Source organism: Microtus oregoni, unplaced genomic scaffold (assembly GCF_018167655.1).
Source record: "Microtus oregoni isolate MIOR12 unplaced genomic scaffold, Mior012 000000F_ref0000247, whole genome shotgun sequence".
NCBI classification, from domain to species: domain Eukaryota; kingdom Metazoa; phylum Chordata; class Mammalia; order Rodentia; family Cricetidae; genus Microtus; species Microtus oregoni.
The window spans coordinates 1,037,261-1,269,786 of record NW_024543059.1 but is presented as its reverse complement, the minus strand read 5'-3'; the positions used below and the strand labels follow the sequence as shown (position 1 = coordinate 1,269,786).

Sequence of the window (232,526 nt, the reverse complement as noted above, 5' to 3'; positions counted from 1 at the left end):
CCTTTCCCCTCTAACACCTATTACATGGGCATTCCTGGAGGCTCCTGTGGGAATCAAACAGGAACTAGATGCAGCTGAGAACAGCTACCTACACAAGACTGGAGTGATCAGCATTTCATCATGATGGAGGGCGGGGGAGAGAAGGAGGTGTAGACAGCTCATGGTTGCTGGGGAAGAGGGAGGGAGTCCTAGTCCTCGGTGGTGTTGCTAGGCAACACAGAACCACTGGACCATCTCTCTTATATCAGGCAGTGTGCTGAGCACTGTGCTAGACATACAGTAGTGTCCCAATGCTTCAGAAATAAGAAAATGTGACAGAGAAGCTGGCGTAGGCATGGGACTGGCTGTGTTGCATGGCCTCTCAAGAGCAGCTGACACCCACTACAAAGGCTTCGTTGGAATGTAGTGAGCCCTGAACGCACAGGCTGGTCACTAACCCCAAGTGTCCATTTCCAGATGAAGACCCTTGAGAGTGGACATCTAACGGATTGAGTTCAAAGGACAGGTCAGGTCTGGGTTTCTAAACAGTTTTGTTTAAACTCAGTGGGGTGGTGCTGAGAAAGGGGCATCCCTCTACAGCTCCACCTCCACCTGGCTGACTTGTCTGGCCAAGGTAAGGGACCATCGGTGGCCCAAACCCCTCCAGGGGGACTTGGCAGTAGAGGGAACACAGAGAGAGGCGTGAGCTGTGCAAGGTCATAGCCAGCAGAGGTGGAGCTCAGTGCCTGTCTCCTCTGCCTCTCTGCACTCCCATCTCCATCCTGAGGCATCCTAAGGACCACAGGAGGCAGACATGAGGACGGGGGCTGTGGGTTCCTCCTTGGTCACAAACCCAGTATGAGGTATGTCTGGAAGGATTTTCACTAGCCTCCCCTGTACAGCTTAGACCAAGCAGTAAGCCTATTAATTCCTCATGTGCCCATTTGCCCTCTGTGGCCCCTAGGTTGAGACCAGAGGGTTGACTAGCAAGACCCCTCAACGTGCAGGACCAGGGTGCCCAGGTTCCCTTCTCCGTCAGCACAGTGACCATAGGCCACTGTTCAGTCATCAGCCAGCGTTCCGGAGCTAGGTATGGCCTACTTAATGCACAGACTGTCTCTTGGGGAAAAAATGATATAGGAACCTTCTTTCATCTACGTCCACGCTCCCGTAACATTTTATTGGAAAAGTTTTATTCAAAAAAAAAAAATTGTACAAATTAGGTTTTCATTTTGAAAGCAACACAGGCTCATGTGCTCCCCTACCCTCCCCATTTTTGAAAAACTAAAAAGGGAGAAAAACACGAGTTCACCCCTGCAATGCCCAGTGTAGCGGCCCTAGAGCCGGGTTTGCCAGGGGGTCCTTCCTAGGCTCTGTCTCCCAACTCCCACTGCTGGGCAAGGATCATTTTAAGGGTGGCCAGTCCTGGGGCTGCAGCACCTAGTTCTGTGGTTAAAGGGAGTGGGAGATGAGCGAGAGAACTGGGGAGGGCTGAGGGGATGGTGAGAAAGAGGGCTGCCCTGCCCCCAACTCGATTGTCTCACAGATAAGAAAGGGACTCGGCCATAAATACGAACACTGACTGAGGCAGATTGGACCTAGAACTTGGAGGGCAGGGAAAGATGGCTGAGACACCCTTGAATTTGGCATCAGAGTATCTGGGCCCCATATTCTAGTGGAGTGGATTCTAGCCTGAAATGTCTATTCACACAGACGGGAATTCTGATCTGCATTGCCAACCCCACCCCCACCCCATGGACTATTCAAGGTTGGCGCCCCCCTCCCCCCACAATAGCACCCATGTGTCTCAGGAACTGTTGACAACTTCCTGCCACGCCATGACCACTCTGGGACTCTACAACTCATCTCTCATCTTGTCTCCCTTGGGCCGGACCAGGCGCCCGATGAACAGCAAGGAGCCGCTTTGATTATCTCGCACCAGGAAGATGAAGGGGTGGTCGGCATAGAACAGCTTGGGGCTGCGCAGCTCCTCACGCCCGTAGATGTCTTGGTCAAAGGGGTTGCCCTCTGTGTCCCACTCGAAGGCAGTGGCATGGAACACGCTGGCCAGGTACAGGTCCTTCTTGCCGGACATGCGAGACAAGTCTGCCTTGTTCTTGTCGATGGCCTCTGTCAGGCCCAGTCCAGCCAGATGTTTCTATGGGAGCGGTTGCTAAATGAGGTCAAGTACGCCAGGCTCTTATACCCGCGTCCTCCATCACACCACCCCGGAGGCTTCTCCAAAAGGAGACAGTCAACCCCTAGCCACCTTGCTCCAGGCATGGTGGTAGAGGCTTCGAACTACGGTTCCCTTCGCTACCCTGTATACCACCAGGATCTGTACCCTCCTTTCCCCTCATTAGCTTTGTTGACTTGACACAGTCTAGAGTTATCTGCAATGAAAGCCTTAGAAGAGGAATTGTCTAAGACAGAACTGGCCTATACGCACGTCTGTGTGGAATTCTCTTAAGAGGGTTCGGCCCATTATGGGCTGCAGCTGCGGAGGGACAATGCCCAGCAGCTGTTCAAACTGTTTTCAGTACTACCTGTCAAGGTCGGGTGCTATCCCGGACACACTCCAGAGAGGAAGAGATTGTTTATGTTGGGGTCTAATCAAGAGAAAAATAATTTAGGGTCCCGGATAGCACCGGACCCTGACATAATGGTGCCCAGACATGGGGCTCATCAGCGAACCCCGACAACTACCCACACCATCCTCCCAAAGGCAGAGCCTACTTCTCAGTATTAGCGGAGCCCAGCACTACCTGAATGCCCCGTGGATGCAGGATGGACCTGCTGAGCAACTGGGTGAAGCCTGCCCTAGCCCTCCGGCCCTCACCTGCAGGTCATGGGTCACTTCCACTACTCCCTTGGGCAGCGAGATGGCAACAGCCTTCTTCTGCATCTTCCCCATCCAGGCCTTCAGCTGCTCTTTGGTCAGCAGCTTCTCCAAGCGCTCGAGGGGCTCCACGTGGTGGGGCATGAGGATGATAAGGCTGGAGAGCTTGTGGGCCAGGGGCATCTCCAAGATCTGTAGCTTCTCCTTCTCGTCATCGTAGTAGTTGTAAAGGCCTGTATGAAAAGCAGAGGAAGGGAGGTAAGGGGCACACCAGGCTCTGGGCACTCTGATAACTCACCCACCCCTTGACTCTCGGTCTGACTATGCCTACCTGTCCGGTGCATCATGGTAACACCCACAGTATAGGAGCGAGTCACCATGAAGCCACGGTTGTCCACCATCTTGTGATGAAATTTCTCATCCCAGTGTGCTATGGCAGAGAAACAGAAAGAGATGTCAGTGAGCTGTGTCCCCCAGACATGATCAGTTCAGAGCCGTCCCGACAGGGCCCCTAGGCTCCATCCATGCCACACGCTCTTTGTTTTCTCATGTATGGCAAGTCCTCAGTCCACGGAGCACGTGTTCCCTGTCTGAGCATGCAGGTCTCTCTGATCACACTGCAAGAAGCTCGTGTCCCCACGTTTGGGTGGCATCTGTCAATGTCTGGGGAACTTGCTGAGGGAGGCTTTCCTCCCTATTGGGTAACTGAGGCTGGGTCTGTACCTTGGTCAGGAATGAGCAAAGGCCACCCTTAATTCTTCTCCACAAGTTCAAGGCTAGACACATACACATTCAAATAGTAAATTAGTTTTAAAAACTTTCTTCTCTTTAAGTTTTGCATGGTCAGAAAGATGGCCAAAAGCATATATGCATAACAGCAGTCCAGTCCCAACCAGACCTACATCCCAGTCCAGACAGTCTGATGGCAATTAACTCCTCACCTAGTATGGCCTATTTGTAAACCAGGGGTCACCTTCACCTGCCAGCAAGCTCTTAAGGTCAGTCAGTCTCCCCACATCTGGATACTTACACAAAACCACAAACCCCAGATCTAACCTTCAGTCGATTCAGATGCACTTGGTACCTGTCTTTTTCCGCCTAGCTGGGCCTCGGTCTCCTTAACCCTGCACCCATGGGTCCTTAATTCATTTGGTTGAAGCAGAACTGATTACTGACTCAAAAAGGTTCCCACTAACACAAACAAGAACCCTAAGGTGGTGAAGTATAGTCCTATCTTAGAGACTCCTGCTGGGCTCCCACACTGGATCTAGTTCCTCGCACGTGAAAAGGGTTTAGCAGTAAGCCTTGCCTCTGACAGTTGTAGTTATCACGTTCAGACGAGAAGCCACGAAGGATTTAGTATTAGGAAAAGTAAGCTCGCGAGACTGGGAAAGGGTCCCGCCTCTCCTTCACCCCCATCCCGAGACTCACGCTTAAAGAACATGGCGTTAACGAGCAGCGCACCGTCCGTGCGCTCTACGTCCTTGGTGACCTCGGGCAGCTTGCCGTCGGTGGTCTGCGAAGCCCACTCGTTGATGGACTGCAGGGCGCTGCGCTTATCCCGGAAGTTGATCTTGGAGTGCTCGCAGTTGTAGTGCTGCTTGCTGCTGTGCACAAAGTCGTCCACGAAGTTCACGGAGCTGGGCCCGTACAGGCGGCTGCCCAGCTTCCAGGTCACGTTGCGTGCGGTGGAGTTACTGAGGGAGCGTAGCAGCTCACCCAGCCCCGAGTGCACCTCCTCATCCCGCAGCTTCTCCGCGCTCAGCACCGCCTTGGCCTGTGACGCCGTGGTGGCTTTACCGCCCAGGGACACCAGACCCAGGGATGAGGCCACCACCAAGGGGGACAGGAGGATGTTCTCCACCGCCTGGTCTTTGGCCATGGCCTGATACAGGCTGAAGGCCAGACCTGTGCTGCGCTCTGCCAGGGTGGTCGCCTTGGAACTCAGCTTCTCGGCAGTACCGGGGGCTGCCGCCTCCACAGGCTTCTTCACCTCGGCTGCCAGCGCCACAGCCAAGAGGCAGAGGGTGGCCAGGAGAGAGCGCATGGTTGGGAGGTGAGCCGTGTGCACCACAGAGGACCTGAGAGGGGTACAGAGAGAGAACCACCCTGAACTTCAAGCCTTTCTCCCTAGCCTACCCACCAAGTCACCAAGGGGACAGGGGCAAGAGGACTCAGCTCTGTAGCCCAGACGTGACTCGGGCCACACACTTTGACCTCCTTACCTAGAACAAAGTTCCTGACACATTACCAGGCCGCCCGCTGGTATCTTCCACGGGATATTCAATACTTATACTTATTTAGAAGTTAATTATGAATCTAGAGCTGCCCAGGAATAGGCTGTAGCCACCAGAGCTGGACACCTAGCCTACATATCTGGTTCCCTACAACATCCCAAGGCTTAGCATTTGGCATAGTTGTTTCTAAGTGGCAGGGCCACTTGGCCAGAATGGCTTCTCTCAGGGCCTCTGTCAGTTGGGAGAAGGCAGCAGCTGGGCTGGGGGTCTGTAGGAAGCCCACATGTCTGAGCAGGGGATACCACGTGAGATGCCACTGAGGGCCTGGCCCTCTCTGTGCCTTGCATTCTGCCCTGGGACATTAATAAGTCACTGCCCGGTTCACTCATTAAATGGGGGAACCCAGAGGCCTCACTTGCAGCCGCTAGAGTGACCTTGATTGTGTGTATGCACGTGTTACCACCCAGCCTCAGACTCTTTTCCGAGTCCCGAACAGGGTCTCCAATTACCCAAACCTCCCTCTTAGCGGGGACGTGGCCTGTACATCAGGGCCCACACAGCCCCTGAACCAGATGGGAAATCCCACGACAAATGCTCTTGGGACCAGGTCTTTAGACTCGACAGGGGTTTCCTAAGATCACAGCAAGGGCAAGATCCTGAGGAAGGGGATGAGTCACTGCTCAGCAGAGCTCCGACCGTTTCCCTCCTTCCTTCAGAAAGCCACAGCCAGACCTTCCATCCTGCCCTCCCGTGGGACAGCCATGGCCACATCACCATCTGCCCTAGAACCTCAAAGATGCCTTCACGTCCTCTCCCCAAACTCCAGCAGTAGCAAGAGTCCCCGAGACAAGCCCCATAGATGAAGAAGGTCTCTATTCCCACGTCCCCCTCAGCCCATCACTCCCTCTCTACCTCATGAAGCAGTTCAGGCAAGTAGACCACGAGGCAAAAAAAGATCAGAAAGAACCCGGGTGGAGGATGAGGGGCCCTGCTCTGGAAGACCCTTGAGAGCCTAGCCAGACTGAAAAAGTATGGGATTTCTGAGATGACATGACTGCTGGCCAGTCCAGTACCCCACCTCCTCAGCTGCTTCCCTTCTAGGGACCTCGAAGGAACAACATAAAGGAACAGTGGGGGAAGAGGGAATGGAGGACCACAGCCTCATAGCTGCCTGGGGGAGGATGTGAGGCCTCACTCTTAAGAGAGGTGGGGTCCTCATGTCCAGACCATGCTCCTCCCTCATGGGACCTCGAAGACAGGATGACTTGTACATTGTACACTCAAAGATACTTGTGAGTGTAAAATGAAGCATTATGGATTCTATCCTAGCCACAGACATGTGGCCAACCTACTGAAAGAACCACTAATCCAGCAGAGACCACCAGCCTGCCTAAGGAATGGGAAGAGAAGCCTAGCCCTGCCACGTGGCAGCCACCATCTTGACAGCCCCCACGCCCAGCCAACCAGGACCTGGGAGGGGCTTCTCCAGAAAGCTCCAAATGACTAGTTTGGGATTCCTCAGGCAGCCGCGAGGCTCCTGGTGTTGACGTGGCAGGCAGAAGTTGCCTTATCTCTACAGGCCAGCAGAGCAGAAGAAACCTAGAAGCCTGGCTTGGGAATTAGGGGTGCTGAGGAACTGCCTGAAGAATCCAGGGGTCTCCTGGGTTTTATAGTTTCACACCTGCACTTCCAAAGTCTGAGGGAAGAGGCAGGGCTGGGGAGAAGGGCCACCATGCTAAACCCAGCATTAGGAATGAAAGTGGGCAAGTCTCTGCAAGCAAGCCAGCTCCCACAGCCCAGCCCTTCTGCCACAGCTAAATGCCAGCCCTCCGGCCAAGGTTAGACAATTTATAGTCCCATAGAAAAAAAAAAAAAAGAAACAAAACAAAACCAAGATACCAGAAGGCCAAAGGCTATACCAACCACTGGCCCTGGGAGCCTGGGATGGGGGAGAAGGGGAGCAGAGGCCAGGAGGCAGGACACGAACACCGGGGGGGTTTCTCAGTTACTTGAAGGGTCTAAAGTACCTTGAAACTGCCTCAGAGGGAGATCACTGCCTGCCTTTTTCATTCTGAAAGAAAACAAAAGAGTAAAGAGATGGGACCCCGCAGAGAACGTGGGGAGCAGAGGCCTGTCGGGCCCAGCCCCCAAAGGCTACGGAGTAAGGAGGAGGATACTGCTGAGGTGGATTCTGCACAGGGAGAAAGCAGGGTCCGACTGGGGCCTCCACAGCTCAAGTAGTTCAGGGTTTCTAGTGAGGGGCTCTGCCCTCAGCAAAGCTTTCCCGCCAACCACTGTGGCACTGTTACTCAGCAACCCACTACCAAAAAAAAAAAAATCTCTGCAGGGAATCCCGGGACAGAGACAAAGGACCAGACGGGAATGGGGGATGGGTACAGGAACTCTCTGAGCAGAAGGGTGTGGCCTCGGCTCGACTTCCAGGCAGTCAAAGCCCCCAGTTTTTCCACGGTCCTCCATCCGGGCCCTGGGGCCCAGAGGGCCCAGCAGGAAACTTGGAAAGTGGAGAGCTAGGCCTTTAGACCAAACCGGGAAGGCTTTCTTCCTCTCGTCTGAGGCTGGGTACCTTGGGCCTCAGAGGAAGTCCTCACCCTGCAGGAACTAGATGGCTGGACAGACGACCAGAGTGACTCAAATCACCCGGGGGCCTGGTGGACCCTGATGACTCCCCTTTCGGGTGGGGTGAAAATGGTCAAGTCCAGCCATCAGTCACCTTCTGGGATGCGACTTGAAAAGTGACGGCTCCCAAAGCATGGGGTCCCTAACAGCTAGGGACTCCCACTCACGATCAAGAGAAACCGAGGCTATGGCTCCTCTCGTGCTAGGGGCAGAGACTCCCTACACAGTCTGTGTGTGTACGTGTGGCGGGGAGGGAGGGGGGATGCTGGGATCGACAACTGCGGGTCCCTGGGCCTTCACCCCAGAGTAAGAAAGCTGGTCCTTCCCCATGGACGACGGGAGAATCAGGTCTCCCCGCCCTTTCCCTGTTGTGCAGAAGGTCATCTCTGTTCAGTCCCTGCCACCACCTTTACCCTCCCCTGAGCTGCTGGGACTCCTCCACACCTCCCCCGCTCCGTCCGTGTCCCAGACTACAGCTCCAGGGACCGCGATGTTGAACCTGGCCCCAAGCAAGACTGCTCCATGTCCGATCTTACACTGCCCTCCAGTGCCAGGACCCCAGCCCCTCCGGGAGCGATCTGATCCGATCCCCCTCGGTCAAATCGCCCGGCCGCCCCCGCCCCTCACCTGGGCCGGGCTGCTCCGGGACCGACGGGACACCGGCTCTCAGACAGGCTCTACTCAACTCACTGCCCCGGGGCCGGGATCTATATATGGCTGTCCCCACCCCCTCTTGCCTGTCCTAAGAAACTTCTGGAAAGTTGGAAACGCTTCCGGAGAGCTCCGTGGCTCCCAGAAGGAGAAAAAAATGCCAAAGACCTCCCCCAAACCGCCCCGGCTCCCGCCCCAGTGCCTGCGGGCCGCTCTCCCAGCCCCTGGGTCCTACTGCCCCCTCGTCCGGCTGGGTTGGGGGCGTTGCTCCTTAGAGCCTGGACATCCTTGGACTCCAGCTCCAAAGTTCTGCTCCCAGGGACCGGAGTCCGCTTCTCAGGTTGTCCACACAAGCATACTCTGGTCACACATTTCTCTGCTCTGCCCCAGCAGATCGATTGCTCGCTGTTACCAGGTTTTAATCAGGCACCCCTTAGTCGGGGGGGAGGGGGGGGGGCTCTCCTTTGCTTTAGGAGAGAGAGTGAGAGGCAGGGGTCAGTACCCTTCTCCAATCCTGGTTTCAACCTTAAAAGCTCCCTGGGAAGGAGAAGCCATGAGAGTTGCAGCTGGGCCCACATCCTGGAAGCCACGTGTTGAAGTGATTTCAGAGACAAGCGCTAAGCGGTCCCCCCAGGAAATGAAGAGGTCCCCAGAAATGAAGAGGGGTGTGTGTGTTAAGTTCAATGTTGTATGACCTTCTTTTTCTGGGCTAGTATCCTTGACTGAAACATGATGTTCTCATAACTACCCCTTTCTCCATCTCGACTTGGCCATCCCTACCCACCAGTGCTTCCCTTCCCTCTTCAGGGCTCAGGGACTCACAGTTATCTCTCCCATCCTCCCCCACCCCACCCTCTGACGCTGATAGCCTTCTGAGCTCTGAGTTAACCCATAGTGTTCTTTTCTCTTTTTATTCATTTTACCTGCCAAGCACAGTTCCCCTTCCCTTTCCTCCTCCCGCTCCCCAGCCCCCACTCCCATCCCCATAGCATTCTCTACTATTCTAGGTATTGTGAACAAAACTGCACACTGGGCAAAGCCCCCCGCCCTCAGGGACATCCTTTCTGAGGGGTGTGTGCAGTTAGAGAATCCCGCAGGTGAGGCGGGATGTTTTAGGATTCCCCCAGTCTTCTGATAGTGGCATAATAGACAATTGACGGTGTGCAGGGATAGAGGGGGAGGAGATAGAGAGGCCTTTTTCTTTTTCTTTTTCTTTTCAATGCTTTGGGAATCAAACCCAGGGCCTCAAGAAAGGTAGGAAAGGGTTCTGCCACTGAACCACAAGAAGCCCTGAATTAACTCTCTCTCATTCATTCAAACAGCCCACTCTTTCTTCTCCCAGAGTTCTGACTAGAGTCAGCACCCCAATAGATGATTTCTCTGGAGTCTTGGCATCAAACAATTACAGAGAACAGTGGGGGAGGGTTTGGGCACCCCACCCAGCTGCCCCACAGAGGTCTGGCTATTGCTGCCCAGCCTTTTGCTCTAAGGACTGAGGCAAATATTAGATCCCAATAGGTTTAGGCCTGATTCAAAGAATCAGAGAGTAAGTGAATTCTCGAGTGACCACCACAGATGATCGATAATCTTACACCAAAGCCCCAGAAAGTCTCCAAACCTAGTGGAGGAATCTTAGCCTGTTAGAATCTCAGTCAAAGGATCTTAGAAGGAAAATATCAAAAAGTCTCGGTGCCAGGCCTGGTGTTATAGCCTGAAGTCCCAGGACTCTGGAGGCAGAGGGCAAGAGGGTGGTGAACTCCATTGAAAGTTTAGGACTTACTTCTGTCAACCTATAATCTCCCAAAAGTACCCCAAAGGCAACCACCTGCCTCCCTCCCTCTAAGCGCAGGGTATTGTCCCAGGCAGCCCACGATTGTTTTGTAGAACAGATCTGATCTTGAGTAAACTTTCCAGGCACAGGGTGGTATCCCTCTCTTCAGTGGTGGCTGTCCGATTCTCCTTTGCTTCCTCCTGCATCCGTGGCATGCTGCTTATGAGGATAAATCTTTGCAATGTAAGGATGTCACCTTAGTCCTAAGCCAGACCCCTCTCTATTCTCTCTATTATCATCCTCATATTGGCTCTTTGGGGTCTTTTGGAAGTCACTTGGTAGGCTGTGAACCAAGGCAGCCATGAAAGCTCACTAAAGCTGGTGGAGCATAGTGGAAGCTTGCTGGGTTCCCAGCAGGTCCAATGTAAAAATCCCACACAGCCCCACCCCACCCCCCTTTTCTCTGCCCTTCCATCTCTCAGCACCCATGCCTCACTAGCACAGGAATGGAAGCTGAGAGGACCATGGCTTTCCCAATTGAGAGAGGGTAAATTGAGACTTGCCATGTTAGACAAATCCAGAACCCTAGTAGTAGCAGGGGAGAAGTAGAGATGAAAGCCCCCCATTTGTAAGCATTGAAGCTGAAACCCTAGAGTAGGGTGTAAGGCTGGGACCCTCCTGCAGCTTCACAGACCCCTTGTGTAGCTCTGCTGGTCAGAAGTCTCCTCTATGCCTGTCAGCCTGCAGTGCCTGCCTTAGCATCCGTGCTATCACCCAGAGATTGTAAGTGAATGTCACTGGGAACTTTGGAAGGGTGGGAGAGGCCTCACCCTTCTCCCCCAGCACCCCTAGGGTCTAGCATTGAAAAACGTACTGGGTGAAAACCGTAACCATGCCCTCGAGGGACACGTGGGAAGCAGCTAACTCAATCTTCTTAGGAAAGAAAGACCATGGCTCCTTTAAATTTCCAACATCAGCAAAAAATGTCAAGAGTCTTTGCCACATTATTCTTAGCTTTGAGCCCAGCCCAGATGCTGAAGGCCCTTCCCCCACACTCCAGGCAGCCTGCCCTGAAAAAAAAAAAAAATGCCTCTTTCTGAAGTGAGTGGGAGGAGACTCTTGCGTCTGGATTCCTCCCTGGCCTGCAGCTCTGCCCCTGCCACCCTGCCCTGACCTGCGTGTAGGGACCAAGCTTGATGTTCTCAAGATCCAGGAGCAAGGCAGCTGGAAGCCAAACACCTTCCAGTCCAAATATGCCCACACTTGCCCGAGAGGAAAACCGTCGCAGAGAGGGTCACACAGCACATCTGAACTGGAGATTGTGCCCTGAGCCCTCTTCCTCTATACCACCCAACACCCTTTGTCTGACCTCCCTTAAGCTGGGCGCAGTATGGCCAGGGGTTGTAGAAAGAGCTTCCTTTGGCCCCTGTGACTAGATGCAGTCTTCACATCTATGACCCGCGGACTCCTAGGACAGAAGCTAGCCTGTCATTTGAGTGTCCACATTGCCCACAGCTTCCATCCTACCTGATCCTTCCAGAAAGTGAAAATGTTCCCATCTTAAGGCAGCCTGGGAGAAGTGGGTGGGGGAGTGGCCAGCACCGTCAAGGCTCAGGACAGGGCAGGAAGGAACAGAGCAGAAGGATTGATCAGTAGCTGTGCTTTTGACCCAGATCCTGTGACAGTCCCCTCAGGCTATTTTAACCTAGAAGAGGAAGTGCAATTCCCTCCTTTCACCTGAAGAAAGGTTTGACAACCAGTCCTAACTGCCCTCTCCATGGAGCTGAGGGCCCAAAGTCTGTCACTTTGTGACAGTTGTCCAGAGGCCAAGTGAGCTCTCAGCCCAGGCATGAGTCAGGAATTCTGCAATGTCTGCCTCCCACAAGAATGCCCTTTCCTCTAAGGGGGCTGTGCTGCTACCTGCCACCAGGGAGAGAGAAGTGCAGAACCAATGAGGACCAGGAAACTCCCTGCCCCTCCTCCAAGAGCAGGCTCCTTTCCCAGCCATCTACAGCTACTCTGGATCTCTAGTGTCCTCATCCACACCACTGGCCCAATACCCAGGGACCCAAGCCCACTGAGTGCCACAGAGACATGTGTTTCCACGTGGCTGTACAATGCACACAAGGCAGACCCTTCACGACATCAGTGTGCATACAGGTGTTTAACTGTCTGGAAACCAAATGTACTACGTGAGATATACATGCGTGTGCTTGATGTTGGCGGGCACACAGACAGGCACCCTGCCGCTTTCCAGCTTTCCTCTGTCCCCTTCTGGCCTGTGGTCAGGCCTGCAGGACTCCTAAGATTGGACATAGTAATTATTCTTTTTCTTTCTCACCTTTCTCACAGTGATGCCTGGAATTAGAGTGAGGACTAGGTTGACCACAGAATTGTCCTCCTTATCATAGCATCGCTGAGACACAGAAATGAGCTGTGACCTGTACCCACCCCACTCTCCAGCTCTGCTGTTACCAAATGCAAGGGCCCTGGAAGCTCATCCTGGCTCTGCCACTGTTTGACAAGGTGCCCATGACCTTGTCTCCCTCACAAACCACACTGTTATCTCAAAAAGGTCCAGGTCCGGTTTCCCGGTTCACACTCTGCTCACTCCGCACAGGCTGTCACCCCGATATCCCCTGAGGAAATGCTGCTGACCTCTCCTGCTAGCTTCTGAATGTTCCCAAAAGTTTCACATGCCTCATGAGTGCATGCACGCTCAATCACACACACACACACAAACTGCTTTGTGAGTGCATACTAATACATACACACATACACATGCACACACACATGCACAGCTAGTCAAGCACAAATACACCACACACACACACACACACACACACACACCCCTAACCAAGGTTGGAGCTAGAATGGGAACTCCCCTTGGAGGAAGAGAAGCGCAGCCTAGCCAAGAGGTCAGGAAGTCTGTGTCAGAATCTGCTTCTTCCCGCCCCCCATCCCCACAAATAGATTATCCATTGACCTTGGAGATCCTCCATCCCAGCAGTTCTCAGCTTGTGGGTCTTGACACTTTTAGGGGATTGAACCACCCTTTCACAGGATCACAAATCAGATGTCCTGCATATCAGACATTTACACTATGATTCATAACAGTTGCAAAGTCATAAAGTAGCAACGAAAATAATTTGATGGTTGGGGTTACCATTGGTGTGGGAGAATTGTCTGTATTCTGTCAATCATGTTTTAAATAAACGCTGATTGGCCAGGCAGGAAGTATAGGTGGGTCAACCAGACAGGAAGTAGAGGTGGGGCGATGAGAACAGGAGAATTCTGGGAAGGAGGAAGCCCATTCCTCCCAGTCCTGCCCAGACCACTGAAGAAGCAGGATGTGACCTGCCTTGCTGAAAAAGGTACTGAGCCATGTGGCTAACATAGATAAGAACAATGGGTTAATATAAGCTACAAGAGCTAATAAGTAGCCTGAGCTAATGGGCCAATCAGTTTATAACTTATGGAGACTTTTCTTTGAGGTTTACCAGCTATGGGAACTGGGCAGGACAGAAACCCCAACTAGCAGGCCCTCATGTTACACACCATGACATGAGGAAGGTTGAGAGTAGCTGCTCTAACTTCTGCAGCCCAGCCCTACCTCCTCACCTGTGGTCTCCTTGGATGTGTTTTAAAAGAGAAAGAAGCTTGAACACACTCCTGGAGGAAAAACCAGAGCGAGGCATAGCTCTCACATACCAAGGCCCTTGGTTTAATCTTCAGCGAAGGAAGAAAAGAAGAGACAGAAATGAAGAAAAGACCAAAGAAAAGAAGATTTTGCTGGAGAGAGAGACAGCATTTATGCCACACACAACTGGTGCACGCCTGATGGCCTCCCAGAACTCAGGAGGCAGAGACAGGCGGATCTCTGCAAGTTCAAGTCCAGCCTGGTCTGCAGAGCAAGTTTCAGGGCAGCTACAGCCACACAGAGAAACCCTGCCTTGAAAAACAAAAACAAAGAAACAAATAAAAACAGCAACTTTAGTGAATCCTTTCTTGTAATAGCACAGATGGGGTGGGAACATCCTGAAAGGGATTGAATGTAGGAGTAGACCGAGAAAACACACTACCGGGCTCTCCCTTGGTCCTGCATGGGGGCCATCCCTGGAAGGTCACTGAAAAGATTGACCTGTCGGCTGCGACCATGGCTGCAGAGAACTGGATGGGAGGGTGGAGTGGAAAGGCTTGTCTCTCCCTGGTTGTGAATTTGGGGACTTATGTGAACCCTCCACCTATCCACACACATTGAATGTGGACAGTGACTTGTGTTCCTTGGGAAAAGGCTCCTGTTAGAGGAACCGATCTCGTGGAAATGGTTTTTAGATATATGCAAATGTTTCTGGGACTTGTTTATTTTTAATGTCCACCTAAGGCTTTTTTGTAGTGGATAAAAATTGGAAACAGATGGGCACAGTGTGCTCATTTTGGAACCCAGAAGTCAGAAGAAAGAGGCGGGCAGATATCTGTGAGTTCAAGGTCAGACCCACCTACAGACTGTGTTTCAGGACAACTAGAGAGACCCTGTCTCAAACACACAAACAGATGGAGACAAAGTCAATGAGGAATAGAGCACTGGCAATGTCAGAACCAGAGAGAGCTCTTCCAACCCCAGGCTAAGAAAGACAGTTTGCTGGATTGGTTAAAAAAAAAAAAAAAAAAAAGCCATTTATAAAGCAGTCTGCTTGTGAGCATATTCCATGTCCCGAGGTAGATATCTGGAAGATGCGTTCATGCGTCACAAAAAACCCCCAGCTTCAGCGATTGTGTGATTTCCAGTGGATTTTGAAAGCGTTTCTGCTAGGTAAAGGCCTGAGTACATACATTTACTTTTATTTAATGTGTTTGTTTTAAGAGAGGGTCTCCCTATGTAGCCCAGGCTGGTCTGGAACTCATTACATAGACCAGGCTGGCCTAAAATTTAGATATCTGCCTGCCCCCATCTCCTAAATGCTGGGATTAAAGCTGTGTGCCACCCCACCCAGCCTTGTGAGTTTGTTTTCCCTTTAATGAGTGCACATTGTAAGTAATTAATGAAATATACATGCATACATATGTATATGCATGGATGTGTATAGTATTCACAAAGAAAGTCTCAAAAGAAATATTCTTAAGGGGGTTAACACTGTCTCTGGAGTGCTATCTCCTTTTTCCTTTCTCTGCTCTGGATTTTTTTTTTTCTTAACAGTATGTACTTTATGATCAAAACACCAATAAAGCAAATAAATTAAAAATAAAACACTAATAGGAAGCCAAGCTTTGGCTTAAAGAGGTGCGGGAGGGTGTGTGTGGCAGGGGTAGTATTGGGGAAGCTTCTGGCCTTTGGAGACCCCTACAATGGAACCACTTCGCTGTAGCCTGGTGGCAACTGCAGGTCCCTCCAGCCAGGGCTGACTCTTCCTATTAACCCAGGCTACAGCATGGAGTGGACAGGGATGTGTGTCAGGGAGCTCTTACAAGATGTCACAGAAAAGACGCAGTGACCCAGAGCGAGAGCCTGGAGCTTTGACTCTGGCAGAGCTAGGGAATGTGTGGCTGTAGATTGGGCCTGGAGGCCACAAAGGAGGAAGGAGAAAACGTTCCTAGTACATGGCCTGGGTGAGGAGGCGCGGCAAGTGGTCCTTCCCCTGAGATGGAGATTGTACAGGGAGCTCTATGGGAGGCAGGGACCTTCCATAGTCCCCAGGAGGGGGAACTATGGTGCCAGAAGGCTTCAGGTGGAGGAGGCTGAGCGAGAGGTCAGGCAGGATGCTGTGCCCCAGCTGCTTCCCCTGTTCCTCCTCCTGGACCAGGCTGCCTGAGTGAGCCTTGAGTGGGTAGGGTGGGCCAGCGCTGGGGTCCGTACACTCGGCTGGGTCTCATTGGCTGTCGGGACTGGAGCTTCACTGAGACAGGCCAAGCTGATGCAACGTGGGCCTATCATTGCAAGCCCTGTGGAGGGAGTGTGTGTGTGGGGGGGGGGGGATGCAGCTGTGCTGGCTGCAGCCCAGCGGTTCCAGCAAGGAGGTGGGGAATGGCTCTCGAGGCAGTCTGGGGCCTGGGACTGCAGCCCAGCCAGGCCCAAAGGCCGTCCGTTGTCAGTCTGCTCTGACTCAGGAGGGAAACATGCCTTTCATGGAAGCGCCCAGATCCCTGGCGTGTGCGTGCGCTTGCGCGTGTGCGTGTTCCACCAGGAGGAGAGTCACAGCTGATGCTGTGCTACAGCTGTTCCTCATGGCTCAGTGCTCTCCGGGCCAGATGGAGAGGAAGGGGAAGGGAGGAGCCTAAGGAGCAGGACCAGAGCCTCTGTTCACCTCTTCTGTGCGGGACTTTGGGCAAGTCCATGATCCCTCTGAGATGGAGGTTCCTCATCTCCTTAGCTGGAAGAGTTGTGAATGAGAACGCAGAAGGCAGGGAAGTAGGTGCCCCAGAGGGCCCAAAGGGCACAGTGGACCGGTCTGCGTCCCGACACAGTACAAGAGAAAGGAAGAGCATTCTCCTCCCCTTTTTGTAAATTGTTCCTCTCCTGTCTGCCCCCCACACACACACTTTGTTTGTTTCCTTTTTTTTAAATATTTATTTATTTATTATGTATACAATATTCTGTCTGTGTGTATGTCTGCAGGCCAGAAGAGGGCACCAGACCTCATTACAGATGGTTGTGAGCCACCATGTGGTTGCCGGGAATTGAACTCAGAACCTTTGGAAGAGCAGGCAATGCTCTTAACCACTGAGCCATCTCTCCAGCCCTGTTTGTTTCCTTTTAAGAAAGGGTTTCAAGTAGTCCAAGCTGGCCTCAAACTGCCTATATAGCTGAGGATGACCTTTGAACTATTAATCCCCCTACCTCAACTTTCTATGTACTGGGATTAAAAGGTGCCACCGTGCCAGTTTTAAAGGAGTGTCATTTGACACCCATCTTCCTGTGTCCCAGACCTTGTGTCTTCCCTGCTGGTGGCCTCAAAGGAGGTGTTTTCTCTAGCAGCCTGGAAATGACATCCGCGGCTTTGAAATCAGGGCTTGGATTGGGTCCCTGGGCTACACCAGAGGGCACCAGGAGGCTCACGTTGGCACTGTGCCATCAAGGCCTCTTGGTGGCTTTGTCTATAAGCTGATTGTTTTGTTAGTTAGGAAGAAACAAAGGCAAGTGGAAGATCGGGGGGGGGGGACCTCGAAATACTCCAGTCACTGTGACTTGAGCAGCCAGATGACATCTTCCTTTCCTGTGGCTGTTTGTCACCAACTAAGCGGCTGGGAACAACACAATTTTACTCTTAGGGTCCTAGAGGTCAGACTACCAAATACAGCACTCCAGGGGTGAGTCTGTCTTCATTTGCTGTTTTCCTGAAGGTTGTGATAAAAGAACCCAGGAGAGGCAATGAAAGAAAGGAAGGGTTTCTCCTGTCTCGCAGCTGTGGTTTGAGGGGATACAGTCCGCCATGATGGGGCTGTGATTACAGCAGGTGTGTGGGGCCACTGGTTCCATTGTGTTCACAGTCGGGAAGGGGGGTGGAAGGAGGAGGGAGGTGGTTTATGCTGGTGCTCAGCTCGCTTGCTCCTTCCAGGCTCCCAGCCCATGGGATTATTCTGCCCACGGCCAGGAGAGACACTCTCACACATACAGATGTATGTCCTGGGTGATTCCAAATCCAGTCAAATGGACAAGGAAGACCAGCCATCACACCGTCTTCAGCCCCAAGATCCCTATAGTTCCCCGACTCACTCTCTGCTTCAGCCTTCAAAACCAGCATCGCAGCAGCACAGGGTCCCTTCCCTAGGACTTCTCGGTCCATCCTCTCATCTGACTCTGATGTCCTCTCCTGATTGTGTGGGTCTCTCTTCCCCAAAGTCATAGCTTAGTTACACACGTAATTCTCTTGACTACACGATGGAATATGTTTCTGGGTTCCAAGGATTAGGACACAGGCATTTTCTTCAGGAAGCCATCGCTCTCTCTTTTTTTTTTTTTAATTCTTTTTTTGTTGATATTTGGGAATCTCACATCATACGCCCCAATCACACCGACCTTTCGTTTTCTGACCTCTCCCCACCAAAAGAAACATGTCCATTTTGTGTTGTTCTTATATTCACTGGAGTTTGGTCCGATTCCTGGTGGCCACTTCCCTCATGCCACCCAAGGGAGGGTGAGTCTTTCTCCATCTTCATCTATGCCAGAAACCATCAGCTAAGGAGAGCCATGCAGTGGCTGGAGTTGGGCGGGGCCAACTCTCCTGCCTCAGGGGCATTAACATGGCTAGACAGCAAATCCTCATAGGTGATGGTAGTAACTCTGGCTTCAGACATCAACACGGCCCTTAGCTATGTCGGGACCACTAACCCACTCACGGCCCTCAGCCGCTACAGAGACTACAAGCCTTGACACGGCCTCAGGTTCACACATGCCGCTCACATCAGCGGGGTTCCCTGCGGCGGAAAAGCCCGGGGACATCACCAAGTTTTAAGGGAGCAGCATAGACTACCTGTGTCCACATGGACCTCAGGCTTCACTGGGTCTGAGACAGCAGCACGGGCCACCAACACTAACATGGCCTCTGGCGGTATCACAGACCATGGTGGTCCTACAAGGAGGTCCAGTGAGACTTTCCTCAACCCAGAGCCAGGGGGATCCTGCAGCCAGACAGCAGGTTGAGGGACCGAGTCCGTGTCTGCTTAAGCCCCATAATCACCCCCCAACCCTGCTGGGCAAACACAGTGTAAACTTCAGCCCTTCCTTAGTTATCACTGCTATCAGGTCTCCAGTTCTGCCTCTCTCCCTAGTGCACACACTGTTCTGCTTTTCTGTCTTTCCCACGATTCCCTCACATATTTCTTCCTGTAGTGGCTCCCACCCACCTGGGCCCGGGCAACAGTTCACTTCTTCTTCTTCTTCTTCTTCTTCTTCTTCTTCTTCTTCTCCTTCTCCTTCTCCTTCTCCTCCTCCTCCTCCTCCTCCTCCTCCTCCTCCTCCTCCTCCTTCTTCCTCTTCCCCTTCCCCTCCTCCTCCTCCTCCTCCTCCTTCTTCCTCTTCCCCTTCTCCTTCTCCTCCTCCTCTTCCTCTTCTTCCTCCTCTTCTTCCTCTTCTTTCTCCTACTCCCTCTTCTCCTCTTCCTTCTGTTTTTTTTGAGACAGGGTTTCTCTGTGCATCAGTGCTGACTGTCCTGGAACTCACCTGATAGACCAGGCTGGCCTTGAAGTTACAGAGATCCTCCTGCCTCAGCCCCCCAAGTGCAGGGATTAAAGGTGTACACCACCACCATCACCACCCAGAAGCCATTATTCTTATCACCAATGAAGCCAACCCCAGGCAGCTCTTGGTGGGGGAAACCATCATCCCCTGAAGAGAGGTACAAACACAGAGAAGCCAAGGCCAGAGCAATTGAGGCACGGCCTGGGACGGTAAGAAGAAATCAAAGATTTCTTCAAAGATTTTTGATCTAGAAATCAAAGCTCTAGTCAGCTTTATTTTATCAGTCCGTTCACGAGGCTGGCCATAGCCCTGAATACCATCATGCTGTGCTCTGGGAAGCCGGAGCATCAGGCTACTGAGGAGCTTCAGAGACATCTCAAACCCCTGCTCCCGACTGTCACACTTCTGTGGAGTTTACAGGAAGAGCCCTAGATGATTGAAGGAGTCTGTGGGCGGGCACGCCTCTGCCCAGACTAACTGAAGCTTGCACAGCCCCGGTACCTGGGTATAATCTTGCCATGTCTTCCTCAGTGAAGGCCAGGATTGTGTGGCTGGGGGAGGATGGGCCAAGAAATCTGCTCTGGAGCAGCGGTGGGAACCTTCAATAACTGTTTTGTTGGCTCCAGGCTGTGGCGGGAGAGGCTCCTGGATCTGCTGAATGAGTCGTCTGTGCTCTCTGAGTCGGAATGCCCAGGTCAGGGACTCTCTTGGGAGATGCCTTTACTTCCCAACCTACCCCGAACTCGGTGCAGGTCCGGGCTTGCTCTCAGGGACCGTGGCTGTAACAAGTCAGCCCTCTGTGTTACTGGCTACTGAACTGTGGTCCTCCTTGTTGGAAGGTAAGCTCTGTAGATAAGCCAGAAACTGCCTGCCTGCATCAGTACCAGCACCACCCAGCATCAGGCACTAATCCAGAGCTGTGCTCAGAGGTGTTCCATGGACATCTGTGGTGGATTATGAACGCATGGATACATAAACACAGGGACGGATACATGGATGCAGAGGGTGACGGACAGCGCTGTCATCCCTGCTTTACCTGGTCACCTCATTCTTGACTTTGCCCCTAATACTTACTTACAAGCTTCCAGCCTCCTCCACATTGTTGTCAGGGGGTCGTTCCAACACACCACCTAGTGAGAAGCTTTCTGGGATTCCGGGCAACTCTCAAGAGGTCGCCATTCCCTGCCTGGCACCAAAGCTTCCGCAATCCCTGCCAGCTTCAACAGCCCCCTCCCAGAATTCTCTCCTCCACATCAAGCACTCTGGTATTCCCAGGATGTCCTGCATCCTTGCTCCTCTCAGGATGACTACTCTATCCAAGGCCTCATGTGCCCATCCCCTGCCCTGGGCTTCAGGGGCAGCTGTAAGTTAGCAGCTGTAAGCCCCAATAGCATACCTGCCTGCCTTCCCATAATCTGAGACCCTAGTGGCAGAAACGGAGTCTGATCCATGCCTTTGTCATCCCCAGGACCCCAGGCGTGGTCACACACACCGCAAAATAATGCTGAGCAGTTGTGAAAGATCTGCCCCAAGACAGTGAGTGGGTAGGACAAGACCTGACCAGTGGACACTTCTGCCCTCTGGTGTCCATTTTGAGCCACTGCACTTTCCGGCAGCTTTTAGGATCAGTAACATGAGTTAAGAACAAATCTTTTAGAAGGGATATTTACTGGATCCCACCTTAGACCTATAAATCAGAGAGTTTAGGAGGTGTGGCCTACTGACCTCCGTGTTAACGAGCCCTCCAGGTGGTGAGGATACACGTTTGCAAACTATTCTCCTGGAGTCTTGGGTAGGAACCACACCTGAGAGGCAAGAGAAGACAGGAGGGGCAGGAGGTGCCCGGGAGCAAGGCTCGAGAGAAACAGGATGCTTAATTAAGGATGAATCCCAAATAAACAATGCAACACTTTTGTTGCAAAAGATGCTTTAGGCACCCAAACTTTAGACAGAAATCCATTGTTTCTCTGAAATTCATCTTTAGCTAGCTGTGTTTTCTTTCTGAAGCCTTATGTATAATATAGACATAATTCTACAATGTCACCATCTTGAATCCTTTCCATTTTAGAAATTTATTATTTAGCTGGGTGGTGGTGGTGCATGCCTTTAATCTCAGAACTCATGAGGCAGAGGCAGATGGGTCTCTATGAGTTCCAGGCCAGTTTGATCTACAAAGCAAGTTCCAGGACTGCCAGACTTCCAGGGCTGCATACACACACACACACACACACACACACACACACACACACACAAAGTTAAATTATATATGTATACACACATACAACCCCTGTCTCGAAAAACCAAACATATATATATATATATATATATATATATATATATATATATATATATTAGTGTGCGTGTGCGTGTGTGTGTGTGCGTGTGCTCACGGCAGGTATGAGTGTGCCACGGTGTGTGTGTAAAGGTCAGGGGACAGCCTCTAGGAGTTTGCTTTCTCCTTCCACCGTGGATTTTGAGTTTGGGACTCAGGTAATCAGGTTGGCACAGCAAGCATGTTTGCCAGCTAAGCCACCTCACCAGCCACCATTTCAAATTCTTAATAGTTTTCATTTGTAGATATTCATTGGTTTTATTTTGCTGTTGTTGCTTTAGACAGAATCCCATTACATAGCCCTGGTTGTCCTGGAACTGGCTATGTAAACCAGGCTGGCTTCAGGCTGACCTCAAACTCACAGAGATCTGTCTGCCTTTGCCTCCTAAGTGCTGGGATTAAAGACATGGACCCCCACACCTGACCTTAATATTTTTTAAGCCAAGTATGGTGCCATACTCTTATAATCTCCACATTTGAGGTTTGAGAAGGGGTGGGGGCAGGATCTGCCAGTGATTTTGGGGGAGTTGAGTGTGGGCTCTAGCTATTGCCCAACTGGGCAAGAGCCACAAGGCAGGCAACCCGGGAAGGGGGCAGCACCGCTGCAGAATAAAGTACTGAGTACCTACTGTGTGCCCTGCATGGTCCTGCCAGAGTGGGAACTCAAAGATGGAAGAAGCAAGTGTTAGCCCTGGCTTCCATGGAATGTCTCTTCCAGTCTGCCAGCCTGTGTCTCAGGTGTGTGCCTTGACCCTAGTGCCCTGGTCAAACAGAGGGCACAGACTCGGTAAATTTTTAGAGGCAGAAGCAAGGAGAAGTCACTGCACCCTTTGGCAGAAATTTTGCTAAGGAGATGGCTGAGTTGGCAAAGTGTGTGATGATGAACTACCGATCCTTTTGTCTCTCCCATGACTCTCTTTGCTGCTACTTGTGGCCTGGAAGAGGTGAGGTAGAGAGGCAGAAAACAAGCTACTTGTGTGACACAGTAGAGACCTGGCCTGGGGTGGCTCTCTAGAACATGGCGGATGTTTGAGGTTGACTGACAGGGTCCCCTTCCCGGGATCATTTCATCTGTCATCTTGAGACATCTCTTGATTGAGTCTTAGTGTTTTCCTCTCTCCTTGTGTCCCCCAACTCCCAGTCACAGGCCCTCACCAGGTCCACCGGTGAGCATACCCCCTCTGTCTCATCCACTCTGGCAGTGACAGCCCCTTCTGGTATGCACTGACTCTCCCCAGTGTACCCAAACTTGGTCATCAGCCTCAGCATGTGTAGGGACCGGCCTGTTGCTGCAGTCCCTCCGCGGAGGAATACATGACAGACCTTCTGATAGCTCTCTTAACTCTTCCTCATTTGGCACAGAGGTGGGAGAGAGGCCAGAGCAGAAAGAATTTTCTCTCAAGAAACCTTTTTAAGCAAAGTAGGTATCAGGCAGAGGCTGGTGGGCCAGGTCTGGGTGCACCCCCTAGTGCTCAGCTGAGAGATGCTCTGGTCTCCAGCTTCTAGAGCCCCTGTTGAGACCTCAGGGACAGAAACAGCTCTGAAGTCACTGCTGGTAGAGGACAGAGTCCTGGGTTTGGAGAAGCTGCAAGAACTGTCTCCACATCCCCGACCCTCCTAGCTGCATTCTGCCCACAGGGTCCACTCACCTCTTCTCTCGGGATTAACTCCCTGCAGGTTGAGGCTGTCTCCTCCCACACAGTACTTCCTCACTCTCCACCCCTATCCCAGCAGCTGATTCGTTTTGGAAACTGTGTCCCCACTCTGTCAGAGTGAGCATTCCTTGAAGTGTCCCTGGGTGGGTTCTGGTGTCCGTGGACCGCCTGGTGGGAGGCGTGTAGGCTGAAAGCAGCAACAGCACAGGAGCTGGGTCCTGGCCGTGAGCCAGGCACCTACCATGCTGTCCCAGCCCTTGCTACTGCCGCCTGAGCAGGGATTATCAGCCCTGTGTGGCCGGCAATCAAGCGCAAAGGCAAACACCTCTGGCCAGAGCCTCCCTGGGAAAGAAGATGGGAGAGGCCGGCTTTGATGGGAGGGAATCTTTCTCAAGCAGAAGTAAGGAGCCAACTTCGCTGTATTTGATGGAATCTGGATGGAGGCCCGCTCACCTCAGATCCCACCAGGCGGGGGCACTATGCAGTCACAAAACAAGAGGGAATGTTAAGATGGGGAACTGACTTCCAAGGTGAGTGTAGGGAAAATTCAGCATCACTTGGGCTGATACTTCATGCTGGCAATGACAAGCTTCATCTTCCTAATGGTGCAAGCCCAGCAGTGCCAGGAAGCAAGGTCTGAAACCAGCACGCAGTGACTGTCTGCAGGAACCGTGGGTGGCGGGTCTCCTCTGGGCCTCAACTCAAGCCCAGCAGAACTGATTTGCCCAGGATTGAGGTATATGGGACTTTTAAGGCTGAAATGGGGACAGTCTTGGGAAAACCAGAGCAGTTGGTTGTCTTATAATAGCTGTAATTTAGAGGCGTTTCTCCCGCTCATCAGAGGCATCTGGACCTTGGGGAAAGGACACCCGGGAAACCAGTGGATGACGTCATGATCCAGACCCACAGGTTCACACAGGCGGGTCAGCTTGAGAGTGGTGGCCTCAGGCTTCATAGACACAGCAGGGCCCAGTAATTAATCCCACTTCTGCTTCCCAGTGGCTCAGCAGTCTTGGATCGTCTTGGATCATCTCGGAGCCTCCTAGTCTCAGTCCTAAAATGGGGTCACATCCACCAGGCATGTTGTAAGGGTGACAGTTGGACAACTCAGGAAAAGTGAAGTGGGTTCCATTTTAACAGAACCACAGAATAACAAGGACTCAAACAAATGTTTCTCGCTTGCATAAAGTCTGGAAATGGGGGCTAGAGAGACGGCTCAGCAGTTAAGAGCATTGACTGCTCTTCTAGGGGACCTGGGTTCAACTCCGAACAACCACATGGCAGCTCACAACTGTCTGTAACTCCAGCTCCAGGGGACCCAAAACCCCTGGCAAAACACCAATGCATGTAAAACAAACAAAACTCAAACAAAAGTCTGGAAACAGAGGTCCAGGGGTGAGGCAGGGGCTTTATTTCATACATCTCTTATCCCAAAGGGTGTGGTATTGTCTCAAAAAACCATGACAGCAGCCAGAGCCCAAGCCAACTTATCCACTTTCTAGCCTGCAGATAGAAAAAGGACAGAATGGCTGCATGCTGGTCTCTCTAAGGGCCCTTGTTAGATGTCACAAACACCACTTCTATCTGTATTCCATTAGTTATGACTTCAGTCCTGGGATCACAGCTGCAAGAGAGTCTGTGGAGGGTGCTCTTTGTTTTCAAGGAAAAAAAGTCAGGAGCATCATCACTGAGGAAGAAGCAAGGCAGGAGGATTATGAATTCCTAGCACGAGGCCTGGCCACTCCAGAAGCACACAGACAACGCAGGCTCCTTTTCCCTCTAACATTTGCTGACCTTTCCCCAACCTGAGAAAGACAGTTGCTGTGTGCCTGAGGCCAGCACATCCCATCCGGAGTGTCCTGGAAGGAATGTGGGGACAGGAGAACCTAGGAGTCCTAGGAAATAAGAGGCGGGGATGATCCCAGATGGGTCTGGCTGCTCACAGTACCCTAAGGCTCAGATGTGCTGTCCGAAAATGAAAGGCCTTTATGAACTCTCAGGAGAACATTCAATTGTGGGGTTCCAGATGAAGTGTCCTCGGAGCTGGCCAGGGCTTGAGAGGAGGCTTTGGTTAGGAGACGAGGAGGGTGCCCATCGGTACCGAGCTACACACAGCAGACTGCAAAGTGGACGGCCGTGGGTCCCCTGGATGGCCCTACTTTTGTGGAGGGCCACCTTGCAGAGAACAAACAAGAGGCACCGCCTTGCTGTTAGTCCACACATATGCCACGGTGGAAGAGGGAGGGCCAGCTCTGGCTCACTATGCAAATCCAGGCCTGTAGCTTCTCCTAGACAGACAGACACTTACCACACACCTGCCTGGGTCTTAGCCGCGTGGAAATGCCTTGCACTCTGCTGAAGCCTTTCTGGCCATTCGTAGGAGTCTGCATCATTAGATCTAACTCCCAAGACATTTGCTCTGTCTCCCTCCCGGGTGACCTTCTCCAACCTTCCTTCTCCCCTTCATGTTTCTGCCAACCCTTGGACAGCTGGGAGTCTCATTCTGTGACTCGGAGAAACCTGAAGCTACCAGGAAGGAATTCCCACAGGCTCCAGCACCCCTGGCCTGTCCCCAGTGAATGAACAGGTGGCCTTCCCTCTGTCTCAGGGAGAAACGCGTGCCTCTCTGCCTGGGTGTTAGTCCCAGCCTCCCACCTCCTCAAGGCCAGTGTTGGTCCTCTCATCCCAGCCCTCCCATTAATAGATACACACAGACACACAGCTCAGGTCTTCTTTCCTCTATATCAGTGGCTCTCCACCTTCCTAAGCTGCAACCCTTTAATACAGTTCCTCATGTTGTGGTGACCTCCGCCCCACAAAATTATTTCTGTTGCTACTTCATAACTGCTACTTTGCTACTGTTATGAATCAGATTGTAAATATTTTGGAGATAGAGGTTTGGCAAAGGGTCACAACCTACAGTTGAGAACCAGTGCCCTATATCCAATCCTCTCTGAAGAGGGGTTTATATCCCCATCTCTGGTTCTCTCCTCTTCCTCTTACCCCTGTGGCAGCCAAGGTTGATCCATGTCTTTCCACTGAACACTCATTCCTAGGTTCAAGAGGTAGCCGAGGCTCCAGATGCAGGGGTGAGGGGACCCTCCAGGCTTGTCCTGTGCACCGGCTCCTGGCCAACCCCCTCTCTGGTCGTTCCTTTCAGGCTACCCTTTCTCCCCCGTCTCTGGTTCATCCTCACTTGATCTTTAACCTCCTTGAGGCTCCTGGACTTCTGCTGCCTGCTCTCCTCTGCCCTGACCCTGGGCTCCTCCTGTAGCTTGCTCCCATGTCTTCTCTGGCAGCCAATATTGCCTTGCCAGTTCCAACTGGTTACATTTCTCTACTCCTGGAACACCCAGGTTTTAAGAACTCTCCTTCACCCTAGACTTGTTTGTCCAATGGTAGACCCAATTTTTTTTTTCTGTGCTATCTAGAGGTCATCGGTCATCTGGAAATGAGCATGTCCAAATGTGAGTTCTGGCTTTCCTCGTCTTCCTCTTGCATCAGCTGATGCCTTTGGGTCCTCCTTTTTTCCACAGCCTACTGAAGGATTTTTTTTTTTAATTCATCACATAATCCTGGGACTGGGGAGATAACTCAGTCAATAAAATGTTAGCTTTACAAGCATGCAGACCTAAGTTTGATTCCAGGGTTTCTCATGCTATAATCACAGAGCCAGAGAGGTGGAGACAGGTGGGTCCCTGGGACTCGTTGGCCAGCCATGGTGTCTAGCCTATCTGGTGAACTCGGGCCAGTGAGAGACCCTGTCTGGAAAGACAAGGTGGATGGTTTCTGAGGAGCGACTCCTGAGGGCCTTCTCTGCCCTCCACAAGCACACTGATTTCCTTAATCCTACATTTTTGATTCTGAAAGACACCCAAGGATCTGGCCCCCTCATCCTTGCTCTCACCGTGATCTGACCCCCTGTCCCTTCTCTACAGTTAACACACTGACCCTCCATCCCTGCTCTCACTGTGACCTGACCCCCCTGTCCCTTCTCTACAGTTAACACATGGAACCCCCCATCTCTGCTCTCACTGTGACCTGACCCCCTGTCCCTTCTCTACAGTTAACACATGGAACCCCCCCATCTCTGCTCTCACTGTGATCTGACCCCCTGTCCCTTCTCTACAGTTAACACATGGAACCCCCCATCTCTGCTCTCACAGTGGTGATGATGCCCTGTGAAAAGGGTGACCAGTTCAGCTCACACGTTAAACCACTGCACATCACATTCCTTGAACACAGTTGTCATAGCCTTGCCTCTGTGGCAAAAGTGTTTTCTGACCTTCCCGTGCTGTCACACACAATATGCAAATGATCCCTGAGGACTGCAAGTGGCTCATTGGTTGAGCAGGGGTTTGGTTTGTGCAAGGCTCCAGATTCCTTCATGGCAACAGACAGGAGTCGGTTTATGTGTGTGTATGTGTGTGCTCTTGTGTTTATACACATGCATATATATGTAGGTAAGTAGATAGATAAAGAGAGGTAGAGAGATAGATGATAGATAAATAGATGGATAGATGGATGGATGGATAGAGATAGATAGATAGATAGATAGATGGTAGATAGATAGATGGATAGATGGATGGATAGCTAGTAGATGGATGGATGGATGGATAGATGGAGAGATGCATGGCCATCTCTCTTTTTACATGAGGCTTTCATGGCATTATGAAAAGAATCTGAGGGATGGTCATATGGCTCAGCAGGTAAAGGTGTCTGCTACCAAGGCTGACTATGTGAGTTTGATCCTTGAGCTTACATGGTGAAGGGAGAGAATTGATTCCTCTGACCCCACATGAGTGCCATGGCGTGTACATGCTCAGGCACAAATACACACAGAGATAAAAATAAGAGAAGAACGATTTTTAAAAAATATTTTTTATTTATTATGTATACAATATTCTGCCTGAGTGTATGCCTGCAGGCCAGAAGAGGGCACCAGACCTCATTACAGATGGTTGTGAGCCTCCATGTGGTTGCTGGGAATTGAACTCAAGACCTTTGGAAGAGAAAGCCAGCAATGCTCTTAACCACTGAGCCATCTCTCCAGAGAACAATTTTCAAAAGAGCTCAAGCCTTGCAGATACCCCTGCGCTGTCTGGAGTGTGTGTTGTGTACTAGGTCTGGTTTAGACACTTTACAAGGCCAGGTGCTCTCATGTAAAGTACACGCACACTGGGCTACATCATCATCATTTATTTCTGGAATGCTCCCATCTTGCTAAACTGAAGCTCTGTGCCCATTAGATAGCAAGTTCCCACCTTGCTCCCTGAACCCTTGGGCACTGCTGTTCTTGCCTGTGCTTCCTGCTCTGGGTGCCTCATGCAGGAAGAATCCTCTGTCCTTCTGTGTCTGGCTCATTTCGCTCACTCTGGTAATCTCACGGTTGATCCACACTGTAGCATTATGGTAGAATTCCCTTCTCTTTTAAGGCTGAAGAAGGCTGCATTGCGCATGCTCCCCCTTTCCTTACCTGTTCACCCGGCTTGCTCTCACCCTTTGCCTAAGGTGAACAACACGATGGAAACGTGCTAAAGGCTCTCCTGTTGTGTGTGTGTTTGCACTCTCAGTGAGTTGCTGGATTTTTTTTTTTTTTGCATTTATTGTTCTGTGCACGTGTCTGGGGTACATGTGTGCTACCGCGTACATGTGGCAGTCAGAGGTCAACTCTCTGGAAACACTTCTCTTCCTCCACCACGTGGGTCCTGAGAATTGAAGTCAGGCTGGAAAGCTTAGCGGCAAGCACTTTATTCATTGACCTTATCTCGTTAGCCCTCACAGTCTTTTCTATTTGGGAGAATATAGTTACCTTCCCTAAAGTATGTTGTTATACTGACAACTAAGCTTGATCTGAAATGACAGAAAATTAAAATTTGCACATTTTAATTTATAGTAATATAAACTTCAGTATATATAAATCCAATCACCATGGTTCATTGGGTTTCTCCAGCGTTTTAGGTGTGAAAGAGGTCCTGAAACCATGATTCACGAACTGGTTCCTTAGCTTATATTATTGCAGTAACCAGCATCAAGCAGCAGAGGGCGACATAGGCAGCCAAATGCGGGCTCTTGCAGTCTACAGAAGAGTCAAGTATACACACCTGCTGAGGGTAACCTATGCCCTACTCTGAGGACACTGAAGTACATCTGACAAGGAGTCCATGGTCTAGAGGTTAACAGCCCTGCAATTGAGAGCAATGGGGACAAAGTAACACTGGTTCTGAAGAGCAGTCTAGGGTGCTAGTGAAGGTTCAGGCAGTATGGAGTCGGGATACCTGGGCTTGAAAGACAGGCAGGATTACAGTCAGAGAGAGAAACAGAAGAGCTTTTTTTTTTTTTTTGGTTTTTTGAGACAGGGTTTCTCTGTAGCTTTGGAGCCTGTCCTGGAACTCCCTTTGTAGACCAGGCTGGCCTCGAACTCACAGAGATCCTCCTGCCTCTGCCTCCCGAGTGCTGGGATTACAGGCAGAAACAGAAGAGCTTTAACTTCTCCAGGTAGTGTGTTCAGGAATCCAGGAGAAGAGAGAGCTAAGTAACACCCTTCACTAACCTGACCCAGACTTACCAAAGCCACCTGACTCTGGGGCCCCAAGGGGCCACACATTCCTTCTTCCCTGGTCCTTGAGCCCTCTGTGGTTCTCCATTCTTGAGTTACCTCCTCCCCAGCTCCAAGGCACATTCCCTTACCAGTGGCTCTACCCTGACATGTAGTCCTTTGTCGCTGCCCTAGGGAGGGCTGGCCTGTCACTGAGGATGCTCCTGCTTGTTCCTTCATCTTTACCCACATCCTGCTCTCCCATCATCCCCAGATATGCACAGAATTGTTTCATCCTGGGACCCTCCTGTCTTAGTCACTTTTCTTCTGCTGTGAAGAGACACCATGACCAAGGAAACTTATAAAGGAAAGCATGGGAGTCTGTGTACAATTTCAGAGGGTAAGTCCAGGATAGGAAGCATGAAAGCATGCAGGCATGGCGCTGGAGCAGTAGCTGAGAGCTCACATCTGATCTGCAAAGTTGCTGGCAGAGAGTGTGCTAGACTGGGCCTGGCATGAGCTTTTGAAACCTTATAACCCACCCCAGGGGCACACCCCCTCCAACAAGGCCATACCTCCTAATCTTTCTCAAACATTTTCACCAACTACAACCCCAGCATTCAAATTTATGAGCCTGTGGGACCAGTTCTCATTCAAACCCATGCTTTCAGCAGGACATGTTTGTTTACTTCTACTCTGGTCTCAGAAATTTGAGGCTGGGAACAGGGTGCAGATTCTTACAAGGCCATGGTGTCCTGGACCCTCCACAGCCTCCCTGACCCATCTTCAATAAATGGGACCATAAAGGTTTCTTGGTGTATGGGCTTAGCTTCTACAGTCCTGGTTTATACAGATTGTAGCTGCTGGGCCACAGGAGACGTGGAAAGCTAGGGACGTGAAGGGTCAGCAGCCTGGAGTCTTCAGAGGCCCCATGCTGTGTGTAGGTGAAGAAACAGGGACTATTCAGAGTGAAGCTTCCTCAGGATGGAGCCCACAGTTAACCTTGGCATACCAAAGCCCACCAGCCCCTCCATCTTCATTTAATCCATCAGGTGCCTATGTGGGGTTCATCACTTATCAACATAACCCAAATGGATAGGAAAAACTAACTCACCTGATCCCTCAAAACATCCTATGTGTCATCTCCCACCTTACAGATGAGGAAGCCAAGGCACAGAGAGATCACAGAGCTAACACAGGCAGTCATTATTCCAGACTGGGCCATGTGGCTCCAGAGTGGCTCTAGATAAAACCGCTCCCGCTATGCAGCCTCAGTTTCTCCTCCTGCCCTCAGTCCTGCTCCACAAATGGATGGACTTTCTCACCCAACACGGCAGTTCCTGCGTTGATGTCTCTGTGACCGGAGTCCCCTGAGTGTCTTGAGTTATCCACAAAGCCTTAGGAACGGCATGCTTCTTGCTTTAGTTGCGGTGACAAAACACCCTACTTACAAAGGCAACTTAACTTCAGCTCATCCTGTGAGGGCTCGATTTATCACGGCAGGGAAGTCACGGATTCTGGGTCCTGCGGACAGCTGGTCACATTCAGTGACAGTCAGGACAAAGAGTGATGGAGGGGGGTCCTTGGCCTGCCCCTTTCATTATATTCAAACTTTCACTCCAGCTTACAGGATAGGGTAGGGCTACCCACTTTAATCCAATGGAGAAATTGCTCACAGGCATGCCCCAGAGGCTTGTGTCCCAGGTGATTATGGATCTAGTCAGGTTGACAATATTAACCATTACTGGGACCCAGCTCTCATGATCTCCCTGTAGTGATGCTGTTGCCCCAGTCAGCTAAGTAGGCAATCGTGTTCACAGAGAACTCAACACACAGATCCATGTAGATAGCCCTGGACCAAGAGGGTGTCCCTGTCCCAGCCTGGGTGTCCAATATGAGGCATAGGATTTGGTCTAGTTTAGGAAACACTGGGGAGTAGAGTGAGAAAATAAAACACACTATCTCAGGGCAGGGGGGCAATCAGGTTCCATCTCTTGTCCTTAGAAGCTCAGAATTGGGTAGAGAAACTGGCTTACCACCAACCCTGATCCATGGGCATGCATTTCAAGAGAGGGGCAAGAGCCTTCACAGAGATGGTGCCCAGAGTAAGACAGTGCTGTCCACTGGAAGAACTGGGGAGGCTTCTTAGAGAAACCAGCCTGTACGCTGTTTTAAGCAATGGGACATTCATTCCCCTTGTGGGAAGGGAAACACACAGGGACTATGGGCTGGTGGAACCGGAGACCAAGGAGGGAACTCTCAAGAACCTGCATGTGCAGTGTGCTCGGTCAAGACCACTGACCCCTCTGAACAGAGAGCTGCATGAAGGTAAGGTCACCACTGCCTGCTGAGCCTCGGCCCTCCCGCTGCCACCAAGCACTGTGCCTGCTCATCACACACAGAGGTTATGTAGTGGAGAAGCATTATACAACAAGGTGGCCTATTTAGAAAAGAATGCAAAGTGAATGATAACTGTCAGCCTGCGAGCAGAGTGTCCATCTGGGATGAGAACACAGAGTGCCCGAAACACGTACCCTGCAGAGCTCCTGCGAGTCTCTCCGGCTAGAGGCACAAGGTCCTCAGGAGCAGCGGGGCTCACAGAAAGGCTACTGTTTCCTGTCAGCCTCCAGGCGTGGATTCCAAGCCGGTCCACGCACTGACATCCTCCCAGACAAACCATTACCAATCATACCACTGTCAAACTGTGGCTTCCCTAGCCACAAAAGGCCAGAGTGCCCCAGAGCAGAAGAATCTGTCTCCTTCAGAGGGGCAGCCAGGGGGCAGATGTGGGTGTTTGAGACCTCAGTGCTGGTTACCGCTTGGTGACCTTGAGAGGACCTCTGGAGTCACCCAGGGAGGCTATGTTCTGAAAGGCTTTTTTCTTTTTGACATTCTGTTCATCTGACGCCCCCCCCCCCCCAGGCTGCTCCAACAGGGGCAGCCAGACAGCTCTACTCTGAGACCCTCATTCATTCATTTCTTTATGTGGAGGTCTCTCAAGGGCCACCAGACATCAGAGGGGCCATGTGGGCGGGGCCGTACATCCACAGAGTAGCTCCCAGCTATGAGGAGTGGGGGGACCGAGGCACGGACATGCCTAAAGAATCTTCCGGGCAAGTGAACCAGACCAAAGGCTGCCTCAGAGTTCAGGAAGGCATCTTAGAGAGGGTGACATATGTTACTCAATTATTGTGTGACAGGCTAGAATCTGAGACAGTAGCAAAGAAAACGAGTGAGCACTGGGCCTTGAACTCTCACCTTCATCCTACAGGGAAGTCAGAATAAACCCAAGGTAGGGTGCACGACAGCCTAGGAGGACCCTAAGAGCAGTCGCTTGGAGGAACTGTGTGGAGACAGTACACCTCACTTGTTCAGTCTGAGAGAGGTGTGATATAGAGGCAGAGAAGAGAGGAGGAAAGACGGGGCAGTTGGTATAGGTGGAAACAGAAGGGCTACAGTAGCAGGCTAGGAGTGCAGGGCTTGATGGTGCTGCCAGTTCAAACCTGAAGAAGGTTCCTGGCACAATGGGAAGGCATCGTAGCACCAATATCACCAAGTTCGACACAGGCATCTTTAGTCTTCAGGCAGGCCCTGTGACACTCATCTCTCGGGCTATGTGTTCTAAGGACACTTGTTTTCCTACAGAAAATCCTACAATCCATCGTGATCGTGTCAAAACTTCTCGTGGCTCTCCTTACACAAAGCCCATTCCAGGCTCCCCTGGCTTAACCTTCAGCATCATCTGGCTGACTCAGGAGGAGCCAAAGAAATATTTGGTTCTTTGGCTAAATCTGAATTCCCCATTACCCGCCTCTCTGTAGTCCCCAACACTGACTCTTCCTCCTGCCGCCAGGATTCCCCCAGGAGCACATATTCCTATTAACCTTGCTAACTCTTTTTGACTTCAGCATGCCTGTCACCTGCTGGGGGAAGCAGTAACTAAATACAAGGCAGAGATCCCCAAAGGTGATCTCTGTCAGGAATGCCATCCCCCCCATCTTCTAAGTCCACTGCCCTTCTGGTTCCTCGCTCACTTCCCTGTCAAGCTGCAGCATCTTTGGCTTATTTATCAGTTGTTATTATTATGATTTGTGAGACAAAGTCTCATTCAGCCCACACTGGTTTTGAATTCTCTAAGTAGCTGAGGACGACCTTGAACTGAATGAGCGTCACCAGTGGAGGCTAAAGCCGCCTTTCAGAGCAGGTCTAGCCCAGGAATGTCACACAGAGACAGAGGACGGGTAGACTCGTAGACCAGCAACGGGAATCTGGGGAACATCACGTGGTCTCTTCAATCTTGGTTCGCAGCAGTGACTTGGGACTCCATGCATAAGATTGGTGTGAGGCTTACAGACGAAGCTGTGATGTGCAGCCTCATGCTACGGCTCCCCAGGCCAATTAGTGACATAGGCCCCGCCCGCGCCCACTCGAAACATTCATTCATATATCAAACCCTTCCCGCCTGCTCAGTGCCCAGCACAGGACACTGAAGCCTCAAAGACAGGGGCAGGGTGGGGAAGCCGGTGCACAGGCGACAGACGTCACGATTCGAGGTGAATTGTCCTCACACACCTACGCTTTTATTTTTGAAACTAATAACGACGCTCCTCCCTGAGTCGCCGGACGATGAGAAAGGGGAAGTGTGGGAAACGGACCTGTTCTTTATTTTTAAAAACTTCTTTTGCATCGCTTCCTAAAATTTGAACCTTTCACTGCTTTCAAATGCAGCTTCGTGCAAGGAGCCCTACTAGGGGGAGCCAGAGACCAGCAGCATCACGCCACGCCCCGGGCTCTACCACCCAGGGACATCCCAGCTCCAACCTCGCCTCCTCCGTGCCTTGCTCTCCCGGGTCGCCGTCAACCCAGGCCCCTGCGCTTCTCCCTCCATCCTGGTCCCCAAAGGCGGCCCGCTCCCAAGCTGCCCACTACATTCATTGTCCTCCTCCAGCCGCACCAGTCTACGTTCAACAGAGTTCCGCCCTCTTTCCACGCTTCCATTGGCTCGCGCTGCCCAACCGCGCGGGGACCCGCCTAGCAGAGTCCCATTTGTCCCGCCTTTGCCCGCGGCCCGGCTAGGGGCGGGGGCTCTTCTGGCCCCAGCCTCTGAGGGCGGAGCCAGGCTCGCGGGCGCTCGGGCGCTGTCTCGGCGGAGCTCGGCTCGGCTCGGCTCGGCTCGGTCTGCAGCTCGGGTGGGGGTGGGCGGCTAGTGTGACAGCGGCGGTGGCAGAGGCTGCGGCGCCGGGCTGAGCAAGCGGCGAGCGCTAAGCGGGTAAGAGGAGGAAGTGGAGCAGCGGCACGGAGATCCAGAGTCCGCTGCCGGGCTAGGTCCGCCCAGATTTGCAGAGCGAGCCGTGTTGGGACCTGGGCAGACTTCGCCGTGCTCCGGCCGCTGGCGCCCCGCCTGCCTTGCCCTGCCCTGCCGGTCCGAGCTCGGCGTTCCGCGCCTGGACTTTGCCAGCTCGGTGGTCTGCAGCTGCTTGATCCGGAGCTCCGAGGCGGGACGCGCCCGGCCCCATCATACCGACCCTTCTCCACCCGTGTTCCCTCCGCCCCCGGTCGGCGCAAGGTGGCCCCGCTCCCGGACCTGAGTGTACAGGAGCTGGGACGCCCACCGGTCTCTGGCTCCGCGAGAACACAGACCTTCAGCTGCCTTGGACCGGACTGCCGGACTTGAAACTATACCGGCGTCGCCCGGGTCCAGCGCACCGTGAGGGGTCCCAAGCAGGCAGGACAGTCAGACTGAATCCCTGGTCTAGTGCTGCGAGCCGAAGCTGCCACCTTCCTCTGCCCTGGGCTAAGGACTTGGGGTGCCTGCACCAAAGAGAACACAGGGGCTTCTTCTGCCCTACTCTCCAGCAAGCTGAGGTTGCAGGTGAGAGCCCCGGATGCGCGGCGGGAGCGGTCCCGGGAGCCTAGAGGCAGGGCCCGGGTCAGTGGAGGGCGTGGAGGGGACACTCGCAGAGAGTCAACTATTTAGGAGAGGGCGCGCAAAAGATAGTAGAGTGAAACCTGCACTTATTGAGTGCCCATTGTGTGCAGGTCCGAGCCCCGCCCTTGCACAAAGCGTGCCTTAGCCAAAGCTCCGTGCGACCCCTCCCTGAGATAAAAGCTATTGTGATTGCTATGGGCGCGGACCTAGGGGGAAACTGAGGCGTGACTGGGTTGAGAACCTCTGCTTTCGGTGCGGAGGATTAGGCTGGGGAGAATAGAGAAGATGAAGAGAGCTAGCTTAAAGAGCAAAGAGGGAGGAGAGAAGAAAGGAAATAGGTAGCTTGCAAGCCAGAGATTGTTAAGGTGGGGGCCACAGGGACATCTAAAATCCTAGCACTGATCATGAAACTGAAGAGGTACTTCTCCTTACCAGCGACTCTTGGATTATAGACATGCCACCTCCCGGGGAAAGTGACCCAGCATCGAGGTGGGAAGCTTCCCAGTTCTGAAAGGTCTCTTCCTGGGGTGCAGGTTGGAGTAACAACCGGCCTCCCAGAGCCAGGGTCTCCAAGTTGCTGATCTTTTAGGGACTCACCATGTTGGTTCCCAAGCCACGGCCGTGTGGAAGTTGGAGTTGTAGGTCCCTCAGAACTCACCCGCCTTCCCTTCTTGACATTATTAATGGGGACACTGAAGACTTAGGGAGGGGGGAGCAGGGTTGCCCCAGTCCCTGAAGCCAGTGAGTGGTTGAACCAGAAGATGACCTGAAAAAGATTTCCAAACATCCATCAAGGGTCCTCTCTTCTTCCCTTCTCAGACCTTTGGGGTTTGTGGCTGAGTTTCCTCACCCCTGCTATGAGGTTGGGGTGACCATGTATGAGGCTGCAGTGAGCATGTGTGATTGGACTGAGGCTCAGATCAAGGCTTGGCCTCGGGTCTCTGTTGCTGCAGATGAACCTGCAAGGCCCTTCCGGCCCAGGAAAAAACTTCTCCAGGTCTTATGGTTAGGACTGCCAGGTCTGGGGCCACAGTCCAGGTGTCTCGATTCCCAGGCAGAAGTTCCTCTCACTGCCTCTGGATCTGTGTAGGAGAGGGCTGTTGTGATAGAATATTTGGTACAGACTCTGTGGGCCCTGTTCTGGGTGGGGAGGGGGGAGGCATTTGGCCTTGGTCTGGGCACTGTGGCCTTGGCTGGGACTGCTTAACCTTTGTTGCGTTGGGCTCCCTGGAGTCTGGGGAAATTACCTTGGAAAGCCCCTGGGAGATGGAGCAGGGTCTTAAAGCCTGTTCCTGGGATTGGAGGGGTTCAGGGAGCCTAGAAGGAAAAGAAGGGGTTTGGGATTCCCCCTCCCCCGCCTCTGCCTGAGGACCCAAATCCTCAGAATAATCCTTGCATCTAAACAGAGCTTCTCCTTTGATGAACTAATTTCACACCTGTGATCTCATCTCACCATGTGCTGGAAGGAACATGAGGGAAACAGGCTCGCGGGTGAGGCAGAGCAGGGGGCTGCGGGGAGCCTCCTTCTGATGTGGCACCTGTGAAGTGGGGTCTAAACACTGTTACCTGCTCGGATAAGGGGAGAATCCTGCAGACAACTGGTAAGTGCTAAGGCGTTTGTGGAACGTGCCCAGTATGGACTTGTCATTTGGGGCTACCCTGTGGGGGAAACTGAGGCCCAGAGAGGTGAAATCTTTGGCCGAGGCCTGGTGAGTTTGCTGCAGGAACTATGTGAGCATCAATTGTCTGCCAAGCCGGTGTAGAAATTACTTAGACTAAGTGGCAGACTGGAGGCTAAGTGACTGGTGGCCAGTCCTGACCATGGGGCAGTCTTGTCTCTCTCTGAGCCCTTTGCTTTTCTGTGAGAGTGGAATGACTCTTCCCCCAAGGTTAACTGAGCAACTGAGCTGGAGATACACACAGCGCAACCATCCATTTCCTTCCCTGTGGAGAAAGGAAACTGGAGTTTTGACCAGGAAGTCTGGAAAAACCTCAAACTTGCTTGAGGTTAGAACACAGGTGGTTGCTGCAGGCCAGGAGACTTTGATTGGCTTTACCGGGCCCTGGGCAAGGCCAGACTCCCGGTGCCACCTTTCCTGAGTTACAAGACCTCCTAGAATCTGTTTGGGGAGACTGGTTAGGGGCTCTGGAGTCTAACAGTCCTCACACCCACTTCCTGTGGCTTCCTGTGGGGCAGGAGCTGGTGTCCATTCCCTTTGGCCCATTGTCTGGCCTCCCTCAGCGCAGGGCGCAGTGAATAATTTATCATTCCCCTCGCTGGGAGGCAGGCTAGGGAAATAGCTTTGCCTGGCTTCCGCCCCACCAGAGGCCAGAGGCTCCAGATTGCCTCAGCCTGGGTTATGCTGAGCGTGCACGTGTGTGTGTGTGTGTGTGTGTGTGTGTGTGTGTGTGTGTGTGTATGCACGCACACACATGTGTGCAAGAGAAAGGATGAGCAGGACAAAGCGAGAAGAACCTATTACTCTCCCAGCGCTCTACTGTTGGGAGGGGGACAGGTACCTATAGGTAACAGTCAGGATTAAGGTCACTGAGCTAGGATCAAGCTGTAGGGCTAAGATTCCAGCTGTAGGGCTAAGATTCCAGAGATGTGGGGGAAGGATAGGAGAGACTGGCCAGGGAGGTTCTCAGGGAACCCTGCTCCAGCCACCTGTTCAAGGTGAGACTGGAGGCCAAGGCATCTGACCATACATGGCCACTCTTTCTCCCCTCTGCAAAATTATCATAGTGAAACTCGCTTCTCAAGTTCATTATGGCCAACTGTAGGGTCACATAAGTAACAGGGGGCAGCAATGGTAGCCAGTAAAGAAGTGCTTCACTGTGAACACACAGGGCAGCCCCTGTGTGTCAGGGAATGCAATGGCATGGCAGGTGGAGGGGTGAGGAGGATTCTGGAGCGGTAATAATGGGTTAGTGATTCAGAACCAGCGCTGAGCAATTGGGTGGGAGAGGAGTGGAGGCCCTGCTTAGAGCCCCTCTGTGAAGTGGGGACCAGGCCTTGGGTGTGGCTTTGCCAGCCATAGCGGCTAATGGGGCCTCAGGTTCCTTGCTCATCACTGTTTAACACACCACACGTGAGCACCAAGCTACCCTTTTTCTTGTGGGATCATCTGGGCCACATGCCTGCCCCTCCTCTGCTCACTTCTATCTGCTTCAACACAATTTGGGTCACAAATTCCACCCCCAGATGTTCCTGCGTCATCCAACCCTCTGGGGTGCTGCCTGTAAGTGTTTAACATGTCATAGCATACTGATAAAAGTAATAATATTCTATAGTTTAGGAAACACATGCACATATAATTCTACCATGGTGATGTTAGTAATAGTAATACCCTTCACCACTTAGGATGGGCTGCACACTCTAGACACACGCTTTATACAATATCCATCATGGTCATCCTGCAGAATGTCTGTTTTTACCCAGAGACTGGTGCTCAGAGAGGTGCTCTGTCTTATCCAAATTCTCTCAGTGAAACATCAGGGAACAGGGAGTCAGGCCTGCATCTATTTCAGTGGGAAATCTTTGATCCTCTCTGTCACTGCATGGAGACTTAGCCAACTTTTAGGAGCCGTTCTATGCCCTCAGCTCCACCCAGTACCTCGAAAGCATTTGTTTTATGGTGATGAGCCTACACTTAAGCCTTCTTTCCTAGGCCAGTGTCTGGCCATGCTGGACTGAACCCTGGTCCTGGGCTCTGTCCTGGCTGGTAGGGTATGTTGCTGGCAGCGAGTCAGCCCCTCTGTGTCTTGCTTGGTGTCCAGTCCTCTGCAGTGTCCTTTGTGACCCTGGCAGAAGGAAGAGGTCACAGTACAGTACAGGGCTCAAGGATGTGGGAGGACAGGCAGCTGTGATTTTAGCCTAGCTGATCTCTGGGCCAGGAGCACTGTGGTCACTTGAAGAAGGGTGGTGGCCTGGGCTGCAGGCAGCATGGTCATTAGCCGTGATTGAGAGCTGGCGGGGTTACCCAGGTTGGCAGGACTAGAGGCCAGCTGGCCCGGCCACTGTGGGGTCATTGGCAGGGCAGCCGGCTTCTCCTTGCTTTGCTGCCTGTAGGGTGCCAGAGTTTTGTGGGCCATGGTTTGCCTACTGTTCTGCTGTGGTTAGGGGAGGATTGGTAGAGTCCTTCCAGGCCTGGAGATGCCTCTACCCAGAAGTCCTTGAGACTCCTCTCAAGCAGGTAGAGCCCAGCCTTCCCATGGCCCCCATTCACCTGACAAGCCTGGGGACGGGATCTGTCTGCTGGCCAGCCTGCAGAACCCTCCCCTGAATGTCCTGCAGGGTGTCTGTCACATGGTAGCTGTCCTAGGATAGGGGAGGCAAGTGGCCCCTGACACAAATCTTTCAATTCTGGCATCTGTTTACCTACCTATGAGCTGTTAGTGGTATGTGTGGGGCCTAGTGAGATGCAGACAGAGTACCTGGTGAGGTCTAGCACACAGACAGGTCCTCCCGCGAATCCCTTTGCCTTGCTCTCTTTGCCCTCATGAACAAATGACACCTTAAGAAGCTAACTAAGAGCCCAGGAACTGAATCCAGGGCACGGCAGGGAGGCCTTCCTGGAGGAGGCTTTTGGGTGAGTTTGGATGGGAAATGCTGCTTCACGTGTGAGCATGAGCCGACAGTTGTTGGCCTGGGGGGACCTTGGGCTGGGGTTGGGGCAGGGAGTAGGACTGAGATCTCTGGGGACCTGACATCTTCTCAAACCCTGTGCAGCAGCAGTGGTTCAGCTGAGACAAGCCTTTTGGGATCCCGCCAACAGATACAGAACAAGTATGATTTTTTTTTTTAAACAGGAAGTAGCATTACCCCACCCTTCATCCACCGACAGGTGACACCACTGGAGACTGTGGGCTGTGGGGGAAACACACTGACCACAGGTAAACACATGGGTGTCAGAAGTCCAAGCTGAGAAGTGATTTCTTGAGGCTGGGCTGGTCCCACTCACATGGCTGAGGCAGGTCACCTCATCTGTAAAATGGGGCCCATTACATCATCTCCTTCCCAGGGCTGTTGTGAGGATGACATAGACCCTACACATAAATTGTTCAAAAGGCCCCGCACAGCCTGGGATTTGGCTGAGAGGTGGAGTACTTTCTGAATATGCTCAAGGCCCTGGGTTCAATCCCTGGCACCCTGAACACACACATACACACACACACACACACACACACACACACACACACACAAAGCCCCAGCCCATAGCAAGGACTCAGTGAATGGTAAACTGTTGTTATTCATGTCACCAGTGTCAAGCAGGTTGCCGAGAGGGAACAGGTGCTCAGGAAGAGTGTTGGAATGGATCCCAGGCAAAGGGCAGTTGCTCCGCGGTGTGAATGAACAGGCTGGTGAGGAGAGGAGGACACAGGAGCAAGGACAGTGCAGAATGACTAGGGAGATCAGGGCCAGGATGCCTAGTGGAGCATCAGGGAAGGCTTCCTGGAAGCAGTGAGCTAAGGGTGGCCAGGACCTCTAGCCTCTGCAGACTGCCCTCCTTTCTCCTTGCCACCTCTCCATCCACAGTAGGGGGGCCAGAAGGCAGGTGGGGAAGAAGTTTAGGCAGCTCGCCCGCCCCCTGCCCGCCCAAAAGGTCTGACCTTTCCCAGGCTGGGGGCCAAATGCAAAGACCTGCTCGGAGCTCTTTTATCTTCTGGCTCACAAAGTTGCCAATCACAGTGGGGTCCCTGGCTTTCCCCCTGTAGCTGTCCAGCTGGTGAAGGAGTGGACTCTGCGAAAAGTGCTCTAGCCAGGCATGGTGGCCCACATCTCTAATCCCAGCATGCTCGTCGAAGGCAAAGGCAGGCAGATCCCTATGAGGTCAAGGCCAATCTGGTCTACACAGTGAGTTCCAGCACATCCGGGGCTCTGGAAAGAGACCCTGTCTCAAGAAAGAAAAAAAAAGTGCCCCCCCCAACCATTTCACCGTCCCAGTCAAGAGACTCAAAGAGAAAGTTCTTTTCTACATAAAGGGCGTCAGGACCCCTTCACTCCAAGAATCCTAAAAAAATCTCACCCATAGGCACCCTGAGGTCAGGGTGGGCACCCTTGGGCTTGTCTTCGCTAAGGTTGGCTGTGAAGGCTGAAGACACTCTGCTCTCTGGAACACGGGATTCTAGTATTAAAATCCCTTTGTTTTCTAAAGAGGTTCCTGGGGTAGCTGTGGCTGCAGTAGCTCCTGGCCTTCTGCAACTCTGGGAAAGCCTGGGCTACTCCCGAGGCTGAGTTATCAGAGTTTCAGGGCATTTCAGTACGGGGCATCTGAGACCTGCCTGTGGCTTCCAAGTGCGGCCCGAATCGTCTCACAGCCCTGCCTATTGGAGGAGCAGCTCCTGGCCACACTGCTGACCGGGGGCTTCTCTGAGCAGAGACATGACAGGCGGGAATAGCCTCGGTCTGACCGGCTTCACTCCTCTGGTGTGTTTCGAGCCTTGCTTTCCTCATCTGGAGAATGGGGGTAGCAATAATCTCTGTCTAAGATGAGACCATGCATGGAATGTGCGTGCCTGACATGTCATGTGACCAGTGCACGGTGAAAGGTCGCAGGGAGAGCAACAGAGGCCTCACTGAACTCAGTCGCTGGATCCACTGTCCCAGCCACCTGCTTGTACCAGGTTTCTGGGATCGGGCTGGGTGGGGAAGGGCAAGTCCTTAGACTTGGGGTTCCTCCCATTGTCTTGTATTTATCTCATTTGTATGGGTGCTTTGTCTGCTGTCTGTGCATCAGAGGCCAAAGAGGGTGTCAGGTCCCCCTGGAACCGGAGTTACAGACAGTTGTGAGCTGCCACGTGGTTGCTGGGAATTGAACCCAGGTCCTCTAGAAGAGCAGTCAGTGCTCTTAACCACCGAGCCATCTCTTCAGCCCTCTTATTGTCCCTCTTTCCCGTAAGTGATAGTCAGCACTCCATTTGCTTGGTTTTGTTTTAATGGTCAAAGCGTCAGGCTCTCTGTAACAATGGAGCCTTGTGTGAATCTGCTTGTTTTCCCAACCCGGATACCCGGCGGCCCCGCCCATGAGGCCCTGGTCCCACCTGGGAGAACTGGAGAATGTCAGAGGGGTGTTTTGTTTTCCAGGGAGGGGAGGGTGCCGGGGGGGATGTCGGAGGCCTCTGTGCAAGCCCCTCACTAGCAGTTGGCCCCACTGAAGTCAACCCCTGTATCTCCAGCCAGTTCGGACCAATGACTGTCTATATAGTGGAGGGTGAAGCCGGTGGGGTTAGAGGACCAATGACTGTCTGTATAGTGGAGGGTGAAGCGGGTGGGGTTAGAGGACCAATGACTGTATAGTGGAGAGTGAAGCCGGTGGGGTTAGAGGACCAATGACTGTCTGTATAGTGGAGGGTGAAGCCGGTGGGGTTAGAGGACCAATGACTGTCTGTATAGTGGAGGGTGAAGCGGGTGGGGTTAGAGGCACAGAAACTTGCACTTTGAGTCTCAGCTTTGTCACTTACTGCAAGGTGACAACCGACAAGTCATTTCATCTTTGAGCACAGTTTTCCTGTGTGGATGAGCCTGTTGGGGAGTCATGCTCAGTCTGCTAGTGTAGCAAGCTGGGGGCCCCATGCCAAAACACATGGGCTATCTCCTCTCCATCCCCGCCTCCCCCAGCAAGTCAGGATGAATGTAGCCTCCGATGAGGCCTTACCTTATCTCCCAGTGGGCAAAGTCCATGAAGACACTAGTGATAGGTGCATAGGGCCCGCTGCAAGCCAGCTCAAAGCCAGCCCTGTGGAGGCTGTGTTCAATGTTTCCTAGAGATGGCAGCTTTTTCAGGCCTTGCCACCCTGAGCTCAGGAGCCCCCAGTCTCCTGAAGGCCAGTAAGGGAATACGGAACCCGCAAGCTATGGTAGAAAGTCGCCGTTGGTAACGGGGGATGTGGGGAGCACGTGAGACTACATCTAAGCAGGGAACAGGAGGCATGGTGTGATGGACGGATTCTGAACTTGGGAGGAAGCCTGGCAAAGGGACAGTACAGGAGGCGGGATTGAGCACTTGGCATGGAGATGCTAGGAGGTCCCACAAGATGCTGATGGTGTCTGTAGAGTGGAACTGCACAGGCCTAGGACACAGAACCCTTGCAGTTAGCCCCTACAGAGCACATGCCCCTGCTTCCCTCACGGCTCACACCTGGGCATCAATGCCAGGGGCAGTGTCTCAGTGCTCAGAGAAGAGTCCTGTGAAGAGAGAACCTCCGCATGCCACCTGTAACATCCTACAGTCTGTCCTCATTTCAGTCGCTAAGCTTGTCTGAGCCTTAGCTGCACACCCGTGAGCCTGGCGACACTTACTGTCCACGCTGTTCAAAGATACAGTGACGTAATGGGTAAGACAGCATCTCACTTTTCACAGGAAGCTCTATAGCCACCCTCACCCTGCTCTCCTCTGTACCATCCTTACTGCCTCTCCAGGAAGTTCTTTCTGGCATCTCACTGAAGTCCATTGTTCCGTAGCTGGAATCCCTTTCATCTTCTCTGGGGACTGTGCAGAGGCGGACTGAGCCCCTCCTCCACCCTAGTGCCCCCAACAGAGAGGCAGAGAACAGAGCAAAGGGACAGCCAGTTTCCATTCTAGAGTTCAGGGTCCCAGCCCTCGCTAGCAGAGCCTTCTGCCCAGGATGGAGGGTAGGTAGGTATGTGAATTGTCCTAAATACTCACACCCCAAACTGTGTGGTTCTAGGGCAGAGGAGAGAGCCCTGGCCTGAGCCAGAAGCCTGTACACTGGTGGCCTGCTGTCCTGCAGTGGGGCTTAAGGCTATTAAACCTCTTTCACCCACAGGCTCCTAGAGGATTTCTGCATTCGGGGGCCCAGGTCTCCCTAGAGAAGATGTGCAATTAGCTTCATGGTCTTTTTTTTTTATTGTTGGGCCCCAGACAACCCGAGAGTGGAGTAGGCAAGGGCTCTACTGGTGGCTGGTGATGGAGGAGCTGAATAATTCATCATTCAGGCTGAGGCTCTCAGAGGTGGTGAGCTTACGGTCAGTTGGCGATACCTGATGGGTGGAGTGATGTCTCCCTCCTCGGACCAGACAATGGTCTCTTGGTGCTCTTGGACCTACCTACCCAGCTAACTGTACAGCAGCTCTGGCTTGCTTGAGCACTTTCCCCTCGGTAGAACCAACCACCCTACCATCTTTTCCATCGCTGCAAGTGGGAAACCAGAGAGAGGTTCAACAAGGCTGGTACAAGGACTGGTTAGAGATTCCTCAACCTGTTAGGGGGCTGGGTAGGGACCGTGGAGAGTCCCCTCTGACACCCAGACCAAGCAGGACCCTCCAGATGATGGACAGGGGCGGAACACAGGATAGGCAGGGCCAAGCTGGCCCCATCTGGGAGAGCTGGCATCAGGCAGAACTCTGCTCTGTGGGCAATGGGCAAGGAGAGTAAGCCTTGGGAATATGGATCACTCCCCCTGGGCATTCTGGACCCCACCAGTTCTACAAGCCTTGGGAACTTATGCATTTTGGTATCACAGGGTACTCAAGATTCCTTCCTGTTGCCTTGGACACACACCAGTGTATCCTTGCAAAGCATTGCTATTGCAGTGTCTCTGAGTTCCCCACAGTCTGCGAGGAACGTTTGTTAGGAAGGCAACGAGGGTAGGTTCTGGAAGCGGGCCTACCCGGGACTCCCACCTTCTGGTGGATCTCAGGTCCCTCATCTCCCCACACACAGCTAGAGACCCCGTGCCGGCTCTATGAGTTGAGTGAGGGAATGCTCAGCCTGTGCCTGATGCATTTTTGTGGTTTTTACCATCAGCCTCACTTTACAGACGAGAGGACGGAGAGTTGAAGCAAGGTGACCATCTGAGGTCACTCCGTGATGTGGTTTGTTTATCCAGGCTTCCAGTCTGTGTGTGTGGTGAGTGAGTGTGTGTGTGTGTGTGTGTGTGTGTGTGTGTGTATTTGTTTTTCCCGACGAAACCTCGCTTTTACCCTCAAGTGAACTGCTGCATCATTTACTCCAACTCTTCCGTGTGTAGCGCTGGTGCCTGCTGCGGCCTGTTGTCCACAGTGCCAAGCAGCACTTGCCTGGAACGTAGTAGATATTTTTTAAATGCCTCGTGCGTTGAGTATGCCAAATGGTGTAGATGCAGGAAGCTGTCTTCCAGGCAGTGGAGGCACGTGTCATGCCCAAAGGCTTCCTTTTTCTCCTCATCATACCTGAAAAACCATTTGCATTGTTTGGGGCAGAGGCCTGGAGTGGGGAGATGGTTCTTTTCCTGCATGGATGGGCCTTGCAGAACTTGCCTGCTTTGCTGAGTGCCTGCTCTAGCTACGCCTGCAGCCCTGACTATGTTCTGGCCCCAGTCTCCCCATCCCTCCATCCTGATGTCCACAAACATCTTCCTGCATCCCAGCCCTCCTTCCTTCTCCTCTCGTGCTGGTCTGAGTGTCTTTTCTAATTGGCTGGTCTTATTTGCCTGCCTGCCTTCCTTCCTTCCTTCCTTCCTTCCTTCCTTCCTTCCTTCCTTCCTTCCCAGCCAGCTGCTGGTGCCCTGGTCCTGGATGAGAACTCCATCCATCCTGGTGAAGGATTTCTGCAGTGGCTGTACTTGGCTAGCATGACCACACCCTTCTGGCAGAAGACAGGGAAGTCAGGGTGCACAGAGTGAATGCTGGCACCGGATTTCTGCCTCTGCCTGCCTCACCACCCTGAGTCTCCATGATAGTCTAGGAGGAATCTGGACACCTCCTCTGCGGACAATGCATGCCTGGTCCAGCAGGCGAAGTCCCAGCCCTGCAGCTTAGCTCATATCTCCCGGCCACCCTTGACTGTCCCCTTCCTCTGGACTCTCTTTGCAGGTTCTGTGGTCTCGCCTTCTTTTCTGTCTGTCACCGAGAATTGGTGGTAGGGGCAGAGGTTGGACTATCTGCCTCTATTAAATGGTGAATCCAGTGTGGCCTTTCCTGGAGACCAGCCTCAGAGCATCCTCTAACACACACACACACACACACACACACACACACACACACACACACTCACTCACTCACTTTGTCCTGCAAGGGACTTGAATTAATCCCCAACTGCGCTCTGGAGAGCCATAGCACCTCATATATCATATAACTTAGAACCTTCTAAGGGTTTTTCTGTGTTACAAGCAGGTAGGGGTGTACAGTTAGCTTTTCTCAAACTTGTGACATTCTGTGTTGTGCTTTGTTTTTGAGACAGGGTCTCATTTAGTCAGGGCAGCTTTGAACTTCAGGCTGCCTGTCTGTCCATCCGTCCTGTGTGCCCCTTCTAAGTGTGATTTTAGATGCGCCTTATCATGCCAGGCTCCCAAGTTTGTCTGGAGGCCTGGAACCTGGGACAAGCTGCTAGGCGAGTTGTCACCTGGCTGCCTTGCCCAGGAAGAAGTCTGTTTCTCGGCTTAGAACCGTTTATATTCCAGAGATATCTTGAGGACACCGGTGCAAGACAGGCTTGGCTGTCATAGCAGAGCTTCAGGCTGCAGGGCATGTGGAAGGTAGAGATGTGTTGATTCTTCGTGCACCAATCGGACCTGTCTCAGGCACCGACTGCGGGCCAGGCACACAGCCAGCCCTAGGAAATGCCAAGACACGTCTGACTAAGAATCTTCCATTTCATTTCCCAGCCCACTAGGGGTTTTTAAAGAAAGACACATACAAGCCTTAAAAGGAAGAAGCAAGTTTTTAATTGTTCCAGGTCGTGGTGGTGGGTGGGCGGGTGACACATTTATTCTGTGCAGCGGAGCGGCACCTAGACCCTGCTTGGCGTCAGTTATGAGCTCCTGAGGACCAATTACCCTAGGCGGAGATTCTCAGCTGCTGTAGGAAGTCTGAGGAGTCAAATGGAGTGTGTGAGGCCTAGAAGAGGAGGGAGGGCGGAGAGCACAGGACGCTGCCTCCTGACCTGTTGGCCTGGACTTGGCGGGGTAGTGAGATGCCATAAGGGAGGTGGGGTGGGGCGGGGGTGGGGTTCAGCAGTCTTAGCGGAGAAAGAACTGGATCAGAGGTCTACGTAGAGGTAGCAGTGTATGGGGATGCTTGCTCCTTGGACAATGGGAGCAGAGGAAACCACTGGAGAGGTTGCTGGGTAGATAAGGAATGTCAAAATACCAGCTGAGCGGACGTTTAGCTGACCAGGAGTGCCCTGGGGGCCGGGGCCAAGTCACAGTCATCCCAGGTCCCCAGCGCTTGGCTACTGCCCAGTTGGCATGGGTGGACTGGCTGGATTTTTAAGCAGGTTCTTCTCTGCGAGCCTTGGGTCCTCTTAGTGCGGTTAGGCAAGGCTAAGAAGAGTTCTGGGCATGCCTGCTTTTCCTCTGGTCTTGAGTGCCTTCTGGTTACCCCAGCTGGGAGGAATCAGAGGCCTCTGGGTTGGGTTGGCAACCCTTTGCCAGTGAACTGCTCTTCTCTTTTTACCTTGCCTCAGCGGTCGGCAGCCCTGGTCTCCTCACTGATCGCTCTGCTGTGACCCCAGATCTCACAGCGGAGCAGGGTGGAGCTGGAGAGGTGAGTTGAGCCAAGCTGAAATGAGGGTTAGTGCCTGCAGCTGACAGTGTAGGAACTCTGGAAGACTCCACAGTCTGCCATGTTTAGCTTCGTCCTCTGCTGGATGAGACTAATAATAACCCCCATACAAGGCATTTGTGCTGATCTAGGGAGATAGCATGGATACATATTATAAATATGTACATGGATACATATTAAGGGCTGGGGGCGTGGCTCAGTGGGTGGAGTGCTTGCCGAGAAATCCCTGGGCTCCATCCCCAACAATGTATATAACCAGGTATACTGGCACATGCCACTCTAACACCCGCCTCCCTTTCCCTACTGGTTTTAAGGAGGTATCAGTAGGGCAACGGATATCATTTCATCAGAGTCCAGGGCATCCACTCCAGGCACCAGCAGCCTGGCACCGTAGGGTGCTTGGTCAGAGCGACTCTGGCCAGGATGGGGTCTCAAGGGCTGGCTCTAGAAAGCATCCCGTCCTCCTCAATCCTGAGGGTCCCTCCTCTTGCCTCTATGCCTACAGCTCCCAGATGGTGTTCTGGCCCCATCAGAGCAGACTGGAGCACAGACAGCTGGCAAGGCTGCCCCAGAGATAGTCCAGATGTTTTCTACGCTTGGGTTGGTGGGTGGGAGAGGCCTGGGGTGGGAGCAGCTGAAAGGATATAATAGCGTACAATGTAACTTAAGCTGGTTACAGAGGAAAGACAGTCCCCAGCGCTCCCTCTCTCTCTCTCTCTCCCATGTCTAGGACAGCACGCTAGCACTGAGTCACCCCCCCCCCCAACCCAGCTCCTGTCTTTCTGACTTAGAACAGGTGAGTAGTGGACTCGGTCTGGGGTTCCACACTCACGCCTGTGCACCCTTAGATTCGCAGCTGACCTTCCTGACCTTGATTGAAAAGGGTTGCTGAAGCGGCTTGATCTCATAGGCCAGGCTGAGGTCAAAGCAAGCAGGGTGCATTGGGAAGGAAGAGCCAATTCCAGGCCTCAGCAAAGAAAGAGAGAACTTTAGATACTTGATCCGTGGTCTCCCTCAGCGAAAAAAGAGACCATTTCCACAGGGCCCAGGAAGGAGCAGCAGCGGAAGTGTGCTAGCACCTGTCACTCCAAATCACCCAGCGCCTGGCACTTTCAGGGGAGTCACGCAACCCTTCGGGCTCAGGTGATCTAAGGAGTGCATGCTGCATTGAAGGAAAAGCAGAAGCTACTTCTGAATTGTGAGGCCCTGGGGACACAGCCCCAAGTACAGTCCAGGGGTTCCAGCAGCTCAGACTTGCTTCCTGGCTCTGGTGACAGCCAGACCATGAAAGATGGGTGGTGTGAGCCTCATTTGCTTTCTTTGATGGAGCAACTGGCTAAGTAGCTGTTGCATGTGCCTGACAAGTGTCCCCTACATGTTTCAGGGTCAATCCTCAACAGACCATATGTGTGTTCGGCAGCCAGCCTTGGGCATGAGGCTGTGGTCCTACTCACTGTCCCACCCCCCGCTTCTCAGCTTGTCCCTCAGATGACCTTAAAGTGTTGGGGACTCAGGGAACAGAAGACAGCTGTATTCCGGGAGCCCCAGTTTGGGGAAGATGGAAAGGAAGGGCTCAGAGAAGGGTCAGTGGTGGGCAGCAGCCCGAAAGTGTATCCATTGGTGACCCCTAACCCAGGGAGGATTCTGCTGGATGTACGTGACCTTAGGCAGCCGATCTTCCTCTTTCTGCCCCCGTTTTAACATCCAAAACAGAGTGTTTGAAGAGATGGTACCAGAAGTTGTCAGCAAAAGCGAAGCAATGTGGAGAAACTATGATCCCTAAAGGCAGAGGATCCCTAAAAGCTCTCACCCCGTTTCTCCACTTTGCGGCTGCGACAGGTCACTGCTGCTGGCGATTGGGCTGTACCAGCTTTACAGGAGCAGGACGGACATGGTGACCCTGTCCAGCAGTGTCTAGTGCTGGAGGGTGAAGGGACATCTAGGGCTTGTGGACAGGTTGGGTGACTGGAGGGAGTGGCGTCTACCAGCTATGCTGTGGTGCTCCAGGACTCAGGATCAGGGAGGCACTGACAGTCTCTGCCTTCGTGGCTGGCTGGGGAAAGGGCAGGTAAGGCAAGAGGGTCTGTCTTTATAGCCCTCTGAGACCCTTGTTCTGCAACCATAGACTTCTCTATCCCCGGATCTTGAAAATACTGACTTGACTCACGGGACCTTAGAGCCTTGGTTCTACGAAATCATTACGTGGAACTGGCCTTAGCGGGTCATAGAATCCAAACCTGCAACCAGCCAAGGTAGTCCGTTCCTCCATGAGGTCCTGGGCCACCTTGAGGCCCTCCAGTGGCCTGGCTCAATTCAGGCTTCAGGGCTGCTGTGAGTGGCTATGTGGGCTTGCAAGGTTCTTCTGGGCAGTGCGGGCCAGGCACCGACCGGGTTCTGTTTGGCTAATAGAAGGCTGGATGTGCTCTAAGCATCAGCCTCCCGCCAGGCTCCAGGGACCTTATTAAGTAGCATCTGGGGCCCCCCTGGGCTCTCCTGGGTGGAGGGGCAGCTGACAAGAGTTTCCCAGCCTAGTCCCGGAGGTTGACATTTTTTTCCTTTTTCTGTGGAGTATGGCTTCTCCCAACCCCTCTCCCCAGGGCTTCCAGTCTCCCAGTGTCCCGGGGGGAATGTCTTCTGGGACCATTCAAATACACAAACAAACCAGCCTTTGGGTGGAACAAACCGATCAATAAGATGGCTTTTTGTCTGATGGCGGAGAGCTGAGGGTAGTGGCCATTACTGAGTGCCTACTGTGTGCCAGTCCTGGCCTCGGCATTGGGTGCCTGGCTTCATCTAACCCACCCAGTGGCCATAGCGAGGGTCCTTGGTGTGGGTCCTGATGTGACCTCGCAGAGTCATGACTGGGAACCAGTGTCTTACCCACCCTGTGCTGCTGGAGGAGGACGGGGTTGCTGAGAGTCAGGGAAGGGGCCAGAGACAGTGTCTTCTAGACAGCTCCAGGGAGGGAAGAGATTATCCTTATGATGATAGGAAATCACGCTTTGCTATATGTTTGAGTCTTTCCTACTTTTGGCATCCTGTGTGGAACTGGAGAAACGGCTGGGCTAGAGTTGGGGATTGTGGCCCTGGCATGCACATAGCAAGCAGGTCCACGCACGCAGGCCAGCTGAGTCTGAATTAAGGGAAACCCTTTTGGTTCTCGGAGTCTCTTCCACAAACCAGGCAGAGGCTGCTTGGGGCAGGGCCAGGAGACCAAAGCACCAGCTCCTTGCTCTCCCCTCCAGCCTGGTCTACTACCTAAAGAGTTCGGGACTAGCCAGGGCTATTACCATTAGACCCTGTCTACAAACAAATAGACTTAATGCTGGGTTGAGCCCTCCCAGAGCGTAATGGTTCATATGCAGCCTAAGCACCTACAGAGTGATTCAGAGTTCCTGCAGGAGCACGCTCACATGAGAGGCAACAGCCGTGTTCCCTTAGAAGACATGGTCTCGGGGAGTCCCGAGTGTCCCCTCAGCCAACTTCCAGGCTCTCCCACCCTTGAACATAGATACACGGAATCTCAGTTCTGCATGGGAAGACCAGAGTGACACCAAAGGGGATCGTTGGGGGATGGGCAGTGCTGCTGCAGATGTCTCTGGTAATCCAATCTGCCCCTGTATGTGAGGGCTACATGAGTCAAAACAGGAAATGCTTAGAACAATGCCTAGGCATCACGTATAAGCTGGAGGAGCTATATATAGCCGAGTGTGATTGTGACCATATGCAATTTACTCATGATGCGCTGGCTGCAGGACCTGGCTGCCACTACTGAAGCCAGCCCTCGGGACAAAGGCGCTGCCTGTGTGCCTGCTGAGGGATCTATAGGAGTTTGTCAAGTAGAGACTGTAGACACGGGTTCAGCCCAAGGGGAATCCAGAGCTAAGGGGTGTCCCTGGAGAAGGACACAGCTCAGGTGGCGGGGCTCCCTGCGGAGCAGAGGGTGGAACTAGAAAGGTGAATTGAGGCCTGGCTGAGAAAAGCTTTGCACACGACATTTATCCTTGATCTGTAGGTGCAGAGTAAGGTGTGAGGGCCTGCAGTGCCACGGTGGGGAGGCTACTTGTGTACTCAGGGGGATTTGGGAGGTGCTGGGGTTGCAGGGTGCAGGCGGATGGTATTCGTTCCTGTCATCTACATCAGCTTTGAGTATGACTTGTATCCTGGGTTCTCTCCTCCTTCCAATAGACCAGACCCCGTGGCTTACTTTGTTCAGTTTGGCTCCACGGTGGGAGATGAGTCCTGCTTTGGCAGAAGGCCTGGTGGGGTCAAAGTCACCTGGTAGCCTGCTCTGACCCCTGCATCCCCTGTCTTCTTCTCTTTGCCTGCCCTTCTTCACCTTTGGGGTTCAGGCAGATCAGATGGTCCACCAGGACTGGCCGGATCCACTGCTCCCCTGAACTGGTGGCTTCAGGGCAACCATGATCCAGGTTCCTTTCTGAGCCCAGGATGTTCATGTCCCGTAGGCTTGTCTCTCTGCTCCAGAAGCCTATGTGCTGGTGCCAGTGTGTCTCCTGGGTGTGTGCATTCACATGCATGCATGCCTTGTGCATTTTTGCCTGTATGTGTATATGTTTGTGTGTGGCGGTGCATGCGTATTAAGGGGCACACTCCGTGTTCTCTGAGCACTTGTGAAAGCTCTAGAAAGCAGCAATAAAGTGAGGTGACTCAGAAAGAGCTCCTGGAGGAGCAGAGGGAGTCTTACGCCCTTGCCCTGGGGACTGTGGGTCAGCGCAGACACAGCTGACTGCCTGCAGAGCCAGCCTGAGTCTTTGACATGGTGCTTCATTTGGGTGATGCTGCAAACAGCTGAGGGCATTCTGAAGCCTGTGAGGCAACCCGAGCTTTCTGCAGGAGGAACTGAGCCATGACTCTAAAGAACACAGCTGGGAAGGGGTGGGAACAGAGGTGCAGGGCCTCCTGCATTACAGGTTAAAGGATCCAAGGCAGAGGGAGTGGGAGGATGATTCTCATCTCACTGGGAGTCAGGAGATGGAGGCCCTTGAAATGAGGGATGAGGGGGACAGGCCTAAGGGAGAATAATGAGTTCCTACTTGGCCACTGTGGTGCACAGTCAGGGAGGGGGTGGAGGTGCAAGACACTCAGATCCTAAGATAAGTCCTGGTATGTCAAGGTCCCAGTGGCTGAGCTCAAGATCTAGGAGCAGAGACAATGAGCAGGCTGCACAGGGGGAGAGAAGTAAGGGCTGGGAGCTGGGAGCAAATGGTTTGAAGCCTTTCCAGGAGGGTCAGGCCAGTGTTAGCCAAGGACAAAGAGGTGTCCTGCCAGGAAGCTGCTGGTGAACTCGATGGGACAGAGGGAGGAAGTGGTAACAGGAGCGTGGACGACTCTTCCAGAAGTTTCTGGAAGGAGAAGGAGAAAGACGAGCAGGCTGGGTTTGGATGTGATTGCCTGGAACATTCAGGCCTGTGTATTCCCAGATAGAAGGAGCCTGTCTGCAGGGGGTCCAGGCACCCTAAGGACTTGTTGTGTCTTCAGGAACAGGTTTGGAGGGTGCCTGAGGAGATGCTCTTTCCATACGTGTAACTGTGGGATATAGAAGCTTAGGAGGGATTGCAGGGATAGCCTGTCCAAAGTGCTGCCCACCTCCTGGCCCCCATCTGCCTTCGGGTCTGTAGAGCAGCACCCAGCAGGCTGGGAGAGGATCAGGAGTCTCCTGGAGCAGGCACAGGTCAGCAGTGGAGCCTGGGATTGTGTGAGACTGGCCTGCTCAGTGCTTGAGGGATTGCCTCACGGATGTTTCAGACAACAAGGTCCTGGAGGGTCAGAATGCTGATTTGCCTGTTTGCAAAGAATCCACGCCCAAACCCAGCCCTGATCCCAGGTCTCAATTACTGGGAAGTTCTTCCTTTGAGTCTAGCCTGTGTCTTTCCTGCTGTGGGTTCCCTCCTGGTGAACTTGTTCAACCCTGACCAAGCCTATCATCCGACCGAGCGAGCGAGTGAGCGAGCACTTTGAGCGGTGGCCAGTGTTTTTACAACTTGTTTTCATGGAGTTGGTTTGAAGTCTCCCTGCATTCCCAGAATGTCAGACCCGCCCTGGTTCACAAGGATTGACCAAAAAAACAGGGTCAGAGCCAGCTAGGATCTGAGGACTGAGTCATTTTCCCGGGACTGTCCACAGAGCCTTCCCTTTTCCTTCTAGTGATGAGAGGAAGGAAAGTGAGCCCAGAGGACCAGGAGGCGACAGCCGCGGCATGTGGGGACATCCAGATGATGGAAGCAGTGGGCAGAAAGGAGCAGAGGGGACAAGGCCAGGGCTTTCATTTGGGAAGACCTCAGATCGAGTTTGTGTTTTATTGCCTGGTTGATGGGGGTCTCTGTGCGTTCAGTTCCCCCATACCGGCAATGGCACGGACCTCTGGGTGTCTGAGGTCACACGGCCCAGTTGCAGGAGCCGTGTGAGAATGGTTTTCAGGAATTAAACTACTAAGGAAGAGAGGTGAGAGGTGACCTCAGCCAACCCTGTGCAGGGGCTCTGGCTCAGTCCAGCAGGCGATTGGGAGACAGTGACAGCTGTGCCCCATTGGTCACACTCCAGGAGCAAAGAATATTGTTGGTTGAGGGCTGTCTGTCTTAGAGGATGATGGTGCCCAGGGGTCTAGGAATTCTAGCAGTCCCAGGGAATTTGGGACCCCAAAGTCAGGTGCTTGCCATTTGGATGATGACATGGTCCAGTGTGTCCTCCAAAAGTAAAGGGTTCCTGGAAGGTGGTGGAGCCTGGCAGTGGCTTTAGATTTGACAGGATTAGGAGATAAGGCCTCAGGAGTGCTGACTGCCCAGAACCCAGTCCCCCCCCCCACCCCGCTCCATGAGTGACGGGTTGTAGGCAGGGTGCAGGAAGAGATCCCAGGGATCATACAGTCAGCAGAGACATCGCCACTCCCGGTGTTCCTCCAGCCCGAGTCTCCTTGAACTCAGCTTCTGGGTGTCCCTGTGCCCCCAGAGGACTGACAACAGTGAGTCTGCCACTTGCCAGGCTGTGGCACTTCCTTCCGGCCCAGAGGGCATCAGTGAACAGAAGGACACTGGCCTAGGTCAGGGCCATGGAGGGAGGACCTTGGCTGGTCCATCTTCCATTGCACTTGGCTTTTCCTCCCTGGGGAATTCACTGCTCGGCCCTTCCATGCTGTTCTGCCCGAGCTGAGTCTGACTAGCTCTGCTTGGTCTCAACAGTGTCCACCCTGACTCTCCTATCCTCTGACTTCATAGGCGATTTCACCACAGTTTTGTCTCCTGACTCAGGCCACTGGGAGTCTAGTCCTGAAGACTTGGGCTTGGGTTCTGGTCCAGCCAGATTCTATCACCTGCTGTGTGACCTTGGCCAAGTTCTCCTCCTTCTCTGAACTTCAGTGCCTCAGGTTCCTAACCAGAATTGGTTGGATGTTCCTCTAAAGTCTGCTGATTTTAGTATGGTACCCAGTAAATCACTGTTGGTCACGGTGATGCCCAGAGACATGAGGTGACTGGCCTGTGATCACACAGCAGAAGGGTAGAGGTGGGAGGGCTAAGGCCTTCTTCTAACTTCTGCTCTGCTCTGGCCCAGTCTGGGAAGTAAGGACAGATGGAACCATGCGCACCTTCACTCTCACCCTCCCCAACACACACGCACACACTCTGTCCTTGTCAGCTTGTCTCACAGGTATTACAAAGGACCTGTAGGAGACTTTATGATCATCTGGGTCTGGTCCTGCTGTCTGTCACCCTACCACTGAACTTCACGTTCATTCTGAGGCAAAACTGAGACCTGCCCTGAATCTTGGGAAACCCTCAGGCCCCAAGAGGATCAAGGTTAGACTTAGGGTGGTGGTCTAGACTCCTAAAAACAGTGCAAGGAGCTGAGCTGGGGCAGTGTGGTGCGGCCAGAACAAGTCTACTGATTCCTGCACGGACTCCGCCCTGTGCTAGGGACTGGGGGACAGCTTTGACACCCCGCCCCCCCGCAAGAAGATGTCTCCCTCCCTGCCCTCAGCCCACCACCTTCACACAAAATCTGTCTCCATTATAATCACAGCTCCTCCAGTCTGTTGCTCTCGGTCCATGGGGCACCCAGGAAAGCTCTGGAAATGGGAGTCAGAGTACAAATCCAAGTGACCTCGCCTGTTCCAGGATCTCCTGCTGCCAGTAGGATTCCTTTTGCAGCAGAGCGAAACGGTGTGTGCAGGCCTCTCGGCCTATCTCTGGGGTATTAAACAGTCAGCGTGGCCTTTCCACCATGGCATGCCTGTCTTCCTTGTAGGAACGGAACTATCTACACATGTAAAGAGGCAGTTTCATGACTTAAAAGATTGAGTGTCTGTATTCCTTTATTTTTCATGTGTGTGTGTGTAGGTTGGGGGACAACCTTGGGGCTCATCCCTCACCTTCCATCTTGCTTGAGACACAGTCTCTTTGTTCTTGGCTGTTGTACACACTAGCTTTGGCCTGTGAGCTTCGGGGATTCTCGTCTCCACCCCCTACCTCACCTCAGGAGTCTTGTGATTACAAGTAAAACTGTGCCTGGCCTGGCTTTACGCAGGTTCTGAGGATTCGAACTCAGGTCCTCACGCTTGCCCAGCAAGAGCTTTACCCCCGAGCCATCTCTCCTCCAGTGAGTGTTTACACATCCCTAATGCCTCTGTGTGTTGGGTGTTTTGTTGAGGGCCTAGTGAGAATTACATTTCATTTTCATTTATTTCATAAAACATATTAGTCTTCACTTCAGCAAGATCTTCATAATATTTGTGTTCTGTTGGCAGCAGTGATCTAAAGGATTAAAAACAAGATGCAATTATCTCGCAGAGGGGCGCAGGGTTTGAGCCCTGGGGGTGTGGCTCAGTGGCCCAGCCTGGCCCAACGTGGGTGCAAAGGCTTTGTCTCTGCCCCCAGGGCCACATTCCTGTGCACACTGTGTAAAGTTTGAATTTATTTCTGTCATAAACGTAAACTAGAGTAAATGCAAATACAAGAAAATTTATCCTATCCTTGCAGACATTATCTTTATAAATTTATTCAAATTAAACAATATATATCCTAATTATTATTAGCTTTTAAATTAAGATACTTAATCTGGCAGGTCATGCAGGCTCAACGCCATAAGAGACTGAAGCACTAAGATCACATGATCGATGAAGGCCTGAGAGATCTAGCAAGCCCTTGCCTCAAATTATAAAGAAACAAATGATAAGGGACGGGGGTGTGTCTCACTGGGAGATTGCTTGCCTAGCAAGCACAAGACTCTAGGTTTAATGTCTAGCATCCCAGAAACTAATAAATAGACCAAGCATGGTGGTGCATACGTGTAAGCCCTGGGACCCACATGTGGGAGACTCCTCTGAGTCTTGCATTTACACTGTCACACGCACAAAAGAAAATAAATACGCAAAATAAATAAATACAGTTTTTAAAAGAGCGAGGATCTCATTTCCTGATGCATGAGCACAACAGGAATTGTTAACTATTGTAAGGGGTTCCTTAGGTACCATTTGCGTTTCCTGTGAACCCCACTAATAAAATGCAAAAGGAAGAACACACACACACAAACACCTCAGCAACACGTATTCCTCTCAGCAGATGTCGGGCAGGCATCTGGACGGGCACACCTTTTGTTCTTCAAGAACAGGAGACAGGTTTGCCCTGGGCCAGAGCGGTGTGTTGGTTAGGGCAGTAGAAGTTTGAGTGAAATCTTAGCAGGTGCTGGTGTTCCAGCAACTTCCTTTAGGCCATCAGCGTCTCCCCCTGCTTCGATTCTGCAGGTTTCAGACTGAAGAGCCACTTCCTGTTTGGGGCCCAGACCTTCCTTCTAGTGACTCACTGACTCTTGCTGTCCCTTGCTGTGAAGTCAAAGTGGGGCTGGTGGTGCCAGGCCTGGACAGGTCATCCTTAACCTGGACCCCCACTGGGTGACCAGAGACTAAGCTAACAACTCAGCCAAAGACAGGAAATGAAATCTCTTGGTTCACTTCAGGTGTGAGACTATTTGTTGTATCTTGGCTTGCCTAGTGGGCACAGGACCCAGTGGGAAGAGAAGAGATGAGGGTAGCCTCTGCATCTTCTTTTCTGGTAGCTGCTAGCCCAGGTGAGGTACCTCAGTGTGGGTCTGTCACACTTCCTCTTCCCCGTAGAACCAGGCTGGGGCATGGACTTGGATCTCTAATAAGAACTTTTGGGGACCGCATGGGTTCCCTGCCCTATCTCTGTGCCTCCATACCAAGTGTGGCCAATGTCTCCTGCCAACAGTGATGCTTGTGCAGCTCTCATGGGTTGTGGGGCTGGGGCTCAGTTGGTAGAGTGCTCATCTAGCATGCACGACATCCTGGGTTCGACCCCCAGTACCACATAAACCGTGAGTGGTGGCACCCATCTGTCACTCGAGCACTGGGTGGCACCCATCTGTCACCCGAGCACTGGGTGGCATACCCTGTCACCCGAGCACTGGGTGGCATACCTCTGTCACCCCAGCACTGGGTGGCACACCTCTGTCACCCGAACACTGGGTGGCACACCTCTGTCACCCCAGCACTGGGTGGCACACCTCTGTCACCCAAACACTGGGTGGCACACCCTGTCACCCCAGCACTGGGTGACACACCTCTGTCACCCGAACGCTGGGTGGCACACCTCTGTCACCCGAACGCTGGGTGGCACACCTCTGTCACCCCAGCACTGGGTGGCACACCTCTGTCACCCCAGCACTGGGTGGCACACCTCTGTCACCCGAACACTGGGTGGCACACCTCTGTCACCCCAGCACTGGGTGGCACACCTCTGTCACCCGAACACTGGGTGGCACACCTCTGTCACCCCAGCACTGGGTGGCACACCTCTGTCACCCAAACACTGGGTGGCACACCTCTGTCACCCCAGCACTGGGTGGCACACCTCTGTCACCCGAACACTGGGTGGCACACCTCTGTCACCCCAGCACTGGGTGGCACACCCTGTCACCCCAGCACTGGGTGGCACACCTCTGTCACCCAAACACTGGGTGGCACACCTCTGTCACCCAAGCACTGGGTGGCACACCTCTGTCACCCGAGCACTGGGTGGCACACCTCCGTCACCCCAGCACTGGGTGGCATACCTCTGTCACCCCAGCACTGGGTGGCATACCTCTGTCACCCCAGCACTGGGTGGCACACCTCTGTCACACCAGCACTGGGTGGCACACCTCTGTCACCCGAACACTGGGTGGCATACCTCTGTCACCCCAGCACTGGGTGGCACACCTCTGTCACCCCAGCACTGGGTGGCATACCTCTGTCACCCAAACACTGGGTGGCACACCTCTGTCACCCCAGCACTGGTGGCATACCCTGTCACCCGAACACTGGGTGGCACACCTCTGTCACCCCAGCACTGGGTGGCACACCTCTGTCACCCCAGCACTGGTGGCATACCCTGTCACCCGAACACTGGGTGGCACACCTCTGTCACCCCAGCACTGGGTGGCACACATCTGTCACCCCAGCACTGGGTGGCACACATCTGTCACCCTAACACTGGGTGGCATACCCTGTCACCCGAACACTGGGTGGCACACCTCTGTCACCCCAGCACTGGGTGGCACACCTCTGTCACCCCAGCACAGGTGGCACACCTCTGTCACCCCAGAACTGGGTGACATACCTCTGTCATCCCAGCACTGGGGAGATGGAGGAGGATCAGAAGCGCAAGGTCGTCTTGAGCTACACAGGGAGCTTGAGGTCAGCCTGGGTTTTGTGAGACCATGTCTACAAACAGTAAAACAGAGTGGAACAAAAACAGTGCTAAGGGCTCTCGGCAGATGGCTCCGGGGGTACAGTGATTGCGTGTACAGACGTGAGGCTCCAGCGTGGATCCCTGTGTGAACCTATGGGCACGGATGCCTGCCTGTGATTCTAGGGCTTAGAAAGCAGAGATGGTGGATGCCTGGAGCAAGCTAGCCATCCAGGCTGGCCATATAAGCAAGTTCCAAGAGACTGTGCCTTAGTGAGTGAGGTCGGGGACAGTGGTGTCAACCTTAGGCCTCCATATGCACACATGTGCACATACAGCTGCACACATGTGCGCCCGCATACATGAACACCCATAAACACGCATATGCTACATGTACCCATTTACAGGAGGAAAAAAATTAAAAACTACACAATGAAAAAAGAATATGAAAAGAAAATGAAAAGGATATCTGGGTGATTCTTCGCGATAATCCTAACCCCTCGAGAGACTGAGGCAGAAAGATTGCTTCAAGTGTGAGAACAGTCTGGGCTTCAGAGTTTAAAATTAAATCTTGACTCAGTAGAGTAGAAAAGAGGTTGCGGGGAGGTTTGATGTTTAATTTAAACTCTGCCATTTTGCTGGACGTGCTCATTTCCTAGGGCCCTCTGCTTTATTTTTTTAGAGATTTTTATTTTTAACGTGTGTGTGTGTGTGTGTGTGTGTGTGTGTGTGTGTGTGTGAGAGAGAGAGAGAGAGAGAGAAGTTAGAAGACAATTTGTGAAAGTCAGTTCTCTCCTTTCACTTGGCAATAGGTGCCTTTACCCACCCAGGCGTCTTTCCAGACCCCTAAAGCCTCAGTGTCCAATCTAGTAAGACTCACGTGGGTACTTTACACGTGTTAGCTGATTTCTCCCGCACACACACACAGGCTAGTGAGCATCATCATTACGGCTTTATTCAGAAGCAGATTAAGTAACAGAGTCAAGATCACAGTACACAAGCCGAGATTCCATGCTGGGCAGCTTACCCCAGCGCTGTATTCTCCTTGAGGTCCTTGTGACTCGGGAGGTGATGGGAGGTGATCCTTGGCTTGTTGGCGTGGGAATGCAGAGCCCCAGACCCAAACCGGAGACACTGAAGCCAACTGCAGCTCACAAGATTGATTCCAGGATGGTTCCTGGTACTCTCAAGTCTGAGTTGCCCTGCTCTGTTATTATTCCTCTATCTCAAGCCTGAGGATCCATGAGTTTGTCTTCATTTGTGTGTGTGTGTGTGTGTGTGTGTGTGTGTGTGTGTGTGCGCCCGCGCGCGTGTGTGGGCTTGGACCCAGGGTCTTGTGTGCTATATCCCCAGCCTTCTTTTACCTTTTAAAATATTTGAGACATCTCACTAAGTTGTCCAGACTGACCTTGAGTCACTCTGTAAGCCCACAAGGCCTTGACCTTTTTTTACCCTCTGCCTTGGTCTCCTGACTCGTTTACAGGCCTGCACTAGCAGGCCTGTGTCAATAAGTGTGCTTTGTAAACTATGAAGTCTATCACATCCCAAGGATTGTGAGGAAGCTCGGAAGAGCTACAGAGGCAGGTCTGGGGCAGGCGGGCTGGGATGGGAGGAGGGTAGTGGAAGGAGGGTGGATGCTCCCAGGTCTGTTGAAGCTGCTTCTGGGCCCAACTCTGTCTGCCCACTCAGAAGCTGGTCAACTGTGTGCTTCGTGCTGGCTCCAGATCTGACTGGGCTGGGGAGAGCTGTCAAGTTGATGGAGGCTCAAGCCTGAGCTAGTGCTGCCCTGTGTGATACAGCAGGCCCTGGCCCTATCAGGCTTGGTGTCCCTGAATAGACAAGGTGACCATGTCCTCTGAAGTATGAAGTGCTGATTCAAGGCCCCTTCCTCTACTCTTCTCTTCCACAGCCCAGTCTCCTATGTCTCTTTATAGCTCCTGGTGGGTGGGGGGACACTGTCCTCCTGGCTGTGGGAGCTGGTGGGGAAGGCAATGCATGAGTCAGAATACAGGCACATAATTGTGGTGCCCAGATCCACCTCCTGCCCACCGGCCCTCCCCTTCTTTCCCTGTCTTCCTTGGAAGAACAGCTGGTCTCACAGCTCCTGGAGGAAGCAGGTTCCCTGGCAGCAGAAAGGTCTCTGCCCCAGGATGGCTGTACCTGGGGCTTGTTCTCATGGGCCCTGGCTAGGGGCATGGGTGTTCAAGGAGCAGATTCTCTGGGTTTGTCCTGCAGGAATGGCAGTGGACTGTGTGTCCCAGGATCTGCCACCAGCTTCTTAGCTTCTTCCTTAGGGACTGGGGGCTTCCTGGGGGCTACCCATCAGTGGGCCCACTCCTGGGCCAGGGTGGTCAGCTTCAGGGTGGGAAGCACCTGACTCATTGAAACCAGGTGTAGATGGAAGATGCTGAGCGGGAGACGAAGGCTCTCAGCTAGTTTGTCCCCTTGTCTCCTCAGCTCTGATTGAAGTGACATCACCATCTTTGTGAACAGGACACCCCTGGAGGACAGCCAAGAGCCACTGGACCTTCTTCCAGGTAAAGAAAGAGGAAAGGAAGTGGGGAGGGAGGAGGAAGTAGAAACAGGCTGCAGAGAACAGCCCCCTGGTATCTGAAACAATGCTTGCTTCTCCCTCGGGAAAGAACTCCACAGTCTGTGAAGAAAATCAGGAGGGACAGGGACAATTGTCCCATTTATGGGGAAGGAAAGTGCAGCACCGAGAAGAGGGGCCTCTGTCTGCACGCCAAGCCTCATCTGATCCTTGTAACAGCCCGTGAGGATGATGGTTTATAAGTCAGTTATAAATGTTATATATCAGGAAACCGAAGCATAGTGACAGGAAGTCCCTGGCCCAGTTAACTAAATAGGAAGCCTGGGTTTTGAACGTAAGCAATATAGGCTTGTCTCCAGCCCCTGTGTATTTCTCTTAGCTCATAGCAGTTATTTCTTTGAGCTCCGCTTTGGGGCTTTTAATGGGCTCACAGCTTCAGGGAGGATTCATCTGAACAGAGAGCCTAGAGAAGGCCGTGTTTTTCGGTCAAAGGAATGAATGGCACAAGGCGGGACTGAAGGCCTGCACTACGGAACTGCCCCAAGCCCTGAGAGGGGTCTCAGCTCCCAGGACTTTCTTCCTCAACCGTTAATCAAGGCTCCAATTGCCAGAAAGAACGCTGGACCTTTGAACAAGGTGAAGACAGGTTTAGGCCTCATGTTCTGAGACATGCCTAGGCAGAGAGACTGCTTCTCTTTGCAGAATGCTGCAAGGACTAGACAGACGGTAATGACGGGGGAGAGGATAGGGGTGGAGGTGGGGTCCTGCACCCAGCCTCAGGTCACCTTCATCAGACCTGGGGCGGAAGCGTGCAAACCTGTATCAGAACCTAAAGAAAAGAAGATTGTAGAAGTGTGCCTAATTGAGGCTTTTTTTTTAAAGCAACTTAATTTTTTCCTATAAATTGGGAAATAACTAATTATTATTCCAAGGCAGAATTCAGCTTGGACTCTGGGGTTCTGTAGCTGTGTGGTTTGTTTATTTAGAGACAGGACCTTGTGGTGTAGCCCTGGCTGGCCTTGAACTTCATCCTCCTGCCTCAGCTTCTGAGTGCAGAAATTATGGATGCGTGTCACCGTGTCTGGTTTTAAAAGCCCTGTTTGGTTCTTTCTCCCCTTGCTTTGCACATTTAACCAGTCTTTCTCACTGGCAAATCCCCTTGGTGCCTAACCCAGTGTGTGATACCCAGGTTTCCTGATACAGCCACTCCTTGGCAGGGAGTGCCCTGGGTCTGTGGTGTCTTGTGTCCCTATCACTGGGTACAAAGTGGCAAATACTTGGGGCTTCAGACAAGGCTGGTTGCATGGGACAGGATTCTGGATAGAAGTAGATGATACCCAGGTACTGAGCTCAGTGATGTCTCTCAAGTGCTCAGCTAGTCCTTGTGTGCCCAAAGGGCACAGTCAGTGGCTTGGGGCCAGGATGACTCAGGCCAGGGCTCGCACAGGTCCCTGTGTTAATATGAATGGGAGTTGTGGGGGGCAGGGAGGGGCAGGGTACAGGTGTTGACGCTGTCAGCCTTTGGAGCCTGGTGTGGGAGGAAGAGGGGATGGAGGCTGGAGAGGCAGACTTGAAAGAAAAAGGAGAGGTATCCTTAGATGGGAGGGCTTGCTTCTCTCCATCCTGGGCCTGATTGGAGAAGCTGTTTGGATAAGAACTCTGCTGGTTTATGTAAGTAAATAAACCATCGCTCCCCTTTCCTTTAAGGGACAAAAACTGGGCAGAGAGGGTTTGCAAGGCGTCAAGTCTCTGCCAGACCCAGCTTCCTTCTTCCCCACGCGACCTCATGCGAGTGGACCCCTTTCTCAGGGTCCTAGAGGGCATGAGAGAGAGCCTGCTGAGCCCTTTGGCGGAATAACTGGGCTGTTAGGCAGAGCCCTGGACATCCATCTAAGTGTGAATCAGCCCCATGCTAGGCCCCCCGCTGGCCCTCTAGACTCAGCCAAGGGTCTTTGGGATCCTTACAGGTTCTAATTGTTCCAGGGAGGACCTGGCAGTGCTCGTGAGTGAGAGGAGCCATGACAGGGGCAGGAACTCCTCCCAGGACAGCCTTCCTGCAGTCCTGATGGCTTGGAGGGGCTGCCCAAGCTTCCAGAGAGGTAGGACTGTCATTGGAACCTGTCTAAGGAGCTGAGCAGAACAGCTAGTTGCTGCACAGGGCTGTCTGCATGAAGGAGAGGCCAGAGAGAGTGTCCTGAGGATCTGTCTTTTGTGACTTCCTAGTCCTGAAATCTTAGCAACCTGCTCTAGAATTCTATAGTTATGGTCATCTTGAGGGAAATGATTTCTCTTAAAGACATGTATTTTTTCATTCATTTATCTTAAGGCGGGGGTCTTGCTTTGCAGTGAAGGCTAGCTTTGAACTCATGTTCCTCCTGTCCCAGCCTACTGAGTGCTAGGAATATGCTCAGCTGGGTGAGCCAATGTTGACATCGGCTTGGGGCATATGGGGCCTGAAGTCTATGGTTTTGTGAAGCAAAGCTCGGCTCCCTGGTAGGACTAGCCAGTCTTTTGTTGACACAGGATCTCCCTTGGTAGCCCTGGCTGGCGTGGAACTTGCTATGTAGGCCAGGTTAACTACGAACTCACAGAGATCTACATGTCTCTTTGTCAGCCTCCCAAGTGCTGGGATTAAAGGCATGTGCCATGGTGCCTGGCGAGGCTGGCCATTTGAGGTGACTCTACAGTCCTGGGCTTGTAGCTTTGGCTTAGGACTGTGGTTTTCAACCTTCCTAATGCTGCAACCCTTTAATACAGTTCCTCATGTTGTAGTGACCCCCAACCATGAACTTATTTTTGTTGCTACTTCATAACTGTGACTTTGCTACTGTTACGATTGTAGTGTAAATATTTTCGGAGACAGAGGTTTGGCAAAGGGGTCTCAACCCACTGGTTGAGAACCACTGACCTGGACGGAGGGGGTCCCTACAGTTATTGAGTCCCAAGAGAACCCAAGGCTTCTAGGCAGGTACTTGGACCTATCAAAACCATGAATGTACCCTAAACATGCAGGTTTATTGCCCAAGCCCCTGTCCGAGGGAGAAGGCACTGCAGACACATGGGCCTCCACCCACTGCCAGCCAAGGCAAGGCTCGGAATCTGTCATTCTCAGCGTCTGAGGCCCTGGGCAGCTTCCTGCTCCTCTCATTGATGAAGTCTGTGAAATGAGGATCTTGGTAATTACCTGGGAAGTCAGTGTGACACCTCACCAGGATGACGTGTGTGTAACCTCTTTGTAAACTATAAAGCACCGTGCCTGCATTTGTGATGGAGTTTGCCTTTGCTACATCGAGGTCATCTCCTTGAGGGAAAGGAAGGGCTGGCTGTGCTGCTTCCAGATGAATCTCCCACTCAGTTATACCTGACCCCAGAAGAAGCTTCTAAAATATCAGTGACAGAGCTCAAAGCCTGAGGGTAGGACGGGCTGAGGTAGGAGAAAGCTGACCTTATCCAGGACAGGAGCAGGAGAGAACGCCCTGGGAGCTGGGAAAACTGAATCACCTAGGGGAGCACACTCTGAGAAGACCAGGCCTTCCTTGGCCTGGGGGCCGCACAACTACAGGAAGACCTGAGCTTCCTTGGGCTCCAGTTCTTTCCCAGAAGAGCCAGCAGTCTCCTGCGACAGAAGAGTTGGGTAAACAAGAGGGCCTGGCATTACCATGCAGAAGATTCATAATGGCCCTAATTATGGCATGATTAATTCTTTGAGGGCTCTGGCTCGAAGCCCTCCCCCACTGAGTTACTCTTTCCCCAAACAGAGAGCAGGTGTGGTGGGGTGGGGCCTACTTGGGAGGCCTCCTTGTGCTTCCTTCTGCCAGCCAGGTCTTTTGGTCTCTTCTACCTACGCTGCCCAGGGACTTAGATTTCCTGCGTGCCCTAGGTCTAGCCTCTTCACTGTTGATTCACCAAACCTAGGGCTTTCTCTAAGATCCAAAGAGGTGACACACATCACCCAAGAACGCAAGTAAGATGGTGACAGTCTACTGCTGTCTGTGCAAGTCATCTGAAGAAGTCTTGGGAACCTAGGGCCTCTGAGAGGCTCTACCGACCGGATCAAGAACAGGGCAGGTAGGGATTGGCTAACCTTGTGTTCTCTGGTTGGGCTTTCCACAAGCCTGTGGGAGTGAGAACTTCCAGGGTCAGGTGATTCTTCATAGTTGTCCAAGGAGCAGAGGGTCTCCTCTGCCATCATGAGGACTGTGGGATATCCTGCCCACCCTGAGCAGCCACCTCTCTGCTTTGCCCTGGAGATAAAGACAGAGCTGGTGGTGGAAGGGTGTTAGGAATTGAGTGCTGAGGAAGTCCCCAGAGAGTGTCTGAGAAAGGACAGAGATGTGGTTGCCCAGAAAACGGAGGTGGCCTGTTGTGGCCGAGCTTAAACTCAGACCACCATTGCTGGACTTGGCTGGGGTTGAGTCCCAGTGGGTGCAGCCAAGGAGAAGGTATTTCCCAGTGTGTCCTTCCTTCCATGGGGCCTGGCAGACCACGGAGAAGGCAAGGCCCCACACCCAGTCCTGGCACCCTCAGGGGTTTCCGCTTTCGGTTCCTGGCCTGGGTGTCCCTGAGGCCAACTCAAACACAGTGCTCTGCCCTGGGAAGCATAGGCTGCTGGCTCTTGCGGTGATGGGGAAAATAGACAGGACCATACTGAGGACTGGCCCACCCTGGGGGCTGCTGCAGAGGTAGCCTGGACATTATTTAACATCCCTGAGATTATCTGTGTGATCACTCAGTGTGTGTGTGTGTGTGTGTGTGTGTGTGTGCGCACGTGCATGTTTGTATGTGTGTGTGTGTGTGTGTGTGTGTGTAATAGACTTTTAAATATCCACTTTAGCCTTTAGAGAAGTTGACTGAAGCTCTCAGCAGGATTTAAACTGTAATGTGCTGTAGGAATGACAGGCTAACACAGGTACAGCGTCATTGATCCAGTCTCAGTAACTGCTGCCCATTATACTATCACTCGCCTGATGCATGGGTTTGGCTCCGTGGGCGTGAGGATTAGTAGGTGTTGGGGGGGGTGGGCATCCTGGGCATAGGAGGCCTGGTAGGTCTTACAGTGGGCACCACAGAGGTTGTTCCTGCTAGGTGGTGTTATAGACGCCATGATGTAAGAACTTTCTGGGTGCCATGTTTAGTGCTTCTCAAGAGGGTATTTTACACTCTCTGTTACTGCGGTACCTTTGGGACAATTGATGGATGAGTGTCAATGCCTTGTTATCGACTAGAGTGGGGGGCTTGCATGGCCGGAGCTCTGGAGTATGACAACTGGTACATTACTGGGCCATACGGAATAGTGAGGCTGCCCTGACTTCTGTGTTCCACCTGGTTCTTCCTCCCCCTGAGCCCCAGGCAAGCACTGATCTTTTTTGTTGTCTCTATTTTTGCCTGTTCTAGAATCTCTAAAAGAGGCCTGCTGTCATCTACCACTATGCTTCCAAGTTTTTCTCCTTGTCTTTCTGTGGCTTGCTGGTTCTTTCTTGGACACAAAGTGTCCCTGTGCAGTTCCCAGGTGCTGGGATTACAGGCCTCTGCCGCCACTCCCAGGCTGCTGGTTTCTATTTATTGTGAAATACTATTCCATGTACGATGCACCATAGTTTACCCATGTCTCTCAGGTACAGTTTGTAGACAGAGTCCCCACTTGATAGGGTTGTTATCTGGAGGGTCCTTGGGCAGCACTGGAGATCTGGGGCCACAGTGTCACCGTTGTCCTAGTAAAGGGTTTGGGCTGCAAACCACAGAATGATTCAGGTGAGTCTGAGCACAAGAGCTCCTTGAAGGGGGCAGGACAGTTCTCAGAACTGGAGTGCCTCAGAGACCCAAGCCTGGCAGGAATGGAGGGACCCAGGCACAGTAAGAGCACTGTTTCTTCTGTTACGGTGACCCTTTCAGATCTGGACAAATAAAAAGCAAACAGTTTTATTATGTAAGATACAATGTGTCTATTTCATTGTTATTGGATTGTTTGTTCTATTGTTTGAGACAGGGTCTCACCTTGAATCTCTGGCGGGCCTAGAATTTAATATGTAGACCAGGATAGCCTGGAACTCAACAGAGATTTATCTGCCTTGGGCTCCCAAGTGTTGAGGTTAAAAATATGCACCAAGAATGCCCAACCTTGTTTTATTCTTGCCTTGAACTCTGTAGACCAGGGTGGCCTTCCTGCCTCAGTCTCCCGAGTGATGTAGTTACAGGTATGTTCCACTAAGTGCACCTGACACAACTTGCTTGCTTTTTTTCTTTTTTAATTTCCTTTTTGGTTTTTTTGTTTTGTTTTGTTTTTTGAGACAGAGTTTTACTATGTAGTCCTGACTGCCCTGAAAACTCACTCTGTAGACCAGGCTCTGTAGACTCATAGAGATCCTCCTGCCTCTGCCTCTGGAGAACTGGGATTAAGGGTGTGTGCACTACACCTGGCTACGACTTGCCTATTTAAAGAGCACAACTCAGTGGTTTTTAGGAGAGCCACAGTCACAGAAGCAGTACCACTAATTCTAGAACGTTTCATCACTTTCAGAAGATGCCCCATCCCTCTCTCACGCTCCTAGCCCTGAGATTATTCATCATTTTCTGTTTGCCCGGGCAGACCTTAAAAATAGAATCACTTAGCCGTCTATTTTAAGTGGCTCCCTGTATTTACAGTAGCATTTTCAAGATTGGTTTGTCAATCAAGCACCCATGTTCTACTCCTTTGTGTGGGTCTCCTTTCTTAGGTAGGGACCCCCTGTTTCTGAGACAGGGTCTCTCATTCGGCCAGCAACTCATCAGTTAGGTTCTGCCTTTCTCCACCTCCCCAGAGTGCTGGGATTATAAGTACACACAACCCTGCCTGGGTTTATTTATGTGTGTGTGTGTGTGTGTGTGTGTGTGTGCATGTGCGTGTGTGCATGCATGTGTATGTGTGCGTGTGTACGTGCATGTGTGCGTGCATGTGTGTGTGTGTGTGTGTGTGTGTGTGTGTGTGCACGCACATGCATGTATCTCAGTGCCCCTGTGGCAGAGGAAAACTTGTGGGAATCAGTTCTCTTCTTCTACCACGTGAGTTCATTCTGGGCGTCAACCTTGGGTCACCAGGCTGAGTGGCAAGCCTTTGCCCACTGAGCCATCTCACTGGCTCTATGCCCAGATTCCTTGTGTAGGTCCTGGGGATCAAACTCAGGTCCTCTTGCACACATGGCAGACATGTTACCCACCGAGCCATCACCCCGTTGCGTACATGAACACTTTCTGGTGCTCTTTCATCTAGCCCCAATCCCGTGACATGTAAAGTAAGGCTCAGAGAGAATGACTTGCAACGTCACATCACAAGTCTCCCTGGGGAGACCACATTAACACTCACGCCCTCACGTCTCACAGAAGAGACTGGGCATCACGGTCTGAGGCCTGGTGTCTTACCAGCTGGCAGTCATAGATGGGCAGAGGGGTGGGGACACAAGGCAGGCACAACCAGGAGGTTAAGGTGGCAGAGGACTTTGGAGGTTGGTGCTCAAACCCAACCCCCATACCGGACACTTTCTCCATGTGAGGCCAGGAGGCTGCAGAGCTCAGAGCCAAGTGTCCAGGCAGAACACAGGACTCTGGGCTAGCGAGAGACCTTTCACGTCCCAGAGCTGGCAGAAGCTCTTGGCAGGAGATTTCTCTGGCAGTTGGTTGGTATGAGCAGTCTTAGGAGGTGGCTTGAAGAAATCATGGCTGCTGAGTGGTGCTATTAGCTTTGCTGGGAGGGGAGGGTGGTGACAGGCTGGGGGACAGGAGGAAAGAACCTTGTCTGTGAGGGCTGACCTCTGTGTCAGCTGCTCAGCATCCAACCAGCGACTTGGTGAGTAGAACTGGTTTGACAAGCTTCTGGAAGGTTCTCTCCTCACTGCTGGACCCCGGGGTTATGGGGACAGTCAGTTGCCCCATGGGGCAGGCACACATTGTCACAAGCGCCCATGTCAGCAGTGCACACATAACAAAACGGTCCAGGAAATAGTGGCAGGACCCGTAGGCTACAGTAGGTGCAAGAGACCTCTAACTGAGTCAGGGTTCAAGAGAGGCTCTCTGGAGACTACCAGGGTTAGGAGGAGTAACTCAGATGGGGCAGAGGGCAGGCTGGATTGGCAGAGCAGGTCCTGGTCAGTGGGCCGGCTGGTGCAAGTGTACCCTGGCTTTAGTGGGGTTCTGCGCAGAGGTTTGGGAAGAGAAGACCAGGCCAGGATGGTGGGAGGCATGGCTTGAAGAGGGTCTTAGAAGCAGGCTGTGTGACAGAGCTGGGCTCGCAGAGCCTGGGAGATTCCTTCCTGCAGAAAGGCAGGAGCCACTGGCTGCTGTCTTCCGAGGCAGACAAGGTAGTCTTGGTCACTGGCTTGGGCTACCTGGTTATTGAAACAGGGAGGGGTGAGATGGTCTCTGTTTGGGACACACAGAGGGAACAGAAGGAATTGTCCAGCTATGGACAGGATAAACATTTACCGGAGGCTGGGAGAAGCCCAGAGGTAGAATCCCAGAGTCTTGGGTCTGGGGGTCGGGGTGGGGGTGGAGAGGGGGCACCACTTCACTGCTATCCTTTCAAACGGAGCTATCGTTTTTATTCTTAGGTGAAGTGACCAGGAGGCCAGCAGTCAATGGTCAGGGAGCCCTGGCCCTGCTCCTGGATTCACCAAGGGCCTTGGTCCTTGCAGGGAGACAGCCCTCCTCCACCCCAGCCTAGCAATTCACAGAGCTTGCCTCATAATCTCCAAAGCAAAGCCTGTCACCCCCATTATACTTCCAGAGACTGAGGCCCAGACAAGAGCCTGGAGTGCAATCGCCTCCTCCTGCTGGGAGGCAGGGGCAGATGTGATGAGATTGATAGCTGATGTGACAGTGGAGACCTTAATGCTGGGGTTGCCTGGATGAGCTCTGGCTTCCCGGCTGTGGCTTCCGTTTCCACCTTCTCTGGAAGACTGAGCATGTGGGAGTGTATAGGTGGGGGCCAGGACTGTACTTGTATTGGTAGCTGAACTTGGGTAAGAGTCTCCCAGGTGATACTGGTTTTGAAGGTATGAAGGGGTCCTGGGGAACAGCTGAGGCTTGGCGCTGTGTCAGGACTGGAATCCCTGAAGAGAGGTCGTTAGTGAAGGTACGGCTTCAGTTGGGGTCAAAGCCCCAGGGTTAAAGGAGCCATGGAGTGAAGTTGAGGCTTGGCACCGTTTAGCAGGGTTCAAGTCCCTGAGGGGCGTCCAGGAGAAGCTGTTGGTGAAGACACAGCCAGGTTATGGGGCAGGCACAGCATTTTGGAGATTCCAGGGTCATGTCATTACTAACACCAAGGGCAGCGGCAGTTGTGGAGTGGAGTTAACTGAGCCTGGGAGACAAACTGTGGGTTCTGTGGGTAGCAGACGTGGAAAAGTGCCACTGCCGTGGGTGAAACCCGGACATGGACACTGAGTTATTCACACTGTTGGAGTTCGATTTGATTTCACTTGATTGTGACTGTGTCCTGATTATTCCCTCTTGGGGTAATTATCCCTTCCCTGACATCCTTCAACGAGGGACCGTGACCTGAGAGCTGTACACCGGAGTAAACCCTTTCTTCCCCGAGTTGATTTTGGTCGCGGTGCTTTATCACAGCCACAGAAATCCCAAGGAAGGCACCTGCCCTTGCAGGTTGACATCTTCAGAATTAACCTTAAACACTGCCTCCAGGAAGCAGCCTTGAGCCCTGGCTAAGTACCCATTGGCACCCTCTCCTTCCGTCATGACCTGACTCACACTCCCAGCTTACGGGAGGCAGAGGCAGCCAGGCGGCAGAGGGTATCTGTACACATCCCCTCCCTCTGAAGAGCCAGACAAGAAGTATTTTAGGCTCTGCAGGTCACATGACCCCTTAGCGGTCACTTGCCCTATAGTTCTAGTTAAAGCAGCCACAGACGGGGCAAGCAGAGGGGCCAAACGTAGCTATGGTTGATAAAGCTTTATTTATGGATGCTGGGCTTTGATTTTCATAGATTTTTTTTCTTTTTTTTCTTTTCTTTTACTGATTTTGTTGAGTTATAAATTTTTCTCTGCTCTCCTCCCTTTCTCTCCCCTCCCCTTCAACCCTCTCCCATGGTCCCCATGCTCCCAATTTACTCGGGAGATCTTGTCCTTTTTCATAGAATTTTTATGGGTCACAAGATATGCTTGTTTTAAGTCCATTTCCCCCAGTGATTTAAAAATGTAGAAAACATTCTTAGGTTTCAAGCTGTACAAAAAACAAAGGAGTAGGCAACTGGTCAGATTTGGCAAGGCCATGGCTATAGTTTGCCAAGCCGTGGGCTAGAATGAGGTCCCTTGGAGCCAGACTGCCTGGTTATGAATTTTAGCTTTACTGTATTACCTTTGTTAGGGGCGGAGTCTCTCTGAGCTTCAGACTTCTAGAGTATAAAATGACTAAGACAAAGCTTTGAGAAAGTTAAAGGGTATGCCACTTTGGAAAATAAATTTGGTACTTATCCCAAATAAGTACCAAATATCAAATATAAGAGTTATCACATGATGCAGAAAATCTATGCCCAAGCGTATCCAAGAGAAGTGAAAATCCACGTCCACACCAAAACAAGCAAAAACTGGTAACAACCTAGAGTATCCTCAACCAACAAGTGGGGGACAGGAGGTAACATATTATTTACCTATTATTACTGAATATTATTTACCTATTTAAAAACTGGTAGCCAGGAGTACTGGTGCATGCCTATAATTCCAGAACTTGAGAGGCTAGTGACAAGTTCAAGGGCAACCTGGGTTACCTGGCCTTGTCTCAGAAAAGGAGATGAAGTCTGATGCTTGGTGTGACGTGGATAAACCTCGAAGAGATTTTGTTAGTATCATGTAAAAGACATGGCTTGCAAGCGGGTAAGCTCTAGAACTGGTAAATCTATAGCCACTGAAGGTGACTCGGTAGCTGTCAAGCCTGAGGGGTGGCCTAGGGTGAGTGAGGGTGCTATTGCCCGTGGGCTTTGGGTGGTGACTGCTCGGGTGTTAGGTAGGGGTGGTTAGGAAGCAAATACAACCTGAGCCAACACTCTGAAGATGCACACACCGAACACCCCACCACACTCGTGCAAGGGTGACCTTTATAGACGTGAAGTGTGTTTCGATAGGAAAACAAGACACCCCTTCCTTCCCGTGGATGCTGGTAGTTCTTCTGCATGGGAAACATGGGGACCAGGGCCCCCTTGTCTCAGGATCTGGTGGGGGACTGATAGCCTTGCATCTTAGAGTCTCATCTGTATGTCAGAATCACCATGCTGGTGACATCCATAGATTGGGGCTGAAGTTCCAGTGATGTCTGGTTCCCTGGTCACACTTGATCAACACCAACTCTGGGAGGATGAGTCCTGGGGGAGTTGGGGGGGGGGTCCAAACTGACAAGCAGCACTGGGTAGCGGCTCATCCCTCAGGGGACCTCCTGTTGTCCTAAAGCCTCTACAGTTCCCACCATGCCGAATGCCCCTCGGGGAGGAAATGCTTGTGGGTGCTGGAGTGGACCCCTGATGCTTTCACGTAGTGTGGGACAGGACAGGCATGTCTCCATGTCTCTCTCTCTCTCTCTCTCTCTCTGAGCCTTGGTTTGTTCAACAGTTGGATGTGTGGCCTTAGGATGGGGTGCCTGCCGTGTTAGGTGACGGTGACGATGGAGAGGAAGCATGGGTGTGTGACACCTGCATTTCCAGCGCTCCATGCCTGTCAGTGTTTCTGATCATGTGTTCTGTAGTATGTTTATTTTGAAAGTCTGCTATTGCCAGGCTCTGTTCCAGTGACGGGGGAGACAGCAGAGAATTAAAAAGACAAAACTCCTCGCCTTCGTGGAACTTACAGTGGGCAGGCAAAGGAAATAAGCAGATAAATTATATTTAAGAACATGACTGAGAAAATAGATCTGAGACTGTGGGAGGGAGCCTAGGGGGTAGGGGAGGGGCTCCAGGGCTGTGAAAGTCTTACTAACCTGGCAGGATGGTGCATGCCTGCGACACTCGGGAGGCTGGGGCAGGAGGATCAAAGTTCAGGGTCAGTTATATACTGAGCTGAGAGAGATGAAGGGGGGAATGACAGGGGAAAAGAGGGAGGGATGGAGAGAGAAGAAAGAGAGGAGAGAAGGGAGAGAGAGGAGAGAGAGAGAGAGAGAGAGAGAGAGAGAGAGAGAGAATGAGCTAAAAACCTGAAAGACAAAGATGGAGCCATGCAGATTTCCAAGGGAGGTGAAATCATCACACTAGGTAAAGGTGGCAAACACTGAAGGCATCGGTGACGGGGGGGGGGGGTAAGAAGTGGGGAGAATGGGTGCCAGGGACCATGAAGGATGACTCTTCCTCCAGGACCCCATAGAACTTCCAGAAGAGGGTAACCTCCCTGACCTAGGTTATGGTGACTTCTGCAGAACCAATGCCTCACCCTTTCCCTAACTCACAACTCTGTGCTTTTTCCTACAGTACCAGTCAGGGGCCTCCATGGGCGCTTGAGGGCTGGGCGCCAGGGCCGCGGGCACGAGCATGGTGAGACACCAGCCCCTGCAGTACTACGAGCCCCAACTGTGCCTCTCATGCCTCACTGGCATCTATGGCTGCCGCTGGAAGCGCTACCAACGCTCCCATGATGACACCACACCGGTAAGCTATCCTGGGATGGAGTCAGAGGCATCCGGAAGCCCAGTGAGGGGGCCCCGGAGCTGAGGGAAATCAGGGCTCAGCTGTCTCTGGTTCTGGATAGGCCATACCGGTGAGCTATCCTGGGATGGAGTCAGAGGCATCCGGAAGCCCAGTGAGGGGGCCCTGGAGCTGAGGGAAATCAGGGCTCAGCTGTCTCTGGTTCTGGATAGGCCATAGCTCTTCCAGAGTTCAGTCTCTTCCTCAGCAAAACTAGCCTAGAAGGTTCCTAGCCTCCCTCAGGTGGGAGAGTCGGGAAGGAGCTTGTTGCGTGGATGTAGATAGTGGGGACAACCTGCTCCAGGGACCCTGAACAGGAAAGAGTTTGGGATGAAAAACAGAAGTTCTCAGTTCCCACAGATCTGAAAGGTCAGGTAGGGGTGTCAGGAGGATGAGGAGGTGGGTCTGGCCATCCTGGAGCCCGGGAGCCGATGGAGCCACGGCCTGGCACCAGGGCCCAGTCACCTGAGCTGCTGGCTTGCCAGGCCTGGCAGCAGGTGCTAAGGTGGATAAAGAGGCCTCAGTGCTGGCTTCCTGGGCAGACCAAGCAGCCCTCCTGTCCCTGGGGCGCTGTCAGCCTGTGGATCTGGTTTCTTCTCTGAAGGAACCCGATTCCTGTGTGGTGTTTATCTAAAAGCTTTGCTGCCTGGAGAACAGCTTTTCCTCCTCCCTCTTGCTTGTCTGAACAAAGAAGCTAGCCTCCGAATTCACCAGCTGGCCGCAAACAGGCTGGAGGGTCAAGGGTGCAGCAACTGAGGTGGGAGGGATGGGGCGGTCAGGCTGCTGGCCTACCTGCCTGCCATCCTCTGTGCTGGAGAGGGATGGAGAGTGAGACTGTGTCCGGAGCCTAGGACCCCCCTGAGGAGCATGGGTCAGTAAAATGGACCAAAACACTTCCTGTAGGAAGGAGGAAACATGGCTGAACAGCGCAAGGGAAAGGAAGAGGAAGGGGCACGGCCAAGGCCACACAGTAGCCCTGGCAGTGTTAGGATGGAGCCCAGCCCCCTGCTGTGCCCTCAGCCTGAGCTGGCATCCCGGGCGCCACATGGTATGGCCATTCTCTCTTGGGTAGACACAGGCCAGAGTTGACAGACTAAGGGTCAGCAGTGCCTCTTCCCCTTGTCGCCAGTGTCTGTGAGCTGTGTACCTGGGAGGAAGAGGCGGTAACATACCCTCTCACGGGCCAACATACGAGACAGGGATGTTAAGTGGCCAGCATGGTGCCACGTGTAAGAAGACATTAGGACAAGGCACTCCGATGCCAAGCTTCAGCTACTACATCACTGAGGCGGGAAGAGACCAGATTAATGACATCATCATTATGGGCCACCCGCTTGTTCCATAGCCGTCTCTGTCCCACTCTGGCCTAGGGCAGGCAGCAGGTCTCTTCCACCCACCCTCCCTGTGACCGGAACCCTGTATGTGCTGTGAGTCAGTGCTGTGCTGACAGGCTCGACTCTTCACTGCTCCTAATGACCCCGTGGGTCACGGAGAGACAGAAGCCAGGGACTGGAGCAAGATCACTCAAGTGGTAATAGGCATCCGAGGTTGAGGAAGGACAGCCAAGCTTCCAATGGAAAGGCCACTGCGTTGGCAGCCCTCATAAGTCTTGAGTCAAGAAGTGAAGGGACTTGATTATGACCCAAAGAAGGGTGGAGAAAGTGTGTGCCTGAGGAGTTTAAGCCGTGGGGACACCAGCGTCTGGGGCGCTGGGTATGGAACCAAGGCCGAAGGAGCGGCAGAACCTCAATCCATTCTGTTTCTGCAGATGGCTGAGCTCACCTCAGGGGACCCTAAAGTCAGCTGAGGATGAGCCTCTAAGACTCACAGCCCGCCAGCCCGCTTCCTCTCCTACTTGTGTGAATATTCCTTCTCTCCTTCCTTCTCTTTTTTGTCCCTCCTGCCACAGATGGCCAGAATGGCAATAGGGCTATGCTGGGCTCCCTTGCCAGCCGGGCGCAGCGAAGGGAACAGAGGGTCTGCTGCGGTCTCAAAGATGGCTGAAGTACAGTCGGTAGGGTGCTTGCTTAGCATGCGGGAAGTCCTGGGTTTGCTTCCCAGCACTGGATAAACTGGGTGTGAAGGCACAGGAGTGTGTAAGCCCAGCACTCGGGAGCGGGAGAAGGAAGGTCAGAAGTTTAAAGTCATTCTTAGTCACTTAGAGAGTTCCAGGCCAGCCTGAGACCCTGCCTCAAAACAAAACAAAAGCAGCTGCTGTAAAATAGGGCCTACATACAGTCTACTGGAAAAGTAGAAGCCACTGCTGGCTCTGGGGAGCAGGGAGGAGAGGCCTCTGCAAGGGGGTCCTCCCTCACCTGTGTCTCAGCCTGTGACAGGGGTGGCCGTGAGCGGTAAGAGTTAATTAACATATTGAACACCTGCTGCGAGCAGGGAAGGAACAATTGACTGCCCGTAAATGCGAGAACGAACTTCTCTGCTGGCCACAACTAATTGTGCACCCATTTTACAGAGGGAGAAAATCCAGGCACAGAGCAGTTGTCCCCGAGGTCACGACAGACCCGCAGCCACGGTGTCTGGAGGCTGCAGGCTGCAGAAAGATTGCACTGATGTCTGGATAATGAGAGCACAGGGAGAATGGACCAGGAACAGACGCAGGAAGTTGCTTGAGCAGGGTCTGGGGCGAGGGAGGGTTGTTCTCTGATGCCAAGCTGGGATCGCCAGTGGCAGCCTGCTCAGACCAGACTGTCTCCCAAGGGAGCCCTGGGAGTGAGCAGGGTCCCAGAGCTGGGAAAGGAACCCCTCCTCCATGAAGACCACCCTTCTGCCCACTCCCAAGCCTTTGTTCACAGTTCACAGCAAATGGAAGAAGGAAGCTGGGAGCTGGAGATAGAATTGCCTCTCCTGCTGCTGGCCGAGGGTGTGGAGGGTGCCTCACCCGATGAAGGCAAGGAAGGGAAGAGGAGCTTTTTATAACTGGGGATAATTAATTGGCTGTTGTTTGTGACTCATTACTTTAATACTGCCAATTAAGGACTCAGTGAGACAGAGACTGTTCTCAAGCTGGACCTGGCCCTCCTCCCTCTGTCACCCCTCCCCCAAGCCCCTGGGTCTCCTCAAGGCAGCAGTGTCAAAACCAGCACCACACTGAGAGGGATTTAGGTCAGAGGCTTGGAGGAACTTCCTAAGCTAGACACCAAGAAGCCAGAGTATGGTAATCAGCTGCCTTGCAAGTCTATGCTAAGCTTGCCTTTTAAAAGCTGTTTTGACCTTAATTGATTCCTCCTGACTTGTGGATGGAGCGCCAAGAAGGAGTGATTTATTCAAGCTGAGGGGTCCTGGGCACAGTGTGAACCCCTGCTCATACCCAGCTCCCCTCTTCCACCTCCAGTGAGCTAAACGGGGCTGTACTTATGGATGCAATCAACAAACCTATTCTGGCACAGGCGCACGCATCACAGTGGCGGCTGACCCGGTTCTCTCCTTCCCTGAAAGGGAGCCCAGGCTGGCGAGAGCCAGGGGACTGTTATGAATAGACACCCAGATCACCCAGGGAAATCAAAGCCAGGTTCAGGGGTTCCTGGGAGTGGGTGGTAAGCCAGGGTGTCTGTTGCTCCTGACTGGTGTTTGGGAGAGGAAAAATCATTGAGCTTCATCTGGGAAATGGAAGCCATGCTACCTGGGTGACCTGAGCCTGCAGCAGTTCTGAGCAGTCCGGACTTTAGCCTGGGGTCAAGCTGTGCAAAGGCCCCAGGGTTACTTCGTGTGGAACCCTTAGAGAGCCCTTGAGAGGAAGGTCAGGGGGCCAGAAGAGAGTTTGGGGAAGTGATGTGTCTGCGTGTACGTGCGAGTATGTGCAGGCGTGTGTGCGTGCGTACGTGCAGGAATGTGGGCAAGGGGAGAGATTCCACACACACCTAGGGGGTCCAATCACAGGCCGACCTACCTAGGCAGAGCCCTGGAAAGAGTCCCTGTCATCCCGTAGCTCTTAGTCTGGGAAGCTGGAGGCCACCCTTAGAGATACAACCTGTGCTGTGAAGGCATGGGTGAGCCTTTGAGAAGGGACTGGCAGGGGTGGGCAGGCAAGTCAGTGCCCCCAACACCAGTGGCCTCCCTCTTGGGGTGGAACTAGGTGATGGCTCCTTTTGCCGTGTGGGTCTGTCCCTCCATTGCCCTTCCACACGGGCCGAGCTAGCCTTACTGTCACAGCTTCTCCCTGTTCCGGGGAATCTGGCCCTCTCAGCACAGAGGCTTCGCCTGCCTGTCCCAGTGCCCACTACCTCCCCTTCTCTTAACTAGATGTCTCTCCACCAAACCAAGCCATTGCTTCCTTCCCTGTCATGTGAGCTCTCAGAACAGTTTGGGCCGGTGCTAGCCATAAGGACTGGGATTTCCTCACCCTTGCAGTGGACGCAAAGCATGGCTCAGGCATGGCAATGCGTGCTAAGAGCAATGCAGAACAGACGATGGTTTGGATAGTGGCTGGTGACTGCCTGGAGAGTATGCCTGCCATCTTGCTGACTCTTGGGGAGATGGCACCCCCTGAGTTCTCGAGTGTTGGGGTTCTGGAGAAGGAAGACACACATGTATGATAAGGGGCTTGCTGGATTCCAGGCCTGCCTGCCTGTTGGGCTGCTGGCTGTGGCTGACTCAGCCCTTGGGTTCTCACAGACCCCCCCTTGAAGGCTGAGATTGGCTTTGTCTACAGGTGGACCAGAAAAGGGGAATTTCCCAGCTTCCTGTCCTGGCAGTCTTGTGGTTTGATTCTTGGTTGGGGTGTAGGTGTAGAGAGACTTCAGGGTTGCCCTGGTGATGAAGTCTCTTCAAGCAGATGCCAGGATATAGTTGGATTCAATCAAATGCAGCTGGGCCCTCCTTTGCCAGGCATCTGCATCTCTAACTCTGCCCTTTCTTCTGACGCTGCTAGGGCCCTCAGGTGGGCCCTGGGCCTCTCAGCCTCAATCTGCTTGTTAGTTAAACGGGGTTATTAGATGTGTACTTGTCTAATTATTAAACGGGTACCCGTGTGCCTCCTGTCCCATGTAAGAAGAGACCCTTCCCTAACCTTGAGAAGAATGCATCCTCCCTACAGATGTCCCACAAATGGCTTTCTCCTTTTGATGGCTACAGGGAGAGTCTAAAGGATGAGGGATGACACTCCGGGCTTTAGTTTTCTACTTCTATAGTGCGGTGGTGTAAGAAGAAAATGGGAGAGGGTCTCCTGGCATCCGTCACCTCCTCTGGAACGGATACGAGCAACACCTAGGTCCTAGCAGGTAGAGGCCCGGACCGTTCCTTAGGGAGAGTGTGATCAGTGGCCCGTCCTCAGGGTCCTCCAGCTCTGCTTGCCTGAAGAGTGGGCAGGAGGAAAGAGAAGTTGAAAGCTGGGCCTGATGATCTCCTCCCATCTAATGGGCTGCTCTGAGGGCGCCCTGACAGACAGAGGCCTAACTACCCAGCCTTCTGTAGCCTGGAGAAATAAATCCAGCCTCTTACCCTGCCAGGAACTGGCTGGCAGTGGGATTGTAATAATCCCCTTCCAGCTTGGCCCTAATGCTGCATTCTATCTCAGCCCTACCTAGCTGCCCTCCCCCAAATCTCCTGGGCACGAGCCAGCATAGTCCTGCCAAGGCATGCCCGGCTCTGCTTCCCAGGAACTCCTGCCCTCTTCCCAGCCCGCATTTCCTCCATCCCTCATTTGAAACTTAGTGAGTTGGGCATGGGGCAGAGGTGTCCCTGGATGCTGGGAATCGCATGACTCTGAGACTCCCAAGCAGAGCTGGACCATGTGAGACATGGGAGCAGCTAGGCTGAACAGGTCAGCGGAGGCAGAGTCGCACACAGGAAGAAGGCTTGCTTCTGTCCAGACAGGGTGGAAATCTAGAAACAAATTGCAGACACCAGAGAATCTGCCGTGTGGTAGACTGAGGTGGGTGTCCTTGCAAGCGTCCTGTAGCATGGGGATGTTTCGTGCAGCAGCATGGGAGGTCTTGCCCCTTACCTCACACCAGCATAAACTCCAAATGGATTGAAATGTGGTTTTCCTATTCCTATTTCTTGGGAAAGCATTGAGGAAGTTGTTGAGAAAATCAGACTGTCTGGGAAGATGTAAGTGGAAAGATGCTTGAGGCTTTGTTGGACTCTGGAGGTAGGCTCTGGAGGCCTTCTTGGTGTTTTGCCATCCAGAAGGATGGGCGGGGCTCAAGGCTGAGCACTCCCTGCAGTAACTATGACTTAAGTGTAGTGTCTGCTCTCAGCCGCTCTCCTCAAGCACAAAGGCGGAACCGAAGAAAGCAAAAAGGGGTAGACCCGATGATGTGAAAACTTAAATTGGGGGTCTGAGGTGGAGCTCAGCTGGTGGGGTGTCGCGTTTGCTGAAGCTGACATTCAGTGCTTTCTAATACCGTGTAATTCTAGCTCTTGGGGGGTAGAGTCAAGAGGATCAGGGGCTCAGAATCATCCCTAGCTTAAAAAAATAAGGGTGTATGTGTATGTGGACGAGATGCCCCAGAAGATACAGGCACTTGTCACCCAAGCCTGGTGGCCCTGAGTTCAGGCCATGAAATCCAAAGTGGAAAGAGAGATCCGATTTGCTAACATTATTCTCTGACTTCCACAAATGCACATGGCGTCCGCATGTGCCTGAGTGCAGACACACACCTAGATAAAAATTATTTTAATCTAAAAAATTGACCGTAAGAAGAGAAGCCATTTCCCCGAACAAGACCTGTCTGCTCTGTCTGCCTCTGCTCCTTCCTGCCCAGATGGAGGCTCCTCCTCCAGGAAGCCCTCTATGCCTGTTCTTCACCTGTTGCTTGCAGGGAGCTCTTGGGCAAAACCTTGACCCTCTGAGTTTGTTTCTTCTGTGGCCAGATAGGAATAATTACTTGTCCCGTGCCTTGTTTCCTTGAGACAGTAGAGAATTACAGAGGCACCCAGGCCTGGTTGCAAGTTCTGGCTGACCAGTGATGTGTGCTTGTTCTTTGTGCCCCTAGGCCAGTCACTTTCCCTGTCTAGGCCTTGGTTTCCTGAGACCATCCCACCTGCTTTGCAGAACTGTGGGAGTGAGATGTAGAGACCCTTATCCTCATGTCACGAAGAGCTCCTCCAGGCTCTGTCTCCCAAAGCTAGGGCTGCAGCCTGTGTGAGAGACAGGGGTTGAGCAGCGGCATGCCAGGGTTGTGTAGGGGTCAGCGTCCTGACCGAGCTCCTGGGGCCCACAACACATGACCTCCCGAGCCAGGTCTGACTTCTTGTTCTGCCTGCCTAGGGCTGCCCACCCTGGGCCGGCTGCAGGTGATCTAGCTTGCTGTCCTCAGCAGCAGGAGGAAGAGTCGGTGTAGGGCAGGCAGGGGGAGGGCGAAGACTTGATCACTGTCTTCACGTAATTAAAGGGCTGTCGGACGCGAACGGTAATTATAGGAACCGGGGTAGATCTGGCGACTTACAGCTTACACGTGTGTAATCGCTGGGGCCTGGCAGATTTCCTGTGAGGTGGTGGTGACATCATCTCTAGGAACAGGGGAGGAAGCTGAGGGTTAAGGTGCTGAGTGCGCGGCCAGTGGGTAGAAGGGCTGGAATTAAAGCCCAGATGGGCCACATACACACACTGGTCTTTTGACCCCACTATTGTTTGAGCCTTTTGGTTGGATTGATCTGTGTGGTTTCCATCGAAGGGGGTGGTTTTAGCTCCACTGGAGGGAGTCAGAGAGGCGGAGAGAGAAAGGGGACCAAGGTATGTTTATTGGAACTCTGTATGACATACCATATCTGTCCTCATTCTAAGAGCAGGAAGCTGGGACGCTAACAGGTTGGACATCTGTCTCCAAGGCTACTCAGTGGTTACCATCCCAGTATTCAAAACCAACATGGCCAAGCATCTGAGCCTCCCTACTGGTTATGCTGAGGGTCTAAGAGGGACGAACTTTGGGGGCTCTCCCTGGGGCTGCCTGGGCTGCAGCAGGCTGAACTGGGTACACAGGAGGCAGGAGCTGAGCGGGACATCTCAGGCTCTAATATCTATGATTCTGAGTCATCAATGCTGCGGGGGGTGGTGGCAGCCCCTACCAGGCACTGTCAGATCACAGAGTTCAGAAGCCGGGCTCTGTCCTGTCTGGGTACCCACAGACAGTGACGGGCAACTGTGTGCACCCTGGCGGCAGTCAGGGGTTCACGGGAGCTGCTCATGAGTGGAAGCCAGCAACAGCAGAGTCGCCCCCACCCCACCCTGCGTGCTCCCCATGATCCCTGTGTCTAGTCAAGTGTGGAGTCTGTCAGAGCCTGGATGCTAATGAGCTCTTTCTGTTAGCAGCGTCCTGGAGTGTAGAAGGCTCTGGCTGGGGGTGGACAGTGGGAAGGACAGGACACAGGCAAGGATGGTCACAGGCTCATCAACAGGAGGCAGGGAAGAGAAACCACCACCTTGGGTGAAATCAGCCCACTGTGGCCCTACGGCTGCAAAGGGACTCAGCTCCTAGAGGACCAGGGCAGGAGTGGGAGGAGATGAGGCAGGACCTTGAGGATTCTCTGTCAGGTATCACCCCTCAGCTTCCTGGCCAGGCCAGGGCCCAATCCCAACCCAGACCCCTTCTCTCCAGATGGCACAGGCCTCCTGCTACCTGTGTGAACACAGGAACTGCCATTCCACAAACGGGCCAGTCCCCAGCTGCGTGGGAGGCTGGTCTGTTCCTTGAACCTGTCCTCTTTGCAGCTCACAGTCTTGCATTCATCCTTTCTTGGTTTCTCAGACTGTGTTCCAACATGCTAGTAGGCCCTGGGGACCCAGGTCACACCATGCCCCATTACTCCCCAAGGAACGTGTGACCTGGTGAACTCCCCTTTATTATTTACCTGTGAACCGCTGGAAGCGGCGCTGCTGACTGGACAGCACCCTTCCAAGGTAAGACTTAGGGTTCCCATCCTATAGGTGAGTCCTCCAGGCTCTGAGAACCCCTGCCCAAGCTGCCGAGCTGCATCCCCGAGACATCCTTCCCGTCTCTGCAGCCTGGTGCAGTTGCTGCAGCCCCGAGACACCCTTCTTGTCTCTGCAGCCGGGTACAGTTGCTGCAGAGCTGCATCCCCGAGACATCCTTCCCGTCTCTGCAGCCTGGTGCAGTTCCTGCAGAGCTGCAGCCCCGAGACATCCTTCCCGTCTCTGCAGCCTGGTGCAGTTCCTGCAGAGCTGCAGCCCCGAGACATCCTTCCTGTCTCTGCAGCTGGGTGTAGTTGCAGGGCAGGTTGCTGAGTGCCAAGAGCCAGCACAGGATGTGTGGGGGTGGGAGGCCATTGAGGGTTACGGGGACACAAAGACATTCAGGAAGAGCCAGAGTTTAGGCCTGGGGGTACAGCCTACAGAAAGGGAAGGGTGAACAAACACTTGGTCTGGGGTTGCCATACAGAGACCCAAAGGGGCAGGACAGGTTCAGGGGAGCATCTCAGAACTCTCCTACTTGGTGACCTCTCTGACTTCTACCTGCCCACGGTAACCCCCTTGACTGCTGTCCGCCAGATGACCGTGACGGTCATAAAGCTACACGTGTGTGGTGACCGCCTCTAGTGGTAGGGCGCAATGGCTCACCCATAGGTGACGTGGTCAGCAAGGTCCTTCCCTTTCTGAGCTACTATGTGCTGTGATACGTTCCTGCAAGCCCCTCTGGTACAATGCAGAGAGACAGAGGGCCAGGGCCTCAAAGTTCACTGGCATGGCATTGGCCTCAGAGGTGGGTGAGGCAGTGAGCCCTCTGTCCACCCTAGGAGCCCAGATGGGCAGAGCATACCCAGGCCTTTCCCCTTGGTGATTCTCCCTTACAAGGCCCATTAGTGGCCCTGAGAACCCCTGTATCAGTGGGACTGCTTGGAGGCCACTTCCTCTGCTCTCCTCACTTTCCTTCCCCTTCCTATCTCTTCCAACCCCTGCCATTCAGTTTCTTCCTCTGATTGTTCCTGGTATACCATCATACACCTCTCTCCCTCCTGCGCTGGGGCCTCTTCCTCCCCATTTGTCCTTGTCTGTGGCCTAACGACCCCCAGCTTCTAAGGGACTTTAATCACTAGGTTCCCCAGCCCTGGCTTCTGAAAAACAAGGTTCCTAGTTCCTGGTTTCTAAGGCCCAGCCCCCTCCAGTCATGCCTACCTAGTGACTCTAACTTTGACAGTCCCCAGCTGCTGAGAGCCTGTGACCCCTCTTATGTGCCCTGCCCTGCCTCTCCACACTGTGAGGATATGGCCAAGTGAGCCCAAGACCCCTGCCTGTGCTCCTTCTCCACCCTGGGCCACCTACAGTTTTGGCCTCCTGCCCTCTTATCGATGCTGTCTGGAGGTTTGTGTCATGCTTGTGGCAAGTCCGCTGCCCTCTCTGTACCCGGGCTGTTTGCCTAGGACAGGTCCCAGTAGGTTCAGACTCCCCCCCATCACTAGAGACTTCCTCTGCCCCAGTTGGCAGACTGTGGGTGCACCCTGGAGTCTGTGGAGCTGTGGCCAGTGAGAGTGCACGCTAGATGATGTGATAGGAAGGTGGGGTGTGCCATACTGAGTGGGAGCCCGGTGTCAGAGGTGACCTGGGACCTGCCAGCTGGACTCCAGGAAATTAGACATTCATGAGCAAGTAGGAGCTGGAGGCAAAAGGCAAGACTGCCAGAGGGACTGGACCTAGGGCTGGTGGATGGGGGTGGGGTAGAAAAGGTGCAGGCTCTGGGGAGGAGGGCTAGTGACACTCCCAGCCATCTTAGTGGTCCCCGAGGTCATGTCCCCACAGGAAGACAGTGCCCTGCCTCCCCACTTCTCTCCCCCTGAACCTGGCATAGCCCAGGCGTGGGAGAAATGTCACCTTCATATCCATGTTTACACACAGAGCAGGGTTAGACCCAGCAGCCCGGCTCTCCACATGACTGTGAGTGGTGACAACAGCTCACCCAAACATGGGTCACCAACTTGAGTGACTCATCCTGGTATGAGGGTGTCCGTGTGTGCCCAGTCATGGCTTTTCCGGGTTGAGAACCTCTCCTGCATGGTGGCAGGGGGCCATTCATATCAAGCTTGTGCTGTCAATGCTGCTATTGTATTAGTTTACAGAGGAGAAACAACCACAGAGAGGTTGTGTGACCTCTAGAGGCGCACAGCTTGTCAGTGGTGATGGGGATTTTAGATCCCTAGGCTGTCTGGCTCCAAACACAACATTTAGTTACCGAGGTGGGATGGAGGGGTTCTCGGAAGCTAGGGGATGTCTTTTCTCCTCCTGATACCCTCTTCCCTAGTCATCGGTACTAATGGGTCCCTTGCCACCTAAGGGCACAGGGTATAGAGTTTAGAGAAGAGGGAACGTTGATTCTGTGGAGCACAGTGGGTTTGAGGGACTAAAGCTGAGTCCAGGAAGGCTTCCCAGAGGGGGTGACATGTGACCCAATTCCATGGGTCCTCCGTGGGAAAATGGGAACTGAGGTGACAAGCCCAAGCCCGTGGTCTTTCCCAGTTGAGCGGATGAAGCTGGGGAGTCAGGGGTCACATACAAAGGGTGAGGGGCCAGGAGGAAGTTAGCCCATTGGAACTCCTGGTCCTTTTGCCAGGCTGGCTGTCCTGTGTTGGAGAGGACGGGAGACAAACAGGACTTTGGGGGACTCAGCGCTCCAGGGGTGAATGATCTGAGTTCATTTCATTTGCAGATCATGGTTGTTGACCTCAGCCGCTTCTCAGGGCACAGCAAGACAGTCTGCCCCAGTTTGTGCTGCTGAGCTCAACAGAGGGGTGTAATCTGGGGAAAACCTAGGGCTTGGCCAACTGGTGCATTTGCAAGCCTCTGAGCCCAGGCTCCCAGGAGCTGCCTGACTGGGTCTGTGTTTACCCACTCCAGCAGATGTCCAGAAGGTGTGGTCTTTCCCAGCTCAGCCCCATGCCCCAGCACCATGGGGAGAAGGCAGTTGCTACATTTCTTCCGGGTTAGGGAACTCACTTGTCCTAACCTTCTGCTGACTAGCTGTGTGACACTGGCAAACTGGTTGGTCTCTCTGGGCATTGGTGTTTCTGGTCAGTGACATGGGGTAGAGGTGGTAAGCCGAGTCTGCTGTGTGAACACAGAAGGATGAAACAGGGTGGGGCAAGGGGCTGGGGGCGTTGATAGTGCTTGCCTAGCGCGCACAAGATACCCAGAGTTTGATACCCAGCACTGCCTTAAAAACTGCTTGGCTGGCCGGGCGGTGGTGGCGCACGCCTCTAATCACAGCACTCGGGAGGCAGAGGCTGGCGGATCTCTGTGAGTTTGAGGCCAGCCTGGGCTACAAGAGCTAGTTCCAGGACAGACTCCAAAGCTACAGAGAAACCCTGTCTCGAAAAACAAAAAACAAAAAACAAAAAAAAACTACTTGGCTGGCAGGAAATCTGACTCCGTGGTAAAGAGTGCACATTGCTCTTGCAGAGGACCTGAGTTCGATTCCCAGCATCTCAGAAGTGCCTGTGACTCCAGCTCCAGGAGGATCCACAGCCTCTGTCTTCCACGGCTGTACACACGTGCACAGGCACGTGCGTGCACCACGTGCACACAAATAAAGATCATAAAATAAATCTTAAAAACAGCTGATCTTGGGGGCATATATCTGTAATCCCAGCAGGTGGGAGCCAAGAGGACCAGGCATTCGAGGCCATGATTAGCTATGTAAAGAGTTTGAGGCTCGTCTGGGCTGTAGGAGACGCTGTGAGAGGCTTTCTTTGTTTTTAGGGACCAGCAGCAGAGCAAGAGACTAACACACACTGGGCTGACCCTGGATGCAGCAGAAAGGTCTTAGGTTGCCTCTTCCTGGTGGATCCCTAACCCTGCTCCTGGCTGTCCACTCTTGTAACTGGGTTCTCTGACCCTGGACAAGTCGTGTCTTCCTTGAGCCTCAGTTCCTCATCAATTCCTGGCAGCTGAGGCTTCAGGAAGGGAGGGCAGGGAGAGCCGCTAGCTGTGACACTGTTTTCTGTTTCGCCTTGCAGTGGGAACGGCTGTGGTTTCTGCTCCTGGTCTGCACCTTCAGCCTCACCCTCACCTGGCTCTACTTCTGGTGGGAGGTTCACAATGACTACGATGAGTTCAACTGGTAAGTGTAGTTATCCCGAGACCCAGCTCGGCCCTGGGAGTCCCACAACCAGCTCTCTGTGGCCTCCAGCAAGGCCCGCTCTGGAAGCCCTGGGCTTGCCTGTCTGCAGGCCTCCAGGCAAGGTCCTGTCTCAGACTGGGAAGACAGAGCTCTGTGCCCCTGGGACTTCAGGAAGGCTTCTTGGAGGAGGAGATGTGGGAACTAGCCAGAGAGAACTCTTGAATACCCCCTCAAGTTTACAAGGAGATTCAGGGCTGCTGTCTAGCCCCAGAGCAATATCAGCCTGAGGTGGAGGGCTGCTAGCCCCCTTTGTAGACAAGAGCGCCAAGAGAGATGAAGCCCTGGATGGAAGAGGAGGTCCCTAGCCTCAGTCTCCCTGGCTCCTGTGGCTGAACTGGCACGGCTGGCAGATGCCATTGTCTAATTCAGCTCTGCCTCCTTTAGGGGCACTTCAGGTCCACGGACAGGGCTCCCCCCTTATCTCCTCCATTGCCAGCTTTTTGTTGACCAAAAAAGGCATGGGCAGGGAAGACCCTGGGTACTTCTGAGAACTCTTCTGCTGACAGATTTTGGAAACTGAGGCCCAAGTTCAAGTATCCAGTGTGGAGAGTTAGGGCTAGGGAGCAAGCCACTGGTATGCTCTGAGTTTCATTCTCCCTCTTTGAGGTAGGGTAACTACAGTCTCATCAGGTTCTTAGGAGGAGAAGATAGGGGGATGGGTTAGGCACAGAGCTGCTTCCGGGGAGGCTAAGTGTTGGGGATGCACGAGAATGTTGCTTGCTGGCCTTCAATGGCAATCCCTAGACAGCAGCAAATGCCCTGTATATAAGGACAAAGTGAGGTCAGAGGAGGGACCCCCATGGTCATACAGCCAGTCCGTGTCAAGAACACATGTCAAGTACAGTCTGAGGAAATAGAGCTCAGAGAGGGTAGAAGAGGCTCTGCGAGGTCACACAGCAAGCTGATGACAGATCAGTGGTGGCTGTTTGACCCCTCACTAGCTCTCTGTCATTGGGAAGACTCGGCAGATGCCAACCCTGTCTGGGAGGCAGCCACAGAGGCTTGCCTGTGAGCTGCAGTCCCTTTGCCTGCCAACTGTTTCTTGGGAGGCCGGAGCTTCGCTTGACTTTCTGGGATTCTTTCCCGCACCAAGGTTCAGCACTGGCTGGGCATAGGCAAGGAGAGCCACCTAGGGCCAGGAGTGTCCAGCCTTTTGACATTGAGACACAGTGCCGTCATCGACAGAATTCACGCCAGAGAACTACGCGGTAGGATGGTTGCAAGCAATGTTTTACAGAAACTCCGAGTTTGTCCTGTGATGCATGCGGCCCACAGGCTGCAGGTTGGGCACACCTGGTAGGGTAGTGTATGTTTATCCTGGAGGCTTTCCTGCCAATGTGACCACGCTTGAAAGGCCAGTGAGACCAGAAAACCTTTCAGGAGTACCTCCAGGGCCAATTCCTGGCCTTCTTTGGGCCTCGGTTTCCCAAGTTGTACGATGAGATGAGCAGAGCCTGTGATCTGTTTCCCCGCCCCCAGTGGTAGGAGGCTTGGAGCAGGGCCTGGGAAGGTGCAGGGAGGCAGATGCCCTGCCTGTGGAGTCTTTCTGATGTCCCCGCCTCCTCTGGGCAGACACCGTTGTGTCCTGACACTAGCTTACTCTTTAATACCCCGAGAGAATTACTTTATCCTCTGAGCCTTGCTTTCCCTACACACACAAGGAGGCTGAGAGTGAGTCATCATTCTGGTGAGAAGCTAAGCCGCATCCTTCAGGACCCTTTAGAAGTTCACTCCTTCAGCCCTGTCTTTCTGTTTATAGCAACCCAACCCAGGGAGACAGAAATGCAAAAAGATGTGTCCATTTTCTCGTTTTCGTGTGAGTTTATAAAGTGAATCATTGCAAGCTATGATGTCCCGCTAATGGGAAGCTGGCTGTCTATGGCATATGAATCCAAGAAGTCACATGCTGCTTTAAAAAAAAAAATCACATTTTCTCAGTATTTTTCCTGGTCTCCGTGGATGTTCTTGTTAGAGAGAGTTTGTTATGTCCTTGTCGCACGCCTCCCTCCTTTCATTCCCCGGAGCCCTGTGAAGGGTTTTCTCTTACCCATCCTACAGGTGAGCAGACGAGAGTGTTGTATCTTATCCGTTCTTAGGCTCCACATCTTCATGTTTGAGTGCCTCTTAGAATCTGTGATGCCTGTCACCTCCAGAGTCCTATGAGCCGGCGAGAGGCAGTGTGGGGATTAGATCCCAGAGTGTGATCGTCCCTCAGAGCTGTATTGACCACGCTCCTGAGGGTGGCAGGGGTGGGGTGTTCATCTCAGATCTGCTGTTCACACATGTTCACACAGGTGCGGGGGCCAGTGGGCAGGAAGTCTAATGGCTTTCAGAACAGTGATTCTGGGCTCTTCTGCCTCTTGCTTTCTGAGTGCCCTCCAGAAGTAATCATAGCTGGCGATAAGGGAAAGCCCTAATAGCCATATGGGATGGGAAGGGCTCGCTTGTGGCTCCCCAGCTGCAGCTGCGTGAGAACTGAGATGATCCTAGCTCCTTGACTGGGCAGTGGCCCGGCGGAGTTCTGACCTCTGCCCCTCTCTCCCCACCAGGTACCTCTACAACCACATGGGCTACTGGAGTGACTGGTCCATGCCCATCCTTGTGACCACAGCTGCGGCCTTCACGTACATCGCAGGCCTCTTGGTATGTGTGGAGGGGCTCCCTTGGGCTCATGTGACTCTGCTCCTAGTAGAGGAAGGCGTGACCTATGCTGGTCTATAGGGGTGAGGATACTGCTTCTGCCCAGACACCTGGAGCATTGCTTGAGTCTGAGGCCCGAGTCCTCCAAGGGAGAATGTCTCATCTTACGAGGCTCCTTCAGCTGTCTCTCTGGAAGCCCCTTCTCACCCCCACCCCCACCCCCAGGCCAACAAGAACCATTCTGACTTTCGGCACCGGCCACAGATGCCTTTCAGAAACTGCTTGGGCTGCCTACCCCACAATGTCCTCCACACTGAGAGACTTAGGTTGACCACATTCTGCACTGGGGGCTCCTTGAGGACAGGGCTCAGGTCTGCTTCTGAATCCTAAGGCTTAGATCTCCCAAACCGTTGATGCATTAAGTTGGGCAGTTTTTGTGTCAAACCCAGGGACCTTTTTCAGGGGGAATTCCTAGAGGAGGCCTGGAGTAATCTGGAAGGAGGCCAGGCCTGGACAGGGCTGGGCTGGGCATTCCTGGTGCCTGAGTGGAGGGTGTGCTGCCTGCCTAGGGTCAGACCAAGGGCAAGGCTGTGGAGCAGGGCATCTGGAGAGCTGACAAGCATTCTGGTCACACTTGGCTTGACCCCGGGCCCCTTCCCAGGTCCTGGCTCTCTGTCACATCGCTGTGGGGCAGCAGATGAACCTGTACTGGCTACACAAGGTAAGTGGAAGCTGCCCTACTGGGGAAGGAGAAGAGGCCTGGATGTAGAGAATGGCCTGGGCTGTCCCTCCCCTGGGTCTCCCCTATGACTGTTCTTCCTATTCCACTGCACCCTTACCATGCCAGGCACCCTCCAGCCCAATTCGTATTCACCCCCGTGACCCTCGCAGCCCTCTGCCACATTCCACTTTGCAGGAACAAAAAGCAGAGGTTAGCCAATATGCTGAAGGTCTCACAGTGTGAGTGCAAGGCTCAGGTCAGCCCTGCAGCCTTGTCCTCCCCTGCACCAGCTCTGCTTGGCTCCCACCTTCCCTGCTGGCTTCAGTGAGTTCTAGTGATGGTGCCTGCAATGACCCAGACTGTCCCGGCTGGTCCTGATGGTGCCTAGGATGACCCAGACTGTCCCTGTCTGGTCCTGATGGTGTTCCCTCAGCGTCGGCTGCGGGAGACGTCGTTCCCATCCTGTAGTAACACCCACCTTTCCTTGGCTTTGAGCCCCTTACTCTGGCCCTCCCTCATTTGCTCACATTCTCTTTGATCCCGTTTCCTGTGCAGCTTGTGTCCCAAGCGAGGGTCTTCCCCCAGACCTGGCAGCGTGGTCTCTCCCCCAGATGCATCTTAGAACATTTGTGTTGTCAGCTTTGATCAGCTCTGGATCCCGTCCCGCTCTAATCTGGTGCTCCTTGAAGACTAAATGGGCACTGATTGCTTCCCTGCTGCCCCCAGTGTTGGATCCAGACTCTCATTCACACGCGCGCGCACACACACAGATGCACATGCACGCACACATGCACACGCATGCACACATGCACATACACGCATGCACACATGCATGTGCACATACATGCACACGCGCACACACATACACGTGTGCACACACGCACGCATGCACATACGCACATGTGCACAGACACATACATTGACACCTTCGCACACACATATGCTGACCGTAGGTTGTTAATGCCTGCTCTGCTTGAACAGGGCCATAGGACTGGGCCAGTCCTGGACAAGATAGAGTCACCCTTCTAGGAACCCCACAGTGTAGACGGAGGAGTAGGTCATCTCTTTCCAGAGCATGGCTAGGAGTAAACACACCATCTAGGAAGGGGCAGAAACGCCTGGAAACAAACAGGACCCTTGAGATGGACCCAGCTAATCGGGGGACAGAAAGAGGGAGGCAGGGCACCCATGAACATGGGTTGGGTATGTGTAATGGGAGATGTCTGTGAGCAGTGGGGGGTACCTTGGGAACCAGGCCTTGGTGGCCGGGGTCTTGCAGGGATGAAGAGAACAATGGAAGAGTCCCCGCTGGTAACTCTCTCCTGAGGACTGCTCTAGGACTTCCTCAGTGCCCTCCCCGCCCCCGCCAGCGCCCCTCCCCGTCCCTGCCAGAGGCCCTTTCTTCTCTTAACTACATAGCTAGCACTTGAAAGAGAGTACCAGCTGGCACCTGGATGGGGCACACACCCTGTGGTCACCTCCTAAGGCTCTGCCTGGCTCCCAGCAGGTCAAGTCACATGTGTTTGATCCTAAGGGAGAGAAACCTGCAGTTCTATAGAGCTGGGCAGATCTGGAGGCTCCGTGCAGGGACCCTCCGCTAATCTGCATCCTGCTCTGGGCCCTTTCTCTTCTGGCCATCCTGTCCTGTGAGATCTTGAGGCAGAAGGAGCTGTCAGACAGTGCTGATGCAGGCTGGACTGGTTTCCCACACTCTGGATACTTCTCAGGGCCTGGAAATTCTACATACATATTTGAGGAATCCTTATTATTTTTGTCTGCTTGCTTTATCTTAACTCATTTTTTTAATTATTTATTTATTATGTATACAATGTTCTGTCTGTGTGTATGTCTGCAGGCCAGGAGAGGGCACCAGACCTCTTTACAGATGGTTGTGAGCCACCATGTGGTTGCTGGGAATTGAACTCAGGACCTTTGGAAGAGCAGGCAATGCTCTTAACCGCTGAGCCATCTCTCCAGCCCCCTTAACTCATTTTTTTTATGTGACCCATAATTCAGACATGAAGAAAATCATGCTCAATGAAAATTTTCCTATATACACTCTCTTTTTATTTTAATTACCCTCCCTGGTGTGCGTGCGTGTGCGTGCGTGTGTGTGCATGTTTGTGTGTGTGTGCGTGGGTGTGTGGGGGTGTGCGTGGGTGTGCATGTTTGTATGTGTGTGTGTGTGCATGTGCGTGTGTGTGCATGTTTGTGTGTGTGCGTGGGTGTGTGTGTGCGTGGGTGTGGGTGTGTGTGTGGGTGTGTGTATGTGCGTGGGCGTGTGTGTGTGCATGTTTGTGTGTGTGCGTGCGTGTGTGTGCATGTTTCTATGTGTGTGTGTGTATGTGTGTGTGGGTGGGTGTGCGTGCGTGGGTGTGTGTATGTGCGTGGGTGTATGTGTGTGCGTCTGTGTGTGTGTGTGTGTGTGTGTGTGTGTGTGTGTGCACAGCACATATGTGGAGGTCAAAGGATACCTTCTAGAAGTCAGTTCTTCTCTCCCACCATGTGGGTCCTGGGGATCAAATCCAGGTCATCAGCCTTGGCAACAGGCACCTTTACCACTGAGCCATTTCACTGATGCCCCTTTTGCTTTAAATGGATTTTTATTTTATGAGCACAGGTGTTTTGCCTGCGTTTATATACCACATGTATGCAGTGCTTGCAGAGGCCAGAAGAGGACGTCAGAGTCCCTGGAACTGAAATTACAGACTGTTGTGAACTGCCCTGTGGGTGTTGGGAAGTAAGCTCTGGTCCTTGGCAAGGGCAGTTGGTGCTCTTAAGTGCTGCACGATCTCTGCAGTGCCCCTCTGTTCTCTCCTACACACACAGTTCACCTCACTCTTGCCCCCTCTTTAGAAAGTGAGGAGCCCTTCTTGGATGCAGGAAGGCCACACTCATCAATTCCTAACACTTGTTCTTGTCCCTCATTCTCTAGGGACCTCTAGGGATTCTCTAGGGATCTCTACGGCTTCTGTTAACGCCCAGTGGTTTTCAATCTTTTCCCAGGGCTGGGATCTGTGAGAAAATAATATCGTATATTTTCCTTTTTATCTTTTCTTTTGTTGTTATTTTGAGACTGCATCTCACTAGGTAGCCTCTTAGAACTCACTCTGTAGACCAGGCTGGCTTCGAACTCACAGAGATCCTCCTGCCTCTGCCTCCCGAGTGCTGGGATTAAAGGCGTGCGCCACCACTGCCTGGCTACTTTCAGAATCTTGATCTTGCCAATGCCCTCTTTGCCACACGGAGCCAACCCATGCCCTGTAGGGAGTACATCGATGGGACGGCGGGGTCCCCTCACCCACAGCTGTGGGCCGATTCCTTGGCCATTGTCTGTCTGCAAGGTTGCAGGCTGTGTTTCCCCTCTGCTCAGTGAGACTCGGTGTTTCACAGACCTGGGTCACTGGGGTTTTATCTGCTTGCTAATTTTTACAGAGTTCCTTGTAGATCCGAGGAATTGACCCTTTGACTGATGAAATACAGATAATTTAGTTTTTTTCCAGTTTGTCGTTCATCTTTTGGCTTTGTTTATGGTATTTGTGCCAGGGGATTTCTTTTTATAATTAAAAAAAAAAGACTTGAATCTGGCTGGGTGAGGAGGTACACACCTTTAATCCCAGAATTTGGGAGGCAGAGGCAGGTGGATCTGTGGGAGTTTGAGGCCAGCCTGGTCTATAGAGCGAGTACCAGGACAGTCAGGGCTGTTACACAGAGAAATCTGTCTCAAAAAACAAAAACAAGCCGGGGGGTGGTGGTGCACGCCTTTAATCCCAGCACTCGGGAGGCAGAGGCAGGCGGATCTCTGTGAGGCCAGCCTGGTCTAGAAGAGCTAGTTCCAGGACAGGAACCAAAAACTACTGAGAAACCCTGTCTCGAAAATTAAAAAAAAACAAAACACCAAACCAGGCAGTGGTGGTGCACATCTTTAATCCCAGCACTCGAGAGGCAGAGGCAGGAGGATCTCTGTGAGTTCAAGGCCGGCCTGGTCTACAGAGTGAGTTCTAGGGCAGGCTCCAGAGCTACACAGAGAAACCCTGTCTCGTAAAACCAAAACCAACCAACCAGTCAATCAAACAAACAAAAAAAACCCCACCAACAACAATAGCAAAAACTTGACTCTGTCATCTCTTTTTATGCCCCTTGGGTGTTGGGTCAGACTTAGAAGGGTCCTTCTCACTCTGAGATGTTATGGGGATCTTTCTATGATATCACTGGGTAATTATATAGCGTTGCTTTTTTGACATTTAAATGTCTGTTAATCTTTTGGAAGTTATTTTGGGGCCTAGTGTGATCTTGTCAAGCTCCCTGAAGATGCTTCTCAGTGTCCCCAGCAGTCTCCCCTGCACAACGCTCCCCTACTCTCCAATCTGAGATGCTGTTATATTCCTTTAATGCATTCAGAACTCTTTCTGAACTTGGCCCTCATTTATTTCTCTAGTTTTATGCCAAGGTCATATTGCTTTGAAGATGACAGTTTTATGGGACATTTTAATGCTGGTCTGTGTTTAGAGTCCCTGGTTCCCCTGAGTCCCCAGGAGGGGAGGGGAGAAGGACTTAGGAATGGGCAGGGACGGGGGCATCTGACCCAGTGAGTCCTGTGGCCCAGAACTCAGGCCTGTGAGGGATCCCCAGGAGAAGTTTAGGGGCCTGGAGGGTGAGGGAAGTCAAGATGGGGTGGGGGGGAAGCTGCTTTGTGAGATGACCTTCATGCCCAGTCACCACCCAGAGCTGTCTCAGAGGCCTTTTCTGGTGGGTGTTGTCACAGCTTCCATTTCCCTAGCTGTGGTGGTGTACGCTGAGCACTGACTGCTTCTGCTCCGTGGTGCTAATGCTAATTCCTCAACCCCCAGGGGCTGTAGTCCAAGGCTGGTTCCCCGGAGGGCTCTATCAACCACCCAGGCCGAAGCCCAGACTCTGCCTGCCCACGGGTGTGGCTGAGCCGGGCTGGTGCCTGCTGGGCCCCATGGACACCCAGCAGCACTGACTGCATTCAGGCTGTTCTCCAGCAGCTGGTGCATGTGACATTTCTTCCATGCAGCTAGCTTCTGTCCTTCCAGCTGCTCCCTAGAAAGGCACGTTTGAGAACTTCCTGTATGTCAGACGCCGCCACCGTGTTTGTCGTCACAGCGCCAAGCAGCGTTTCTCGGGTGCTTACTGTACGTGACGGGCGCTTTCCCGGATACTTCGTTTTGTTCCTCTCTGTTACCCCGTTTCGGTGACAATTACTCAGAGTGGTGGCACTCACACCGAATACGCATTTCCTCTTTGTGGTAGCTACTGTACAAAGTACTTGGCTTGCATGTCCTCATTTATGTCCCCAACTCCTCCCCAGGAGGCACTTACCCCTGTCCCCGTCCAGCTCAGAGAAGTTCCCGGAAATTGTTACCCTCCTCCAATGCCACCAAGCCAGGAGTGTGACCCAGGTGTAGGGACCCCAGGCACCTGCCAAGAGGTCAATCAAGGGGCTGGAGAGATGGCTCAGTGGTTAAGAGCACTGACTGCTCTTCCAGGGGTCCTGAGTTCAATTCCCAGCAACTGCATGGTGGCTCACAGCCATCTATAATGAGACCTGGTGCCCCCTTCTGTCTTGCAGGCACACATGGAGGGAATGCTGTACACATAATAAATAAATAAATTTAAAAGAGGTCAATCAACAGGGCTGGATTCTTGGGTCTCAGCACACAGGCAAGACTTGTATTGAATGAGTGGATGAATGAATGAATGAATGAATGAATGGGTTTCCTTGTTGCTATCGTAGCTAAAAACAGCAGAAATGCCAAGGCTGAGTTCAGGTCTACTCCAGGCCTCCAGGTACTCCTGGGCAAGGTTTGGGATGGGTCATGATGCGCTGAGCCTATGTTATTCCTGTGACCGAAGGACACCACGGGGAGGAAATTCCCTCTCTGAATGTCCAACTATGCTGTCAAGCATGATGGGTAATGTAGCAGCAGCTGTAAAAACAGTGATGAAATTTTAATTGTATCAGGATTATGGGGAATCAGTTTTATTGCAAGAACTTCCGCTGGCGGCCCCTATTGTAATAAGATGTCTTCATAACACGCTCATCAGAGGCTCCTGCTGTCTCCTGTGGCCACAGATAGGAGCAGGGGGACCGTGAAGAGTTCCAGGGCTCCAGAGAGGACAGAAGCAAGGAACCCTAGCTTAGTCTTGCTTAGTGTGGGATTTCGGGAGCTGTCTGTCACCACAGATCTCTATCCCTGAAGGTACCTCGATGTGCTCATGACAGCTGTGCACCCCACTTTTTGTGGAACATATTAGAAGCCGGCTGGGGATGTAGCTCGGTTGGCAGTTTGCACATACCTGGCGTGCACAAGACCCTGGGCTCAGTCTCCACCAAAGCATAAATGTGGTGGTGCAAACCTGCAATCCTAGCCTAGGGAAGTGGCAGCAGGAGGATCAGAAGTTCAAGGCTACCTAAGATCTTGTGTCAAGAAGAACACAGTCAGATGCAGGAGACTCAGGCAGCCTGTGTATCAGACAATACCATGAGCAGAGCCCTGCTTTAACATCTGCTCTTGCTGGAGTGCCCCCTCCTCTGATCCCAGCCCCCTCCCTGCACAACTCTTCTCTCATTACCCCTGCTGCCTTCAGCCCATCTTAGGCTCTCTCCTTCCTTCCTCTTCCTTGCTCCGTGTGAACATCTTTTGGTTTTTGTTGTTGGTTTTGGTTTTGGGTTTTTTGAGACAGGGTTTCTCTATGTAGCCCTGACTGTCCTAGAATGCACTCCTGTAGACCAGGCTGATCTCGAACTCAGAGATCCGCCTGCCTCTGCTTTCCGAGCGCTAGGATTAAAGGCGTGTGCCATCACTGGCCTGTGTGCACTTCTATTTTCTTTCTCTTCCTCTCCTCCTCTCCTCTCCCAAGCACAAGTTCCCTCACTCCTGCCATGACCCTTCCGTCTGGTACCTCCCTTTTCCAGATGGTGCTGGTAGTCATCCTGGCCTCCACGGTGGTGGCCATGTCAGCCGTGGCCCAGCTGTGGGAAGACGAATGGGAGGTGCTGCTGATCTCTCTGCAGGTGAGTGAGGCGGGTTAGGAACAGGGACGTTGCTTCCCCAGGACCCTTGCAAGGGGCAGCACCTTCTTCACTCTTGTTTCTCCACACCAAGGCTCAGCGAGGAGCAGGGAGGGATTTCCCCATAGCAGAATTCCCAGAGTCCTCCCTCAGCTGACAAATGGAGACAGGATTGCCTGTCTTGTAGGGAGAGACAGTCAGCAGCATGCTGGTGGCCTGAGAGTCTGGACCTGTCTTTGAGTCCCCGGTCCCTCCTGCCTCTCCTCACACACAGGGCACAGCGCCGTTCCTGCACATAGGGGCCCTGATGGCCATCACTGCCCTCTCCTGGATTGTAGCAGGACAGTTCGCCCGTGCGGAGCGGTCCTGTGAGTATCCCCTGAAGAGGGTCCTCCCATCCTGACCTTCACAAACACCAAGGCCTGTTTAGGTTGTCCCTACTGAGACACTACCTGGGTGGCCTGGGCATGAGGTGAGGCCTTTGTGCTCAGCACGAGCGCCAGCTCTATATGGTTCATAGACGCTCCCAAAAGTGGCTCCAGATTCCTCCACCAGGTCCCCATGTCTGTGGGTACATGTGTGCATACGTCGTAGGTGGGGTTCACTTCCTCTCAAGAGCTTCAAGTTCTGCATTCCAGTCTGGCCAACTAGGCTTGGTTGGAGCTGGTGAGGGTTGCACAGGTGACTCACTGGAAGTCCCCACCACCTGTGTCTGCAGCCTCTCAGGTCACAGTCCTTTGTACCTTCTTTGCCGTGGTCTTCACCCTCTACCTGATCCCCCTCACCATCTCTTCTCCCTGCATCATGGAGAAAAAGGACCTGGGTCCCAAGCCTGCCCTCATCGGCCATCGGGGCGCTCCCATGGTGAGTGCCCCCAAAGGGTGGAACTGGGCAGCAGCCATTGCAGGGGAGGACCCTGTGGGGAATGAATGCAATGTCTGTGATCACAGAGCAAGAGGGCTGCATGATGCCCCCTCTAGAGTGTGTGGGAAGGGCTAAAGAGAAGGCTTGAGACCCTGAGTGGGCATGGATCCCGAAGAGATCCCAAAAGGCTTCTGCTAGAAAAGTCAAATGTGCCAGCCTGGTCTACAAGAGCTAGTTTCCAGGACGGGCTCCAAAGCTCCAGAGAAACCCCCATCTCAAAAGAAAAAAAAAAAAAAAAGAAAAAGGAAAGTCAAGTGCTTATCAGAAGCCTTAGAGACACCAGAGGGTCCTAGCCTCTCACCCTACACTGCCAGCCCTTGGCCTACGGAGCCCAGGAGAGTTGTAAGCAAGTGACCTTGGGGCTAAGGCCAGGTCTGAGGCAGAAGATCCCAGTTCTAAACTACTTAAGGGAAGACAGTTGACTCAAGAGGGAGGAAGGGACAAAGTCCAGATCAGTGCCGGGAAGCACCACTGAGGTGCCAAGCGCCCCATAGGAGAATTGAAATAGACAGTCTTCAGAGTCATGGTGCTTCCTGGGGCTTGCAATAGAGGCATGGCTTCACTATCTCAGCCTTCCAGGGTAGAGTCAGGACTCCAGGCAGCTGGGCTCAATACGTGAGTTCTAGGTTCAGGGAGGAGACCCCAGCTCAGTGTATAATAAGGTGGAGGGCAATAGAAGAAGATACCAGCATCAACCTCTGGCCACTACACACTCATGCGTACACATGTACACACACACACACACACACACACACACACACACACACACACCACAAAACCTGTCTGCTGGGTCCGCAACCCCACCTAAAAGCCCTCCCATGGTTCAAACATTGTTTCCTAGAAACACTCATAGCCTGTGCTTCTGATCTGGACCCTCCCATTGAACCCCATGCTGGCGCTGAGCCTGGTACCTCCTAGGGACAGCCAATGGAATCTGACCAGAGATTCAGATAACTATAATACCCCCATCAAATTAACAGTTTTTAAAGTACTTATTTTCATTTTTATGTGAATTGTTGTTTTGCCTGAAAAGGGTGTCAGATCCCCTAGGACTGGATGGAATTGTGTGTTGTGGGGGTCACCAGCCCCTTTGAGCCCCAGTTTGGGCCATTGCTAACTGTGAAGAGAAGTTAAAACCCAACCTTCCCAGGTGGGTCCAGCCCCTTCAGGACAGGGGAAAGGGAAGCAAAGCAGTCTCAGTACAAAAAGAAAATTAAGATATACACCAGTGGAAAAATACTACGCTGTACCATGTGACGGTGACTCCATTACTGCCTTCCATGCATTATGACAGCGTGCTGTTCCTGCCTCTCTGGTCTCCTGTTTTTGTTTTTTGTTTTTCTGCTGTAGTGAGGCAAACCCTAGATATCAGACTGGATCATCCATATATGCTTTAGGGTGTATCTCCAACACAAAAGGACTTTCTGTTTTGGTTTGATCTACTTGTTTGAGACAAGCTGGGTTTAAATTACTACCAATCTCCCTGCCTCTGCCTCCCGAGTGCTGGGATTACAGGTGTAAGCCACCATGCCCAGAACATAAGTACTTAAAGACAAACAGCAGGCTGGGGCGGAATGGCTCTGCAGTTTGGAAAAGCAGTTGTCGTGAAAGCCTGGCATCTGAGTTCAACCCCTGGAACCCACATAAAGATAGAAGAAGAGGGCTCACTCTATAAAGCTGTCCTGTGACTTCTACATGTACACACTGGCGTGTGCATGCACACACATGTACACACATATGTATACATTTACATAATGAAAACACCCCCACCAAATTAGCAATTTTTAAAGTACTTATTTTCATTTTTATGTGTATGGTTGTTTTTACATAATGATAGCTATAACACCCCACCAAATTAACAATTTTTAAAGCATTTCCATTTTTATGTGTATGGTTGTTTTGTCTGAAAAGGGTGTTGGATCCCCTGGGACTGGACAGAATTGTGTGTGATCTGCCACATGGGTGCTGGGAATCAAACCAAGTCCTCTGGAAGAGCAACTGTCAGGAGCCGCAGCGCTCTTAACTTCAGAGCCATCTCTCCAGCCCCAGATTAGCAATTATTTAACATGACCTAATATCATAGTTTAGTTTTTCCTTTATTGTCTCCCAAAATATCTTTTTGTAGTACAGATTTCTTCAAATCAGGCTCTAGATGACATCACACAAGCCATCTGCTTGACACATGTCTCCTCGGTGCCTCTTCCTCTGTGACACCCCCTTCTCCTTTCTGCTATTTATCTGTTGACAGAGCTGTCACTAGACAGCCTCCCAAGCTGTGCATTTGGCTGCTTGCATCCTTGTGGTGGCTTGCTCATTTTGGAGACGGGCGCTCAGGGCGCAGCCCAGAATAGCCTGGAACTCACAAACCTCTGTCTCACCTTCCTGAGTGCTGAGGTTACTGGTGTGTGCCACCATGCCTGGTTGCGGGGGGGGGGGGGTCCTTCATTTTGTGTTTGCTTTTATTTTTATTTATTATCATGGTGCATATTTGCAGGTCGGGGTCTTATCCTCACATAATAAAGTGGTTCGTCTGTTACCTCATACATGGCGACACTGTGTTAGGAACGTTCACAAGTCATCCTCTCCTCTGCCTGTTTCAAACTACACAGGAAGTTATCAGCCAGTGCCCTCCCCCTCCATATCACAGTGAATGACTGTCCAGGCTCACGAAGTGTGTGTTCATGTGGGCTTCTCAAAAGATTGCCAGTCTTTAGAGCTGCCAGGTCTAAATTCAATCTCTGGTTTGGTGCTGACCCCTAGGGGTCGGAAGAGGCATGGCGATTTATTCAACATGGACTCGAAAAAGACTTGAAATCTCACTCCCCAGCTAAATGCCCTCAGAGAACAGTGAGCCCACATCCCCAGTAGGCAGAAGACGGGGTGGGTCCTTAGGAGAGAGAATTGCAGGTTGCAAGGCAGAAGGTTGCAAGGCAGGGTCATGCAGTATGGTATCTGGAACTGATCTGGGTGATTAGGGTTGCAGGCTATTAAGTTGGGCATCAAGCATGTCTGGGTTTTAGTCTATGTATCAGTGTATAGATGGAGAGAATATTATCATTCCTGAATGAATGAAGAAACTCCTCACACCACAGAAACCCCATCTCTTCTCCTTCCCCCGTCCCTGCATCTTTACCAGGACTGGGCTCTGAGATTAATCCAAAAGGAACTAGGCACTCTGTCTCTGTCTGCCCAAGACTGCCACGGGGCCACAGGCCTGTGCAAAAGGCCGTTTGCTTTCAGAGTCTTGCTCAGTGCCTGCGATGCAGCAAGGATAACGTGGTCAGAGTTACTGCTTGCTAGTACCGCTGTGTCTGGGTTTCACATGGTCCGTGCTCAGCACACTGCTGCCTGTGTCCCCAGGTCCCCTGGAATGCATACATGTCCTAACAAAGCTGTGTGGGTGCCAGGGTTCCCACTCCCACAGCAAATGAGCCAGGTGGGAAACAGACCTTCCAGCAGCGATGACCACCCACTGGCTGGGGAGGGGTCATTAGGGACCCTAGCTCTGCCCTCACCACCATTTCCTCTCCAGCTGGCTCCAGAACACACGCTGATGTCCTTCCGGAAGGCCCTGGAGCAGAAGCTGTATGGGCTGCAAGCTGACGTCACCATCAGGTTGGCATTGCGGAGAAGGACAGTGGCAACCCCTCCTTCCCTTCCCACAGCATCTGCATTTGGGTCTGTGGGTAAAACCTCCTGTCCCTGCCTTAGCGATGGGAGGGCAGAGGCTTGAGTGAACCACAGCAGTCTGGCAACAAATGAGTTTGGTGCCAGACTCCAGAATATAAAGAACAAACTCCTATCCAGGTCAGGTTTAGGTGTGGGGACCTGGAGCCCTGCCATAGACACATTAGAAAAAGAATTAGATCTGTGTTTCTCTGCCAGGCAGAGTGCAAACACTTGGCTAGGTGAAGCAAGGTACAGAGAATACAATGACAGTAATGCTGGCTATGAGACCGTACAGAAGCCGGGCAGTGGTGACCCACACATTTAATCTCAGTACTCGGGAGGCAGAGGCAGGTGGATTTCTGCGAGTTCGAAGCCAGCGTGGTCTGTAGATCTGTACATCGAGTTCCAGGACAGCCAGAGCTAAGTGGAGAAACCCTGTCTCAAAAAACAAAGCAATAAGAGCCCATACAGAAGTGATGTGCACATTTCCATCCATAGAAACAACGTATGTGTTTGTTTAAATGATGGGGAAACCCACACCGACCTATCTCCTTACCCCCCGAGGAGAGGAGAAGGTAGGGCCACCAAATACACACAGGTATACAATAAACAGTTACACCATGTATGTGAGGTCACCACTCCCAGAGTGGACAGCATAGATTGTACGCTTCATACCTCTCTGACAGGACTGATACAATGCCTTGGGGAGCGGGAAGCATGGTGCCCTATATTGTCCTACACTATGGCATTCTGTGAACTGTGTCCAGCCCTAGTGGGACGATGAGGATGAGGGAAGTAATAAACTTTGTCAAGGGGACCTGTGCTGGCGCTGTCATTGATACAGCACTTGGAGGGCTTGGTTTGAGGCCAAGTCTCACCACTTAGTGGCCACAGACCTTGAGATAAGTGTTTCCTGCTTAGCCTCTGTTTCCCCCACTATCAAGAGAGGCAGTACTTACCTTCTAACATTGCTGAAAGGAACAGATCCACTCTCCCCAGCCCTCCCCTCAACTGTCTTCCCCACTCGACCTTCACAGAGAGTCTAAGGACTGGTCCCTGAACCTTTGGAGGTTCCCACTGGTCCAGTACTGTCCCCACAAAAGCGAGGACTCTGTAGCTGATGTGGGAACAGGACGGCTGTGTCCTTTGAGGGTAGGGAGAAGGGAGGTCTGTGATTGGGGGCAGGTGGGCACCCTGCATGGGTAGTGACAGTGACTCTCTCCTGCAGCCTGGATGGTGTGCCCTTTCTCCTGCATGACACCACCCTGAGGCGGACCACCAACGTAGAGCAGGTGTTTCCAGAGCTGGCCCGGAGGCCTGCTGCCATGCTCAACTGGACTGTCCTGCAGAGGCTCAACGCTGGCCAGTGGTTCCTCAAGGTCTGCCTGTACCTGGGCCTTGCCTAGGCGTGGGAAACATGGAAGGCTCCTAAAGAAGGAGGCAGGTGGCCATCGGCTCAGATGACCCTAGCTAGGCTAGCTGGCAATCCCCTCTGGGCTCTTGCATCCAGACCCTGTGACTATCACTGCTTGTTAAGGGGTTTCTGGTTCTGTTGGCTTCCCCTCTCAAGGATGCTGATCCTTAATTGTTGAAGCCCTTTTTCTAGGGTTAGGGGTGTAACTCAGTTGGTGAGTGCATGCCTAGCATGGACCAAGCCCTGGGTTCAATCAGCAGCTCATAAACTTGGTAGGGTAGCATCACCCAGCACTAGAAATGGAAGCAAAAATAATCAGGAGTTCAAGGCCATCCTTGGCTACATAATGGACTCAAGACCACACTGGACTGACTCCAAGCCAAGGGTTCTCATGGGAAGCAGGTGGGACCATTGAGAAGGTTAGGCATTCCTCAGACCCCTACTGGGCGACAGCCATCAATCTCCAACATACCAACAGTGACTGGCCGTCCTGGTTCTCCATGCTCTATCGCCAGGAAGGTGTTTGAAAGCTCCAAAGGGCTGGTGACAGCCGTGTGTGTCCCTGTCTCTGCCAGACTGACCCCTTCTGGACAGCCAGCTCCCTATCACCCTCAGACCACAGGGAGATCCAGAATCAGTCCATCTGCAGCCTGGCAGAGCTCCTGGAACTCGCCAAGGGAAATGCCACACTGCTGCTCAACCTGCGAGACCCGCCCCGTGATCACCCGTACCGTGGCAGCTTCCTCAACATCACGCTGGAGGCCGTGTTGCATTCAGGATTCCCACAGCACCAGGTGAAGCCCTGTCCGTGACGCTGGCTTAGCCCCCTGCACCACGATAGACCTACCTGCCCCTCTCCAAACCTCAGCTTCCCTGTTTGTAAAATAGGGCTGTGTGCACCTTGTTTTCCTGACTGGTCCATTCTGGGGACAGGAAAGAGTCCCAGCAAGTGCTTTCAATCGCTCAGAGGAGAGTGGGTTCCCTGTTACGTCTGTGGAATTTGTCCCAAGTCATTGAGGCGTGACACTTTGGGATCCTGAGGTCCCTCTGTGACGCATAGTTCTCTAGATGCTGTTGACTGTGGTCAGGGTGGAGGGTGAGGTTGCTCATCTTGTCTTGATCAGGGAAGCTGATTGAGTTGTTCACTATGGGCTCTGTTACTGTAGACAGGACTCTCTTTGACCCTTGAGGGATCTAGGAGGACTAGGGCCCTCACCCCAAGTCTGGAAATGAGAGGCCTGACCACCCTGTCTCCGACCGGCAGGTCATGTGGCTGCCTAACAGGCAGAGGCCTCTAGTACGGAAGATGGCTCCCGGCTTCCAGCAGACATCCGGGTCTAAAGAAGCCATCGCCAGTCTACGGAGAGGTCACATCCAGAAACTGAACCTTCGCTACACTCAGGTGTCCCACCAGGAGCTCAGGTGCCTGCCCTGTGTCACCCCAGGTGCCCCTGGAGGAGGGACTGTGTATCCCCCAGTTTGATCCTCCACCTAGCACATGTGGGCACAGGGTAGAACACACAGGGTTCAGACGTGAGATGGGAAGTACTGGGCAGACTGTGTCCTGTGAGCATGGACACAGACACCTCATTCTCCTGGGTGACCGTGAGGGGGACAGTCTGTTAGGGGTGCTCTCCCAGCTCAGGCAGCAAGGCAGCTGACCAGCCTCTGCCCCCCTGCCCAGGGACTATGCATCCTGGAACCTGAGTGTGAACCTCTACACCGTCAACGCACCGTGGCTCTTCTCCCTGCTGTGGTGTGCCGGGGTTCCATCTGTCACTTCTGACAACACCCATATCCTTTCTCGGGTGCCTTCTCCACTCTGGATCATGGTGAGTTGGAGATTGTGGGGCCTGAGGGCACCTAGGGCTATCTGTCACTGCAAAGGTTCTCCCCCTGGGATGGTGGTGTTCGTGGTATGTAGGGGTGAGAGGGCAGCTATAGGCTAAAGCAGAATGGAATTGTCACAACCTCTGAGGTCTGCATTGAAGGCTGGGGACCCTGGGCCTGACCCATGGGAAGATCACATTGCCCAGCGACCAACACTCAAGAAGTTGACATCTCCCTGAGTCATGGGCTGCTTGTTAGATTTGGTTCTAAAGGGAAGTTGTTCTACAAAGAGGCTGTGGACAGGCTGGGTCTACTCAAAGGACCATGAGAAGTATGTGGGAGTCAGTCATGGAGCTCCTGAGGCCAGTTGAGCTCCCATCCCTGGCCCAGAGATAACCCCAGGAGCGAGGCAGAAGCTCCCCTGCCCTGTCCCTGAGGATGCAAAGAAGGGGAGAGAGAGGGCTTCATAGCCAAGAGGGCTGTAGTGTTGGTGAGTCAGAGCTAGGTTATAGGTGGTAAAAAGAGGTGTGGGCAAGGCCTGAAGAGGGCCTCAGTCGTGGACAGGAAGCTATGGAGGCCTGGGCTAATTGACTCATCGGGACCCCTGCCAAGCCAGAAAGAGCCCACTTTGCAGTTCTTACCTGTCCATGGTACTTAAATACCTCCAACACTCTAAGGTGACATGAAATAGCACACAGGCAGGTTGCGGAAGTGTGCGTGTTGGAGATTTCAGGCCCCGTGGAGTTGATGGACTTCAAAAAGTGCCCCTCAGCCGGGCGGTGGTGACACACACCTTTAATCCCAGCACTCGGGAGGCAGAGGCAGGTGGATCTCTGTGAGTTTGAGGCCAGCCTGGTCTACAAGAGCTAGCTCCAGGACAGGCTCCAAAGCTACAGAGAAACCCTGTCTCGAAAAAGAAAAAGAAAAGTGCCCCTCATCTGTCTGAGGCTGAGGGTGCTGAGGGGACACACAGGGGCCTTTGTTTTCTCCAGGCCCTGTGATCAACGTCCTCCTACCCCACATGGGCACCCCTTACCGATTTGTAAGGTCATAGCTCCACTGCCAGGCACATGACACCTTACCTGCAAATAAAGGAACCATTGGTTTTGTTTCTTTTTTTTTTTAATCATTCGGCTCTTGCTTTGAGCTCCTGTAAGCTTACACACACTCGAGACTCAACACACCTCGTATACCCTGAATACACACACACACACACACACACACACACATAGAACAACATGCCCAAAATAAAATATTGAGGAGCCTCAAGCTCCTCCCCTGCCCCTCCTCCCACGGTCTAGATGAGCTCTGACTGGAGGCTGGTCTTGGGTCCTCTCTCCACAGCCCCCAGACGAGTACTGCCTCATGTGGGTCACTGCCGACCTGATCTCCTTCAGCCTCATCGTTGGCATCTTTGTGCTCCAGAAGTGAGTAGACCCCAACATGTCCATACCCAGCCTATCCTCAACGGGGCCCAGGCCCCGCCCTCAGCACGAGCTGGATGGCTTATAGGATGAGCACCCAGCTCAGGGGCTCAGAGCCAAACCTTTCCCGGATCTGCTGTGTGGTATCTGCTCTGTGGTATCTGCTGTGTGGTATCTGGTGGACGCTGCTCCCTCCGTGGCCGGTCTGCCCGCTGTCAGCCAGGACATGGGTTCAAACCTAGGAGGACCGAGTGCTATTCAGCCGGCTGGAACCTCCCATACCCCTAAGACAGCTGGCATGTGATTGCCATGGGTGGAATGGGTTGTGGGGGAGGGGACAATGTTGGGCCAGCCTGGGGCCCTAGGCAACCAGGCACCAAGGGGCTGGGGTTGGCTCTTGACTGACGTTCTCTCTCTGTCCCACCCTGCTCTGATGGCGCATGTCCCTCCTCTCTCCCCTCCCCCTCTCTGCTGCACTCTGGCAATCTCACAGCTATCACTTGATCAGGTAATTCTGGTGTGTCCCCCTCCTGCTCCTCTTCCCCCCATTTCTGGCCACTCCCTTTCCAGGTCTGTCTGAAACGCTGCTGTTGTGCCTGAAGCACTGGCCCTTTTCCATGCCCCCACCCGCCTCCTTTCTGCTCTCTCCTTTCCGGTTCCTTTTCCCCTTTGAGATGAGCCTCACTATGTAAGCCAAGTCCTCTGACTGGTGTTCCTCCTGCCTCAGCCTCCTGCGTGCTGGGATTTATTCTTCCCGTGCTGTACTTTTTGGTCCCTGCTGAGGGTGGGGACCAGTGTTTCCTTGGTAGGTGCTGACCCAGCTTCCCTCAGCACTCGAGTGTCTCCTCTGGGGAGAGAGAGGGTCCTCACATCCCCAAGTCCAGCACTCAGGGGGTCCTTCGCCACCTGCCCTGTGCAAAGCCCCATTTTTGTTTCTGTCTGGCTCCATTGGCTTTTGCCTCTTGGACTTCCTTTCCAGTGGCTCACCCCGTTTCTCTGCATCACCTTCTCTTTTTCACTGTCTATGGCCCACACCCTCACTCCTTTCCCCCAGGGAGACCCCCCCCCAGTTGCTTTCCTGTCCTGGATGTGCCTGGCTGTAGAAACCCTGGCCTGATCCTCTTCCCAGTGGGTTCTAACATTAGTTTCTAAGATGAGACCTAGGTGTTAGGGATGGTCAGGTGTCTTAGGACCTGTGTTGGGTCAGGTAGCTCTGCTGAACAGCTTCTAGGCTGGGATGCAGGAGAAGCTGGAACCTGGCTATGAGACTGAACCCTTGAAAGGAAGTTTAGCTCGTACCTCTTCTTCCCACCTGCAAAGTCCACATGCATTGCCTGGTGTGATACTGAGCCCCAGAGTTATTGTCTCCTGAGGGTCAGGGATAGCCAGAGCGAGAAGAGGGAGCCTGGGAGGTGAAGCAGGGGGAAGGAAGATCGTTTCTCTACGGGCCTCATTCTTTCATTCATTGATTCAACAAACACTCATCCAACACGACAACCTACCAGGCGTTGAGGCTGGCACTGGGGGCCTGACAAGAAGCCTGAGGAACAAGCACTGCCCACAAGGATTGGCAAGGCAGCCGGCCCAGCCAAGGCACAGTGCCTTCCCCTCCTGCCTCTTGCTCCCCAACCTCCGTCTGCCCGGTCCTGCCACCCTGTCTGTCCGTTTCTGCTGTGCTAGCCCTGTCTAGAAACCCACAGTGAGTTTCATATGGACTCTTCACTGCCCCCAACCACCCGTCAAGGTTCCGTCTCCTGGGGAGTCGGGGGTTCTTATTTCTAGTTGGATAATTCCGTGCCAAGTTCTCCTGACATCCTTGTCTGGGAACCTGTGAGGACCAATCCTAAACAAAACCTCGCTTCAGTGTCCTCTTTGGCTCCTTCTGGCTTTTCTCAGCCCATTTCATTTGGTGGGTTTACAGGAAGCCTCTGCTGGGGTTTCCTGAGGCTGGTGTGTTCATAAAAGTGGGTTATCAGTCACATCTGCTGAGCTCACCCCACCCCGCAACTGTCCCACCCAAAGAAAGCCAGGGCATAACTAATAAAACTGCCTGTCTGGGCCAAGATTGCTGATAAGTGAGAGGAGAAAGAAGGGCAGGAAAGCCCTGGCTGGGCGTCAGTTGACTGCCCCTCTCTGGGCCTCAGTTTCCCCATTTGTGCTGTGGGTCTCTTGCTATGGAAGTGGGCAGGGTGTCTGCTCCAGGGAGCCTGGGGAGGGACCTGATGCCCACAGGGCCGTCTCCGCAGGTGGCGCCTGGGTGGCATCCGGAGTTATAACCCAGAGCAGATCATGCTGAGCGCTGCCGTACGTCGGACCAGCCGGGATGTCAGCATCATGAAAGAGAAGCTCATCTTCTCAGGTGACAGCCTGCATGGGCCCTGGATTAGACAGTTCACATGACACAGAAGGACAGGTGGACATAGCCTCTTTTCAGGCTCACACCCATGCACGCACTGAGGGACAGAAACACGTCAGACAACCCCAGGTCCAGGGGCTCGGTGATAGGCTGTTTGAAGGTCCTACATTTCTCCTTAGTTCACATGTGACATCTATAAGTGACAGCTGTGTTCTGTCCCCTGCTGCCAGTCCCTGCTGCTCTTCCCATGATGAAGGCAGCTGTAAAAATGTGCAAAACTGGGTATCACTGTACCTCTTGGGTGAAGAGCCAAGGCAGGAAGTGTGCCCAGAGCTCCGTGAGGTAGCAAGGAAGGTTTGAGGTGGTGACGTAACTGGGATGTGAGGATGGCTGGGGGAGCCTGTGGAATGATCAGAGACAGGAAAGGGTGAGCTGAGTTATCTGAGGCCCTGTCTCAAAACAAAGCAAAAGCAGCTAGTGTAGAACAGGACTACAGACAGTCTACTGGACAAGGAGAGGCCCCTGCCCTTGCAGACTGTGATAGAGGCTGGATGAACCAGGCTGGCGTGAAACAGGAGGCCCCAGTCCAGCCTGGGGAATCAAGGAGGTATCTATTAGATCGACATACCAGAGATGGGGAGACAGATGTTAGGAAAAAGAGGGATCACTAGGAAGTCACTGAACAGAGAGAAGCCTGTGTGTGCAAATGCTTGTGTGTGCAAATGCTTGTGTGTGTGCATATGTCGTGTGTGTGTTTGTGTGTGTGTGTGTGTGCAAATGCCTGAAAGTTAGCACTGGGTAACAAAGCACCTAAGGTGTCATGGTTTTCTGCAGCAGGATGTTCCAGGGACCAGAGGACTAAGGGCCCAGGAGGGACTCAGGGGGCCCCTAAATGCAGGCTCAGTGCCCATGAGTTCATGGCTAACTGGATCCAGTAATTACATCTGCCTCATCGCGCCTCCCTCCCCTCCTGTCTCCCTGTCCTCAGAGCCCATCTCCCTACTCACACCCTGTCTCTTCTGGTCCAACAGAGATCAGTGATGGTGTAGAGGTCTCTGATGAGCTCTCCGTGTGCTCAGACAGCAGTTATGACACCTATGCCAACAGCACAGCCACTCCCGTGGGCCCTCGCGGCGGTGGCAGCCGTGCCAAGACCCTCACAGACCGGGGTGGCCATTAGCTGAAGATCAGTCTGCCTGACGTGTACCTAAGGTAGCATCTAGAAGAGAGGCGCTGACAGTAACTGCGCCTGCGGGGGGAGCTGGTTCTGCAGCCTACTTGAATGCCCCAAGCTCCTTTGTCAGTTCCAGCCTCTCTTGGGGGATGACCTCTCCACTGAGGCCCAGGTGGGCCAGGACTCTAGCCTCTCAGATGCCCCTGCAGGCCTGGGACTTTTCATCTGGGAAGCGTGGTCCTAGTCTCCTGGTCCATCTCACAGCCGTCCTTGGCCTCCCAGCCTGGAAGGTTTGCCGTGTGCCCCGTGGAAGTGGAGGGTGTGGCTGCGTCCCTGGGACCACTCCTGTCTATTTATCTGTCCATGCTGTGAGATGAGAGACTCTGTTCTCATCCTGCCTTTGAGGATGTGGGCTGGGCTTCACCCCTGCCTGGCAGCTCTACTCTCTGCACCCATCTCAAAGCACAAGGAAGTTCATCTCAGGAGGAAAACCAGTGGCTATGGTGGAGACATGTTCCTCCCAACCAGCTTCGCTCCACCACTGGCCTCTGAGTCCCCGAGAAGTAGCTAAAGATGTCCAGAATCACAGGTTTGGGGTTGTTCTGCCTCACACCCAATTGTCCAACAGGCCCTCTGGGTCAGAAGAAGCCTTGAAGACCACATGGTCAACAGACTGATATGACCTCAGGTTCCCACAGCAGTGTCTGCAGGGCAATGGGCCACCCGGGCAAAGCGCTGTGAGCTCTGTCAAGCATGGACGTCTGGCCAGAAATGCCTACAGGAGAGGGAACCTATGGGCCAGGACAATTAAAGCTGCCGTCTTAATGTGTGCTGTCTCTGAATTGTCAGATTTGGGTTTGGGTGCTGGCCCCTGGGTTTGAGGAAGAGCCATTTCAGAGATGAAAATGAAGATGACTGAATATCCAAGCTCTTCCCTTGGTCAGTCGTGATGCTGGAGCTTCAGCATCCCTGGATTACAAAACCAATGAATGCCCCCCCTCCGTGGGGGCAGTATAGCAAAGAGATCATCCAAGGTCACATAGCTTTGAACAAGCAAAGCCAGGGCTACTCTGAGAATATCCACACCCTTACTTAACTCGTGCTTAAAATGTCTTGCCAGGGTGTGGTAGCACGTGCCTTTAAAACTATCTTTTTAAATTTTAAAAAATATTTATTTGTATGTACGTGTGGGTACTCTCAGAGTCCAGAAGAGTGTATTGGATCTCCTGGGTGCTGAGAACCAAACTTGGGTCCGCTAGAGGAGCAGCCAGTGCTCTTAACTTTATTGATCCATCTCTCCAACCCCCAAGATGTCTTTCTGAAAAAATAAACTCCAGTGGACTGAAGAGATGGCTCAATAGTTAAGAGTATTGGCTAATCCTCCAGAGGACCAGGTTTCAATACCCAACACCCACATGGTGGCTCCTAGCTGTCTGACTGGCTTCCACCACACAGAACAGACATACACACAGGTGAAACACCCATATACATAAAAAAAATGTATTTTTTGAGGCAGGGTCTCTCTACATAGTCCTGGCTGTCCTGGAATTCACTATGTAGACCAGGCTAGCATTGAACCGATATCTCCCTACTTCTGACTCCCTAGTGCTGGGGTTAAAAGTGTGTGCCACCATACCTGGCTCAAAAACAAGATCAAAAAACTCCAACTTTGCTGAGAGTGAGAAAATGAGAGGGCATGACCTCACGTCCAGCCTGGGAGGGCATGACCCCACGTCCAGTCTGCAAGGGCATGCCCTCACGTCCAGCCTGGGAGGACAGGCCCTCACGTCCAGTCTGCAAGGGCATGCCCTCACGTCCAGCCTGGGAGGACAGGCCCTCACGTCCAGTCTGCAAGGGCATGCCCTCACGTCCAGCCTGGGAGGACAGGCCCTCACGTCCAGTCTGCAAGGGCATGACCTCATGTCCAGCCTGGGAGGACAGGCCCTCACGTCCAGCCTGGGAGGACAGGCCCTCACATCCAGTCTGCAAGGGCATGACCTCACGTCCAGCCTGGGAGGACAGAACCTCACGTCCAGCCTGGGAGAACAGAACCTCACGTCCAGTCTGCAAGGGCATGACCTCACGTCCAGCCTGGGAGGACAGAACCTCACGTCCAGCCTGGGAGGGCATGACCTCATGTTCAGCCTGGGAGGGCATGACCTCATGTTCAGCCTGGGATGACAGGCCCTCAAGTCCAGCCTGGGAGGGCATGACCTCACTTCCAGCCTAGGAGAGCAGGAGCTCACGTCCAGCCTGGGATGACAGGCCCTCATGTCAGCCTTCTGCACCTTTTGTAACCAGCTAGGAATGTCACAGCAAGAGGTCCTGGATCTGAGACAGGCTGTAGATCAGGGTTAGCAAGTTCTTCAAGGTGACATGGAGGTATCTGAGCTCCTGGACCTGCAGAACAAGCCCTGAGTGCAGATGTCTTGCCTTGGTGAGGTTTGACTGTGGGTCTGGCTGAAGCAGGCTCACACCCCCTGCTTAGCATGAGAAAGGGTACCTGAGCTGGAAGTCAACACAGTACTGGGAACACTGGTGTCCGTGTCCCCTCCCACCTCACAGTTTCTGGGGCTCTGCCTTCTGCCCTCTGTGGGGAAGGTCAGGGTAGAAACAGGGAAGGTCTGTAGTTCTTGAGGCTCCCACTGAATCTGCATGGCCTTGAATGCATCCTGAAGGGAAGAAGGGAGATTGGACCCCTGCTCCATCTTGCACGAGGTCATTGGTTCTCAATCTGTAGGTCTGGACCCCTTTGATGGTCAAACCACTCTTTCACGGGGGTTGCCTAAGACCGTCAACAAACACAGACATTTACATTATGGGTCATAACAGTGGCAAAATTACACACACACACATACAGACACACACACACACACACACACACATGGTTTTTTGAGACAGGCTTTGGAGCCTGTCCTGGAACTAGCTCTTATCGACCTCGACCAGGCTGGCTTCGAACTCACAGAGATCCGCCTAGCGTCTACCTCCCGACTGCTGGGATTAAAGGCATGTGCCACCACCACCTGGCTTAGATTATGTTTGATTTTGTATATGTGAATGTGTGTACTGTGTGGGCCCCTGTGTGCTATTGCATATGTGTGAGTAGGTTCTCTCCTTCCACCATGTGGTGCTGTTACCCTCTGAGCCATCTCACTGGCCCCACACACCTCCAGTCACAGGACCACATGCAACACACAGAGCAGAGAGAGATCCTTGCCACATACGCATGAGCATAGGTCCACACATATGATAATAATCTCACACACACAAGTCTCTGACATGCAAATGAACAGACACATGGGTTATGCAAAAGCTTACAATGACAGCTGTGCTGAGCAGGGATCATACATGTAGTGGTCACAAAGAGGCAGGAGGGAAACCTGGATCCATAGCTGTGACAGCCACATTCCTGGTGGCATCCAAAGCCATGTGGTCACATGTCCACATAGCCCAAGCACCCCAGGACTTCACAGTCACTGTGTTCCGTGAATGTACACACATATGGGTTAGAACACCTACATGCTGACAACCACCCCATCAATCTGAAGCAGACACCCCATATGTATACCATATGCCTGTCACCCCCAGCCCTCGAAACACCACTGCCCAGCATCGCACACACAATCAACTCCATGCTCATCCATACAGCTCCCTCCCAAGACTGGTCCAAGAGCGGAACAAAAGCCCAGTGCCCATTCCTACCGGCTCCCTCTCCTCCCCTCCCCCTCCTGGCGTCCAGTCCCTTTGTCCTCCCGCACCTGAGCCCAAGTGGGAATCTAGGCAAAGCCAGAGTAAAACCAGGAGCTCAGGCTGCTAGCAGGCAAGCAGGCGAGGCAGCAAGCGGCAGGCACGGGCTGGAGCTGCTAGAATTTGCAAGAACAGCAGTTGCGGAAGAGGGCGTGGCCAGGTAAGTACCAAGTACCTGGGACAGGGTTTCGGAAGCAGCGTCCATCCAAAGCGTGCGGGGCGGGGTTAGCAGGAGAGTGGAGTGCCGAGCCGGTTTCCACTGACTGTATCTCGGTTCGCCCATGAACTTGCTTAGATTCTGAGATGGGAGAATGCTGATGGAGCCCCACGTGAGAATCCCTACCTTCCCAAGTGTCCTTGGGCCCCGGGACAGTGGGACTTCAAGTTGGAAACGGAGTCTCCCATCACCGTGTGCCCGTAGTTCCCTAAGCCTAGAGCAATAGGTGGCAATAAGTATTGGCAAAGTTCTTAGGAGGTGAACTTAAGGACCATCACAATAATAGCGGGGGAGGGGGTCTGTTCTCCTGAGACCTGCCTTCTCGAGTCTCCGCCTAGAGGGTAGCTGCTTCCTAAGCTAGCTAAGGACAGCTCTACTGTACTCCGACCGATGACCTGTCTCACTGGATCCCGGCTTGTTCCTTGAGGACACGCCCCCCACCCTGGCAAGTCCTGCGAAGGGGCTAGAATTAGCAGCCTGGTGCCCGGCGGGCTTGGGCTGGTCGCCCCGGGCAACAGTCCTTGTCCATCAGGAACTTATTTCGCGTGACGCCGAGGCGGTGGGTCCACTACTCAGCATGATCCCACAGACGCTGTGAAAGCCAGGCTGATCTGCCCTGGAGCAGTAGATGGGAGAATGGACACACACGAGCGCGCGCGCGCGCGCGCGCACACACACACACACACACACACACACACACACGAACACGCACCGAGCTGAGCTGAGCCTGGGAGTAAGTTCCCACGGGAAGGAGAGCACCGCCTGTCTTCGGACCATGTCAAGCGTTAGCTGCCAGTTCTTAAGGACCAAGTCCTAACCAGGGTGAACAGTGCAATCTGTGGATAAACACCCCTTCTCCGCCCCCCCCCCCGCCCCCCAGCTAACCTCTGAAGGGCAGGCTCCTTGTATGTGACCGTTTCCCCACAGCAAACTCTTAAGAGGGTGCGGGTAAGGACAGGCTTTTCCCAGAGCCTTGAAGGCCACTCACACACATCCTCCTGCACGAGGAAGTGCTGATCCAGGCTTACTACAATCCCAGCACATCCATCCATCCATCCCGACAGCTACCATTCTCTGGCTAGGCCTTAGTATGTTTCCGATGGCGCTGGTGGCTTGCCCAGGCCCGATAACACCAGACTAACGGAGGATGAGAACCCCATGTGCCTGGGGCCTGGATCTTTCCACTGGAAACTTCTCTCATTCCCCTGCTTTTGCTCAACTAATCTACTCACCTCGGGAATCCCCTTCTTAAATGTTTTGACTGTCCTTTCTGAGCTCCTCCAATTCCCCAGTCCTCTCTAAAAACCCCTGCCCAAGCTCTGAGCTCCAGAAAGATAGGGGTTACGACTGTTGGCGCACACACACACACACACACACACACACACAAAACCGCTATAAAAACTCTAGTTTAATCTAGTTTAATTTAATCTAGTGGCCTTGTGTGAGGAACACACACACACACACACACACACACACACACACGTGTCTAGAGTAGCTTGAATCCCTTTACCAGAGACTACAGCTCGTGTAACCAGACCCTTCCTACAGACATTTTGTCCAAGTTCCAGGAACCTCCCTGAGATCCCCCTTCAGAAGTTGAGAGTGGTTTTCCTGGTGTTATTGGTAGTCACGTGACACTACTCAATCCCAGGTGGAATCCCTAAACACCGCATTGTCCAGACTTGTAAAAATCGTTCCATCCTCCCCCTCCCTTTTTGAGTCTCCTCAAATTATCCTATTTGAGTTTGCCATCTGTTTCCCGCAGAGCCTGGCAGGAAAAACCTTAGCCAAGTCTGAACAGAAAACTGTTCGGGATTCTGGAGGGAGGACTGGACACAGAAGGCAGGGGTTGGCTAAACGCCATCAGAAGTCTAGATGGCGGGCGGTGGTGGCGCACGCCTTTAATCTCAGCACTCGGGAGGCAGAGACAGGTGGATCTCTGTGAGTTCGAGGCCAGCCTGGACTACAAGAGCTAGTTCCAGGACAGAAACCAGAAGCTACGGAGAAACCCTGTCTCGAAAATCCAAAAAGAAGAAGAAGGAGAAGGAGAAGGAGGAGGAGGAGGAGGAGGAGGAGGAGGAGGAGAAGAAGAAGAAGAAGAAGAAGAAGAAGAAGAAGAAGAAGAAGAAGAAGAAGAAGACGACGACTAGATGGACTAGGGTGGGGGTGAGAGTGAGGACAGTAGCTGCATGACCAGAAGTGCGTGGTGAGTGACCCAGCGAAGGAAGGCCTAAATGTGCGGGATGTCCCCAGCAGGCCCATCCCCAATGCGATGTGTGTTTTCTTCACATAGGATGCGGGAGTCCCCGGGGCGCGAGGAGTCGGAGCCGGGCATGGAGGCCCCGTGCGCGGCACCGTGCCACGCACAGCGCATCCTGCAGACACTCAACGCGTACCGGCGGAGCGGCACCCTCACCGACGTGGTGCTGCGCGCCGGCGGCCGCGACTTCCCGTGCCACCGCGCCGCGCTCAGTGCGGCCAGCGCCCACTTCCGCAGCCTCTTCGCGGCCGCCCGGCCCGAGCGTGCAGCGGCCGTGGTCCCGGTCGGACCCGAGGTGCCCGGGACGGCCGCGGCGCTGGCCGTCGTGCTCGACTACGTGTACGGCGCGGGCGTGCGATTGCGCGCCGAGGAGGAGGCGACCGCGGTGCTGGCGCTGGCTGAGCGGCTGGGCGTGGCGGGGCTGCGCGAGGCGTGCGCTCGCTTCCTCGAGGGTCGCCTGCGGGCCGCCAACAGCCTGGCGCTGCGCCGCGTGGCCGCCGCCTTCTCGCTCGCCTCTCTGGCCGAGCGCTGCGGCCTCGTGCTGCGCCAGGCCTTCATGGAGGTGACGCGCCACGCCGACTTCCTGGAGCTGGCGCCGGATGAGGTGGCGGCGCTGCTGGCCGACCCCGGGCTGCGCGTGGCGCGCGAGGAGGCCGTGTTCGAGGCAGCCATGCGCTGGGTGCGCCACGACGCGCCGGCTCGCCGCGGGCACCTGCGTCTCCTGCTGGAGCACGTGCGCCTGCCGCTGCTGGCGCCCGCCTACTTTCTGGAGAAGGTGGAGGCTGATGAGCTGCTGCAGGCCTGCAGCGACTGCCGCCCGCTGCTGCTCGAGGCCAGCGCCTGCTTCATCCTGGGCCGGGAGGCTGGCGCGCTGCGGGCCCGGCCGCGGAGGTATGGCCTCCCACTTGCTAGCCTCGCACCCCAGCGAGGCCTCGTGCCTTCCCCAGCTCTGGCTCCTTCACTGCCCCTCTTGAAATGTCACCGTTTCCTAGTACCTGGCAGTCTGCCTTGAAGAGTTAGGCTTGTGAGAGCAGGATGCATTCTAATTCCCGCTCCATCCGCCATTCTGAGAAACGGGTCCTGTTGGGATCTGCTCTCTAGGGCCCCACTGGCTAGTAAGACAAGCACACAAAGGCACGAGAAACATCCACTCCACCAGAGCAATGCCAGGTCCGGAGACTATAGGTGGGAAAGTCTACCATGGCCCTTCATCTCTGAGGGACGGAAGACAGTGGTGATGCTGTCTCTAATTTTGAGAGCAAGGCAGGGACACAAAATGGGTTAGGAAAGCACTTAGCTGGAGGGTATGGAAAATTCGGTGAGGCCATAAACCCAAAGGGTCGAAGGCGAGAGCTTTGCAGGAGGTCTGAGTCATCTTGCTCAAGGCAATTCCCCATTAGGAGGGGCTAGGGGGAAGAATGCAGTACCTTAGCTGTTAGGAATGGAGATTCTTATCGGACCAAACAGCACAATTTAGCCCTTAATCTAAGAGTCCCTCACTCTCCTCCTCTGTAAAAGGGGCAATAATCCTAACAGCCATCTGAAGGATTAAACAAAGGAAGGGGAAAGGCTTTGGGGAAAGTCTTTTTTCTGTAACTTAGAGGCCAGTAGACTAAGGTAAGGGTTAGTAACTCCCTTCTTATCCGTAACCAGAGGTAAGGCTGTAAGTGATGGGTTCCAGGGACAGGGCAGACAGAAGGGCAGTGGCATTGCATGGTGTGATCCAAACAGCGAGAAAGAAACGGGGCTTGGCGCTGGACGCCCAGAAGAATAACAAACCCAAGGGCTAGGGATATCGCTTAGAGGCAACGCGCACTGGAGTTCTGGTTCAGCAATTGCCTGCACCATTTGCAGGAGGTGGAGGTGGCTTGGGAAAGGGCCGCAGCGTGCGTGTACAGCTATCGGGTTTCTCCTCACCCCAGATTTATGGACCTAGCCGAAATGATCGTGGTCATTGGCGGGTGCGACAGAAAGGGGCTTCTGAAGCTGCCTTTCGCTGACGCTTACCACCCAGAAAGTCAGCGCTGGACCCCGCTGCCCAGCCTGCCTGGGTACACACGCTCTGAATTTGCCTCCTGTGCACTCCGAAATGACATTTACGTTTCTGGTGAGAACACAACTGAAGTAGGGGCCTCCCGGTCCCCCCACTCCCCACGTACACCTTGTTTACTCCTCCCAGTCGGAAGATGGGGGCCGGCTTTTCCATAATCCCCTACAGCTAGTGGCTAAAACCATGTGGTCCAGCAAAGCCAGTCACCTGTGGGAAGTGTTGATGCTAAGCTTGGGACAGGAAGGCCTTAAACTGTGACTTTGCTCTGACAAGAAGGCCACCTGGTCATTCCTGGTCCCTAAAACTCATCCTCACTTCCTGTGTGGAAACTGTATAATAATCCCAGCACCTCGGAGAGATGAGGATGGAAAGGAAGATGCCCTGCTTTCCCCTGGCCCATCACACATTCTTAAAGATTGTCTTGAGGATACCCCTCCCCGTTTGGTTCCCAGAGCTCGACTGGTATCGCACCACAGGGCAGCTGGTTATAGGCACCCTCCACTCCCTGGATCTCTCTGATATCCTGTCCTTCCATTCAGAGCACACCGTCTGGCTGATAGGCCTAGTCTTACCCCAGCCCAGTGAGAAAGCCTTCCTATGCTCTTACGCCTTCCCTTGGATTTAGGGGTGCTTTTTGGCTCTTTGGGGACACTGGGAGTTAGTAAGAGATCTAGGGGAAGACAACTGTTTCTTTCCCCATAGGAGGTCACATCAACAGCAGAGATGTCTGGATGTTTAGCTCCCATCTGCACACCTGGATCAAGGTTGCCTCCATGCACAAGGGCAGGTGGAGGCACAAGATGGTGACCCTGCAGGGACAGGTAGGAACACTCTGGCTGCTGCTGCCCTGAGATTCAGGATGTAGGGAAGGAGGGCTCTGAGGCTTCAGAACATTAGAAAGGACTTGCTAGATCATATAATAGTGCTAACAGTCATCACAGCAGCTGGGCTTGGTGGCTCACACCTGTAATCTCAGCGCCTGGGAGGCTGAGGCAAGAGGGTCATGAGTTTGAGGCCAGCCCAGGCTCCATAGCAAGACCCTGTCTCAACATCACCGCCACTCCCTGATAAGTAGCCATCACTGTAAGAATACAATTCGGTGGCAAACGGTTTGGGTCTGAGACCAAACAGACCAGGTACTGAGTCTTGACTCTGCCGCTTACAAGCAAAATACAGCCAGTTGTCTTTGTAAACTTCATTCTGCGTCCAGAAACACACAGGAATCGGGTGCGTGGGTGGTTACCCTTAGTAACCACTCGAGTTATTACTAAGCGTCATCCGCAGCTGGAGCATTCCTCATTCGGACACTTGTCTCCTGTCCCCAGCATTGAACAGGGAAGGGGGTTCCTGAACTAGGGAGAGAGGAACATGGCCAGGCAGAGTCTGCGCTGAAATGCCCCTGGCGGGCTTACAGATTGGAGCGGTGGGGTGTTGGAGTCGCCTGTAGCTCTGAATCCCGAGTCTCTGGCTTTTGTCTTCGCCCTCAGCTCTTTGCAGTGGGTGGTTTCGATGGCCTGCGGCGCCTGCGCAGCGTTGAGCGCTACGACCCATTCTCCAACACCTGGGAGGCCACGGCGCCCCTGCCGGAGGCCGTGAGCTCTGCAGCGGTGGCGCCCTGCGCTGGTCAGCTCTACGTGATTGGGGGCGCTGGGCAGGACGGTGTCAACACTGACAAGGTGTGCTCAGGCCTTGGGGTTAGGATTAGAGGCTTCAGGGAAACGGAGTGGCCTACTGTTTGCAGGATAGATCTGGGACTGGTGTGAGACAATCTAATTTTCTGAATCCAGTCAGCACTCCGGTAATCATTTCCCAGATTTCGATCAAGGAAATGAGATGCCTTTAATCACAGCACTCAGGAGGCAAAGACAGGCAGATCCCCGAGTTCGAGGTCAGCCTGGTCTACAGAGCGACAGCCAGGACTACAGAGAAACCCTGTCTTGAAAAAATCGGGCAGAGGTGGTGCATGCCTTAAATGCCAGCACTCAGGAGGCAGAGATAGGTGGATCTCTGTGAGTTCGAGGCCAGCCTGGTTCTCAGAGTGAGTTCCAGGACAGGCTCCAATTCTACAGAGAAAAACCCTGTCTCGAAAAATCCAAGAGAGAGGGAGCAAGGGAGTGAGAAACTCAGAGGGTACTCACTGAGACACCTGAACCCTTCTGATTGGTACCATCCATGTGGGTTTCATAGATTTTAAAAACTGAAAGACTGAACCAAGCAGTAGTGGTGCACGCCTTTAATGCCAGCACTAGGGAGGCAGAGGCAGGCAGATTTCTGAGTTTTGAGGACAGCCTGTGTTTACAGAGTGAGTTCCAGGACAGCAAGGGCTACACAGTGAAACCCTATCTTTAGCCCCCCTCAAAAAAAATAAAAATTAATTTTTTGAAAGATTGGGGCTGGAGGGATGGTTCGAAGGTTAGGAGTACTTGCCGCTCATGCAAAGGACCAGTGTTTAGTTCCTGGCACCCATGTCAGGTGCTCACAACTGCCTTTCACTTTAACTAGACCCGACATGTTCTTCCGGCCTCCGCGGCCAGACATAGAGAGACACACATAAATAAAAGTAATCTTATAAAAATTAGACGACGGAGGTACTATTGGTTAAAATGCTTTTCCTCCATTAAAAAAAAAGCATCTATTATAAGCTGGGGTTATAGGATGCAGCAAGCTCTAGGTTTGATTCCCAGCACATCATAAGCCAATCATAGTGGGATACAAATTAGGGTAATCTGTCAGGTATTCCTAGAGACAGAGGTACGAGGACGCCGGTGGAGGGCAGTTCTGCAGGTGAGGCTCGTTCACCACAGCTGTCCCTCCTGCAGGTGCAATGCTTTGACCCTAAGGAGGACCAGTGGAGTCTGCGATCACCGGCACCCTTCCTGCAGCGGTGCCTGGACGCCGTCTCCCTGGAGGACACCATTTACGTGGTGGGTGGCCTCATGAGTAAGATTTTCACCTACGACCCTGGCACCGACGTCTGGGGAGAGGCAGCCGAGCTGCCAGGCCCTGTGGTAAGTGAGGGCTCCTGCACTGGCAGATCCAGGAGTGCAGACCCATTCCCAAGGCTCTGGGGCTTACAATGACTCCGCGCTAGATTGCATCCCACAGTCCCCTTGCTTGTCCTCCCAGTGACAAATCTCCTCTCATGAGAGGTTGGCCCAGGGCCATCAGTTGGGCTGTAGTAAGTCAGTATTTAGAATCCAAATGCTATGATTCTGGTCTACCACCAAGGTACCAACTAGCAAGGAGTAGGCAAGGGACTTGCTAAGTTCCTTGCTCCAGTGACATCAGCGACCAGAGGTGCAAATCTTGGGTGTCCATAGCCCCTCGTCCCCCCACCCCGTGCTGCCCCAAAACTCCAGAGAAACTATGGAGATGTATAATTGATGGTCTTGGTCAGTTCTGGCCCTGGGTGATTCCAAGGCCTAGGTTCCCGGCTCTGAATAAGACTGCAGGATGGTGTTACTGTTTGCATGCATACAATCTAGCCATGGTTTTTAGATCAAGTGAAGGATATCCCACATACGATGTCAGTGATGAGGGTGGTTGCTCTTTGAACTGTGCAGATGAGACCTAAGACACAGAGCAGGTGACTTGCCCGGGCCATTTATTTAGTAAGGGTCAGGTTCACCCAATTATTTAGTCTCCATCCAGATTGCCTAGTCAGTCCGTAGGAAGGCTCTGCTATGTGGCATGGCCAACTAGAACCAAGAGAGTCCCTGGCCGCATCCCAGTTAACTGTCTGTCTGTCTGTCCACTCAGGAGAGCTGTGGCGTGACGGTGTGTGACGGGAAGGTCCACATTCTTGGTGGGCGGGACGAACATGGAGAGAGCACCAATAGCGTCTTCACCTTTGATCCTAGCAGTGGGCAGGTGGAAGCCCAGCCATCACTGCAACGCTGCACCAGCTCGCACGGCTGCGTCACCATTGTCCAGAGCCTGAGCAGGTGACTGGGACAGCCTGAGCCAGGAGGAAATTAGGGCACAGCAGTTGGCTCTTCCTGGAACTTCATGTGAATAGTCCTTTAATTTATTGCCCCTTTCCTTGTAGAAATAAAACGTTTTTCAGAAGTTGGGTGTGTTCTAGCTCGTGCCTGTTTTGTCCAGAGGCGGTATCCCTACCTATCAGTTCCTTCTTGCTTTTGCAGCTTGCCAGGACTCCTCTGCCACTGTGGGCCACCCAGACAGCCATACTTACTTAGACTACTGTTCTGGACACTGGAGAGTGCAATTGGCACGAGGACGAAGGTGCCAGCAGATTCTGTCTGGTGAGGCTCTACTTTTTAAGTTCCCCTCCACCTCTCCAAATGACACTAATCCAGATGGCTTACTCATCTACCCGGTGGACCCGACTTCTTTCTCAACTTTATCCATTTACTATAGTGAGTTCATGTTGTATGTATACATGTGCATGAAGTACGTGCAGAGGCCAGAGGACAACTCTGTGGAGTCTGTTCTCTTCTTTTATCTTTACCTGAGTTCTGGGGATCCCAACTCAGGTCATCGGGCAGCATGGCAAGCACTTTGCCAGCTGAGCCATTGTCACCCGTCCCCATTCAATGCTATGACAGAGGATGAGGTCTCAGTGTAGCAGTTTCGGAGGAATGTCTGCATCCAGCTGTTAGCACACCCATTACCTCATTTCCTTTTATTAATGTAGACATGTATTCTTTTTATTTTACTGCATCATGGCATCCGTCTGGAGGTCAGATGACCAAACTGTGGAAGTTGGTTCTCTTCTAACATGTGGGGTCCAGGGACCGAACTCCAGCCAGCAGGCTTAGCTGCAGCAAGAGCCTTTATACTCTCATTGAGCCATCTCTCCAGGCCCAGCATTTTGTTTCAGGGTGAAAGGTACCACAGCGACAGGCCAGGGTGTACCTGGTGAGACACAACTCTGAGGCCACTGTATACTTGGTGTGGCCCAGGGCTCCAGAGCAGAGACAGACTGTTTCCAGGGAGGCTGCAGCCCCAGGTACTGGCTGGCCCCATCTGCAGGCCCTCTGCACTCAGATTGCCTTTATAAAGGAGCTTGTTTCCCATCTCCCATCCTCAAAGCCCCAGGGCCAGCACAGCCGGGCACAAAGGCTCTGGTCCCAGCTGAGCTCCAGTACCACAGATTAGGAAAGTGGCCATCTGGACACAGCTGATAATGGCAGCAGGGGGAGGAGTGCAGACCAGCACCCCAAGGGGACACTTAGGACAAAGCAAGGGTACCTACTGCATGTATACCCAGGAACAATAGGCGCCCATCCAGGGCCAACTCTTCTAAAGGATATGCGTGTCTCCCCTGGCTGGACACTTCCTGAGGGCCAAGCAGTGACGGACCCCAAGCTTCCCACTCAGATTCCCCAAGGACCCTCTTTTTAAATTTGATCCAATTACTACAGTGTGACTGCTCTTCTGTGCACGCACCCTCTGCTGGGACACAGGCAAGACAAGGGCAAAACTGCTACAGCACCCTTCCACTAGAAATAGGTGAAATTCACAACCATGACAGGAAACCTCACTCACATCAGATGAATGCTGGGACATACAGCAGCGCTTCAGTCTGGAGGGACGCTAGTGACACTGAGTCACACTAGCACAACTGAGCTCAAACCCAGAGACCCACACAGTGGAGACAACCCATGCCCAGTTGTCCTCTACAAATGGTGACTGGAGGGTAATATTTTTACTAGAGATTGAACCCAGGACCTCAACCATGCCAGGAAAGTGCTCAATTTTTAAAGCCACGTATTAGGTCATTGTAATTGATGTTTACAGACCTGTGATTAAAAATGTTTCAACATGCCTTTAATTCCAGCACTCGGGAGGCAGAGGCAGGCGGATCTCTGTAAGTTCGAGACCAGCCTGGTTTACAGAGCTAGTTCCAGGACAGGCTCCAAAGCAGAGAAACCCTGTCTCGAAAAACAAAAGAGAAAGGTTATTAAATACTGAAGCCGGGCGGTGGTGGCACACGCCTTTAATCCCAGCACTTGGGAGGCAGAGGCAGGCTGATCTCTGAGTTCGAGACCAGCCTAGTCTACAAGAGCTAGTTCCAGGACAGGCTCCAAAACCACAGAGAAACCTTGTCTCAAAAAACCAAAAAAAAAAAAAAAAAAAAAAAAGTTTCAATTGTGGAACAAATTCTGCAGTATATGTAAGTGGATAAAGAATCAGACTTGGGCTGGAGAGATGGCTCAAAGGTTAAGAGCACTGACAGCTCTTCCAGAGGTCCTGAGTTCAATTCCCAACAACCACATGGTAGCTCACAGCCATCTATAATGAGATCTGGTGCCCTCTTCTGGCCTGCAGGCATACATGGAAGTAATGTATACATAATAAATCTTTAAATATATATATATATATCAGGGGGCTGGAGAGATGGCTCAGTGGTTAAGAGCATTGCCTGCTCTTCCAAAGGTCATGAGTTCAATTCCCGGCAACCATATGGTGGCTCACAACCATCTGTAATGAGGTCTGCTGCCCTCTTCTGGTCTGCAGACATACAGACAGAATATTGTATACTGTATACATAATAAATATTTAAAAAATATCAGACTTGAATTATAGGACAGAAATCTCAAGGTCCAAATCAGGAGCAGAAGGAGACGGAGCACGAGCAAGGAACTCAGGACCACGAGGGGTGCACCCACACACTAAGACAATGGGGATGTTCTATTGGGATCTCACCAAGGCCAGCTGGCCTAGGTCTGAAAAAGCATGGGATAAATCCGGACTAGCTGAACATAGCGGACAATGAGGAATACTGAGAATTCAAGAACAATTGCAGTGGGTTTTTGATCCTACTGCACGTACTGGCTTTGTGGGAGCCTAGGCAGTTTGAATGCTCACCTTACGAGACCTGGATAGAGGTGGGCAGTCCTTGGGCTTCCCACAGGTCAGGGAACCCTGATTGCTCCTCGAGCAGATGAGGGGGGTGGGGACTTGATCGGGGGAGGGAAATGGGAAGCGGTTGTGGGGACGAGGCAGAAATCCTTAATAAATAAATAAATTTAAAAAAAAAATCAGACTTGAAACCTGGAATCAGTACTTTTCACGATTCAACTAGCGAGCATTTGAGGGAGTTATTTATTGCACTTGTGGACGTTATTACACGTTATTAGTTCTAGAGTACCAGGCAAGCGTCAACTATGTCTTAAAAAGATACCTAAAGAAAACAGTGAGGATGGGTTGTTCATTGTTCCCAGTGCATCTTTCTCTTGTAGGTTAGGGGTAGGGTGGGCAAAAGACTCGTTTCAGAGCTATCCAGGGCTGAAGTGAAGACTTTGAGGTGAACATCAGAGGAATATACTCCCTTACACAGCAAAGGCTAGGCTTGCTGCCAACCAGCTAGCAATAGAATTTGCCCAATACAAAGATTATTAAATGTTGTTAGAGGACCCAAGGGGTTACAATCTCACTTTATACATACTACAGCTTTGATAAAAAAACAACATGGTTTTAGCATCAAAATCTAATAGCCCTAAGGAACAGTACTGGAAACTATCAAGTAGGCCAGGAGGCAAAGGCAGGCTGACCTGAGTTCAAGGCCTGTCCAGTCTAGAGAGGGTTCTAGGACAGCCAGGGATACAGGGAAATCATCAAGCAGAAGCAGGTGGTCTGAGTTGCAGACCAGTCAGGAATATGACCCTGCCTCAAAACCAAAACCTACAGGGTCATGCTTCTGCTCATCAGCACCACCTTGAACAAATGCCAGAAACTGGGAGCTTCCGGTGAGTTCCATCTGTAAGATCTGGTGCCCTCTTCTGGTGTGCAGGTACCAATACTGTACATCTGCACCCGACAGGTATGGAATTAAGTTAGTTAATAGCCGCTGGTCTTTTGACCTAGTCAGGCTGCGCCCCAGGCCCTTGACACCTTCATCCCAAGTCTTCTCTCTGGTACCAGAGTATAGAATTTCCAAGCTAACTTTAATTCCTTACAAAAAAACATATTGATAGTAAATGCTTTCAAGATATTATAAATATGCTGCCAATAATTTCTGCATTTACCATATTTTCCAAAACATAATGGCTAAGTACAAGACTTAGAAATGTGGATTCATTCTAAAGACAGCTTTATATTTCAAACTTCTGAGTTCAAAGGCATGAGAAATTCTTTTTATTTTAGGAAAGCTGAGATTAAGACACCGCTGCATGGTAAAACAGAGGCCAATCTACTTTCTACTTGCAGGGTAAGTGTCACAGGCCTTCATAGAAAGCAATTACCCACCAAGCTATCTTGTTGGCCCACCCAAGATTTCTTACATGCCAGGGGAAGTTATCACACTTGTAGCCCTCCAGGCTGGGGACACACGCTTACTGTGTGTAAGGACCTGGGTTCCATCATGAGCACCAAAGCCTAACTGTTCTAACCCTGAACTGTGTAACACAGGGTCCACCAGCTGTCACAGACCCCAGCTTAAACCAACAGGATAAGCAACACTTCTCAGGCCAACACAGCTCAGTCACAGTTGAACACTGGACACAACCCAGTCAGGCCTTATGTTTTTGTGCAAGATTTTATTAAACGTCTGTACAGGACAACATCCAGCCTCCAGGTGCAGTTGCCAAGACCCTGAAACAAAACAAAACAATGTAAGAAAAAACTCATCCGAATGCTTTCATTTATTACGAAGTGTACGCTCCCATGAGGGTTTGACTCAAACACACCCCAGCACATGAGGCAGTGAAGGTTTGTGGGGTTGTCCACCACATTCCAACTTGTATCCTCCCTCAGTAAGTTCTGACAGTGTGTAAGTAATTACACACACTGAAACATCAGAACTAACAGTAAAAACAAACAAAACTCCAAACAGGTCTGTGTGGCCCAGGAAGGTCCCGCAGACATACCTGTTAGGCTGTAGGCACTGGCTGGGGCATGGCAGGCGGCTCTGGCTTCCCGCCCTTCTGCTCTGAGATAGGGGTGGTGGGCAAGATTTCATCCTTTGGCTCCACAATGCTCACGTGATCCGGCAGAGGCTTCTTGGGGCCGATCTTACCACTTGGATCCCAGGGCAACATGATCTTCACTTTGATGCCCAGCACACCTAAAAGACACCAGGGCTAAAATTGAGCTGGGATTTTTACCAGCTGCCACCATACAACAGGAAAGCAAGGAGACAGTGGTACCTACTGCCACGCGGCCCTTCTCAGACAAATGCCTCTAAATCCATCAGTGCGCAGGACACTTTTGCCAGAGGAACCAAGCACAGCACCACAGAACATGGCACTGACAAGGCCCAAGAGCAGGACGTGACCTTTCTGACTCGTCATCTTGTCATCACCGAAGGGCACACGGAAGGCTGAGACAGGGACAATGCAAGCCTTCACAGCCCCGTAACCAACAGCTCCCCCTCGCCCAAGACAAGGCCGTGGAAGCACAGCTGTCTGCTAGTCTACCCTAGGCACTCCGAGCCACCCAGCACTACTCAGCTCAGCTACAGAGCCTAGGCCCTGGCTCCTCCCCAGCACAGCTGCTCACCCTGTCTGAGGAGCACATGGCGCACGGCGGTGTCGACGTAGTAGTTGACAGGGTCTCCACTGTGGATCATCAGACCATCCACGAACTTCATGGACTTGGCCCTCTGTCCTCGGAGCTTCCCGGACACCACGACCTCACAGCCCTTGGCCCCACTCTCCATGATGAACCGAAGCACGCCATAGCAGGCCCTTTGGGAGAAACCCACTGGTTACCAAAGACATAACCTGCCTGCCCCTCCCACCAAGTTAACTCTCAAATGGTAGCTTGGGGAAACTACCAGACTTCAGCCAAAACAACAATCTGCTGCCCAGATGCTTTTCCGCCCTGGCTTGTGTTAGAATCAGCTCTGAATGAACTCTTTATACCATTATGCCCAGGTCCTTCTCCAGGCCATTATCTGGGCTGGCCAAGCTCAAGCGGAGGTATTTCTTCACATCTTGGGTTCAGGGGAACTGAACTCGGGTTGTCAGGCTTGCCTTTGTCTTGGCGACAAGCACCTTTGTGTGAACCGTCTCTGCTGTTAGGAGATACCTTTTGGAGACTGGGTCTCACTACATAATCCTGGCTGTTTGGAATTTGCAGAGATCCACCTCATCTGGCAGAAACAGGTTATTTTGGGGGTGGGGGTGGGGGAGGCTTGCTAAGTGGTTCCAGGGCCCACCCTAGCTGAGAGGCACAGGAAGAGCCTCTAACATTAGCCACCTTGATTCTCAGAGAACCAGAAAACTTTTATGCCTATCAAACACTAACATTAAAAAGCAAAAAGACTGGGTGTGGTGGCTCACCCCTTTAATCCCAGCACTAGGGAGGTAGAGGAAGGTGGATCTGAGTTGAAGTCAGTCTGAATTCTAGACAGTCAAGCCCATGCAGACAAACTACCTCAAAAAAGAACCCTGCCCCACCAGGTAAGGTGGTGAAGGCCTTTAATTTTGTTGGGCCATCTCAGAATTAAAGGCCAGCTAGAGTCACAGTTGAGACCCTGTGTCTCAAAACATAAACTTGGCCTTCTCATAACAAAGGCAGGGCAGAACAGATTTTTTTTAAAACGAAGTCAAACCAGCTCAGGCAGGGCCCACATCGCTTAGTGCCACACAACTTACAGAACTGTTATCTTTATAATCCTCACAAATGCATTAGATCCGCACTGACTTCTAACTTGTTTTGAAACGTGCGCCGTTCCAGAAGCACTAAAGCTGTATCTACTAACTATGGACACCACAGAGGAGCAACAACAGGATGCTTCACCACCCACCGATCAAGGGTGCTTTCTAAACCTCAAAGAACCAACAGATATACACCCCCTATGGTTTTCTTTTGTTACGTTCTCAGTGTATCCAAATACTCCCATTATAGTACTGACCATGCTATATACCCAGGCTGGCCTGTAACTAAGCAACCCTCCTCCTGGTCTCTCAAGTGTTGGGATTATAGGCAACTAGGTCTTATAAGCCTAATTGTTCAGGGGCAGGGGCTCCTTATTGTCACACCAACAGAGACTAGATGATCCTGTCACTGAAGAGTTATCTGCTACCAAAGTGTCAGGCACACACTGATGCACAGCAGGGCACGACCGCCAAGTCCTAGACACTCACCTTCGCACAGCAAGCCCTCCGAGGAGTTTGTAACGTAGAGACTCAGCCTGAGCAATGGCACACAGACCTCTTGTGGCCACTTTCTCTGCATAAAGCTTTAAAAGAAGAAAGGGACATATTTATTACTTAGCAGTTTTCATTAAAGCCATAGTAATATTCCTTAAATACCTCATTGCCCTTCTCAGGTTCCCCACAACCACGCTAGGGAGAGTGATGGGATAGCCTATCCACCTATGTATCATTTTCATACACAAATGGAGTGAAAAGCACTTCAGCCACCAGAATACTCCCATAGATTTAAGGATATCATTTGTAGTTTTTAGACAGGATTCTACGAAGGCAGCGCTGACTGGCTCTGCCCTTGCCACTATCCTGCCTTCTGGGTGCCAGGATAAAAGGTATGCCCCCTGCCATGCAAGGCAAGCACACTACTTAAAGAAAACTCTGAGATGTATCAATCCATGTAGAATATTCATCGGCCACGCCAAAGGCTTCCAGAAGTACCATTCTACATTTAGAACCAACATCTAAATCCAGTCTACAATAGCCTTGGATATAAGCAGGGGACCTAACCTCCACGCTGCCCTCAGGGAAGCCGAACCTCTTCTGGACCACTGCAGTCAGCTCTCTGATCCGGCGACCCTTCTCACCAAGAACATTCTGTGTTCTGCAGAGAGGAAAAGTTGTAATTCACTCAACACCTCATGAGCAATCTATCACTCTGCAAGAACACACGTTAAATGCAAAGGATTAAGGTAAAGTCTTCTCAAATGAGGTTAAAAAAAAAAAGCAACCACACTCACCGAGGCCAGGTTCTCACACACCTGTCCAAGTTTACACACCCATCTTAGTACACACAGTGATTACAGGTGACAGCTGAAGTCATCTACATTTTTACCTGGTGGCTAAAATAATGATTTCTGTTCTGGTTGGTGTGACTCGGACTTCAACCCCGGAGTAGCCATCTTCAGCCAGTTCCCGAGTGAGAAACTCATTCAGTTCGGCTTTGAAAATGCCATCAGCCACAAACTAAACCAAAGAAGTTACGTTCAGAGTTAAGACAGGGTGGAGGTTTCCCTTAGAGCCAGCACTACCCCCAGTGGCCCTATAGGAAGGCAGACAGCCCTTCTCAGACAAATGCCTGTAGGTCATCTTGAGGAAGTTTCTTTGACCGGTGCTTCCAGCTGGGCCACAGAACGCGGCACAGTGAGGCCTCCTGGACAAAAGACAACACCTCTTCAGACTCGTCATCATCTCTTCATCGAAGGGTTTTAGGGCACGACGGACAAATGCAGAACAAACGTAAAACCCTATTCTCGAGCGGCCCCTCTGCAGCTCACTGAGCACAGCAAGGACAGTGTGCGTAGCGTCTACCAGGATAGAGGGCAGATCCTAACTCGACAAAGCATGGTGGACAACAGCTTTGCGGTCTGCGTGCATGACACAACGACTGGTCATTTATTCCTAAACCCGATGATCTTCACACTTCTTCCCCATGGAATGACCAAGTCTGGGACGCTTTGGCTGCAGATCCCCGTAAAGAGAGCGGCGCCAATAGTCAGCAGCTTTCAAGACGACGGAGAAGGTACTGCTAAACTTAACTTCACTTACCATACACACTGCATAAGCTCACGCCCTCAAACTAATCCCGGCGACCAAAAATCGCTCCATGAAGGAGCCCGGTGCTCCTCTCCGGCCCAGACCCTCCCCAGCCACACTGCGCTAGCCCGGAGCCGGCCCGACACCCCATCCACGTCCATCCGCAGCCCGCAGAGACGCCAGACGGCAGCAGCCGCCCCCCGGGATCCGTCGCGGGGATGAGGGTCTCACTGTGGCAGTCGCAGCAGGCGCCGCGCCGCCCCGGGCCCCGATGCTCACCTTCCTCTTCTTAGAAATCTGCACCGCCATCTTGCCGCCGCGCGTCCCCGAGAGGAAAGGAAGTGGCTCGAGGGCGGAAGTGGGTATAAAGGGCGCGGAACGACGACGCAACGCCGCGCGACGGCGACGCTCGCCAGTGCTCATGGGAAATGAAGTCTCGCGTTCGTAAAGGCGAAGGGGGAGAAGGGTAACCTAGCAACCCGTAGTGTAGGCGGAACAGGAAGTGCAAATCTAATTCTGGTCTGAAAAAAATATCAAAGTTCTCTAGCGCAGAGCACACCTGTGATTCCATCACTATAGAGGTGGAGGCTGGAGGGTCTGTCATTCCCGACTACATAGTGAGTTCATCGCTAGCTTGTGCTGGTACGTGAGCCCCCGACTCAAAAATAAACAAAAACTTTGAACAGAGCAACCGTGAGGCAAGAAATGCAAACCGTAGGTATAAGCACACTAGCGGAGTTTACCCAGCATGGAACCCTGTTGCTTACACCTTCAGGACCACACTAATGAAAACTTTCATTGAAGTTCATTTAGGGAACCAGCCAGGTGGCTCAGTAGGTAAATGTGTTTGATTTCGATCAGAGCTAACTTCACAAAGTTATCCTAGGACCTTTCCACGCATTCCCTCCCCACCTCCGGCTCACACAAAAATACCAATAAATAATATTTAAAACAAATTCACGTAGCTACCCTCATCTCTACTCATAAAATCCAATTTCTCTGTTCTAAATGATAAAAATAGACTAAAATTATTCGTTCTTGGGTCTGTTCTATTCTCTCTCTCTCTCTCTCTCTCTCTCTCAGATGGATTTCAGCTGTAGTTGAGAATGACCTTAAGTGATTCTCCTACATACACTTCCCAAGTGTTGGGCTTAGGAGTATACCACCATGCCTAGACTAGACTATATTATTATTAACTTACCAGTACCTCAACTACATAAAGTCTGCTCAAATTAATATAACAAAAAGTCCAATTATATAACGAAAGTCAGAGCAGTAGCTTGTGTGCTCATATTCTTTTGTAAATGATTTTTTTTTCCAGCCAGGCAAAGTGTTACACATCTGTAATCTCAGCACTTGGGACACTGAAGCAGGAGGATTACGTGTTGGAGAACAGCCTGGGTTACAGAGCAACACATACACAGATCTTTTTAAGACATTAAAATCCTAGCGAGGGCCAAGCGGTGGTGGTGCACGCCTTTAATCCCAGCACTTGGGAGGCAGAGGCAGGCGAGTCTCTGTGAGTTTGCGACCAGCCCCATCTACAGAGTTCTAGGACAGCCAGAGAAACCCTGTCTCAAAAAACCAAACCAAAAACCATTAACAGCCTATGATGTTTATTACAAAGGCAAACCCTGACCCTCAAGATGGGCTTCACGGTAGCATTTCTAGTAGTGAACACTTGCACCAAACCTCAGAAGTTTTTGAACTTCCAGCGGGGTGGGCTACCAGTAGGGGCTGTCAATGTTATAAACCAGCAGGGCTTTGGGAAGGAGTACTGGATAATATAAATCTATAACTCCGATGTTCACACCGGCAATCACTCCTTGCCCAGACGAAAACCCTGCTGCTTTAACTTGTACTGCAGTGTTCATGGCTCAATCAAGGAGAAGGCTCCAGTACACCTTATGTTAATCCCACCAAATGAAAGTAAGGGCCACCACCTGAATTCCTGGAGTTGCATTAAGCAAGTTTTATTTTCTGTCATACAGGGCTGTCTCCCTAAAGCAGGGTTTGAGAGAACAGCATTGGACACAAGAGAAAGTGGAATTCATATAGCTCAAAAATGGCAAGATAGGGGTTTTTCAAGGGCTGGAGGGATTTGCAGAGGCATTTTGGTTACCTAGGAACTTGGCAGAACATCTCATCTTGTTAGGGTGTGGAAGATGTCAAATTCCAGGAAATGGGTCTAGATGTGGCCAAACCCAGGTGTTTGTTTTAGTTTTTTGGTTTTTCAAAACAGGGTTTCTTTTTTTTATATTTATTTATTATTTATTATGTATACAATAGTCTATGCCGAAGGACAGAAGAGGGCACCAGACCTCATTACAGATGGTTGTGAGCCACCATGTGGTTGCTGGGAATTAAACTCAGGACCTTTGGAAGAGCAGGCAATGCTCTTAACCACTGAGCCATCTCTCCAGCCCTCAAAACAGGGTTTCCATGTATAGCCCTAGCTGTCCTGAAACTAGTTTTGTAGACCAGGCTGGCCTTGAACTCACAGAAATGTGCCTGCCTCTGCCTCCGGGGTTCTGGGATTAAAGGCGTGCACCAACACCACTGGGCCAAATCCAAGTTTTACAGTAAAAAAACAGGAATGAATTTATTTTGATCTTGTAATAGGAGGACTTCTAATCTTAAGATAGAGTGAGGCTGGTCCACCTCATGAAGCCTTCTTCCGGTTTGCAATTCACCATGGCTATGACTGTCTCCTTGCGACCAAAGACCTGTACTGGCTGTGGCAGACTCTTTGACCTTAGGGATGTGGGCTTGAATAAGAGTTCCTCACTTTGAGGTGCTGCCACCAGACAAAAATATCAACAAAATCTTTTTAGAAAATAGTGTTTTGTCTGGCTGTGGAGGCACACACCTTTAATCAACAAGGCAGGTGGATCTTTCTGAGTTCAAGGCCAGTCCGGGACAGTCAAGACTATACAAAGAAACCTTGTCTCAAAAATCAAAAAGAAAAAAAAAAGTGAGTATCTGAAATGGGCAAGGCAGTTCATGCCTATAATCCTGAAATAGAATATAGTAGAAAAGACCAATTATTACATATTGATTTATTGGTTTATTTAGTGATTTACTAAAAGCCCTGCTACCTGGGACGGAATGACCTGGAGAAATATCTGAGACAATAGGTCATCATCCTTAATAAACTGCCGATGGCAATGTACGCTTTGGTAAAATTTTCCTTGCTTGCCTGCCCCATCTTGTGTTATAGGATATATAATAAGAATGCAAACTTGACCTCGGAAAGCCTTTCAGGACCTATCCTGGCTCCGGTCCACTTGTGACATCTCTCTTCCACTCTCTTTGATGTTAAAGTGCTTATTCCAGAAAGGGTCTCAAAACAGCCCAACACTTGGGAGGTGGAGCCAGGAGGAACCGGGTTCAAGATCACCCTTAGCTACATATTGGATCCAAGGTCAGACAGGGTCACAGGAGACTGCGCCTCAAAAACAAAACAATAAAAGAGAACCAGAGCCCTGCGTAGTGGCACGTGTCTTTAATCCCAGTACTCAAGAGGCAGAGGCTGGAGGGTCTCTGTGAGTTCAAGGCCATCCTGGAAGTGAATTCCAGGACAGCCAGAACTATATAGTGAGACCCTGTCTCAAAAAGAAAACAAAACAGAGAAAGAGAGGGAGGGACACAAGGAATTTGAACCCCAATATTCACTCCTTTGCTCTTAATAGTCCCTTAGTTCTTAGTCCCTTGTCCATTCCCAAACAGATGATCCAGGCAAAAACTCTTCCCAGCCCATCTTCCTGCATACCTGTTCCCCCACCCCTAGTTTAATAAAGAAACTCTTGAATATTAAGTAGAGCTCTGGGAATCCTGAAGAAGAGGGGGGTTGGGAGCAAGAGGGTAAAGGACATCACAAGAAGACTACCCATAGAACCAGCTAATCAGGGCTCATAGGGGCTTACAGAGACTAAGCCAACAAATTAGGGAACCTATAGCCCTGCCCTAGGTCCTCGGCATATATGTTATGGTTGCATAGCTTGGTGTCCTTGTAAGACTCCTAACAGTGTGAGTGGGGGTGTCTCTGACTCTTTTGCTTGCTTTTGGAACCCTATTCCTTCTCCTGGGTTGCCTCATCCAACCTTAATATGAGGTTATATGCCTAGTCTTATTGTAATTTGATATGACATATTTGGTGGATATCCCTGTGAGACCTGTCCTTTCTGAAGGGAAGTGGAGGAGCAGTGGGGGAGAAGGGAGGTGGGAGAAACAGTCAGTCAGGACATAACAGGGATATAATATATGAGAGAAGAATAAAAAATAAAAAAGGAAACTCTCCTCCTACTCAAAGCCACCCCCGTCTCTGTGTTCTGGTTCACACCCGTTGTTTCTGGGAGACCTTGCTCTACCATCTCATTCTCTCCCATCCTGGTGGTGATGATCTGCCCTCATTCTGGTTCCCACCGTCCAATGCCTCCCTTGTTGCTCCCAAGATCAATGGGCCACTTCCTTCTAGGTTGTGCTACTTCTAATGTTTCTGTAGCATTCTTTTTTTTTTTTCAAGACAGGGTTTCTCTGTAGCTTTGAAGCCTGTCCTGGCACTAGCTATTGTAGACCAGGCTGGCCTCTAACTCACAGAGATACGCCTGCCTCTGCCTCCCGAGTGCTAGGATTAAAGGCGTGCACCACTACTGCCCGGCTTGTTTCTGTAGTGTTCTGCACGCCTTCACGGCCCACTATAACTTTCACGTGGGTGACCAGAGCAGAGCTAAGTGTCCGCATGTTTTTGTCCCCACCCTGCTCTCTGCAAGACTCCTGAATGAGCAAATTCCTTTCTCTGAGGTTCAGCCAAAGAACCAGGGACGCTTGCCTAACCTGGAGGAAGACCTGATTCAGGGAGGGATCTGTCCCCTGAGAGCACCTAATGCCCACGACCAGACGCCTTGACGTCATGCATTGTCATTGATTACATTAAAATTGATCAGTGACTCACTCAGAGCCTCAAGCTGAGTCTCTGCACATGAATAAAAGAACACCATGGAATAAAATTTAAAAGATGCTGCTTTACTTTTTTTAAAAATATTTATTTATTATGTATACAATGTTCTGTCTGTATGCCTGCAGGCCAGAAGAGAGCACCAGACCCCATTACAGATGGTTGTGAGCCACCATGTGGTTGCTGGGAATTGAACTCAGGACCTTTGGAAGGGCAGGCAGTGCTCTTAACCTCTGAGCCATCTCTCCAGCCCCTGCTTTATAGGACTTGCACCACTGCTGAAATGCTAACACTTCTGAGTCCGTTATAGGGAAAATAAGCTCCAGGGTGAGGAAGGGGTGAGGCAAAGAACACCCTCCCCCCTGTCAGTTGCTGCAAGGACACCTGAGAACTTCCACAAACATCTAACCCTTAAATGCCTTTTGGCACCAATTAAACAAATGCACTCTGTTTTATCTTCTTCATGATCCTTTAGCCTTCAGTGCTGAAATTATTGGCAAGCACCACCAAGCTTGGCTATAAGGAGCCTTGCAAACCAATCCTGTGGGGCTGGCAAGATGGCTCAGCTAGTAAAGGCACCTGCAGCCAATTCCTGACAACTTGAGTTCAATCCCTGGGACCTACATAAAGTGGGAGAAAAGAGTTGACTCAACAAAATTGTCTTCCAGCAGGTGGACGCTACCCTTGCCTGCCCCCCAAGAACAACAATAACAGCAACAACAACTAACAATGATAATAAAGGTAAAAATACCGATCTTGGCAGGGTGGTGGTGGTGAATGCCTTTATTTTATTTATTGATTGATTGATTGATTGATTGGTTTTTCGAGACAGGGTTTCTCTGTCGCTTTGGAGCCTGTCCTGGAACTAGCTCTGTAGACCAGGCTGGCCTCGAACTCACAGAGATTCACCTACCTCTGCCTCCCCGAGTGCTAGGATTAAGGGCATGCTGTGCCACCACTGCCTGGTTTGGTGAATGCCTTTAATCCAAGCACTCATGAGGCAGATGAGCGAATCTGAGTCTGAGACCAGACTAGTCTACAAAGTGACTTCCAGGATGGCTAGGGCCACACTCAAAAAAATATGTAGATAGATAGATAGATAGATAGATAGATGACCCTATGTGAGTGTACGTGTGTGTGCATGTGTGTGTATGTCCATACGTGCACACATATGCTTTTGTATACATATGTGTGTATGGGTGTATTTAGCTTTATATAATATGTACATTATATATAAATTATCTTATTTATGCCATATGGGGAAGTGAGTTTTCCACTCAGTTGAATCTCTGGGATTTCACCTTGTTCTTAGACAATCAGCTGTAGAAGAACCAAGGAAGCTGACTAAGCTTCACTGAGCCCTGGAGTCAGGGAGCTGAAGCCGCCAGTGGTCTCCTTCCCCACACCCACATCTCGCCTCTTTCATGAACTGAAGTTTAGCTGACCCAGTTAATAAAGGTGAATTCAGCGACGTCAGCCCCTTGGCCTTGTTCAGTTTTCCAGAAGCAATCTGGCAGGAAGCCAGGGCAACAGTGAATTTAAATCCTTGGATTTGAATGGATTTGTTTTAATGGATGTGGATTTAAACCTTGCCTGGGGCCATCTCAAATGCCTTCCAAAGGGTTGGGTGGCACGTGCCTGTAATCCCAACACTCTTGGAGTGGAGACCGAAGGAACAGGAACTCAAATCAGTTATCTCTGACTCAACCTCACTCCGAAAATCAAAAGAAAATGCTGATAAGTCATGCCATGGCATCATTGCGAGATTACAAGCAAACTGCTTAGCACATGGGATGTAGTTTATAGTCATAGTTCAGGGCATTATTTGGTATTATTATTCCTATTGGAGGTGGGTATCAGGGTCACTGGTTAATCTGATTTAGCCTCTGCTTCCCAGGACTGGAGCTGGGGAGATAGGTTAAACCTCCCAAGTGAGGGCTGGAGAGATGGCTCAGAGGTTAAGAGAGGTTAAGAGCATTGCCTGCTCTTCCAAAGGTCCTGAGTTCAATTCCCGGCAACCACATGGTGGCTCACAACCATCTGTAATGAGGTCTGGTGCCCTCTTCTGGCCTGCAGGCATACACACAGAATATTGTATACATAATAAATAAATAAATTAAAAAAAAAAAACCTCCCAAGTGACATTACAGAGACAATATAATTCTAAGGCTGCATCTAAGAAGTTGTTACGGGGGTTGGAGGAACAGTTCATTTCCCAGCCGTTCACAACTACCTGTAACTCCAGCTTGAGAGGACTCAATGCCGTCTGACCTTGGAGAGTTACACACACACACACACACACACACACACACACACGCACAATTTAAAAATAAGCCTCCAATGGCTGTGCTTGTCTCTTCCCCCCAGTGAACTCAGTTTTAATCATATGTATAATCATATGTATAATCATAGGCACAAGATGGTAATAGGGGATCCTTCCTTCACTTAGAAGGCACAGATTGCCTTTTGGGCATGCACCCTGTGCTGGCTAGTTTTATGTCCACTTGGCACAATAGTCATCAGAGAGGAGGGAGCCACCATTGAGAAAATGCCTCTGTAAGATGAAGTTGTAGGCAAGCCTGTAGGACTTAGTGATTGATGTGGGAGAACTCAGCCTGTTGTGGGTGGTGCCCAAGGGTGATCTATTGGTCCTGAGTGCTATCAGAAAGCAGTCAAAGAAAGCCACAAGGAGCAAGCCAGTAAGCAGCATTCCTCCATGGCCTCTGCATCAACTCCTGCCTCCAGGTTCCTGCCCTATTCCCCTCAGTGATGGACTGTTACCTGGAAGTGTAAAGGAAATAAACTCTTTCCTTTCCAAGTTACTTTTGGACACAGTGTTTCATCAGAGCAACAGAAACTCTAACTAAGGCACACCCCAAACCAGTTCAGAGCAGACTGGATCCTTTATACCTAAGAGATAACTAGAGAGTGATTAAGTAGAATCTAAGTTTGATGATCGTTAAGGGGAAAAGCAACTTAATTTCATTCTTCTGAGTATGTGTGGGAGGGTGCAGTTTGATGCAGGTGGGGGCGGTCCTAGGTTGCTAACAGGTTGCTAGGTGCATTGTCTGGAGAGGGGTGTGTGAACAGTACATGTAAAATCAGGGTCTCAGGTTGCCAAGGACATTGTTGAAAGATGTCTGTATGTAGCTCAAGCCAAGTGGAGTCTCAGGTTGCTGACATTTCCTATGCTTGCTTCTCTCACTTGTAGCATCACCCAACACTAAGACAGGGCTCATCTCCGCTCTTCATAGAAGTGTGAGACACCAGTAGCATCAACTCTCACCCTTGGGCATTCAGTGTCCCCTACAGGCAAAATGACCATCATCAGCATATGCAGCAGGAACCACCCCAATTAAAAATTTTTTTTATAAGAGTTTCTGTGAGCTGGGCAGTGGTGGTGCACACCTTTAATCCCAGCACTTGGGGGCAGAGGCAGGCGGATCTCTGTGAGTTCGAGGCCAGCCTGGTCTACAAGAGCTAGTTCCAGGACAGGCCTCAAAGCTACAGAGAAACCCTGTCTCGAAAAAAAAAGAGTTGTTGTGGTCATGGTGTTTCTTCACAGTAATAAAAACCTTAACTAAGACAGAAGTTGTACCTGCAACCAGCAATTCCAGTGTTGAGGAGACACTATGTAACTCTGATCTTCAAGAAGTTCTGTTCCTTAGCCGGGCGATGGTGGCGCATGCCTTTAATCCCAGCACTCGGGAGGCAGAGGAAGGCTGATCTCTGTGAGTTCGAGACCAGCCTGGTCTACAGAGCTAGTTCCAGGACAGGCTCCAAAGCCACAGAGAAACCCTGTCTCGAAAAACCAAAAAAAAAAAAAAAAAAAAAAAAAAAAAAAAAAAAAAAAAAAAAAAGAAGAAGAAGAAGTTCTGTTTCTATTTTCCCAAGAAAAGGATTTGAGGGCTACAAAAATTACTATTATTATTATTTCTTTTTTTGGTGGGGGGATGTAAAGTCTCACTAGTCAGCCCTGGCTGGCCTGGAACTCTCTCTGTAGACCAGGCTGGCTTGGGATTAAAGATGATTGCCACCAGGCCCAGTGAGAACGTTTAGCTTTTGTACCCAAGCTGCATACAACTTTTCACCATAAGTTTAAATACATTTGCAAAGACTATAATTCCCAGCACTATCACAATATCAACACTTTAAAATAGAGCAGTTGGTTACTCATTTAAAAAATTTCCTATATCCAAAGGAATAGGAATGTTGTTGAAATTTGATACTCACAAGTCACTTAAAAATATATATCCATTTTCTTTATACAGCTGCCCATTTTATGCCACCCCATCTATATTTTCAGACAACCCTGAGAATATCTTCATGTTCTCTGAGAAACTTGGAGATCCTTGTAGAGTTGATCCATGACCTCCCTGATCCACTCTCTTTACCCTGATTGGTTGAATTCACCCAGGTTTGGTAAATTTCCAGGAAGATCCTGACCACCTGGATATTTTCCCGGCCTAGCAATGGTTTGAAATGTTATTTCTACTCTTTGTTCACTGACATGAAGCTGTAAAGTCCTAGCATGCAACAAAGAATGCTCTCAAATGATGCCTTAGCAAGTAACAATTAGTATCACACATTAATGGCTACAGTTATTAGGAATTTGCAATATACTGGGCCCTGGGCTAAATATGGGGTCAAGATTATATAAACCTAAGAGCTGTGGACGTCACTCAGTGGTGGAACATTGACCCGAGGCTGGAGGTTCAATCCCCAGTACTGTCAAAAAAGACCCACATTGTATAATTTTTATATACCACCCCCATTGCCCTCATGGTGAGACTAAATTTGTTACCATACTATGAACATAAATTGCCAGTAGCAGACAGCTACCTTCCAGAACCCAAATTCTAGCCTCATTAATTCAGGTACTTTTTATCAACCAGGGATTGAGAGGGGTCAGTAGCATCCTTTTCCAGATGTAGGTAATAAATTTCCACCAACCAGAAACCACACTAGAGAAGTTTAAAATGCATCTTAATCATGTCAGCAATAAGGAAAAAAGACGTTGAGCAGGCACCGGGAAATGACCTAGATTTCTTTTTCTTTTTTTTAAATATTTGTATGCTTTATTTAACTTTATTTTATGTGCATTGGTGTGAAGGTGTCAGATCCCCTGCAACTGGATCTTCGGACAGTTGTGAGCTGCCATGTGGGTGCTGGGAATTGAACCCGGGTCCTCTGGAAGAGCAGTCAGTGCTCTTAACCACTGAGCCATATCTCCAGCCCCCTAGATTTCTCCTATAAACTGCTCTATTTTGTGTTGTTTTGCCTTCAAACTTACTGTGTAGAGGTGTAGATGAACTTATCTTCGGACTTCCACTTCGAAAGGGCTGGGATTGAAGGCGAAAGCACCGTGCCCATACTCCGAATTAAATACAGTCACAGGATCGGAAATAGCTAGGATACTTGGTTTGGGAAGTCAAAGTGTTTCAAGGTTTGGGTACCAGCCCACCCGAAGATGGCTTTCTCTGGAGGGCTGATGGGAAGAGCAGCCGCTAGGGGGCAGCAGAGGACGGGCGAAGTCTGGGCAGTGTCCTGAAAGCGGGAGAAAACAGTTTTTTTGTTTTTTTTCCCCCCAAGAGCCAGTGTGGAATCTAATTCAGTAATTTGGTCATACGTACATTTAGCTGAAGTTTATCAGAACTCTTAGATATTTCTTTTTTCTTTTTAATTAATATATTTATTCTTTTAAAAACAATCTTTTTTCATTTTACATACTAATCCCAGTACCCACTCCCTCCCCTCCTCCCCTTCCCTTCACCTAATCCTCCCACCCCACCCCCATCCACTCCTTAGAGAGGGTAAGGCACATTGCTTTGAGGAAGGTCCAAGGCCCTCCCTACTATATCTAGACTGAGCAAGGTAACTATCCAAAGAGAATGGGTTCCAAAAAAATCCAGTACAAGCAGTAGGGATAAATCCTGGTGCCCTGGTGCCGTTGCCAGTGGCCCCACAGTCTGCCCCGGCCATACAACTGTCACCCACATTCAGAGGGACTAGTTTGGTCCTATAATGTTTTCTTCCCTGTTCTACTGGAGTTGATGAGCACCCTTTAGTGCAGGTAGAATGTTTCAGTGGGTGTACTGGTACCCATCATGGTCTTGATCTCTTGTTCATATTCTCACTTCTCCCACTCTTCAACTGGACTTTGGGAGCTCAGCCCAGGGCTCTGATGCAGGTCTCCGCCTCTGTTCCCATCAGTTGCTGGATGAAGGTTCTATGGCATTATTTAAGATATTCATCAGTCTGACTACAGTGCAAGGCCAGTTCGGGCACCCTCTCCTCTATCGCTTAGGTCTTAGCTGGGGTCATCCTTGTAGATTCCTGGGAATTGCTCTAGTGCCAGATTTCTTGCTAGCCCCATAATGGCTCCCTCAATCAAGATATCTCTTTCCTTACTCTCATCTCTGTCCTTCCCCCATCTCAACTATACCATTCAGGGGGGAACAGTTTTAAAAGCCTGGCTGTGGCTGTCTTGTCTCTTTGGAGCCACAGTTTTGAATGAAGAGGAAAGCAGAGAGCCCAGAGATGGGAAGTGAGCCAAAACTATCCAATAGGAAAGTAAGTTATATTTTGCTACATTTTCCCTCTGAATTAGAGGATGGGGAGGAAGAGCTCCAGGTAAGGTAACACATCACGGTGACCCAAGCACTCAATTTAGGAGATCAAGATATTTTTCTTGGTGTGTGTGTGTGTGTGTGTGTGTGTTTAGTTCTTTTTCTTGAGTTTTGATGTTGCTAATTTACTGCTAAAAATAAAGGCAGTTTAACCCAGCATGGTGGGGAATACCTTTATTCCCAGCACTCAGGAGGCCAAGGCAGATGGATCTCTCCGAGTTCAACACCTGGTCTATACAGTGAATTTGAGGCCAGCAAAAACGAGAGAGAGAGAGAGAGAGAGAGAGAGAGAGAGAGAGAGAGAGAGACTGCCAAAAATAAAAAATAGAAATAAAAAATAAAAAAAAACCAGAAAGAAGTGAAAAAGAAAAAAGAAAGGAAATAGAAGCAGTTTATTTTGCTATTATAATTTTTCTTTATCCCTGAGAATTTCATATAAGTAAATAGTGAAATACGACCATATCCACTTCCAGTCTCTCCCTGGATTCCTGTAATATGTTCTCCCTCACAACTTCATGTCTTTTGTTTGTTTTTTGTTTTGTTTTGAGATAGGGTTTCTTTTTGAAGTTCTGGCTGTCCAAAAACTGGTTCTCTAGACCAGGCTGGCATCAAACTCACAGAGATCCACCTGCCTCTGCCTCCCCTGGGATTAAAGTCATGCGCCACCACACCCAGCCATGTCTTCTTTTAAAATTTTGTGTGCCTGGTGCCCATAGAGGCCAGAAGAGGGTGATGGACTCTCTGGGACTGGAGTTACAGATGGTTTGAGCTGCTATGTAGGAGCTGGGAATGAAACCCTGATCCTCTGGAAGAGCAACCAGTGCTCTTAACTGCTGAGTCATGGCTCCAACTGTCTCTGCCTCCCTGCCTCCTGAGTGCTAAGATTAAAGAAGGGTGTGTGCCATCATGCCTGCTCACCCACCCCCAAATTTTTGATAATTGACTAAATCCAACAAGTGCTGCCCATATATGCATGAGTGTAGGGTTATCCATGGGAGCATGGGGACTCATCAGTAGGAATATCCTAAAAAAAGAATGCTTCTTCCTACCCCTGGCAACTCTCAGCTTCTGAGAGCTCCTGGATAAAGGATGGAGTCTGGGGAGCACAATACCCATTAATCTGGAATTCTGTGCAGCTCAGTCGTGTGCAGGTCACCATAGCTGCTGTGACATCATGAGCGCAGTGGTCACCGCACGGCCAGAAGACAGCCCTTCACAGTGCCCCTCCCCATCCTCCAGCTTTTGTAGCTTTCCACATCTCTTCCTGGCTTAGAGGTGGAGGGCTGATACAGACGTCCCATTGGCTTTTGTTGTTGTTTTTATTTATTTATTTATTCATTATGCCCGTGTGCCAGAGAGGGCACCAGATTTTATTATAGATAGCTGTGAGCCACCATGTGGGTGCTGGGGATTAAACTCAAGACCTCTGGAAGAGCAGACAGTGCTCTTAACTGCTGAGCCATCTCTCTAGCCTGTCCATTGTTTTTTGTTTGCTTTTGGTGTGTGTGTGTTCCTGCAAATGCTTACAGCTGATAGAGAATGATCCAAGAAAGACAAGGAGATCCGGTTCAGCACGATGTAGTTAGCTGGTCCAAATTTCCACAGTCTGACCCCAGGCAGTTTATTTTAGATGCACTTAAGTCCGGTACAACTTTGAAAGAAGGTTTCCTGGGTAACAATTATCTAAATCCCACGTACTTAAGAAAGCTTAAGGCATGACTGCACGAAGACTCTTTTGCAAAGTATACATGACCTCTACCATGAAGATGGGTTCTATAGCTTAAAACCCTAGAATCCGGTGTGGTCCCTGACCAAGATAGCACAGAGGTCAGTAAGATAGGAAATACAGATGACACTCCCCTAGGGTGGGTTCTATTGACTGAGAAACAATGCTAAAGATAAAGGTTTAGGGAGAATGGGATAAACATAATAGTCTGGGGAATTAAGGTGTAGGCTGACCCTACGGACAGCACAGGTCACCGGGCTGTTAACTACATCCCCTCCCTGAGCTGGGAAACAGGCATGCATCCCTTCCATTGAAGAGATAAGCCCACGTCCTTAATATTCCTGGTTTCCCTGATCTGTGAGCTTGTGCCCTTTACAGATTTTCATTTGTTTGTTTGGTTTTTTTTTTAATATTTATTTATTATGTATACAGTGTTCTGTCTGCATGTACGCCTGCAGGCCAGAATAGGACACCAGATCTCATTACAGGTGGTGGTGAGTAACCATGTGGTTGCTGGGAATTGAACTCAGAACCTCTGGAAGAGCAGCCAGTTCCCTTAACCTCTGAGACATCTCTCCAGCCCTGAGATAGGGTACTTTTATATATTTTTGTTTGGATTTGTTTTCTGTTTTGTTTTGTTGTTGTTGATTTTTCGAGACAGGGTTTCTCTGTGTAACACTCATGTGTGTACTGGAGCTGGCTTTGTACACCAGGCTGGCCTTGAACTCACTGAGATCCACCTACCTCTACCTCCTGTGTGTGTTAGGATTAAAGGCACAGGCTGCCATCACCAGGTTTAAATTTGTTTTGTTTTGTTTTGATAGGGGATTTTGTTTTGTTTTGTTTTGTTTTGCTTTGTTTTTCGAGACAGGGTTTCTCTGTAGCTTTGGAGCCTGTCCTGGAACTCCCGTTGTAGACCAGGCTGGCCTCGAACTCACAGAGATCCGCCTGCCTCAGCCTCCCAAGTGCTGGGATTAAAGGCGTGCGCCACCACCGCCCGGCAATAGGGGATTTTTAAACCTCCATTCTTGCTGTGTCCCTAGCACTCCAAATAAGTCTTAGACAGAGTAGTTGTTCAAGAACAGATATGGAGGGCTGGAGAGATGGCTCAGAGGTTAAGAGCACTGCCTGCTCTTCCAAAGGTCCTGAGTTCAATCCCTAGCAACCACATGGTGGCTCACAACCATCTGTAATGAAGTCTGGTGCCCTCTTCTGGCCTGCAGGCATACACACAACAGAATATTGTATACATAATAAATAAATAAATAAATAAATAAATAAATAAATAAAAAAGAACAGATATGGAGAGGCTGGAGAGATGGCTCAGAGGTTAAGAGCACTGACTGCTCTTCCAGAGGTCCTGAGTTCAATTCCCAGCAACCACATGGTGGCTCACAACCATCTGTAATGAGATCTGGTGCCCTCTTCTGGTATGTGGGCATACATGGAAGCAGAATGTTGTATGCATAAATAATTAAAAAATAAAGAACAGATATGGAATAAGTGAACCTGGAGAGGGAGATGGGCCCTCACAGAGCCACAAGCTCAGTCTTCCTCCTGGAAGGCTCAGATTCACGGAGACCGAAACTAAGTCAGAGCATCACTCAAAAGTTGTTCTGACTGCGCTCTCCCTCCGCTCACTTCCCTTGCTTTCAACAAAATGCCTACTAAGTGCCCAATGCATTTCAGCTCTGTGTTCCTTGTCCTGACTACAGTTTCCATGTTTCTTAAAAATTTCATTGTTTTTAATTATGTATGTGTGTAGGGTATGCACATGAGCACAGGCACCTGCAGAGGCCAGGGCATCGAATCCTCAGGAGGTGGAGTTACAGGTGGTTGTGAGCTACCCAAAAGTGGGTGCTGGGCACTGAACTGAGGGCCTCTTGACAGATTCTTGCTACTGAGCCATTTCTTCGGCTTTCCATTTCCTCTCTTTAAATGCATAAAGACAGAGAAAGTGGGGTTTCCCGGAAAAGAACTCCGCCATTCCAGACCCTCAGGAGGCTCAGTCGAGATGGGACCCTCAAGAGCAAGCACAGGGTTGGTCTGGGATACTTCCAGAGACCCTGACTTAAGGTGGAAAGAGAGGGTGGGTTGTAGCTTAGCTGGAAGGATGCAATAGCATGTAGAAGGCCCCGAGGCTGATATCCAACATTACAGAAAACAAGCAAGCAAAATTTAGCAAGGTGACACATGGTTGTAATCTCCACACTCAGAAAGTGGAGGCAGAGTTCGAGGCCAGCCTGGTCTACAGAGCTAGTTCCAGGACAGGTTTCAAAGCTACAGAGAAACCCTGTCTTGAAAAAAACCAAAGAGAGAGAGAGAGAGAGAGAGAGAGAGAGAGAGAGAGAGAGGAGGTAAAGGCCAGCCTGGGCTAGATGAGATTGTTTCTCAGTCAGTCCGTCAACGACTGGAGATGGAGTAGAGCACCAGTCTAGTGTTAGAAGCAGGAAGTATGGAGTACCTGACTATGACAGCTTCTTTTCAGGAATCTAGATAGGAGAGAGCGGTCCAGCAGGGCCGGTTCTCCAGGCAGAAGGCAGCTGCTTATCTCAGAGGAAGGCAATTACAATGTGGCAGAACCGGCTTCCAGTGAACTCTGCACAGACAGTGAGTGCAAGGGCAGGACCCACAGCTGGACATTCTGCCCCAAAGCTGTAAATTTAACTCAGAAGCTGTGGGCCTTAATCTTTTATTATTACTTATTATTATTAATTTTAAAATTTTGATTTATTCATTATTATATAAATTAATAATAATTTATCAGCCGAAAGTGGTGGCCCGGGCCTGTGATCCCAGGTCTTGGGAGTGGACGGAATTTTTTTTTCAAGACAGGGTTTCTCTGTAGCTTTGGAGCCTGGCCCAAGCTGGCCTCGAACTCACAGAGATCCATCTGCCTCTGTCTCCTGAGTCCTGGGATTAAAGGCTTGCGCCACCACCACCCGGCTGGGAGTGGACGGAATTTAAGACCTGTAGGCATTGAGGTCAACCAAGAGGTCACCTGTCAAAGGGTTGACTTTTGGTTTCAGATTTCTGGGTGTGGTTGCTGGCTTTTGTCACCAGCATCACCTAGGTAACTGCTGGAAACTTGGCCCTTCTGACAGCAGGCATTACTGCATGCTACCCCAAGGAACACTCAAGGCAGCAGCAAGGCTGGGTTTTCTAGATTCCTTGGAAGTTGGGAGGGAGGAGAGGGGATTAACGGATGGAGCCAGGAAGACTGGGTTCAAATTCTGTCCCAATAACTGAGTTGCAATGAAGTCTTAGGCAAATCAGACCAAATCTCCCTTCATCTCCTGTTCCTGCTTGCCCTCCCCACCCCCAACCAGTCACCATAATAAAAAGAGAAAAGAATAAAGTCCAGAACCAATGACTCAGGTTTGGGTAGGAGGCCCGAGATTCTACTGCAGCAGGCTCAAGGCCAGCTACTTCTTCCTGCATCTCCCACAGCCTAGGAGTTCTCTCTTTTTTTTTTTTTTTTTTTTTGCCTAGGAGTTCTATGGCGAAGCCTAGGATCTGTGGCTATCGGTTATTTCTGAGGGTCTTTTGTGGCTACATCTCCAAATAGCTTTTCATTCCTAATCTAAACTTCCTGGACTTTAGAGAGGCCCAGATAATAAATTAAAGCATAGTTTGAACATCTTTAATCTGGCCTGGCACTCTTGTATCCATAATGTGTATAATCAAAGGGGGCTCTTGGTAAACCTAGATAAACAGAGAATGGAGGAAGGCTTCTGGGTGTTGGACACCTGCCGCCATGTTTACACTGGAGTAGGGCATTCTGAATATCTACATTGACCGGACCACCAAGGAATGGGCCTTCAGAAGCTAAACACACCAGAGATGCTTTTGACTCTAAAGAAAGGGAAGATTTGAGAACGGCTAAAGTGGCCCTGACTTGAAGACTGTCCAACGCAGCAGCTGTTAAGACTAGGATCTGGGAGCCGGGCGGTGGTGGCGCACGCCTTTAATCCCAGCACTCGGGAGGCAGAGGCAAGCAGATCTGTGAGTTGGAGGCCAACCTGGTCTACAAGAGCTAGTTCCAGGACAGGTACCAAAGCAACAGAGAGACCCTGCCTGGAAAAACAAACAAACAACAAACACGACTAGGATCTGGCCTTCAGCAGCAGCAAACTGCACTTGTACAGTTTGGTAGAAAAGAGCCCCCAATCTGGAGATGTCCACATAAAGTCCATGCAACCCGTAACTCAGAGTAGTCCTGAGACTTCACTAACTGTAGAGAAAAGAGATGCACACATGCTTATACACACAAATTCATACCACATGTCCTCACATGCACACATACACCAGTGACATTTATAATAACCACTGAAACCGAGGGATGGGTATGTGGTGGTGGCTCAGTTTTTCTCTTCCCCTTTTTCTTTTTCCTTTTTGAAGACAGGGTTTCTCTGTGTAGCCTTGGTTGCCCTGGAACTCACTCTGTAGACCAGCTGGCCTCAAATTCAAGAGATCTGCCTTCCTCTGCCTCCTGTCCTGGGATTAAAAAGATGCATCGGCACGACCAGGCTTCTTTTTTTTTTTTTTAAATTTCTACCCGTGTTTACATTTTTCCATATGAAAGTAAAATAACGTCAAAAAAAGAAGAAAAAGAGACTGTTTTTCAGATGTTTGTATCACATGCTTCATTTTTTTAAAACTTGTCATCAATTGTTCAAAAAAAAACCCACATGATCATATTTGAATTACAAGCCTGTGATACAGTTTTGTTGTTTTGTTTTAGAAAGGCCTCACAATCATTGTGCAGTTCAGTTTGTAGTTCACCTGGTACCCCCCTACACCCTCTCCACCCCACCCCCCACCCTAGCCCATCCCGGTCTTCACTTCCTGGATGCTGAACTTACAGCCATCATGCCCCGTTCACTTTGGTTTTTCTTAAAGTTTCTTGGCACCTTTCCCAATTCTTTTCAAGAGAAGTGCGTGTTTCTTTAAGAGGAAGAGCTTCTGACTTTTTACACTGTTTTCTAACTGAAATAATACTTTTTGTCTTTAGGACATTATTATAGGAGGTTTCTGTTTCCTTGTTCGGCTTGAAATCAAATACAGCCCCTACTACCGGGTTTCTTTCAGTTTGTGTCTGCACTGGTTACAATGTAACCTTAGAGCCCGCAACTTTGTATCTTAGTGCCTGCAACAATGTATTTGTTTGTTCCTATTTCTGTAACAAAATGTCTGAAGCTGGATGTTTATAAAGAAGTTTATTTAGTTCTGGAGCTTCAAGGACGTGGCACTGTTTGAAAACAGTTTTGCTGAGGACTTGGGGGCAAACAGTATCACAATGATAGGAATGGATGAGAGGGCGCCATCCATCACCTGGAAAAACAGAAAGCCAAAGAGGGACTCAGGGCTCAGGTTCTGGCTTTTACATTTAACAGCTCATTCTTTGGTAATCTAAGTAATTTAAGGTCCTATCAGAAATTCTTCAATTTTTTGAGAGTGATGATCTAACCACTCCCACTAGACCTCATCATGTCCCAACACGGTCATACCAGGTAACCAACATGGTCACACCAGGCAACCAACTTCTCGCTCTCAAACCCTTGGGGAACACCCTCAAGCCACATACAAACCATAGGAAGGGACACAAGTGAGGGGAACTGAGGCCATCGTTACAGGGGAGGAGGGTGAGACAGGACACGGCTAAGATGGAAGAATTTTCTCCTGGAGACAAGCATTAGCCTGGTCCTGAGAAATTCTAGAGTCTGTCCCACCTGGAGACGGGGCCGGTGGCAGTTGCAGGTCGTGAAGAATTAGGCCCAAAGGGGGTCTGACGGATCTACCAGTGCCAACTCATGCACCATCCGCACCCACCCACGGATCTCAGACGTGACCTGCACCACTTGGTCTAGAGGGCTCGCTCAAATGAGGGTGGCTAGGCACATTTCCACAGATCCTGACTAGGAGGAACTGCTTGGGACTTGCTGGGAAAGTCACCCAAGGAGGTGCTTGTGACTGGCCCAGCATGGATGCTGGGAACTGGACTGCAGACCTCTGGGAGAGCAGACGGTGCTCTTAACTACTGAGCCCTCTCTCCTGACTCCCAGAAGGCATTTTGTAGAATGTCCCTACAAAAATTTAGCATCTTGGGCTGGAGAGATTGCTCAGTGGTTAAGAGCACCGCCTGCTCTTCCAAAGGTCCTGAGTTCAATTCCCAGCAACCACATGGTGGCTCACAACCATCTGTAATGAGATCTGGCGCCCTCCTCTGGCGTGCGGGCATATATAGAGGCAGAATGTTGTATACATAATAAATAAATAAAATCTTTAAAAAAAAATTTAGCATCTTACTTGTGATTTCCCATCATGTGACATCATCTGCTGATAGGAGCCACCACTGGGTTGCGGAAGTCACTGTCAGATCCTCTCACCTTGATTTTCTTGTTTTGTTGTTGTTGTTGTTGTTGTTTATTGGTTTTTGAAACTGCATCATTAGCTCAGGCTGGTATTGAACTTGAAATGTGAAGGAGGAGAAGCCTTAAACTCCTGACCTTTCACCTCCAGTCACCCAAGCGCTGGGATTACAGTCCTGACTTCCCCTATGTATTTATTTATTCATTTAGATCACTGTGGTTCGTGTTTATTTATTTTAGACTTTGGGTCCTAGCCCAAGACATTATTCATTTTATTGCTCAAATTGTTCCACTGTTGGCTGTTGAGAATTTGTTCCATTTGGCTCCTAAATCCTGCTAACACGCCTCGTCCTAACTTTTTGCTTTCTGGCAACTACCTCTAAATGTTTAAAAATTGTGCTTTTTTGTTTTTGTTTCTTTTTTTTAACTCTCCTGTTTTTCTTTTCTCTGAAACCTTATGCTTTCGTATTGATCCTTTTTATTAGTAATCTCTCTGGTTTCGTGGATGCAGATAATATCATTTCAAAGTTTCTATATAATAGTGAGTAGTGAGCTCAAGGCCAACCTGGGCTACGTAAAATCCTGTTTCAAAGAACAAAGAAAAACAGCTTTAAGCTTTTCTGTTTTCAGCCATTATAGCTGTACCAAAATGTCATTGATGGACAAATACATCCAGTTATGTAGACCAGGTAGCCTCGAACTTACAGAGACTCGCTTGCCTCTGTCTTCTGAGTGCTGGGATCAAAGATGCACGCGCCACCACACCATAGCTTTGCTTTTAAAATGTCATGGGCTATATTTGCATGTGTGTTTATAATTAAGTTTTCCAGCTTAAGAAAAATTCTGATAATTTAAGTCCAATAGTGCCAGCTGTAGTAAGACACAGGCTGTGATCTCAGGTGTTTAGGAGACAGAAAGTACACTTTTTTTCTTTCTTTATTGTGTGTGTGGTGGCATGTCTGCCCACACCACAGAGCATGTGAAGGCCAAAGGACAATTTTCAGGACTCAGTGCTCATCTTCTATCTTGTGGGTTTGAGGATGGAACAAAGGCCACCTGACTTGGCAAGTGCCCTTACTCTATGAGTCATCTTGCCTGCCCCCAGCTTCTTGTATTTTTATTTTTTATTTATTTTTATTTTTTACTTTTTATAGTTCAGGGATTAAACACAAGACTTCACACGTGCTAGGCAGACACTTTACACTGAACTACACCCCAACTGCAGTGTTTTATATTTAGGGACTACATACAATATATCTTCTTATTATAATCAGAACAGGCAGTATGAATTGCAACACAGTAATCTCACAGACGACCTGCTTGCTGTTACCAGTTACTATTATATATTTTTAAACCCATAGTCAGGCATGGTGCCAATGCCTATAATCTCAGCATTTGGAAAATGGTTCAAGAGGGTCAGGAATTCAAGACCAGCCTTGGCTACATAAAACCTTGTCTCAGAAACTAAACTAAACTAAAACACAAACAACTCCCCACAAAAGAAACCCAACTCAGCCAAACCAAAATAGAAACAAACTTTTAACCCCACAAAAGTGTTGTTACTTTGGCATGTAACTGTTCCAAGTTTATAGGGTCAGTGAGTAAACCTGGGAAGGCACTTACCTCGCCAACTGGGAATGGAGATGTAGTATAGTGTTCCAGCACTTCCCTGGCATGTGATTGGTCTGGGGTTCAAACCACGCACACACACACACACACACACACACACACACACACCACCTGTGAAACAAATAAGACGCATCTCAGGGACTCAGGCTTCTTCTCCATTGTGGAATATTAGTTTAAGATGTGTTGCATTCGTTTATGCTGTGGAAAATTTGTTTAATGATGCAAAAATGTGTTGCATTCTTTCTTTTTTTGACTGTTAGTGATTTTTTTCCTTTCTTTCTTTTTTAAAAAAACATTATTGATATTTATTGAGCTCTACATTTTTCTCTGTTCCCCTCCCTGCCTCTCCCCTCCCCCTTCAACCCTCCCCCAAGGTCCCCATGCTCTCAATTTACTCAGGAGACCTTGTCTTTTATTTTACTTTATTTTATTTCTAAATATTTATTTATTTGTTATGTATACAATAGGCTGGAAGAGGGCACCAGACCTTATTACAGATGGTTGTGAGCCACCATGTGGTTGCTGGGAATTGAACTCAGGACCTTTGGCAGAGCAGGCAATGCTCTTAACCACTGAGCCATCTCTCCAACCCTGACCTTGTCTTTTTATACTTTCTACTTCCCATGTAGATTATATCTATGCAAGTTTCTCTTAGTGTCTGCATTGTTGTCTAAGTTCTCTGGGACTGTGGTTTGGTGTTGTATTCTTTTACGTTGCATTTGTTTAACTCTGTAAAGCTGTGTTACTTCGCCTGCTTAAAACACCTGATTGGTCTAATAAAGAGCTAAACGGCTAATAGCTAGGCAGGGCTGCCAGGCAGAGAGAATAAATAGGAAGAGAAATCTAGGCTTGAGAGAAGAAAAGGAGGGGAGGAGGACACTAGGGGTCAGTCACCCAGTCACACAGCTAGCCATAGAGTAAGAAGAAAAGAAAGACATATAGAATAAAGAAAGGTAGGGACTGGAGAGATGGCTCAGATGAACTACTCTTCCAAAGGACCTGGGTTCAATTCCCAGTACCCACATGGCAGCTCACAACTGTCTGTAACTCTGGTTCCAGAGGACCTGACACCCTCACACAGACATATAGGCAGGCAAAACACCAATGCACATGAAAAAAGTTTTCTTTTTCTTCTTCTTCTTCTTCTTCTTCTTCTTCTTATTATTATTATTATTATTATTATTATTATTATTATTATTTTGGTTTTTCGAAACAGGCTTTCTCTGTAGCTTTGAATCCTGTCCTGGAACTAGCTCTTGTAGACCAGGCCTGCCTCTGTCTCCTAAGTGCTGGGGCTAAAGGCGTGCGCCACCACCATCCAGCAAATAAATACATAAATAATAATAATAAAGAATAAAGAAAGGTAAAAAGCCCAAAGGCAAAACGTAGTTACAGAGAAATGTGATAATTTAACTTAGAAAAGCCGGCTAGAAACAAGCTAAGCTAAGGCCAGGCATTCACAGGTAAGAATAAATCTCTGGAATAAATTGGAGGAGCTGAATGGCAGACACCCAAGGAGAAAAATAAAATAAAATGAAAAAACCAACTACCCCCCCCCCCCCCTTTTTTTTTTTTGGTTTTTCGAGACAGGGTTTCTCTGTAGCTTTGGTGCCTGTCCTGGAACTAGCTCTTGTAGACCAGGCTGGCCTCGAACTCCCAGAGATCCGCCTGCCTCTGCCTCCCGAGTGCTGGGATTAAAGGTGTGTGCCACCACCGCCCCCCCCCCCCCTTTTTTGAGACAGGATTTTCTTCCCTGTGTGCCCCAGGCTGTCCTGGACCTCACTCTGCAGACCAGGCTGGCCTCTAACTCATAGAGATCCACCTGCCTCTGCCTCTAGAATGCTGGGATTAAAGGAGTGTGCCACCACCTCCCAACTGTGACTCCTTGGAGACTTCGTGTGTGCCTGCGTAAGTACATACACAACCCAAATAAATAAAATGTAACAAAACAAATTAAACAAAAATGTAAGTCTTTTGGTTGTTAGTACATTTTTCATTTTCAGAGATCTTTGCCCACTTCTAAACTTCTATCCTTGTTTTACTATTTATATATTCCATCTCAGCCCATGCTCTTCCCCCTCAAGAGCTTCCGTGAACACTTCTCACTGCAGTTCTGGGGGAGAGGAATGGTCTTTGCTCTTATTTGTCTTGACTTTGGTGGGTCCACAGGATGTATTTGGGTTTTGGTTTGAGTCTTGTAAAGGTAGTGTTATTCCATCGTCTTGGCCTCTGAGAAGTCAAACCCCACTGGATTGTTTTTTCTATTTGCTATGTGCCTTCTTGTGGCTTTCAGGTTTTTCCTCTTTTTCTGGTTTATAGCTGCTTGGCTAGGATATGCTTGGATATCTTCTTTGTGGGTTTCTTTTTCCCTGTTTCTGTTTTGCCAAAATCCTTGGATATATGAGGTGATCTTTTTTCATCAGATCTGTGAAATTCTTATACTTTTTGTTTGTTTGTTTGTTTTTCAAAACAGGCATCTATGTATAATATCTGGCTGTCCTGGAATTTGTGCTGTAGAGCAGGCTGTCCTCAAACTCACAGACGTCTGCCTGCCTCTGTCTCCCAAGTACGGGGATTAAAGGCGTGTGCCACCACCACCTGGCTTTGTCAGCTGCTTGTGAAGAGTGTTCCTTTTGTGCTAACAGGTCATTAAATCACTGTCTGGCCATCTTGAACTTGTGAATTTTTTTCAAAAAAATTATCTTTTAGTGACTATCAGTTATAATTATTTGTTTTTAATGAACCGTTTAGAAAAGTTGTAATGATGTATGTGTATAACCCAGTACTTAGGAGATGGAGGAAGTGGGGTAGAGAAGCTATCCTACTGCTCCTCATGTAATCAAGGGCAGCCTGGACTATATGAAACTCCGGGGGGAAAAAAGTTCATAAGTTTCTTTTAATTAAAAATCTGAAAAAAAAAATCTGCTATTGAGCCAAGCAGTTGTAGTCACCTTTAATTCCAGCACTCAGGAGGCAGAGACAGGTGGACCTCTATGAATTTGAGGCCAGCCTGGTTTACAGAGTGAGTTCCAGGACAGCCAAGGCAACCCTGCCTCAAAAAACAAAAACAAAACAAAAAAAAGTCCAAACAAAAAATCAAGTGTGCTATTGTTAACATCAAGAATAGTCAAAATTGGGACAAATATTTAGTAACTTTCATGCATGCGCTGTGAAAAGATTCTGGGTTTACCTGTCTACCTATCTGTAGTAGATAGTAAATACTGACTGATCTTAAAGACACCTTTATTATTTATTTATTTATTTCTAAGTTGTCTTTGAGGACATCTCTGTAGTGTTCTGTCCTGAGGTTTGTATTACCTTCAGCAACACCAGTTGTTTATGTCAAACCAGGAAAACTTCAGCATTGTCTGTAGCTGGGACTGCAGTTCATCCATAAGCTGAACTAGCTCTGCACGGTGATGAGCTGCCCAGTCTCTGAGCCTGCTTCCTCAGGGTAGCCACTGTCTGGGCTTCCTTTCCACTCCCAGGTCCATCTGAGTCCTCCCTGTGGCAGGCTCCTCCTTTCTCTGCTCAGGTTCTGCTGCCACTGTGTGCCCTCCCCCTGAAATGCAGTTTATCCTTCATTCCTCCTCCTTGCTGCTCTTGGCTATGCGCTCCCTCCATCCCTGTCTAATTTATTCTTCATATAACAGCTGGAGCCATCTCAGAGCACATCTTAGCGCGTCCTCTTTCTGCTAGAAGTCTTTACAGCCTCTTCACTGGCTGCGGAATGAAGACTAAACTCCTTACACACAGAGACATGACTGACACATCACACACACATACATACACAACCTACACACCCACCACACACACCACATACGCACACCACACACATCACACACCACACACACACACCACATACACACACCACATGCACACCACACACACCACATGCACACCACACACACCACATGCACACCACACACACCACACACCACACACACCACACACACACCACATACACACACCACATGCACACCACACACACCACACACATCACACACCACACACATCACACATACCACACACACCACACATACCACACACACCACACACACTACATGCACACCACACACATCACACATACCACACACACCACACATATATACCACATATACTACACACACATACACACACCACACATACATCACACACACATACCACATACACCACACACACATATTATTCACACATACACACACCACACACATACACACACCACATGCACACACACAGCACACACACAGCACTCACACACACATCTCACACACCACACATATACCACATACACCACACACATACACACACCACACACATACCATTCACACATACACACCCCACACCACATGCACACACACTCACACAAACATCTTGGTATGAGGTGGTCTAATTCCTGCTCATTTCCCTAGCTTTGCTGGGAGGGACATAGGAAACAGAAGTCCTGGACTGGATTGATTGAGGAGGCAAGGGGCTTGTCAAGAATGACACTCAGATTTCTGGTTGGGCAAGTTAGAGAAGTTTCTAACTTCCAGCATCTCCAGGAAACATCAGTTAACTGCAAATGCAGAGACAACCCTCTGGCTCGCTTGTCCCTCATTCTGCCTTTCAACTGCTTGACCTAGCTTTGACTCTTAGTCCTAGGTCTGCCTTCACTTGCTGTGCCCTTGGCTCAGCACTTCCTCCCTAAAGAAAGCAGGAATCATTCTCGCTCCTCCACACCTCCCTTTTTTTTTTTTTTTTTTTTTTTTTTTTTTTAAAGAGAGGGAATTTATTTAAAGCAGCAACTTTGGGAAGAGGAACAAACAAAAGGGTCTAGCTAGGACTGACATGAGGAAGAACTGGGGAAAGACAGCCCGAGGTCTGCTTCGTTAAGCGTCCTGGTCAAGGTATGATCTGCTGAATCATTTCCAAAGACTGTTTTGTTTTGATGTGAGACAGGCTTACTCTGGAACCCTGGCTGGCTTGATACTTGCTGTATAGTTTATTCAGGCTGACCTCACATTAAGGGTTGGGAGTCTGTGGGTGTATTTGCCTAGTGCACATTGGACACCAGAGGTTGACTTCATATATCTCCTTCTATGCTTTTTTTTCATTACTTGGGAGGGGCAATGCAGACACGCCACTGTGTGCATGTGGAGGTCAAAGGTCAGCTTGCTGGAGTTCTCTCCTTTTTCCATGTGGGTCTCCCAGGGACTCCCAGATAGATTTGTTAGTGAGCACCCTCACCTGCTAAGCTCTCTTGTCAGCCTAGGCTCATTAAAAAAAAAAGATTTATTTTTATTTTAAATTATGCATATGCATGCATGTCTATGTGTGGGTATGCGTAGCGTGCAGTTCCCTACCGAGGCCAAAAGAGGACATTAGAGTCTCCAGAACTGGAGTTCCAGGCATTTGTGAGCTTCCTGCCTTAGGTGTTAGGAACCAAACTCCGGTCTTCTGCAAGCGCAGACATGCTCTTAATCACAGATGCATTTCTCCACTGAGCTCATTGTTTTTTTTTTTTTGTTTGTTTTTTTGTTTTTGATTCAAAAAATTGTTAGCAAACTGGGAATGTAGCTCACTTGGAAAGATATGTGCCTTGCATTCAAAGCCCTGGGTTCGATCCCCAGGACTGCGTAAATGGGATGCTGTGGTAAGTAGGTACCTGATGTCCCAGCACCCGAGGAAGTAGAGGCAGGAGGATCAGAAGATCAAGGTCATCTTTGGCTGCATAGTGAGTTAAAGGCCAGGCTGAGTTACGATAGACCCTGTCTCAAAAACTTTACAAGGGAAAGAAGCTATGATAATGCGTGATCAACTGTAGACACGTAGGAGGCCTCAGTGGCTCAGAGCTGGAGGTGGCTGTTTCCTGGGGGTCTTCGTAGCAGACTCCATTTGCCCTTACGGAAATCTCCCTGGTGAAGGATGCATACCAAGTAGGTTAAGATAGGGAGGGTGGAACTTCCCTTGTTTGAGGAAGGGGCTTGCATGAGTGTTGAGCGGACTCTGCCCTAAAGCTTCAAGTCATCCTGAGTCCCCTCCCCTTTGCACGGTCCAGTCCCTGAGCAGGTGCAGCTGGCTCTATCTCTGCCGTGGCATGAATGAGAAATGTCCCCCACAGGCTTTGGTGTTTGAATACTTGGTCCCCAGATGAAGTGTTCAAGGAGGTCTAGGGGGTGTCGCCCTCCTGGAGGAAGTAGCTACTATGGTGGGCTTTGAGGTTTCAAAATGTCACATCATACCCAGTGCCTTTTTGTTTTGTTTTGTTTTTTTGTTTTTGTTTTCAAGACAGGGTTTCTCAGTAGTTATGGAGCCTGTCCTGGAACTAGCTCTGTAGACCAGGCTGGCCTCGAACTAATGGAGATCCACTTGTCCCTGCCTCCTGAGTGCTAGTGTGCTCTTTTTGCTTCATGCTGACTACTAAGAGATGTGAGCTCAGCGTCCTGCTCCAAGCACAAGCCTCTGCTCTGGCATCATGGCTTCTCAGCCTTCTGGAACCATCCAAAGTTAACTCTCCCTTCAGTTGCCTTGGTCATGGTGCTTAATCATAGCTGCAGGAAAGGGCCACACAGCCTCTAAGGGCAGCCATGAGTCTGTATTTCCTGGGCCACAGCTCTAGCACAAACTGGGAGACTGCATAGAGGGGACACGCAGCCTCCGCTCTTGCCTGGTTCCACGCTATCCCCGTTGAGGTTGCGCAGCACACCCCTAGAAAATGTGAAGCTGGACTGTGACCTGCGTGCCTCTTGGCATTAGGACACGGCATTGCCACCTACAAAGTTCACACACCAGAAGTGCACCGTCTAATCACACAAACATTTTCTCATGTTTTAAAGAAGTTTATGCTTGTGTGTTGGGCCACATTCATGGGTATTCTTGGCTGCATGTAGCCCTTTGGGCCAAAGGTTGGGCACACTGAAGCCCCAAACCTTCTCTTTAAATTGACTTCTCGTGCACCTCACCTTTAATTATGAGACCTGTGTGATATGGCTGCTGCCTGCCTTACCTGCACCCACTCTTCCTGTTTACCAAACCCAGACACACCCTCCTGGGTCCTTGCTTGTCCTTCCTGTCCCTGGCTTCTTGGTGCAGCTTTCTGCCCAAAGGTCTCCTCTTCGGAGAGCCTTATCTAAGGACGTTAACCCCAACCACTATGTTTTGGTTTATTTCATAACACTGTCATTAAAACTAGATTCCTGATGGGGAGGTCTCGTGACTGCTTTTGCAGTTTTATTAATTTTGATTACTGGATGAGTGCTAAGTGCTTTCCTTAGGCCTCACAGATGAAAGGAAAGTACCTTCTCACCCCACCCCACACCCTATTCTCGAGCACTCTGCCCTATTTACTACTGACCTGTAAATTCTTCAGAACCACAACCGGCACAATAAACAATCATTGAATAAAAAGTAAGCGGAATTCTGGCTTTGCTCTGTGTTAGTGTCCCTTGGAGGGAAACTGGAGAAAGGGAGGTTAGGGGCCATTAGTTTCTCTCTCTCTCTCTCTCTCTCTCTCTCTCTCTCTCTCTCTCGACAGGGTTTCTCTGTAGCTTTGGAGCCTGCCCTGGAACTAGCTCTTGTAGACCAGGTTGGCCTTGAACTCACAGAGATCTGACTGCCTCTGTCTCCGGAGTGCTGGGACTAAAGGCGTGCACCACCACCGCATGACTGTGACTTAGTTTCTCTAAGCACCAGTTCGATCATTCATTTCAGAAAAGGCAACAGAGGATCTAGCAGTTCACAGACGTGCCCAGTAGCACCGGGCTCACTATCCACCCACTCCTGGGGTTTATAGAAGGGATGCCTGCACTTGACATCTTGCAAGTTGACTCTGCCATCTACCAATCTGTTCAGTGTCCCTCAGTGGTTAGAGTCTTGTTTTCCAAAGCCCGTCCAGGAAGAGCTCCATGGAGGTGTGGGCTACCTGGAACCATCTGGTGCACCTATCTGGGCTGTTTGTTTTATTGGGAAAGTAGTCTAAAACATTGTTATAGTAACATAACCGCAGATACTTATGGAATGGGATGACAAATTTGCCTGAATGCTCTGAGAATTAGCACTGGGCACTGTATTGATAGCCTCGGGTTTGGAGGAAGCCTGTGTGGAGAGTACAAGCCCCTTCAATGGTTATCCGTCTTACGGGCTAACAAAGGGAACTTCCTGCTATCAACAGAGGATTCTATTCTGCTCCTTTCAAAATTCCCCTACTCCTGTAGAAGGATCAGGTGGCTTCCGGTTCTGCTCTGCTTGGGGCAGGGGAAGAACCCAGGCGCGAAGAAAGGGCAGGTGAAAGTCCCAGACCTTAATCTATTTTCCCCCAGCTCTTACTGTCCAGACGTGGACCACCCTGCCTGTCCATTAGCCTCTACCCACCCCTCCCCAATGTGGACATAATTACAGTCATTATCCTAGGATATTATTACCAGCTCTATAAACAGCACACTCTATGTAAACAGCATAGGTAACTGCCTCAGAACATAATTACAGGAGATGTTTCCAGAGCCGCAATTGCATCAGAGTATCCTTAATACTCCGATATTAGGGACCTATCAGGGCCAATTAGTCAAACCCCAGCAGTGAGGGGGTGAGAAAGATCTCACATTCTTCCACTGCCTATAAAGCAAGAAGGGACCCTTCAAGATCCCTGCAAGAAGAAACTGGGTTAAAACCCAAAACCCTTCCCTACCCCGTCTTAGCCTTTGGGTTCCACCCTCCTACCCCTCACCTGCTTGCAGCTTCTGCCGTGGTATGGAATTTGAGGAAAGTCAAAGATTTCCAAGGATACCAAGAAAACTGTAGATAGTAGGCTCTGTTGGACATTATTGTATTCAGGAGCCCGCTCACAAGAACAAGTAAGTCCCTTCAACCCGTGGACAGGTCACCTGCTCGTCTTAGGACCCAGCCAGTACGCATGGAATGGGATCCGAGATGGCTAGTGTTCAGAGTCACCATTGCAGGCAACCAAGGTAGGCCTGGGTGCTAACAACGACGATGTTATCGGCCACCAACGGTGGTCATCTCTCTGTCCCTACCTTATCTCCAGTTCTCACCGCTTCCTCTTTCGGCCTGCCCCTCCCGTACCCTTTCCACTCTCATCAGCTCTTCCGAGTAGCTGTCCGCTGCCCGCCCCCACCCCTCCTTCCTGTCCCCGTTCTGCAGTTGGGTGGTATCTCTCCAGAAGGGCGGGGGCGGGGAGGGTGGAGCAAAGGGCGAAGGCCTGGCTAGGCTTCTGGAATCTCTCGCTGTCCTCACGCAGGGGCGCCGCTGTGGCTGGGCCTCAGAGTCTGCGGATTTTCCGCTTTTATCTACCCGCGGACACAAAGGCCAGCCCTGGCGTGCGCGGGAGACGCGCTCGCACCCACGGCTGTGCGCACACAAGCACAACTGCACAAAGACTTGCACACCTCTGCATACACACACAGAGACACACAGACACTTTCCCGACAGGCTCGCGCGCACAGCGTGCACTCACTCACATTGGCACGCGCTTACGTGCACGCGCTCGCGTGGACCAGCCGCGGTCGGCAGCCCAGCCTTTACTCTCTGGGCACGCACACGCAGAGCCGCGCACCGAGCCACACACGCGCGCTCACACCCGCACACTCCACGCCCCTGGCGGCGGTCCGGGCGCTGTGCTGCTCCAGCGACGGGCGGGGACCCGGGCGGGGGCGGCGGCGGCGGCGACAGCGGAGGAGGCGGAGCGGGGTAGCCGGGAGCGGGCTGGCCCGCGCTCCTCCTGGCGGCCGGGGATTTTCCAGCCTGGGAGCAGACGCCGCGGACCTCCCTGCGGCCGCCGCGGACCATGGGCGACAAAGGGACACGGTGAGTGCGGGTGGCCGCCCTGCCCCACGCGCTCGTGGGGACGACCTGGGAGAGGGCACGGGCGGAGGTTCCAATCAGCGTCACCCTGGGTCTGGTACTCTGTGCTCTGCCCAAGTCTCTTGTGTGGTCGCTGGCAAGAACCATGTGTAAGGACCGAGGCAGCCAGGGTGGGCCACCCCATCTGGCTCACGTTTCCTGGCCGAGGCGAGCTCACACACCCTGCACTGGCAGGCAGTTTCGAGGACACTCCGGGGCAGGCTGACACCACACACACACACACACACACACACACACACACACACACGCTCGTGAACACAGGAGCACCCTTCTTCTGCTGGCACAGCTGACAGCCGCTGCCACACTCTTCGCATTTGTGACAAGACGACGTCACACACGTTCTCTCTTGCGCGCGCACACACTCGTCTGTCAACACATTCTTTCTGACGGTCCTGTTAGCATACACAGGTCCCACTAAAACACGCACCAGCTCTAACACACCCTTGTGTTGCCACACGCATGTGGGCATACACCAAAACACATACCCTGTGACTTGGATGCTGCGAAGCACACTCTGGCTGGTGCACGCAGTCTGTCCTATCTGACATGACATGATGCGGCCACATGTCTTAGTGACACACCAGTGCTAACCACACTGCGTGTCAGAAAATGCCTGCAGGGCCTGACATCCCCCCTGGCGTTCTGGATACACTCACTCCTGACTCACCACAGCAGGACTAGAAACACAGGTCGAAGAGTGGAGGACCCTGTCTGGGGCTTGGAAAGGCAGTTCCTAGTCCCATGGCTTCCTTCCCCTCTGACCTCCAAAGCAAATAGCTGGGAGCTACCTCTAGCTGAGGGAGGTGAGGGGAACCGTTTGGTGGAGCCTCCTTTGAGAGGAGAGGTTAGGCCCTTGAAATGGAAGCTAGGACAAAGTAAACTCTGGGGTCAGCCTTATGATCTAAACCAGCCCTGGTCAACCTATCATTTCACCTTCCCGGCCCCTGGAAGTCTCACTGCAGCCTTCCTTGGCGGCTCCTCCTCCTTCCTTCCTGCACCTGCTGCTTTTCATTCCTTTCCTTATCACTCTTATCTTTGTGTCCTCTCTGCCTTTACCTCCTTTCTTCCAACATTTATTTATTAAGCTCCTGTTGTATACTAGAAATAGTAGAGGGGATCAGAGATGACCAGAGAGGAGGCATCCCTGTGGCCGCATGTTGGGACCCTCAAACAAATTGATTTTTGCCTACTGCTGGCTGAGACTCTTAGCAGCTTGTGAAAGGGGCTCCAGAGGTTATTCCCATTTCCCAGGAGTAGGGACTGAGGCACTAAAGTTACTCAGACACCTTGTGTTTGGAAACTGCTCCCCACCAGCCTTCCTACTGAGGCTCTTCTAGGAGAACCTTTTCTGGCTTCTCCAAAGAGGGATCAAAGGATGAGAGAGATCACTTGCCATGGTTTTAAGGTCAGGAGGTGGCAGAGGCCAGAACCCACTGTGTCTGTGGCTCTCCTTTGGGGCCACTAGGCACTGTGTGGACCCCAGGTGTGAGGACTAGCGGGGTACCTGCTCTGTGCAGAGCCATGGGAGACTGCACAGGGTCATGAAGTGTTTGCATTCACCTTGAGTCTCAGTCCCAAGCAGCTGGCTGGCCAGCACTGTGACCCCGGCCTCTGCCCTTGGAGGAAGGATGTGAGACCCCCTCTCTAGTCACATCCATTGCCCCATGGAGACCCTGCTGACCTGTGAGGTCAGACTTTGGTCCAGAAGGACATAGCAGGGAGTCAGCAGCCATCCCTTCTCCTTTGTTCTTCTGTGCTGCTGGTGACCGGGGTGACTCAGCCCTGCTGGGCCTCTCTGTAACTAGGGGAGAAGTGTCATATGCCTCTTTGATAGTGTGAATTGTCACAGGATGAGGACTTTATGGGCTGCTGGACACCTGTTGGAGAACCTGTCCTTGACTCCTCCCGCTGTGCTTCTCGCTCAAAGGCAGACCTGGAATTCCCATCTGTAAATTGGAGCAATCTGCTCTTTGGTTTTCATGGTTCCCATGAGCCTACTGAGTTCACTGGACATAGGAACACTTGCTGACTAGGCCTGGAAACATGGTCTGGCTAGACAAACTCTACGTCTCCCTGCCTGCCCCTCCTGGGTCCCCACCCCCCACTCTGAGATCCTCTAGAACTCCAAATTCTGTCACTCCCTTTCTAGACCTATCTGGATAAGAAAGGCAACAAAGATACTTTGACTATTGTGTTCCGTGAGCCATGAGATTTTACTTTGTGAATTGGAAAGGACATTGCAAAAAATATCCAACACCCAGACTCTGAGGTCTTTGCATCTATCCATCTGTCTCGGATTTCACCCTACAGAGGAAGTGATAATGAACATTAATCAAAACTGTCACTGCCCTCTGGGAACTCCCTGGGTTGAGAGAGAGAGACAGAGACAGAGAGAGAGACACACACACAGAGACAGACAGAAACAGAGGGGGAGAAATTACAGGGCAGGAACAAGCTAGCACCAAGATGCAGCCCTAACAGGGGTCCCAGGCAGGAGCACAGGTTAATTCAAGTGGCTTCTTCCTACCCTGGACTGGAGTCTCTAAAGAGGAATCCCCAGAAGATTTCCAGGCTGTTGTGATGCAGGACACTGCACTGTGAAAGCGGAAGAGGAGGCCCACCAAAACTCTGGGTTTGATGTGGCCTGAAGCTGTCCAGGATAGTCAGAGCTGGAAAGATTCACCTGGAAGCCTAAGGAATGGGATTGGAGTTCCCTGCCAGGCCTGGAGACGAGAAAGGAGCCCTGCAGCCTGGGGGTGGACCTTAGGGGGTGAGCACAGCCTGGGAATGTCAGCTGAAAGGAGAGGGTGGGACAAGGGAAGGGCAGAAGCGAATCTTCTTCTTAGATCTGGAGGAGGGAGGAGCAGGCCTAGAGGCCTCTAGGAAGAAGCCTCAGAGCTAAGGCTGTAGGGAGGATGGGGCTAATCCACAGCATATGGACAAGGAAGAGGGACCCAGTAAGCTGGAGAGTTGATTGGACTTTTGCTGCCTGTCTAGTGTTAGAATTATGTTCACAGGGGCTGGGGAGATGCCTCCAGAAAAGTGTTTGCTGCTTAAGGATGAGGCCCTGAGTTCGGATCTCCAGAACCCACATAAAAACTGGGTATGGTGGTCTCTAACCCTGGTACTGGGGGTTGGGGGTCAGAAGGGAAAGGATGTGGAGACAGGTAGGTTGCTGGAGGTCTCTTGTTAATCAGCCTACCACTCAGGTTTAGCAAGAGACTCTGTCTCAAAACATAGGGTGGAGAGTGTCTGAGGAAGATGCTGGGTATCAACTTCTGGTCTTTACATACGTGCACATACATGTGCATGCACATCAGCACACATACAAGACGTATTGTGTAATCTCACTGTATTTATTAACATAGGAATTGTTGTTCCACTTTAAAGCTATGGAAATTAACTAGGAGAGAGGAAGCATGTCTACCACCATTCAGCCAGCTAACATCTGAGCAGAGGTCTCTCTGCCCATCCGGTCCTCTCTACTACTGTGTATTCAGAGGGAAGGGGGCTTGTCCTATCCACAGCTGGTCCTGTGAACTCTAAAAGTGACCCGAGGGATCATCTTGAGGCAACAGGAGGGATGGAGTAGAATTTCCTTTGCTGTGGATGTTGAACTTTCCCCCTATATCCCCCCTACACACACACACACTCGGCCCCAGGGCGGGAGGGTGGCTGTAATGGGGACTTGCAATCACCAGCTCTCTGTGAACCTTGGCTGTCTTTCTTGAGGTGGTTAAGCCCTGGGTGACCCTTCTTGGCTAGAACATAGGGAAGTCCTGTGGCTTTGGCAGGAGTGTTCCTGGGTTGCTGCTGGGCGTGGCGGTGAGCCTGGCCCAGTGTCCCTGATTCCCAGCTGGCCTCCGGGCTGCAGACTCCTTTGATGGCTCATTCATTTCCTTTCAAGACTGGACCTCCTGGCCGGAGACCGAAACCTCTAGTTGGCATGGGGTCAGGGGTCCTTAGTTGTGAGCTTGCCTCATCCAGGGCCTTCCCTTCACATGGGCTGTGGAGGCTGAAGACAGCAACAGGGAGATTCACAGTGGCCTCTTGACCTCCACTAGGTTATCTGTTCTACTGCTTGCTGGGGTGGATGGCAGGGGAGCCAGGAGTGGGCTGAGGAAGATGAGGGAGGTTTTGGCAGGTTCCTCTGGACCTCAGGCTAGGGACAGAGGGGCAGGTGGGGACTTGACAGTCTTCTGAGTGGACCTTGGAAGATATAGATGACCTTGGTGTCGGGAGAAGATGACAGGGACTGCAGAGTCTCCTTGGAGAGCACGGTGTGTGGGGTGGAGAGAAGCAGCAGACAGCTGAGGACATCTGGGACTGGAGTTTCAGAAGCAGGGAAGAGTGGCAAAGCCTAGGGGCGGGTCTACAGCAAGATCCCCACATGTAGCCTGGTGGTGGACGGGAGTCTGGGGGTTTGGTGGAGCGGTGAGGGTGCAGCCAAACACAGTAGGTGGAGGAGAAAGGGGTAGCCTCTGCTTTCCTGTGTGCCTTCTGGTCCTCTCCTCTGCAAAATGGCTCACAAAGCACTTGAAATCAGTGAGGGCTTCCTGAATCCAGGTCTTGTAGGATGGAAGAAACATTGTAGTAAGCTGGCCAGGGCAGGCATGCTCCTGGACTGAGGCTCCTCTGACTCTGGGATCTGGTGACCCTGAGCTGGGTACTGGATCTCAAGGAGGGCCTAGGTGGCAGGAGGGTGCCCTAGACAGAAAGACGAGCCCATGCCAAGGTACTGACACTAGCTTAGGTGTGGGACTATGAGGGCAAGGCTGAGAGGGTGGCCGTGCTGGCCCTAGGCGCTAAAGCAGCTGGATACCACGGCACAGTCTCAGTTGTACCCAGGGTGTGGGTTTTCTTCCCCATTGGTGAGCTCTTTTTGTTTCTGTCTAAATCTGCTTCTTGTCTGTGGGTCCACCAGACTTCAGATCTGGTTCTTGGAAGATGCCTGCCAGAGCTTTGTTGAACTGGACTGAACTCTGTCCTCCTTATGCCTCTGCTCTCAGCCCTGGGGCCCCCTAAGTGCTGACGTCAATTTCATCTCTTCCATTAAGGATTCCTCTGAACCAAAGCACTTCTCCTCACATTGGGCTGGGCGTCCAGAGGAGTGGGGCCATACATCATTTAGACTGGGAGGTCCCAGGCAGAGGCAGCAAACTCCATCAGACTGGAGGCTGCCTAGCAGACAGTGTCCCCACTCCATGGGGCACGGGGCTGCTAAGGGTGAGTTTCATTACTATATATATATATATGTGTGTGTGCTGGGACAGAACAAGGGTCCTCCTGGCAGATTCCAGGCACTGCCCTGCCATGTGCTGAATGGATCCTGTCCCTGGGGGTGGGTGGCTTGATTCCTAGCAAGGGAGTGGAGAATGGGGGTGGGACAGGGTGGCTGTTTTGAGAGGGGAACAAAGGGCTCTGTTGTCCAGCCCCTTCTCTGCCTCCCTCCGCAGAGGAGCCCTGGCTGGGTCATCTCTCAGGAGACAGCCTCCTCCTTCCTGGGACTGGCCCATCTCTAGAACTGCCTCAGAGGAACTCCTTGTTCCTGCCCAGGAGACCTGATGCCAGATGAGTCGTCAGGAGGCCAGGCCCCAGGGGCTGGACCTCACAGGTCCCTGGAAGTCTGTGGGATTGAAGTCAATACTGAAACGATGGGGCCCTGTCTGGTGAGGTCCCCACAGAGCTTGGGTCCCAGGGAGAGAAAACTGACTGTTGACTGAAGAGCCTCAGCAAGGTGGGGTGCTGTGGCAGGAGGCAAGGCTCTCCAGTTCCTGAGCTGTGAGGCAGACTGTCCCTTCCATGCTGGCCTGGGGCCTAGGAATTCACGAGTCCCCTGATGCTCATGTAGTTTCACCGGTTCTGTGTTGCCACCAATGGAAGTATAGAGGTTTTGGCCAAAGGCCAAGGGAGTAGGGATGGACCATTCTAGGAATACTCCAGTCCTTGTTGATTGCTCACTCATGGCTGTGACCTAGGACATGAGATTCTCCAACTCTGAGGCCGAGTGTCTCTATAGAAGTCAAACTGGCCTGCATGTGTGAGGCCCTTGTCTTGCGTTCTGATTGCTGGTTTTTCCTCTGAGGGCCAAAAATGGGGGATTGAACAGCTCAGGCTTCAGTTACAGACTGGTGAGGCAGACACTGCAGAGGAAGTCGGTTCAGGGTGTAGAGTCTAAGTGCTAAGGGTCCAAAAGGATGTATGTACCTCCTACTTGTTTCTGTGGCATCAAGTCTTCCTTTAGAAGTGGCTTTCGCCCTCTGGTCTCATCTCCAGCCTCCAGGGACATCAACTAGTCATTGACAAGTCCCTGAAGGTCAGTTCCCTCCTGGACATGTCCATTCTGTCCTGCCAACCCTTCCCTACCCCCCCCACCAACCCAGAAGGGGTTTCTCAGTGTAGCCCTGGCTGTCCTGGAGCTCACTCTGTAGACCAGGCTGGCCTTGAACTTGGAGATCCACCTGCCTCTGCCTTCCAAGTGCTGAAATTAAAGGCGTGCGCCATCACTGCCCAGCTCCTTCAAGGGTCTTCGGGGATCACCTCCTCTAGGAAGCAGCCTGATTCTCTGTGGTACTCTGGGGCCCACTTCTAGGCCAGCCTCTCTGAAGCCATCCTATCTATCAGGAGTGGATTAGTTGCTCTGGGAAGGACCAGCTTCCGGGTTTCAAAGCCCAGCTGAGTGTCTAACCAGTTGTTCGGCTGATTGTAGCTTGCTGTCTGTAAACCTGGGAGGAGGTTGTCTTGAGGGTTAGGTGAGCTGACGGGTCTAGTTTGGAGTCTTGGCACAGTGTCAGGGCTGAAGGCGAGTGTGGAATGCACTCCCTGGATCTGCCGTCCTTACCGAGCTGAGCTCCCCCAGGGAATACCCCTCCCATCGGGACAGGCCTGGGTTCCTCCAGGAAGCCCTCCAAAGCTTTCTAATCTCTTTGTGGTCTTCTCGGGCATGCGCTTACCTCCCTCCCTGCTTGCGCTCTGCGATCTTCTCTCCTATGAAGCAAGAACTCTGCAAGGGCACCTGGCCCAGGTTGTCTTGCCCCTCGTATCTGTTCTGTGCAGGCCCGGCGTGGCACTGAGCTCCATAAATATTTGTGCTGTGAACGAAACTGAATGTGGGCGTTCCGGTGGGAGATGTCCTCCGAGGGGAGAGTAAGGTAGTGTAGAGCCACAGGAATTAGATTGGGCTCGTGGCCCAGAAGGCAGAGGTCACGGGATGGCCAACTTTCTCTAGATTCAAAAGCCATAGTTTTTGACCTTGGAACCCTCTGGCGGGAGATTGATGGCTGTCAGCACCGCTGCTGCCGCTGCTCCTGCTCCCTCTGGGTAACACCATCCAAGCCTCTCTCTGCTTATCCCAATCTCTGGTACTAGGGATGAAACCCATGTGAGCTAGGCAAGTCCTCTACCTCTGAGCTATAGCCCCAGCCCTGCTTTTGTGGTTAGGCAGGGTCCTTACTTAGCTCAGGCTAGCCTCTATCTCCCTATTTAGCCAAGGTTGGTCTTGAACTTTTGATCCTCCTGCCTCTACCCTCAGAGCTGGGATTAACAGGCCTGTGTCAGCGTGCTTGGTCTATGTGGTGCAGGGGATCAAACCCAGGATATCGTACATACTAGGCAAACACTCAAACGCTTCATTGGCTGAGCTGCATCTTCCCCCGACCCCTAAGTATGGGCTCCTTGGGTCATGCTCAGTGTCAGAAGTTCCAGAGCCTTTGGACAGTGGTGTGAAAGAAGGGAGTCCCACTTGAGGGTGGACATCTGGGCCTGGCAATAGGACACCCAGTGTGGTTTGACCTGGCTTGAGGAGGGGACCGTGGCTTCCCATGATCTGCCTGCATCAAGGAGCTCTTTATGCAGTTCAAGAGCCTGCCTTGGCTGGCAGAGCCTAGGACTCCCCATTAGCTGCCCAGTGGGCAAGTGCTCAGAACCCACCTCATTATAAGGGACAGAATTCTATACACTGAAGCCAGCAGGCTGCAGCCATAATCAGCTAATCAAACCACCCAAGAATGGATGTTTGGCCCAGAAGAGAGAGAGAGAGTGTGTGTGTGTGTGTGTGTGTGTGTGGAGGGTGATCAGGGAGGGTGGTGAGGCTGGGAGAGAGGAAGAGGGTGCTGAGAGGGATGCTGAGAGCTGAGTCTGCAGGGCAGAGCTTGGAAAGGGAAGCAGGGAGAGGAACTAGAGACCAGGGGAAGGGGCAGGTGCAGAGAGGGTGCCATCTGGGCAGAGTGCCCTGGTCAAATGGGAGCCTGAACCCCACTTCCTCGGGTCTCTCATCTCAAGGCAAGCTGTTTCTCTGCTCTGATCCTCAGTTCCTCAGTGTGTCAAAGAGGAGATGGGAGAGGCTTTGGCCTAGGAGGTCTCTGGGGGTCTCTCCTCATTTTACAGGTTCTGTGCTGAAGAGAGAGAAAAAGACCCAAGCCATGCTGCTCAGTGCTCAAGAGCAAAGACTTAGCCTCTGGCAGCCTGTGCCGAGAGAGGAGCAGACAGTGCCAGGCTCTGCTGGAACCTGTGGGTCTGAGTAGCCCTTGGCAGAGGTTAATTGGAAGGGGAGGTTTGCCAGAAGCCCCGCTAGGATGCTCTCTCTCCAGGTACCTCCTGCCCCAGGCCGAGTCCGGCCTCTGTCCTGTGATTCTAAACAGTGTCCTCAGAGAGGGACTGTCTAAAGTATGGTTCTCCCTCTTCAGAGACGGAGCAGTGTCTTTTCCGTCTATGTAGGAATTTCCCCAGTAGTACTCAGGGTGCGTGTGTGTATGTATGTGTGTGTTGGGAGCTGGATCTCCCCAGAGGTAGAGCCCCAAGGTTTTGGGTGTGGATTTTACAGTAAAAGACAAACTCAGCTAGCTACTGCCCACTCTAGTTCACTCCCATGATCTTGGTCAAGGGGCTTGGGCTCTCTGGGCGTCAGTTTCCACACTTGGGAAGTCAGTGCACCCATCTATCACACTGGGTGGCTATGGGCCCAGAGGTAAGGGTTTGATCAAATCGTTATTACAGGAGGATTGCCTTGAATTTGGGGCCAACCACTTTCTGAAATAAAGGGACCAGTGAGATAGCTCCATCGGAGAAGGCACTTGCTGCCAGGACTGACTGCCTGAGTTTGAGCTCTAGAACCCGCATAGTCGAAGAAGAAAACCCATTCTCAGACACACGGACACAAATAAAATGTGATATATATGTCACTTGTTACTGAAGCCTGGGACATGGACTTTGGCTTTTTGTCTGCCTATCCCCTCCATCCATCCCCTCCCTGTTCCTTTTCTCTTGCCTCTCCTGACTTTCCCCCAGCTGGTCCAGGACACTGCTGGACAGTGGCCAGTGCCATAGAAGACCAGTCATGACAGGAAAGGGAAGCGTGATAGCCCAGGGTCAGTGTTGTAGGCCTAGGCTGGAGCGCCTCCTCTTTGGCCTCTGTCTGCCGAAGCAGATTCTCTAAGAGGAAGTGGGGGAGAGATTGCAGAGCTGGAAGCTGGGAGCTGCTGTGGACAGAGGGCCCTTGGCATGCCAGATGTAGTCCTAACTCCTTTACCCATCTCCCCCTTTCAGAGCCCAGAGCCTGGTTTGCTGCCAGGGAAGCCGACAGGCCACTTTTTCACACACTTGAAAAACAACAGCCCTTCGTGGTTCCCAGTCTTCGGCAGGAGGGGGTCTGGGAGACTGGCAGCACAGGGCAGGAGTCTGCCTCTGTTTCCCCAGCCTCTGGCAGCCTCAGAGTTGGGCTGTGACCTGCCCCCAGCGAGGGCCTCTGACTTGGAGGACGCCTAGGAAGCTGGTTATGTAAGCCAACGAGACTCCCTGCTCACTTCCTCCTTCCCTCCCCTGTGAGGCCCTGCAAGCAGGAGGCAGGTGCTGCTTTGCTCAGGATGTCTAGGCCCAGCAGGTTGTGGAGGCTCTCCTGTGTTGGGGTGTGGTGGGTGTGGGGGTGATCTCCTTGTCCACGCCCTCTGGGGCAAGCCTTGTGGGCTGCCTCAGTGCAGGCCTCTGGGTTGGCACTGAGCATTGCCTCCTCCCACACCCGAGGAGTCTGAAGCTGCAAAGCTTCATTAGAGGAAGGAGGCGGCAGGCCTGAGATCATTTGCCTACAAACTGCCCCCAGAGGGGATCTGGCCTCTGCAGCCAGAGGAACAAATCGCCGGCATTTTTTCGGTTTGTTCTGTTCCATTGCACAAATATTTCTACAGTGCTGGCTAGGTGCCAGACCTCTACTACAGGCATGTCCCTGGAGTGTAGCCTACCACAGTGGACATTTAAGGAGCAGTTCGGTTTCATGCGAAACTTAAGGATGGATCGTTTCTCTGCGGCTGGCGAGCTGCTCCTACTGGAGCGTGCCTGCATGGAACTTTGTCTCTTGTCGGCTGGGGTTTTCAGGGATAGCTTATTCCCTTTTAACTGGGCCATGCTACCCTCCCCAGGAGGTGCCAATGAACAAATGTTTCCCTGAGCATCTTGCCAGGCCCCTGGGCTCGATGCTGGGCACCTGAGGTAGGAAGTGGAGACAGCCTCTTCATTTGTATGTTTGGGGGAGACGGAAAATAAATGTCTGTAACGTTCTTAAGAGAGTGGTAAGGGATATCCGTTTATAACTGGAGACAGCAGACCAGGATTGACACTTGGAGACCTCTCTACAGAACAGGGACACTCAAGTATGCTGTGGGAGATGCATTTGATAGGCCCCCTAGCTGTGAGCTCAGTGGTCTGTGGAACAGACCCTGTCAACTGGGCCTGGAGCACCTCAGGTTGAGGTTCATGGCTTTCTTTTTTTTTTTTTAAATTGATTTTATTGAGCTACACATTTTTCTCTGCTCCTCTCCCTTCCTCTCCCCTCCCCTTCAATCCTCTCCCACGGTCCCCATGCTTCCAGTTTACTCAGGAGATCTTGTCTTTTTCTACTTCCCGTATAGATTAGATCCATGATCCATGTTGTCTAGATTCTCTGGGATTGTGAATTGCAGGCTGGTTTTCTTTGCTTTATGTTTAAAAGTCACTTATGAGTGAGTACATATGATATTTGTCTTTCTGGGTCTGTGTTACCTCACTCAATATGATGGGTTTTTTTATAAATGTTTTATTATTTATTATGTGTACAGTGTTTTGCCTGCATGTACACCTGCAGGTCAGAAGAGGGCATCAGATCTTATTACAGATGGTTGTGAGCCACCATGTGGGTGCTGGGAATTGAACTCAGGACCTCTGGGATAGCAGTCAATGCTCTTAACCTCTGAGCCATCTCTCCAGCCCCCTGTATGATGTTTTCTAGATCTATCCATTTGCCTGCAAATTTCAAGATGCCGTTATTTTTTTTCTGCTGTGTAGTACTCCATTGTATAAATGTATCACATTTTCCTTATCCATTCTTTTGTTGAAGGGCATTTAGGTTGTTTCCAGGTTCTGGCAATGACAAACAAAGCTGCTGTGAGCATAGTTGAGCACATGTCCTTGTGGCACGATTGAACATCCTTTGGTATTTCAATAAAGAATTTCTTGGAATGCAGACAGCATCAGAACAAAAACAAAAACAAAGCTAGCGTGCTTGCCTCTAATCCCAGCACTCAGGAGAGAGAGGGAAGAGGGTGTTTACAAGTGTGAGGTCATCCTGCTCTACACCATAAGCTCTGGGTCAGCTAGGATGACCTAGTGAGTCTCCCCCACCCCCTTTCTAAACAAAACTAAAACAAAAAGGTCAGGAAATCAGGGTGAAGAGTAAAAGTGTCACAGTGAATATTTCGGTGAGATTAGAAATGAGACAGACATATTGGTGGACGCTGGGCAAACAGCAGCAGAAGCCAGGACTGCCCAGGGTCTACCCTGGTGGTGGGCAGGGGTTTCACAGCTTCTCTGGAGGTTTCCAGCAGAGCGCAAGGCCAGGAGTTAAGTCTTAGGAGAGACAGCTTTGGTTTGGGGCTGTGGCCAGGAAGGGGCATGGGTGCTGGTCTTTATAGTTCAGAGAGCCTTCTTTAGGAACGTTGAGGCCAAGCGGTGTGGTAGAGAGGGTGTAGGCTGGGGCCCTCAACTCCCCATGTCTGTGGATGAGATGCTCGGATTCTGGGGAAGTGGTACCCTTCTCCTTCACTGTAGTGTCTGTGTTAATGAGAGCACCCATCATCTTAACAGGGCTCACCTGGTGGGTGAGATTTTTATCATGAGTCTGTGGCCCCAGGGATGTGGGAGAAAACTGAAGGCATTTCAAAAGACTTAGTAATGAGGATTTTGATTTTTCTTTTTTGCCAAGTTTTTTTCCCAATATCCTAAAAAGGACAGAGCTGATGACACGTTATAATCAAGCAGTTAATATGCGCACTTCTCTTTCTCACACGCAGCAACGCACTGCCTTGTCTGCAGCCATCCAGCAGCCATGACTGAAATCACCATTTTGCAGAATGAACCGTGTCTAGTAGGAAATTTGCAGAGGACTATGATGACCCTTGCCCAGGCCACAGATGGTCCTGGGTTTCTCCAGCCTCGGCTTCCGTATGAGTGAGAGAACATCTGGGAAAGAGGCAGCCTGAGTCCATACTCCCTGGAGAGAAACCCATGCCCAGCCGTCCCAGCTCAGATGTCCAGTCTGAACGGTGGTGTGTGTGTCTCTTCTAATGCTGCTCCATCACACCGGCTCCTGGCCTGGCGGTTCCACTAGGGTTCTGCCTGTCCTGCGGCTCAGTATAAAACCTGGAAGCAATCTTTTTGTTCAGAGACACAACAGACCGTGACCTTCCCAGCTTAAAAGATAGCCAGCTGCTCCCTACAAAAGGGTCATTTTCAGGTGGCAGCTAGAACCCTGCAGTTTCTGTCTCTAACTTCCTGCCAGCTGTCCTCACACTGTGGGCACTGGCTTACCGTCTATAGCCACTACCTACCTTTTCTATAGTGTTCTGCCTGCATGTATGTCTGCATACCAGAAGAGGGCACCAGATCTCATTACAGAGGGTTGCAAGCCAGCATGTGGTTGCTGGGAATTGAACTCAGGACCTTTGGAAGAGTAGGTAGTGTTCTTAACTGCTGAGCCATCTCTCCGGCCCAACCACTGATTTCTCACACCTGTGTCTCTGTCAGATCAGGCTTTTTGCCCTGAGTAGCCTTTCTTCTCCCAACTGGTAGAACCTTCTTTATATGTTGCTTTCAAGACACAATCTTATTATATATAACTCAAGCTGTTTTTGTACTCAAGACAATCCTCCTGCCTCAGGCTCCCGAGTGCTGGGAATGAAGGTATATGCTCCCATACTTGTCTTCTTCCTTAGGACCTCCCATCCCCTCCATTCATCACATTTGGAGACAGGGTCACATGCATCCCAGGCTGACTTCAAATTCACTGAGTGTTTGAGGATGACCATAAACTTGTGATCTTCCTGTCTCCACATCCCGAATGCTGGGATGCAGGCATGTGCTATTGTATATGTATTATGTATTGCTGGGAATGGAACCCAGGCCCTCCTGCATGGGAGGCAAACATTCTGCCAACCAAGCTACATCCCTGGCCCTCCCTCCCTTTGATCTTAATTTAAACAGTTACATGGGCACCTTTTCCAGGTGTGGAGCTTTCTCTGGGCTCTGTGTGCTCCCTGGAGGAAGACCAAATAGTCCTCACGGTCCCTTGGCACCTGGCAGGACTCCTTGGTGGTGCTCTGTCCTGGAGTGGGCTACTGATAGAAGGGTCCTCTGCTCCACTTGGAGGCTGTGCTTGGGGCCAGAGTTAGGCAAGGTGGGTCACAGTCGGCTCAGAGGAAGTGGGGCCTAAACTGCTGACCCAAAGGAGAAGCTCCCTTCCCCTCTTCTCACTTCCTTCCTGGTCCTGGTGCTGAAAGAAAGCGGACAGAACGACAGAACGGGTAGAAAAAGGGAAATGGATACATTTTCAGCTGGGGTTTTGGGATTTCCCAGCCTGGAGATGAATAAACAAGACCCAGGCCTTTCTCCTTTCTTTTCTTTTCCTACACTCTCTCTGCCCACCTAGGAGGGTCAGGCACTGGCTACAAAACGGACCGAGAGGGCATCGTTGTGTGCATGCTGGAACTCACCCTTCCCTTTATCCGTCTTGTTGGATCTGAGTTCAAGTCTTGACAGACACTTGAAGCTCTGTAACTGGACAGGTCATGCTGGCTGACTTTTTGAGCCTAGGTTTCTTCTGCATACCAAAGAATGGATAAGATCGTCCTCATAGGGTGGTGTCACTCTGTGCGCGTGAAGGGCTCAGCAGGTGTTTGTGGCTACTTTCAGGTCAGAAGCTTGGGAGCATTGACTGTCACCTGGGCCAGGGTGGGGCACACAGTGCCACGTCGGTCTTAATGGCCCTGTCTCACTTTTGCACCTTAGGAAACCCCCACCCCCACCCCATCTCAGTGCTGAGCACATTGGGACCAAGCTACTGTCTTAGTTACTTTTCTGCTGCTGTGAAGAGACTCCATGACCAAGACCACTTAAAACAGGAAGCATTTAACTGGGGCCTTGCTTACAGTTTCAGACCATCGTGGTGGGAAGGAAGCATGGTGGCAGGCATGCATGACCCCAGAGCAGTAGCTGAGAGTTTACATCTGATCCTCAGGCAGGAGGCAGAGAGAGAGAGAGAAGTGACTGGGCCTACCATGGGCTTTTGAAACCTCAAAGCTCACCCCCAGTGACACACCTCCTCCAACGAGGTCACTCCTCTTAGCCTTCCTTAAACAACAGTTCATCAACTGGGAACCAAGTGTTCGTGTCCTTGAGCCTGTGGGGGCCATTCTCATTCAAACCACAAGTTTGCTACTTACATTTTCCGTGAAGGCTTGTGGATGACGTATATCAATGAATTCATCATTAACCCAGCACAGGGCGGGACATGGGCAAATAAAAACAAATACTGGTTTGTAGGATGAGTCAGGAAGCGGCACGAGCATCTGGAAGGCCCAGGAGGTGGGCAGTGAAGAAAAAGCTGACCGTTGTAAAATGTGCTTGGCGGGAGAGGACCCAAGGCCCTTGCTGTGTGAGACTGTTGCTCTGAAACTCACTTCTGAGGTCTGGTGCTTCCTTGGATATCTCCAGAGAAGGCAGTGGCTGTTCAGGAAGATCTGTCACGATTCCCCAGCTGCCGGTCTGTCCCAGTAGCTTAAGACCTTTCGCTCCGTGGACCACTGCCCTGTAACGTGTCTGCCGACTGCTTCCCTCCAGGGCTAGGGTGGGAATGGGGGAAGAGGGCTTAAGCTCCGGTCTGTTTTCAGAAATGAAAAAGACTTAATCTTCCAGCCATTCCACATGATCACAGCCTAGGTCATGGCATTTGTAGAAAGCCCCCTGGTGTGTGTGCACGTGTATGTGTGCACGTGTGTGTGTGTGTGTGTGTGTGTGTGTGTGTGTGTGTAATGCATAACTGGTGGGCACTAACTCTCTCCTTTTGCAAAATGGGGACAAAACAACTTGTCTTGTGTAGCTGTGGGGCCGTGGCATGTGCTAGCCAGCAGGTGGGTTTCTTAGCTGCTTGGAGTTGCAGGTACAGCTGGGGGCAGAGGCTGCCAGCCCGTCTGTGGGAGGATCTTCTCAGAGATGTGCAGCAGGATCACCAAGAATTTTGCTGGTGTGGCCTTCATGAGCAGCAGGCCCTGGATTCAGATGAGCCTGGCTCCTTCAGAAGCTGTGGCAAGACACACAGACCTGGGCCGTGGACGGCAGGGAGGGCCCTGCGTCAGAAGAACTTCCTGGGAGCCTCCTCTGTCTGTTGGGCTGGGGGCAGGGCCTTTGTGAAGGCGGGTTATGCTCAGATCGCCTCTGGGCCCTTCCTCCAGTCCCAAGGCAGATTTACTTCAAGGCAAAGTTGCACCCCAGTTTCAGGCCTTTTGCACGCCAGACTCTTCTCTGGGCCTCGTCTTGTGCCACAGGGCTCAGGGCTGCCCTGAACTTTGACAAAGAAAGATCATTCATGTTGTTCATTTGTTAGGTTTTTTTTTTTTTTTAAGCAGACTTCTGGGATGGGGGTGTGGCTCATGTATCTGGCCCTGGGTTTGATTCCCAGTACCCACAAACAGCGTGTAGTGGTCATGTCTCGAATCTCAGCCCTTGGGAGGTTAAGGCAGGACAAACCAGAGGGTGACATGATCTGTGAACTGTGGAGCACAGCTGGACTGAAAAGGGACTATCAGAACCTGATGGGGCTTTCCATGGGAAGGGGACTAGAGGAAGCCTGGCCTGGCTGTCTCTGTTCCAGCAGCTGGAGGAGGAGTCTGGTTGCTGTGGGGCTTGTGGACGCCTCTGGGGCAGCTCAGCTGAACTTGGCTGCTCATTAGGAAGCCAGGCAGATAGGCTGTCAGTCCCAGAGGGGGCTGCCTGTCCTTCCGCAGGGTCAGTGTCCACTTTAGGGGAGAAAGAGAGGTTACTGAGATAGGTTTCAAGTCTCACGTCTGATTGGCTGTGGTGGTCCACACTCATTATCCAAGCACCAGGGAGGCTGAGGCAGGAGATCAATTCAAGACCATCTTCTACTACATGGTGCGTCCAAGGTTGGCTCTAGCTACATGAAAAATAAAATCAAATTTTACGGCTTCTGTTTGTTGGGTCTGTGGGTGTTAAACTGTTAAATAGTTACATAATTTTCCCGAACTTTAAAAAAAAATTTCATCTTCAAAGTGTCCTTCCTGTCATGGGGGCTGTGGTAAGTCTCAAAAGAGATAATATAGGGCCTGGCACAGGGTAGGTACTCAGATTGTGCCTAGCTCACCTTCCCATGGCTTCCCTAGCTTGTATCCTGCATCTTACCCATCTGCCTGTCCCCGAGTCAGTGTGTGCTCCCTGGGTTTGGTTTTGTTCATCTTGTGACCATCCACAGCCCGTCTACAGGACCTTTGAGACCCTTTGAAAGGGTTGATAAGCCCCTGCCAGGGGCCTTCTGTGTGGCTTCTGCCCTGCGGACCTCCAGAGGCTGTGGCTGATGCTAGGCTCCCACAGGCCAGCGGCTCTGTCCTCTGCAGTGTCCTGTAATCACATTTCTGTTAGTGACAATCTGACATCTGTGGCTCCCTGCCGTGGAATGCCAGCACCCTGGGAGCCCAGGTTCCAGTGGCTGGCACCAGAGGTATGCGGCAGGAATTCCTTGCTGAGGACAGAGCTTCTGTCTGCTCTTCCCTCTCAGAAATCAAGCCTGCTTCCTCGTCCAGCCCGGCCATTTTCTAGGTGGGGCAAGTCCCCTGTTGAGAGTCAGATTGGGCAGCCAGATGCATCAAGTGTTCTGCTGGGTCTTGGAGGAGGTAATGCTGGAATTCAGGCTGTTGTTTTCAAGGGTCCTTCCCTTTGACCTGTGATCTGTGTGCCTGGGGTACAGGGACCGACCAGCTCAGACATTCCATTCCTCGCAGGCTCTCGCTGCTGGCCTCACAATGGGCTGGGAGCTCTGTGCAAAAGCTGTTTATGTTTCCTTGGCAGAATTTATTGCCCAGCCTAGCCTTCTGCAATTAATTATAAGCCAAACAAATAACTTGTCTCGGGGAGGCTGGGACTTGGCATAAACATTTACGTATAGCCAGGGGCCCAGCCCAGAAACCTGGTGTTTCCCTCTGGCCTTGGGAACAGAGGGGATGGATAGGGCGGGACCATTTCCGCCTGAGCCAGGGAGGTCCTGTGCTCAGGATCTCTTTCAGTCTTCCAAATTACTCCAAAGTATGGTCCCTGCTTGTAAAGGGAGACTCAGGCAGAGTTGATCAGTTTGTCCAAGACCACACAGCTTCAAAGGAGAGTTGTCCGTCTGTCTGTCTGTCCATCCATCCATCATCCACTGCATATGTATTAAGCTCTCATCACGTGGGAAGGGGGTCTGAGGAGGCTCACTGATAATCAGTAGTAATCAGTATACACAGAACTTTTCTAACGTGGCTGAATTTGTAGGCATGTGGCTCGGTTGCTGGAGTGCTTGCTTAGCATTTATGAAGTCCTGGGTCCACTTCTATCACCACATAAACTGGGAGCGTTGGTCCCCTACCTGTCCTCTGGAGTAGAAGTAAAAGGACCAGAGTCACAGGGAGAGCTTTCTCGGGGGTGGTGCATGCTTTGAATCCCAGCACTAGGAAGGCAGAGGCAGGCGGATCTCTGTGAATCTGAGGCCAGCCTGGTCTACAGAGCCAGTTTCGGACCAGTTACAGTGACACAGTGAGGCCTTAATCGTTATTACTGTTATTATTGTTACTAGTGCTTCTTTTGTTTTTTTTTTTTGAGATTATAATATGGTTACAACATTCCCCCCTTTCCCTCTTTTTATACCCTCTTATATACCCCTCTGTAGATGGATTTGTCTTTGGGCCACTAGCTCACAAATAATGATATGGATTATTGTTAATTATTATTATTAACTAAAGCTCAGCCTTAGTTTAGGCTCTTATAACTTAAATTAACCCACTTTTATTAATCTATGTTTCACCATGTGACTTTTTTCCTTTCTTTTATTTTGTAAGTCCCGACTCCCTCCGTGTCTCTTTGGCATCTCCCTTGCACCTTGATTGTTTCCTCCTACTTCCTCTCTCTGTCTGGAAGTCCCACCTATACCTCCTGCTTAGCCATTGGCCATTCAACTTTTCGTTACACCAATCAGGGCAATATATTTCACACAGTATACAAAAATCCCACAACACCCTCCTTGCTCTCTTTTAAATTCATGGTTTCTTTTTCATTAATTGTTGTTACGTTCTTATATGTATGTAGATAGATTTCCTAAATATAACCTGCCCAGTCTGTTACTTGTGTGTCTGTCTTTAGGGCTATTTGCTATTGGAAAGCGATCGGCATGTCCTCCCCCAGGGAAGACGGCCTTCCACCCCAGCATCCCTCAGTTGCCTGTAGTTCTCTGAGTAGGGCTGAGGCTCACTTCAGCATGCCTGTGTTCAGTTCATGTCTAGGCGGTGAGGCCTTATTTAAAAAGAAGTTCTAGGGCTCAATCTTGGTTACATATGTAGGGACTTTATTTTATTTTAAATATTTATTTATTGATTTGTTATATATAGTCTATCTGTGTTGTGTATATGCCTGCAGGCCAGAAGAGGGCACCAGATCTTATTATAGATGGTTGTGAGCCACCATGTGGTTGCTGGGAATTGAACTCAGGACCTTTGGAAGAGCAGGCAATGCTCTTAACCACTGAGCCATCTCTCCAGCCCCATATGCAGGGACTTTAAAGACCCTATCCTCAAACACAAGGCGAATGAGATGGCCTGTGAGGGTCTTTAGTGGTCACCTTCCACCTGGCTGGGAGCAGCCTCAGCAGGAATAACTCCTCAAAGTCAGCCTCACTGCTCAACTCCCCAGGTCTGGAACTCTACCTACACTGAATATCCTATATGCTAGGGAAGTGTTTTCGATTTGAATGGTGATTTTGTAGGTGTGTGTTTGTGTGTATGCGTATGTATGTGTGTGTGTGTGATGAGAACTGGCTTGTCCCTACCACTGAGCTGCATCCCTGGCTCCGGTTTTGTTCTGGAGTTTCTTTGTCTTCACGGTGACCCTTTGGTGAGGTCAGGTATACAGTGTTTCCCTTGTGGTCTCTCGATATTCAGAAAATTTCAGATCTGGGAGTATTTAGGACTTTTAATTCTTTTAATTCCAGATCACCAACCTCCTTTTTGCTGCTGGGCTAGATGGCTCAGAGGAGGTGTGATTTGGCATGGTTCAAGGTTCGGTGGCAGGAAGAGGTATTGGGGATTCGAGGCCAGGGGTGTTTAAAATTGAGAAGTGGGGGTACTGGCCGCCAAGAACTCCTCATTAGCAACTGCCCTATGCCCTTCCCCTTCCCTGCTTGGTCTGTGTTTTCCAGCTTCCGGTTCAGCCAAACCCAGCTCACTGGTCTTGCTCGCGGATCTCTAGAGCCATCTGCTGGGGGCCACCTTCCTCTTCGCAGAGGAAAACAACATGGATAAAGAAAGGCTCCTGGCACGGCTGTGGATTCCTACCTCACAAATAGAGTGCTTGGTCTCTGGTCTTGGGTCCTGGAAACCCTTGATTGGGCAGGAGAACATCCCCAAGGGTGGGGGCTGCAGCCCTTGGGCTTCTGTGACTTTGGGCTAGGGTGGAATCTGGGCTCAGCTTGAACTGTGCACACCGTGTCAGCCCCCTTCTCGGAGGCAGGAGAATAGACACAGATGGTCAGAGAGGAAGAGATGTGTGGTGTAAGACTTCAGGAGACACCACATTGGGAAGGTGTCTAATTTCAGATTCAAGTTATAACCTGTACCCCAGATGGCCACCAGTTTTGCATTCTGGTGATGGGAACAAAAGAGTCCTTACTTGCAGGGTCAGTGGGGGATTGGGGTTACGGGTCTAACTAGGGCACCAAAGTTCTGGTCACAGGTGTATAGAGGGGCAAACTGTGGTATATCCATGCCACAGAGCATCTTTCAACAGAAAGGCAACCGAATCCTGACTCAGGCTGTAATTGAAGACATCCTGAGTGAAGACACCGTGAAGACATCCTGCCGAGAGGTAGAAGCTGGGTACCGAAGGGCACGTATTGTGTTAGAGAATTTATGTGATATAGCTAGAACAGATGAACCCATGAGATGGAAAGCAGGCCCTGGCTGGCTGCCAGCAGATAACAGGGAAAGGGTGGGGAAAAGGTTTAATGGATAAAGAGACTGGTGGATGTGAGCTGGAAGCAGACAGGGGTTGCAGCTTAGCAGAGCTGTGTGAAGATGCTAACAGCCACTAACTTCTTCACTCTCTATAAAGGCTTAATTTTAAAGTTATTTTAATTGTTAATTAGCCAACTGTATATGTTTATGTAGGTGTGCACGTGCCCGTAGAAGCAGGGTTAATGTCAATTTTCCTCAGTTGCCTCAGGCCCACTGGTTTGTCTAGATGAGCAAGTGAGCCCCCAGGGACCCTTCTGTCTTTGCCTCCTGGTGCTGGTGTTATAGGTACTCACTGCTCCCTCACATGGGCTTCTTTGGATTAGGTTCTGGGTGATCAAATTCAGGTTTGTGTGGCATATGTTTCACCAACTGACCCATCTTCCCGGTCTCCAACTGTTTTATTGGTCCCCTACAACTGTTCTTCTTTTGTTGTTGTTGTCGATGATGATGTTGTTGTTTTGAGACAGGGTTTCTCTGCAGCTTTGGAGCCTGTCCTGGAACTAGCTCTTGTAGATCAGGTTGGTCTTGAACTCACAGAGATCCGCCTACCTCTGCCTCTGGAGTGCTGGAGATTAAAGGCGCACGCCACCACCGCCTGGCTTCGTTTGTTGTTCTTATGGATGGGGTCTTACTGTGTATCTCAGGCTGACCTCAGACTCATAACCCTCCTGCTTCCGGGTGCTGGGATGATAGGCGTGTGTCACTGGGTCTGGTTCGGAATCTTTGTTTTAAACGTGAATTTCATCTCAGTAAGTTTGTGTTTAAGTTGATAACAGTCGTAAGAAAGGCGACTTCTATTGGGAGGAGGTGCAACTGAGATGAAACCTGGGATTTGGGTTGAAGCTGTTGAGGAAAGGAAAGTCCAGGTCTAAGAGGCCATGGCAGGCTTTTGGTGCAGAGAGGGGCAGTTTGACAGTGGTTAAGACCAAAGCTCTTGTATTGGCCTGATTTCTGTTGCTGCAGTAGAACACCTGAGGTCTATTAGCTCACAGTTCTGGGGAGTCGTGGGTGAGGCTCTGGCAAAGACCTTGTGATGGATGGCATCATAGCAGGCGTGTGTGTGCGAGATCTGTGGTGAGGTTGGGAGTCAGACAGCTACTCAGGCTCTGGCTTTCTTGTCCTAACAACGCACTCCATTTTTGATGTGTCTGTGAGTGTGTGTATGTGTATTCATTCATGTGGATACACATGTTTGTGTGGCTGCCCATGCTCATATATGTGGAGGTCAGAGGTCAATCTCTGGTGTTACTTAGCAATCATCTTCCTCAGGAGTTATCTATGTAGGTTTTTTTTTTTTGATGTGTAGCCCAGGCTGGCCTCAAACTCGTGATCCTCCTGCGTCTGCCTCCTTCAGCAAATCCTGCCAGTGTGAGCCACCACAACCAGCTGAGATAGGTTTTTTTTTTTTTTTTTTTTTTTTTTTTGGTTTTTCGAGACAGGGTTTCTCTGTGGTTTTGGAGCCTGTCCTGGAACTAGCTCTTGTAGACCAGGCTGGTCTCGAACTCACAGAGATCCGCCTGCCTCTGCCTCCCGAGTGCTGGGATTAAAGGCGTGCACCACCACCGCCTGGCTTGAGATAGGGTTTCTTACCGGCCTGGAGCTCACCTAGTAGCCTAGCCTGGTTACCAATAAGCTCTTGGGAACCATCTGTCTATGCCTATCAGTGCTGGGACTATAAGGACTGCCACACAGTCCTTTTTATGTGGTCTATATGCTTTCCCAGGTGACTGAGTTACCTCCACAGCCCACAACTCACCTAAGAACCAGCCTATGGTGATGACCTTACTCCCTTCCGAGGGCAGTTCCCCTAACGACCTGGCTGCCTTCTGCTAGCTTCTTTCTCTCCCTTCCTTCCTTTAGCTGGAGCCCAGGTCTCGAGGATGCAAGACAGGCATTCCACCATTGAGCTAAGCTCCCAGTCAACGTCACCTCTTAAAGTTCTGTCACCCCTCACTACCACCACCCTGGGAACAACTTCCTATACCTGAACCCTAGCTGGGAGACATGCAAGTCATTGTCCAAAGCGTAGCCATCCTCAGGGGCTGGAGAGATGGATCGGTGGTCAAGAGTGCTTGCTGTTCAGCCATGACAACTGGAGCTGGGTGGCTCACAGAGGCCTACAACTCTAGCTCCCCAGGGATCTGATATCTCCATGGACACCTGCTCACACATGTGCATGTACACGCACACAGATACAGACATGCAGACACGTAAATACAATTTTTGGGGTTTTTTTTTTCAAGTCGGGGTTTCTCTGTGTAGCCTTAGGCTGTCCTGGAACTCTCTCCGTAGACCAGATTGGCCTTGGATTCACAGAGCTCTGCCTGCATCTGCCTCCTGAACGCTGTGATCAAAGGTGTGCGCTACCGCTGCCCAGCCATAAATAAGATTTTTAAAAATCTTAAAAACAAAACCGTAAGAGCTTTAGTGCAAAGCCATGCCATCCTGGCCAGGTTTCTTATCATTTGTTTGTTTCAGTTTCCCGGCCTAGAATGTGAGAATAATAAAGTTTTTATCATGGAAATTTCAATCTTCTATTATGGGAATCTTAAAGCCTTCCCAAGGATTTGATGAGTTGATATTTGGAAGAACTCCATGCTGGCAGCTGTTATTATCACTCATTCACGTTTTCATTTATTTGTTCATTTGCTGGGCACCCACAGGAGCCAGGGCAGGGGCAGGGCTCTGGAGACACAGCTGTGTTCATGACTCAGAGTCCGCCCTCAGGACCGCCTCACATCCTGGTTAGAGTCAGCGGCTGCACCTGCAACTTTGGCTATTGATGAAAAACCTTCATCATCTCCAGAACTGGCTGAGCAGGCACCTCCCCTGGGACCCAGCAGCCCTTCTTAATGGTTTTGAAATGTACCAGACTCAGGAGCTGGGGACAAAGGCTCAAGGAGGCCGATGAAGGCAGCAAAGCCTTGGGTTTTGGTGTCCCTGCATGATACAGACAATAGTTCAGAATGGTTCCGAGCGTCTTTTCTGACTTCCAGTTCTGGTGACCGCACAGAACCGAGTGGGCCTTGGGCTTTTGCTGTCGTTGTGAGAATTGTCAGGGACCAACTACGGAGCGCAGAGACTTAGCAGGGCTGTGGGTCCTCTCTCCAGAGCTCTCATGCCTACCGCAACTCAGTAAGAAGTGAACGGCTTTGTGGGGACTGCCGTCTTGGCAGCCAGGAGAGGAACTGGGGTAGAAGGCTGTGGCTTTGCCTGGTCAGTAGGCAGCCTTGGAGAACGAGGCCCCTGTCTTCTTTGGATGAGGTCACCCCTGTTTCTCTTCCCTCTGTCTGTTCACAGATGGTTCAGGCTCAGTAGGACCTCAGCTCTCTTCAGAACAACCTTATTCTCCTGCTGTTTCTCCATGCTCTGTCGACTCCCCTAGGGTTCTGTTTGTACGTCCCTCCCTCTGTCACAGTGGTCAACCCGGCACTGTCACACACCCCCAGTGGTGGAAACTGATACTCAGGGTCACTTGCTTGGGCTGGGGCTTCCTCAGAGGCTAGGCGTTCATTCCCCCAATCAGACCATTTGTGAACCATTATAGGTTTTGATTTGGTGCTAATTCTGCTGTGTTGTTGCTCAACCTAGACCGTGGATCTGGGGTTAGGTACGTGAGTAGGGTATGAGGAATAGGCGTTAGGTCTCTTCCACCTCTGAGCTGGCGGAGGCTCCAGCCCCAGGGCCAGCCTCTCACCCTGGTCCCTAAGGCCCTAGGTTCTTGCCCTGTCTCCTTCCTCACAGGTCCCTGCCTGCCAGGAATTCTGTTTTGATTGGAAGGAGGCAAAGCGGAGGAGTTTGCGTGTCTGGCTCCTTCCTCTCTCTTTCTCCTCCCTTCCTCCCAGTAGCGCTCAAGATGTTTCCTCTGCCATCTGACTCCACTTCGGCCTGAGTCCCCCAGCAGCTATCGTGTCTGCTTGGAGCTTCTGTGGGCTGTGGCTTTCCATAGTGAACCGTGATGCCTTCCACCCTTTGAGGGACCCATGGAGCAAGTCCCTCAGTGTGGGGGCGGACCACCTGCTTTCTCTTTTCTCAGCATAAAACTCGCACCTGCTGAGGAGGCTCCTGGTCATCCCAGGGCTGATCTGGGTGGACTTTGGTTGCGTCTTTTCTCTCTAGGGCCTCTGATTTCCGGAAAGGCTCATAATGGCCCCGTTCTCATTTGGTAATAGTTTGGATCTGTCTCACCCAGCATCTCTTCTCCAGGCCTGAGGGCCATGGGAGGCCTTGTCCCCAGCCTCTGCAGAGACCTGGCATGTAGGAGCTGAGAACAGATCCCTAGCCCAGGTTCTCTCACTGGTCCTGTTGGGTGTATGTTCACATGGAGAAAGCAGAGCCACACCCTGGCTTGACCGAGCCAGGACTGAACCTTTTATCCTCAGCTCTTTGCACTGTGCCGGGGGTGTGCAGCTGCTTAGTAAATCTGGTGAGGAGCAACCAGGGAAGCTGGTTATGGCAAACAAGGGCCTCAGGGAGCTCTTGCCAGAGGAGGTAGAGCCGGCATGGGTTTTGAAGTTAGGCCAGATGGGAAAGGCTTCTTGTGCAGTCAGAGCAGCCTATGTAAACTCTGTGAGGTGTCCTGATGCCCAGGGTATGTGTGCGGCAGGGGCAGGAGGGGAGGTTGGAGAGAGAGAGAGATGTGGAGAAAGGTCTGGTCTGGTGATAGGCACCCTGAACTGCCAGAATGCAGATGTGGGATAACAGCAGTGGCTGAAGCAGGTTTTCACCCACAGGTGAGATGGAGCCATGAGGCCTCCGTTACAGAGACCTGCTGAGGAAGCCAGTGCAGCATTCTGGCAGTTCAGGGTGACCGGGTCTTTTGCTGCTTTGGGGAGTTCAGTTACCTCTATAATGAGGGCAGAGGGTCTGTCTGTCCAGAGAGTTAGGAAAATTAAGCAAGGCAGTCTGGGGAAAGATTTCCTTTCTTTTTCTCTGCTCCTTCCTGTATTCTGTTCCCCTCATACTCCGGTTCTGTACAAGGCTGACGCCTGAATACAGTTTGGAGGATGCTGGGGTTCCTCAGGCCTGACATCTTGGTTCTCAGTATCTCTGGTCCACACACAGCATTTCCTTTTCTAAAATGCAGCTTCCAGGGCTGGGTTGATGGTTCAGTGGGCCAGGTGCTTGTGAAAGCCTGAGGACCTGGGTTCAGATCCCCAAGTCCCCCATAAAAAGTTGGGCATGAGCCTGCGATCCCAGCACTTGGAAGGTGGAGGCAGGCAGATTCCTGGTGCTTGTTCAAGTCCAGACAGTCTAGCTGGAATTAACAAGTGAGTGAGAGACACCTGACACTGACCTCTGGCCTGCGTACACATGCACATGTAAAACGAAACAGTTGCTGGACGGTGGTGGCGCTCGGGAGGCAGAGGCAGGCGGATCACTGTGAGTTCGAGGCCAGCCTGGTCTACAAGAGCTCGTTCCAGGCCAGGCTCCAAAGCTACAGAGAAACCCTGTCTCGAAAAACAAAAACAAAACAAAACAAAAAAGTAACAGCTAAAAAAGAAAGAAAAAGAGAAAAAAATCCCAGCATCCTCTACGGATGCTGAGTAGGGGCCAGATTTTCTTCAACAAGTCTTTTGTGTCCAGCCCCTTCCTCATATGTGACACCCAATGCCTTCCAATACCCTTTGGGACTTTTGCCTTTGAACATTCCACAGGGAGTCGCCTGGCATTGCTGATGGAGCGGGGCAGCTCCATGGGAGGCTGGGAGGTGCCAGGATCTGTAGTCAGAAGGGTTTCCCCAGGGCTCTAACGCTGCTGTTTCTGTCTTGATGTGCACAAGGATGGCAAGTCCACATTTTCATTTGCACAGGGCCCACGAGTCGTGTAGCTAGCCTGAGGGCTGGTTCTAAGGAGGTCCCCTCTCCCTCTCTAGGTCTCTGTCCTCATCGGTACAAGGGTCAGATCATCCCCTCCCTCCTGAGTGACTCCAAGGGCTGAATGTGCCAGGCGCGTCTTTCAGCCCAAGCCAGTGCGAGGTGACCTCCTCATGCTGAGTGCCAGCACACCTCCTGGGTTACCTGTGCCGCTGCACACAGCGCCTTTGGCTTAGCGAGGGCCATATTCTGTGGAGGGGAGACAGCTAACAGGAGAACAGCGCAGGGGTGTTCTGAGGAAGACACGCAGAACTAGGGAGGGAGTGCAGGGTCTGAGGGGGCACCAAGGGGTTCTTGAGGATTCTGAATGAGCAGCCATACAAGATGCAGTGGTAGGAACAGGGTGTGGGGTACTGTGCATGCTACTGAAGCAACAGGTTCGACATATGTTACTTATTTTTTACAGAAATTTACAGTCATCGATGAAGAGTCTTGAGAGAGGCTGAAGCGAGGAGAGGGAGGAGAGATTAGGTGATGAGCTGTGGATACGGGGGTGGGGTCAGAGACTATCTTAGGGTCTCTCCTCCCTGGTCTGGGTCCTTCCTAGACCACCTTGCTTTAGAAAGGGAGTGGACTCTACCCAGAGTTCCAGGAGGAGGTAGGAAGACAGCAAGCTTGCGCTCTGAAGGCGTGTATCCAGCAGGCATTGTGGTGTGTGCTGTATGGGACCTGAGCCTTGCTACTTCCTCACCTGAAATACCTTCAGTCTCCTTGGTAGATTAAAGATGTTTCTTTTATGGTTCTGGAGGTCTAAAGTCTAAAGTGGGTCAGCAGGACTGTGTTCCTTCTGGCGACCCCAGGGGAGAATGCTCTCCCTTGTCACCACTGACATCTAGACACCACCTGCATCCATTGTTCCTGGCCCTGTCCTCTGCATCCAGTGCTATCAGTAGAGTATCTTCCTGTGACTCTAAAGCTGCCATTTCTCTCTGAGCCTGTGATTACTGTAGGCCCCGCCTACCCACATAATTCAGGAGCTCCCCACACCCCGACACCCCATGCAAGATTTTTCTTTCTTTTCTTCTTCTTCTTCTTTTTTTTTTTTTTTTTTGGTTTTTTGAGACAGGGTTTCTCTGTAGCTTTGGTGCCTGTCCCGGAACTAACTCTTGTAGACCGGGCTGGCCTCGAACTTCCAGACATCCGCCTGCCTCTGCCTCCCGAGTGCTGGGATTAAAGGCGTGCGCCACCACCGCCCGGCTCCCATGCAAGATTTTTAACAAGGGCTGCCCCTCCGTCTTACTTTCTCCAGCCTGCCATACATGCCTGTGTCATGTCAATCAATTCCTGGGACTCCCCCTTTCTCCTGTGTCTGAGTTTCTGTCTCTCCATTCGTAAAGCGAGACCCTGCCACTACCATGGTCTGAAGTCCAGGCCTCTGCGCTCCTGGCAATCGAGGGCTCAGGAAACACAGACATTATCCTTGCCCCAAGGATGCCCCTCTCCTCCCTCCCTGGAGCAGCCTCCTCTCAGTTCCTGGCCAGGAGCACTTCCCATCATTCCCAGCCACTGATGGGAAAGGCTGAGCTAACTGCTCCCTGGGGAGGGTGAGGGGCAGAGGAAGGAGAAGGGAGAGGCTGGTGCCCCGTGCACTTGATGGGAGAGCAGCAGAGGGTCCAGGTTATCAGTCCTCTGAGGCGCTGGAGCAAGGATTCATCCTTGTCTCTGGCAGAGATCTGCTGCTCGGCTCTGCTGGCTGCCCTTCTAGGGTGGGTCCCTTCTGACTGGCCTCAGGGCCTGACTGTGTGTGTACAGGGGTTGTGGTGAGGGGGAGAGGAGAACCAGGGACCAGCAGGGCTGGAAGTGGGGGTTAGTTAAAGAACGCAGGGCCCCCTGCCTCTCATAGCAGACTGCAGCTCAGCTGGGCTCCGACTCACCTCCCTCTATCTAGAATCCAGTCTTGGCTTGACTTGCCTGGCTTGCTTATCTTCCTTCACCGAGCCTCTTTTTTCTCATTCACCGATGTGTGTGCACGCATGCGTAAGTGAGTGTGTGTGTTAACACCACTATGGTTTGCGAGAGGCGGAACAAGGGTGACTTTGAATGGGTTGCAAATATGCTTTCTGCTAGGTCAGAGTGTCGAATGCATATGCATACCGCTTTAATGTATGCATTAAATGCATTAAATGCATATGCATTAAATGTCTTCCAACATTGCCCTTCAAGTCCCAGCCTGGGGACATCTTGCTTTCTGTAGTCTCCATCTCACTCTGGAGTTACTGTCCTCTCTTGGCAACCTTTCCTCTGGTGCCTTTGCTGAGCTAGCCACTGGGCTGTGTTTCCCCCATCTCATGGCATCTGGCAGTCAGTCCTCTCTGGTTCTCAACGCCACTGTAGTGGAGGTAGACCAGAGAAGGTTTGGCAAAGGGACTGGGAAGTTGGCGCCCTGAGGTCTGGCTTGGGGTGGCAGGGACAGGACTAGGAAGCGGCACAGCCCCAGCCTGTCCTTTGAGCAGTCTTCCATGGCTGAACCAGTGTATAAAAGTACAAGCTAGGGGATGTGCTGGACACACAGAGAGCACCCAGTCGATGCTGGGTGACTGGGTTTTCCTGACTACTGTCCTTATGTAATATTACATTGTTTCCCCTCACTTGACGGGCAGCCCCGAGGGCACCGTCCTCTATAGCCTTGGTCTTCTCTTGTGCATGAAGCCACCACACACTGAACTTGGCTTATTCGCTCAGTGCATGAAGACATCGGTTTGTTCATTCTTATGACCCAGATGAGGACGGGCATGGAGAGATGCTACGTGAGAGAGCTCAGCCTTTCACCTCGTCCGCTCCTCACACCCCTTCCTCCCGTGCACCTCTTGGAGGGTTTGGGATCACATGGTCTGTCTCTAGGCTGGGGTGGTAGAGTTGGTTCTGGGGGTGCTGCTTTGGACAGACTAGTGGTTGAGGAGGTCCGTGTGGCTCCTCACACCTGGTTTCTCACCACCCCTCTGGGGACAAAAGTGAAACTGGTGAGTAGGTTGAAGGTTTGCAGTGGGTGTGGGGTGCTTCTTACCAAGTCCAGGGGAAGGTTTTGGAGGTGCTCTGAAAGCTTCCCCCTGCTTACCAGCTTCTTGGCACCCACCTCACTTCCAGGTCTCCGTGTTCTTAGAAGTAACGGAAAATCATTTCTTAAATATGTTCGATAATTCAGCCGTGTTCTCCTAACGGTCTTGTGGCCTCCCCAGAATGCCTCATTCCTACGATCTCCTCAGCCGTCCAGGCTTTTGTGAGGTACATGACTCCACGGAGAGCCTCTGCTCCCGCTAAAGCCGAGAGGGACTTGGACCTGCCCCAGTCCACCTGGCGGGTCTGTTTGCTGTGGCGGTATTAGTTTTATGGTCGCGCATAGGACCCAGGCTTGTGCCAGAACCACGTGTCACACTCCGGGTAGCTGAATAGCAGGACTGTGACGCCACAGGCCCGTTAGATGATATCCTGCCTGTGCACTTTGCTCATTTATATTGCTGTTCTTTGTGTTCAGTGAGAGACAGGAGGATCTTGAGTTGAAGTCCAGCCTGGGCTACATGAGGAGACCATGTCAACAAACAAACAGACACAGAAGGTGGAGATGTAGCTCCAGAGTGCTCCCATACGCCAGGGCAAACAGCCAAAGGGACAATGCCTACAGAGAACTGTAGAGAGCTGCTCTCCCTGGAGGTGCTCAAGCCCCAGGAGTCAGTGCTCCTCACAGAAGAGCGAGTGGTCCCCTTGGGGTCTTCAGCCTCCCCAGCTTCCTTCATAGAGCATGGTGAGCAATACTTACAGCCCGGGGGGGTGGGGGCAGAGACTGGGGTCTGGCAGGTTGGCCTTGCCTTCTACAGCCTCGGGGACTGTGGTGGCCTCTCCCCTTTTCTCTGGATCCTGCTTCTCCTTCTATAAAATGAGAATAATGTTCTTTTTCATTGGAGTTGTCCAAGAGCCCAAAAATTATGTAAAGGCCTCAACACCTGAACCATCGGTAGCCAGGAACTCTAAAAATCATTATGGGGGTTTTGTTTTCTAAATTCTAATAAAATCACTTGGTTTCAGAAGAGCTGGCTGTGGTAATCCATGCTTGTAACCCCAGCGCTCAGGAGGCAGAGACAGGAGGACCTTGAGTTCAGGTCTAGCCTGGGCTACGTAAGGAAACCATGTCAATAAATAAATGGGTAAATAAGGTGGGGATGTCGCTCAGTTGTTAGACTGCTTGCTGAGCTTGCAGGGAGCTCTGGGTTTGGTCCTCAGCATCACAGAAACCAGATGTGGTGGTCTATACCTGTCAGCTCCGCCCTTGGCAGGTAGAGGCAGGCAGAGGAGGCATTCGCTATCCTTGGCTACATAATGAGTTTGAGGCCTTAGACCAAAACCAAAAGTCTGAAAAGAGGGATAACTGTGATTTAAGATGCCTGAGAAACATTGTGTGATACTCTTTTGGAGACCCTCTCCCATCCTGAGCTGTACCCTCCTGTGCGGTTATGAAATGTGTGGTTTGGAACAGAAAGGGGATGGGTTGTGTCTTTTTAGGAGCATCCAGTTCTTTTACTATCAGAAGCACTGTTATTAGGTTTTAGGTTTTTTTTTGGCTGGTGGTACCGATTCACGCGCAAGGCAGTTTTCAACTTGCACATTTAGTGTGTGTGTGTGTGCATGTGTGTGCATGTATGTGTGCGCATGTGTGCACACATGTGTGTGCGTGTACATGTGGGGGGGTTGCATGTGGAAGTCAGAGGGTAACTTGGGGGTCAGTTTTGTCTCTCTACCATGTGTGTTCCATGTTTGGCTACAAGCACCCTTGCTCTCTGATTCATTTTCCCAGGCTCTCCTTCTGACTTTTTTTTTATTTTATTTATTTATTCATTTATTTATTTATTTGTTTATTATGTATACAATATTCTGTTGTGTGTATGCCTGCAGGCCAGAAGAGGGCACCAGACTTCATTACAGATGGTTGTGAGCCACCATGTGGTTGCTGGGGATTGAACTCAGGACCTTTGGAAGAGCAGGCAGTGCTCTTAACCTCTGAGCCATCTCTCCAGCCCTGACTTTTTGTTTTTTGAGACAGGGTTTCTCTGTGTAGCCATGGATATCCTGGAACTCACTCTATAGACTAGGCTGGCCTCCAGCTTAGAGATCCTCTTGCCTCTGCCTCCCAAGTGCTGTGACTAAAGGTGTGCGCCATCACTGCCCAGATTCCTTTTGGCTTCTTAATCTGCCTTGACTGCTTAGGTCGTTCATTCCATACTCTGTTAGTTGGGTGAACTCTTTAACCCATGTGTTAGTTCCCAGTAGAGACAGTAAGAATGTATCAGGTGGTGTGGGTTGAAAGGGGATAACAGGTGCAAGCTGCTTGTTGAGTGTTAAATGAGCTAATGAAGCATCTAGACTAGTGCCTGACTGTAGTAAACATGGCGGCATCTGTCTTGTAATGATTTCCGAGTCAGAAAAGTCTCCAATCATCACCAGAGTGCAGCCGCTCTCCCGTGCATGTGTTCAGCTGACTTTCAGCCTGCTGGCTCTGGGCAGATTGGGCCATGATCTTGGGGTCTGATTTCAGACCCTGCCCTTCAACCCCCTGATTTACCTTCTGCCCGGGGTCCTTAACCTTTGCTTCCACCTCTGGTTTGGAACACATGAGGCTGAACTTGTCAGAGGTGTTGCTGGGACTCCGTGGTCTGATTCTGACTAATAGGGGCTCCTGGAGCTGGTGGGAGTAGGGAGAAGACATGTTGGCTGCTTGGGTCAGGGACAGGGGTGTCACCCAGGGAAGGCCAGTGTTGCCTTCAAAGAGGAAGCTAGAATGGGCCCTCCTGTCTGTTCTTCCCAGTGCTGATGTCTCTGTAGCCAGGAACGGGTGTAGCATCATTTGGAGATGGGGAGGTAGCATTATTGACTACAGGGACCTGACATATAGCTGCATCAAGACCAAAGCTGGGTGCACAGTCCAATTGGTATCCCCTTTTCGGGGACATCTCCCCACAACTGCCACCATCCTTCCAGAAGCTGATAGTCCTGACTGACAGTTGATAGCCTTTGCCTAGACACTTGACTGGACTGCCTTAGAGTAACATGAAAGTTTCAGTTTGGTTGAGGTGTGGGTTGTAGTTGGCACAAGACCCTGGGCAAGAATCCTTAAAATTCTTCTCTAGAAGAGTCCACCTCTATGTCTTTGTGTGAACTGGTTTGTTCTGGAATAGCTGTGGGGCTGTAGGTCTGATGGAGGAGCGGGGGGAGAAGGCATGTCCTGTCTAGTGTGACAGGGAAACTTAGCTTCTGTTCCCTGGAACTCTCTATTCCCTACAAGTGCAGTAGTTTTCGTGTTCGAGAATGGAACCATGACCTTTTTCCTCTAGGAGCACCTAGTCTGATAGAGTCATAGCCACGCCCCTCAGGGAGATGCTGCTTGGGGCCTGATCTCCACCCGCAGGAAGGACTTCTGTAGGACAGGCAGGTACATTTTGTCCTTGCACTCAACAGGTGGGCTCTGACTTTGGGATCCCTTCCATCATCCGATTCCTAGAGAGTCCGCCCCTCCAGATAGCCAGTAAGGAATGATCCGGACAGTCAGGTATAAGAGCAAAGATGGGGAGCTGTAGAAGGAAGGATTCCTGCAGCAAACGAGAATAACAGGAAGGCTTCCTGGGGGAGGTACCTTTCTGGTGGAGTCAGGTGTTGCCTGTGAGTCACCTCGCAAAGGGTTAACACAGAGAGGCTCCCTGCACCAGGAAGGGAAACTGAGGGTCACTCAAGAAACTTATCTCCATGCAGTCTGTATTGCTGAGGTACAGAGAGGCTCAGAGAGACCCTCACCACTGGCTGGCTGTGCACAGGCCAAGTTCTGCCAACCCAGAGACATCCGCTCTCTATGGCCAGAGAAGCCCAGAGGAGGAGAGGAAACAGGACGCGTATCAGGAACGCCTTTTCCTTTTCTTTGTAACTGACCCTCATTTGGGGCTGGGGAGAGCTGTCTGCAGGGCTGGCTTGGCTGCTGCTGCCTAGAGCCCCCAGTTCTGGGTCTCACTAAGGGGTCCCGCCTCTGCTCTGCTCCTTCCTGGTCTTGCGTGGTGGTATCCCTGAGTCTTGAGGCTTGCGTCTGCAAAATGGGGTAAGACGTCTTCTCATCTGCCTGGCCAGGAAACAGCTGTCTTCCTCTCCCTGTGGGCTTGTATCACTTATTCCTGGATCCCTGAGTGGTGCACCGAGCACATCCTCTGTCTGATGGCTCAGCTGGGCAGGGCAGGGCTGGGCTGGGCAGCGCACACAGGGAAAGAGCAATATGGGAGGAATTGTGCATTAGTAGCGGTGTCTGGCTGGAGAGAAAGACTTGGGATTAGCTGTGTTTGTGGCAGCCGACGTGCCCCAAGTGATGGAATTCTGCAGGGTGCCGATTGCTGTGGATTCTAGGAAGGGCAGAGGTAAATTCAGCACCAGAGTTATTCAGAACTAGGTGTGAAGCGGCACTGACCAATTGCCTGGCCAGAGCCTTCAGGGACGTGGAAAGGGGACATCTGAGCTTGATGCTTCCTGAGAGGAGGTTGAGCTGTTTACATCAGGAGGCTGGCATTGGAGGAGTGGGGCTGGGTGGACCATGAAGGATGAGAAGAGAGTGGGGCATCAGGAAGACTCCCTTTCCTTGGCTTTCTCCTGGTTGCAGTTACTCCTTTGTGGGGTAGAAGACTACTTGTAGAAGTACGTGTGTGTGTGTGTGTGTGTGTGTGTGTATGTGTGTGTACGTGCCGTATGAGTAGTGTGTGTCAGGGAGGGTATGTGGTAGCAGTCTATAATGTGTGCACAGTGAGGTTAGTGTGCCATGTGCTGTGCCTGTGTGGAAATGTGAGAGTGTCTGCTGATTGCATGATTTCTCTGTGTGTGTGCACATGTGTGCATGCGTGTGTGTGCGTACGTGTGTATGCACACACATGCATGTATGCATGTGTGTGTGTGCGCGTGCGTGTGTGTGTGTGTGCACATGACCGTGATCTGGTCCTTACATGCTGCTCGTACCTGGTCCTCCCACACACACCTGTACCGGAGCTGGCCCAGAGGGACTTCCACCTCACTCGGGGCTACAAGTGTTGCCCTAAGGACCACTGACTCATGGGAAGACAACGAAAGTGGTGGTGGGTGATTTCAGCCCTTACCTTTTCTGTAGAGCAAATTCTCCCACTGTGGAGTTCGTGCTGCCAGTGTGATTGCCCTTCAGTGTAGTGTTGAGAGGGCTGAACAGGAGGTGCTACTCCATAGGACACAGTAGGCCCCACGAACCTCAAGAAAAGAAGAGAAATCCAGTAAGAGGATATGGAAGTGAGGGGGCTGAGTATGGTTTCCTTGTTTCTAGGGTAATTTATTCAGTCATAGTGTGGACGGAAACTTCTTGACCTATATGGGCTTGCGGTGAGAGCCTTTGCTGGGTATGGGTCTGCCCTGTGCACAGGGCAGGCAGCTGGAACAAAAAATGACCACATGTTCCAAATGTCCCCTGTGCTAAAAAGTCACCCCTAGCTTAGAACCTCTCATGATGGGTGTGACAATAAGCTCAGAAATTACCAGAACTGTGGTGCTGGGCAGCTCTCAGACATCTGGAGAAGCCAGCTCCAGCTCACTGCAGACACCATGACCAACCTGTTCCTCAGTACCAGAGCTGTCCCTTAGACTGTAGGCCTCTGTCCGCGTGGAGATCCTGGCAGCAGGGGGCTCTCAGCTCCCTGACTGGCCACAGCATGGCTTTCACAGGCAGAGAGGACAGAGCCTCTGTGCTGGACCCTGTGACATCTCCTGATCTGTGAGAAAGAAAGAGGGTGATGCTTCTGAATTTGTCTTTGCATTTAATATACTGACAGACTTGGGGATGAATGAGTGTCACCCGGGTTTCCCAGAGGCAGAGGCTGGAGGAACAGGAGTTCAAGGCCATCCTAAGCTATGTAGTGAGTTCCAGACTAGCCCAGAGCTGGGTTTAGTGGTGCACACTTTTAACCCTAGCACTCGGGAGGCAGATCTCTGTGAGTTCAAGGCTAGCTTGGTATATATAACGAGTTATATAAGACAGCCAGAGTTACATAGTGAGACCCTCTCTCAAACCCCTGCAAGAAAAGAAAAAGAAAAAGAAAAAGACTAGCCTGGGGTGTATGAGACCTTATCTCAAAAAATGGAGTAAGAATTTTTCACTGTGAAAACCAGGGGCCAGCGGTCTTGTGTGTGGCCCTCTGTTGGTACCGGCTCCTCTGAGCTGAGCGTCTACTAGACACTTCCTGATGTGTAGACCATCAATCCTAATTTACTACGTGGCTAGGTCCCATGTTGCTGGTCCTCAAACTCTGTTACTGGTTCAATTATCCACTCATCCAGAGCATTTGTCAAGCACCGACTATACACCGAGGAAAACAAGCGTGGGAGGAGGAGCCAATTCCCGGCCTTCTTTCTCTTCTGTGAGAGTTGATTTTAATGGCCAACTCTATATGTAGGAACATGAGATTAAGTGGGGTCATGCTGATCAGGTTTATTAAGAACCGTGCACTCTGAATGACACTACCCTGTACTGTCTACAAAGCAGAGAGTGAGCTGAGCACAGGCATCCATTACCCTAGGCTTCCTGACTGTTTGCTGTGTGTGCAGCTGCCTCAGGCTCCTGCAGCCTCGACCTCCGATGCCTGTGAACTGAGACAGAATCGACTCTTCGTCCTTAAGGTGGTTTTGCCAGGGTGGTTTATCACAGCAACCAGAAAAGAAAGACAATGTCACTGGTGTCCCTGATAGCTGGTGTGGGTACTGAGGGGACCCTAGGGAAGAGAGAAAGGTTCTGATATGGCCGGATGCACGGTGCTACTCCATCCCACCCTCCCGCTGTGCCTATGAGTGAGGAGGGTTTGATTTGTTCGTGGAATGTCTGCCTTTGCATCCCATCTACATTGTAGGTGCCCTGGAGGCGCATAGGGCACTTGGACCTGTTCCCTGAAGGGGGTCTGTTGTTTCCTTAGTGTGATAACACAGTATTGTCTTTAACGGTCTTCTCTCCTGCTGGGATGGTTACTTTCTCACCTGAGGGTGAGATGTGTGTGTGTGGCCAGGGTAAGATGATGGCATAGGAAGGATACTGCCAGCAATGCCCACTCCCGTTAAGGAGTCTATAATAGATCAGGTCTCCCTGTTATTCCCAGGGGCTGGGCGGATCGTCCTCTGTACCCTTGACACAAGGGAGGGCACCTCGGAGACGATGGGACACTGGAGTCAGGTGCCTGAATTTTTGGACCCTTTCTTTGTCCCCTTTCCTTTCTGTCTCTCCCTAACTCTTGGGAAGGCAAGACGGGCTCAGGCTGTCTCTTGGTGCCATTATGTTCAGATGCCAGGCAGCTTGGTGAAATTTGCATTAGTTTTTGGTTTGCCTTTCTCCAGGGGCATAGATCCCCAGAAGATGAGCTGTGATGTCCTTTGTTCAGGGGACAGTCTAGTCCATGTACCCCATGATTGTCCTACCCCATTTCTTCAACAGTCCAGATCATGGTCAGATTATGTGAGTAAAGACTGGTAAGTTACAGGTAAATCTGACAGAATCCCACCCATGGCCCCCAGCCCTCAGGCCTACTAGACACCACTCTATACCCAAGGGCTGTGTCAGGCCCAAGGGCATCCTTGTGAAGTTTTGAGAAGTCTCTGACAGAAGCCAGGATGGCAGAAGTCCAGGGTGCCCGTTCTAGGCTGGTTGGGACACAGTGACAAGTCTGAGCCAGTCTTCTGGCTCCAGTGTAGGAGCTGCTCTCCCCCCCCCCCCCCCCCCCAGGCTTTGGTTTCTCCACCAGGGCTGTGCTGTGACCTCTCAGGCCCCCAACTGTGGGGAGGTCTGTGAGGTGAGGTGACATTTCCTGTCTCCCCTCCCCGGCTGACCTGAGAAGCAGGTGGGCCAAGCACGTGAGGCATTCCATTCCCTCACAGCAGACAGCAGACAAGCCCAGCACAAACAACTCCTCCCAGGGAGAATATCGTAAGGCCCTCAGAGTCTGTGCTGCCGCTGCCACCTGCTCCTCACACCTCCCTGCGCCCTGATGGCTGTTCTCACACCCGGGAAAGTGGGTCAGAATGTAGGGCGGCTGCGTCTGAGAAGTAATGCCCCCTTGCTTAGTCCCTACCCCACCTAACTGAGCCAATATTGCCATAGGGGTAGGAGCGGAGATGGGGCTGGGGGCAGGGACAGATGCAGGGGGAAGTGCCCCAAGTGTCTCAGCCCAGCACTCAAGGCCCCTCACAGCTAAGCCCTGCTGTGTTAAAACTCAGTTGTACATAGAGATGGCCCACGGCTGTCTTGGAACCACAGACCCCTCTCTAGCTTAGCCTGCCCTTCTGGGGTTTTCTGAGGCACTGGGGAAACTCTCCAGCTGTGTCCAGATACTCTGAATCTTTCAAACACCCAGGGACCTCAGCCACCTTCATCTTTGTGTCTGGAAACTGACCCCTGGCCTTCTTCCCCACCACACACACTGCTTTCAGGGTTTCTCTATGTTAGGGCCTGGGTCAGTATTTCATCCCATTTTGTGACTGAATAATATTCTTTTTTTTTTTTTTTTTTTTTTTTTTTGCTTTTGCTTTTGCTTTTTCGAGACAGGGTTTCTCTGTGGTTTTGGAGCCTGTCCTGGAACTAGCTCTTGTAGACCAGGCTGGTCTCGAACTCACAGAGATCCGCCTGCCTCTGCCTCCCGAGTGCTGGGATTAAAGGCGTGCGCCACCACCGCCCGGCGACTGAATAATATTCTATTGTATCTGTTTGCCACATTTAAAAAATACATTCGCTTTCTCACCGATCAGGCATTTCTCCTTCTCTGTGGCTGTGTTAAAGGACGCTACTGTGGACATCCAGGGGTCTATACCTAGGAGTGGACCCGATGGGTCACACCTGAACTCAGTTTAGCTTTCTGGAGAGGTGTCTGTTTTTCAAAGTGGCTGCATCACTGTTGGCTGATTGGGCTGCATGTGTGTGTGTTGTGTGTGTGTGTGTGTGTGTGTGTGTGGTGTGTGTGTGGTGTATGTGTGTGTGTGTGTGGTGCGTGTGTGATATGTGTGTGTGTGGTGTGTGTGTGTGTGTGTGTGTGTGTGTGGTGTGTGGTATGTGTGTGTGGTGTGTGTGTGTGTGGTGTGTGTGGTGTGTGTGGTGTGTGTGGTGTGTATGGTGTGTGTGTGTGTGGTGTGTGTGGTGTGTGTGGTGTGTATGGTGTGTGTGTGTGTGGTGTGTATGGTGTGTGTGTGTGGTGTGTGTGTGTGGTGTGTGTGTGTGGTGTGTGTGGTGTGTGTGGTGTGTGTGATGTGTGTGTGGTGTGTGTGATGTGTGTGTGGTGTGTGTGTGGTGTGTGTGGTGTGTGTGTGTGTGTGTGTGGTGTGTATGGTGTGTGTGTGTGGTGTGTGTGGTGTGTGTGTGTGTGGTGTGTGTGGTGTGTGTGTGGTGTGTATGGTGTGTGGTGTGTGTGTGTGGTGTGTGTGTGTGTGTGGTGTGTGTGTGGTGCGTGTGTGATATGTGTGTGTGTGTGGTGTGTGTATGTGTGTGGTGCGTGTGGTGTGTGTGTGGTATATGTGTGTGTGGTGTGTGTGTGTGTGTGTGTGTGTGTGTGTGTGGTGTGTGTGGTGTGTGTGGTATGTGTGTGTGGTGTGTGTGGTGTGTGTATGTGTGGTGTGTGTGTGGTGTGTGTGTGTGGTATGTGTGTGTGTGTGTGTGTGTGCTGGGAAACAAACTCAGGTCCTTTGCAAGAGTAGCAACTGATCCTAACCATGGAGCCATATCTCCAGTTCTCTTTGGCTTTCTTGATAGTAACTCCTTTAGCATAAATATTTGGTTTATTTTTCCTACCTTTAGTTACTCGTGATTTTGGTGTCAGATTTAAGAAATTATTGCCTCTGGGTGATAATTTGGTACACCTTTTAATCCCAGCACTCAGGAGGCAGAGTCAGGTGGATCTCTGAGTTCAAGGCCAACCTGGTAGTGAGTTCCATAACAGCTCAGACTACATGACGAAATACTGTCTCAAAAAACAAAACAAAGCAAAGTTATTGCCAAATTCAAGGACGTGAAGATTTACATAGTTAATAGTTTCTTTAATAGTTTCATGGCAGTAGTTTTTACGTTTGGGTTTTGGTCCATTTTGAGCCAGTTTTGTGTGAGGTGTGAGGCAGGGGCCTCATCTCATTTCCTTGCATGTAGACCTCTAATCCTTCAGGTGTTTGCTGGAAAGACTATTTTAGCAGGTGTGGTGCTTCACACCTATAAGGTTGAGGTACGAGGACCTGGAGTTTGAGATCAGTCAGAGGTACATAGAGAGGAAGAAAGGAAGGAAGGACAGAAGGAAGGAAGGAAGACAGAAAGAAAGAGAGAGAGAGAGAGAGAGAGAGAGAAAGAAAGAAAGAAAGAAAGAAGAAAGGCTGTTCTTTCTCCTCACCACCTTGCTTTAGCTCTCTTGCCAAAAATCATAAAAATGCCATAATTTGAATATAAATAAATATAAATTGCCGCAAATATATGGGTTTATTTCTGTACTGTTAATTATCTTTTATTGGTCTGTATGTCTTCAATACCATACAACCTTAATCACTCCATCGCTAAAATAACTTATTGTTTTTAATTATGTGTTTTTCTGTGTATGTGTGTGCAGGTGCTTGATGAGGCCAGAGGAGTCAGGCAGCCCCAGGACTGGAGTTACAGGTGGCTGGGAGCCACATGATGTGGGTGCCGGGGTTCAGCTCAGGTCCTCTGGAAGAGCACTATGTGCTCTGAGCCACTGAGCCAGCCCTTTAGCCCCCTTAATCACTGCAGCTTTGCAGCCAGTTTTGAAATCAGGAGTCTAAGGCTTCCAGATTTGTCCTATTCTTTTCAAGATTGTTTTGGCAATCCTGCTCCCTTGAATTCCCCTGTGAATTTTAGGATCGCTTTATGATAGGCATTCCCCGTCTTAGGTTCCAGCTGGTCTGCGGCAGTAGCAAATGCCTCAGAATTTTAAATTTTATTTCGTTTTCGTCTTTCTTTCTTTCTTTATTTTTTTTTTTTTTTGGCAGGATTTCTCAGTGTAGCTTTGGAGTCTGTCCTGGAGCTCGCCCTGTAGACCAGGTTGGCTTCCAAGTCACAGAGATCCATCTGCCTCTGCCTTTGAGTGATGAGATTAAAGGTGTGGGCCACCACCGCCCAACTCAGGATTTCAAATTTTAGAATCATGTATCTGACAAGACCCAAGCCCCCTGTCTATTTTAGCATGTAGCAGAAAATCCAGAACGTTGCTAAATTTGGCAGTAGAAGAAAAGATAGCGTGGCAGACAAAGCAATGCTTTACCCCAAGATGTTGGGACCCTACCAATTCCTTGGAGCCTCTGAATGCTGTGCTGTGGGGCCATGGGTGATGATGGTTACAGATGGGCTTCAGGCTGCTGATCGGATGGCCTTAAAATAGAGAGATCTCTCTGGATTACCCATGGGCCCCGTGTCATCTCAAAGGTCCTTAAAAGGAAAGTGAGGGCAGATCTGAGCGATATAGTATAGTGAGTTCTCTGGCTTTGAAGGTGGAGGGTGGAGGAAACTTCTAGAAGCCAGAGAAAGTGGGAAACAGATCTGCCCCTAGAACCTCTAGAAGGAACCAAGGACTGTTGGCTGCTGACATCTTGATTTTAACCCAGGGATGCCCACTTTGAACTTCTGAAGCACAGAACTATAGATAAATAGTTATTTGAAGCCATTGAATTTGTAATAGCAGTCGCAGAAAATGAGTATGAAGGATTTGGGGACCATGGACAGCCCCTTCTGTGCATTTGGCTGGAAGTGGCATGTAGCATTTGTACTCCCACAGGGTAAAGGGAGATGCTTGGCATCCCACACATCCAGCCTCAGCGAACCAGAATCCTGGTGCCATGGGAGTATCTATTACATCTTTGTTGCCTGCGGCACTTGTTTCTATATTCTAGTCCATTCCATTTCATTAAAAAACAAACACTGAAGATGGGTGTAGTGGCACTCAGGAGACGGAGGCAGGAGGATCTCTGAGTTTGAGGCTAGCCTGGTCTACATAGTAAGTTTCAGGACAGCTAGAGCTACGTTATGAGACCTTGTCTTGAACACAATCAACCCCAAAATATAGTCAGGCATAGGAGCGCACGCCTCTAAACCCAGCACACGGGAGGCAGAGGCAGTAGGATCACTGTGAATTCGAAGACCTGCCTGTCTGTTTTGTTAGTTCCAGGCCAACCAGGATTACATAGTAAGACCATGCTTCAAAAAAAGATCTCCCTGTGTGTTTAATGTATGTGCTTGTGCACATGTGTGAATGTGGAGGCCAGACGTCAGCCACAGGTGTCTTCTATCAGTCTTAGTTTTTGAAACAGGGTCTCTCACTAAACATGGAGCTTTCTCTGAACCCAGAGCTCTTTATGTAGGCCAGATCCTGTGGCCAGAGACCCCCCCCCACCTCAGAGACCCCCCCCACCTCAGGATCTGCCTATCTTTGCCTCCCCAGTGCTGGGGTTACAGGTGCACACTGCCATAATCAGCTTTTATGTTGGCACTGGGGATCCGAACTCAGGTCTCATGCTTTTGAGGCAGGAGATTTATCACAGAGCCACCCCTTTGTCCCCTAATATTTTAAATATAGTTCCTAACCAACCCATGAGTTGCAACCTCTGGTTTGGACAATGCTAATCTCCAGCACCTCTTCTGCTCCGGCTTCATGGACCACAGGCTATATCCTGGGCACAGGTGATTGGGCCAGGGGGTGGGATACCTAGCCAAAGCTGACCAATCAGATTCCTCTCCTGGGAATTTGGAATTGGGCCATTCAGTCAGTTAGCAGCGGGAAGCTGAGTGAGAGGCAGGGTGGAAACAGGGTTGGAGTGTGAGTCACATGCGAGCCCAAAGGATGGAGGAGCAGAAAAATCCCTGAGTAAGCGGAGCGCGCTGGTCCACAGAGACAATGGAGCAGCCGCACAGACAGCCTCGCAGCCAGGAGGACCTGCAGCCCCAGAAGGAGCGGTGGAGACAGGGAGATACAGCTTGAGGCTCCGATGGCGTCCCCATTCCCAGCCCCGGCCCCAGCGCATCCTGCCTGCTCATCCTTCCCGTGAGATTTTGGACCTCCTCTTCTTTCTCTTGAGCTATCCCTAACCTTCACCAGGAAGGACACTGCTGGCCTTTCTCTTTGGGGAGCCCAGCTGCTGTGACGGAGGTTCAGGTTGTGGAGTACAGGCAGGGCTGGGGGTGGGACCAGATGGAGCTGCTCAGACCTTCAAGGCTGGCTGGGATCATGGGTTTATGTTCAATTGGTGCCCGCCATAGGCAGAGAGGTCTGTGTGGTGTTGCCCATGTGGGGTCCATGGAGCCTCTCCACCCCCCCCCCTCCGATAGTTAGGGGTAAGAAGTGGGTGGAGTTTTGAGCGGCGGTGCTTAGGGACTGGCTGAGCCTCATGGGTGACTGCTTCCAGCCTCAATTTCTGCATCTTTGAAATGGGGTTGTCCGTGATCAGCTTTGTCCTGGGAAAAGTACTTAGAGGCATGAGTGGAGAATAACAAACACCGGCCGAGAGTGAGGCAGCTGGTCTTGTTGTTTGAGGAAGCCGCAAGAGTCCTGACTTCCTGAAGGAGGTGGCCCCGGGTGCTGACTAAGGTGGTGACAGGACATTCCCCACTGATGCCTGTGCTTCCTGCCCCTCATCACCCCCACGCTGCCCCTCACCCCAGTCACCTTTCGTTTATTCCTCTCCCTCCTCCCCTCTGGTCTGTTCTTCCTGCCTTTTTGAAACATGGATTTAGGAAGCAGTGGGTTGGATTGAGGCACCAACCAGTCCCTGGAGGCCCAGTCCAAAACGGGTCTGGGTCCTGAGCTAGTCCCTTGTTTGCTGTGCTCCTGGGTAAGTTAATGCATCCCTTGAAGCCTCCCGTTAATTATCTGTGGAGCAGGAGTTAGCATATCTATTTTACTATGAGAAATGATTAGCTGCTCTGGAGCCTTCCCTTCCCCTTTCCCTCTCCTCTGCTGCTGAATGTTGTTCCTCCTGGCCTTTTCCTTTCCAGCAGTCACTAGAGTAGCTTTCCTTCGCTTGCCTGTTTATGCTGTTGGGGTGTGATCTTTCTTTTCCCTCAGAGTCCTGGCTACCAAGGGCTGTAGGCGAGTGAGGAAGCACAGGCTTTTCACCTGTTCTGTTTCCTGGAGAAACATGGAGCTCCTAGCCCCTAGCTTGGAGTTCCTGGTTAGGATGGAGTGGTCTGCATTTCCCCCCCCTTACTTTAACAATGATCACACCCAGGACAGTTGTGGCGGCTTCACACTTCCAACACTGATAAATATTAATGAGGAGAAGAGGCTCCTAGGGCCCCTAGGGGAGCGCTTGGGGAGATGTTGGGCCAAGTTCTCCTTTGTAAGCAATACTCAGACCTGTCAATATTCCCTGAGCCCCAAAAGGGAGGGTGAGGCAGGGCCAAGGCTGTGGAGACCCCACAGAATCACAAGCCTGGATGCCTGCAGACCAGCTTCTGGGAAGGATTGGGGTACACCCTGCTGAACCTGGGGGAGCTATTTCACTTTTCTGGGTCTGTCTGATCTCTCTCTGCTTCCAGCTTTCTTTCCGTGGTTCTCTTTTCCTCCCACCTCTTTATCTTTTATTTTCATACCTGAATCTCTCCTCTCTTCACACCTCCTTCCCTTTTTTCAATACCCTTCACCCCCAACTCCCTAGCTCTCATTTTTTTTTTCTGCCTCGCCTCCATCATGGCTGATAAATTGTGGGCTCCATGACAGTATGTGGGTGAGGGAGACTCAGCCTCCCAGACACAGCTCTGGCAGGGGGAAAGGGTTGCCATGGAAGGCAAGTGGCACTCTTCAAGATCTAGGGACTACATTACCCCCTGACCTCACACCCAGTGCTCTGATGTATGAGCATATGCATCCCCTCCCCCAACCCCCGCATTCCTGTGCCTCTGTCCTTCAGTGAAGCAATGCCCGTTCTTTTATTTATCTGTTCAACAAGTATTTATTGAGCTCTTGCCACCTGCTATCATTTAACACATTCGTTGAACAATAGTGAGGTGTGTCCCTGTGTGCTTGGGATGCACCTGTAGCTAGGAGAGAGTGTCCACTGTTGCGGAGTGGGCGTGCTAGCAGACAGGCAGGGCGAGAGTAAAGTGTATGGTCAGTCAGGGGGTCACTGGCAAGAAAGGAAGAACGGATCAAGAGAAGGACCGGGGGACTGGATGTCAGGGGTTGATGGCAGGAGTGTTGGGAAAGTGGATATCTGGGAAGAGTGTCCAGGATAAGAGAATAGGGTAAGGGAAACTTCGAGCAAAGACTTTGTGCAGGCATCACCTGGTGGACAAGGAACAAGGAACAGGGGCTGGAGAGCAGTGAAGCTGGAGGCTAAGGGAGAGTAGCAGGAGGTGAGACAGGGAGGGGAAGAGGCGAGGCCAGATCACTGGGACCTTGCAGGAACATGAAGGTTTTCCTGTGTGCAGGTTGGGTAGAGTTGTGTCTTCCTCGGCTCGCTCTGAGGACTGAAGGCGGGCTGCAGGCTGCTGGCACTCACCCTAGGAGAGGCAGAAGGAAGGACGCTGTCCCCCACTGAAGCTTTGCGGGTGCCTGTGGGACACTCAAGGCCTCTTTATCTATGACCCTGCCTCAGGGCCGCCTGCAAGAGATTGGCTGGGCAGAGTCCACTAACCTTGGCTTCGCCTTTCTTTCTCTCCACAGAGTGTTCAAGAAGGCAAGTCCCAATGGCAAGGTGAGTCTGTGGTGTGTGCCGGCTCCTCACTGTCCCCACACTCGGGGAGTCTCTCTGTGGATCAGGAAAGGAAGCAGTGTCTCTAGGGAGAGACAGGCTCCACTCACTGTCTAGGGCTGACCCAGCTCTGTTCTCAGGAGCCCTCAGTTCAAATGGGGTGTGTGTGTGTGGAGCTCCCTAGAATCTTTCTGTGTGGGCTTCAGGGAGCCCCCAGATGGGGAGAGATGGACAGGCCTCTCCTGAAGAGACATCAGAGTGAGTATGAGAGACTGAGATAGCTGGCCATAGTGACGCCATCGAGTCCCTTGGTGTGAGAGGTCACCATGTCTCTAGGGCCTCCCAGGGCCCGGGTTTCTCGCTTGCTTGCTTGCAGAGGCTGCAGGATGTATCCTGTTTTGCTCCCTGCTCAGCAAACAGGCAGTACTGACCTCTATGCCAAGTCTGGGCTGGGTCTGTCGGGGGTCGGCAGAGTGCTGAGATAAAAGAGGCATGGTGCTCACAGTGCAGGAATCGGTCATCTCACACAGAATGCCAAGTAGGATGCTGGGATGCCCAGAGACCGGAAGACCTTGCCTGGGGTGTGTGTGTCAGCCATGGCTTCCTCTGGAGGTAACACGATTCTAGGCAAAGCTAGGGGAGAAGGGAGGACTCTAGGGTGGAGTATAAAATCCAAGGAAGAGTGGGACGTCCCAGGCCAGTGAGTCTCCAAGTGAACAGAAGGAACAGAGCTGAGGATGACACAGGGCACATGACAGGTGTCCTGTAGCCAGGCTTAGCGGCTCACACACCTGGGTTACCTTGTGCACATCTGTATCTCCATTTGAAGTTCCTAGCAGACATCAATAATCATCTTTTAACCTTTCCTGCTCAGCCAGGCTGCGTTCTATCTTGGATTCCTTGGCAATCCAGGGCCCCAGGCATCCCAGACCAGTCAACTAGATTTGGTACCGAGAATGAAATCCATCTGTCATCCTTACCCTCCAGGCACAGGAAACTGGTTAAAAGGCTTTCAGAAAGGCCCAGCTGTCTGAAACAGCTGCTTGCTCAGATTTGTATTTTAGGTGTGGCTAAGGAGATGCTAACAGCTGGAGGCTGTCAAGTGTCAAAGGGACTGATGTGGTCTCCCTTGAGGAACCTTTGGGATAGAACGGTCAGGACTGCGGGAAGGTTGAGGAGTCAGGGGCATCTAGGATGGTGCTCCCAGTTCAGTGTTGAGTCTGGAGCCCTGTCTGGCTTGGACTCTTCCTTGCTGACTGGGGGTTGGGCAGGGAGCTCGCTCCCTGATTCCTCGGTGCCCCAGAAGAAGAGATGCCCTCGTGTAAGTAGATCCCTGCCTAGTTCAGGGTAGGGAGAGATGAAGAAGCCCAGAGCCAGCATCAGTATCAGCACTGAGCGCATGGCTTGCCTGCCTGCCCCCAACCGTACCCAAGATGCCCTGCTTTTTTGTTTTGATCTGCTTTTCCTCCAACCCTCAGTGGGGTTTCACTTAAAGACCTCCCTAGGCCTCCGTATGCTTGTCAATAAAATGAGAAGAATAACAAACCTTTCATAGGTGTTTAAATACATTTCCAAGATCTACTATTGTTAATATTTGGTTTGGGGCAAGGGACCACATCTTGCTGTGGTTCCAGTGAGGCTTAGGAATGTATGTAGCTGTCATTGTCTGTGTCATGCTGGCCCACAGCCACTAACATTCTTGTGCCTCTCCTCCCCAGCTCACTGTCTACCTGGGGAAGCGGGACTTTGTGGACCACATTGACCTCGTGGACCCTGTGGGTAAGTGCCGGGCAGAGGGCTGGGGAAGAACCCCACTTCCAGAAGGGTCTGGTACCCAGAATGCATGGGCATGGCTTCCTGATCTAGGAAGCGAACTTCTGGGGAGCTCCTCCCTATTTAAGAGAGAGTCGTCTTTGATGGCTCCAAGGCTGGATGGGGGCCCTGATGAACAGCAGCAACCGCAGCTCATATAAGGCTTGTTGTGCAGCAGCGACATCTCCTACTTTCCAGACGGAGTGAGGTACAGAAGGGGCTCAGCGACTCATTCCGGGTCACAGAGCTAGTGAGGCGAGGGTTTGAATTCCAGCCCCTGGCTCTCTCCTGGGGAAAATCTTCTTAGGACCTTGGAAACAGGGGCTGTCCTCACCTATATGGGGCTCTGCCGGAGAGGCTGAAGCACAGCTGAGATCTGCTCCCAAGGTCTTGGCTGAGTTTGGGTTTCTCACCCTTGGAACTGTTGCCGTCTTGGTTTGTATTATTCTTTGTTGGTGGCATCTGCCTGGTTGGTACACTGCAGGGTATTTGCCTTCATCCCTACCTGTTAGGTACCAAATCTACCCTTACCATCACCACTACAGTTAGGACAATGCTAAATGACCCTGTGGATGTGAATTGCCCAAGCTCAGAACAGCTGCTTCTATAGAAAAACATTGGCCTCAGGCCTCTCTTCATATTGTATGAATCACCCTGGTTTACAAATGGAAGCACTGAGGCCAGAGAGGTTCTCCTTCTCCTCCTCCTCCTCTTCTTCTCTTCTTCTCATTATCATCATCATTATCATCATTTTAAAGATGGCCATGAACGAGTCAGAGTGATAGAAACCTAGGCCAGGGTCAGGTGAAGTGAAGAAACTGGGGTGTGTGACTTGGGAAGGTGTCCCAGAGAAGTCACTATGTTCTTGTGCACTGTCCTGAGCTAAGAGGGACTGTGGTTCCCAAGTCAGAAGGTTTCAGCTCATCGGAGAAGACCCTTGTGACTGTAAGCAAGGGTCTTGGAGGCCTGAGCCCCTGGGGTGTTGGCAGGGCTGTAAGCTTCAGATTCTGGCTTCCTTCCAGGCCCCTTCCTTTATGATCTAAGACAGGACACCCGCCTTGCCTTTCCAGGACAGTGTGTAGGTCTTCTGATGATCCTTCCCTGGGATGTTAAATTTATTCTCAGTTGAGTCCCATGATTACAGTCATAGACATGGCACAGAGGTGATGCCCATCACGGATGGAAGAGTATTCATGGCAGGGTGTGACCCTGAAGATGGATTGAGGATGTCCCTGTTTAGATGTCTTGATAACCTTGGACCAAGATATTCACTGTTTCTTCAACTACTCTGAGTGGTCAGTTATAGGGATAGCATGGAAGAGGATAGTGTGGTAATATGTTAAAGCATGTGTGTGCATGTGTTTATATGTATGTGTGTGTGTTTGTGTATGTGTTTGTGTGTGGTGTGTATATGTGTGTATGTCTGTGTGTGTGTTTGTGTGTGTATGTGTGTATATGTGTGTGTATGTATATGTCTGTGTATGTGTGTGTGTATCTGGGGATGCCAGACAGTGATGCTCTTTGGAACAGTGCTCCTAGCTTCCTGGGATGCTCAGCTAAGAAACGTCCTCTGTGTCCTGGTAGATGCTCTGCTCCCAAGGACAGACCTTGTGAGCGGTGTCAAGGTACTTCCCATCCTCTCCACTGTGTGAGTCACTTTTATCACGGTGACAGGATGTTCACTTATTTGGGTGATGGCTTTAGAGGTTTCAGACCACAGTCACTCAATGTTGTGGAACTGGAGTGAGGCAGAATGTCATGGCAGGGGTTCTGTGGAAGAATGAAGCTGCTTTCCTCACAATGAGCAGGAAGCGGAGAAGGAAGAAGGGACCGAGAGCCAAGTACACCCTTCACGGCACATTGCTTGACATGCTTCCTCTAACCAGGCCCCGTCTCCTAAAGGTTCCACTGAGCTATGAATTCACCTATGGGTTAGATCCCCCATGATCCGGTCACTTCCCAAAGGCAGGACGCTGTTGCTTTGGAGACCAGCCTTTAAGTCACCAGCCTTTGGAGGACACTTAAGAGCCAAACCATGACAGTCATGCTCACTCATGCCAGGAGCTGTCCAAATACTTCCATATGTGACAGAACCTACCCATGAGCACAGTGACACAGACTACCCATCTGTCCTCACATGAGCGTTGAAAGCTGCTGATCAGGGCCCCAGATTCATAGACAACCCCCCCCCCCCCCGCCTCCGTCCCAATATCCAGGAAGCTCTGAAAACCTCACAGTTCCTAAGCCTGATGCAGACTCTGTTTATTACTAAGCCGACCTAACATGACTCAAGGCCATTTACCATAGTTAGGCTCTTGGCGAGATTAGTCATTTAATGATGGCAATTCTGAGAACTGTCCTTATGTGGTTTCGTCACTGTGTGGAGGACAGAGTGTGCTTACACAAACCAAAATCACCATGATGTCCCTAGGCAGCAGACACCTCATACATGCTGTCCTTTGAAACATTGTTCTTTTTTTTTTTTTCGAGACAGGGTTTCTCTGTGGCTTTGGAGCCTGTCCTGGAACTAGCTCTGTAGACCAGGCTGGTCTTGAACTCACAGAGATCCGCCTGCCTCTGCCTCCCGAGTGCTGGGATTAAAGGCGTGCGCCACCATCACCCAGCTTGAAACATTGTTCTACAGTGCATGACCACAGCTGTGTTTTCCCGTAGGGGTATCAGTGGCTCTGATCGTGGGTGTGCACCCTGCAGAGGGGCACCCCAGTGGTCCATGTGCTCTATTTATTACCTTTGGGGTTTGGTGTGAGTGGATGTTTGGGGCTCGGGTTGAGAAGGTCAAGTTGGGGGACTCTGTTCATTGTCTCCCCCAGATGGCGTGGTCCTGGTGGATCCTGAATATCTCAAGGAAAGGCGAGGTAAGCTGTGTTCCTCTTCCTCACAGCATGCCAGGGGGCTCTTCATCCTCTGCTCTCTGGTGACCTCCATGGCTTCTCCCTGTCCATCCGATTGGTTCCGTGCTTACATGCACCAGTGCATACTGTAGTAAGAACTCTGGTCTCTGGCACAGAGCAGCTCTGCCTCGTGCCCACCATGGGAGAACTTATGCCCCTAGCCTTGTCCCATCAATGAGGCAGCAAGGCTTGGCACAGGGGAGAGGGCAGAAGAGCAGGAGAGAGACTCTCGTTTAATAGAAGATAAAGGTAAAAAGTTCTGAGTATAAGGTTAGGGTGGTTAGGGTTGGGCTCTGCTGAGAGCCCATGCCTTTTAGACATAGTCTTCTGTATGCGTCCCTTTCAGGGGTATGTCTCCCTGCCCCTCTCCTAAGTCTGCCAGCCTAATGCAGCCACCACAGCCACCAGGCTGTCTGACTATCCTTCTGCCCCTCTGTACTCCTGGGCTGGAACGACCTGGGCAGGGCAGAACTGCCCAGAAAGCAGTGTACCCTCTCCGCTTGAACCTGGGACAGGCTTGTAGCCTCCAGTAGGCCAAACCCCAGGGCTGCAGCTGGAGTTCTGGGGGGGTTGTGTGCTGCCCTCCCAGGCCCCTCCTCAGTGCCCCTGCTCTTCACAGTCTACGTGACGCTGACCTGCGCCTTCCGGTATGGCCGGGAAGATCTGGATGTCTTGGGTTTGACTTTTCGCAAGGACCTGTTTGTGGCCAACGTGCAGTCCTTCCCACCAGCCCCCGAGGACAAGAAGCCACTGACACGGCTGCAGGAGCGGCTCATCAAAAAACTGGGCGAGCATGCCTACCCCTTCACCTTTGAGGTCAGCTCCCAGAAGCAAGTAAAGCAGGCGTCTCCTCTGGGGTGCGCTCAGGGCAAGCCCATGGGGAAGCCAGGAGGGCAGCTGCTTTGTCTCTCCTGACTGGGACCTGGGTACCATCACTTATATTACCTGTGACGTGTCTTATCTCTGGCCACCGTGGACACGTCACACACGCCCACACCTCTAGGCTGCTCTACTGGCCTTCCTGTATTCAAGTTACTAGAGAAAGGGCGACCCAGGGGTGGTTGCAGCGAAGGAAGGAATTCCGCCTGGCCCTGAGTCACCGTGTATCTCCTCTAAGACAGGCTGCCCACACGCGCAGCTGATCCCTTTGCCACATCTCCGTACCATTCCAAGACTCCATGCTTCTGGAGTTCACAGCTTCATGTTTCCCAGACTCCGTGATTCTGGCGCGGGACTATAGGTGAAGAACAAGCAAATTCTTATCTCCCCCAGTCTGCCCGTGACCCCGTGTACAGTATGATGTGTTATGGCTCGACTGGGAGAGAAAGAGTCTATTTCAGGGGCTCCTAGTCTGATGGGAGAGAGACATCTTGTTTCCGGAAGACCTGGTCTGACAGAGGAGAGATGATGTGTCCCAGGGACTTGATCTAATGGGTGTTTAGGAGTGAGGTGTGCAGGGAAAGACAAGGCAGAGGCGAAAGCTTAGCTCATTTTATTTGTCTCCTGAACAGATCCCTCCAAACCTTCCATGCTCAGTGACGTTGCAGCCAGGGCCTGAGGACACAGGAAAGGTAGGTCACTCCAAGAAGACTATCTCTCTGGTTCCAGACTCTCATGTCTCCAGGGTTCTAGTTTTCTCCCCATGGAGTCATAGACATCTGGAACCTCCCTTCCTGTTGAAGCTGCCTGGGTCTGATATCCCTTGGACAGTCAGTCCCTTGAGACAAGGCTGCAGATGCAGGCTGGCCTTGCCCCCACCTCCGGTGATTTGTCCCAGGTCCTTTGAGTCACTTTTGCTGGCTCTGGCGTTGATTGCACAGGGCCAACAGATTCTGAGGACCTCCCTCTGGCTTCACGTGGGTCCTAGCTGCCTCATTTGGCGACGGGATGGCTACCGTTCTACAGCTGGGATGTCTGATATTTGGAGAATGTGACCCCAGCAGTGCCTCAGGCCCCCAGACTTTAAGAGCTCACACTCCCACCTTCAGAGCAAAGACAGTGACCATGCTCCCCCATATTGTTAGAGAGCAAGGGAGACACCATGACATCCGGCACAGGGTCTTCACATTGCTGATGGCTGTCTTGAGGAGGACATCCGCCTAGACTGAAGCCGGGGTCCCAAATGTGATTGGTGTTGGCTGGTGGGCTCGCAGGAGGAGCAGCTACAGGGGAAGGTCCTGGGTCGGGGGCAGCATTGGGACAAGGTCAACACTGGACCAGGTTTTCAGATCCATATCTAGGACCCTCAAGTGGCAGAGAAGTTTATGTTCTCAGCCAGCACTCTGGCTTGTAAGGGGGGGGAGAGTGGTTGGGGACCTTGGCTTCTCAATGCCACGGGGTCAGCGCGGCCTCCTTCACAGGCCTGTGGTGTGGACTACGAAGTCAAAGCCTTCTGTGCCGAGAACCTGGAGGAGAAGATCCACAAAAGGTACGCAGGATGCCAGCAGGAGAAGGGTGGAAGGACAGGAGGGGGATCCAGAGAGGAGTGATGAGGAGCGGATTGCCCTGTGGGAAGAGTCTGGAAGGCTGTCAGGTCTCAGTGAGCTTCCTGGAGGAGGTGGCCCGAGGGGCCTGAGCCTGTCCTCGCTTGCATCCCTACCTTTGTATTTCCCTCCAGACTGCAGTGTTTTGATGTTAGAAAGACGCCTCCCCCCACTCTCCCCCACCCCCGCCCACTTTAGTTCTCAGTCTGCCCGCAAGGGAGGGACATTTTTTCGCCTTTTCGGCAGAGAGAGGAAAGCAGCTGGCTCGGATCTCTCAGGGCTGACTTCCCTGGGGTTCAGGACCTTCAGTCTCCTGGCCTTAACCACAATTTTGACACCCCTGCATCCTAAGTCCAGCCCCTAGACCAGCCCCTGAGGGATGTCCACCAGCCTCGTATGGAGGAGTCTGCCATCTGGTGGTGACTAACTGTATTACACTCATTTCAAGCTGCAACTTGGTAGCTCCTGTATGGGATGGGGGTTTATTAGACTCCTCTCTTGCTTCTCTGTCCCAACTTTCCCCTTAAGACCTCAGATGAAGAGGACCTAACAGCATTGTGGAATAGGAGAGGGGTCTTTAGCAGAACAACAAACAGCAGGCAACCTTGAGGGTCGCTACCCTCACCCTCTCCCCATGGGACATCTTAAACTACTCCCTAAGACTCACTGATAAGATAGCTGTCAGTTCTTAAATGCTGAGTTGGTTCTGGCCCTAAGGGGTTACGTGGAGTTGTCTCTGTTGTACAGATGAAGAAACTGAGGCACAGGGAGGTAATTTCCTCAGGCCATGTCGTTCACCAAGACTCTCAGACTCCAGGGAATGGAGGTGGCTTGTTGGAGAAATGGGGGTGCTGGTATTTCTCGTGTGTCACTGAGGGTGTGTGCAACTGACTCCCTGTCCCCTCAACAGTTCAGTTCATTTTTGCTTCTACCCTAAGCCCTGGGACCTCCACTGAACCCTTCTTACCTGTGGGCTTCACCAAATCACCTCTCCACTGTCCCGCACGTCCCTGGCTGAATCTACATCCTGTAATGAAATCCACCACCTCTCATGGGGGCCTGTCCATCCTGGTATTTCCACTTAGCAAGTCTTTAACATAGGCTGCCATGCGGCGGTACAGCCACATGGGTTGAGACTATTGTAGTGGACAAACCAGACAAGAAGTTCCCGTCCTCAGCAGCGTACACTATCAGGAGACAAAGGGGGCAAGAAGCAAAAGAGTCCTTGTCTTACGATTGTGCTGGGTACCAGGACATGGACCCAGATGAAGTGGGGGTGGCCCAGGGACAGAATGGAAGAGGCTGAGCAGAGTCACATGGTGACAAGCCCTCCAGGCTAACCTCTGTGGTTGGCAGGCAATGGGTAGCCACAGGAGCCTGTCGAGAGAGATGTAGGTACAGAGACAAAACCTAGAGACCGGTGACTCTGTCTGTCTTCCTCCCCACTTACCTCCCTTAGGAATTCAGTGCGGCTAGTCATCCGGAAGGTTCAGTACGCCCCAGAGAGGCCTGGCCCTCAGCCCACGGCTGAGACCACCAGGCAGTTCCTTATGTCAGATAAGCCCCTGCACCTTGAGGCATCTCTGGATAAGGAGGTAAGAGGCTCAAACCCGTTGTCTCCAACTCAGATGTCCCTCATATTCCACTACCTTCTGACCTTCCTGAAGAGGATTTGGGGAATCCTGTGGGGGTCCGAAGGACTGACTGAGTTAGGCATGTGCACCTACCAGACAGGAACGATGTACCTTCTGGAAGGGTCCTGGCCATTCCTCCTCACATCCTGATAACTGCCTGCTTCAGGCGGGGTGGAGAAGCCCAGCCCTATCAGCTGGGGTGATGATGGGAGCAGGACCCAAGGATTCCTTGCTATTACCCTCTCATCCATGAGCTAGCTAGAAGGTAGCAAACTCTTAAGAAGTCAGGGGACTCTGAACCAGCTGATGGAGGTGTGGGTGTGACCCTCCTTCTTGGGGGAGCTAAAGGCAAGGGCCTGGACAAGGTGTGGCAGAGGCCCTTATCTGAGAATCCAGAGCAGCTCCTTCAGCGAGTTGGTTAGCCCTTCTTCCCTTCCGCTGAATCTTTCAGAGCTTTCTGTGTCTGCAAACCCAGACCATTAGAACCCACAGGGACTTGAGACATTGCTCTGTCCAACCCCTCATATTGAATAAAGGAGAAATCGAGACTTATTTAGCCTGTCCAAGATTGCATGGTCATCATCACCATCGTTACAATTATTGTTGTCTTAGCAAATGGTTGGAACAGAACTGAAGCCGGGGATGCCAGCTTCCTTTTCTTTGTGGTGTGTGTATATGTGGGTGTGCATGGATGCACGTGTGTGTGTGTGCATTTATGCACATGTGTGTAGCTGGATGACAACCTTGGGGGTATCATTCTCAGGAACACAGTCTATTTCCTTTTGAGACAGAGTCTGTCATTGGCCTGGAGCTCACCAACTGGATTAGACTGGCTGGCCATTGAGCCTCAGGGATCCTCTTGTCTCTGCCTCCCTAGTGCTGGGATTATAAGCAGGGGCCACTACATCCAGCATTTTACATGGGTCTGGAGGTGGAATTCAGGTCCGTGTGTGTGCAATCCAAGTATCTGGAGGTGGAATTCAGGTCCGTGTGTGTGCAATCCAAGTATCTGGAGATGGAATTCAGGTCCGTGTGTGTGCAATCCAAGTATCTGGAGGTAGAATTCAGGTCTCTCTGTGTGCAATCCAAGTATCTGGAGGTGGAATTCAGGTCTGTGTGCAATCCAAGTATCTGGAGGTGGAATTCAGGTCCGTGTGTGTGCAATCCAAGTTCTCTACTGACCAAGCCATCCCCCAGTCCTGAAATGTCATCCTCTCATACAGACATCTTTGAAAGCCTCCACAATGGTCCTGAAAGTCAACATGCTTGGTAGTTTGTGTGACACTTTTATTCCAGTGGGAGCAGAGGTTGGAATAACCAGGTGTTGTCCCTACCCATGCCTGCCTGTCTTTTATCTCATAGATCTATTACCACGGAGAACCCATCAGCGTCAATGTCCACGTCACCAACAACACCAACAAGACTGTGAAGAAGATCAAAATCTCGGGTAGCTGGGGGAGTCTCCCAAGGGTGGGAATAGCTGTAGGTGTGCCATTTGTTAAAAGTCTGTGAAGCACCATCAGTAGCTTTGGGAACGGGTCTGCTCTCAGCCAGCGGTGGTTCAAAGCTGGTATTCCAGGCAATGGGGTTATTGCTTTGGCTACTTCTTTTCATAGGCTTTCTGGGCCCTGGCCAAGCTGTCCTAGGAGGAGAGACTTGGCCATGGGAGGGACTGGGCTTTGGTGGGGGCTTCACTTTGGGTGGAGGCTGGGGTGTTGGCCTTTGGTAAACCCTGGCCGTTGTCTTAATCTAAGCACTCCTACCCTAGGGAGCTGCTCCCTGACTCATGTGCCTGATTCAATCCCACCCTTCTCTCTCCAGTACGTCAGTATGCAGACATCTGTCTCTTCAACACAGCTCAGTACAAATGCCCCGTGGCAATGGAGGAGGCTGAGTAAGTGTGTTTGAGGCCAGCTCCGGAGGGGTGAGACTAGATGGGAGAATGGGACACCAAGGCCCAGACATCTCTTCCCAATCTGCAGAGGATGGGGCCTCCACCTTCTTGACACTCACAGTAGAGGGTGTGGAAGGGTCTTGTTGTTGTGGCACACATGGGGAGTCAGAGGACAACTTGTGAGAGTCATCTCTCTCCTGTCATGTATGTCCTAGGTTAGAGCTCAGGTGACATGTGCTTTTACACACTGAGTGACCTCACTGGCCCCTGTTTTAGTTTTTGAGGCCAGTTCTTACTCTGAGACCAGGCTAGCCTGAAACACACTATGTAGCCCAGGCTTGCCTGGAGTGCATGGCAATCTTTCTACTTCAGCTCTCCCAGTACTGATGGTATAGGCGTGAGCAACCACACCTGCCACTCTGACATTGTTTCTAGTATCCTTTAGATGGATATGTTATCATTAAGACAAATGTTCCTGCATTATCAGATATTCTTATATCCATTATTGATTAGGAACAAAGCCCAAAGCCACAAGGCATAGATTTCTGATGAGTGTTGGGGGTACAGTGAAATGACCCAGAGCCCCAATAGCACTCAGTCCCAAGCGGAATGTCACATTCTGTGGCATGCTTGCTTCTGCAGCCTGGAGAAAGGGTAGACACCTGACTTGCAGTCAGCATGCTTTTTTGTAAGGTTGGGGTTGGGGTTGAGACGTGGCTGGCTCCACCCAGAGAGGCAAATCTGGGGCTTACTCCAGGGCTACCCCAATGTCAGTTTCATGTATCTGTCTCGTGGGAGACGGAGGGGAGGGGAGCCGGAACAGCAGCAGGCAAAAATAAACAACTGAAGTACTTGCTTGCAGATAGGCATTACAGCAAGTAAAATTTTAATGGCAGAACCTTGGTGGGGACTTCCAGACATTCAGTAGCTTTGCTCATGGTTTGTATGCTCTGATACAAAGTAAATGAAATGACTCACTAGCTAAGAGCACTTGCTGTTCTTCCGAAGGACTGGGGGTTCATTTTCCAGCATCCATAGCAGGCAGCTCACATCGGCTTATCACAGTCCAGGAGCTGTGACACCCTCTTCTGGTTTCTGAGGGCATTGCATGAACGTTAGTACTCATACACTTAATGGAAGCACACACACATACATATAAAGAAAAGGTTAATTATTGAGAAAATAATAAAGATAAATGGCCATTTAAATGTGCACCCTGGCCACTCCTAACCTAGGGATAGCCCTGCTCGTGTGTGGTGTGTCTGTGCCTCTTTTGGTCACCAGAGCCAGGCCTGGCCCGAGCGACCCACTGCATCTGGGATACAGAGGTTTGCTGACGGAAGGAGTTTTGGAATAGGACCGGGTCAGACATCTTGCCTGGGTTTTTTGGCTGTGATCTTCATGTCGCCTCTCTACTTCCCAGTGACACCGTGGCTCCCAGTTCGACATTCTGCAAGGTCTACACACTGACTCCCTTTCTGGCCAACAACCGAGAGAAGCGGGGCCTGGCCCTGGATGGGAAACTCAAGCACGAAGACACAAATTTGGCTTCCAGCACTCTGTGAGAACCAACCCCTCTAAGTCCCGTGCTCCCAGTGCCCTCGCTGCAATGGGCCCCACCCTCTTAGCCCACCACTGTGAGGATGAGGTTCAGGCTCTTTCCCCAGTCGGTCCTGACTGGGACCAGTCCCCAGAGTGTGACGAGCCAAGGAGGCTGTCTCCCTGCTCTCACCAGTCAAAGACTACTCAGCCTTAACATTTGGCTCTGGGGGGACAAAACAGAAAAACTTCCTGCAAGGATTGGCAGCTCTTAGCCTAGAGTCCTGAACCCAAATTGGGGGTGTCCCTGATGCTGCTGTCAAGGCTGGTGGGGAGAGAATGGCTTCTAGAAGGGTCCTGGAAGGAGATAAATGGGGGCTTGGAGAGACTGGGGAAGAGGTGGTGAGCTGGGGAGATAGATTTGGGGGCCCTTCCACGTGAGGTACTGTAAGGTCATCTGGTTATTCCTGTTCCACGGGTATCGCTGGGCCTTCAGGGTTGTCCCACTCTAGAAGAGTCCAGACAGTAGGACATGCTTATGCCCTCTGCTGATATCCGGCTCTCTGCCTGTTGCATCTGAGACCACCATTCCCAGCTCAAGACTCTTGGCTCAGGCTAGACCATCATATTGTTAATTGCTCCTCAAGGCTCCCCTTTTCCCACAAGTTCTTTGTCCCTTTTCTACCCTGACTCATATTTGTCCTGCCCTCGACTTCCCTGATGAGGCATCACCTCCTGAACACATCCTTCCCGTGCTATCACAACTCCCAGCTCTCAGTGTGGCCCTTTGTGCTTATGGGCCACCTAGTGTAGATGCACAGGAGAGAAGTTAATGACAGGAGACCAGTTAGAGCCTGCTCTCGCTGCACTGTGTGGCGCTAGCAAGGCAGGGAGGAGGGTGCACTGGGGCCACAGAGCAAGGATATCTCAGCCCAATGTGGACCTGAAAAGTCTAGGGCCATAGCTCGGTGGTAGGGTTCTTGCCCATCATACCCAAAGCTCTGAATTTAATCTCTAGTACTGCAGAGAGTGACCTATGCAGAACCCCCAAGGCTACAAGTTCCGGTCCACTGGGCACAGCTCTCTTGGATCCAGTGGCTCAGGAGAGGGAAGGACAGGGATGCCTTCCATTGCCTGCCACAGTGAACCAGATCCCATCTGCCAAGGAACTACGGACCAGCTTCCCTGTCTTCCCTGCAGGCTGAGGGAAGGTGCCAACCGTGAGATCCTGGGCATCATTGTTTCCTACAAAGTGAAAGTGAAGCTGGTGGTGTCTCGGGGCGGGTGAGTCCAGTTGCCCCTGCACCCCACCCTGTCTTGCCTGACCCTTCTACTGCATCTTCCTGTAGAGGAGGCAGAACTTGAGGACTTCCTTTTCCTTCTCCACTGGCTGAGGCTCCTCCCCATCTCCATCTCTCTCCTTCTCCCCTTCTCTTTAGCCTAGCCTGGGTCTGAGTCTGAGGATTGGGCATGGCCTGTGTGAGCCAAGGTGTCCTCAGACTGGGTACTGTGATTCTCGGGGGCTACCAAGCCCTTCCTCACATCTCAGGTACAGGACCCTCACTCCACTCTTGGAGACAGAGAAACCCAGACCTGAATTGGAGGATTGCTAACTTGACTGACTTTCCCATTTTGTAGGTGGGGAAAATGAGGCCTAAATAATTGTCCCAAAGAACTAAGTAACATTTATTAAGGTGTTGCCTTAATGTATACCCCTGAAGTTGTACCACTTGGGGCAGGGGATGGGGGGGGGGGGGGGAGAAGCAAGAGATCAGGAGTTCAAGGTCAGCCTGGACTGCATCACACCCTTTCTCAATAGAACAGAGAATGTTGTCTGTGTGGCTGGCAGTGTTAATACTGAATGCATATTACAGTACATTCCTAAACATAGTGGCCAGCCGTATGTTCTGTGACCCTGCAGAACCCACAGTCTTCCCACATCCTAGTGACCCCAAAGTCTTCCTTCTGCCATTAGGTAGCCTGGGAGTGGGAGATTAGTCCTTACAGATGTAAGGGGTCTAGGGGCTCTGCAAGCCAGCCCGCCCCTCCGTGCCCTAGATGAGCTGTTAGCACACAGGGGTGGGGAGTGTGTCCCCTGGGTCTTCTGTGGCAGGGTGGCAGAGTGAACCAATGTCCTTTTTCTTTTCTCCCCCCACCCCCTGCACTCTGTCCCGACCGCTTCCTCTGCCTCCTCTGGCCCACTCAGCCTGTTGGGAGATCTTGCATCCAGGTAAAGTCCCTCCTGTGCCTTGCCTTGTCCACCTCCCTGCAGGTCCCAGGGTCACAGACCCAGCTGATCAGAACCACAGGGTGCTGGGAGGGAAGAATCCAAGGGTTATCTCAGCTTGCAGGCTGGGGAGGCGTTGCAACCAGAAGTGACCTGGAGCAGTGAGGAGATGTGGCTCCGAGCAGAACACCTCAGCCAGCTTTTCTTCCCGCTCAAGTGACAGGACCTTTGTAGACAGCAGTGATCCAGGCAGTGGCCCTAGAAGGGCCAACTGAATTACTGACCTGGGTTCTAGGATGCTTCAGAGATACGCAGTCTTACTGGCTTTCAAACATCTACTCTACTAAGAATTCATGGCTAACTGTAGTCAATTGTCCCTGCAGCAGCCAGACAGTAACTTAGGAGTGTGTGTGCCCCAGACATGATAACACAAACTCCTAATGTCACATGATGATGATGTCACTCATCCTACGAAATCTGGGTGATTTAAAAAAGATTTTGTTATTAATTATATATACAGTATTCTTCCTGCATGTATCCTTGCAGGCCAGAAGAGGGCACCAGATCTCATCATAGATGGTTGCTGGGAATTGAACTCAGGACCTCTGGTAGAGCAGGCAGTGCTCTTAACCTCTCAGCCATCTTTCCAGCCCACCGAGTGATTTTTTTAAATGTCATATACATTCATAGTTTATTAGTCAACATTTTTAAAGATGTATTTATTATATATAGTGTTATGTCTACATATACACCCACTCACCAGAAGAGGGCACCAGACCTCATTACAGATGGTTGTGAGTCACCATGTGGTTGCTGGGAATTGAACTTAGGACCGCTGGAAGAGCAGCCAGAAGCCAGTGCTCTTCACCTCTGAGCCATCTCTCCAGCCCCCAAGTGATTTTCTTGTTTAGTGTCATTTGGCAAAACGTGTCTGAGTCCAGACTTGTGGCCAGGCTTGTGCAGGGTACTGGGATATCAGAAGGGTGAGTGCCCTTACTACTCACAGCCTGGCAAAGCCGGTGCCCGGGTCCTGCCGGCCACATCCTGTATGGCTTCACGGAAGACTGATTGACTCTGGCTTCTACCAGCTCCCATCACCACACCCAGTCACGTCCCCCCTCCCAGCTGGCCAGGATCAGTAAGATGTGGCTGTGTTTTCTGAAGCCATTCATAAGTTAAGGAGGACTCTCTAGGATGAGGCCACCCTTAGCAGAGAGGGGTCTCCAGGGCTACTCTTTATTGCTCTCCCAATTCTGTTTATCGTCCAGGGGTTAAGGGGGTGAACAATGGAGCCAGAATCTTTCTTCACTTACTCTTAGTAGCTGTGCAGCCTGAGGCAAAAGTTTTCTTTTTTTTCCCCACCCCAAGACAGGGTTTCTCTGTAGCTTTGGAGCCTTTCCTGGAACTAACTCTTATAGACCAGGCTGGCCTCGAACTCACAGAGATCCACCTGCCTCTGCCTCCCGAGTGCTGGGATTAACGGTGTGCACCACCACCCAGCACGAGGCAAAACTTAATCTACACATACTTTAGCTTCCAGGTCCTTGCCTATGCCGTCATAATACTAGGGTCTTTGTGAGTACAGGAGTTGGACTCTAAGGAGGGGCTTGGAACAGTGCTGGGTACAGTTTGTACCATGCAGGTGCCTGCTCTTATTCTCAACCTGTCTGTGAGGGATGAGGTCAGGGAAGTCCTGGTCATTGACAAGTGGTGGCCATGCTTCCTCTCACACGCACAATCTGAGGGGCCAGAATCTGCGCACAGAGCAGCTGCTCTGAGCCTGAATCCCTGAAGCTTGTAGGTGGCCGGGTCTTGGGGTCACCTGAGCATCTTAATGGGAGCATTGGGAGATAGGATGGGCAGGATTGGGAGAAAACTGGGACGGGTAATGTTAGGAAGTCATGGTGATGAGGTGGGCAGAGCCCCAGGCCACCTTGGTTACCCACTGACCACAGTGTGAGTCCCTAGAGGGTGTGGCTCTCCCAGCCGTGGTAACCAAACAATCCTTAGGAGCAAGGGGAATTTCCGTTTCTTTCCTTTTTGTTTTATTTTTGGTGGTGGTGGAGGAGGAGGAGCTTCTATCTCTTCGTGAAGACAGGAGGAAAGGTGGTGGTCAGGGTAGCAAGAGTGGAGCCGCTTTCCCATGAGCCTCCCCAGGCCTCGGACCAACAGAGCAGCAGGTTTTTAGAAGCCTGAGGCTCCCTCTGAGCTCACTGAGTTGGGATTGTGTTTCAGTGATGTAGCCGTGGAGCTGCCTTTTACCTTAATGCACCCCAAGCCTAAAGAGGAGCCCCCACATCGGGAAGGTGAGTGAGCCCCAGAGATCACTGGGGTGGGACTTATCAGTTTCCCTGTTATCCCAGGACCCCACTTCTTTCTGTGTTAGCCCTCAGCCCAGGATCACCCTTTCCCCATCTCCCAGACTCTTTCAGGGCCCACAAAACATTTGGTTTTAACCCAGCTAGGAGACCGAGAACCCTGACTCTTGTCCTCCAGGGGAGAAGGAGGCTAGGAGTGGAGGACAGGATATATGGGTGGATTTTCATTTTAAAGCATTTTATGTGTAAGGGTGTTTCACCTGCACGTATGCCTGTGTACTACACGTGTATGTGCTCTCAGAAGAGGGCTTCAGATCCCCTGGGACTGGAACTGTAGATGGTTTTGTTAGATACCCCATGAGTGCTGGGAATTGAACCCACGACCAGAAGACCCAGTGTTGTTCTTTGACTGCCAAGGCATTTCCCAGTCCCTCCTATATCGCCTGAAGTTTTAAATTGGTAACATATTGGCCACACGACATTGAAAGGGGTGTTAAAGCTCACAACACAAATGAAGTCTGTGCCTACAGATGGACTGAAATGCCGCGGATGGCATTCTGAATGCAGAGAGGTAACAAGATGGAAAAATAGCCAAACATGATAGCACCTGCCCACAATCCCAGCCAAGGGAGGTGCGTGAAGCAGGAGGACCACAAATTTGAGGTCAGCCAGGGCTGCAACAATGGTCTTCTTAGAGTGAGTGGAACTCAGGCAAGCAAGAAACTACTGTGTTTCATGCTGGAGACCTGTCTCCTGCAGGGTCTTCAGTGGGCATGGAAGCCTCCCTCCCTGCATCTGCTGCTTTGGAGAAGACTCAGGTGTTCTAAGACCTGGGATGCTTCCCACTTACCTTCCCCATCATCTCAGCTAGAAGAGTCCCAGGATGGGGAGGAGGTTCCTTATCCCATCCCTCACCGGTCATCCCGCACCCCACTGACCCCTGGGTGCCTCACACGCCTTGTGTATGTTCAGTTCCAGAGAGCGAGACTCCAGTAGACACCAATCTCATAGAGCTTGACACCAAGTAAGTGGAACCTCCCTGCCTGTGATGTCTCTGGGTGGGGCTGGAGGTGGGAGGGGAGAGGTGGAGGGGTCATTTGCATAAATGCTTATTAACCTCAGAGAAGCAGCCAGTCTAACCTGTCTGCTGAGTGACACCTCTGATCGCCTCTTCAGCACCCTGCTTGCCTGCATGTGACTTTGAAGGACCCTTCGTGCCTGTTCCTCTTCCTCCCGCATTGGTGGGGTCTGTCTTCTTCTCTCGTCAGTCCGTCCATCCGCAGCGCTCACTCAGCTGGCTGGCATGGGGCTGGTTCAGACCCTGGGTTCCCCTCTCTCACCTGACCCATGCTTGCTGGAGGCTGCCTGTAAGGGTGGAGGAGAGAGTGTCTGGGTGTTGTCACCTCTGCCACCTGAGAACCACCTGATTCGGATTCCCCTGCGGTGGAAGGCCATGGGGCACCAGACAATGGCCAGAGGAAGAGGACCTGGTTCAATGGCTTGAATCACCTCTGGGGCCAGGCTTGTTGTCTCCCTCCAGCTCCCCAAGCCTCCTTTCCTTGACCCTTTGGAGAGATCTGGGAAATGGGGGTTTCAAGTTGCCCTATAAGGGAGTCCATTAGTTGGCTGAACTCTGTGTGGCAAGGGGCTCTTGTGTCTGACTGGGCCTAAGTGATATGATGAGAGGAAACGGTTCCTAGTCCTGCAAACCTAACCAGATCTTTCCCCTTTCCTCTGCCCCCTGCTCAAAAATCCCTCCCCTACTTCGGGTCCTTGGGGTTAGCATGTGAGCTAGTACTTCTAGGAGGAAGGGCCTGCTTTTCTTCCTTAGAGCCCAGAACCAACTTCCTGGTTGAAAGAGGCATGCTCCCTAAAGCAGTCTTGTTGGTTTGATTTTAAGGAGGTGAAGTGGGATTTCTTAGACCTGTTCTTTGGGGGTTCCAATGTAGAGCCACACTGCTACCCCTACTCACCTCAGGAAGGGGGTCACTTTTCTAACCCTTCTATGTGGAGAGGCAAGCTTCTTAGAGTTTATGTGTGACAATCCCCACAGTTACCAACTGGTTTATAAATAGGCCAGGCTGGTGTGCCTTTCTGTCCGAGGTCATCCCAGAGACCCCGGAGAGTGTAGTTCTCTCTTGAGCCCCTCTCCCCACATCTGATCAGGCCTCTGGATGGGTCTGATGTCTGCCCCTGCAAACACACGGCATCTTCCTTGTCTCTTCCACCAGTGATGACGACATTGTATTTGAGGACTTTGCCCGCCAGAGGCTGAAAGGCATGAAGGACGACAAGGACGAAGAGGAGGACGGCACTGGCTCTCCACACCTCAACAACAGATAGACTGGGGCCAGCCCTCGTCCTGGCAGCTCCAGGTCAACATCTGCACTCGGATGCTTTCTCCTCCCCGTTCTGGTTCCCCCTTCCCTTTTGTTCTTCCAGTTTCTACCAAGGGTCTTTCTACCCAGTGGTCTTCCGAGTCTCGGTGATGAGCCTCTGGCCTCAGAACTGGCCTCCCGTCACCATGCCAGCAGGACCACAGCACATCCTCCTCAGCCATCTCTCTGCGATCACCTGTCCACCGTCTTTTCATGCTCCTTCCCAGAAAGGCTACACCATCTGGCCTTGGGATTTGGCTTGAGTTGGGGAGCAGAAAAGGGAGGGTGTGTGGCCAGGAGGCCAAAGCGATGGTGGGTATGAAGACGTGGAGACGTTGGGCAAGATGGATCAAAACACACAGGAAGATGTCTGCCGTCCCAGGAGGTGACGGTTTGGCAGCTAAAAGATGAGGGTATTGCAGGCTGGAGAGGACAAGACTGTGAATGGATTCTCAATGCTTTTTTTGTGGTCTAGGCCCACCAGAGACTCCTTCCCCTCCATCCTCATCCTTGGTCCATGTCCCTGTGTTTCTTGAGGGAGGCACACAGACTCCAGACATGAAGAGCAACGGACTGACTTTCTAGCCAGCGGACACCTAGATTGAGGCAGGCTACAGATGCACCCACACATCTGTCACAGTACCGATAGGATCAGTCACCTTACCTTTGTTGCACTGTGTATGGGGGCACGGAGCAGGGACGCGGGTCTCTAACAAACACCAGCCCCTAGCAGTGAGCAAAAGCCACCGAGAAGGTTGTCTGAAGGAGTTAAGAGATGGGGCAGGGCAGGGGATGAGCATACATCCTCCTTTCCCGTGGTGGCTAGTCCTGCAGGAGGCAAGGATGGAGGGCCACAGGCAGCTGAAACCACCTGTATCTTCCAGCTCCCTCCAGGGGTTTTACAGTGACTTGGCCCTATAAACTGGGGGGGCGGTGTGCCTGAGACCACCATTTCTAATGTTAAGGGAGCCTGTCCCAGAAGGTGGCACCCCTAGAGATGCACTCCCCTGTAAGAGAGTGCCTCCTCTCCTGGAGGAATTGACCCCATTAGTACCTACCGGGGTTGTGGGTACCCAGTGTCCATCAGTTGGTGTTAGTGTGCTTGATGGGGGTGTCTCCCAGGGTAACAGGGCAGACAGGTGGTAAACCAGTATTCAAAGGTATACTTGTTTGGTCTTTGATGCTAACTTGTTGTGTGACCTCGGGCCAGTTCCCTCCCCCTCTTTGAGCCTCAGTTTCTTGTTGGAAAGCCCGTAGGCGGACCAGATGATCCCCAGAGTTTCCAGTGCTAGTTTCTGTAAATTTGTGGCTCTCTGAGCTTCTAGTCTACCGGGTGCGACTGAGGCTGCCAACTGCCCCATCTGCCTTTAGAGGAGATTCATGGAACCTCAGGGGACTCAGGGCTGGGCAGAGCCTCTGTGGATTTCTCTGTCCCAGAGCTTGTATTTGCTGAGGCTTGCACGAGAAGTCTGTGGACAACCTTGGGTTTATCAAATATAATGATTAGCAGGCAAGAGGATCTCATCTCAATTTCTGCTCTCTTTTCTCAGTTCTGTACTTGCCTGAGAAGGGAGACCATGACTTTTGTTTTTGAGGCAGAGTATCATGTAGCCCAGGCTAGCCAAGCACCTACTATGTAGCTGAGAATGATCTTGAATTTTTGATCCTCTTTTCTCAAGTGCTAGGATTACAGGCATGCCCCACACTTTTTTTTACAGATCGGATCCCAACCGTTTTCAGTCCACTGTGCCCAGTAACTGTAATAATTTCTCATGGTGAAATGATCCAGGCTCACTGGCCCTGCACCTTTTATGTCTCATAAACGGTCAACTCAAGGCCCCTCTTTGCAGATTAGAAGAGCCAGTTTGGGGCAGTCGTAGTCCCTGACCAGCCCTGGAATCATAACTGCAGACTCTCCTGGCATCCAGGCCCTGCCAGAGCTAGCTGGGTACTTTTGCACCTATAGAGTTGATAAAAATCTTGAAGAATTTAAAGCGAGCATGTACCCTCCACTAGCTTCCACTAAAACCTTTGGAGCTGATACAAGGCCATTTAGCATTTGAGCTAACCCTTCCCTGTCAAACCTCCCTCCCATCCTTAGCTTGTACAGCCCAGGGTCTCTCACGCGGATCTCTTGAACTTCCTGCACACCTCAGCATCCCACTTACCCTTCAGTTTACCCCACAGATCAACTGAAATTCCTCCAGCCGCAGGGAAGTCTCAGAGCTCTCTCTCTCTCTGTTTTGAGCCAGGACTGCCTAAGGTGGATTCCAGCCCAACCATCCTTTGTTGACAGCTCTGTTCCTTTATGCTGGGTGCTGTGGACACTGGGGTGGATTTCCCCCTAGAATCCCTGTCTGTAGAAAGCTGCTGGCCGGGGGAAAGTGAGAGGCAGTACTGACGGCACTGGCTACAGCTAATCCACACAGTGCTCCGATGTGAGTTTGGACACAGTGGACCTTCCAGGTGGAAATTACACCATGGGAGTCTGGAATTAGGTGTCATTTGCCTCTACTTCATTCACAGTAGTGTGCTGTCATCCCGGGTGAGGTACTCGGGCTAGCGTGTCTCTTTGGCCTCTTCAGTAAGAGGCTTAGATCCCTTACTGCAGACACCATGCCTAACCCCCATCTCATGACATGGCCCAGTATTCCTTCTTTGTCCTGGAGTGTTCCTGGTCAGGAAGTACTTGGGAGTGAAACTGGAGGTGAAGGAGCCTCCTGAGGTTCCAGGCATTCTCGGGTGGTGTTGGCTGTGCTGAGGGACTGGGCTTGTGCCACCAAACAGCTCACACTGGGACTTTCCAGTAGACCAGAGGGCATATGTTGATGCCAGTCTGGGCAGGAAGAGCATGCTTTGGGAAAAGCTTGTCAATAGAGGGTGACCGGACTTGCCCAGTATCCCAGCCAAGAGAAGAGTTCAGTTCCAGAAAGATAAGGATGGAGTTGCTTGGCTGGGTCCTGTGGCCATTTCAGCTTTGAAGCCCAGATGGTCCCCGCTGGAGTGTGGGCTCACAACCTGATTCCCACCTGGTGCAGTGAAAGGGAGGTACCATGTCCTGAAAGTCCCCAAGGCCACCACCTCTCAGTCCCTACTAACTGGAACAATAGTCTTTGTCTGCTTTGTTTGTGGGATTCCTATGAGGCAGAGAGGAGAGCCAGGAGCCAGCACTCTGTAGGCTGCAACCTGCCACACAGAGGTGGCCCTGTCACTGCAGGGATGAGGCTCGAGGTCACACAGGAAACTTGCCGTAGAATGAGCCCTCTGTTTGCCAGTCTCTGTCTTTTGTCCTGATTCTCCTGGTTAGATATCAGCCACAATGACAATTAGCTGTGGTGGCCTAGGCGACCACACTGGGGAGAAGCGTAGGTGCTATTGTCCAAGGATGGGCCCCAGCAACCGGGACACAGAAGACATGGGCATTTTCAGTGATAGGGGGACAGGGAAAACATCCTGGACTGTCCTGGGCCGGGATTCACCCACCTCCTAGAGCCCGCAGAAGCCAAGAAACCTGGACTCTGACCATAGATTAGGTTGCTGAACGCAGTTTTGTGCCACCGAGAAATCCAAGGGTGAGAGGAAATAGATGTTGCCTCTTCTAGGATTCTGTCCAGGACCTACAGAACCTGCACAGCTCCTTGGAGACCTTTGGGAATGTCCAGTCCTCTTGCTCTGAGAGCTGAGCCCTGGCTGATCCATTCACAGCGGCTGCCGCACCCCAGAGTCAGCTCTCCCCCACCAATGGCTAATGCCCGTGTGCGTGGCTTCCATCCACCAGAGAGGGGTTAGGCTCCAACCCTGAACTCCCAGGACCCAGGCAGGTGCCTGTTCTGATAGTTACTCTTTTTAAAGTTAAGGACCAAATGAGACTCCTCTGATTTTTATCCACTCAGCCTGTCTTGGGCCTGATCCGGGCAGCTCTCTAACTCCTGTCCTCCCCTCCTGAAGCAGCCTACTGGTGGGGACAGATCCACACCTCTGCCACCCCCATGCACACTGGCTTCACAGGGAGGCCCGTGGGAGGGGAAGCACCCCCTCCCTCAACATTACCAACCTGTCATCCCCCAAAAGGGAAATCACAGTCAAAGCACAGGTCCCTGGGACCCACCGTCTGCCCCAGGTACCATGGAGGTGTTCCATCCACACAGCCTCGCTGGGGTTGCTGCCAGGGGAAGTTGGGGAAGGGGTGAAAGGCCAGGTCTCCAGCCTTTTTCCTCATTCCTGCTTCCTCCAGGATAACTCTGCACTTGACTCTCTCGTCTTTCGAGGTTTCACTTTTAAACTCTGCTTTGAAGAAAAGCTTAGGTTTGACCTTAGACCAGCAAGCACAGGCTCTCCTCTGGCTCTCTGTGTGTTGGGGTGACTCCCACGTGCTGACGCAAAGATACTTTGTGTTGGAACTCAGGTCACCAGGTCCTAGCACTTGAACACACATGGGCTTGTTTTCTAACTGAGCCACCCCAGAGCTCGGGGATGAGTTGGAACCTTATGCTCAGTGAAGGGAGGGCTTGTCCGTGATATTGACATGTGCTGCGTGGTGGAGTCCCCCTGGGGACTCATTCTCAGGCAAGGCCCCGTGGCTCAACAGGAAGAGCAGGGCCATGGGAGGAGAAGCTAGGGCTGGCCTCTACACACAGCCAAGGGGTGGGAATCCAGGCTCACAGAAGAGATATACCAGGAGCCGGGT

General features: G+C 51.4%; 5 protein-coding genes and 2 non-coding genes across 17 annotated transcripts; 3 read left to right on the top strand and 4 right to left on the bottom strand.

Annotated features, from left to right (window-relative positions):
* Positions 1–1,133: 1,133 nt before the first annotated feature.
* LOC121447682 (serpin H1-like) lies at positions 1,134–8,464 on the bottom strand. Its single transcript, XM_041651031.1, has 5 exons — positions 8,320–8,464; positions 4,250–4,899; positions 3,150–3,248; positions 2,819–3,051; positions 1,134–2,137 (listed from the first exon to the last, which is right to left on the bottom strand). Exons 2-5 carry the CDS (start codon positions 4,863–4,865, stop codon positions 1,835–1,837), a joined length of 1,251 nt encoding a protein of 416 aa, XP_041506965.1. The 5' UTR covers positions 4,866–4,899; positions 8,320–8,464; the 3' UTR covers positions 1,134–1,834.
* Positions 8,465–34,946: 26,482 nt separating this feature from the next.
* LOC121452800 (glycerophosphodiester phosphodiesterase domain-containing protein 5) lies at positions 34,947–112,452 on the top strand. 8 transcript variants are annotated; one of them, XM_041659067.1, is made up of 18 exons: positions 34,948–35,686; positions 62,402–62,481; positions 74,930–75,106; positions 88,064–88,167; positions 90,777–90,870; positions 91,529–91,588; positions 98,529–98,627; positions 98,899–98,992; positions 99,343–99,488; positions 103,081–103,163; positions 104,446–104,596; positions 105,207–105,425; positions 105,896–106,053; positions 106,316–106,463; positions 107,806–107,888; positions 108,379–108,393; positions 110,132–110,244; positions 111,273–112,451. In XM_041659067.1, the coding sequence occupies exons 3-18, from the start codon at positions 74,990–74,992 to the stop codon at positions 111,419–111,421; spliced, it is 1,833 nt and encodes a 610-aa protein (XP_041515001.1). In that variant the 5' UTR covers positions 34,948–35,686; positions 62,402–62,481; positions 74,930–74,989; the 3' UTR covers positions 111,422–112,451. The 8 variants fall into 8 exon arrangements, with proteins under 8 accessions (XP_041515065.1, XP_041515001.1, XP_041515056.1 ...); XM_041659083.1 differs by lacking the exon at positions 34,948–35,686 and adding an exon at positions 37,156–37,344; XM_041659076.1 differs by lacking the exon at positions 34,948–35,686 and adding an exon at positions 62,038–62,080.
* A 5,221-nt stretch (positions 112,453–117,673) lies between these two features.
* On the top strand, positions 117,674–123,676 carry LOC121466408 (kelch-like protein 35). Its single transcript, XM_041630146.1, has 6 exons — positions 117,674–118,530; positions 119,562–119,746; positions 120,392–120,510; positions 121,177–121,365; positions 122,509–122,697; positions 123,449–123,676. Exons 1-6 carry the CDS (start codon positions 117,674–117,676, stop codon positions 123,635–123,637), a joined length of 1,728 nt encoding a protein of 575 aa, XP_041486080.1. The 3' UTR covers positions 123,638–123,676.
* A 4,497-nt stretch (positions 123,677–128,173) lies between these two features.
* Positions 128,174–132,708, bottom strand: LOC121452175 (40S ribosomal protein S3). Its single transcript, XM_041658027.1, has 7 exons — positions 132,625–132,708; positions 131,645–131,775; positions 131,320–131,413; positions 130,747–130,841; positions 129,155–129,342; positions 128,524–128,720; positions 128,174–128,248 (listed from the first exon to the last, which is right to left on the bottom strand). Exons 1-6 carry the CDS (start codon positions 132,652–132,654, stop codon positions 128,527–128,529), a joined length of 732 nt encoding a protein of 243 aa, XP_041513961.1. The 5' UTR covers positions 132,655–132,708; the 3' UTR covers positions 128,174–128,248; positions 128,524–128,526.
* On the bottom strand, positions 128,818–128,962 carry LOC121455320. The gene has a single exon (XR_005975476.1). It is a non-coding gene; the product is annotated as a small nucleolar RNA SNORD15 (small nucleolar RNA).
* LOC121455326 lies at positions 131,871–132,013 on the bottom strand. The gene has a single exon (XR_005975477.1). It is a non-coding gene; the product is annotated as a small nucleolar RNA SNORD15 (small nucleolar RNA).
* A 30,432-nt stretch (positions 132,709–163,140) lies between the features above and the next one.
* Positions 163,141–231,703, top strand: LOC121455237 (beta-arrestin-1). Of its 4 annotated transcripts, none has more exons than XM_041663036.1 (16): positions 163,141–163,458; positions 208,615–208,645; positions 210,361–210,421; positions 213,286–213,330; positions 213,986–214,182; positions 214,878–214,937; positions 215,727–215,794; positions 217,309–217,444; positions 218,846–218,930; positions 219,305–219,377; positions 220,801–220,938; positions 222,117–222,200; positions 223,123–223,146; positions 225,379–225,449; positions 226,434–226,485; positions 227,693–231,703. In XM_041663036.1, exons 1-16 carry the CDS (start codon positions 163,439–163,441, stop codon positions 227,802–227,804), a joined length of 1,257 nt encoding a protein of 418 aa, XP_041518970.1. In that variant the 5' UTR covers positions 163,141–163,438; the 3' UTR covers positions 227,805–231,703. The 4 variants fall into 4 exon arrangements, with proteins under 4 accessions (XP_041518970.1, XP_041518915.1, XP_041519033.1 ...); XM_041663099.1 differs by lacking the exons at positions 163,141–163,458; positions 227,693–231,703 and adding exons at positions 205,762–205,995; positions 226,638–226,725; XM_041662901.1 differs by lacking the exon at positions 163,141–163,458 and adding an exon at positions 205,764–205,995.
* The last annotated feature ends 823 nt before the right edge of the window (positions 231,704–232,526 follow it).

Coding starts and splice junctions, on each gene's coding strand:
- LOC121447682 (XM_041651031.1), bottom strand. CDS start 4,865: ATGCGCTCTCTCCTGGCCACCCTCTGCCTCTTGGCTGTGGCGCTGGCA. Junction 3,249..4,249: donor TAACGCCATGTTCTTTAAGC/GTGAGTCTCGGG, acceptor TCTCTGCCATAG/CACACTGGGATGAGAAATTT. Junction 2,138..2,818: donor AAGTGACCCATGACCTGCAG/GTGAGGGCCGGA, acceptor CCGCTCCCATAG/AAACATCTGGCTGGACTGGG.
- LOC121452800 (XM_041659092.1), top strand. CDS start 74,990: ATGGTGAGACACCAGCCCCTGCAGTACTACGAGCCCCAACTGTGCCTC. Junction 90,871..91,528: donor CGTACATCGCAGGCCTCTTG/GTATGTGTGGAG, acceptor GCCCCTTCCCAG/GTCCTGGCTCTCTGTCACAT. Junction 105,426..105,895: donor CAGGATTCCCACAGCACCAG/GTGAAGCCCTGT, acceptor TCCGACCGGCAG/GTCATGTGGCTGCCTAACAG.
- LOC121466408 (XM_041630146.1), top strand. CDS start 117,674: ATGCGGGAGTCCCCGGGGCGCGAGGAGTCGGAGCCGGGCATGGAGGCC. Junction 119,747..120,391: donor AAATGACATTTACGTTTCTG/GTGAGAACACAA, acceptor CTTTCCCCATAG/GAGGTCACATCAACAGCAGA. Junction 120,511..121,176: donor TGGTGACCCTGCAGGGACAG/GTAGGAACACTC, acceptor CTTCGCCCTCAG/CTCTTTGCAGTGGGTGGTTT.
- LOC121452175 (XM_041658027.1), bottom strand. CDS start 132,654: ATGGCGGTGCAGATTTCTAAGAAGAGGAAG. Junction 131,414..131,644: donor ATCATTATTTTAGCCACCAG/GTAAAAATGTAG, acceptor TCCTCTCTGCAG/AACACAGAATGTTCTTGGTG. Junction 130,842..131,319: donor TCCCTGAGGGCAGCGTGGAG/GTTAGGTCCCCT, acceptor CTTCTTTTAAAG/CTTTATGCAGAGAAAGTGGC.
- LOC121455237 (XM_041662901.1), top strand. CDS start 205,940: ATGGCGTCCCCATTCCCAGCCCCGGCCCCAGCGCATCCTGCCTGCTCA. Junction 210,422..213,285: donor TGACCTCGTGGACCCTGTGG/GTAAGTGCCGGG, acceptor TGTCTCCCCCAG/ATGGCGTGGTCCTGGTGGAT. Junction 219,378..220,800: donor GTGGCAATGGAGGAGGCTGA/GTAAGTGTGTTT, acceptor TCTACTTCCCAG/TGACACCGTGGCTCCCAGTT.